This window comes from Strigops habroptila, chromosome 17, assembly GCF_004027225.2.
Source record: "Strigops habroptila isolate Jane chromosome 17, bStrHab1.2.pri, whole genome shotgun sequence".
NCBI classification, from domain to species: Eukaryota; Metazoa; Chordata; class Aves; order Psittaciformes; family Psittacidae; genus Strigops; species Strigops habroptila.
Genome location: NC_044293.2, coordinates 4,303,117 through 4,566,821, shown reverse-complemented (window position 1 = coordinate 4,566,821; position 263,705 = coordinate 4,303,117). Strand labels below are relative to the sequence as shown.

At 46.5% G+C, this 263,705-nt stretch overlaps 4 protein-coding genes and 2 long non-coding RNA genes across 11 annotated transcripts; 5 read left to right on the top strand and 1 right to left on the bottom strand.

Moving 5' to 3' along the window:
- The first annotated feature begins 1,969 nt into the window (after positions 1 to 1,969).
- Positions 1,970 to 82,490, top strand: FLI1 (Fli-1 proto-oncogene, ETS transcription factor). Of its 4 annotated transcripts, none has more exons than XM_030505291.1 (9): positions 1,970 to 2,408; positions 4,290 to 4,371; positions 47,307 to 47,518; positions 54,488 to 54,642; positions 58,099 to 58,302; positions 64,717 to 64,785; positions 77,605 to 77,667; positions 78,914 to 78,961; positions 79,921 to 82,490. In XM_030505291.1, exons 2-9 carry the CDS (start codon positions 4,333 to 4,335, stop codon positions 80,448 to 80,450), a joined length of 1,320 nt encoding a protein of 439 aa, XP_030361151.1. In that variant the 5' UTR covers positions 1,970 to 2,408; positions 4,290 to 4,332; the 3' UTR covers positions 80,451 to 82,490. The 4 variants fall into 4 exon arrangements, with proteins under 4 accessions (XP_030361151.1, XP_030361150.1, XP_030361153.1 ...); XM_030505290.1 differs by having other exon boundaries at positions 4,290 to 4,398; XM_030505292.1 differs by lacking the exons at positions 1,970 to 2,408; positions 4,290 to 4,371 and adding an exon at positions 13,800 to 14,428.
- On the bottom strand, positions 74,579 to 107,267 carry KCNJ1 (potassium inwardly rectifying channel subfamily J member 1). Of its 3 annotated transcripts, XM_030505295.1 has the most exons (6): positions 107,162 to 107,267; positions 105,282 to 105,354; positions 104,778 to 104,852; positions 90,368 to 93,311; positions 76,749 to 78,045; positions 74,579 to 76,416 (listed from the first exon to the last, which is right to left on the bottom strand). In XM_030505295.1, exon 4 carries the CDS (start codon positions 93,290 to 93,292, stop codon positions 92,177 to 92,179), a length of 1,116 nt encoding a protein of 371 aa, XP_030361155.1. In that variant the 5' UTR covers positions 93,293 to 93,311; positions 104,778 to 104,852; positions 105,282 to 105,354; positions 107,162 to 107,267; the 3' UTR covers positions 74,579 to 76,416; positions 76,749 to 78,045; positions 90,368 to 92,176. The 3 variants fall into 3 exon arrangements, with proteins under 3 accessions (XP_030361155.1, XP_030361156.1, XP_030361154.1); XM_030505296.1 differs by lacking the exon at positions 104,778 to 104,852; XM_030505294.1 differs by lacking the exons at positions 104,778 to 104,852; positions 105,282 to 105,354; positions 107,162 to 107,267 and having other exon boundaries at positions 90,368 to 94,559.
- Positions 107,268 to 122,205: 14,938 nt separating this feature from the next.
- Positions 122,206 to 141,714, top strand: KCNJ5 (potassium inwardly rectifying channel subfamily J member 5). Its single transcript, XM_030505575.1, has 3 exons — positions 122,206 to 122,756; positions 130,535 to 131,481; positions 140,929 to 141,714. Exons 2-3 carry the CDS (start codon positions 130,542 to 130,544, stop codon positions 141,264 to 141,266), a joined length of 1,278 nt encoding a protein of 425 aa, XP_030361435.1. The 5' UTR covers positions 122,206 to 122,756; positions 130,535 to 130,541; the 3' UTR covers positions 141,267 to 141,714.
- A 27,022-nt stretch (positions 141,715 to 168,736) lies between these two features.
- LOC115616315 lies at positions 168,737 to 186,130 on the top strand. Its single transcript, XR_003994265.1, has 3 exons — positions 168,737 to 168,858; positions 169,212 to 169,239; positions 186,120 to 186,130. It is a non-coding gene; the product is annotated as an uncharacterized LOC115616315 (long non-coding RNA).
- A 3,752-nt stretch (positions 186,131 to 189,882) lies between these two features.
- Positions 189,883 to 197,863, top strand: LOC115616316. Its single transcript, XR_003994266.1, has 3 exons — positions 189,883 to 189,965; positions 196,138 to 196,220; positions 197,727 to 197,863. It is a non-coding gene; the product is annotated as an uncharacterized LOC115616316 (long non-coding RNA).
- A 19,464-nt stretch (positions 197,864 to 217,327) lies between these two features.
- On the top strand, positions 217,328 to 263,219 carry ETS1 (ETS proto-oncogene 1, transcription factor). The gene is made up of 9 exons (XM_030505372.1): positions 217,328 to 217,393; positions 217,430 to 217,511; positions 239,658 to 239,777; positions 240,284 to 240,484; positions 243,291 to 243,368; positions 244,271 to 244,519; positions 247,910 to 248,170; positions 257,712 to 257,830; positions 258,513 to 263,219. Exons 2-9 carry the CDS (start codon positions 217,442 to 217,444, stop codon positions 258,726 to 258,728), a joined length of 1,314 nt encoding a protein of 437 aa, XP_030361232.1. The 5' UTR covers positions 217,328 to 217,393; positions 217,430 to 217,441; the 3' UTR covers positions 258,729 to 263,219.
- Positions 263,220 to 263,705: the final 486 nt, after the last annotated feature.

Sequence of the window (263,705 nt, the reverse complement as noted above, 5' to 3'; positions counted from 1 at the left end):
AGGCTTATGAGAATCGAGCACTTGTCAGATCCCCCCCTCCCGCCCCTTGGATAAAGTTCTTTGTGGGTTTTCAGTCACTGTTTGTGTTGCTAGCACCCTGTTAAAGGGGGGCATAGGCACAACGCAAGAGCAGCTGCCCCAGGAGCCAGGTGGAGCGTGTGAGAGGGAGAGATTTCATAGGCAGCTTTAAAAAATCACTGCCAGTGATGAATGTTGAGACGTTGCTTACATCCAAGTCACCTACGGGTTGTTGATGGAGACGTGAAATGTCATGTCTGCGTCGGAGGTATTTGTGTAAACACAACTTCTGTAACTCAGTGTGTGCGTTGGGGAGGGGGGTGTTTGACTTTAATTTTTTTGGTGTCTCCAACTCTGCATCTGTTTCCAATTTGCCAGCAATTTTCTTCTGGGCTAGTAAAGCTCCCAAGATGACTGCAACTGGCCACATGGGTTTCTCTGCTCCACCGTGGGGGTTGATTACAAGGGGTAGTAGCAAATCCAGCTCGGGATTCAGGGAGAGCGTTTCCCGTGAACTTATAAGTGCTTTTACATCCCCACTCTTTTGTTAACGCCGACCTTTAAAGTTTATTTCATCGCAGCTTATTAGGTGTGTGTGCTCAGTGGTCCCCGGCTGAGATTGTGGGTACGTTTGTTAAGGATACGCACGGGGGAGAGATGCAAGCGCCTGTTAGCCACCCCTCAACGAAAATAAGAGGAGAAGGGGTTTGTTAACACAATAGCGAGCCCTCGGGGTTCCTCTTCAGCTACGTGGTTCGTGTAATTCACACGTGGAAACGTGAGAAAAGGATGAAAAATGACTTTGAAACGTGATCTGATTCGGTCACTGGCCAGCTCGGCTGTGAGTGCGCACAGAGAGCTGTTCGCATCCCCACAGGATAACGAGATTAAGGCTTGAAAACGGCGTTTTTAACCCCGATGCACGCGATTTCTTAAAAACACGCTTAGAAGTGACAGCGTTGAAGAGTGTTTTCCCCGATTCCCTTTCTCTCCTCGGCACCTCCTGCCGCGTTGATTTTTGCTCCCATCGGAAGTCAGCTTCTCCCTAAAATCCCTGTCTCTTTACCTTGCCTCGGAAACTGTTTCTCTTACCACAAACAACAACAATTATAATAATAACGAAGAATCCCAAGAATTTCTATATTAAAAAAGCGGCTCTGGCGAGGTCCCTGGTCACTGGGTACAGGTCTGAGTCTGTTTTCCTTGGAAATTGGGAGGAATGCTAAACTCCTAGTCTACCAGAGAGTAAATTGTGTGCGGAGCTCTAGGCACGGCTCCCAAGTTGCCCTTTCACCCCTTCACTTTATATGTTCCTCTTATTAAGGAGAAAAATGTTTCAATATGTTGGAATTTGGGGCAAAGCCGGGAAGGAGGGAAAGAGAATAGAGAGTGGAAGGACATTTTCCAAATAGTTTTGGTAACCCTTGTGAGGGTTACGTTTAAAATTGATGTCGTATTAAAATCCCTGGAAGTTTCTTCCCCAGGTTAGCGCAAAATATCATCTGTGAACCCTTCCGAGGTGACAATATGTACCAGAAACGTGACCCTCGTGGGGGGAAAAATGCCCCCGAGTTGAAGATGTGTTTCTTTTCCCTCCCTAAAAGAGTTACTATTTAAGAGGGTATTATTAAATGGCTAAAAAGGATCTGGAGAGAGAAATGCTGGATTCTTGATCCAACAGAGAGAATAGTTTCGGTGGGATTCCATCTCACTTTCCCAGCCTTATGCATCTGCAGCGTTTTCTGTCGTGTTCTCAGTTCAGCTTCAGGGGGAAATGGGTTAACTGCTTTCAAGGTAAGAGTCGGGGGAAAAAAAACCTCAAAGTAAGGAACGATGATTTAAAAACGGATATTTGAAACTTCCTTATTTTAAAAGGGGATTTAAAGTAGCACTTGAGCTCCACTCAGCGTCTCTTTTCGGCTTCACTCCTCAGCAGTATTTCTTTTTAAGAAAGTTGTGAATTTGGGGGGTTTATCCTTTCTTTCCCCCTTGGTTCTTTAAAGTCGCGAGTAACGCCCGGTGGGCTCATTGGGCGAGGATGTGACATAGCCATGATTAATGCGAGGGAGCAGCTGAAATATTGATAAGGGGGAAAACGGAAATCAAATGAAAAGTGGAAGGCATAGAAGAGAGGGAAAGGAAAGCACGTCCTGGCGCTGTGAGCATTACAGAAGCCCCCTGAGGAAATGCCTGGTTGATGCAGCCTGTCTGGATGGGCTGGGAATTCTAACTTCAGCGCTGCTTTGGATCTACCAAGTTTAATCTTCTGCTCTTTGCAAAGCTGCAGCGGCAGGGTAGTAATCCAGAACTGGTGGGGAGTTTTATTTCTGGTCTCAACCTGGATCTTTACAAACTGGTCCGCCACTGGTTGAGGGGAAAGGGTATAAAAGGTGAGTCATTCAAATAATAGTAATAAGAATAAGCGAGAGGCGGATCTTAAAAGTAGTTTAAGAGGCCCTTTTATATTGCGACTGATGCTGGCAGGGCGATACGATTGATGACTAATCCACAGCAGACTTCTTCAGACGGGCTCCAAATATGCAGATGTATTTATTTATATGAATTATAAGAGGGAGGTAAGCGGATGGGGGGGAAGCGTTGATCAGGGGTGCAGAGGGGAGCGGGGGAACCCGATATGTGAATCCTTGACCCTCGAAAATTTACTGGCTAAGCAAAATTACCCCGTCCCCCTCCACCCCCTGTTGCAAGTTCAGAAGCAAAAATAAACTGGAATGTGTTAGGAGGGAGGACGACAGAAGAAAGAATTGTACTTATCAGAAACACATTGTCGATTTTATAATCGGTTGCCCTTCTGTGCCAGCTGGCCGCGTAATAAATGCTCTAAAAATCAATAAAAGGGGGGTTTACGTGCAGATAGCGAGCTTTGCTTTTCCAGAGTTCTTGGGCTGTGGGGGTGGTTTTTGCTTGATTTCTCTCTTTTCCTATGTTTTTAATCAGACGTTTCGCTGCAAAGCAGGGGCGCAGCTCTGGGGGCACGGAGGTGTTCGGTATTGCCAGGGTGGCACCTCCCGAAATTAGGATTTCTTCATTAACCGAACGAAGGCTGCCCCGTGATTCCCCAGCCGTGGCTGGGTTGTATTAGATGAGGACCAACTAGGTGTGGAGTTAGGACCACTGCCACAAGTATTGACCACTTGTGCGCAACTCAATAGGCGCATTTCTAATTGTGTAGTGTAATTGTCTTATAGTAAATTCTGATTAAACTTCTAACTTTTCCCTTCCCACCCCCGAAACAGGCAGAACAGCAGCACTTAGGAGCTGCCTGCTATGGCGGGGGGGAGTGTGTATGTGGAGGGGTGCGTGGTGTGGTTGTTCTTCTTAACGATGCACTAACTACAGTAAGTTAATCGCTTTGTGGTGCTTTCCGATGGGACTAAAGATCCTGAGGGCAGCGGGTAGGCAAAAAGAACCAGTTGTCGTTTTAGGGACTGCAGATCTATTTTTCCCACACACCATTCCATTTTCCACGACCGTTGTTCATCTCGGCATCTCTGTAGTGATGACTTGGGAGGGAAGAGAGGCAAAAACCCCTCCTGTTCATCAGGAGATCATCAAGTCTCAGAAGTACAGAAAACCAGATGTACTGCCTTGATGCGAGCCTGAGATAAAGCACCGCGATGTTTGACCGAGCATCCGAAATAGAGGGGCTGAGAGTGACAACCCCGGGGAGAGGGTATTGCTGTTTGGAATGATACTTCCGTTCGCTATTCTTAAAACTTTGTATTTATTTATTGTTTAATTATTATTGGTGAGAAAGGTTCTTTAAATCAATAGAGGCCGGCAGGTTAATGGCTCGGAATGGTTTCAATGAGTCAGGAAAGGCAACTGCCCTTCATTTAGCCAAGCGAAACCCTTGGCTACAAGTCAATAGGGTTAACTAGGCTCGACATGAAAACATGAGTATTTCAGCTGGCTTTTAATTGTTGGCTAAGAAATTCAGTTAATCAAATGTCAAACGTTTCCACCTGCTCTGGTGAAGAAGGCTCTTTTTCCTGGGTGGGGGAATCCAAAAGCAAAACCAAACTGCTGGTAAAGAGAAATAAACCCCCACTTCATCAGCTCCTGTCTACTACTCGACTTGTAGTTACTGTGGTGGACGCTTTGCTGTGTCCTTTCAAAGGTACATTTAAATGCTTGATCGCTCCTCTTGAAATTTTATTCCTAATGTTACTTTTATAGCAACGTTTTGTTTCTTTACTTTTCTATATACATATATATGAGTTCTTTTTATTTTATTTTTTTAATTTCAGGTCAATTTTAGGACCCTTTGATCTCCCTATTAAACAAGTAAGGATGTTTCAGACTGTACCAGACACTTCGTCTTACGTCAAGGTAAGACATGACAGCATCTTTAAACAGGTAATGTCAAAAATTACAATCTTCCCAAGTTTATAATCATTTGTATTACTTGAAAATCCTGATTTAGCAGGGAAAAAAATCTCACTCTACCTTTAGTGTGAGAGGGGTTGGAGTCTCCAATATCACAGTTATAAGTCTCGAAATATAGGGGATTCAGTCAAAAGCTGTATCATCAGGGACCAATACTGTGTTGAATTGGCCCTGTCTTTTATAATGCATTCATGCTTGGTTCGATGGGTTATAATATAACTCCTGTTATAGCGAGGGTGTCCTGAATTGCATTACAGTGGTGGTTTGCTGCTCTGAAACCAATATGAGAGTGGTGCTGTGCTACTAGTGTTATATCCCAGCGGTTTGTTACATTGGCTTCCAATTTCCCAGATACCATTTAGTCTTGAACCAGAGCTAAATTTCATTTAATACCCCTCTACTTCTCTGCTGCGCCAGCGACTGAATCCAATATGCAAGGCGATATCTCAAGTTATGTCTTTTGAGAGGTCCATTTCAAGATGGATTTAGAGGGGGAAAATATTTAATGAGTTAAACCAAAACATCTCTTTCAGTCACTGCAGATCGTTGCACCAGGCAATGCTGTGTAATACTGGGATTTCTTTGACAGTGTGACTTATGGTTTTCCTTGAGTAATGCTTTCATACAATTTAGTAGGCAAACCGACTTCAGTTGGGTTTACTGATAATGACTGATGCCAGATCTTACACTCTAAACAGTTGTTTGTATGTCGGGTTTTTTAAGTTTAGAAAGAAGTGGTTCTTAGAATGTATTTTGAGGGGCCACTTCTGCCTCTTTCTTTTCATCAGATTAAAACAAGGCTTGGCACAGCCTGGTCCCTTTATAACTCAATCGAGTACTATATTATATTTGACATCATATGGGTTTTTTTCCACAACAGTTCCCAAGAATGTAAATAAACCAAGCCTGGGACATCTGTGTTACACGTTTAAAGCAAACCCTGCATGCAACAGCACTTAGGGAAAATCTAAAACACAAGTCTCTTCTCTCCATGAAGAAGGCTGAAGAAACACAGAAGGGTGTTAACTAGAGCTGGGTGGATAATCTGTATGAATAATTCATTACAAGAATTTAGCCTCTTTTTTCTTGTCCCTCTTGTTAATCAATGTTCCGTGCACCAGTTGTGATTTTCATGTACTTGCACATTATCGGAAGTGATTCACTGATTGATTTCTGTATGTGGCCCGTTTTGTGGGCAGTTTGTTAGGAGTACTTGTATTGGAAACTCAAGTTCCCAGTACATCGGTGGGATTTTCCCATCATCGGTAGGATGACTCCCAGGTCATGTGGCATTACTTGATTTCCCTGATTGGGTGAACTCATGCAACTCTCTGGACCAGGTCTCTAGACCAAATCCAAACAGGAATGGTCAAGACTTCACATGCGGTTGATGTCCCCCAAAATCAGACTTGTAGCTCAGGGAATGCTGGTGATTTAATTTTGCTTATTAAATTCGTATAGCTTTGGAGCAGATTCTGGAAGAATAGAAACTCTGTGGAAAGCAGATGAAATTCAAGTCTCATGAAAGCAAATTCACTCAAAGTTCAAGTGAAGAAACATGTTATGCAGTCTGTGCCCAGCTTTAGCATTAATGTCTCTTTGGAGTTCCTGTATGTGGGAAATGATCTGAGATGTGTTCTGTTTACAATGAAGAGATGAAGGCCCTTTGACATCCTATATTATGGTATCATTGCCTTTTGTTGTGAGGCTAGATCCAGTCTCAGCTCCAGTTAGTAGCAAAATTCCTTTTGAATTAAGTGGAGCCAAGATCCAGGCCTAAATAATTTGACATTCCAGCAGGATTGAGTGAGGCTGTCCATAACTGTGTCGGGATAGCCTTTCCACTAAGTACAATCCTGCAGGCAAAGTGCTTGGACAAAGTTCTCTTCACATAAGAATGTGTTTTATCCACCAGGAAGAACTTCAGGCTGGATTTATATCCAGCGTTTCAGGGGTGGAGGGATACATGAGCTGTGTGCTTCTGAGCTCTCTGCCTTTTATTGCAACCCTCATCAGCATCTAACGTTGGTTTGGGGGGGGGGGGGGGGCAAGGACCTTGTCTTTGGTATTTTGTCTATAAAGCTTCATTCACACCAGCGTCATTGTGTTTAGAAAACTCTACAGGATTTGGACAGAAGTCTCTTAAGACTGATCCAAAGTCTTCTGGAGACAAAGGAAATATCTATCTCCTATTGACTCCTAAAAGTTGTAAGTTGGGCAGCTCAGTGCCGCTGGTGCAAAAGGGTAACCAGGTAGCTCATTCAGACCAGTGAGGCTGTGCATAAAAGTAAGAATGTGGTTAAACTCAGGAGAATTAGAACCTTAAACACATGGGTTAGGTCAACCTCTGGCCCCTCCGAGTTTGATGATGGTTTCCACTGGCTTAAAATGCATCCAGAGGCAACAGAGAGATTCTGAGGGTGACTGGCTTATTTATAGAAGTGGTGGGGTTGACTAATGACCTAGGTAGGAAATGTGGGTACAGATCCAAGCCTGAGAGCTTGGTGTTCCTGAGCAAAACACTTCAATTCTCTGTTCCATCTTGAAAGTGTGGATGGAAGTGCTGTGCAAGAACAAGGCTCTGTTCAGATGCAGACAGCACCTGCCTTCTCCTTCCTGCTTCCCCACGCTGAGCTTTGAGGACTTCCCAAGTTGTAGTGAGCAAGAAGTTTGGAAAGCAGGAGGTTGGGTTCCAATTGTTTTCTCTTCCCAAGCCTTTATTATCATTATTATTTCCATGTTTTTCCTTCTCCAGAAAAACTTACTTGCTTGTCCTGCGGGAGGAGACGTGTTTTATTTATTACTTCCATGGGCTCTCAGCTGATGATGTGTACACTACCCCCTTTACAGCAGAAAAAGCAATATTGGGATCAACGTCTTGTATAAATCCTCCCAAACAAATGCACCACATATATAAAATTCATGTTTATCCTATGCCTTCTACAGAAAAAGGCCTCTGTATGTTGTAACCGGGAGGGAGTTGCTGGCAAGGTGCTCCACAGCAGCTCCCAGGAGGAACAAACTCACTGTTGCAGCCCTGGGGTACAAAATAGCCTATGGCCACCTCTAGGCCACCCTGGATTTCTTGTCATGGCTTTCAAAATGCAGAAGGGAGGGGAGGGACTCGGTGGCTGAAGGAGGAAGAGAAGGATTTCAGTTTTAGTATGGTTCGTTTTATCAAGGGTGGCTTATGTTGAGTCATACTGGCCAAGTTCAACTTCTCATGTTGTAACCTTGATTTACATCACAACCACATAGGACGTGTGGATCTTAACACACTATATATCTAACACACTGGATAACCTCCTGACAGGAGCATCCAGTCTTCTCTCCATACACACTTCTCCTATGGGCCTGAATATGATGGAGAGGTAGAAAACATAAATGTAAAAACAAAGGCATTTTGGTTCACACTGGTTTATTCTATGTGATTAATGAAGTATTTCTCTTCTTCAGACCACTATGGACTTGCTGATCTGCAAGTACTTCTTAATTCACAGTCTATCAGAGGGTGCTAATCTCATCTAAACACACGTATTTGACTGTAGAGAATGAGACATGTAATATAATGGGAAATTAAGTTTTAAAAGACAGCGCTGGAATCCTGACTGGAAGGATATGGAAAGAATTAGGGCTATAAGCAAAGCAACATGACCTCTGAATACTGACTTTTTAATTATTACCATTGCCACAAGCTACCCTGGGCCGCAGCCGTCTCTGCTCCCTTCTGCACTGCCAGTTTGTGGTTTAATATATGTGTAAAGGCGGTGCAAAAGTAATTTTGGGGGGATGTTATTCACCCGCGCTTTTCTTATGCCCTTCGGCAGCATCTAAACGCTTATCTCCTCTCTGTGAGAGAAGGGAAGGGACAGGAAAGTCATTGCTTCTGCTTTCGGTTCCCCGGTTGGACCCACAGCAGCGCATGAAGCCCTTGGGTCTCTGCGGAGCATCCCGGGGCCGGTGTCACCCCCACCACGGGACCCGGGAGCACCCACAAAGCATCTCCATGAGGGGCTGCAGCCCGGAGCTTTGGGCGGGCGCAGGGATGGACTTTCCTCCGGGAAAGAACCTCGGTGCAAGCGCGGGTCTGCTCGCTTTAGAAATGGATTTCATGCAGCCCTAACGTTTGTGGTAGCGTACAAAGAGGCATATTCATGGAGGCAAAATAGCCTGGGTGGCTGGAAACAATATTTGGGTTGTTCTTGCGTTCACCCTGCCTGGAAAGTTTACAGAAGCCCTAAAGAGAGAGAGGGGGATATTTTTTTAGGAACAAAACAGGGATATTTTCCTTGGAGCAGGCAATAGGAAAACTGCTGACAAACACGGTACACGTTATCTATACAGTAGCAGCCAGAGGCTGCTCAGAGACAGGTTGCAAGGACAGAATATCCCGTTATATCATTGGGGTTTGCAACAGAGACCTGACAGCGGAGGCGATGCCTGGGGAATCTCCCGAGGCATAAGGCGCTGCATGGGGACGGCTCGTCCTACAGGTGTCCAGGGATGCGTCGATGCTGGGAATGCCGCTGGATGCACGGCCAGAAACCTCCACAGCGCTCTTGAGAGAGCTTTAGCCCGGCAGCAGAGGGGAAAGCAGCCTCTTCAGGAGTGGTTTTTCCCCCAGCTCAGGTAGTGGTGTTCCTGCTGAGAGCATCCTCTAGCGTGTTACCCGTTTCTGCCTCTCTTTTTTTAGCACTGGTAGTATTTTTCCCCCCCAGTTCCTGATGTCCGGCAGAACTTCGCTTCCTCCCACCCAGGCTGGGGAGGACAGGACCCAGAGAAGGTGGAGAAAGCCACTAAATTGTCAGACTTCAGCGAGTCGTTGATTGATACCTTGCGACAACTTGGACTTAGCTCTTGTTGGCACCTACCTCTCTATTTTACACAGGAAAATCCCTTCCCATTTCCCATTGTCCTGCGAACCCTGCTGGGCTTTTTCCCCATGCTCAAGCCCAGGGAAAAGCTGGCGTTGTTTCTTCCCTGCTTTACCTTCAAGACACGGTTTGAATTTGGGTCGAGAATGCGGTTGAAACGCCGTTTATCCCCTGGAAACGCAATTTGGAGCTTTGTAGAAGAAACCAGGCTCTCGGGCACAAGAGTCAAGTTTGTTACAGTGAGCAGAGCAACCACCCCCCTCCCCAGCTCCGCGACCTTCTAATGGCTCCGTTCTCCCACAGTTTACAGAAAAACACCCCCCACCAACATGCTGGGTCCAGGGAATTCTGTATCCCGGCCTTTCCTGTGTTTGGAAAGGGAGGAGGTGTGGAGGGAAAAAGGAGCAGAAAGGGAAGAAAAAAGAAAGTGAGCGCTAAGCGGGGGGGGGGGGGGGGGGGGGGGGATAATGCTTTAAATCTTTCCTGCAAATCTCCAAATATCTGAAGTCTGAGGAACAAATTCAAAGCAGGCACGGCCGCCTGAAGAGAAGTTAGGGAGAAATATTCTGTTCCATTCAAGCGCATCAAGGGTCTAGCTGGAGTCTTGTTTGGCTAAGGTCAGACGAGCCTGGGTTCTCCAATAAAAATAAATCTCAAATTAATTATGGCCTCAAGCGAGGGGCCAGACGTTTGGAGCTAGTGCACTGCAGTCTGTTTGCTCGGCCTTCGGGATTCTGGGGGGGTTGTGCCTTAGTTTTCCAATAATTGCGGGAGAGGGGAGGAAAGGACGGCGGGGGCTGTTTCATTGGGACATGGAGCTCAAATAAAAGCGGCCAGGACACTGCTCAGCCTACTCCTCGACTAATTGCGATGCAGCTTCAAAGCTACTGCATCTTCTCCACCCCACTTTTAAGACGTTATGTTGTACTTGGTACCGATTAGCAGCGAATAACTTCCCGGCTTCAAGTTCCCAAACAAGGCTGTTCCTGTAGACCCCGAGGTAGGAGAGACCCGATCCTTGCAGTTGTGGGGCTGGAAAACGCAACAGATTCCCTTTTATTACTGGAAAGCAGAGGTTTGCCCAATTAGTTTAGTTGAGAATCGGGATTCGTTTCTCGGGATCAAATCCCAGGGCTGGAGTTTGGGCTTTTTTTCTTGGAAGAATGTGGGTTTCGAAAACAAACAAACCACGTCGCGTTTTTCATTCTGCAACGGAGCCGGTGCCAGGGGAAACTCAGCCCCGGAAATCTTAAACGTTTGCTGAAGCTGGTGGAGATTTTCCCTCCAGTGAAGTCTGGAGCAGAACAGACCCCGGCCTAAATAGGGCAAAGAATGAGGGTAAATATAGCCAATAGTTCTATATAGGATAGAATTTATAGGGAATTGTGTGTATATATGCAGTATACACACGCACTATACCTAGCAGGAGGTGTGTAACTACATATGTAGAGTTAAAGAAAGAGGCACTTTCGCACAGTTAGTGGGAAATGAGCCACTTTCTAGTGACAAAGTCACGGCGTGGGGCTGGATCTGGGGTTCCTCTGCCTCGGTTCAAAGAGACAGTCCCAGGCTGGGCGATAACGAGAGCTCAGGTGATGCTTTTCGGGTGATAGAGGGGGTAAAAAGCCGACTCCCTTTCCCAGCCTCCGAAACGAGGATTTCTAACCTGCAACCGAGGCCCGGGAAGGTTTTTCTTATCTTTATTCCTATACAATAACTACACGGTTTTAATTATGAAGCGATGACCACTAATCCCGCGTGAATTACAGACAGAACATCGCTGTCTTTGGGGTTGTGTAGTCCCGCGAAGGACTGGTACTGAACCGCACCAAGGGGTTAACTGCTTTGATGCTGGACGTGGAATAGTCACTGGCCACATCCCCTCCCGCGGTGTGTCCTTATTGATTTCAACCGGATCACGCCAAAAACGTCGGTTTCGGCTTCTCCGTGCGGAGCTGCAGTCGGTGTAATTGTAAGGACGAAGAGAGGAGGTGGGGACATGCCAAGCGCTTGAGCTCAATATCGAACTGATTAAAAACGTGGCTGGTGAATTTCGTTTCATTCATAAGCGGAGTGGAAAAAAAAAAAAAAAAGAAATAATGAAAATAATGGAGGAGGAACTGATTTCTACCAGCTTGTCCCAATGGAAGCATTTGAAATCCTCCGTGGTTGCCAAGATCAAATGATTTTCCAGATGTCTGGTGGTAACCACATTAAAGAGATCATAATTCCCGCGCTGTATATACATAATGCATCCAAAACCCGAGCATCGGGTTAAAACCTGAGCACGACGAGCAGCATCGTGCCCGGCGGTGGCTTCTCTTCCCCTGCCCGTCCCCTGCTCCCTCCCTCTCAAACAGTTAAACCCAAAGTCAGAGCAATCACCTGGGATGATTCAGAGCTTGGCGCACGGAGGTTATGAATATTCCAGCTTTTCCAAACAGTTCGAGATAACTTCAAGGGTGTTATTTTAGGGTTTAGGTGAAGCAAAGGTTCTATTGTTGCGTTGCTTTGGGGGGGAGGAAAATAGGTTGTTGCGCTTGTCTGTTAGAATGTTTAACAACTTGGCTTGTTACCTTATCTCTTGGACTTGTCGCCGCTCTTATTTTAGACCAAACACGGGAGGTAAAACACGGCGCAGCCCTGACGGACCCGCTCTAACCGGTGACCTCAAGAGGGTCATCCTCAGACATCCCAAATAAGCCCCTGGGGTCGCGGTGCCCGCCTGGCACCAGGGTTGGGTTCCCCACATGTCTCTAGGTGGGATGGGGGTGTGTGAGTGTTTGACATCCTGGGGAGCACAGGGGATCCCCCCCGGGGACCGGGGGCCTTCCAGGGTATGTTTTTTCCCCTTCCTTTCGCGGTTAAGCTCCTCAGCCTGTCCTCTCCCTCACCCGTTGTTTTTGGGGGCTGGTAGAGTGTTGTCTAGAGAGGAAACCATTCGGGTTTTGAAAGGATGCGTTTCAACTCTTCCCTTTAACCTCTCGCTTTTCTGGCTGCCGCAGCCTGCCATGTGGTAACGCTGGAGGGGGGGAGTATTTGCGGGGCGGGGGTGGCAGAGGGCAGGGAAAAAGACAGAGTAATGAGGGAAGCAAAGGGTTAACCGTGATTTCTTTTAATTGAACTCCAGTTCTTGTGGCCCTAGGCAAGGGGGGACCTGACCCCGCTAGCAGCATCCAGATGTGCTGCTCTCCGGGGAGACCCCGGGATTGTAAAGCAGACAAGGGGCGGGGGGGGGGACGGGGGACGGGCTGTCCCCTCCGCTCCCCCCCTTCACCTCCCGCCTGCAGACGGCCTCAATCGCTGGCAAGCAGCGAGCCAAAACCTCCAGGTCTGGTCACGTTCAGTCCCGTGTCTGCATCTGAACTCCAAAATTGTAGCTGAATTGATGAGGCTAATTTCAGGGGAGGGGGGAGGGAGGGGAGGGAGGGGCGAGGGGGGACCTACAGCTCTCTCCTGCCAGCCTCCGTCTTGGAGAAATAAAGTATTAATATAAGGCATCTCTGCCGCAGCCGGGTAGGAACACTAGTGGCATTATTGCATCTCCCTTTTGGAAGGGGCGGGTGAGAGTAACTTTGGATAACATTTTGACGCCCACCCTCTCCCACCCCTCCCCGTGGTTGGACTAAAGACGGGGGGGGAACAAAAAGACTGGACACAACTGGCACTGGAAAAGGTAATCCATCCCCCCCCCTTCCGAGAGATCCGATGTACGGGAGCATCCTCCTTTCTTGGCTTCACCCTCCCTTGTTTTCATCCCGCCCCCCCCCCCCCCCCCCGCTCTTCTCCTGAGGCTGCAGCAGTTTGCAGAAGTGGGGATGAAGGAGTGTTGCATGATGTGTTCCGCTGTTGGTTTTGCAAGGGAGGCGGGGGGTGAGCCGGTGGTGTCCCTTTCCCTCGGGTGCCTTGGACGGGTTCAGCTTTACCCGGAAAAAAAGGGAGGGAAACGCGTTTATTTTCTGGTGATCGCTCCCGTTTGAATGAAATAGAGAGAATTGGACGCCAGGGGCAAGCTGGGTCTAAAATGGGATTTAAAGGTTGGGGTTTTGCAGTGCCCGTTTTGCCACGGTGTCCGGGAATGACCAGCTCAGCTGCTCTGATAATTGTTGTCAATTTGGGTCATTTTTAGCTTATAAAGCGGTTTGGTTTGTTTTTCCCTGAGCTGGGTTTTAACAGCTTAGGGACTGTGAGAGGAGGCTGGAGAAAGTGCTCCTTGTAAATGCAGTGAAATGGATGGCATCCATCCATCCATCCTTTGCTTCGGAGCCCGATATCCCAGGGATGCCGGGGGGAAAGGGAAGGGGTGAAAGCGGGAAAGAGCCTCTGCTCCCCGGCAGCCCCGTTTCCAGCCTGTGTTTAATGGCACTCTCGCACTGGAGAGGGACCGGACCCTCGGCTCACTCTCCTTGATGGGAGGCGTGAAGCAGAGGGGCCGAAGTTGTGTTTTAAACACGTTTTAATCCTCACACTTTAAATTTCCCCCCTATGCCTGCCGCGACCGGCTTGTATTTACGGTTTTCTCCCCTTCCTTTTCGCCTGTGACTGGAAAACGCATTAATGAAAAAATCTGTGGGAAGAGACGGAAATTCAGTGAGTCAGGCTTAAAGCTGCTCCAGCCAAGAGAAGACAAAATAATATCGCAAAAGCTCTGTTAAACTAAACTGTGGGATGACACACGGCGCTGGGGTGCGAGGCAAGGGCTTGGACAAACAAGAGCTGCCAGAGGTAGCTATTGTTCTGCCCCTTCTTATCTAAATGGAGCAAATATCCTGTATGTAAAATATATATATTTTTTCATCGAGAAGGCAGGACCAGCGGAGAGACGAAAGTTTCCTCCTCGAGTGACTTCACTTCCCAAAATTAGCAGAAAAAAACGGTTCATCCGGTTAACTGTCTCTTTTTCGCTCTGCTGCAACAACCAAAGTTAAAAAAAGAGAGAGACGGGGAGGGAGGGAGAGGAGGAGAGGGGAGAGACGCAGACCCGCTGCAGGGGCAGGGAGGAAAGCGAAGGGACAGAGAAGGATCACACAACTTCAGGAGGCTTCGGTTGCAGGCTAAACCGGGTCAATGTGTGGAATATTGCTGGTCCCGGCTGGAAGTTATTCTAGATGGACGGCACTATTAAGGTAAAGGGAGCAGGAGGGGCTGGGGGACCCCTCCAGGCTTGGGGGCGCTGGGAAAGGTAGCGGGGGTTGGGGTCTGGCTCCGTCCGTCCCGGAGCGGCCGCGCTCTCCTCCTCCTCTTCCTCCTCCTCCTGCTCCACCGCAGCGCGTCGGGGCTCTCCCCTTCGCCTCCCGGTGCTCGAGGGGCTCCGCAGCCGGCGGGGAGCCGTCGGAGCGGCCCCGGGGCCCCGCCTGGGGCGGCGGGCTGCGGCGGAAAGGCACTGACAGCTCCTGCCCCGGGGCTGCGGGGGGGAAGCAACGAGCTGGCCCCAGATGTGTGCCCCCGGCTCGGGTTTCCTCGCCCGGCCCTGCTCGGAATGCGCCGCTGGTTCTGGGGGTCGCCCGTGGGCTTCCTTCAGCAGCTTTATGGGGGGAGAACGCGAGGGCCGGGGGTGGTTTGGGGTGAAACATGCCCCTGACTAGCTTGGGGCGAGACAGGGGGAAGGGAAAGCCAAGAGTGTGGCAAAAAACCACGAACATAACCAACCTCTGGTGGCCTTGAGCAACCGAGAACGCTGCTGGGACTTGGAGAGCGGTTCCCCCTCCTCTCCCCCCATCCAACCAGCCGGTACTTCAGCCTCTGCAAAGATAAACCAAGCCTTTTCCAAGCCCCTGGAGGTGGCCGGCGGTGTTACTCAAAGCCTAGGCAGCAGAGGGCTGGCTTGCTTGCTTTGGGGGGGACCCTTGTGCAATTCTTACGGGCTCTTCTTGTGGGAGCGCTGCAGTACAGAAGCAGCTTGAACAGAAGAGCCTTGAAGCGAGAGACGCTGTGGGTGTGTTTGGGTTGGAGGATTTCGAAAGATGCCTATCGCCTGGGTGGGGTGTTGAGCTCTTCTTAAAGCCAGTCTATTTTTGTTTTTTTGGTCTTTCTTTTTTTTTTGTTGTTTTTGCTGACCTGGGGAGAAAGAAGCTGCAAACTGACAGGAACCGAAACTTTCTCCCTTAGGTTGCAGCTTGTGACAAGTGCACTGCTTGGAAGGGTCTCAAAAGAAGGGGGAGGGAAGGAGATGGGCAGGACGAGAGAATGGAAACAGGGAAGAAAGAGGGAATGAAAGGGTGGATGTCAGAAAGCAGGAGAGAAAGCGGGAGTGTTGAAAGCATAAACTTTGGGAGGTATGGCAGGAATAAGACATGTTTCCCCCACCACCTCCTTAGATCTGTACCAAAAGTAACGTGGGCCTCCTTCAGGATACGTTCAGAGCACCACAACCTTCTTTGATTTGTGGAGCCTGAAATACTGTGCAGTGAAAGTGCAGAAATCTCCCATCTGTATGTGTGCTGCAGTGCACACATGGACTTGCTTTGCTGCACAGGCCATGGGCCCCCCACACCACCCTCAGAAAGGTGCTGAAGTATCACCACGACCCACGTAGCTCATGGTGCCTACTGGGAGCTTCTCCTCTCCCCATCCTGCAAAGTATTATTGCTCCTTTCTCAGCCCCTCCGGTTTGGAGATGAGGAACTGCGACACTCTGCAGCCAGGCCTATAGTCACGTTGGGGAGGCTGTGGCGAAAGGAGGAACTCAGCCGCATCCCAGGTCACTTCTAGTCCAGAAATAATTTGGCCGTTTAAGCTAAGAGAGACAGGGCCCAGATACCAAAGTCTCCTCTTGGGTACTGGGCAATTCCAGGATCACCAGCAAGCTGCTGCAGATCCCCATGTCCTATCATTTTCTGTACCATGCACTTAGATCAGTGTTCCTCAGGGTTATCTGATGTTTGCTATCATAAAATCACAGGATGGTTTGGGTTGGAAAGGACCTTAAAGCTCATCCAGTTCCAACCCCCTGCCATGGGCAGGGACACTTTCCACTAGAGCAGGTTGCTCCAAGCTCCGTACAACCTGGCCATGAACACTGCCAGGGATGGGGTAGTCACAGCTCCTGTGGGTGTTCCAGTGTCTCACCACCCTTGTATCTGACCCACGTGTAGCCAGATTTGCTGCAGTTCACCACTGAAAGGAAGGGGTTAGGCTACCCTGCCGTGCTCGTCTCAGGTGAAGGGCAAAAGGAGAGGATGTGGCTTGAGATGCTTAAACGTTTTTAATGTGCTGAGCTGCCTCCGTAACCCATCCTTCAGGGGAGATTTTCTGAATTCTAGGATGCACGAAAGCAAAGTTGTACTGTAGACAGAGGAAAACAATTTAAAAGCAATCGTCCCCTTAAGTCTGCTCTGCTACAGGTAGTAGGCATTGATTTATCTCAAACCTGTGTGTTTGTGTTGGGAAATAATAGGGCAGAAAGAGGTACATAAGTGACTAGAAAAGACACAGCAAAAGTTCTGTCATTACTAGAGCAATAACACAGCGAGGGACCAAATGAAATCTACCAGTGTGGTTGAGAAGCACTTCCCTGTGTAAACTCAGCAACACTGTCTGTGTACAAGAGAAATGCTGTGTAGCACAGAACAGATATGGGAGAAGGCTTTGCCTTCCAGATGATTGTCTGCTTGAGCAATTTAAACAATACAAGGGGTTGTTTTCTCAAGTGTACCAGAACTATTCCACAGACTAATTGTTTTAATTGAGCCAAAGACATTTAATTGCACACTTGGCAGATGCAGGAGCCTGAGTCTACTATAGAAATCTCTCTCTTCACCCTGCAATCTCCAATATGCAGCTTGTACTTTCCCCTTAATCTTTTTAGGACATTCAGAAAGAGTTTTAACAACTGGTTTTACCTATGTGGAATAACTTAACTGCAAACCTGCCCAACTGCAGTGTAACTTAGTAGTAAAGAGGTACATCAGCTGCAGGCTTGAGCTGTCCTAAGGGCTCACAATTGCATGGTCCTGGTGGAACGAAGCTTGGTCAGTGAATAGATGTGGACATGCTTTGTGGACATTGTGTGCAAATGTGAATTGAAGTTGTTTCCAGAGCTTTTTAATCCAGGGAATTCCATGGATTTAAACATATGTTACAGGATCAGCTGGGACTCTAGATCATCTTTCCCCGTCATGCACTGACTTATATCCCATAAGATGTTGCTGAGACAATGCACCAGGTCTAGAACATGTTTTTGTTTCTCCACAAATAGTTATTTATCCTGAGGGGAGTTAGAGCACTTACTGAGGAGGGGGAGGCAATTTTTGCTGTGTTCTTTAAATTATCTATTTAATATCCAACCTAGTTGATTCTATGATTCTAATACCTGGCACGGCAGGTGGACTGGTTGGCTTGAAAAGTGACCTCTAGAGCAATGCTCTAAGGTCTTTTATGGCAAAAGAAGTGCAGCAAATCTGTATCTTTCTTAGTTTATTTCCATCTTCAGTTCATATTCTGCAAACAACACTTGCAGAAGATGATTGGGAGCCAGTGAAACTCGTGACAGCTTGTGTTTGCATGGATTTTAAACCCTTGGTAACATCTTTATTGCACGCCTCCAAATCACATCTTCTTTGGGTTAACATCCTGCTCTGGCTTAATTTATATTGTGTTTGCAGGGTTTGTTTTTTATTGCCCTAAATTAAATAAAAAATGGGTACATCTAATCTCAGCAAGATGCCCGTGCACGGACTTCCTCACCATAACAAATGGTGTGGTTTTAAACTGTTTAATTGTTTCAGTTCCACTTTACATGTGGACAATAATTAAAGCAAATATGCTTGCCAAAGCTTGTCTGTTAATTAAAAACCCACATTTTGTGTAACTGCTGCCTTCATTCTGTGCAAGCATGTTTATCCTTACGTTCTGGACATAAGAGAGAGACCATCTGAAGGGCATTCAATGAACATTTTGCATTACTCAAGGAGATGACAACCATACTTGTCTCCTTCCATGAGAAGACAACTTGTGTGTTGGTGTTGCTATAGCAAAGGGTGGGGTAGGGTTTCTCTTGCAATCACTGTTTCTTGTCAGTTGTGAACTGTGGGCGTTCGCCTCTCGGCCTGAAACTTGGCCATCAAGACCTTGATCTAAGAACACGTTTCCTTTCTGAGCAAGTTGAAATGTCTGTTTTGCCATTTTTAAACTGCCCTGGCTTTGGCCCTGTAGAGACGGCCTTTCCTGGCAGAAAAGCATTGACCTCGAGGGCAAGACTCTTCATCTCTAGAATGAAAAAACCCCCATATGTAAACTAAGCGCACAGAGATGTTTGCTGACTGGAGACTTTCCCTGTCGCTGTCCCTCAAAAGCAATTTTGAACAGAACCATCTGAAATTTCCAAGGGATAAATGATGATATTCTGTCATAACGTAGTCCCTAGTCAGATGTATTTGTATTGCACAACAGCTTTCTAATAGACAACAGCGAAAACCCACTGGAAATGTTTGTAATTGGGATGTTTTTAAAATGCTACATCATTTTCCCTCCAAAATCTGTATGACCACACAAGCCTTTTGCCTTAATATGAAGTTACAATCACGTGCTCGGTGCTGGTGACTTGAGGTGTTTGTACTAACTCCCATTTGCAAGTAAACCACTGGGAAAGCCTCTTCAGAGTCTGAGTAGCTCTGCTGCTCTGTAGTAGAATTACTTCTGCTAAGGGAAGGCAGGTTTGTCTGAAGCAAACCTACAACAAAACAGCACAACTGCTTAGATTTTAGGTGCTTGGGGTTTCACTCAGAGCCTTTACAGAGGTGCTGAGAGCCTTGTATAGTTTCTCTTCACCGCTGTGGATTTTAACCTAACAGGATGTGGTCACTTTAGGTAGTAGTGTGCACGTCTTGAGGATTTCATACTTTTATTTTAGTTATTTATCTTCATTTTGTGATTCTCCTTCTGTCACTTCTTGGAGCATTTCTTCTAAGGAGAGTTCTGTCGGAGTCCTGATGTGTAAGACTGTTATTCACTGGATGTTATGAGAAAGGGATAGAAAGCAAGAGAAGCAAAGGGGAAGGTTGTACCTCGAGCTGAGGTCTTAGATGACAGGCTGATAAGGTGAGATATGCTGGGGGAAGGGCATTTATAGCAATTTTTGCAGGAAGCAGACTTTATTTTCTTCAGGTCTCTCCTTCCTGGTGTTAGAGAAGGCTTTCCTCTTCATTTCAGTTCACATCTCAGAGCATCAGGCCTAGAGCTTATGAATGTGCAGCCTCACATCACCGAGCATCTTCCATGCTTTTTCTCCCAGTAAAACATCTGCATGTGAAGTTCTTCTGCAACACCTCATAAGCTGCCTTGGAAAAACAAAACTTTCTCATTCTGCTTGAGTTTACTTGACCACTTAAAGAAAGACCCTATGTCCCATCTCAGTGCAAGGAAAATTAAAGGAGCCAAGGGAGCCTTAACATCAGATGTTCAGATATTTGTGGCTTTGCTGCACACCTCATGCTGCAGAAGTGTGGTGTGAGTACTAGAGCATGCATGAATGTGGGCATGGCTTGCCTAGAAAAAACAGGTCTAATACATTAAGCTTAGCTTTACAACTTGGTTTGAAGCCAATTTTCTGCCCAGATATAAAATTCTCTTTAACTCTTTTGTTCTGAATCAAACAAGAGATCTGTTTCCAGTGTCTGTGCCTCTGTTGTGCTCTCATGCACGTGTGAACAGGAGCGCACAACGCACATGATGTGAAAAGAGCTGCCTGCAGTGCATTTCTTGTGCAAAGCCTCGTCCTGCTCCCACGGGTGATGCCTAAGAACACTTTCTGAGTGAACAAATGTCTTTGTGCAAGGCTGCGAGTGCATATTTATAGCTGCTTTTGAAAATACAGACTAAAATATCACCACACAAATGTGGTTTTCTGCCTCCTTCTGCAAACAATCTGCCCGATGGCAGACCCAAACCTTTGTTAACTTGTGCGCTGCATCATCACAGGCTCTGGGACACTCAAGGTGCTGACCAAGTAACTTATCACCAACCTGAATTGTACAGACAGCAGTGTATGGTACAGGACAATGTGTAACCTACTGAGCTCCAAATATCAAAGCCTTCAGAATGTTAATGCATCTACTGCTTATTTTCTTTCTTCCTCTCGTTACCGAGGCCACATAATTACTGATGCGTATCTACACAGCGAGTAACACCGGTCTAGAAACCTGCCTCTTGTAGTAAAGCCACAAACGTTACCTCCTTCCTCCCCCACCTCCGCTACCAAAAGCTTTGCCTTTAGCTGTAAGGCCAAGACCTAAACAAAAGGGTTGTACGTTACTCTATGTTCCTGTTGAAGACATCGAAGTATGTCCTGAGAAACTGTTTCTCCAGTGACAAATAGCACCAAAGGCAAAACTTGGAAATGATGACCTGACAGGGACCAGCGGTATTTGGTACCAGAGACACTTTAGTTCTAGTTTGCTTCGATGTTTTGAAGCCAAGCCTCCAAAATAGGTATGTAAGTGCGTATGTGTCTAACTAAGCAAGCAGCTTGGTTTGTAACGGTACTGGCAGCCTGTAATTCTCACTAGCTTTTGAAGGTGACTGTTCCCTCTGCCACCCAGGCTGCTTTCTAGGTGCTTACCAAAGTATTTTGCTTCTGTATATAAACATGTTGATTAAGATTTGCAAAGCTGGCTAAGGAGCATTGAGTATACGGTTCTCACTGGAAATAGGTGGGAGCAGTAAGGCAAAATCCCACAGGCAGCTTGCAAAATCTCAGCCTTTGCTTCTCTTCAGCGTTGGTATGATGCTGTAAAGAAAGTGGTCCTGGCTCTTCAAGTGCATCAAGAATTCTTTCTTCTCCTGATTCTGTTCTAAAATATAGTCCGAAACACAGCTCAGGAGAGGCTCCTGAAATAAATGTCATGGCTACAGCTAAGCTTAGTGGTTTTATTTGCATATATTTTGTCCCTGTTCTTCCAGCATAGACTAACCCAGAGCTCAACTGACCACAGGGCTAGAAAGGAGTAAGAAACAATCAAAACACCCCAACCCCAGCCTGACAAAGCTGCACACCAGGAGTTGAACATGAACATGATGGGCCACGCTTGTCAGTCACACAGAGGGAGTGGAAATAACGGGCAGGAGAGCCTTTAATTAGTCATCTGCCCATTTCTCACTCAGCAAAACCTGCCCTTCTGAATAACGCTGGGTTTGATCTGGGGGAGGAGATAAATCAGCAAGAATACAGGTTTTTAAGCTGGTTGATGAGTGAAAACCAGAAACTGGAGTAAGGAACGGTGTGGTCAGGGGAAGGTGTGGTGAGTTCGGGAAACCGACTTCTGCTCGATGAGAGAATTCTGATTTGAATGGTTTTTATAGCAGCTTTCTTTAAAAAAACATACAAGAAGATAACGAAAAGATTAGGAGAGGTTAAAATACCCCTTTTTTAACAGCTAAAAGCAGAATTGGCTCTCTGGTTTCTTCTGAATAGCTCCTCTTGTTGTTCCAAGCTTGATTGACTTATAACTGCATCTGAACCAACCTCACATCAGTTCCTTTTTATCAGCCAAAGTGAGACTTCCTGTGCTCCACAGTCTGGCTTCCTGATGTGTTTCCTTTTTCCTTTTAACAGAACAAAGGAAACTGTAACTCCTCCGCTGCTCCTGTTCCAAATCTCCTTGGGACTTCATATAATGTTAGCATCGAACTTTTGCCTTTCATTTCTCTTCTGCCCAGTGTCTGAGTCAGGCTGCCTAGAGTGCTAGTGCCCTCTTCATATCTACTTGAGTTTTGCATTGCCAGCTGTGGAGAGGCAAAAGCTGTGCTGCTGTTGAAATGAATAGACAGCCACCATGCCCTAGTCTAGCAAAGCAAAGCACGAAGGGAAAAGCTTGGCCAAAGGTGCTGCATGTTACTAGAGACAGAAGTTTTGTAATGTTCTGCTAAGGCAAATAATCGGGTGTTGAGATCTCATTGATTTGCACAGGCTTGTATGTGTGAACTTATTTAGTATTTGAACATGGGGCTAGAGCTTTGCCCTGAAATATGTAGGCTACTGGCACAAGTTTGCTTCCCAGAATGGTTACAGAAACACAGTATGGATGACATTGCTCTAGTGCATACTGGAACTACCAGCCTGATATGTTTTAACAGGAATTATCCTCTTCAACCTGAATGGCACTTACTCTCTTCTTACAACTATTTTTTCCTTAGCTGCTATGGGGCTGCAGTCATAGAATCACAGAATCCCAGACTGATTTGTGTTGGAAGGGACCTTAGAGCTCATCCAGTTCCAACCTCCTGCCATGGGCAGGGACATCTTCGACTTGAGCAGGTAGATGCCTATAAAAGCTCTTCTGAACATAACTAAAAGCAACTACAGAAGTATGGAGCTATCTGTTAGTACAAACTACAAACTGGGGCCTGATTCTGAGAAACATACACTGAATACCTGCAAATTCCCCCTGAAATCAGTGCAATTCCTTCATGCTTTGACTTCACCTATTTATCCAAACCACCAGAGCTCAGCAGGCTTAGAAGGGGGAGATTTGCAAGTTCAGCCTGTCCAGAATAGGCAGCTTATATCAAGATTCATTTATCCGAACCATCAACATTCAGGAATGGCAGAATATGCAATATAATACCAGACTCTGGACTTGCCCTGTTTTCTGTATATGCCCTAATGTATGTATGTGGTGTTGTATATGTGAAAGGGTGGCCAGAGATAGGCAGTGGTTAAACAGCTTTAAGCAGGAGAGGATTACAGCACCACATCACTTAGCAAGAAGGCAGCTTCCAGGGAGCCATCCTCACCCCAGCCTAAGGGAGGAACAGGAGCAATGGTACTTTAAGCAAGGAAAAGAATTAACATAATTGCTCTCCTACAGAATTGCCTTTCTGTAGGTTCCAGTGTACTGATTTGAGGTTTTCTTGTGTAATAACAAAATCCTGCCCCTTATGTTGAAAAATGTCACTTTGAATCAAATAACTTTGGATTACGTGGGGAAAGGTATCAGAAAATTACACCCCTTCTGTAAAATCCAGGGGAAAATCAAGGAAGTTTCACCTTTTCTGCTGTGTTCTGTTTATGGAACAATTTCTATACAGTGTAATTTGATTTCTATAAAAAGTCAATTGATTTATTCCCTATTTGTCCATGAAAGCCATGTTGCAGATCAGCCTTTAGGACTGACTCCTGATTAGAATCAGAAGTTGTGACTCATGATTAATTCCTTGTATTACGGGAGTTGTCCCTAGAGGCTCACACCAAGATGAAGCATGGCACGTAGATGGAATAAAAGTCCATAACCTAAGCAGGCAAATTAAAATAAACCAAGTAGAAGCTAAAATGAAGGAAGCAACTGTTCACTCAGGAAGTCACCATCAGAGATTCAGAGTGCTGGTCGCCATTCACAAGTCGCTGGCAATAGGATTGCCCTGGGATTTGGAGCAGGGGGTGGACCTTAAACACGATTACATGAGTTTTACCTCCGATACACAGAAAAATCACTAGAGCCAGAAATTATCGACACATTTAACACTCAAAAGCCACATAGTGGTGATCTCGCAGCTTAGAAATTGATCCCAAAGGGCTGAAAGTTGTTTTGAGTCTCTATCACAGCTGCTCTGGGTGGCTTTGAGGCATACTGGGCATCTAGACTACAGTCTGGGTAACCAGTGGTCCTTCAGAAACGCTTTGCTCCAGCAAGAATAAGATGATGACACTCCTAACCCGAACTTGCTCCCAAAACTCACGTGACATGCTGGTAACATCCTTCCTTAATTACATCCACTATGCACATACAGATCTTTCCCCAGCACAAATATTTATATTTTGGTGTTATTTCTAAGAGCCATAAGCAAATACATCTGACTTCATTAGAACCAGCCAGGCTGTAACGTAAGCATGCGCTGAAGGGATTTGTTAGGTCAGAACTCTGAATATCAGCCTGCAAATATGACCCAAACTGTCTGTAACAGCTCCACTGTGACAAGAGGAAGAGCAATACGATGTTAAGCGAGGAACTGATGCACAAAGCAGTGTGTCTTATCAGGAAGTGGGGTGGTTTTAATTGCACAGATTCCTCCTGAATCCCATTCTCTCCTGTGCGTGCAAATGTTGTGTGTGCTGTGTTTTATCCAGGCGATGGTGAATTCCCCTGTGACACTGAGATTGTACTTGAAATCTGAGACGTCTCTAGTAAGTTGAGGGGAAACTGTGACCATCACAATGGCATGTGGCCCAAACTCCAGCTCCCCGCATCCTGCCGCGGATCCAGCAGCTGGGCAGAATCTCACAGTACCTTGGATTTGTGCTGCTGTCTGCCTCCTGCCTGGCACAAAGTGGAAGGAGGAGCACAGACAGGTCCAGACTCAAATGCATTACTCCTTATCCGTGCAGTGATTTTACAGAAGGTCTGGAACACAGCTCTGTCTTGGTACCTTCTAGTACTTTTCTTCTGAAAAGCAGCTCTGTCCTCCCCATGACAGTGGTCCTGGGTCCTCTGGGTTTTGGGTAGTGTTATACAGAAGGCTGTGTGACAAGCTTCCCCAGTATGCATCACCACATGACTCTCTTTTGGTGGGAAAAGGGTACATCCACTTTTAACTCTGAGACCCAGCAAACTCCTGCCTGGGACACACAGCTTCAAAATGTCAGTATTTAGGATTTCACCAGTCCACTGGTTTCCAAAACCCAGCTTCACCTTTACAGGAATCTTTTGCCTTCACAGGACGCCCAGAGCAGTGGGCAAAGGTTTTAACAAATGGATAGAGTTCATCCCCTTTAGAAACAGAAAGCAACACACTGAGTTCAATGCAAAGAATCCTCTGGTTTTGCACCACTGTATCTGAGTGTATCTCACAGAATACGGGGTGGTCATTAGTGGATGGGATAAGCTTGCAGTTAGTTCCTTGCTCTTCGTTTTTGCTATACTTACACGTCATCTCCACTTCAGGAAGGATGTAATTATGGTTGATGGTTAGTGTGAATTATCTGTGCTACAGTGGCGCCCAGAGACCAGAGTGGTCTCTGTTGTGCTAAGCAGTGTATGTAATGAGAGTCATCTTCAAAATTCCTTAGGAGTGAAGAAAAGTTAAGGCACTTCATTTGAACTCCAGAGTGGAAGCAGTTCTGGAGCTCTGCTCTCTGCTGTCAGACATGACCATGCTCTACCATTCCTTTCCCAAAAGATTCCAGGTTTCCGTAAAGGATGGATGGATTTCCTTCCCACCACCACTGCTCCCCACTGAAAAGGGCTTCTGTAACTCCATGCTGAGGCTTAAACACTTTCCTCTGACTTTGGACTGATGTTTGCCCATGACTGATTCATACATTTCTCACACCAGCTCTAGTAGCTTAAACAGCACTTTCCCTTCCCTGACGTTATGTCCCCAGTGTGTTCACAGCCCACTGCCATATCTCTCTGCCTTTTATTTGCTGGGATAACTTCTAATCTGTGTCATAACCCCCCTTCTCCCAGTTATTCCTTAGCCCTCGGCTGCACCTGCTCCCAGTTGCGTTTGTCTTTCCATAGTGTGAGTCACTGGAGTGGCACACGCTGTTCCTGGTGCTTGGCATTAACACATGCTGGAAGATCCCTCCCTGATGCAATTCTGGTTCTGCAATGCCAGAAAACTCCGTGAGCAGTTAATTCACTCCAGTCTTTGTCCTCAGCAGAGCCCAGCTTGGCTCAGCCCGTTGTTCTGCCACGAGGGTTCCTGCGTGAGTTCAGGCATTTCACTTCATTTCTCTGTATCTCAGTTTCTCATCTGTAGAAGTAAGCAAGTGCTTCCTTCCCTCTCTGCCTTGTCTGATCGATCTGGAGTAGATCGTCTTATAAGGTGGGAGTTGTATTCACGAGCAGCAGCTACAGTGATCTCAGCGCAGGCACCTCCTGCGATGCAATGAGCAGAAAGAAACTCAGTGGTTCTTCCCATTATGTTCTTTATTAACACTCAACAACCTCCTACCATGTTCCTGAGATATGGGTATATTTATCCACCTTTTGGGTCATTAACTTCTTTGTAATGGGGGTTTGTAGCACTGCAGCTGTGACGAGCAGCTATACTTTCCCTCAGACCAAAGATCATTCCGAGCTCTCTGGAAGGAGTAAGAAGGGTGTGAAGTCCCAATAGGTTTTCCAGGTTTCTGCAGCAAGTGCCCTGGCCTGCCTGGTGAAGGAGCCCAGTAGAGTACACGCATGTGCTTGTGAAGCTGCTCCATTGATTCATACATGGAACACACAGCTAAAGCTTCAGCTGGGTTTGAGCACCAGATGGTTTCTTACAGAAGCCAAATTGTGATGTCTGTTAAAAGATCACAGCCAGTACACAGTCAGGACCCCACTCTCTCTGCCCATTTCTTCCATTGATTTCTTAGCCTTTCATTTTTTGCAGCTTTATGATTGGTAGTTTCAAAACGAAACTTCCAAAAATGAAAAGGAATTAAGAAATTAAGATAACCCTAAAGGACATAAAGCCTGTCTCGTGAGAGGCGCTTCTTTCACCCCGTGCTGTTCTGTGCCAGCCAGAAGGAGGTTAGCTGACACGCTGTGCAAACACGTTTGGAGATGAGTGATGTGGAAGGTGTGTGTACACCAGCAGAGAGGTGAAACATGTATGTGACAGGGCTGTGTAGCAAAGGAGTGGAATGAGAGTGGGCTGTGAAAAGAAAGCCCTCCAAGTCCCAACAGATCATTCTCCCAAATGCTGCCCAGGTCTTTCTTCATCCAGTTTTTGCCTAGGTCAGGATATAGGTGACAGCTCTCCCTTGGTGAGGTGAACCTCCACGCTAGGAAGATGTGTGCTCCTTTCAGAGCCTCTTTTATGATGCAAGAACCATCCTCTGGTTCCCTCACATTTACATGACTGCTTCTAGATGTGTCTTTCCAAGCCTTCCTCTACCTCGCACACGAGTGCTTGTAGATGCTCTTCTCTACCCCTGTGAACTTAGACCTTTAATAGCAAGTACAAGTGTGTGTATGGGATATTTTATAAGAGATTAGAAGGCCTGCCATAGTTTTAAGTCAGCAAAGTCCAAAAGCTGTAAGGAGCTAAACAGTGTAGGATGGACTGTACCTGAGTGTTAGGTGTATCCGCAAACAGGCTTTGTCTATGAGGCAGTGTGGTACAGATGGTGTCAATGTTTATTGATACAAGGCTCAATGAATGTGCAATATACTAAGTAAGCAAAGAGCTTTTGAGTGTCATCAGCTCCAGTGGATGACAGATAGCACTTCTACTCAGTATAATTTGCAGGTTAAACTGGTAGAGTTAAGCAAACAGTTGACAAATGGATTTGTCTCAGGCAACGCTGATTTGTATGTATGTAAATATGCGTCTTTTATACCTTTGCTGTCCCACTGGCTCCATCAGAACTGACCTGGACTCAGTCAGTTTGGCCTAAACCTATTTGTTTAAGTCTAAGTGACTATTGCTGTTGATTTCTGTAGCATTGCACACATGAAATGCTTCAGAAGTGATTTTGTGGGACAAAAAGACTCTAGTCTTTCATCTGAACCTCTGTTACTAAACCCAGTACTGCAGTGATATGGGATTGCGCAGCTACAGACCTGCTTATGTGCATGATATTTGGTCTGGACCTGACAGGGCATGAAGCAGGATGGCCAGCTCCCACACCCAGGAATTGTATCCAAGTTGTGCACTTGATTATTCACTCTTCGTTATGACTAATTTAATGGGTTATATAGATAAGAGAAACATGTTCAGAAACCTGAAATAATCTATGATAAAGTTTTCTTAGCATCTAAGATTATAATCAGTCATCTATTATTTAGTAAAAAGATGAAGAGGAAAGATCTCCTGTCTGGTATCTGCTCATCAGATAACAATCACACTCACATGTCTTCAGAAAAGCTGTTCAGTCCTTGAAGCAAACCCCTGTAAGAGGACTCTTCTTGGCTTTATTCCTCTTTCTTACCCTGAAACCCTGAGCAAATCATTAGTGGTTTCTGTGCCTTGCTTGTCCTAATTGTAAACTACAAATGGGAAAGGCTCTTCTGAGGGAAGGCTGAAAACCAACAGATCTTCACAAAGATTGTAAGCCCTGGATAAAAAATGCTTTAGATGTCTCAAACGTCAATAGAAAATCCTCTCTGCAATAAAGTTCAAAGCAGCTGGGTGTAAGAGATGGGGGTTCTTTTGCAACTAGGAAAGCAAAGACACTATTTATAGGACATAAGATATTCTAGTTACTTATGAAACACAGAAAAAAACCAGACTCTGTCCTGAAGCCCATATAACCTAAAACAATCCCATCAACAGAGATCTCACATGACACACGCATCGAGCTTGAGCATCCACAGGCTGGGCAGTAGTTGCACCACCCACCCCTTTCTAGAAGCCTATGGGAGAGCAGTGGCTGTCATCTGCTCAGGACTACACACTCGGAGGCACACTTTTCCTCTTTTCATTCCTGATAATCAAAGATGTAAAAGCCACGTTAGCCACGGGTTGTTTTTCCTGAGCAGGAAGGTATATAAAGTGCATGTGAAGCACAACAAAGCTGGTTGAAAGCATGTGCCGAGCAGCAGTGAGGCAGAGGCATGCCGAGGGGGCTCTCACTCGTGCTGCTCACCACCAACTCGCTGTCAATTGTTTGATTTTGGCTTGCTGAGACAGGTGCTAATCAGCTTCCAGATCACACTGGGGTACGTGGTAGGCGACTTGTCATTAGGGACTGCAATACAAGAAGCAGCTCTTGTCTCTCAATGCTCTATAGAACTGGGAACCTCTTCTGCATGCACCTGACGGTGGCTGTGAGCAGGGGCACAGCGCCTGGCTTGCTAAGAACAAGTGCTTTCCAGTGAGGGGGGCTTGCATTTCGTCTCGTTAGGCAGTCATTGAGCAAGTGCCATTTGGTTCAAGCTGATCCTTAAAAAACAAAGGGGGTGTGTGTGTAAATGCAGTTAGAATGAGTTTTGCCTTTTGAGTAAGCTCAGAGCCTGCCCCCGCTTCATGGAACTCTTGAGTGCGGTTGGGCACGGGGGTGTTGGGGGAGTGGAAACCCTGATCTCAGATGTGAATGTTTCATGGAGAGAGGCTGGTTCTTTCCTCATCCTAATGTAGAAGATGCACAAGGTAAAGAAGATGCACAAGGTAAAGAAGATGCACAAGGCAACCTGAGCCATAGAAAGCCTGGTTTCCTGACAGTCATTCACTGCCATTCACAGTCACCTCCTGTAGTTTTAGATGGAGAATTATCTTGCAGATTAGATGAGCAATGGAGATCCGAGGTGGGGAAAGAGGCATATGGCTTGAGTAACACAAGAACCAAATGAGATGCCCCTGCAGAAAGTAAGAGGGAAGCTTCTGCGCCCACCCAAAGGCTAAAAGGGCAGCCCTGGTATTAGGCTTAAAAACATTTCCTTTTGCCAGAAAAGAACTAAGAAATCTGAGGAGGGATTCAGCTGATGAGATTTATCAGACAGGTGAAAACAGCAAACAAGGCCTGAGCAGTGTGAGCTGTCTCTGCATTCATACTCTCATGTCACCAAGCTGGGGTCATAATAAACACTCTGTATGATGCGAGCGCACGTGGCAGAAGGCACTTGGTTCTGGATACCACATGCCAGACAGGCTTTGAGAAATAAGAGTAAAGAGAAACATGAAACAGGACAGTGTGGGGCTAATCCTTCTGTGGAAGGACTGAAATAGAAATGCTGGATGACCTCGCAGTGCTGTTGCCAGCTTTTGTGGTATCTGATTTTCATCTGGAAAGCCTGACTTGCATTCTAATTCTAAGAATATCAGCATTTACTTAATGAAAGTGAATTTCTTAAGACTGCAGGGAAGAGATTTAGATGAGACTTGAGGAAGAAGTTCTTCCCTATGAGGGTGGTGAGACACTGGAACACCCAGAGAAGCTGTGGCTGCCCCATCCCTGGCAGTGCTCAAGGCCAGGTTGGACACAGGGGCTTGGAGCAACCTGCTCTAGTGGAAGGTGTCCCTGCCCGTGGCACGGGGTTGGAGCTGGATGAGCTTTAAGGTCCCTTCCAACCCAAACCAGGCTGGGATTCTGTGATTCTGTGATGCACTGTGCTAGCTTGTACTGTGGGCAGCCCTGACTAAAGGTTAAGATACAAGCCAGTAAGGGGACAGCATGGGAGTGATTTGACAGGTAGGAGATGCCAAGGAAGTGCTGTGTGAGCTCCTCAGTTTAAATTAAACATGGCAAAACCCCAGGAAAGGCCTTTTTTGGAATTGAGGTCAGAGAAGTCATTTTGCCCCCCCCTTCCCTGCCTGTTCCATTTCTATTATTCCCTCTATCACACACATGAGAAAAGGAGGAGGGTTTTGAATCATGTTTATTAATTCAGAGTGACAATAGGACACCTGGACTAGCACCTGTCAGAATACAATGCAAATTAGCCCAGGAAAGCTGGTCTTGATCAGTGCAACCCTAATGAAGCACTAATAGAAGTGATAATGCTTTGAGCAGCATTCAGAGGAGCAAGCTCTGCTCGGATATCGGCTCGACTGCATTAATGCAGCCCTGCTCCCATTCACAGGGACTTCCTGATGCTTTTCCGTTGTTGTTTGGTTTTTAAACAGCCAAAACTGGGACTTATTATATTTGCAAACAATGGCATCGTGGAGATGCTCTGATTTACTGCAGAGATAGAGAGGGGCGACGTTTGAAAGCTTAAATTAAAGCAGGATTTGCTTCTGTTCTCTCAAAGGAAAGGTTAACATTTTGCTAGTAACTGTCACAGGCTGTAAATGGCCTAAGTATCATCTGATGGATTTTTCTGATTGCTTTTAATCGAGGTTTTTAGGCATCATGGGGTGCAAGCAAAGAAAGGAGCTGAACATTCATGAGCCGTTCATGAGCCAAGCAAACCTCAGATGTGACTAGGATAAGAAAGAAACTGCCCTGACAATGAAGTAATAACAGGTTCTGTGCTTCCTGAGTTACACTTTTTTATCATTGTTATTTCAATGTTCCTCATTCTGTATCTCTCATGGAGATAAACTGCTCTGCAGAGATGGATATATGCTTGCATAGGTTTTGTGAGTAGGTGGAGGCTTTTTCACTCTGCAGAGATAGTAAGTTGTTGTACTATCTATTTCATCTTCCATATGTGGTGGGGTTTTTTAACTCTATCAAACTTCAGGCCAAATTTAGACAATGGGACTGCATTAGAAAAACTCACTTTACAATGTTCAGATCAGCAGAAAGATGGCAAGGCTGAGGCTGCGGATACATAGGTGATCTTCCCATGAAAATGATTGCTTTTTGCTGAGTGTCTTCCCAGGAGAAAGGGATAAATGGGAAGGGGTTTCATTGCCCTACCTGAATATAAAAGACAAAGACATGGAAATGATTCTCCAAACAAAGAGAATCCCGGGAGTGGATTAACCTGAAGACTGAGATAAAAGGGTTTTGTTGTCTTCAGTTTCTTTGTTAATAGGACCCCAAATGCACCAAAGTGTGTTTGTGTGTAAGTATACAAAGTGTGAAGTGTCTTGGTGTAGCGGTAACTGCAGTCTTTAGAAACACAGGGCCCCTGATGTGTGTGGGTTTGGGCTTTTCTCATGACAACTCACTGTGGGTTTGTAAATCTGGTGAAACAAGGAGGTTTAGGCCAAACTCAGCGGTTACCCGGGCTCCTGTTTGCTCTGGGGGGTGGCCCGTTGGGTCAGCTGCAGAGGAGTCCTCGCACACAGCTAACCTTTAAAGGCAAAGACAGTTTTGGGGGGGCTGACACCAGGTTTGGGGACCATACAGGTTTAGCAGAGAGTATATTGGGTGAAGTGCTTGCGAACCTCCAGCTGACACAAGCTGTATCCTCTCCCACGAAAAGCTTCATAATAATCTGTGCAGAACATCACTTTGGGATAAACACAATAATGCTATAAATACCCCAGGCCATTTCCTGTTGTTCTTACTGCAGCTTGCACAGGGTTTGTGTCTGGGTGAGGGTGTGACTATAACCCACATAGTAACACATACGTTAACCTTCTTCTCTGCTCTCGCTGACTGCGTTATGGGCTGGAGTAAAAACGTGGGCTTTTTCTAAAGAAATGCACCATTTGTCAGTTAAGCTGTGGTTTGTTCCACTGAGCATAACATTCACCATTAATCAATCCAGCAATATTCTTCATGTAAGGAATTTAGGGCAGCAAAATGGTCAGCTCTTGTGCTAGTGAAGCGATGAGTTGACTGCATATAGCGAGCCACCGTCACATACACATCTCACCCCAGGTTATTTCACTTCATGCACACTCTGAATTTTCACTCTCATACTTAAAGGAAATTAAACACACCTTAGAACATGAATTGAGATCAACAAAAATGCAAACTTCTCAAAGAATGTTTAAGGTATTGCTTGGTATTTACTGAATTGTATATTTTGTTTAGGTGGATTTGTTATTTTAGTGAAAGCAGGAGCAAAAGTTACACTTACACCTGCTTGTAAATTACATAAACACAATGAGAGGAAAGCAAACAAATTGCAGAGGGAGGCCCCTGACTTCTAGTGTATGAATTAAGTCTTTAAACTGAAAGTTTCTGTAACTACATCAGCTTTTAACCCAGCAATTTCATTCAAACCAATACTATTTTGTTTTGAAACACCATTTGCAATGTACTTTTTGCTACACAGAACAAACTAAAAACCTGGATTACAAATACTTGCCTAATGGCTTAGGCTTTTTATCTGAGTTAAGCCATAAATTCAGGGCCATGTATAAAAAAGAACTTGGGTACCTCCAAAGAAGATATTATACTGCTTAAATCTTTCAAAGTTCCCTCCTAAAGTGCAAACCAAACCCAGATTGACATTACTCCGACGTCCTAAGCTTGGGTCTGCCTTTGAAGTATGTGGTTGGTTTTAATCAGATAGTCAATCCCATCTCCGTTCAACAACAGCAATTATCATTTCTTCCTTCAGTTTATAGGAGAAATAGTTAAATTGGATGATTTTGCCAAGAGAGAGATGGACGAACTGAAGAGCAACTGCTCCACCTGCGAAAGGAACCACGACCCATCACTCATCTGCTTGCTGCTGTCCGTGAGCAAAGAAAGCACTGCTCAGAAGCAGCATCATTTTTTAAGGAGATCATTGTAAACCAATTTCCCTGTGATTGTGGCCAAATGAGGCAGAGTGGGTGTGTGCAATGGATATGTTTCATGTGACAGGCAAGGAAGGAAATGGGAATAGCAGGCAAGTACGGGGGGGAAAGGCCTGATGAATGAAACAGAGGCCAAATGCTTCTTGAGGTTTTATCTCCGTGCAGTTTTATATTAAGCTCGCTGAGGCAGAGAGTGGCATTTCCAAAAGTTTTAAATGAAGGACAAAATGTATTTTGCTCATCTGATTCATATTTATGCCCTCTGAAGATGTCCCCAAAGGAAACCCCTTAGATGTCACACGATGGCTCAGCACCTAAAGCAGTGAGAATCCATATAATTGGGCTCTCAGCCTGATTTTACTGCACTTGTGCTGTTTGACCTTCAGTGAGTGATGTCTCTGTGTCTTGCCTGATTGCATGTTAAAGAAAAGCTTTTCACAGATGAGAAAAGTGGTGTGAAATGTACCCCTAAACATGACCTTTAGTATGTGAGATAAAGCAAGGCAATATTTTGACATGTTTAACAACACCCACTTAACATTTTTCTTTGATGGTACTGAAAGAATTGCTTCCCTGGTGACTAACCCTGCGGTCCTCTGGCATTCCTAAAGATGTTACATCTACCACGACATGAGGAAGTAGCAGGAGAGAGTAGAGCATCTATAGTTTCATCAGTGTAAGATATGTAAAACATATCTTGCCATGGCTGTTGCCCAGAGAAGCCGTGGCTGCCCCATCCCTGGCAGTGTTCAAGGCCAGGTTGGACACAGGGGCTTGGAGCAACCTGCTCTAGTGGAAGGTGTCCCTGCCTGTGGCAGGGGGTTGGAACTGGATGAGCTAATAAATTTGATGCAAGTTTATCAAAGCCTTATTCACTGGAAAGGCTGATTTTGACAGTTTTCTGAAAGCCCTTTTTGGTGCTTTCTCAAGTTTTCCAAGTTTTGTTTTGAAACTACTCTTTATTTAGAAGCATAAGCCAATCACAATATTTTAAAGCAAACTGAAAAGGTTGAAACTGCAACGAAACATTCAGAATAGCTGAAACAAAATATTTCAGTTAACTTCAGGTGGGCTTCTCTGGATCATCATTTTGTCTTTCTGTGCAACATCAGGTTTGGAAAACTAACTTCTCCCAGACTCCATCACTTCCTCAGGCTATAACAACGGTATCTCACCACATTCTAGGTTTGTCCATCTCTTACCCTGTAGTTTTGACTCCCGCTTTTGCCCCTCATTTTACATGGAGAGCTTTGACTTGAGCTGAACAATTTTGCCACCTGGATGGTAAACGATCCCACATCTCCCAGATATCACTCTAGTACTGAAACCACAGAACCATCTTTTCTGTGCTTCCTGTACACTTCCTCACTTGAGAGCTGAGGAAATGAGGTATGTTGACGTGTGAACATTATTAGTGTCTTTGTTTGTATTGTGAAAGCACTAACACAGCAGAGATACAGACCATGACTAAATATGGACAAGCGTGGCAAGGTCCTGGGCTCAGGAACGAGAAAAAAGAGCCCCCAACAGTCCATTCCCCCATGGCATTTACAGAATATTCCTTGCACTGCCCTATCCACCTGGATATATGTGCAGGTATTGCCTGAAACTCTGAGTCAGGGCAAAACGCAGCATTGGTGTTGGTTTGGGTCTATGCCAAGGTGTGCCTCAATTCAGTTTCTTTTTTTAAGCCCTCAATTTCACTAACAAATCACAAATGGGGCTTTGAGGGGTGGTTGGTTGCTTGGTTTTGGTGTTTTCTTCTTCCTTCAGTGCTCCCATTTTCTTTAGAAAGAACTGAGCAGAGACAGGAGCAGAACCATACCTGTCTCTGAGCCAGCTAAAGGCAGTGGTAAGACTCGCACCCATTGAAGTGACACCTAAATTCCTTGGGCTGGGGATAACTCTTTCAATGAAGCGGCTTGAAAACTTCCAGCCAGGCTGATACCTATTTGTTTTGACTCCTCCTAAGAGTTTTAATAGCTCATGTAGGTCCTCACTTGTGCACAGAGCCTGCCATTGCCTCTCTGTAGGGTGGCTGTCTGGTTAGCACAGTCAGAATTAAGAGGCGGGCTATTTTATTAGCCGGTAAAGCTGATTGATTTATTAGAGCAGAAATCTCTTGCTAGCTCCAACACAGGTTATTCTCCAAATGCAAACTCTATTTCATTTCACACACACCGAATAGCCCAAGTGCCTGTGGTATGAATAGGCCCCTTTGTTACCCGGCGAATCGACAAGACAGACTGTTTAGTTCATGTCTGTACATTAGTGAAGGAGGACGGGGTCTGTGAGACAGATGTGGCCTTTAATTGCATGGAAATATTAGAAGATCGTTAAGCCATTTTTGACAGGGTTTTCCTCTGACTAAGGGAGCAGAGCCTTGTTTCAGGGAAGGAGCAAGAAGCAGCCCTGCCTTGCCAGCCCCACAAATAGGACCTTGTCCTACTCCCTCACCCCAGTGCTAAACAAAACCAGAGGAGATTTAGTCAGAAGCCCCACTTTACTGCCAGAGCTGCAGAACTACATCTCAGAAAGAACTCGCTTTAAATTGCATCTGATAAAAGGCTTTTCAACACAGCTCAGGGGACTTGCCCTGGTAGAGATAAGAGGAGCCCTATCAGCTCTGCTAAGAACATGGAGATGTGCCGAGAGGCCTGCTTCTTATTTGCATTAGCATGATTTGAGGGTAAGAAACTCTTCAGCAAAAGGAAAACATACTGCAGTCACAGCAGCAGACATTGGAGGCAGTCGTCCATAGGAAAGTGACCTTCTGGGGGGCCTGGGTTTTAGTCTTAGTTTGGCTACACACTACAGAATGACTTTAAGCAGAGTATTTGGTTGCTTTGTGTTGGTTTCCATGCTGTGAAATTAATGTCAGGACCTTGTACCTGTGCATGGCACCTCTGAGATACTGGCTTGGTCTATTAGACACTTGGGTATCAAAGTAGGAGCCTGACAGGTCTGTAATTCACAGTTACCAAGTCAGAGCTAACAATCTTTATTCAAAAACCAAACTCAAACCATCACTTCAGTTGCTACAGGTGGGAACTTGCTGTGGGGTAGCACGGATCATGTAGAGATCTGAGCAAAGGTCCTAGAGATGACAGAATCCTGACAGACTCACCCCCAAACTGGCTCTTGGGTGTACATGTTTGCAGCATCCCCTCCAGCAGAGGAGAAGGCTGGGATGCAGAGCTAAGTGACTTACCTAATGCCATAGCACTGAATAGTTCTGCCTGCTTTCCCTGCAGCAAAACATTCCAAACTCCCTGCCATGAACTCATTCCCTGCTCTGCTTCACCAATGCTGAGCCATTAGATCTCACAGGTGTGGATAACTATCCCTGGGTGCAGACTTCTTAAGGTGGCAGTAGCAAGAGACCTCATTTATCTAAGCCCAGCCCAAAGCCCTTCTCAGAACCATGCTGATAAAGCCAACAGACTTTCAGTTAATGGTTACTGATAAGAGATTTTGGTAAGTTTTTTGCTCAGCCTCAGCGGAGAGTAAGTTTTGTTTTGTCTAGCCCTAGGATAACACTTGTTAATTCTGTGACCTCCTCCTTCTGAGGACAATGGACCACTCGGCAAAATCTGAGCTCTTTCGGGGGCAGGCATCATATGTATAGGGAAACTGAGGCACGGGGACATTAACACAACTGTGTGTTTTCTCTCACACCTTCTTGCTGTGGATTTACAGGAGGCTGACTGATTCTAGTAGATGGGACAGCAGTGATGGAGTTAGATGTATATATGTATCATAGAATCATAGAATGGTTTGGGTTGGAAGGGACCTTAAAGTTCCAGCTCCTAAAATGTAGCCTGTATGTTTGTCTTCAGCAATGGCTTTGCTGTAGCATTAGGCATCAGATGTTTAACCATTGCAGTGTTGGTAGGATAGCCTTTTCTCTGTGATGTTCCATATCACTAGGAAGAATAGCACCTTGTCAACTCCTTTCTGTGTTGTAGTGTTAACTTTGGGTTCCAGCCCAGGTGCCAGGACGGGATTTGGACTTTTTGTCCAGAAGCTAACAGTGATGGCTCTCCCTGAACCCTTCCAGGACTTTTCTCTTGCTCTGATACTAAAACATCAGTGATTCTTTGTAAAGGAATCAAAAGCCCCTGAGAACTTCCAGTGGTGTAAACTGGCTTTTCCTGTTCAAATATCTCGATGGAGATTGACAAAGAAAATATCTCAGTGTAATCCTGCTGAGCTGTTTTCCTTGGAATGCCGTGAGCAGGCTTGTTCACAAAATCTCTGCTTTTCCTATAGGCGTATGCAGAAACAATCTCGTCACTGGAGCCACAGGGGCTGGGCTCGGTGCACAAGAAAAACAGAGATCTGTGCCATCCCAGCGGGGTGGCAGCCCTCAGTTCCACTGCCAAGTGGAGGAGACCAGTTGGGAACTGGATAAGGAGCCAGCAGAAGCTGGGTATTCTGCAGGAGGCATCAATGCATGGCTTTATTAAGCACTCAGCTGGGCATGGATGGCATCTGTGTTTTTAACCAGGATCAGCGGGCAAAGAAAATGGAAAACCTGGTCTGAGTATTGTTTCTGACTGCTCCTCTCTTGGCTCGTCTCTCTTATGAGGTTTAAATCTAATTATTTCAGACTGATTCAAGGGACTGTGGCTCCCAACTTCTGCTAAATGTGAGTGTGATTTGTGTAACTTCAGGCTCTTCTGAAAATCTCAAAATCAGGACTTGTCCATCCCAATAAATGCCATCTTTTTCCGGTTAAGAGGCAGCTAACAGTTTCACAGGGCTCTACTGAGTGTATGCATATGCTTCTTAGGGTAGGAATAGGTTCCTATGTGTCCTGAACCACCTCCCCCATTGCCTCTTATCTCTGTACTCCGTGTGATGCACGCTTGACAACAAGCCTAAATAACCAGCTCTGGGCTGGAGCACTGAATTTATGCGCTGAGTATCATGAGCACTGAGACCCTGAACACAGATTTAATCCAAACGTAGCTCAGGGACTGAGGCCAAACCCAGAACACAAATAGACTTGAGCCCTAACACTTGAGATCTCAGGCCACATCTGGTTTAGGATTCAGCTGCAGGACTGCCTTGGACTTGTATTTGCCCTTTCTGATATAGTGTCCAGACCTTGCAGTATGCACTGTAGATGTCAGTGATGGATTATGCCTTTTATTTCCTTTTGGCTGAACCTTTCCACTGCTGAGCATTCCCTAGGTAAGAGGCTTTGAGAATTGCTCTGGGCTCCTACCCCTGTTTCAGGGGAGAAGCGCATACTGCGCGCTCTCCTGGAGACTCTGCTTTGATTCTTTCATGCTGTTGTTTTTCCTTAGTCTGGAATAAGTCATCTTGGGCTGAAAGTGCATGTTTTGTTCTCTGCGGATGGAAACATAACAGCACCCGATGAATGTTTCCTGATGGGCTTCCTGCGATTGTGAAGGGAATGGTGTCAGGGAACAAAACAGGATACGATTGCGGTGTTTGTGAATGTAACTGGGACAATGGTATCAAAGTGAAATAAAAAATAATGAATGGGCATTGCTGCAGCGGTGAGTCAGAGCTCGGAGGAACCTGAAATATTTGTGTCTTTCTAAGCTGCCACCTCCCAGGCCTGGAATTCCTGGGAGAACGGTCTTTTTACAGTGCTTTTCCAATAGGAACCCAAACTGAAAAGATAGGATTTTGTGGCTTGCACCTATTCCTTCATGCTTTTAAGACCCTGCTTTACGTCCTTTTCCAGGGCAGGCTGTGAAAGAGGAGGCACATGGATGTGACATACCCTTCCCAGTACTTTCGGGTTTCTCATTTTACTGTTTTCCTTTCCAGGGTGAATTATCTATAGTGAAAAGATTTGATTGCTTTTTGCATGCAGAAAACAAATCCAGCAGGATCATTGTATAAAATCAGTTTCTGGTATGAGTAAAAGTACCTCCCAAAAGCACTCCTTTGGGAGAAACGGTGGCATTATCTCAACAAGCAAATGCGGCTTATAGTGAGCTCAAGTCTCCTGAAACAAAGTGCTTGGTCAGCCTGCAAACTCCTGATATTTGCCACTGTAAAGCAGCCTCTGGTGCTACATCAAGGAAAGGAGACGGGCAGTGGGTGCTCCAGGACAAAGCTGAGGCCAGCACAGGGTTTCTGCCTAGCAGTAGGCTGCATTTATTCCTCAGGATAGCTTGGGTTTGTCAGGGAGTCAGGCTCTGAAACCATCCTGCAGTTTCCCTCCATGTGTCTTCAGCAGCAAAGACCATAAAAACACTACAATAATATTTACTGGAGTGTGTATTTCACAGTTACACAGTTGCATCCATGTGTCTCTGTTTACAAACGCAGCTGCTCAGTTCAAGTCCATTATTGTACAGGGTGAGGAAAGCAAAGAATTCAAAGGAGGTGAAGTAGATCCAGGTGGATTTGACAGCCCAGCTCTGGGAAGCAATCACACACGTAGCATCAAGTTGTTCCTAGTGAGCATGGGCAGCTCTGGAGCAGGAAAGCTGTGGGCAGAGATCAGTGGTGACATAGGACAACAGGGAATGGCTTTAAGCTGAAAGGAGATTTAGATTGGACATTAGGAAGAAGTTCTTCTCTGTGAGGGTGGTGGGACACTGGAACACCCAGAGTAGCTATGGCTGCCCCGGCCCTGGCAGTGTCTGTGATTCTATGATTCTATGATATAAGCAGAGTAAACTGGCTGAGGAGAGTGCTAATACATGGCAAAGGCTCATCCATTTTCTGGAAACATGACATAACTTGGAAAGGCTCTTGAGAGCTCACACAGACCTCCCGTCTCAGCAGAGTTATGTTGATTAATTTATGGAGGTGAATCCTTTTGTAGTGAAATTAGCTGCCAAAAAATGAAACCTGGCTCAAGCCGTGCCAATGGCAAAGCGTTATAGAACTTTGAACAGGCTGAACGTTTACCTGCAAGGTTCAGTACTCATCCTAATTCATCTCATGTGTCTTGGCTGGCAGAACTAGAGAGGAATTCACCCAAATCTTCTGGGAATGGAAGCCAGAAGCTGCGATTTGTCCCTCTGCTGATGGGCAGGCACCTCATGCATTGCTCTCAGTGTGTATCAGTACCAGCAGAGCATGGAGCACCAGAGAGGTTCAGAGTGCTTAGGAAAACCCCTATCTATAGGTGCAGGGATGTGAGTAAGCCAGCTGGGGACTGCAAGGGATGTTGCATGCTCCGAAGCACAGCTGCTGCTCTCTCTAAAGGAGAGCTGCAGCACACCTACAGGATTTAGGAACTTACATGATGGAGCTGTGATCATCTATCACACACGTCCAGTCTCTCCAGCCTCAGATTTCACCATATTAAGAGGTCAAAAAGCCACAGCAATAATTTGAGCAGGTTCTTTTTGTTGGGTTTCTTTTTTTCTCTTCCTCTCCTGGTCCTGTGCTGAGACTGCACTGGGGCATCTCCATGGGGCTGTCACCCCTAAGCCTCGTTATCATCAGCCGTAAGGCAGCAGCTTGCTGGGGAGGAGTACTGTGACCTAGTTATTCCCATTTGGTATTGAGCCTGTTGGAAACAAACCAAAATAGGCTCTGAGCTGATTTATGTCAAGTCTAGACTGAGAAAAAAAGTAATCGGTCCAGATCCTAGAAATGTGTGCTTGAAGTCAAGTGCTCTTCTGAAACATGAAGTTGAGGAGCATGATTTAATAGTTGTCCTTTTTGGAGTCAGGTTTGGGGGATCTCGAGAACAAAATAATGCAGCATTCATTTTAGCAGCTTTCTTTTACCCATTTGACGTAAAATTTCATGGAAATGGGGAATGTAAACATAAAAAAAAAGATATATTTCCTTATGAGAAATTTTGCAAATACATTTTTGAGCTGTCTAATTTCAGTGTGGTTTTGCTCTTTAGGCCTATCTTATTCCTGCTTTGTTTCCCCTTAGCATGAGCTACTAAGTTGTGGTTTCCCATTTGTCTGAATCGTGAAGCCATGATGCTGTATTCTAAGACTGCCACGTTTTGCTTCGGTGCAGTACTCTGGGTGGAAAGTGAAAGAAAGGCACCTGAGGAAAGCTGGCATTGCAGTGTGTGCAGGTAGTTGACCTGCTTTGTAGTTGTGAGCAAGTCCCCAGCGCAGAGTAAGAGCAAAATTACTGCAGTGTAGGAGGTCATCACAAGGATTAAATGAAACCCCTCCTTTATACACAAAGAAAGCCTCGAATGTGCAGAAGCTTTGCCACAGTCTTAAAAGTACGTTGCTCTCTTAATCTTGACTCTTACTACAGCAGGGAAAGCAAGACTCTTTCTCCCCCATTCCTTCTCAGGGCAGGGACAACTCTGCAGCAGGATTACCAGCATTTGGGTTGCCACAACCCGAATACCAGCAGCTCAGCTGGAAAATGCTGTCAACAGAACTGTGGTTGGCCATTGCGCAATGCCGCAGAGCTGACAGAAGAGGTACAGAGTGATGCAGTTTGGCAATGAAGGCTCTCAGCCTGCTGTTTTCACTATAGGGTTATGATGGATCTCTGGTACTAGCTGCAGCCCGCAAAACCTCCGCTGGAGAAACAGGCCTTAAATTGATTGTGAAGGCCATGAGATTGGATTGTGGTTGTTGGCAATAAAATGCCTATGATTATAATTTTCCAGGGGGAGTTATGTGGAGTCCCTGTACCAATCACATAATATCCTGCAAGGAAGGTGGAGCAGCATGCGCAAACCTCAAGAAAAGTGTGCTGAAAAAGCTGCAGATTTCTTTTTTGATTTGGTTAGGTGCATTGTGAAGACGGGATAGATTAGAGCGTGGGACTGCAGTCAAGCCTTGCTCTGAGTTATCCAAAAGATTCCTGCTTGTGTTCCAGTAACAGCACTGGACGAGGCTCTGTGCCCCACAGTGCATGCATGGGGCAGGGCAACAGAGGACTGAAGGGAAAGAAGCTGTGGCTGCCCCATCCCTGGCAGTGTTCAAGGCCAGGTTGGACACAGGGGCTTGGAGCAACCTGCTCTAGTGGAAGGTGTCCCTGCACGTGGCAAGGAGTTGGAACTGGATGAGTTTTAATGTCCCTCCAACCCAAACCAGTCTGGGATTCAATGAAAAAAGGGCACAGTCAGGCAAATGCTTTGCTAAAAGTTATGCTAAAGATCAAGGGCAGGGCTGAGAATAACACTCTGCCTTCCTGCCTCCTAATTCAGTGCCCAATCCCTCTGAATTTGCTGTCCCGAGATCAACACAGACTCCGCTCCTTTTTACATTTTATATTTGACTCATTTTCTTGTAAGTCTGATGTTATCTCTTTTCTGCCTGTATGAGATGTTGGCAGCAGAAGTGCTGACTTGTAAAACTGCAGTGCCAAAGTCATTTCTATTCAAGGAATAGATCCTCCGCGCTAACCTCAAGTCATGTGTAAGGCTGGCTGCTGCTGGCACCTCTGATTTTGGTGCTTCACATTGTACTCCTGGGCTCTTCTGATGGTGGGTCTGTGTCGGTAACATTGTCTTAACAAAACCATTTCAGGAGTGATTTTGTCACAGGACTAAGATAGGAAAAAGTCACCCCTCTGGAGGTGCAGGTTATCTTCCCATGCATGGCATGAGGGTTCAAGTATTCAGCATTTTCTTCTAAGTCAGACTTTGTGGAGGAGGATGAACCTTTGATCTTTAGCAATGTCTTTTAAATGTGGTTATGGCCAGAGAAGTGAAATGTAAAGAGCTCAAAGTCGGTATTCAGTGAAAAGGCACTGCATGCACCTGGAAAGAGCCGTTGCTGGGTTATACCTGGAATGAAAGCACTGACTACTGTCACCTCACCAGCTCTTGTTTTCATGACTCTTCTCCTAGAGCTGAACCCAGGGGGCTTCTAGCGAGCTTTCCTTGCCAGGGAACTTTGGATAAGGTTGAAAACTTGAACTTTTAGGGGCTTTGTCCAAGGCAAACCTCTAGAGGTTAGTGAGGACATTAGGATATCCTGGAGCTAGGTCTATTATTAGCACAGTCATCAGCGAAACAAAGACTGTGTTAGGGACTGTGAATGGGAAGGACATCGAGGTAAATGTTTCACATACGTTTGCATTGCACAGTTGCCCCTGGTTTTTACCTAGGGGATGTTTCTCAGGTCCATTCTGTTCATATATTGGTTCAAATGTCACACTCAATTCACTAACTAAGTGAAAACTTCTGCTAAAGCTTGCATGCCATCTCCATCCGCAGTAAGGAACCAGGATAACTTGCTTGAAGCTTCAGTGGACTGTCAATCCTTCCCACCATGCGACTAGAAGGACAGACTGGCTTTCCTGCAGCACCCAGGGACACAATCAAGCGTACCTCACCTTGCTGTGGTACTTAGACCTGGCACCTGGGTCTAGATGGCTCCTGTAAAAGAAGTTAAAACTGCAAATTCGACCTCTTACAACTATAATCTGTTATTAATAATGGCCATATCACATGGCCAAGGGATCCAGAGGTGTGTGCCAGCTCTATGAGAGCTGTTTCTGTGTCACAGCAATGGGATCCTTTCATTTGTGGTGGTTCGGCAGTGGCTGCCCTGCAGAGCCTGGGGCTGTGCTTCACAGCGCGTTGAACTTGCCTATTGCCGTGCTGCAAGCTGCCATAGACGGGACTTGCCACATTTATGCCAGGAATGTGATTAAAAACTGGAAAAACTGAAGCTAGCCTATTCCCAGAGGCAATATAATGTAACATATATGCCAGAATAATACACACAAGACCCCTGTCTCAGACTCAGTCTGGCCAGCTCAAGGACACAGCCCAGGAGGCAACAGCACGGGGGGAACCCTGGCGAGCCATGGCCTGTCTGGTTAGGTTATGTTAGCACCTTTAACACCTCCACGTGTTTTCCCAGTTGCCCGTCACCAAAGACTACACAGCTCTTGATTCCAGGAGATAGATTCCAAGGGATAGACATTTGCCCTCTGGTATTCAGTTGAACTGTTGATCTCTTCCTCAGCCAGAGCTAAAGCCAATCACTTCCTGAGCAGACTAGTCCTTCAAACTGAAGCTAGCCAAGCAGATAGTGAGTACAAGGAAGGTTATACACAGTCCCCATCTGGATCTGCAGCCCGAAGCTCTGGCAGGGCCAGGCAAGCCCTGTCCTCCTCCAGAGAGGTAGTCCTGATTGCTAGGACCTCATCTAAGTGGTCCCCATACTCCAACCCTGCCAGCTAAAGGCTACATGTTGCTTGCCACCCCTTTGTTTTTCACTTGAGCCCTAGTTGTACGCACCACAGAGAAGCCGATTGCAGCAGGGACTGGCATTGTGCCACCCAACTTCCCTCGCATGCAATCAGCAGCACTTGTTTGCTATTTGCATGCAGGACCCTGCTGTAAGCAGGTGTTACAAGCTGCTATCTCAACCTGATCTGCTCTATGTGTGTCTTCAGAGCCTCCAGTCTGTAGCTTTTGTGGCTGTAACTCACTCAGGGGTTTAGTTCAAGCCATTCCTGGTTCAGCAACTGCTTGAGCGTGCCCTGATGGCAGCCATCACGTTTAAATGTCTTCTCCTGTGTGCCACAGGGATCTAAATGCAGGTCTGCCTGCATTCAAGAAGCAAAATGCTCCCTGCCTGACAGGGACATTACCGTGATCCCCATTAGCAGCAGTTGCTGCTGTAGGCAGGGCGCTGCAGCCACTCTGGCTTTCAAGGAAGATCCTTATCTGAGGAGACCGACTTCTCCATCAGATATGCTGTTTATCAGAGAAGTGTGTACTTGCTTGTGTATTTAAAGATGTACTTGGATGCAGACCTAATCGTTGATCCTAGACCAGGGCTGTTCTTTGGGGTGGGTTGTTTTGGTTTGGGGGGGGGGAACGGCTTTAGGCAGAAAAAGCGTTTTCCCAGGTGTTGTTTTCCTAAAAACCCCATCTTTGTGTATACTTTTAGACTGGATATCTCCAAACCCAAATATTTAAATACTTTATTTAAGGAATTTGCAGTGGTATTTATGGTTTCCTTGCCTCTGACCGGTAAGATACATAGCTGAGACTGGTTCTAGATTCGTAACTCAGTCCAGCACCGCGGGTATTTGGGGTTCACCTACCACCTCCTGCCGTAGTGTGGGGAACCCCACCTTTTTTGTACTGAGAGGAAGCGAGACTTACAGAAGATGTGTCATTTAGGAACCCCTGCCTGACATCCTGACTTCAGTCAGTCAGAGAAGCAGCAAGCCTTACCTCTTACGGAAAGGCTTGCTCTCTTTTAAGAGCCATCACCAGAAGATCTTGTGCGCTTGTTTCATTCTACACAGGCCACATTTGTAGCCTGGAGGTAGTCTCAACCTCTTTAAGGGGTTTCTGACATGAGGCTGTGATCATACCGGCTTGCACCACATAGAAATTCTTCTTCCAGCACCTTCTACTGCTTAAGCTCACTCTCGTTATAGCAGAAGAAGCTGCCGGAGAGGGTGAATGTGGTCTGAGCTCCTTGTAACCCGCAGCATTAGGCAGTGGGGTAAAAGCTCTCCTTTTTGTTGTGTAAAGGCTGTGTCCATCTCTGCTCATCAGTGTGAGAGGTTGCTCACAAGAGTTTTACAGCAGACTCTGTGACTTCAGCAGGACGTGCACAGATGTCGAAGGGTTCCTCCGAATTCAGCATTAGTCAGGCCCACTTACATTCTAGGCTTATTTGGTTTGGTTACGTGATCTGAGATCAGGGCTGGAAAAGTGCTGATGTTTCTAAATGCCGAGCACTGACCCGACTCTTTCTAAGTGGGTTAATTTCAAGCTGAGAGGGATTCTCGTGTTTACCCAGTAGACTCCAGCTATTGACATTTTCTGTGATGATATCATGAGCCTGGTAATATCTGATTAGCACTTAGATTCTTGTGTAATCAGAGGATTCCAGCAGCTGCAGTGATCTAAGAATTTCTGTTTCTCTCCCTGGTTATGGAAGAATTTGCAATCATTTATTGTTTCTAAAAGCTCGTGATTTGGACTGTGTCTTGGGACTTTTGAGCACTGAGGGTTTAACAGCACACCAGCTTTCAAAGCAAAGACAGGGTCTGGATGTTCACGGGTAACCCACCACTGCACACACATCAGTGTTAGGGGTCTTTTGAATGCTCAGTCTGCAGGGTAGGTGAGTCTGTTGCTTCCTTTGTTTTGGAGGTCTGCTCCATTAGCTCACATTAAAGTCGTGTGTGCTTTTAGTTTGGGAGGTTCCTCGTTCAGTTTCTGGCTTGCCAGCCATAATGGCAGCTGTGTTATGTGCGGTTAACTCAGCTCCATAAAGAACATGCAGACCTTGTCAGATGCACTTTGAATAAGGCAGGACTGTGCCAAAGCCTTTATGAGCCTGGCATGCTTCATTTAGAAAACCTAAGCACATCAACAGGAGGAAATTGATAGTCAAAACTTTTTGTTAACATTTGGAATTTCTGCAGGGGAAAAAAAAAAAAAACCCAAAAAGGAGAACGATTTCCTGTTTTTAAGCATTTCTAGAAATGCGCAGTTTGGTAACTCACCAGTCCTACACTTCCCACAAAACAAACAAAAAGTGTCAAGTAATGCATTCTTTATCCCACCGCTAACACCCATAACTCTGAGCTGCACTGACTGCTTCTCCTTCCCTAGTAACCTCAAAATACAAACACCACACACAACCCTTTGAAAGAAGATGTATAGACCTTCAAGTGACACTCCAGAACTGTTCCATACTGCACACATCTCTGGTTGGTTTTGGACCAGCAAGTGCGGGCAGGTGGGTAGGTAACTATGAAGCTGCTTACAGCAAGCAATGAGGATGGTACAACACCCAGCAGCCACCTTTCCTCTTTGCAGAAGTCAAGTTAACCTTAACTCCTGCCCCACCCAGAGCAGCACAGCAGCGTGCAAAGCAACCCACTGGTTTTGCATAGGGGTTAATGGACCCCAAAGGATCTGATTCAATCCGCAATCCTGGCAGATGGCAATTTCAGACAGCGCCGGGCAGCTGCGGGGCCCTTGCAGGTGCTCACCAGCTCAAAGAGAGACTAAGAGTGGAGTTACTGGTTTAGTCATGGCTCTGAGCCCTTGTTCTTCTTTCTCCTCAGGAGGCTCTGTCGGTGGTGAGCGACGACCAGTCCCTCTTTGACTCCACGTACGGCGCTGCCACTCACCTCCCCAAGGCAGACATGACAGCCTCAGGGAACCCTGACTATGGCCAGCCACACAAAATCAACCCTCTGCCTCCCCAGCAGGAGTGGATTAATCAGCCCGTCCGGGTCAATGTAAAAAGGGAATATGACCACATGAATGGATCGAGGTAAGGAGCTTTCCACATCTGCTGAACCTTACATAAAAGCAAAGCTGGTATCGTCCATTCGTGCTCTTGTCCTGTATATCAACACTCCACTCTTTGTGTAGGACCACATCCCCGGGAATGTCACTCATGTTTTAACGGCCTGCAGATCTTGCCCTTGCAGTTCTGCAGCATGCAGCCCTGCCAGTCTCCATGAATGCTGCACAGACTGGGACAGGACAGAGTTAGTGCTGCAGACACTGCTGTAAACTACACATTTCATCACTTAGTTCAGCATCCCACAAACGTGCCGTGGTTCAAGGAGCTCCTGAAGATGCAGTCATGCAGTAATAGGTGGCGTTTATAGCAGTGCTCCAGGGTGAAGCTAGTGAAAGGGCACTCTTTATTGCATCTCTAAGTAGATTTGTGCTCCACTAAGGCAGAAGCAACCATAGGAAACTGGAGAGCTAGATGGTGGAGAAAGGGAAAAAGAGGAGACTAAGGTCCTTCATGGCAGCCTATAAGGTGTAACAAAACAAAAGGCACATACCCATGTCTTCTGTGTGAATATGTGTGACCAGTGGTGAAACAGAGAGTTCAGGAGTAGATTTGAGCATCAACGGGACACCAGTTATGATGTATCCTCTACAGCCAAAGGCATAGGACATCTGCTCCCCATCATTTGTAGTTAGTGCTGAGGGAGATGGATCATTTTGCTGTTTAATGATAAATTCAAAGACTTGAAAACATTTTATTATCACAGCTCAGATTGTCTCTTCTAAAAACATTTTTACAAGTCCAAAGCTTAGGAAAAAAATGTCACCTTCTTGGACAAAATTTTAGGTGCAGAAATTTCTTTTTTAGCGTTAGTTTTTAGAGTTCCTTTTATTTTTAAATTTGATTATAACTTCAAAGTCACAAACACCTCTAACATTTGTACAAGGACAGTTAAACAATTGAGGGCTTTTCTGCTTTAGGGTTCGTTTAGGGCTTCTGCAACAGCCTATTTTCCTGGTTTCTGAGAACCCAGCAAAGTGCAGAGCTTGAAACAGAAAGCAGCCTTGCACTTTCAGACTTCTATGGTGAAGTGCTGGTGTTAAAGGCTTCAAACAGCAACATGTTTTTTTCCCTAGTAGGTATACAGTAGATGCTGATTTTACTATAAGATAAAGGTCTTTGTGGCAGTTGGTCTTTGACGGTGATCATAGTCTGAATTCGATCTTGCCCTCGTTGTACTTTAGGATTACTTCTGGATTTCATGAGAACGACATGGATTGTTGCACTAGTGTTTCCCAGCTTAGAATTGAGGCTGAAACATGGGAAAATTAGTTCTTTCCGGAAAAACACCATCCCTGGATAACACAGGCTGTCTTTCTGCTGTGATCTTTGTGTTAAGATTTCCTCATCTGCTCAGAAAGAAAGGGAAATAATACCACTTGGACAAACTGCTCCATTAACAACTGTAAGTGCTCTGATGCCCATGGAACACACTCCAGAAGTGTGTTTAGAAAGAAAAGGAAGTTTTCAGAAAGGAAATCCTTCTTTATGGGCTTGGTCAAGACTGCAGGATTCTTAGGCAGAAACGAAGTGTCCTCAGTGTCTCTAAAAGAGGGGTAACAACTTCCCAACCTGTTAGAAAAAGACTGTTTTGAATGTCAGAACCAAGCACTGAAATAGCTTCTAACCTTGCCTTTTGATAACTTGTTAGCACAAGAGCTCCAATCCACCCAAGAAATGAGAACGTTCATCTGACTTATCCATCCTCTCCTCTTCATGGCTAAAACTTTGCCCTTTCCCCACGTCCATCACAGTTCATTGTTAGGGGTTGGACCACTCCGGTTGCTTGTCCCTCTGCCCATCAGCTGCCTGGCAAAGCCATCTGAGAGGCAAATGCCAACCTCAATACAAACGAACTCAAAGTGCAGACTGAATAACAAAACCTCTTCCCCCTCCCTCTCTTTCTGCCTCTCCTTCTCTCTCTTGTTTTTCAAGCACACTCTCTTAGCGGGTTCCAGCTGCCTCATTAGAGGGAGCAGCCTTTATTCTGTGTTTCACCTGTATTTGAAGCATTTTCTGCTTGTTGAGAGACTGGTTTATGTGCTCTAGGGAGTGATTAAGCTGTAGGAAACCTGACAGTGGAGGGAGCAAAGGACAGTGTCCAGCTTTTCTTCTTCGTAGCAACCAGAAGCAGGTCTGGCTGCCATGAGGTATAGTGTGATGAGTTGGTTTGGTCCTCAGAAAGGTGGGAGAAGGAGTCTTTAAAGAACCTCTCCAAGCCTCTTTTGAAGGCTAAACAAAGCTTCTAAGTGCTAAACAATGTGGAAACCCTCACCAGCTTTCTACCCCATATCAGGTTTTCCTAGTTTACTCCCAAATTGGAATGAATATCCCAGGTAACTGCATGCTGGCTGTGTACATGGGATGTTCAGGCAGTGGCGGGAGTCTGTATTTTGGGGCAGACGATGGGATTTGTGTATTATTAGAAAATTCAGCAGTAGATGCAGTATGTAGCCTCAAAATCTGCTCTTGCCTTTAGAGACAGCCACTTGCTCAGAACAAAACCCAGTGCTGCACTTGTGTTTCAGAGTGACCAGTGTCCAAACACAAGGCAGTTAAAATCCAACATGGAAGAATTAAAGTCCTTGTGCTTCTTTCATGCCCTTAGGCATTGGGAAAGGGAAATGGTCTTGTATTTGTAGCAGACTAAAAGTAGAAGTCCAGCTTTTCCATGGGTTCGGATACCATCCATCTCTCTGTGCATTCATTCAGGAAGTGGAAGCATAGTGTGCAATCCTTATTCTTTGCTGGGTTGTGTCTTTATTTTATAGCCCATTCAGGAAAAGATCTGTCTCCTACACTGTACAGTTCCCAACAAACTAGGTCTGGATTTTTCTTGGGCCCTCTAGATGCTTTTTTGGTAGAAATACAATAATTTCTATTTTTTAAAAACAAAAAATCTTTCCCATTTTAAATTCCAATTAATATTTAGAAAACCCCTGATTAAAGTTTGCAGATTCTTTGGAGACATTCTCTTGCTTCAGAATGTTAAAATAATTCAGGGATGTTGGAAACATTTTTATGCCCCAGTAATGTGCTCAAAACAAAACAAAGGGACCATCTATGCTGTCGATAATAAAAATCCCCTTTAAGCAGCATGTGAGCCCTCTAGTGGGATCTGCTGAGCTGTTCCAGTCCCCAACAGCCTGTTTGCGTTTACCTGCATGTGATACCCACGATTCCCTTAGACCTGACTGAGCCTCTGTGCTTTCCTCATGCAGCTTGACTTGACCTGTCTGTCTTTTCCCACCCTTTTCACCCTTCTTTGCTCAGACTTAGTGTTTTTCAGTGTGAACCTCCTCCTGAGGCATTCTCAGAGTGGGATGAGAGGCAGGTTAAAGCGTGGTTAGATGTAAGTTTCGAGGAGCTGTGGTTCTGCCCTGATGGCTCTGTTCCCTGCCTGTAAGAGGGAACCACAGGCAGAATCACAGTATGTCTGTTCTTACTTCCTTCACTGAACAAAACCCCAACATTAAAATCTAATTTCAAGGGTAAAGATTTAAGCTGAGATGACCAAATGGGGACATACACTGAAAGTGGCAACTTAAAAAAGAATAAAAGATGGAAAGGCAGGAGAGATGAAAGGATAGGAAGAAAGGGATAGAGAGAGGAAGGAAATATCACACTGACCACAGCTGAGTCTGGTTCAGAAATCACTGGAATCCCTTATTTTGCTCTTTTGAATGAAATCTAAAGGTGATTCCTAGACAGAAGCCCTATCCAGGATAGTAATTGTTTTCTTTCCAGGTATCTGGAACAAGGCTGGAGCTTTACAGAGGATTTATTAGTCAGTGCCAGGCTAGCTGCTTGTCCATTTTGGCCAGTCTAGCATAAACTTTCTCAGAACACCAAGCTCTTGGCATCCCGAGAGACTGCTACTGGAGCTGCTGGAACGAAGAGTTTTTGGAAGGACAGTAGGAATGAGTCCTGCTTCATATTCCTTGGACTTGGTCACTGCCACAGTGAATGTACTTAAGAGATCTTGTGAAAGCAGTTTATATCCATTTATCTTAGTAGATCTACAACGTTTTCTGCCCAGAACCTGAGCAAGTCCAGCATGTACAGCCACTTGAAAACCTGAAGTCCCTGTGAAAAGTCAAGGATTAATCTGGTACCTGGAGCATATTTAATGTCCTGTATGTGGCTTCTCTTGCCACAGTGGTACATCAGGGTTTGCTAAGGGCCCCTCAGTCCCTAAAACTTCTTTTCAGATCTGTCTCTGATACTTGTTTATCTGATTTTAGCTGCTGAGACATATAGAGCAAACCAGAGGATAGGCAGGGTCCTAACTGCCAAGCCAAGAGTCTGCAGAATGAAAAACCATCACAAAACCACTGAGGAGATATCTTATAGTGTTGGTGTTATTTCTGTGACTCTGCTGTATCAGTCATGTGCAGAGAGAGCAGAGACAGCCAAGGTCCCTGTGGGCTTTGCATGTGTGTCATTTCATGCCACTAGAAATCGTGCATACTTCTAGGCAGATAAGCTTTATAGAAGACGTCGTTATCTGAGAGTCTGGATATATCCTATAGTTCAGTATGAGCATTATATCACAGAATCATGGAATGGTTTGGTTTGGAAGGGATCTTAAGCTCAGCCTGGCCTTGAACACTGCCAGGGATGGGGCAGCCACAGCTTCTCTGGGCACCCTGTGCCAGCGCCTCAGCACCCTCACAGGGAAGAGCTTCTGCCTAAGAGTTCATCTCAATCTCCCCTGTGGCACATTAAAGCCATTCCCCTTGTCCTGTCCCTACAGGCCCTTGTCCAAAGCTCCTCTCCAGGTTTCCTGGAGCCCCTTTAGGCACTGGAGCTGCTCTAAGGTCTCCCCTTCAGGAGCCTTCTCTTCTCCAGGCTGCCCCAGCCCAGCTCTCTCAGCCTGGCTCCAGAGCAGAGCTGCTCCAGCCCTCGCAGCAGCTCCGTGGCTTCGTCTGGACTCGCTCCAACAGATCCACATCCTTCTTGTGTTGGCCCCAGAGCTGAATGCAGCCTGTAGTGGGGAGTAAATATTGCATATCTCAACTGTGAAGGTTATTCTCCAGGGAAATCCAACTGCAGAGCAGGGTGGTGAGAGTGAACCCCAAAAGAAGGACCTGAGGCAGCAGCAGGTCATTGTGCTGGCACTGCCAAGTGCTTACTGTTGTGTCTGAAGGAGAGAGAACTTCATCTCAAAGGCAGGTGGGAATCCATACACGGGGCTGTGTGTGTGTGTTCAGGTCTGCCCACACCATTTAACGTCACAGCTGGTCTCCAGGCAGGCCAGGCGAGGAGGTTGGTCACCTCCTGGGCACAGTGAGCACCAAGCCCAACAGTCTGACACCTCGAAGCATGGATGCTCTTGCCGTTTCACCGAGTCTTCTCAGGACAGGCTGTACCTCGGGAAAGAATAAGATCCTTTGTGCTGCTCCAGGGCGTTTTCTTTGCCAGTACAGGCAGCATTTAACACCTGACACAGAGTATTTGAGCAGAGAGTTAGAAATGATCACATTCGCTGTGAAAACCCCGGTGTCCCTGCAGTTGCTCAGACTCTCCTCTGGCTGCCACGGGGACATTAAAACTTCAGCAGTTTGCCTCTCTGAAGGCGGATTTTGGTTCCCTGCCTGGAAAAACAGTAGGCGAAATAGTAAAACCTTAAATTCGAACATGTGTAAGTTATACATCTTATTTCCATTTTCAAGCAACATTCCCTCAGTAAGACATGAGGAAAAAATTACCATCTGCCTCAGAATATCTCGGTGGAGCATTTATCTCCCAGCCATGATAACTGAATCTCAGTAATTTCTCCCTCTCCCCCCACCCCCCAAATTCAGATTAAGAAACAAATTTGTTTAGTGTCCAAACATGGAGGTTTTGCCAGCTGAACTCAGAGGGTGGGATTTGGTGCGCTGTCGTAGTTCTTACCCTTCAGCAAATGCTTTCCTCCCAAGCCACTTTGCTGCTGGCAGAGAAGAAGGGTGGCTGTGCCATTAAAGAGGTGGACTAAAATGCACTGGATCTGGGCTCTGGGCTCGCTTTGCTTCAGGGTTGCACACTAATGCACTCTTGTAAAGGTGAGGGCGATAACGCTGCCCTTCCCTTGTGCCTTCTTAACGTTCTGTGTGCATGTGGCAGGCTGGAGATTGGTGTTTTAAGTGACCTCTAGAGCTAAAAGCATGACTTAGTGCTGCAGCTGGAGAAAAACAAAATCCGTGCTCCCTTTCTGTGGTTTGAAGGCTCATAATTCTCCCAGAGCAGGACAGAGAAAGCCTCCTGCTTGCCAAGGGGCTGCGTGTAGTCCAGGTCTTAGCACAGTGCCACCTGAGTTGCTAAATGTTCCCTCCTCATCACTCCATCACCTCAGAAGTAAAACTGGGGCCAGAGCCTTTTTTGCACACCGTTTCTGTGGTCTGAAGTCCCTGACTCATGCCTAAGGCACCTAAGCTTTGTGGATTTCCTATCCAAGTAGCGGACAAGCCTAGAACTGTTTCACTGCTCAGGACAGACGAGATTCAGCCCTGTATAAATATGACTCTTGAGTTACCATGCTAATATAGTTGTATTCTCCTGCGACTACCCTGTCATTTTGGTGTGAGTGTTTTGTGGTCTTCATTAACAAAATGAAGGGAGGGGGTACCTTTATCTATGATTAGCTCTGCATATGTGTTGTGAGGTGGGAAGTACAGCCTTCCTGTCACTTGATAGACTCCACAGAAAGAAGGTGTGCAGGGCTGTTTTTAACACAATGCAAAAGCAATATGGTCCAACAAGGGCTCCTAGGAGCATCAGGCTGTATCTAAAGGGATGCTAAAATGAAGCTGAGCAATAAAGAATCAAGGGGGAGTGGGGATGTAACCGATAGACCGGGAACTTGCCATTTCCACAACCCAAACCTCCTTCTGCTACAGCAGGGATGAAAGGGGCATAATAATGATGAGTCATCTGTTTCCTTTCGCGTTTCAGGGAGTCCCCTGTAGACTGTAGTGTGAACAAATGCAGCAAGCTCGTCGCAGCAGGGACAGAGTCCAACCCCATGACTTACAGCACCTACATGGATGAGAAGAACGGGCCTCCTCCCAACATGACCACCAACGAGAGGAGAGTCATTGTCCCAGCAGGTACCACCGCCATCAAAGTCTTTGTGTCATATTTCCTTGCAATATCCAGCTGAACAGATAAGGCTTGTTTATCCATTCTCTGAGGAATGCTCTTTCTTACAAACCATGTAAAAAGTAAGGAAAATATCAGTTTCTGGCTCATGGGAATCACAGAATCCCAGCCTGGTTTGGGTTGGAAGGGACCTTAAGGCTCATCCAGTTCCAACCCCCTGCCACCGGCAGGGACACCTTCCACTAGAGCAGGTTGCTCCAAGCCCTGTCCAACCTGGCCTTGAACACTGCCAGGGATGGGGATTTTCCTGTGTCTCAGTATATGCTCTACATTGAATCGGAATAAGAAGTGGATGATTAGTGCTGCTTCTTTTTCCTTCTTTTTTTCATTTTTTTCTGGACTGAAGTCTTGTTTTGGTGTGTTGAGCCAAATCCAACTCCTGTCATGTGTTAGAGGAGAATCTGCTTCCTAGGACATTTGTAGTATGATCAAAGAGGCAAGAATAAGCATGAAGTGGTCCCAAATTCTAACTCCCATGGTGCTCTGCAGGATCCAGATGCACTTTCATGTCACATTGATTCAAAAGGAGCTATTTTGTTTTCTTTTTTTGTTAGAGGTAGAAACCCAGAAAAAACGTATTTAGCAGGAACTGCATTATCCTTCCAAAACTTGTTCCACAGAAACATTCCTGTGCAGCTCTCTGTTTGTATGTGATATCCACATCTGCTGTCTGCAATTGGCAGGATGCATTAGTTGCATTTGGATAGTCGAGGATGAGAGCTGCTGTGGCAGGCAAGTGGTGAAGTCTGAGCCTGTAACGAGAGGGAGTCTTTTCCCTGCAAAGGTTATAAACACCAGAGATAGAATCAGGCTAGCCCAGGAACTTTCCAGCAAGGGAGATGCTATAAGCCAAGCCTTGTACTGAAACATCCACTGCTCTCAAGGGGTGCAGCTTTTCTCACCCAGTGTTGTGAGGGTTTCACCAACATCTGATTCAAACAGATGTTGACAGAAAGAAATGTACTCATGGAATTTAGCTCTGTTTTCTGATCATGGCTTGACCACGAACAGATGACAATTCCCAAGCATTTGGTTGCCATTTAAGATGAAAAGGAAAAGCTTGAACTGAATGTAGTGAAGAGAAGGCAGTAAAAGATTGACAGCAAATCTCAAAGTAGCATTTAAGCTGTTCTTAGGATCTGCTTAGAGGGACTGGCTAATCAAATTGGTGAAGGTATGAGATGTGTTTTCAGCATCACATTGCCTAGAAAGGTGTTAGCTGATACCAACTAGTCATTATATTATTAATTTTATATATGAATATAATATATAATATCTATTAATATAATAAAGATATATTATGCTTATATCCTGCTCTTTAGCATGCTATTTATGCATATTTGAAAAGACCAAGGGTGGGATAAAATTTAGCACTGTTGTTGAAATAGGAGAAATTCCTTTTAGGGCCCGCAGCGGAAGAGAGGGTTTAAAATCCCTTCCTTGAAGGAAAGCAAAAAAAGGACTTTTTCTCCCCCCATGAGCATCTACAAATCAAAACCTTGAGATACTTGTGAAATAGCAGTGATTTACCAGACTTTGGAAGACAATAATGAGCGTGATCCCAGATCTCTGGCTGCAGGATGTGAGGCCAAATTCATCCAAGAAAGGCATTGGGAAATTTTAATATAATCCAGAGTAAAGATTTATAGCGCATTAGGGTGAAGATAGGCAAGAATAATGTCACATTAGGCTTGCAATAGTAATAATAATGAACTCTAAGCCATGTTTCAAGAAGGCAGCTTTTCAGAGACCGTTCAGTGTCTTTTGCAGTGATAAATAGGCTGAACAAATAGCTGAAGTTCAAAAGTGTTTGTTTAAAGAGAGACCGCAGATTCATTTTGCCATCCAAATGTTGAGGTTTTTTTTCTTTTCAAAACTGAAGACAAATAACTCTTTCAATTAAAAATAATAAAAAAAGAATCCTCCCTTGAATACTTGCATTGTAAAATTTGCAGTCTTTTGCCAGTGCTTCGAAAGCAGAATTCAAATCAGCCATTGCCAAAGCATGGAGGAAATCCATCTTTCTTTCCCAAAACAAAGGTATAGGGTTATAACTGCCATGGTTAGAATTCAGCATTAAGCAGCCCAGGAAATGTCAGGGTTCTAATTTCAATATTCCTTGGTCTTACTTCTCCATTTCAGGCTGTTATTCCAGAACTCAGGTGCTCAGGAATGCACCAGGTATAGCCACTACCTGATCTTTTGTGTCAAGGGATCCCTGCAGCCCAAGCACACACAGTTTACAGTCCTGGGCACAGGAACTGTTTTATACACTATAAGACGTGTGGCAGAGGCATTTCTTGTCCCTCCCAAAGCACAACCTCCCACCTACATGTTTCTGCTCTGTTTTCTCAACTGCCTCAGGGTCTGAGGTGTTGGAGGTTTATGTGAGAGGAATGTACCAGCTGTGATGGACAGATCAAACATCTCCAAAGTTGAAGTGTGTCTTTGCAGTCCTCTCCAGCTGCAACAGAACATGAATTTGCAGCTTAAGTTTCGAGATGGGATCCATGGGGAGAAGCAGCACAGGAAACGTCTGAAAGTGTAGATATGCTCTGAAAATGACTCTGTAAAATGGTATCATGGCACAAATTCTTGCTGAGACTTTCTGGTCTGATGCTCTTTGCAAAACGCAGAGGATGAGTTCTTTTTTTAACCACTGGTGCAGCAAACCATCACCATGGGGTCTGAAACTCCAGCCGGGTTCAATCTCTCTCGTACGTCACTGCCAGTAATAAAGATTCCACAGCTGGAGCTTTGCTGACAGTTGATAATGATGCATGAGACAGTATAAAATCCACATTGCCCTCCAATAGGTTTTCCAGGGCTTGCGGAGGTAGGACTGTGTTCTTGTCAGCGGGGTGAACATTTGTGACTCAGAGATACATGGCAAGCTGTTCTGTTTAAGCAATAATATTCTTCCTTTTTCAGAGTCCCTTTGCTGACCATAAATACCACCATCCTCAGACTTTAAAATGCCATCTGTCGGGACTTTGTAATGTGCTTGTGAAGGATGGTGTGACTTATACAGCACTGATGTCATTCTATAGCATTGCAGAACCGAAGCTGTGACATACCCTTTCACAGGGATGAGTTTGCTTTTGGAAGCTTTATTCCAGAGTGAGAAAAATCACAGTCAAATGTCACTAATACTGTTCCCAAGCTTAGGTATAAGAGTCAGGCAGGTGGAAGTCAATCAAAAGAACTTACCAGTGTGATCAGTTTATGTGCCTTGAGCCTTATTATAGCACAGTACTTGTTCATCTTGGCAAAATTCATTGGAATCAGTAAATTAAATACATTTGGTTGTGGAAACAATGGTTAATGCCTTGACTGGGCTACAGTGAGTGCTAGAGGCTTGAGGCTTGCATATAGCGTTACTACCCTTTGTACTTTCCTGCCAGATCCCACCCTATGGACCCAGGATCATGTGCGCCAGTGGCTGGAATGGGCTATAAAGGAATATGGATTAATGGAGATTGACACCACCATCTTCCAGAATATGGATGGCAAGGAGCTCTGCAAAATGAACAAGGATGACTTCCTCCGAACCACCTCCCTCTACAACACAGAAGTTCTGTTGTCTCACCTCAGTTACCTCAGGGAAAGTAAGTATTGCCTTGACATAGCCCAGCCCTAGCACGACACACTGAGAAGCTGGGTATTAAACTCCTAGAGGTCTTCCTGCAGGATAAATAGCAGCAAAGGTGAGGAAAAAGGAACAGAGAAAGGCAAGCAGAGAGAGCAAACAAGGAAAGGAGGAATAAAAAGTGGGTTGGAAAGTTAATTTTAACTTAGATGGAGTTACTGGTGCTATCAGGGAGGTGAAGAACTGAGCAGGACTCTTAAGAAGATTAGATAGTCTTATAGATAATAAACCCATATGTAGCTGTATGATAAAAATACACAGATTTGCTATGGAGATTATACCAAGCATTAACTGATGTGTCACGGGCAAATTATCCCAGAGCTTTGCAGTTCGAGGGCCGTGCACTTTCCCCCAAGGCTTCTGGTAAATACTGCTTCAAAATAAGACCCACAACTGGCTGAAGTTGAGGATTTTCTGTGTTCCTGGAGGCTCAGATCTATTGAAAAGAGTTAAAAATAAAGGAGTGATTCCCTAAATGTAGCTGTGCTGAAGCAGACGTTGTGCAAACTGCCTAGTACTCAAAGAACAAGTTTTGCTGAACCTCCTTATTGCTACTCTCTGCCCCATGCTAGAGTATGCTATATTAAGCCCCTAAGAAAGAAGCTGTGAGCTGTCTATAAAACGGAGGTTAAAGCATTTCTTTTCTTCATTAAGGTGTGCTAGGGATGATTGTGTTATGATGAGGCCAGAGAATTAGAGCTAAATCCCACATGCTCCAACATTTTTTGCAGTGAAACAGCTTTTGTAGGAGTATAATTACTTGAGGACTGAAAAATCAGGAGAAAGTGCCATAAAGCAAGGTAGGAGGGCAGGGAGGGAAAGGAAAAAGTCTATTTTCTCCACTGAGCAATCAAATTGTGATGTAAAAGAAGCTGAAGATGTCTCCATCTGGCCAGGGCAATAAAGCAGCGAGGCAGCATTTATTTAGGGTGTTTCTTCAAAGCTCTTCAGCACTGCCTTTGCTAAAATCAGTGGGAGTTTTACAGATGACAGTGGGACAGGAGTTAGATCACAGATGGGTGCCTCTGGAAGCCCCACCTTTATTTTTTTGGAGGAGTCGAGCCAAGGAAATGATTCACAACAAATAACCCAATTGTTGGACGTGAACAGTTTCTGTCCCTTGCGACTTCACCGAAAAATCATTTCCCCTCCAAAATGATTTGCCCATTTCATTCTGTTTCATCAGCAAAGTGTTCACAGACCACTTTGAGGTGATTGCAGATACAAGTGAACCTCCTAACTAAGGTTTGCATACAGAATTACACACTTCTATGGGAAATGGCAAGGCAGTTCTTAAAGCCAGAGCTGCTTTGGCCAAACTTTCTGACTTTGGCTGGGCAAATCAGACGCTTTGTAACCGGAAAAGTTGTTCAACTCCCACAAGATAAATACTCAAGTGAGACATTTGAATTGTCTTACTGATAAGACTTGAGAATTGACAGAAAGAGATGAAGGATTTGTATGGGTTTTGAATCAAAGAACCAGGCTGAACTTGAAAAGGTTGGCAGAAGAGTTGAATTCTGCTGCTGTTTTAGCTCCAGACAGCATGTCCAGAGCTAGCCTCAAGTGTTGAATATCCCATTGCTTGAAGTGTTCAAAGAGAGTATCAGAGGAATGAAATTCTGAATCTCATAGCATAACGAGCCTGAAGACCTGGATTCATTTGCCACCTTTAGCATTTGCTGCTGTCCATTTGTTCAGGAGCAAATTCCTGATTGATCCTACCTACCTTTAGATACCTCAAGCCCCTAAATTAGAAGTCTGGTCTCACTGGTCTCTTCTTTTATAGAAAAGAAGCAACAGAACACATTGAAATTCAGGATGTTAGTCCCCTGGTTCACACATTGCCGTTACATGCTTGAAATTAGGAGGAAGAAACCTTTACCTCCGTTCCTCTGTGCTTACTTTCTGTAGAATGGCGCTAGTGATCCTGCCTTCTTGTTGATCCTGTCTGTGGAGATGGCCAATCTGTGGGACAGGGACTGCATCTCATGTCTCTCAAGACCCAGCACCATGGAGCCCTAATGTAGTCACAACATTTAAGCGCTGCTGAAATGCATGTTGAATAATAATCATAAAAATATAACGTTCTGCCAGGGCAATGCCTACAAATTATCATTTCTATGCTAGTGCAAAACCTGAGCAGCTTTGCTGGCCTCAGGCAAATCAGTTATTCCAGTTTTACATGGATGCATATGAAAGGAGAATTCAATCCTGGCCCAACCCCAGCTTTTATGATTATAAATTTCTCCCCGTTCAGCCCCTTGGGCTGCTGTAAGACGTCATGCGAGCGCTGTCGCTGTTAAAGCAAGCTCCTGTCTGAGTGGAGGTCGGGCAGCCTCTGAAGAGCATTCCTTTCCATGCAGCTGTTCCCAGCGCTGCCTTAATGACAGTCTGGTTTCTGGATTGCTGGTTAACTCCCTCATGGAGTAACGCCTCCGAAAGGAGCTTATTGTTTTTCCAGACTGATCTCCAGCGGATGTTTAGTGCCGAGCCTCTGAGCTCAGTGCCATGGGGAGATGGGCTTTTTGTTTCATGAATTTTCCCCTTTTGGAAGGTTGGTTTTTTCCGAGACATCCAGCTCTGCTCCTGCTTAGGGTGGAGAACACATCATGGGAAGAAAACACAGGAGAACTTTGGGGAGCTGCAGATCTGTAGACTGGATTCCATCTGCCCAGTGTCTCTCTTGAAGGGTGTTCATCCTCTCAGGATGTTAAGATGGAGATGTGATGACTAGTGAATCCTCAACTTTGGTGTTGGTTTTCCAAGAAACAAACCTGCTCTGAACTTTCCGAGCCTGTTGGCTAGCCAGGCAAGGAGAGACCCCCTCAAAATCAGCTTCCTCAGAAGGTTTTCAACATTTTACACTCCTGATCAGGGTGAAATCATTCTTAAAACTGCCCATGAAGTAAATTATTTTGGCACATCTGAGTCCAGATTGAAAAACTACACCAGCAACATCTGCAAGAGCTCAACAAAAGCTCAGGCTTAGGTATGGAGATAGAAGGTTCAGGTGAGCTGTTTAATACAGTCAATACTAGACCAAATTCATATCACAGCACCTTAGTCTTCAGGCAAAACTTAGGTCTGGATCAGAATCATGCAGTTGTTTCCTGTTTCCGTGGCCTATTGAAGCAGTCAGGAACACAGATGTCTCTGTTGTGTAGATTTCAGACTTTGCGGAACCCAGTTCTGCAGCATGCTCTATCCTTTGGAGGATCTCAAAAGACTCCACATTGGTTTTTTTTCCAGGAAACTCACTGTCCACCCTCCCAAACAATCATCTTTCAGTATTTGTTCCAGTTTCTTCTCCAAAACTGTGAAGCCATGCCTTGGCTTTTTCTTCTTGTCCATCCCCCTGCATCTTCGGACTCCAGACTGGCTGACTGCTGTGCTGGTGTCTTTTTCAAACACCGTCTGCCTGGTGAATCCTCTCCAGCCAGCCAGTGGGCAGTGGGAAGGGAGATTTGAATGTTTTCATGCTATGTTTGGGATGAACATCAAAAGAAGCCTGAGCTGTCACCTCCTGTCCTTTTCCTTTCTAGTGATGGGGGGTCGGTTGTGTGTGGTGTGTACAAACGAAAAGAGCCTGAAGGGGAAAGAATGAGACTGTGGCGAGAAGCAGAAGCAGAAAACTGCTTTGTGGTTTCGAGCCATATATTAATGCCAAGCAAAACTATACTGCTAAATGCAGCAGACCCTGATTCTACCAGAAGATGTGGAGGGAAAGCCACATGGCCTTCAGAAGGTGAGGCTAAAAAAGACTTCCAGATTAAACAGACTTCAAGATTGTGAAATCAAGATGTTCCTGTGTCTTGGGAGGATGAGCTGCCTTGTGAAAAGGAAGCTTTTGTGGGGGAAAAATCTCTTCAGCTCTGTTTTTCAGTCCTTTTCCATCTTCCTCTTTTATTAATGCAAAGGAAAGGAAAGAAGAAAAGAAATGGTGCGGGGGAACCATAAGATATGTTTGATATTAATTATAGGAGAATAGCCCTGTGCTGTATTAATAATTCCAGTGTTTCCAGAAGGAGCTGATTTAATCTGTGGTGGCACTGACCCAGTGAGGGGTAAGGGGAAGAAGAACAAACCGAAACTTCATCGCACCAGAGTTCTGCCCAACGAGTAAGGCAGGGAGAAGCCTGGCCTCTGTCTGTCTGTCTGTCTGTCTGTTGGCCTCTCTCTGTCCTGATCTGTGTCTCTGGCTTTCTCTCTTTTCCTCCTTCATTGAAAACCCTTAATAGGAAACACATTTCCTTTTCTGTGGTGTTCCCACCAGAAACCTCAGACTGTCGGGCAAAGGTGAGAACTTTTAGCAATTAAACTGGGGGAGGCGCCGTCCCTCTCCAGTGGCCTGGGCTGCATTTTCTTAGTGTAAAGTAGCTATAGGTTGATCCTACCGGCTTGTTCCGTGGTATTCATCACCCCACCCCCCTCTCCTCAGCCAGTCTGTGCAACCAGGCATTTGCAGCCTATTTAGTCATAGAAAACCCTGTTTTTGAATTCCCCAGCACTTCCCTGTCTGGCAGGGTCAAGCTAGGCTGGGCGTTGCGTTCAGGATCTGCTTCAAATAACCTGAAAAGCAGAGAGTGGTGGACAGGAGTTTCCCCGCAGATACTCAAGAAAGAAATGCCAAAGCCAGGAACCATCTGATGAAAACTTGAGTTAGATGGACAAAGCTGTTTTAATTCCTCCCACAGCAGCAAAAGCGCAGCCAGTCTCTCTAATTATTTAAGACAATCACTTTGGCTGTCTGCAGCTTTCACAGCCAAAGGTACCCTTGGGATCCCTTTGAACTCTTTACCTCCCAGTTTACCATGTTATCCATCCTGCTGTTTTGAAACATCCCCTGTCTTGCAGCATCTGGTAGCATCCATCCTCCACTCCCTGTGAGTTGGCTTTGTTTTCCAACACCACCTACCTCTGTGTATAAGGTGGCTTGCACACGTTTTTGGCTTTGTTTGCATTTGGGGAAGAAAATAAATCCATAGGAACACAGGGCCAGTAAGATCCAGCACCTGCAATTGGCTAGCACTTCTGGCAGTGAACTGCCTAATCCTCAGCTCTCACAGGAAAGCGAGACATACTGTCAATACTACTGAGGGGCAAGTGAGGTCGGTGTTATTTGGGATCATGTGGATTAGAGGAATGTGGAGGCTGCACAGCTCAGTCACAGGATCCTAATCAGTTAGCGTTACAATACCTGCAAAATAGGTATTCTTAGCCCTGCCAAAGAATCTGGGGATGCTCAGGGGCAGCACAGCATTATATTCTATCTGTACTGTTTGCTCTGTGTGGCTTAGGACTGAGTACCTTAAACGGGACAGAATCTCACTGAGTAGAGGGCTCTATAGGTAGGAATAGCAGAAAGTGTCTGTAAAAGCACTTCTCTCATACCAACCCATACCAAGAGCAGAACCCTGCTGCAGTTCTCATCTCCAGTCCCCACAAAGAAGGGCCTCAGCCCTGTTGGGAATGTCGCTGCCTGACGCAGCAGAAACTATTCCAAAAAGCTGTAGGAAAGGTGAGCCTAGATTATGTAGGGTAAGCACATATAACTAGACAACCATGAAATGTGTATTACATGCTGGCTTCCAAGAGCTCACGGGGCCTCTTCCTCCATTTCCCAAAGTGTTTGAAGGAGAACCAAAGGAAAATGCTTAGAAAGGAACACTTCCAGCATAGGCTGTGCAAAACAAAGACCTTCCAATGGGTTCTTTTTTGTGCTCCTCTTGAATAGCTTTGTTTCAAGTGGGGCCGTATGGAAAGGCCACTCTGAACCAAGAAAGCTACTTTCAAATTGCACAAGACATGGGAGATGCTGGAATATCAGTGAGGGTTTGCAGCTGTTGGCCCAAAACCAAGCATGTGACACTCTAAAAATGGTCAGATCCTGACAGTGCAATTCATGCCACTGCTACTGCGTGTTCCTCAAACAGGAAAATTCTTTATCACAGCCAGAGAGAGAAAAGCTTCTTCCTTATCCTATAATACAATAATATAATATACAATAATATAATAATACAATAATATAATAAGACAATAATATAATAAGTTTGTGCCATAGTAATTTGTAGAGGCTCTGCTGTGATAGATATTGTACCTGTATAAATGTACTATACAACCTCAGCCTTCTATATCAGTTTTCAACAGAAGACATCAAGGCACTCAGTGAAGGAAGAAAATGTCTTTTGTTTTAGCACTTGTGTGGCATTACAGCTAGAAAGCTTTTTAAAGGAATTTCATATCCATCATGCCTAATTGTCTGAAAAACTTTGTCTTTAGATCCTAGTGATAGCACTTTCTACCTGCCTGCACGGTTCCCTGCTGACAGAGTGCATTCAAACTGCAGTAACTCCTTTTCTTTTCATTACAGGTAGCTCACTGCTGGTCTACAATACTCCATCCCACACAGAAGCTTCCTCACGTCTTGCCACCAAAGAAGGTCAGTCTTTTTGAATATACATGTCCTGGCTTCCTGTGCTCTCACAATGTTTTTGATTGGGTAAAACTAGACTTTTTATATCATCTCCTTGGCATGAAAGTGTTCTGATCTGCTATGCATGCACAGCATGGTTAAAATAGAGTAATTCACAATTTGCAGCTCCGTCCATGCTGAAAATCACATCCCTGGTTGGCCAGCCAACATTGTGGCATAAAACGTAGTTCTGTTCCTTTCACACATGTGTATTATTGAGTTGATGAGCTGATGGCATATTTTCTGTTCTTTAAGTGAACCAGTTTGAAACCTCAGGTACACAGCAAGAGCTGAGACACTATTTTTCTCTGAGTAAGTTCATAGTTGAAAGGATAGAATTTTCTCATGCTAAATTCCATTGCAAAGTAAAGGCCACTCAGGTCTTCCAAAATCCATTCATGAATCTAGCAGCCAGTTTCTACCAGCAAGGAAGACTAAAGTGTATCTTTCTGACACTTCCATTTTGGAATATTTTGATTGTCTTTTTCAAATAACCCCAATTTTTTACTCTATTAGAAATTCTGATCATGTAGATAGAGCTGAGAAATCCTGAAGTTATAAAGTTAATTTCACACATGAGGCCCCTTCAGGCTTTTGAGTTGTTTGTATCTCTTTCAGTCAGGTTTTTCAGGTTTTCCTCTGCAGCTACAATCCTTTTCCTTATTTTTAATGAAAAACTGTTTTTTCAGTCATGATAAAATGATGAGAGTTGGCGTGAGGGGCATGATGCACATCCCTTATCTACATAAGACACTAAGTCACAGTTGGACTGTTGAATTGCGTAAGGCCAAATAGGGTGTTAAAGACCAAGAATCCAATCCTGTGTTCTGTAACGTACTGTGTAGGGCCAGGAGCCTTGATTTTGGTCTTCCTTTCCCTCTGGGTAGCTGCAGGAACATTGGCTTCATTCACTGAACTGTGCTCAACGCCTCCATTTGAAAAGCTTCTGGGAAAAGTGTGAAATCTCAGGGCTGCCATATGAGATAACCCACCTAGAAGCAGTCTGCTCTCGTGCCGAGGCAGCTTCCTCACCTCATATATAAACATTTCTATGCTTTCCAGAACATGGCTTCATTGATGAGCCACGAGTTTGCATTTCAACGGATAGTGGGGAAAGGCAGAAAGTCTTTTACTTACGTAGCTGGAGAGAACCAGCACTTCTTTCTCATTGCACCATGCTGCGTTTCATCTCCAACATCTGTCTTGGACGCTAGGCACAATATCAGCACTGTTTTTTAGAGCAGCTTCTTTTGTCCAGCATGTAACTATCCACTTGAGCTGTCTGTTCCCTGGCATGCTGTTCTCTCTTCACGAGACAGGCATTAGTTGATAAAACATGGTACATTACAGAGACAAAGCTGTTCAGGCTTTTCTGTGCCTGACTCCTTTGACGCTAAGAGTCATCTGTTTAAAACTAGTAAAAGCTAGGCTTGCTTCTATTTGAATAAAACAGACACACATGCACATGTTCCTCCCCAGTTCGCCCCCCCTAAACATACAGACACATCCAAGACTCTGCTCTTTATGTCTCAGGCCAGGTGGTTGCTAAAAATAAAGGGAAGAAAGCTGTGATTTTTTTATTAAAGAGAAATGCTCTGTGTAAAATTGCACTCCTCTGTGTTTCCTATACCCGTTATCTTTGCAAGTTGGGCCTAGAATCACTCAGGGAGAAAGCAAAATGTTCCTCCCCCTCTGTTTTTACTGCCCTCAAGTGTGTTTCCTTAGTGCAGCTGACAGCAGTTTGCATTTGATTTCTGTCAGCCAGGCATTTTTAACTTTACATGGTACTTTCATCATGTGTCAATAAAGGACAAAACACACCCATGGGACAGTCAAATAAAAATTAAGAACTAGCATAGAAATGTTGAAATCCCATCTATTCCTTTTCCAGTTCTTCTTACAACACTGAAATGTCCTCTGCATTCACTCATGTTCTAGGATAAACCAACCCATTTCAACCTTCTGCAACTGATTCATGCTCCAAATCTTATTTGTGAGATAAGATGACAGGATAAGAGGCATGTGAACATGACAGGCTGACAGATAAGGAATTGGGGGAACAGAGTGAAGTGTCTTGTCCAATATCACAGAAGAAACTCGTGATGGACATAAAACTGAACTTAGAATTCCTCAGCTTTGGTCTAGTCTGTTAAGGAAGAAGATTTTCCTTGCTTCCTTTTAGGGCTTTTTAGTGGGCTTGTTTCAAGATGATAATATTCTTTTGGAAAAGGAATTTCAGCTTAAAAATAATGATTTTTTTTTTTCTTAATAAGTATTTTCTGTCTTCCTAACTTCTCAAAAGATGAAACATTTTTCTTTATGTTAATGCATCTTGAATCTCCTGTAAATATTTCTTCTCTCTATGCCTGTGAATGAAACCGGAGAAACAACCTTTTTCTAATCACCTTCCCCTGAGGATTCCAAAGCAGCAGGAGGAGGTGATGAAATAGTACATGTCAGAGATAGGACAAAAAATACTGTTTTCTTCACTCCTCCAATAATTCTTCTTGCACGTTCTCTAAGATCACACAGCTAATGCAAATAACCTGCTTGTGCAAATTCCAGGCATGCTCTTTGCATACGCTTCCACTAGGCTTTAGACCACGTATTCCATCCGCATGCTGTAAAAAGGAACCTACGTGGCAAAAAACTGCTTTCATAGCAGAAACAGATACCGTAAACTTACACAGCTGGTGCACAAAGGATCAGATAGGTAGAAACCTTGTGGTGTTCAAAGGACTCTTGCTGCCTGAGCTGCGTTGCTTCTCAGCCTCATAAACACTCAAAAATATGGTATTTAGCGTCATTGGTACAAATTGTCTTCAGCTGCCTTTGAGAAATAAATTGCTCTAATGAAAATCACCAGGATTTTTTGGCCAGAGAACCATTTTCTGGGCAATGAAACGAGGTCGCTCTCGTTGCTGAATGGAAAGATTTGTGTCCTGCTCCCAGCGCTCCACTGCCGAGATGGTCGGTTTCATTTTCCGTGACTGTTTGGAGCAATGACTGACCTACTGTAGGTACTGGAGGCATGAGAGAAGAATCTGAGCCCACATGATCTGCCCAAGTCCTTGGGGATCTTAAATTGCTCGCTTTCAGAATGGTGTCATTTAAGTAGGTTTCCATAGGGAAATGGAAAGTATATTCACATACAACAACATTTAGGAGGCCAAAGTGCTGTGTCCCGCATGGCTGTGAGCATTCTGGCCTCAATCCAAGGCATTTTTAAAGTCCATGCTTACTTTTAAGTATGTTGGGGTCTGCATAACTCCTCCAGCACTGTCCTCCATACGCCAGGATCAGCCTAAGGCTGAGAAGAGTGGTAAACCAGCACTAGCCCAAAGTCTCATAAATCCAACCTAAATTCAAGCAGCACACAGGAAAAAACTGATGTGCTACCCGCATTTTCAAAGAGGGAGGAAATTTGTATGTGAACACATGAATATGGATGTAGGAAATGAATTTTAAGGATCTAGTCTGTGGCTATCCCCTGTTTACATTTGCATTATAGAAGTGTTTGTGTGAACAATGAGGATGTTTAGGTATAAGGTGTGTTTGCTTGTAGGTTTTCTTTGGTTGTTGGCAAATTTAAGTAGATAAACAAATCAGGGAGCTCTGAAACTCACTCCGAGTGGTTTCCCGTGGGTTTGTGCCTGTGTTCCTTCTGAGCCCCTGAGGAAGAGTTTCCTGATGTTGGAGCATTACTAAGATCTCACACACAGATTCCCTGGTACCAGGCAAAATATGCGGCCGTGCAGCTGCTTTTCTTGCCGTCAGGGCCACAATCTCTCTCCCTCTTTCCCCAGCCTTTTCCTTTCAATTGGTGTGAACTCTTTAAACCCCATCATCTTGTCAAATTCAGTGACAATTTGGAGTGACAGGCTCAAGAATTTGGGGGGACTGGAGAAAGAGAGGGGAAAAGTGACCACAGGCACCGTGGTTGCGTAAGTGTGGTTCCCACAGGGAAATAGTCTCAAATTCCTGCATAAAATGCTTCTCTTGAAAAGGCCATTTTTCAGGTCTGAAAGGTTGTCGTGTGAAAAATACTGACCAGTTCCAGCGAATCCTTCTTTTGAGTGTGTTAGCAAGGCCTCATGTTTGCAGCAAAGGTTACAAACCCTCCGGTCTCGGTGGTGGCAGAGAAAAAGCAGTCACAGCTTTGTGCCCTCTACACCGTCTGTACATGCTAAAACATTTGTCAATGATATTTGTGTGCCTGGTGATGAAATATCCCATTTTTAGCTCCGCAGCAGAAAAAGGGGAGGCTTTTTTGGTGCTTCAACTGTGTGGCCAGCTCAGGGATTTATGATTTCAGGAGAGACAGTAGCAAGCGCTCTCGGATTTTTCCTTTTTCCCTTTCTTTTTTTTTTAATTGTTTTCCTTTGAAATTCCAGAGTTAGTGTTTTGTCTGCTTTCTCCCTGACCCTCTTCGGAGGCAGGCGTGTGTTTTTTCACCAGAAAAACTGGGAACAAAGAATCGTTGTCTTTAAGCTGTAGCAGGCAGGAAACCCAACTCACAAGGGATCACCCTGAGCCAGCGCTGTCCCAGAGTAGACTCCAGTTCTCTGAATTCAACCTGACAGCTTGTCTGGAGCACTTTCTAAGTAACCATTATCCTTCCTTTTCTCCCAGCAAAAGAGCTATTATTTTTTTGCCTAGGGTGCACTGCAAGCAATGTTATTGCACACGGAGGGGGGGTTACATGTTTGCTGGGATGCAGTCCCTCCTGTGAAAAGCTCTTGGAAGTGCTTTGCCTGGTTTACGAAGACAAGAGTAAATTTGTTTCCTGCTAGTGAGTTAAATGGGCAAACACTGTACAAAATGCAACTGTGAGGTCTGTGCATGTGTGTCTTCCCTTCCGTTTTCTCTTTGCCTGTATTGCTGCATCTAGCTTTTTGCTCCACGAATACTTCTGCAATTTGAGTGGTTTTGGGTGCCAGTGCATTAACTGGATGGTTTTACCTCCTCCCTGTATGCTGTGGGTGTGAAACATGCCCAGTGCTGTTTGTGCACAACCTGTATGCGCTTTGGATGGATGTGTGTATAGATATGTGTGTGAAAGATGCTCAGAAACATGCCTTTCATAATATGCAGTTGTCTGTCTGTGTTTTTACACAGTAACGTGCCAGCGTGTGGCTGTTCATGTCTGCAGCTTGGCATAGCATGTATGTTAACTGGCAAGAGACTGCTTCTCTGGGAGGGATTCTTAGGACACATACTTCATGCACTGTGCATTGGGACTTCTGCTGCTGCTATTAAGAAAAGCCACAACAACAACATCATTCTCATTGCTTCCTCCAGTTCTGTATAACGTGTCTTTGTCAGTGCTGCAGAGGGTAATGCAGACGTGGATCAGGAAGTTCCAGCTCGGGGTGTTTTTCTACCCACACTGGCACAACCGGGGGCTGTCGCCTGTGGCTCAAAGCAAACAGATTTCAGGGGCCAGAGCTCTTGTGTGAGGGGGGAGCAGAGCTCCAGGCTCTAGAGTTGCAGCGCGTAGGAGCTCCTTCATGTCACCCTGCCAGGATAAAACTAGGGAGGGAGAGGGATCGCAGATCCCAAGCCAGATCCCGGTGACCTGCTGCAGAAGGGACTTCCCTACATGTAAGCAGAATGAGTCCCTTTGAAACTCCTGAATCCTAGTTCTGTGCATGCACTAAGCTCCAGATCCTTGTGGCTTCAGCCACGACACTTCAATCTAACACTGGATCTCGTATTAGAATTAAATCAAAAGCTTTTGATCGCTCTGATCTGTATTTCTCTAAGAATAGCAATGCATAACTGGGCTCTCAGCTACTTTCAGAGATTCCGCAAGTGAAACCTGTTCTTCATGTCCATGCTCTGCCACAGGTTTCTTAGGTAAATCCAGCAGTCAGTCCCTTCTCACTTGGTTTGGGTTGACTTCAGGTCAAAACACAATGTTGTCCCAAGCCTGGACTCTGTGCCAGTTGTCTGTAAAGTGCTTTAATAACAATTTAGAGATGTTTGATAATATTATTTTGTTGTTAATTTTGAAATAATGAAATAATCTGATAATGTAAAATAGGAGCTCCTTGGAAATTCTGCTCTTAGCTAGTTGCTTCCTCTTAGTGGAGAGACTTAGAATTACTTAATTCCACATCTGATCCCTTTGCTGGTGATTCTTTAGTGTAATGTTGTGGTCTTGAAGCAGAAATGAATGAGTTTGGCGCTTGAAGGCACTGCAAAGTTGAGAACAGTCAGAGTAATATTGGCTGTGAACAACATACAGCATGACATGTGGCATATGTGCTAAGTAATTGTTTTAATTAGCAGAAACAGTAAGTTGGAAAGTAATTCACTGCAAAACAAACGCTGCTGTGGGCGAGAGTTTGAGGCCTCAGTGTACACAGTTAGGACACAGATGTAACTCGTACCTGGGTGTGTGCCATAGGGCTGAATGTTATGGGAAGCTGGTTGCCAACTTGCCTGAACCACCTCTTTGAAGAGGCCAGAGGACTCCTCATGCTCTGCTTTCTAGTCCTGTTCCACTCTGTCAAACCTCCTACGGACAGATGACAGCATCCAGAGCCTTCACAGCTTTGTGCTAAGGAAAACTGCATCAAAGCAAACCTCTTGCTGCTGACACTGTAAAGTTTTGCTCTGTATGTATGGAGCATTTAGTACGTGTATTTGGAGCCAGAGTGGGCTGGGGAAGAACCTCACAGACTCTACAACTTTAATGTTTGCTGCCATCATTTAAAACAATGCGTCTAATGTTTCGAGGAGGAGCTGGAGGTGTTTTTGGCTTCCTTGCCCCTCCAGAAACCCACAGTCTGGGTTTCTTCTCTCCAACTGGCTTTAAACACAACCCCACCTCTTCAATGCGATCTCCAGGAGGTTAAACGACAGGAGTGTGAGGGCTCAGCAGCTTGGCAGACCTTGCTTACATGTTTGGTTTGCAGCAGTAGTGTTTTTTGTTCCCATGCGCCTACGTTGGGACTCTTCCAGGATACCAGAATAGTGCCACCACACACAACCTCGCTCTGGGAGGGAAAGTGGTGAGGTCCCATGCCCTTTTTTCTCTCTCTCCCTATAAAGTAGTTGCCGCAAAATAGACCCCAAGTGACCACTTATATTAATCACAAGTCTGGATCCCTTAGGATACCTGGTTCTGCTTTCCCCATTTAGAGAGGCTAATTTAAATTCCAGCCACCAATCCAAGATCCTTTCTTCCTACTGAAGCAGAAGGACTCATTGCAAAAGCCAGACTCTCTTCTGCATGGAGAACCCCATGGATCCTATAGCCCACTTCAGATTGGCAGCCTTTTCCTTCCCCTTACTCTGATCTGCTTCATTGAAATCTGTAAGTACAAGTCCTGTCTGGAAATATAGTGCCTGTGCTCCCTAACCAAGTAAGATAGGGTGTTCAGGAGCAGTTCCTTCTGTATTTCTGGTTTGGGCTTTTTTAGTGTCATGAGAACTCTGGTCATTCAAGGTTTTTTTTGTAAAGCACCCCAAGATGCTGTGGTAAGGAATCCAGTAGGTGATGGCTAAATGACTACAGTCATTACTGTTGGTATTAATCATCGGAGTCAGCAAGACAGACTTGGTCTGAGGCTGCCAATGCGTTTCAAAGAGAAATGGAGGCAGTGTTAGTGAGCAGCCAGACAATCATTGAGACTTGGGAAACTTGCCTTTATTTTCTTCCTGGCTCTGTCCCTCTGACTTAGGACAAGCCGCTTTCCACCCTCTGGCTGTCTAATCTCCTTGAAGATATCAGCTCCAGTAGGCAGAGACTGGGGGCTCTTCCTATTGCTTAGCAGCTACCATGCTAGGGAATCTAGATGCCTTCATGAGTTCGCTGCACGTGTGTTACTCCAGACATCCTAGAATCCCAGAATGGATTGGGTTGGAAGGGACCTTAAAGCTCATCCTTTCCCCACCTGCCCTTGTAAACACCCTCTATAAAAGCTGGCTTCAGGAAGATGGGGTATGAAAGCTTCTTGGGAGGTTTCAAGCGAATCTCAGCCCTGTGACAGGGCTCCTCCTGAGGGAAATGTGATGGGGATAGCATTTGCTGAGGCTGGGCTCAATGTTTGGATGCTCCTGTGTTACATGTAGAGTTACATTTCAGGATGCTGTTCAATACGGACATGCAGTCCCATAGCTATTGTGTTAACCCAGAGTGACACTGCCTACGAGGCTGACAGAGGAGCTAATGTTCGGAGCAGTCACTCCGCACCTTGACAGGGAGCCCCAGCAGCTCATAAAGCAGACAGTGCCTGGCTGGAAAAGAGCTGCTGCTGCTGCCAGTGATGCCACGAATACGATAAATACGCTGTGCTGTTCCTTCCCAGCCTTGCTTGTAATTAGGGGCACTACGCCAGCATAGGCAGCATTTCAAACAAGATTCCCTTATAGTACCTATAGCATTTAGTCCATAAATGACCCAGCCCCACTGCATCCATCCTAGAACAAAAAGGCCTGACAAATGAGGATATTACCGGCCCAGTGCCCATTGTTCTCCTTCTTATCAAGGCTGGTAGCACAAAATAGTGATTGAATCTGGTTTGACTGAAAAAGCTCCTATGGAGAGAGCAGGATGAAGGGGCTGTCAGCACTTACCGAGCAGCTCAGGAAGCACAGGGACTGTGAGCCTATTGTTCAGCTGAAATCCTCCCCCTGCTTCTCCCCTGCACTCCAAGCTCTCAGATTTATAATTTTTAAGAACTTTCTAAAGCTTATCAGAGAGGCTTTGCTCTCTAATACATCATATCTTAAACACAGATTCCCTAATGTTCTGTTCATTGGACTGCATTCAGGCTGAAAGGACTGCTAGCCATCTGGGATCGTCTTCACTGTGGTGTGGAAATCTGCTTGGGGGTTTTCAGCTTGGTTTCCAAGGGAAGTGAGTCTGTGCGTGTCTGCCCATCTGCCCCCAGCAATATTGGAGCCTGTTAGTCTGTTTAGACTAAATAGGATTCAGAGGTATGAGGAACAGGAGCAAAGTAGCACTCAAGCTATGAGATAGGGGGGTGGTGGTTCAATGGAGCCTGCCTTATCTTCCAACAGCAGTGCCATGCCTCCCACACTTCCACAGCACAATATGCAGCCGTTCTCCGCTTCCATGTCCCACAGTCTCAGTCAGGGGATCCCTGGGACTCACTCCTTGGTTCCTTCCCCACACCAAGTCCTTCTGTTGTTGCACCAGACAGTCTGACAAGAAGAAACTGCAGAGGTTTGAATAATTTAGTTCATCTCTTGAGCTTTACAGGACAGCCTTCTTAATGCCCACTGCTGATCTTGCCCATTTTGCCATGTTCTAAGCCTTTTCTCAGTCTTCTTTCACTACTGTGTTGTTTCTGATTTACATCAAATTGCAGAGGAATCAATAGGCTTTGAAAGGGAAGTTGCACAGCAGAGGATGAGAACTTCCAAATGGCACAGAGGGTGGAGAGGTAGGAGCCAAGGGACATTTGGGGTGAGAAAGCATAGACCAAGGTTAGAAGGGGTCCCGAGACCAATGCTGTGCAGTCTGCTTTCTGGGAAAGCCATTTCATCTGGGAAAGGCATATAAAGCCTGAGGAAAGTGCATTTATGCATGTAAATAAATAACATGATATTTAACCTTCTTCCCAGGCGTGCTGTGAGTGTGAATGTTTGCAAAGCTGTGAGATCCTTAGTTGAAAGGTGCTGTGAAAGTGCAAAGCATTATTAATATCCTTTACCTTATTCATAATAGAGTATGCATTCATTCTGGGGAGTTTCTGGACATAAACCAGACAGCTGCAGAATGACATTTCTTGAAAGCATCTATGATTTATTTTCTGCTCTTTAATTCCATTTTGTATTGAACGCACATTTGTCATAGGACTGTTGTTCCGCTGGGCCTTTCAAGTCTAAAACAGACTTGGGGACCTGATCCTTAGTTGGGATACATTTACCCTTAACTTCACTGTAGCTATTTGCTGCTTTACACCAGAAGAGGACCTCAGCCTGAAGCTTCTAGTTGAATTTCCAAGTTTTGTTGTAAAATCCAAGCAGGTTTAATGACAGATAAGACTCTCTCTCCTGTCACTAACAGTCTGGCTGGAATTCTATAGGATCTTTTTGAGTCACTGGGTGTCAGGTCCTGGTAATGATGCTGTTTTTGCAGAAACTCGAGTCTCTGGATAGGTTCCCTGGCTCTGCCTTTTCCATTTCGTTTTAGACACGTTCAGCTTTAGAGCCTGGGCCTGAAAGCTGGGAGGGCTGCTGTGGTTCTTTCGCATTCCACAGATCTGTGTGGAAACAAAACCAAAATAGCTTAGTGGATTTGGGCTTCGGTTTTTTGAGAGGGAAAGGAAGAGTTGGAAAGAAATGATTGAACACATTCAATAGCTATGCCTGCATTGCTAACTAGCGTATTTAATGATGCTCAGCTAAGTCTCATCCTAACCGAGGCATGGGCTGCACACAGCAGCGAGAGCAGCAAGTGGAGCTGTTGGGGCGAGCCCAGAGGAGGCCACGGAGCTGCTGCGAGGGCTGGAGCAGCTCTGCTCTGGAGCCAGGCTGAGAGAGCTGGGCTGGTTCGGCCTGGAGAAGAGAAGGCTCCTGAAGGGGAGACCTTAGGGCAGCTGGAGAACCAGCCTGGATCCTATAACACCCAAGCAGCCGCAGCAATACATGCCTGGTCAGCACATCTGATTGTAATAATGTCACTTTCTGCTAAAAAAAACCCCTCAGGAGATGCATTTTACACACTTTCTGTGACACTGTGAGCAAAGCGGGCTCCTCCTCTGTGACAAAGCTTCTCCATCTGGAGGAGGAGGATCATCTATCCGGATGATGGCCTATTTGTTTACTCAAAACATGCTGATGCATCTGAATCAACCAACCCATTTGTAGCAGTGGATTCACTTGGGTCAGTTATCTGACCCAAAAGAATCAGAAAAAATGGAAGATTTTCCATGAGTGCTGCTACTTTTTGGAAAGGAATTTTTCTGTTGGAAAATTAATTGCCACCTTTCTTTTTAACAGGATCACCGTGTGAGTGGCATTTCCATTAGAATTACCTAATGGCAAAGCTCTTTCCGACTGAGCTAACCAAAATGTACATTAGCATCTTGATCAGTGGCGATTTCAGAAGTTTTGCCTTTCTCTCAAGGCAGAACTCTTATGTTTCCAAATATTTCCCAAAACATTGCTCTAAGATCTCCAGTTGTAATACTTTGGGAGGATATCCCAGGGGAGAAATGAAAGTCAGAGAGTGGCTGCAAAGAGGACATGGGAAAAGTCAATGGTTGCTTCAGACCTCATCCCTGCTCTCCTGCTTTCTGATAGAGCAGCAGCCCGAGCTCTGTGTGTACTCAGATTGAGTTGGGATTTGCATGATGGGTTTCCAGCAAGGCAAATGCGAACAGCATCTTATTTATAACAACTGCTGAGGGCTGAGCTTGGGGATAAATTCCCCAGCAGCATCTGGCTACAAGCCCCTTCCCAGCCATGGGAGCAGGGACAGGGCTCATTTTGGAGACAGCAGGGCTGGGGCTGCCTGTTTCCCTCCTTCAGAGATGTCCCATCGCACTCCTTGTCCTGGGCTGGAACCGTAGCGGTTTGTTTTTCAGGCTGATCTATTTGCAGTGGGATTTGTGGTTTCTGTAAAAAAAAAAAATCAAAATTAAAAAAAAAAAAAAAAAAAAAAAAAGAAAAAACCAAAGGAGTAAAATAAAAATAAAACCAGGCAGATTCCACGAGCTCTATGTTCCCCCATCTCTTCCCTCCTCCTCTTTCTCTCCCTCTCTTCCCCTCCCCTTCCCTCTCCTGGCTCTGTTTTCCTTTTCATGCCAATAACTAGAAGGCTGTAATTTCAAAGCTGCAGCGGCTTTCCCAGCGCCAGGAGGAATGTGCAAGTGCCTGGGATGTTTCCGCAGGGAGCTGTGCAGCCCCGCTGTGCTCTGCAGCCCAATGGGGCACAAGGCAGCGCTCACCCCTTCCCAGCAGCATGAGCAAAGGGGCATTCAGAATGTCACTCCAGAGGATGCTTTGTCCCCTTTCCTTAAAGTAGCTTCCTTATCGTGCGTGTCAAGTCTTTGGGTTTTAAAGTTGACGTTCATTTTCTGGAAATAGGTTCATCTCAGCCTCCTTTTCTGCCCATGGTCTTCTGTCTCCTTGGCATAAGAGAAAGGGAGGCTCCTTTTGGATGGGATGAGTTGCACCTTCAACTCCGCTGACTGCAATGACTCTACTTCATGATCAGATGTGTCAGGCTTAGGCATTGCCCAAAACGCTCGTCCCAGAGAGAAAAGATACAAAAGGAGGAACAGACATTAATGTTGGAGGGTTTTATAGAAATTGCCATGATGTTTTCAACAAAATGTTTGATTTGATAAACCCAAAAGTTTTTGTGTAAAAACTTTTAATTAAATTAATTAATTTTAAATTAATTAAAAAAAGAATTTGCATTTCCAAAAAAATATTGAAAAAAGTTCCAACATGGAAGAAGGTCAGAATTTATACATTTAAAAAATCCAAGTTTCTGTTCAAAACATGGATGTAAGCTTAATGGAAGGTCAGTTGAAATAAAAGGCAGAAATCAGTAAAGGGATTACATATTATTTTCCTTGCCTCACCTGCGTATTTTCATTTTACAGTGAAGTCTTTAATTTCTAGTCAAATATCTTGATTTTGTCATGCAATTTCAGAAATATCAGCTCTTAAGATTAAAAAACTTTTCGCATCCCAGTTGCTGTTGATCCCGTTCAATCTATCTTGTACTTGCCTTGTTCTCTGTTCATTCCTCCTTTTCTGTTCTAGTACATATAAGATCTTTCTGTGTTTTTACAGGCCCTCCTGTTGCAGGGACACAAAATGTGAATAAGACAACAGAACAGCAGCGGCCCCAGCCAGGTAAGTGTTGATTTTGTCCCTGCTTCATTTGCTAAGTACTTAGATTTGTACTAGATTGGGTGAATATATATGTCAAGCAGCACAGGACAAACAGCAGAGCCTGACAAGGAAGTCTCAGAATAATGAGTCAACAGCAATGAAACTGTTTCTATTTTCTTGCATTGTCGTTCACCATTCAAAAGAAACATCCTTGTTTCAGCTGAGTCACATGCAGTGTCCAACATGAGCTTCGAAGCATCCCAATGTGCTACGCTGTAGGTTGGGGAAGCAGGCAGGGGCATGGAGCTGCAGGGATGGAGTGTCTGCTCTTTACCTTCTCACCTCTGGTGCAGGGATGGTCAGTGGAAGTATCTCCAAACAGAATCAACAGGGCTTCCCCTGCGTCAAAGAAAACCAAATAAGAAAAGTGAACCCTGTTGGGCAGCAAGCAGTGGTGTTTCCTGCTGATTTCTCAAGGGGCCTTTGAAAAGCTAAATACCACCTTCTCTGCTTTGCACAGCTGCTTTCTATCCCTTCTTTTTTCTTAGGGGGTTGGTTCTTTTGGCATCGATTCAATCCACGAGCAAATGCTATAGATCCAAATCACCAAACCCAGAGAGGAGCAAAGGAGAAGTGTAGAGATTAGGGCTGAGGAGGCCCCTCAAAAAGGGAAAGAATTCATTCCTAATAAATGCATTGTGGGGTTTTCAAGGAACACTCAGCCTTGTTGGAGCCAGTGATCAAAATCCTGTTACTCTCATCTGTCTAATGCCCTGTTTGCTTCGGTAAGGGGGAGTTGGGTGAGCATTGCATTCCCTCATTTCAGAGGGAAGAAAGCTCAATTGCTAACAAGTGAATTTGAAAATCTCATCTGCTGTCCAGCTCTTTTTATTAGCAGAAATATATTTGCTCCTGATTTGTCACTGTTCTACTATCCCACGCTTCTTTTTTTCACGTTTCATGTTTTCTAGCTGACACATAAGTGTAGGGTATGTCCAAAGAGATTACAGACTTTGAAAGAAGGCAAGTCTGAAAGCAGTGCCAGAAACACTGTGCCATTTGGGATTCCATAAATAATTAGTGGTTGTTTGCTAAAAAAGAAAGAAGGAACAACATCAGGTTTTGTTCCAGGCCCTAGGAGGAGAGGCAGTAAGAGTAAAGAAAGAAAATGAACATTTGAACTAGTTTTCAGAACAAGCAATAATGAACTGTTGTTTCTTTTGGATAAATCATTTTTTAAAATAGCTTTTATTGGGTGTTTTTTTAGATCCCTATCAAATCCTGGGGCCCACCAGTAGCCGTCTTGCCAATCCAGGTGAGTTCATCTTTACATTTCAGACCACTACAGTCAAAGGGGTTAGCTACTGCATGAGTAGCTATTGTTCTCTACCACTGGGGTAGAGAGCCATTGACCATAGTAGCTGTGCTCTCATGAATGCTTTTGCAAAACTCCTTACAGAAAAATGGGGAAAGTGGTGCAACATCATCTTTGTCAGGACAAAATCACCATCCCGAATGTTCTTACCCAAAACTAGAGTTCCCTGAGAAGAGTTTTGTGGGGGACTTCAAAGCTGGTCTCTCAGATTTGCAGTGCAGTTTAGTTTTTCACTGTCTGCTATGGATTAGCTGAGTGGAAGGCACAAAACATCTCTGAAAGTCACCATGTAATAACTGTCTGTAGAATGTCATCTGCAGAAAACATTCCCTGAAATTGGGGAGTGAGACCTGGAGTAAATCTTACTTGTACTAAACAAACTTGTACATGTTGAATGCTGGTAAGGGAACATCCTCATAAGGCTCTTTACTGTGAGTATAACCACACCAAATAAAACCAGGAGTCACCTAGTCTGGGGAAGAAATAGTCTTATGTTGCTCAGATCACCAACTGGAAAGAAAACTGGAGGTATCCAAAACAATATCCGTGGCAAACAGTGAGAAACCAAGAGTTGGAGTATACTGTGTTAACTACTCTGTGAAGAATTTTGCAGAACAGTATGCTCGGGAAAAAAGCCTGTTTATGAATAGCCCCAAGATTTTAAGGCCAAAGGCGACCATTATGAAATCTAATCTGACCTCAAACTCACAAACAGAACAAAGGGTTGACTAACTTGTTTGCTGGGAACAGTTTATCCATTCCTACGTAGGGTTTTCTAAGGCTTGAAGGAGCAGTTCCCAGTAAAGATCGAGATAGTCCTTCTGTTTCCTGCCTTTGTCTTTGCTTTTAAGCAGGAAACACAATGTCATTTCCTTTCCTTTTTGGCTTGCTTCTCTCAGGGAGCGGGCAGATCCAACTGTGGCAGTTCCTTCTGGAGTTGCTCTCGGACAGTTCCAACGCCAGCTGTATCACGTGGGAAGGGACCAATGGGGAATTCAAGATGACGGACCCTGATGAAGTGGCACGGCGCTGGGGAGAACGCAAAAGCAAGCCCAACATGAATTACGACAAGCTGAGCCGAGCCCTCCGATACTACTATGATAAGAACATTATGACCAAAGTGCATGGCAAAAGGTATGCTTACAAATTTGACTTTCATGGCATTGCCCAGGCTCTTCAGCCTCATCCCACCGAATCATCGATGTACAAGTATCCATCAGATCTCTCCTACATGCCGTCTTACCATGCCCATCAGCAGAAGGTGAACTTTGTACCCCCGCACCCCTCTTCTATGCCTGTCACATCATCCAGTTTCTTTGGAGCAGCCTCACCTTATTGGACCTCCCCTGCAGGAAGCATTTACCCAAACCCCAATGTCCCTCGCCATCCCAACGCCCATGTATCACCACACTTGGGCAGCTATTACTAGATGCTTTTATCTTCAAGTGGCCTTTATCAGTCTGGTTGAACTTTTTCTTTACTTCTGGGATTTTTATGGTTTTTTGGGGAACCCTTAATGGATAATTGTGGCCTTTCTGGGGAAGAATTAAAACTGGATATTGGTTATTCCTGGACCAAACCTTTTACTTTTGTAACTTTGCCTCTTGTGTCTTGAACTGAGAGATGGATGCTTCTTTGGGCCAGTACTCTGCATTTTCTTTGGTTTTTAACGCTTATGTCCTCTGTAGGAATTGACTATGAAGATTGTTTGCCATTATCTGGAACGATTATTAGCTTTTTGATGTGAGAAGTTTTTCAGGATTCAAAGGCTTTTGACGAGACATAGATCCAAGTGTGGGTCGTAGGAAAAGATGACTACATGGGGGTATTTCTCGCTGTGGAGAGGGTAGGACACTTGACCATTCAGTGGAGGACATTGGGCTGCAGGGACCGCAACTGGAATCTTAGCTTTAAGGCAGATGAGGATGTTCACCCAACTGGAAATTAGATATATATATATATTCATATATATATATGTACATGTATATTTTAAGAAGTAAAGGGCATTGAAGGAACTTTTCTAGAGTGTACAACTTCATTAGACTGTGTATTAACTCCAGAAACAGCAGCAACCAGAACAAAAAGTAACCTAATGTCAAGCACAGACATTCCTTGAAAGCAAAAGTGAAGGAAAAGAAATGACAGCAGGCCCCTGAGCTCTGCCAGAGCCTTAGGGATCGCTACAAGCTACCGATTCGCGAACGCTGTGCGTTTGTCAGACCGTCATCCAAAGGGTCAACAAATCAGAAGGCAAATTACTGTATAAATTATGCAGAGTTATTTTTTTTTTCCCTATATCTCACAGTTCTAAAAGAAAGAGTAAATAAAACGAGTTGACCTCGGTCACAAATGCAGGTTTGTTTGTTTTTTTTTACTATCAGCTCAGTTGTTTGTGGGTTGGTTTTGTTTTTGTTTTAATGTAATTTGTACATCTTTTCAATCTGTACATTTGGGCTGGAGCTTTGTACTTTTTGCTAAAAAAAAAAAAGAAAAGAAAAGAAAAAATAAGACAGGAGTAATGTATCTGTTGGAGAGAGCCTTGGTCCTGCAATTGGATCCATAATGACCCCCAAAGTAGCCAGAAACCTTCCAGATTTCCCTGGGTTTGTCTAGATGAGAGTTTGTTCTTGCATTTTCCTGTCTGCAAATTAACTCCGCTTAGTTTGCATTGAAGCTGATTGAAAACATGTACCAGCATTTTAAAGCAACTGTAGTTTGGATGATTTTTCACCAAAATCTTGAACTTTGGCAAGATCTTAACCACTTCATCGATAAAATTATCCGAAATTTCTCCTAACATCTTTTGGAAAACTCTCACCAGGGCTTTTCATTTCCAGTTTAAACATTCGAAACCTCTCAGCCATCTCTAATTTTGCACATGTTAATTTGATGATCCACAAACAGCCATAAAGAGAAGGGTAAACCACAAGCATTTGTGTTTTAGAACAGATGTCTATGGGGGGGGGCGAGACTTCCATGTACAACCTATTAGCTCACTTGTATTAACTGGCAACCAATTAACAGGATCACAAATATCTAGTCTAGACATAACCTCTGGGACTCTGTGTGGGTGCAAGATTTGGTCCATGTGCATCCGATTGCAGGATGAGAGCCTCAAACCAGAACGTTATAGTCTGCTCACAACTTTTAAACAGAAGCACTGATGCCATTATTTAACAGAATGGAAAAATCAGATCGAGCTAATCAGTTTAGGTCTTAGTGCTTTCGGGGTGTTTATAAGTAACATTACTGCAATAATCGCAAAATTTAAGTATGAAGAAATCACCCATGGAAGTGGGGCTTTTGCTACTATATATATGCAATGTACTTTTTGGATATTAAAATATATATAATTTTGCAAGCTATCTTGGTGTTTTTTTAAAAATACTGTGTTAAGTGTTACAATGAAACTGTTGTATGAGGAGGATGATGTAAAAAAAAGGTGACAAAATAAATGGTGGTTTTCTTCTCTAAGGCATCATATTGTCCCACTCTCTCCCTCCCCTCTCATACCTGCAGATAAAGCATGATCTTTGCCTCTAAATTAAATTGAGCTAAAAAGGAAAGCAAAGCAGCTCCATAGTAGTGGCAATCCATCTTTATCACTATGAAACTATATCGACCTCTTAGTCCAGAAAATCCGTGTCTCTGGAGCTGGTGTTTGTCAGACCTAATTCAGTTATTGAAGTGTCTGAATCTAAAACTCAGGCTCCATCTTTTGTCCGTGGAAAGAGAGAGGGAGAGACAGAAAGTGGTAGAGCAGCCAAAGCTCGAGGAGGTGAAGTGTCTTGCACAAGGACAGTGGCAGGCCCTCGTGATGGGGGCACTGTGTTGAGAGCCACAACCGCCCCAACGAACGTCTCCATCTCTTTGCTCTTTAGGGTGCTCAAGAAACCATTGACAGAAGGTAGATGTGCAATGCCGCACATATTACCAGCCTGCCTGCTCATGTTTCTCACCTATCCCCAAACCCCAGGGAAAGCCAGTGCTCCAAAGCATTCCTGAGATGGAGTAAGAGGCTGCAAAAACAAGCACTGCCAAGGAATCTTCTGATTGTGTATAAAGGTCAGGCAAAGGCACTTCCTGTATTTTTGCAGACGCACGGTGGTCCTGAGAGATAGCTTGATCTTTCTGCCGATTTGATAAACCCTTAGAAACACGTAACTGCACAAGCACACCATTTCCTTCCTCCACACACAACCTTTTGTTGCTCAGTTTCTAGTACAATAGCCTTTCACTGCCTTGATTAGCAAGCCTGGGCTCTGAAAAAGTGTGATGTGAGTGCGTTCAACCACCACAGAGCTGTTCCCTTTGTGTATTCAGCCATAGTTGCTCAATTTAGTCATAAGAGAGAGTGGTTTTTTGCTTATCGCTATTGTTTTTACTGTAGTGCTATCCAGATTCATTCTGGCTATGCATCATCGATAGAGATATCAACTGTTTTGTTTGAATGCAGTGTGCCTGCCCAGTTGCCAGGAATAGGAACATCTCAAGACTGAGGTTGCACAGAAACGTCGAAAGGCAGAATCTGCAAGTTATCAGAATGCAAAGATGTCTTTGAGGGCAACACTCAGCCAGCAGGATCCTTAGTGAAAAAAAGACTTTTGAAAACAACCAACAATTTAAGAAGCGTCTGTTTCCAACTTGCAACATCTCAAAGGGGCCCAGACTGAGGTGGAAGGTGATCAGCAGCATCCATAGCTCAGGTCCTTTCTGTTTCCTTTCATGCTTCTCTTCAGGGTACTTGCTGGTATTAATCTTTGCTAGGATTTGTTAATATTCAGCTTTAGATAGAGTTTGCTGCTCACAGCAGGCTGCATTCCCATGGAATGAAGAGATCTTGGAGCAAAGACATCTCACACCAGTGTGCCAGACAGCCTCAGAGTGGTGAGGCACTACGCAGGCACCTTCTAGCACTTTCATAAGATCTTATTGTTCCATTCCTCAGGTAAAGAACAAGTAACAACACACAGATGGGAGTAGTGCACCTGTACTCTGAATAGCAGCCTGACTTTGCCATCATGGGAGCTTTAGGGATGATAACAGGGGGATCCCTGCTCGCAGCCCAAGTTTCTGGGACACGCTGAGAGAAAACAAACAAGGAATTTGATGGTATTAATGCTACTTTTTGCTTTTCCCAGGAGGAGAAGGCAGATGGAACTCAAATATTTCAGGCTTAAATCAGAAAGTTTATGAAACAGATGGTTGGGATCACATGGTTGTGAGCTGTGAGTCAACAGGGACGGCAGAAAACCTCTGCATCGAAGTTCAGAATTCAAACCTCCCATTGAAATCAGTGGTAATTTAGCTATTAATTTCTAGTGATTGAGTATTCACCCAGTATTTCTGTTCTCCTCCCCAGGCTCAAACACTGAATGGGATCTAGCTTAAATATGCCAAACTAGAATGAGCTTTACATTTCACCTCCTATAAACAGATATTGCATATAATCCTCAAATTCCAGAATCCATCCTCAAGCAGCTTAACTGCTTTTATATACTAAGAATTGTACCCACAGGGTGAATTTCCAAATGGCTGCAGATATCTAACATGCACCTAATGCAAGGGAGAGGGATTTCCCCATGCCAGGACCTTCCCATTAGGAAAGAGGTGGAAGCATTTCCCATACTGCTGCCCAACAAGCATACTCCAGTCCTAATGGGATGCCAAACACATGGGATGTTTGCCATAAATTCTGTTGGTGCAAATGTTTGATGTGAAACTGGACTTGTCCAGGAATATTTCATATTATTCTTACTGTTTGCGGTGAGAGTAAATGACTGTGCCTGAAGCTTTATATTAAATATATGTTTAACTACTGATAAACCCAGCTGCTGTTTCCTACCTCTACCACCAGCAGAAAAGAGCCATCGGTCTATAAGTTCCAGGTTAAAGGAGGCAGCTTTATTACTATTACAATAATAGATATTTACTCTATCTGCTTTGCTGGGCAGATAGAGTATTTTTACTGAGCTCTGTGAAATTAGTTTGTTTGACTTCAGCCTGCTTCCTAACAAAGGATGTTCCCCCACATCAAACTGAGCATTGCTGCATTTGATGTTAATTAGAACTGCAAGGGAACTGGGGTTTATAAATTCACTTCAAAGACTCTATTTGTATACTTTTGCATGATACGTAGCGTAACATCCATGTTATGATTTGCATCTGTAAAAGCAGAACTCGTTGCAAATAAAACTCAGACTTTCCTATTAGAAAAGAACTAAGAGACAATTAAGGTCACACGAAGAATGCCACACAACACATCATTTAGCTTGTGTGTTGTGATTTGTTTCATTTACAGAGGTAAGAAATCCCTGCACACATAATGAGGCACTGTGCAAGCAGGTGTGATTGTGATGGTCATAGTTTGCACCTGAGCAGACCCTTCAATCAGTATAAATAGCTGCAGCAGAGAAGCAAGAAAGCTCTTTTGGGCAGGGGAGGTTTCTTAGTGCAGAGGATCTAGCTGCTCCTGGCTTAGGAGCAGCAAAAAAAAGATGGAGATATGTATTTCCTATTTCAAGTCGTGTTGCTGAAGGAGGAAGAACGACCCAGGGACTCTGGCAGTTTGATGTGCAGCTATTTCAACCAAGAGCTTGCTTCTTCCTTTCCAGGAACTGCTGCAAACTTGTTATTTGCTTTGGCTTTTTGTTAACTTGCTGTCTCCTGGAGCTGCTTTACCTTCCCTGCTGCTGCAAAGACTGATGTGCAAGCCAAAGGAGTCTTCTCTGTTACAGGCTGGTGCTGGCATATCACGTCACATGTGGGGATGAGCAGCAGCTCCAGCCCTTGGGGAGCATAAGGTGGGTTTTCCAATTGTCTCTGTGTGGCTGCTGGTTGTGCTCTGGCTGTTGGAAGGTGGTACCTGCCATAACCTGAACACCTCACCCTTAGGCTTTCTGTCACCCCGAAGGCCTGTAGGGCTGATGTACCACAGCGTTAATCTAAAACAAGTGAGAGGTGGAGGGCTGGGGTTGAAGTTCCTGTGGAGGGAATGAAACTTTCCTTAAAGCTCCACTTCTTGGAGTTCAGGGCTAACATGGAGCCAAACAGCAGCAGCAGTCTGAACTTGCTAGCCAGCATGGCCCCAAGCTCTGCAGGCTACAGGGAGGAATTTGGGGGTCTGGGGTCTGCAGGAGCAGCACCCTTCAGAGTGGGGAGAGGGTCCAGAGAAGGGCAATGAGCACAAGTGTGATGAGGAACAGCTGAGGGAACTGGGGGTGTTTAATTTGGAGAAGAGAAGGCTCAGGGGGGACCTTATTGCTCTCTACAACTGCCTGACAGGAGGATGGAGCCAGGAGGTGGCTCCATCCTCCCAAGGAACAAGTGATAGGACAAGAGGAAACGGCCTCAAGCTGTGCGGGAGGGGTTTACACTGGATATTAGGGAAAATTCCATTACTGAAAGGGTGCTCAGGCATTGGAACAGGCTGCCCAGGGCAGCGGTGGAGTCACCATCCCTGGAAGTGTCCGAAAATCATGTAGGTGAGGCACTTAGTGACATGGTTCAGTGGTGGGAATGGTTGGATTTGATGTTCTTAAAGCTCTTTTCTAACCTGAGCCATTCTGCCACTCCATGAAGGGCAGCATTGGCGACGCTGTCCTTCTCCCCTCAGCCCCTGGTGAGTAGGTGCTGCTGATCCGAACTGGCAGGATTTGCCCCTTCCCCTTGTCCCCACGCGCTGTGGGAGGGAGACTGGTTCCTTCTAATGACCAAACCCCGCTTGTGTGCTGAGATTGCAGCGGTGTGCCTCATCTCAGGGTGCTGGAGCGGGGTGTGTGTGTGCTGCAGCTGCCTTTGTGGGAACCACGCAGGGCTCCGGGCTGGGGTCCGTCTTCTCAGTGTTTTGGAGGAGGAGGAATCAGGGATATGGTGGTGGTGGCAGAGCTCCTGGCACAGGAGCATGAACTTATGGATGCAATTGGAGCTTCTAGATACTATTAGGTGATAAGACAGGTTTACAACAGCGAATCCTTTGTGTGAGTGTCTGTAGGCTCGGTAATGTACCAGGAACACTTCCAAATCCGAGGGGGGCTTCAGCTGAGCAGATGCTTTTGGGCACTGTTGCAAAGCTAACATAGAGCTGGAACTCACAGCTTTCCCAAGGTGGCCTGTGTGGCTGCTTCTGTTAACACTGGGGAAACTGAGGCTCAAAGCAGAGGGTGGTGACTTGCTTGAAGCTACAGAAGGGTTGCATATGGAGTACAGGTCTTCCCGGACACAGCCTTGCTGTTCCAACCCACGCCACCTACTGCAGGCTCTGCTGAGGGTGCTTTAGATGTTTACAGCCCCCAACCCTCCACTTCCACATCACCTCCAAATTCACTGCAGCGAGTTTAAGTCTCCCAACACTTCTGTGAAGTGGCTAAATATATCCAGCCAGCGGAGCTCATGCCAAAAGCAAGTCACTAAATGCATTAAACTTTGTGTAATAAAACAAGGAACAGCCCCAATAAATCCTGACTTTGCGCTTTCAAGACTGCCATAGCTCGCACTGTTGAGTTCGCCGGCCTGCCAAGGGTGCTGCATGTATGGAGCTGGAGCTGTGCAGCTCATGTGGAGGTAAGGGCTGCCATCCAGCGGCAGCAAGGAAGAAGACACTGTAGGGGATCCCTCGCATCCCCCCGACAGCACCCCTGCATGGTCTCTAGCACCCTAACCTGCCTCAGGAGTGGGTTGTCCTAATAGAATAATGCGGTGACTTTGTCCCTGCAGAGCTTGTGTCTTGTGTAGCAGCGAGTTTGTTCAAGTCCCAAGTTTCCTCAATGTCCCTGACATTCCACTACAAGAATGTCAACTTGGCCTCAGGAAACATAGCATGTATTCTAGCAGCCATGTAGGGAGGGCTTCAGCCTTCCTCACTGACATTGTCTGTGTGATTTCGGGCAGGTGATGGTGTTGTTGCAGAGGTTCCCCAGGCTGCAATGAGAAGCTGTAGGCACAGGTTGACCTGAGAGTTTAGGAACCTCCTCAGCTTCCCCTTGTCCCTGCTGCCGCAGGGGCTCTGCTCACATTCCTTGCCTTGTGCTGTGATTTCTCCCTGCTTGTGTGGGGAACAGGAATTGGGTCAGCACCACGACAGTTCAAGGCAGGGATGGAGGGGGCAAAATAAAAGGGAAGGGGAAATAAAGGCTCTTCCCAGCTGAATTTGCGTGAGTCTAACCACACCAGTTTGCTGCCTGGGGAGAGGGAAGAGGATGTGACACCTCAGCTGCTCTCACTTGTGTCAGGGCTTTGCACGCTGCTGACTTGTTTATGGGTGAGTAGCTGAGTTTACAAGAAAGTGTGTACATGCAGAAGTTATCCAGGCAGTTATTGCTGGGAGCTAGTTAGCAGCGGTCTGCCACATTCCAACAATGCATGTCAGGAGGAGGAGTAGTATTCAGGGGTCTCTTTTCACCAGTTACTACCAAAGACCATGTGGAGGCAGCTAACTAGCACATGTCAGTTTACTAAAAGCAGTTACTTTAATTCATGGCCCTTTCTCCAGCAGTCAGCAGGATGTCTTATTCATTTGCCAGCAGGAGGGCAAATCCATTTCAAAATGATTGAAATATTATGCACAGCTTGAATGAATGTTTAAAATAAATACAGTAGAAGAAACATGTTGTTTGTGAAATGAGAAGATAAATTAAGTTTAGTGCAGACGCATTATTCCCAAGCCTAGCTGCTTGGCTGACACTTCCACAGCCTTAATCCAGCAATAAGTACATGGTCTGACTTCTGCTGAAGAAGAGATGGGACTTTATCTTCAGTCCTTTGCTCTGTATTGGGCAGGCTGTTGGCCTCCATATTCCATGTGGAAAGGACTAATTGCTGCTGTGACAGTATGGGCAGGCTGGATGGACAGACAGGGAGGCAGAAGAGAGCCCTAAGGCTTGAGATGTAGAAGAGAAACCGTGTCATGGGCTTTGTTTGCCAGTATCAGGCCTGTGGTTCCCTCCAGCCACTTCTGCTCAGCAAGATTAAATTTATTTTCATTCTCTTAACTGAACTTTCTTTTAATGGCAGCAGGGGTGACAGCCCCCAAAATAGATTTCCTATGGAGTCTGTCCTGAGTGGCACCATGTGCCACATGTCCCCCGATAACCCTTTCTCCCTGCCGTGGGCCTTTATCTCTGTGGTGACAAACAGCCCTCTCTGGACAGAAAGAGGAAATTCCACTCATTGTTCTCCTGCTGCTGGGCTCTGACTACAGAGCTCTATCTCCTGCCTGGTGCAGGGCTGGCAGGCATTTCCTGGAGTGGCAGTCAGCAGGAGACTGATGGGAGGGAGGAGGGCTTTGTTCTGAGATTCCCAGTTAGGTCCCGGTATGATCCCCCTCTCAGCCATGGCCTTGCCAGCTTTGGATCTGTCCCCTCATATCTTCTCTGTTCATGCAATAGCCAGTTCTCCCTCTAATGCCAAAACATGTGTAATACTACAATCATCCTCCCCCTATGGCAGGCAGCACAACTAGCATTTGAGGCAGGCGTGACTGTCCCAATAGAGTGAGCAACAGGTACTCATCCTTATGGTGAGAGCAAGCATATTCTACTTGAGTCGTGGTAGCACTTAGTACTTCTAGACATGCACTTGTGCTGTAGAGACACAGGATAAAAGGTTAAAAAGCTGTGTCATGAAGAACTTGGAGGTTTGGGATTTTGAGATGGCTTTCCAAGGGCAGTGCCTGAAAGTGTGTTGTTTAGGGACCCGTTGGATTCTGGAGGTGTACACCACCTCTCAGGCACTGGGTAGGATTTGTTTATTTTTTCCACCTAACACTAATATCCCAAACCAGCTTTACTTAAAGAAAATGGGAATCTTTCCTGTCTCCTCACTGCAGACCTGGATTTGACCTTTTAAATGGATTTCCCATTGACCTGCTTTTTTGTACAGTGAAGATTATCTTTCTACTTCTATTAAGGGCATTTTGGTGTATCTCTTCTGCCATGAGTACAAGCTGTAACCTGAAATCCTCGAGTACTGACAGTGCTGCTTTCTAGGGAAATTACTCACAGGACAACTGTACAGGAAGCCTAGAAAGGAAATGTAGCAGCAGCTCTGGAAGGACTGAGCAGCACAGCAGCCTTTTGGTTCAGACAACCCTGGGGCTCTTGAGACTTCATTTCACTTCTCTGCTCCCTCCTAGATCTCTGCAGATGGCCACTCACCACTGCTTTGGTGTGCCATTTGGAGTGGAGGATGGCACAACTGCCTTTCCAAGCAGTCAGATACACTAATGGTTGCAGGGGCTCGGATGCTGTGATGATTGGAACTGTAAAAGTATTTTTCCAGTTGACAGTGCTAGATTTCAAGGTTACAAAACCAGTACACTTAAAACATGGGTCAAGATCTGTGAATTACCTTGAAGGTGTCAGCAGGTGGTTCGAGCATCCCATAGTGCAGCCATTTCTAGTAATTCTGATGTGTGATGAGGACGGAACTCTCTGTGCTGACCTTTCCATCTAGAAGTGAAGGGTGTAACAGTGACACATTGAAGAGAGGAAAGATTGAGACTGTTGAGAATTGGCTTTTAAAGTGCTTTAGTTTCATAATTGTTCATAACATTGTTCTTTGTACAGTATAAGTACTTTCTGTCCCGTGTTACAGATGGCAAATCTGAGATACGTACTAAAGTGATTTGTTCTGAACCAACAAAGGAGTTGATAGTACACTGGGACTGAGACCTGAATTCTCTCAGTTCCCGGAGTTTGATTTCCACACTCACATTATGTTCATTAGCAAAATAACTTTGTCTCGTCATCATTTGACCTGCTCAATTCTCCCCTTCTTATAAAACTGCTCAGTCCAGCAGCTTTTAGAAAGACACTTCCATTTTACCACACTGTTGAAAACAGAAGAGCTGAATTACATCACTGGGAAGGGTTCCCCCAAAACCTCTTCCTTTGGTCTGCCACTTGAACTCTCAGCAGAAGAACTTGTTGGAGGGCGTAGAAAAGGCTGTGAGGAAGTGGAAGTTCACCAGGAAGTTCCTGAAGCTTCTTATTGCATTTGAAACTTTGATGTCAACAATCACACCCAAAAATGTTTGCCACTACTTAGCTGCCACTGAGCAGGACTTGTTTCCTGAAGGGATGCACATCTTGCTGTGGTGAGATGGATGGTTTGGAACTAAATGTGAAGCTACTGTTGATGGGAGGCTCCTTTGCTGTGTTTTTGTTTTAACAAGACCTTCACGCTTCAAGGGAAAAGATAATCTCTGTTTGCAGTGTGGATACATCCAGAGCTGGGAATTTCCTCTCTTCTCCCAGTGGATTGCTCTTCTGCCAGGTGTGAAGCAGTTGATGTGTTCTTCACCTCCCCACTGTGGCTCCTCTTCTTCCTGGACAGTTGGCTTCAGATGTTTCCTAATTCCACAGTTATCCAGCTTCTGGGGAAGTGGAGGAAGAGTATCTGAAGTGACACAGTTAGGAATAAGCTGCAAAAATCCTCTTCTCCCATAGTGGCTGTCTGCTTCTCCTTTTTTCACTTTCAATTTCTATTTGGCTATTTTTCCCTAAAGGAACCTAAGGCTTTCACAGGAAAAAAGTCATATTTTAGAGTTCTAGATGCAGCAGAATGGCCCAAGCTGCATCTTTCCTGGCTTCCCAAGCATGTACCATCCCACAATGCTCCATTTTGGTAGAGGTACCAGCCTTCAAAAAAAGAAGGGATTGTTTCGAAGTGTTCAAAAGTGCTCTAGTGTTCCAGAACCAGAGAGTCTGCTTTCATAGAGTACTTTGGCAACCAAAACCATACATTTGTTGAGGCTTTGGCTCCTAAGTCCTGTAGGTTGCTTTAGCTTTGCCTTCTGTCTCCCCTTTTCATGTTCCCATTCCAACAGCAGTGTCTTTAATGTGCCCTAAAGTTTCTCTCCATCTTTTCAGGCTTTTTAACAGACTTGCATGCCTCTGGGAACTTAAGTGAGTTGGACATTCCAACATAGCAGCTTCATAAAATGTCCCATTGGTATAAAAATAGAAGTTCTATGAAATATAGAGCATTCTGGAGATCAATGGTATTCTGTTCCTCTTTTGATTTGAAGCTTTTGAGAAGATAAATGCTGTTTTAGAGTAAAACCAAGCCTGTGTTCTTTTGTGTTTTACTAAGTTATTAATCCTCTCAAGATTGAATTCATTATGAACAAAGATATGGTCCCATGAATATCTGGAACTACATTTTAGTGTCACTGGTTTCATTAACTTCTGACAAGACAAACCCAGGATTGTCATAACCTTTCTTCTCTTTGGCTTTAGCTTCTTTCTCATTGTAGAGACAGAAGGCACAGTGGGGAGTCTCCACAGCCACTGTCTTGCTGAAGTTCTGGAAGTCTACTCTGTATTTCCCTTCTTTGGTCTTGGACACAATGGGAGCAAAGCGGTAACCCCATAGCACCTCCTCTGGGATGTAGGATGTCCTCACTTGACAGGTAGCGCTCGTGGCTTCAACAGTGCCATCTAAAAACACCACCAATTCAAAATCTTGCTGTAGAATGGTTTCTGCTGCCATGTGGAAGAACGGGCTGTTCTTGTCTATGATATGATAAATAGTTAATGGGGAAATGAAGAAGAGATTCTCATTGCCAGCATCAACTACAAATTCTATGTTGACCTGGTCCAAAACGATTGTCTCTCCTTCTGGGGTGATGGTGGTCTTGAGAAGCTTTCCATAGATGTGGCTGCCAATCAGCAGGCTCTTCCTGAGGTTTGCCACCCGAATAAGGAGGCAGAGCTTCCCACCGCGTTTGCTGATGACAGCGTTCTTGCTGAAGGTGATGGTCTTAGCCCGGTTTTTAGACCTTGATATCTTGGCCAAGATGGCACCGCACATAAAAGAATTGATGATCACCCCCAAGATGGACTGGAAGATGAGCAGGAAAATGGCAGTGGCACATTGTTCTGTGACACATCTGAAGCCATAACCGATGGTTACCTGGGTCTCCAAGGAAAACAGGAAAGCTGAAGTGAGGCCGTTGATATTGTCAACACAGGGGGTGTGATTTATGGAAGGGTTGAATTCTGGCAGGTCTTTGTGTATGTATGCCACGACATACCAGAGGAGACCAAACAGAAACCAGCTGCCTAAGAATGCTGAAATGAAGATAGTCATTTTGTATCTCCATCTGAGATCCAGGATAGTTGTCCATATATCAATCAAAAAGACAAACCTCGGCTGTTCTACATTGCCAAACTCTATGTTACACCTTCCATCTTTAGAGACAAGCCTTGCTCTTCGCCGGCTGCGTTCTCTGATGTGGCTGGCAAAGCGTTTCCGGAGGTAGCTGAACATTCCCTCTGCTGGTAGTGCTCTGGAGAGTAAGAAACAATAAAGGTTATGGGTAATGCAGGTTTCGTTTATACCTGCAGGCAAGAAGTAAAGTCTGATGATGTCTCCAGACACTTTTTTAGGAGAAAGAATTTGCATATTTTCCTCAGCTGGTGGGAAAAAGTTCCAGTAAGTAGATGAGGAAAATACCAGTTTCTTGCCTAAGGAGCATTCCAGCAAAAAGTTATCCTTTTCCCTTGCTCAGTCAACTGTTAATATTGTCCTCTGCTTAGTTGAGTAGGAGGAGGCACAGAGAAGCAGGCAGCTGTCATGGACATACATTGGGAAAACTGGTGGGGAGCGGCTGAATTTTGTGTACATCATCTTTAGAAGACCTCAGATGTGATGTGGATAGTGAATTTAGGAAGGGGTTTCAATTTGGACACCAGACTTCTGCTTAAAAACAACTAAAATGAAGAACTTGAATGGAAAATAGTCTCACTGCTGTCTCACAAAAAGGACATTGAGAGTTTACTGTGTCTAAGGACTTAGTGTCCTCAGCCACACAGAGACCTGACCATTTTGGGGACCTGCATCTGCTATGAATGATGTTTTCTTTAGAAGGACCTGGACTTGAGGAATGCATCTCAGATCAGGAGGTGCCGGGGGCTTTGTAATTGTTTGAGACTGTCACTTTACAGCTGCACTGCCCTTCCCAATAGAAGGTGACACAGCCTTTTATTGGGAAACAGCCCTTAGGAATGATGTTTTCAGTCAAACTACGACACTTATCTAAAACCCTGCATCATATCACTGTCTCACCCAGGCTTCCTTTTTGGCTAGGAGCAAAGTGCTTAGGCTCAAGTAGTTGTCAAATGAGCTGCCCTAATTTTACTTGATTTCAGGGGTAGTATTGTGCTTGAATATCTGTGGCAAGAGTAGTTTAGCTCCCTTAAGCTTTAATTTTGTGTCTCCAGAATGGGGATAACCCACAGGCATGTAGTGAATTAGACATACTGGTGTGAGTTATGTGGTGTGAAATCTGTCTCATTTAACTTGAGCCGTTTAAATGTCAGATAACTGCCTGTGCCAGTTGTACAGCTGACTCCTAACTGACAGTCAAGGAAGCGTTTGCACCCTCTGAGAGTCCACTGCCCTTCATAAAACAACCGTGGGGATGGGAACTGCTGCTTGGCAAAGTCATTTTACTCTGTAGGCATCTAAAATAATTTAGAGAAGCTGCCTGATGTTGTAGCCAACTAAACCAGAAATCCTTCCATTAGACACCATTAACAGCAGCCAGAGAATATCCTTAAATATGATAATCGGTAGCAAAGGGAACATATTAAATTGTCAGTGATGGAGTCTAAGTGCAAATTAACTACATCTGGTAAAGTCAGAAGTAAATTCTATTGTTTGCTGTCCTTGTTTGTATCAGCAGCCTTGAGAACGACTTTACTTGTCTCATGCGGCTGCCTTCCTTCCGTACTTGGCCTGAAATCACAGTTCTCATTAAAATTAAGATGAAAAAAAATGAAGGTCACTCTTGTTGTTATGTAGCTTTTCACTGTTTTAAGCTTTTGCTGTTGCATTTATTTGTTGCAAATGCAGCTGGCAAAGGTTAAACTTTAAGCACATATCCCAGGAAGGGGGCAAAGAGGTCACTCTCTAAATGATCCTCAAGTTTTATTTTCCTGACGTGCTTTTAATATGTTCATGTTAATGCACAGTTTGAGCAGAAGTTAAATATTCTCATGCAATGCACTATGCAGAGAAGTTTTCCACTATTTAACTTCTACCACCCCTGTTGTGCAAAGCCATGTGGCTTCAGCTGTCACAGGCATTTTGTCCTTTCCTGCAACAACATGAACACTGTCATGATCAGAATCCTGTGTGAAATGCTAGGATGCCTCACCCTGTCCATCAAACCCTGCACGTGCATACTAAGGATTGGGAGGTACAATTCAACAGATAATAATGACAGAAGAAATGCTGATCAGCACGGTTGTCAGACTGGAACCTCGGAAACAGAGCCCCAACTTCACCCTTCTTTGCCTGCCTCTTTAAATCTTAACTGCACCTTTCGGAGGCTGTTTTACAAGCCTGGCTTAAGCTACCCCCAAATACATCAAAGAAGCAGAAGAATTACACCCTTCCTCAAGCAGGATGACAAAGGAATTCTCCCTTCAACAAATCTTTCTTGCTCCCACACACAACTGAAGTGTGCTGATGTATTTCAGCAAGAGGAAAATTCTCTCCTGCCTAAGCATGCTGCAAGCAGATCAGAGACTGTCCAGAAATTATATAAAGCGAGTTGTATAACACAGCGCTTAAAGTCCTTTCAGTTTAAATTAGTGAAGGTAACCCAGCTACATCTTAGCTAATATTTACCAGGGTATGTTTCCTTTTGGGACCAAATAAGCACGGTATTGATGTCTTTCTTGCATGTGAAATTCTGTGTTGCTGGAGTTGAAGCTGCTGCTGTCCTCAGGCATAGTATGTTCATAAAGGTGCACTGCTCATTCTTAAATGAATGGGGCATTTGCCAATAAAGCTACTCAATGAGTAAAGGTGACATGTCAAGGTTAGCTTGGAAAACAAGGAGTTTCCACTTCCCTGTCCAAGCCTCGTAATTCACAGTGACCACCGGGGTAAGCAGAATCTTTTAGATTGCCATTCTCAAACTCCTGGTCTTTCCTAGCTGACCTACCAGAATATTTGACAGATGCCCAGAAAGCCAGTTGTTAGAGGTACATTTCTACCATTCCCTTTCTCTGCATTTCTGGAAGCAGGTAGTGACAGTCATGACTGTTTCTGATGGCTACGTACCAGCTGGAGTTCCTCTGCTTGCTCAGAGATGTAACTGGGTGGTTCTCTTTGCTCTTACTTGCTTTCAGTTGTTTTGGTTTGAAACACCGGGGATAATGATCAGGCTCTTGAATGGTTGGACTCGATCTTAAAGATCTTTTCTAACCTAAATGATTCTATGGTTCTTTAATTGTTCTTTGGGTAAATCCTTTGCGTAGAGCTGTGTGCGGAGCACATTAATCCAGGGAAATAGCTTTAATCTCAGCCACGTGCAGCACTTAAGGAGATCAGTGACTGAAGGAAAGGGAAGGTATTTAATGTCTGGCAGGGGCCTGCCCAGGACAAAGTTCACCTGCTATTTCCCTGAAGTTCTCATATCCACGGCTTCACACACATTTCTTCCCTCATAGCGATGGATGGAGGAGCAAAGTTGGCAGAACTGAGACAGCAGAAATGAAAAGCAGCCTACTGAACCCACAGCTTTTGTTAGAAATACATCTTTGTTTGGAATTCAGAGGAAGTTCTAAGAAGCTTAGGGAGAAGAAAGGGGGATACAGAGCTAAAGGATTATTTTTTTTCCAGTCCTGTTCAGGTCTTTTCAAAACTCTGATGTTCTTTCCCTGTTTTTCTTCTTGTTGAACTTTCTCTGAACAAAGAATGTGAAAGATCCAATTCTTAATACCTTATAAACCCTGCTTTTATTAGAAAAGCAAACTGTAACACTTGGTCTCACGCTGTATTATCTGCTGGCTGCTTTACTACCGAGACCTTTGGAGAGCACAGCTCCTTTGCCCTTTACTAGCTGCCTTGGGTAGAGCAGGAATGTGCCTCTTGTGATGGGATGACAGTTGTAGCACCTTATTTCCCTGTCTTGCTGCTCATATCAGAATCAAGGACTGTCAACGCCCTCTATTGAACCAGTTGTAAGTAGAGCAAGAATATAAGCTTGCCTAAAGCAGCCAGTCAGCCCTAGGGGCATGTCTAGAAAGAATCTGATTTACCCCATCCTCCATGCCCACTTTATCCTTGATGGGCACATTAGCAAAGGGACAGGTCCTGGCAAGCTGGCACAGGCAGGCTTTCCTCTTGGACCTGACAGTGTTGTCATTACTTATTCCTGGTACCAGATCTGAGTGCTGAATGCAGCTGAAATGCCAGTTCCATGTGAGAAATAGGATCCTGCAATCCAGCTCAGTTTGCTAATCTGGGAGCCTTGTCAGCTCCAGCCCAAGCGACTAGGTTTTGCCAACCTGAAGTCCACACAGAATTTCTAGTGGATACACCAAAGGATCTTACCCCCTGCCTTGCCCCATCTCCTGCTCTGCAGAATTACTGGCAGATGCCTTTTTCCATGGCAATGATGGCCACTTTCAGAAGGAAAGGCAAAGTGGTGCCTGCCTGTGTTGTGCTTAACTTCTACCGTGAATATGGAATATCTTTAGAACAGATGTCTTTCAGCTTACTGTAAGCACACAGGTATGATCCAGCTAGCTTCCTGTGAGTACCTATTGAAGAAGTCCTCTTAAGTGCTCAACTTTCCTCTTCAGATAGTGGGAAGGGAGGTTTCATCCTGCTGTCTTTTAACCTGGGTGATCCAGGATTGTTCCAGCCAGCCCCAGCAGTGATATGACAAGGACATGTGCTGCCTCCTCCCTTGCTTCCCCCATCCTGATTGTTTAAGGGATGCTCTGACATGCATGGGATGTATAGACTCAATGGATCACTTCACAAAGGCTGCTGTTAATACCTTGCCAGCCTTTAGCAGGGGGTTTCTGACCCTCTGCCTTAAAACTGGATCTTCTTACCGTGTTTTGTGTGTTTTGTAGAGTTTGCTGCTGGCTGTATTCTACTGCTGAGCAGCTCTAGCATTACTTGGGTGCACATTGGAGTCATGCTTCCAATACCAAACATCCAGGGAAGTTCTCACAAAGCATGTATATGTCATTTGGAAAGATAGGCTGCAGTTTCCCCTCACAAAGTTGACTTGAAGAACTAATTCATTCATGAAAACAAGGACAAATGAATAAACAAAAGAACAGGCACTGCAGCAGCGAGCACTCAAGCAAATCATGTTTTCTGAAAGCTTAGGAGTGTTTGCGGTCCTCAAAGGTTAACAAACTTACTTCAGGTGTATAAATGAAGGATTTACAGCAGTAAAAGCATTACTGTCAGTGTTAGTAATGAATAAGATTGTAATTAGTGATGCACAAAATGAATCCATGGCTTCATTTACTGGGGGGAGAGAGTTTAAAGGCTTCAGCTGACCAGAGAGCAAACGACAGGTCTCATCCACAAACACTGTTAAGTAGCTACAGAGGCAAGGGGCCAGTCCTGGCCCACGGTCACTCCCTCTCTGCCACTTACATGGAATATGGCACTTGTAAAACAGCTCTGTCTAGACAAAACCATTTGCCAGCACTTTCCAGCAATGATCACTTCACAGGCACAAAAGAAAACATCACTATTTGATGTTTTTGCAGTGCCAGACAAATTCCATGGCTCCCATAGCACTTTGTACTGGGACAGAGAATTCCCATACAAGCAGATGATCAGAGATACCTTGTGAGAGATGTAGTCACGCTGGGGATCTTGCCTCTGGAGGGCAGAGAACTGGCAGCTAAGCTGTCTTTACAGGCTTTCCCAACAGAAGTGTTTCTATTTTCAGACAATTGGGTTTCCACTGGAAATATGAAGTTTTTAGTGAGAAGTGGTTCTCTGGGAGAAATTTCTCAAGAAAATTGTATTTTTGGGTTTTTTTCCTTTGGCCTCTCATTGCAATGGACTTGTATGTGATGTGGTTGCAAGAGGAAATAAAATCAGGGATTTAACTCACCACCAACTTCCTGAAGGAGAAAGGCAGGATTTGTCTAGTTACTTTTCCTCTCTGTTGCCACAAAAAGACATTGCACTCTTAAATAACATGTGAGAGAAGCAGGCTGTGCTAAGTTCTACCTGTATGACCGAAAGCAGAAGCTCTCTGTAACCAAAGAACAGCGGTGCAGTGAGATGTGGGCTGGGGAGGTGCTGCCGCATGAACACCCCCAGTAAAAGTCACTGGGAAAATGGGCAGAGTCATGTGAGCCAATTCAGCACGTTCTCCCACTTTGCTGTTCCTTGCTGCAGTTAAAGGGTTGAATCATTAACCCACAGTTTGTTTCTACAGGTTGGCAATGTCAAGTCTCAGTCACCAGCATGGGGCGGCAAAAGGACTTCCTGCAGAAGCCCTGGAGGCTGAGAGGCAGCTGACTCAGGCACCAGAGGCCAGCTAGAAGACAGCCATGACCAAAGGCAAAACCACCTGCGAGCTCTGACCCTGCTTCACCATCTAAACTGCAGGTATCTCAGTACTCAGCGTTACACTGTCGTGTGAAAGCTTTTGTTCACATACGCTCTTTCTTTCCAAAGTGTTGGTAAATTTAAACTGATGGTGTTTAAAGGTCATCTTCGTACCTCCCTGAAAAGGACCCAGCTCTGGGTGTGGGGGAAATTGCTGACAGAAAACACTTAGCACTGCTGCAACAGCTTTCAGTGTGGTTGGAAATAGGTTCTTGCTTACTCAGTGCACAAGAAAAGCATGACACTGCCCTTTCTGTGCTCTGCACAGTGCTAAAGGAACAAAAGCAAAGTGCGAGTGTTGCTGTAACAGAAAGTCTTCCTGCAGTAGTTCACAGCTCCAGGGCACAGACACAGCAGAAGAATACTCAAAACAAACCACAACAGCCTTGCTAGCCCTGCTGTGCATGTACATGCTCAGTAAACGCTAGAGGTAGGCTTTGATGCGCTGTTTGTCAGGTCTGTAATGCTCTCTCAGTGTGAGCCTGAGGAAGGTGAGGAAAAGGGAAATGAGCACTGAGCGTGGATGATACTGCAGTTAAGAAGAGTTTCTGCTGTTTTGTTTTTATGATACAGACTGTACATAGCTTGTCAGTGCTCCAGAAATGTGCTTGGAACTCAGGGTGTGAATCGCATGTTGTGGTCTCGTTGCTCTGCTGCAGTCTTTCATCTGCTTATAGCAGCGGGGTAAACAGTGCGGTTATCTTAGTCAGCAGTTTAGGAATATTTTCATGTAATGTTAAGAACACTGTCCTATTGCAGTCCTTATCTTTAATTAGGCTGTTACTTCAGTATCTCAGTCTTTTATGGCTATCAAGGTGACTTTGATTTCTAAACTGGCAAAAACCACTATGCTGTGCTGGTTTGTTGCCAGTAAGCCAGCCATAGCAGTGTGGGAGGGACTGGCGCAGTGGTCTTGATAAGCCAGATTCAAATCCCTGCTTTGCCAGGCTCCCATTGGGAACCAGAGTTCCCAAATGGAACCAGCCCTGAGTGTTTCTCAGATAGTAGGATCGTGAGAGGAAAGGATTGGGGATGTACCAGATGACAGGATAGATGGTAGCTGTGTTCTGCAGCAGTTCTCCAGCTTCCTCTGAAGTGGGTTAAGCATGTGAAGAGGAGAAACTTAAGGTTCACTGGTCTGGAAATAGTTCTTGAGCCTTAGTCCTGCCTCTGTGGTCTCAGACTATTTTCCATTGCTTTTGAACTCATGTTCCCTGTCTGCAGTGGAAATAAGAATAATTCTGCTACTTCACATGTGACTGTGAGGCTATTATAGTGTTGAGAATGGGTTTTCATGATTTAGCTATTTTATTAGAAAGGAACTTCTGGGCTGCCCTGCTGTTAGTAACGTGTTGTCTCAGTAGTAACTGAAATGATCCCTGAACACAGCTGTCAGAGAGATCTTTCAGGTGTGCTATAAATACACATTATTGCTGTTTTTCCCACACAGAAGACAGTTCTTTAATACTCGATTCTATTGCTTTCTTAAAGTAAACAAAGAACAAAGTGAGGAAGGTTTTCTCTCAAGATGAAAGTGTGTGTACGTGTGTAGTGCTCTCCTTAGATAGTTTAGATCACTGAGCTGTGGGTAAAGGAGTTTTCTGTCTCTGCATGTCTCAGTTGCTAGAGATTAAAGGTATGTGATGCGGCAGCTCCAGTTCTATACTGCATCTTGGCACTTCTCATCCCCCTTCCTTTAGTAACTACTACTCTCAGAAGTGAACCCCACATACACAGTTTATAGAGCTCTTCTCTACTCTGAGTTCTGCTACTTGTCTGTCTGTCCACTGGTTCTGCTATTTGCTCTGATTTGGCTTTGTTTTGCAATCAAGTTGTACTGAGGATCATCTTAGGAACAGTAACAGCCCATCTGCTTTGTGAGCATGTGTTAGGTTCCTCTGTGTCCTGTCTGTCATTCAGAAGTTTTCCAGCAGATGTGTTGAAAGGAATATCATTCCAGATTTCTCTCTGTCAATAGGCTTTTGGGAATTAATTGTCTTGAACTTGCTTTTTACCTCAGAAGTAGAAAGAACTACCCTGATGGCTGTAATCAAAGCCAGGTGGGTCTTAGCAAGTAGTAACATAAGGAATGAGAGCATCTGGGAGGGAGAATGTAACCTCTTCACTCTTAGTGTACATTTAAAAAGCAAAGAAACCAATGTTGAAACCATAGAATTGATAGAAAGGGAAAGGATTCACTGCACTCCTGAGCAGGTGAACATTTTCTTGTACCCTTTTGGGTAATACAGGCTCATAGGAGGTCCTCTGTGTATCTGCCTATATTTAAGCCCATCATCTCCTACCTGTTGATCTTCTGTGCTCCCTTTTTTGTTCACTGGACCTTCAAATCTGCCATGTCACAGCTGCCAGGTAGACTGGCAGTTGCTGATGCTGCGTGTTTATTCAGTTGAGTCTCAACAATAAGAGTATCAGGCACCAGTAGTTTGGAAGATTTCTTGTCATCATATACTGCTCTGCTCACAAGTGCTGGCAGCACTGCCAGCTTGGATTGGCAGGTTTTGTCCTGTCTCTGGTTCCTGAAGCCTGATTTCTATGATGTTCAACCAAGCTGTCTAGATACATCTTGTCCCCTTACAGTCTCTCTTGGCTGCTGCATACTCCTATGGGTAACAGCCTTTTGTAGGCATGTATAGCATAGCCTGCAGCCCCTGCTATGGTTTTTAAGGTCAGTTTGTGTTCCCAAGACATAGGTTGTGAAAAACCCTGACTTCAGAGATTTCTTCAGAGGTATTAAAGGCATTCAGTGCTCTGATGAAGCAAAGGCTGTGCATGTGAATTAAGGTCTGCTTGTGCCTCGTAGATGGGTTAAAATGTTCCTGTGATTTATTACAACTGAATGCCATGAAAGATAAGCATATTTCAGGAGCAAATCTTGAGGATCAAATCTGAGTAGGCAGTATTTGCTTGGTGTCCTACTTTCACGTCTCCTGCAGAAAGCAAATGGCTTTTAGTTACCTGAGAACCTGAGTATTCCTTGAAATATTAGAATTGCCCCTTTTAAGGTTAATTTCTGCTTTCAGGGGCATGTAGAGGAACACCAGCTGCAAATCTTAAGACAGGAGCAGTCTGCTTTCCCTGGGGGCTGCAGTATTTCACCAGCAGAGCTTTTTCTATTCCAATCCTTCAGTTACTTTTGTGTTTCTAATTATTTCTCTAAGTGTAATTGACTTGCAAGATATTCTTGGCTTTCAGTATGCATTGAGTGAATTATTGACCCATCACATGAGTCATTGATGTGAAGAGATGTATGAACAAACTGGGTGTAAAATAGCTACTTTGCATTCTTAATAGCAAATGTAAGCCATTAATAACTTTGCTGCTTGCTGCACTCAGAGCCTGCACAGTTTTAGTTTGACGTGCATATGGCTGAGTTCACCCTCGGTGTAATTTGAAATTCATTGGGCATGGACTTCATCTCCTTATGCTACTTTAACATCTCTTCTGTGTTAAGATGTGAGATGCTAATTCCAGAGTTTCTGGCTGACTTGAGATGCTACATTTGAAAAATCAAATCCAATTAAAACAACTTATTACTGAGGTCAGAGACCAGTGTTCAGCACGTTCTATTCCTCGCTATTTTGCAGCAAAGAATAAACTTAGTGAGTGTACTATATCTTGACCCATAAACAAACTAATCTGTCCTAATAAGAAGGCCTCTGGTTCCAGGACCTGGGAAGCATGGTCAAGGGATAAAGCATTCCCCAGAGAGTCCAAATATCTGAGCTTAGTTCCTGGCTTTTCACTATTTTTCGTGTACTGTGGGACGAATGTTCTCCCTTTGTGTCTGTTTCCACATCTACCTGTAAGATGGAAGTGGAAAAAAGAGTGTTGTGGGGTTAAATTCAATGATTGCAAAAGGCTTTGAGACCTCTTGGATGTGTTGCTGTGGACTGAAAACACAGCATCAGCTTGCTATAGTTAGAATTTGAGCAGAGCTCAGATTTTAGGAGGCTATAAATGAGAGATGCCCAATTGCTATCTTGGCAGAAACTTGTTTCTTATCTAAGAAAAGCTTCTCTGTGTGGAATATTTTAATATACTCTGCAAGGAGTGAAACAGGGGAATACATAGTATGGCTTTGAGATGGACAAATATTAAGCTGATTTGCAGATACTTTTGCAAATGAAAGTCTTAATTTGAGATTTAGTATGAGTTCCCACACTGTGCAAGTCTTTGTATTTAAATCACACTATCACCAAGCACCCAGTGGCTCTTTCTGCCTCTTCAGCATCTAATGCGTTTCCTGCAGGAGGTCCCTATGTTCCAGACAAAACCAGACAGAAAAGCAAAGAGAATGTTGAATTCTTAGATACCCTTTACAAATAGCCTACTGTCTCCTTTCTGGTGCACAGGCTTCTTATATCCTTTCCATTCATTTAGGAGCTTAAGTCTTGTTGGAATTTTCTATGGTGCTGATTCATTCCACCAGCCTGAGGGAACTTACTGAAGTGCCCATGTTAGTAGCTCAGGTGCCTCAGAGTTTGTCTCAGTTGTAAGAAACTGGCATCTCAAGTTGAATTGCTTCCATCTAATTACTCCTCTCAAACTTACCAGTTTCTAAAGCTACACAAGGAGTTATAGGAACCAAGACTTCTATTTAGAGTTAAGTTTCCACTTCTGTTAAGCGCCTCATTTGAACCTGGAACTAAATTACTTCCAAAAGTGAGGTTCTTAGCTCAGATATTAATAAGCTTTTAGAAGTCTTGTATCGGTTGCTGTAGTTCATACAGAACTCAATTATGTAGCAGCCTTTGAGATGTCATTTGAGATTTCCAGACTCCTGGTAAAGTGGTGTAAACCCCGTGAATGATTTACTCTCACTTCACTTTATCCCTCAATGTTAGAAAAGCCCAGGTAGCTTGTTTGAGAGACACAAGGGTTAGTGTAACGAGGACTGGAGGAGCTGTCCTTCATCTCACCTCCCCGCCACCACGTTGTGTGAGCAACCTGGGTAACAAGATTAGACATAACCTCCAAATTCTAGATGAATAAAGGAATTCATCTTTCCTGTTTCATCTCTTGATACATTAGGAGACATTCACAGAGAGGGTGGCCATTCAGGTTGCAGTAGCTGCATCCTACGTAAGTGTCACTTGTATAACTGCTTGTTTTTCTCTTTGGGACAGAAATTCCTGGAGCTTCAAACAAAATCTTGCTGTTTGTTACTGTTCCACAGTTACTCTGTGCATGCTTCTCCCTACAGCACAGAAGGGAGTCGGGAGAGTTCATTAAACTATGAGGTGACTTAAATTACTTCACATTTAGCATGGAATACTGCAGAGAAAGCATGTTCTGTGTCAACCCCCTGGGCTGCGAAACCGAGAAATGAGTCAAACTAACTTACCTCTGTGCGTGCTCAGTACGGAGTGTGCAAACTCATCAGCCACTCACAGCCTGAATGTGGTCCAAGTGACCTATTCTGTAGAAAAGACTTGTGAAGGTATTCGGCTGGGCTAACAAAAGCCTCTGAATCTTAGCTATAAGGCTCCTTTTCTCCAGCGTGCAGGGTGAACTACAGTCCTATTTCATGGACAAGAAATGGAACCTTGGGGTGTATAGTGCTAGTATGCCTTGCGGTGGATTGTGCTCCTGAGGGAAAAGACAACTGGCACAGCTACAGCTTAGGAAGTAAATATACATTCCCATGTCAAACTCCCCTCATCCCGCTGTAGCCCACATACTTAAGGGTGCACCTTAGTTATTGAGTGTTAAGGTGAGCTGCTGGTAATGGAGCTACAAGAGCAGCTTTCAGATGCAGGGTGCTTTGAACTCCATGGCTGGAAGTGCTTTCACCATGATCACCCCCCTTCAAGAACCACCTGGTCCCCCCCAGAATATCACTGCTTACCAGCTATAGGGGTGGGTCCACAGAACTTCTGCCCAGAAATGTGAATTCCCGGAGCTGCTCTGTTACATTTCTCCTGAAATAGTGAAGGACAAACCACAGGTCTGGATGGAGCTAGAAACCAGCAAGAAACTCAGTGCAAAGCGATGAGGCATGAGAGCCTCTTTCCACCATGTCTCTTGCCACCACTCAACCCCCCGTCTCCTTCACACCCAAATACAAATCCATGATTAAGGCTTAGTGCCCTTTGCTCTCATCCTTCCCCCCTCCACACATGGCTCCCACTAAGCAGGGCTGTATTTCCAAGTCCTCACATGCTCCCCCCAGCTTCTTGCTGTCTGCTTTTGACCTGAGAGCCCAGTTTAGGAGTCCCATGCCCTCTGCTTACCTATCTCAAGCCTAAACCTCCTCAGCCATGAGCTTTGGGCTGCCCCATCCTCACCCATGAGCTTTGTGCTGCCCCGTCCTCACCCAGGAGCCCAGACTGTGCTGATATGCACGACAGCAAGCTATGTCTGACTAGGTGTGTGATTAGGTGTAGCTGGGCATTGATGTATCTGTGTTAAAACTGAGCTGTCAGTCACTGTACTACGTATGTATAATGCTGTTAAAAAGCTGATGACCAACACTCTTTCGCACTACACCTTCTTAGGCTGCTTTAACAGAATTTAAGGAAGTAGTGACAGTTACTAGATAAGCACCTATGGAAAAAGGCTGTGGTACAGGGAATAGGAACAATTGGTACTGAAGAGGTACCTGTTAGATCCTGATCATTCAAACCATTACTTTGTTATTTTCATAATTCGATTCTATAATGGAGATTTTCCCTCTCTTGTGCAGTGAAGTTGCATCATGCAGAAAATTGGTTTAAGTAAGAACTCTTACAGTGTCTGTCATCAAATGCTCTCCGAGAACACTACTAAGAATTCATTAAAGCAGCACTGTCAGCTGGAACACTTTTAATTACCATTTTCTGACAAGTCAACCCTTCAGTGGTGTGCCCTGATTTTTAAATTTATTACTAACGCATATGCAGATCTTTCTTTTTCCCTGCTGCTGTTTACATGGGTTGGGAGAAGTAATTGACTGTGAGATGAAGGAAGTGAACGGTGCACTACACGTTGTCATGCCCAAAATGGAACATAATTTAAGGTTGGTTACTAATTTTAACAGCTAGCTTGAGAAACTAGTTACTGTAGTTGCTGAGCATCTTAGTGTATCTGAATGTAGGGAACTTCTATGTTCATGGCTGTGAGCCTGAAACACATTGGACTCAAGGTATAGCTATGAAAACCATGAGCTTCCCTATGTGAGCTGTCCGTGTATACATGTATAGCCATTAAGCAAGTCTAAGCTGAAGATGGGCAGGCTTGTCCTAATACAGGGTTAAAACAACAGTCCTGGCAGTTAGCACACAACAGCTAATATGCTGTAAACATGTATCAGCTTATCCCACCCTAGTTTGTTTGCATAGCTGTGTTTCAAGTCCCTTCCAGCCCTGTGTTGCTGTCAGAGGTACTGCTCGGCATTCCCAGAGGAGAGTAATGCTTGAACTGCCACCTTCTGCCTTCTCTATCTGAGGTGACTGCAGCAGGCGCAGAGATTTTCTTTGGCAATGTTTTCTTAAGCCTCAGTAGCCTGTTTTACGGGAGCAGAAACTGGAGCAGGGAACTATCAAGAGGGTTGCCTAAAGAAAGGTAAGTCAGCGAGTAAGCAGACTAGAATCCAAGCATCCTGTTCCACACAAAGAGACTCTTTGGGTGCCTTGCTGTAGTCATTAGGTGACAGTTTAGTGGAAGAAAACAGAAGGGCCAGTCTGTCTGGAAATATCAGGGTTTTTTCAGTTAGATATCAAGAAAACAGTATGGCACTAAGCCTCTTACCTTGTGTCTTAAGCAGTAAACGTGACTGCAGAAGGGAAGCGGAGGGAAAGCTGCCTGGCTTTGTGTCCCCTAGACCATCCAATTTCCACAGTTGTGTGGTCCAACAGCTTCTGTATCAATGGAAGAGAGCCCAAGGCCCTCTTTGGCTTTTATGTGTGGCTGTGTCAGCTCAGACTGGTTGCCAGCTCATCTATATGCAATGGCTCATTAACATTGTGGCTCGGTTTATATATTGTATGTGAAAGGCAGAAGAATGGCTGCTGGATGGATAAACACCACAGTGGAAGTGTTGAGCTGCCAGAATTAGGGGAAGTAATGCAATATTACCAAAGAAGCTGACATTACTCTTGGTGTCACCGACATCAGAGTTTCTTGTCCCATTCCATCAGTACAAGCACAACAGGGGTGCTTTGGCTACTTGTTGGACCTTTGTGTGGGCAGTGCGATTTGGAAAGAACCAGATGCCTCCTGATACCTCCCATATTCTGCAGAACCCTTTGCACTTGGATTCATTTGGTGTGTGCTATATGAGGCATGTGTGCCCTTGCCCGAGCTCCTGCTTTGATTTTCCTTCCTAGATTTAAGCTGGAACTCAAGGTCCATCTGAACTATTTGCAGAGGACTGACTACGGGAGTGAACTCACTGCTGTAAAGTTGCTGTTACTCTCTCTGCATTGCTGTTATCTTGGAGCTTAGAGAAATGTGCATCTCTTGTATTTCCCAATCCTTTGGTAGGGTGCTTTTGCATCTGGTGATAAGGGATTGAGTGATGTAAGCCTGGAATCTTACCTATAGGCACACAAAAATTAGGTGTCCAAGGAAGTTGGGAACAGGATTTGTATGTTAAAGGTATAAGGAATTAAGCTCTGTCATTAGCCATCCCATTGTTTTAATAGCTCTATCATTAATAATAAATTTGCTAATAGTCAAGCAGCACTTTTCATCTCCAAAGCATGTTAATCCATCTGTTACACCTCTCAACATTCTTGAGGCAGGTATATTTCGTGATACTAACACATACAGGCTTTTATAGCACCAGGAACTGATGATGGAATTGCTTGGGATACTTTTGCCAGGTGCTATTTGATATGGTATACTCTGAAATAACCTGGTTATTTATATCCTGTGCCTCATACCTGCAGGAACTCTGTCCTTTCACCTCTTGGCACTTTCTGATGGCACAGATTCATTTTCTCGCATCACACAGTGTGCTGCAGATTGTTTAACGTGGTTTTTCCAAAGAAACAGTTCTCCTGCAATGAAACTCAATGGGATTTTTCCCCACCAGCTTCAAAGAGCACAGTTGAGCCCTTAAAGGGATTTACTTCTGTTAAATATTATCCTCAAAACTGAGAAATTAAAAGCAAATGAGCTTTCTTCCTTTTTCCTCTAAGACATGTCAGAAGAACATTATAAAAAAGAATAGCTTTCCACAGCTTTCAGAACCTCCCCGAGTGCATTTCAATTGCAGGTTTTGAGGAAAGAGTGTAATTAACAAATTTATTCAGTCTGAAGCCAGAAAATTCATTCTATATTTAGCACAAAAAAGCAGAGCAGGAGGAGGGGTGTAAATGACCTAGATTTTCACAAGTGACAAATGACTCCTAGGTGCTCTGGGACCCCTTAAATGCCAGAGATTCTGCCTGCAAAACAACTTCTCTTGGTTGTCTGTCACACGGGATGTTTAAAACCACACAAGACACTCTTGGAAATGTAGGCTATCATGTTTATTAAACTGATTGGCAATGTTAGCCTAGGTAAAGAAACTAAAAATGCATCCATAACCAAGCAATTAAATCCCATTTTTAGAAGTGACCTTGGTATGCCATCAGCTCTCCTAATTCACAACATCCCCCCTTTGCCTGGAAATATATGCTTTGGGAGCATCTCCATAAAGAAGAAATGAGGAAGAGGAGGTATGACTGAGGTAGCATTTGCAGAATGGCCATTGCTAGATTGGCAGTTTGTTCCTGGTTTTTAATGTTCTGTTTTCAACAAGAAAGTCATTTCTCCAAAAAAAGCAAGTCCTCATTGAAAAGCCTGTTTGCTCAATAGCAGTTTACTGTATAAATGTTGATAATCTGTTTTGCCAAAGGCAATTTAATGCCTTTATCTTTTGGAATGATTATCTATAGAAGGGGGGGCTCCCTAAGATACGTATTTTAGGCACAGTAGGGAATTGGGTACTGCAGGCAGTTGTTTATTCATTAACCTCAATGTAACCAGGCTGGCTGCCTCCCAGTACCTGCTTACTTTGTGCTTACCATGGGGAGGGATTTGAAATACACTGCAGTTCTATACTGCGTCCTGGGGGAGATAATGCTGTCCTTTCACTTAGGTCTCATTTTGTATGAGTAAAACATGAAGCATATTCCAGGTAGTAGTGAAACAATGAGTATAGCAGTAACAAGAGGCTGAATATTCAGTCTGGCCGTACAGTTGTGATTCCTTCCCAAAACTTTCTTTGCTGTGAACAAGCCCCTTTTAGTAGACAAAACTTAATAGCCATGCATGCCAGCATGCAGATAAGCTTGAAGAAAGTGTAAATCTCCAGGACAGGAAGTATCTGAAATGGAAGAACAGCATAACGGATGCAGTTGATTATATCCCTCATCTCTCCCAACACCTTCAAGTATTGCTACTAATGAATGTAAAAGGTTCCTAATCACTTCAAGCCTGCCTTATTCTTAGACAGCAGGTAGTTGAAGTCCTTGGCCTCCTCTTCTAGCTGTAATGACAGAATTTAAATGCATAGGCTATTTAAATTCAACAACAAAGCTGGCTGTAGTGCTGTCTTGGCAATACATGTGGAAATCCAGAAAGGCAGAGATGTGTTATTTAACTCCTTGAAGTCAGAGTCAATAGCTGAACAGCAACAGAGGCTTTATATTCATATTCCCTTCCTTAGAGCAGTGGAGGTGGGCTGAGGGGGAACAGTACTTGTGATTTCATAACATGAAAGAGAAACCTGCTGCCCACTGATGAGTTGGTTTGTGTCTTTTAGACATTCACAAACCTTTCTGTGGGTTTTCAGAAAGCACAGAGAGCTGGTGGCAAGAATTTAGCACAGTATTTAAGTTGCTATGTTAGAACAGCATAGATGCAATAAAGGGATCCTGAAACAGTGTGTCCTAGAATCCCCACCACGCAAGCCTGTGAGGTAGAACACCTCCGTTGTTGATGCCACGAGGGGAAAGTGGGTTTGTGCAACTCTGTTCGTGGAGGAAATCATACCACCTTCTCACTGGAAGGAATAAAGCTCATTACTTGTAATTCAGCAGCTTGGCAGAGAAGGTTAGTGCCAGAGAATCCTTACTTCCCCTGAAAATGTAGGGCACGGTGGACTGCAACAAAGGCACTTCTTTGCTGCATCGTGGGAGTAAGCTGGGTGTTGAGCACAAGGGTGTTCAGCTGGATCACTGAGCGCCTCGGACTAGTGTGAGGGTGTGTAATCGCCCATGAAGAATACGGTGAGGGATGTAAAGTCATGAGTCACTTCCTTTTTTCCAGTCATTGAATCCTCCTTTTAAAAAGTCAAGCTAAGCACACAGAGGAGAAGATAAGACTTATATTGATAGAAAGCACTATATTGTTATATTGCCAGCTGTGTCCTTGTCACCTTGCTCCTTCTCTTCAGCACTCCAAAGCAAAGCAGTCTGCGATGAAAACATGACTGTGTGGTGCTACAAACCCAGTGATTGCTCTGAACAATGACATTGACATCTGACCTGAGGAGGTTTGAAATCTTTTTTTTCCCTACTTGAAGCTAAGTAAATAGAAGTGTAAAACACTGTATGTAGGATGCCCCAAACCATGCAGTGTTCAAGGTCAGGTTGGACAGGGCTTGGAGCAACCTGGTCTAGTGGAAGGATGAGCTTTCAAGTCCCTTCTGGCTCAAACCAGTCTGTGATTTTATGAAAGTGTTTGAAGTCATTAAATAACCAGTGTCACCTGTTGAAGTTTTGTTTCTAGACCTTTATTTAGCTTTGCCTAGTAGCATCAGGCTTCTGTATTACACATTGGAGCTCATATCTCTAGTATATATGATGGTATTTAAAGAGGTAACTAGCTGCCACTCAGTGAAAATGTGTATTAGTTGGGTAGAGGAATGAGCACACATCTCAGGTACACACTGTCCTCTGTCAAGGGTGTTTTGAGCTGCAAGTGATCAAATGGTATGAAGCCTTAAATGGGATCACATTTTGTTTCATCCTTTGTGTGTTTCCTCTCTCATAACTTTCCCAATAATCTGTTAGCTCTACAAAGGTATTTATGGAAGTTGAAGTTGTTCTCAAAGGCATGAGATGTTTCTTGAGATTTCCCAAGGTGTTGTCCCTGCATTGACCTTCAAGAGCCCCTGTGGCTATCAGGTCCAGGTTTGCTCTGAGCACAGATGTGTCCAGCTAAAGGCTTTTTCTGGAGCATGTGATACCCTGCTTGCTTGAGCAAAGCAGATAGCTTGATAAGGAGCTGTATGACCAGGCATACCTGCATGGGGACTGCCTCCTGTCTGCCAGAAAGCAGGTAGAGGAATGGGAATAAGCAGATTAGGGTATATTGTACTTACTTGCAGTTGCCTTTCTAGAACCCTGTTAAATATTGCCAGCAAAACTCAGACCTGAAGAATCTGAACTTTAGTTCTGGAGAACTGACTGTGGCCACCTTTTGTCCTGCCATTCTTGAAGGTCCCTTGCCAATCTAATGAGTTGATCTTGCTGCTCCTCAGAATCTCCCAAAAATTACCATGCCTTCAGTGTCCTCTGAGGCAGGACCTTCTGGATGGTGGTTGTGTCCCCCTTGTAGCTCTAAGGTTATTTTAGGTCAACTGACAATTGCCCACTTTAGCCTTCCCTTTCATCCAGCTTCAGCAATTCATTCCATCTGTTGTCTGTTTATCTGACAGCCCTCAGCTGCATTTTATAGACTGTTAGACTCAGGTTTTGTTTGGTTTATTATCATTACTGGTTTTATGTTGGACAATGTCTCAGTTGCCTAGCAAGGTCAGTAAACAGGTTCTTTGAAAAGAAATAGTAAAGCGTAAGCTTTCTGCAAGGTAGAACACTATATTCTGCTTCACATGGAGTCTTTTTATCTGCAAGTCTCCACAGACTCTATTGGCATTAATAAATGAAATTCACCCTCTCTTTCGGAATGCAGGGGAGGGAGAGAAAGGCACAGGAAGCAGTCATCAGCCCATTTTTCACAGACAATAACCAAGACAGAGAAAGGCAAAGCAAGCTAGAAAGCCTGGTCTGGTATCCTGCCCCACTCAAGTCAGGCATTGATCTCTCATGGGAGTCATGAAGAAAGCTGAGAGCCTACTGCTCAAAAGAATTTGAGTTCTGCTGATTTTCCTTTGCAGCTCATGTGTTGGATTGAGCTCACAGTGTTAGGCAGAGTAAGGAAGTGAGCAAGTTTTGTGGAGTAAGTGATTGGTGCATTTCCTAGGAGTAGGAATATGGTCCCAGAGGCAACACAGACACAAGACAGGATAGTGAAGAAATCAGCACATCCTCTTTACATGTGTTATGCTCTTTGTTCTGTTCTTTTGCTGGGAAAAGGGTTATCCTTGATTGTTGTCCGAGTTCAGTCCACAGTCCTGTGGAGCCTTGTGAGATTTAGGCAGTGCCTGTACAGGGAGAGCTGGATCCAGGAGTGAAGTTTGTACTTCTGAGCAGCGGCAAGTGTGACCAAAGAGTGTGTATGCCACATAGGCAGTGCTAATAGGAACTAGAGCCATGTGGTTCCTGCCCTCCCTGTGCTTGTCTCATGTTCTTCCCATAAGAGTTGTCACTGATTTTATGTGTGGTTGCTGTTATCAAAAGAAGAAAATATGAAGAAGCATCCTGAGTTCCCACCCCGAACCACAGGTACTTCAGCTACATGCTGTCTTGTTGGAAGCACAGTTACTAGATGATCATGCAGAACCCCTGGGCTTTGCTGTTGAAGGTCAGGACATTAGAAATAGCTGTGTAAAGAATGACTGTTTTACAGATGAGTGAACCCATCCAAACGAGTCGCTCAGGAGGGCAGTAACAACAGGCTGGGTAGCAGAGAGCTCATAGCACGTTTGGGAATAGAAAGCAGCCTCAAGTATCTGTTTTCGCCTGCTAGTTTTGCATGAGCAATGAGAACAGTCAGTGATAGGTCTTCATGTATGTAGGCTGGAAAAAACAGTCACTGAGGGCAGCAGTACAGTGACACAACTCTGACTGAACTGTTCCTAGCTAAGTGTTGGACAATTTGCTCTAGTGATATAGAGCTTTCTCCAAGAGGCAGCTGGCTTTGAGCCTCTGCCTCAGTGCTGGAATAGGAAGCAGGAATTTAGACAACTCCAAGTTTGGCTACTTATCTCTTTTGACCTGATAATTCCATAACAGATTCAATGATGAGGTTAGGTAGCTGAAGATGGTCCTCTGTCCTTCCTCTCACAATGTGTCCATATACTGAAGTCTCTTTGTGCAGAAGTTTCCCCTTTACGATATGGTTTTGTCATGTTTAGTTCCACAGAGCCACGAGGTGCTTCTTGAAGAGGAGCTTGATTTATGCTCAGGAAGGCACCTTCATCTCTTGTAGCAGGAACTTCTGTAGTGCTCTATCACCCACACTGAGGTGAACCTCAGCATCCTGTGGCCTATTCTGCAAATGGTAGATGTGCCAAAACATGCTTGTCCTGCACAGTAACTCATAAATACTTTATAAACTCATATATAAACTCATATCCGGGTGAAGTACTTAAAATTGGCACATATTTCCATGAAAAAGCTGTGGGGAAATACCTGATTTCAGTAAAGCTTCTGACTCATGCTTAACCTTTTGTTACCTTCTTGCAGATAGGACACACAGTTAAATAATGTCTCAGAGAAGTGTGGCTTTAGGAATGGTGAGGAGCATAAAGAACCAGTGTGGCTGCCCACCACCCTCTACTGGCCTGTGCAGGGACTGCTGGCGGCAATGCTAGCTCTGTATGGGATAGGAAAACCTCTCAAAGAGGTGAAAGAAATATGAAGCTTTGGGCAGAAAGCGCTTCTGTTCGCCCTTTCACACCATACCTGCCCGGGTACCACAAAGCTCCATCTTCCTTTTCGACTTAGGGCCAGTGTCATCAATAAAAACAACTCTGTCCAACCTTTTCTCACGTGCCAAAATGATTTTGCACAGCAAAGGGTTGAAATCAGAGGCTGAACTTTTAGGTTTGTTTTGCTGATTTTTGGGGGATGGAGTGGACACGGTGGGAAGTGTAATTCTGAGTTGAAACAAGGGTGATAGGAGCACTGTGTGTCTGTTGGCTTTAGTAGTTTTATCCTTCTGTCTGCTCTCACATCAGAGAGCAGTGTGACTCACAGAGTCGTTTGAATTATTTCTATGGTTGTGTCGCAGTCTGAGAAAGTTTTATAATGGCCTGAGATTACACTGACCTCTTTCATCTCGGGCTCAGCTATATCGAAGAGTGGACAAATCTGATGGCTATGAGAAAAGTAATTTCATCCATTTGGATGCAACATCTTTTCTGGCACAATTTTAGCCTCAAATTCCAAGTCAGTGCATCGAGTGGCAAAGGAACAAACCCCAGGCAATTCCAGCCAGCAAGGAAAGCTTTACTGAGACACTGCAGGGAAGATCCACCAGGTTTGCTGCAACTTTAGTGAGCTGCTGCTGTGCACATCACAGCATGTGAGGAAGCTCAGGATGCTTAGTTTGTGCTTCAGGCTTGACAGGCTGTGTAAAGGGACAGGACTCAACAGCAGGCATCTGCATTGCTCATCTTTCTGGGGAATTGGGCTCCCGTAGTCTGTAGCATCATCTGCCTTAGGCATGTCCCATCACACAGCTCGAGGGAGCTGAGTTGTTGCAGCTGCAGATTGCAAGAGGTGTGTGTTTGTAGTGACGGCTGCGAAGCCTTGCTGTCACAGCAGCAGTGTCAGTCCCACAGTAAATGCTTCATCCTCTCTGGTTTATGCGAATAGCAGGGAACCTAGCCCCCTTCTTGCAGAGCAGGGAATACAGGGGAGGCAGGAACAGAAAGACTCAACTCTTTTGTTTTAGCACATTTTGTCTTTAGTGCTTTAGCCAGTTGCTGCCTGCACTATTGGATTTATGCACTTGTATCAGGGATTGCTTGATAGGTCTTTAATTTCCTTTGGTTTTACTCTGAACAGGCCTCTCCAGGGACAGTAAGAACATTTTTTGTGTTATTGAATGTCACCTCTGCGCAAACTAAACAGAGGAAAAAATTCTGGTAATAACTGTGAAATATATAGGGGGGTTGTAGGCTTTCTGGCTGCTGTTGGGGGTTTTAGTATTATTTTCCTCTGAGTTTCAAGGTCAGCTGGCTCCATAGATACAAATATGCCAAGAACAAAATGTACAGCTGTGCCAGGAGTGTGGGACATGCTGGCACTGCAAACAGCCCTGGATCATGGCCAGCATTGCCAGGCGGCAAGCACACAGGACTGTTCCTACAAAGGCACTTTATTACACTGATACCAAGATGTATCTTTTCTCTCCACTGCCTCATTAAACATGAGTTATTCACGTTTTTGTGGAAAAGCCTTGATTCAGCTCGATTTGGAGGATAGGGGAAGGTTTTATTCATGTACTACAGAATCCTATAGCAATGCCTGAGAGCATAGTAGGCAGCATGGGTCCCTGAATCAGTGCCTACAGCAGAAACCAGAAGCCCATTTCCTTTCCTGATTTATTGTGTACACACAGAAAAAGCTTTCACTGTAGCTGTTGCAAGTTCCCATAGACCCTCTCCTTTCCCTCCTGGATATGTTTCTTTTCGTCAGTTACGTGCTTGAACTAACTATCAGGAAAAAGCTGGAATTAGCTTCATCTAGAAGTCTTTGGCAGACTTAAAATATTAATGCATTTTATAGTGTACTTATTTTTCCCAACTGTCAGTTATTGCTACCAAGGCAGGGAATCCCTTATAAATATTGAATGCTGCTGCGAGGTCTGGGGGAAAAAAGTGTAGAAATGGTTCTCAAGCTCCCAAGTGACTGAAAAACTGCTGACAATCTTCCTAATGTTAGTAAATGATGTGGAAATCCAAAAGGTAACAGCAGGGTTTTCTAGTGAACAGTCATAGTTGTTGAGTTTAACCAGCCTGTGCAGATACCTACCTGACATAGACACTTTGGGAAGGAATGGAACAATTGAGTTCGTTCTTAAAGACTCCCTGGAAGTTGTTGTAGTAAATGCAGCTCAGAAATTGGCTTTAAAGGTCTGTTTCATGTAACAGGATAAAACTTAATTGCAGTGGAGATGAAGAAGTGCCGGAATTTTGACAAAGCAACTGCTATGGCAGCAGGAATTCACATGTTTGGTTCTTTTATGGACCCTTCCTCACACCAAAAGGATCCTAGTGCAAGGTACAGTTTAGTCTCTTATTAAAACTCAGAGCAGTGTCTGCTGTGAAGTTCAAATGGGGTTTGAAGATTTCTCACCTTTAGATCTCTAGTTCAAATCTAGCCTGGGTTAACCTCAACTGAAGCCCTAAATCCCTGGTGATGTCAGTCAGATCCTAAGGGCTAACTGAAACAGAGAAGCCAGGGGTTAACTGCTGGGGTATTACCAGCTAATCTGTCTATCATGCACGGTGCTGGTTGGCCTCTAATAGAGCCCTTCTGGCTGGAGAGCTGCTCCCTCCAGTCTCCCGAACACACTTGGGGTGTAATGAAAAGGCAAGGCCTGGGGAAAGGCTGCCCAGACAGTACCCATTTGTGGCTAAATAGAGGTCTTTTGTCCCCAGGGCTGCAAGTCTGCTGCCAGGCACACACACAGGAGATTAAACAGTAATAAAAAGACTTCATTAGAGGCAGGGGAGGTCACTTTTTCTGCAGCCAGGATAGAGCTGAAAAGAATCCTGAAGTGAACTCGAAGCAATGACGTGTGAGACCTGCTATAACAAAGCCTGGGTTGCTTTGAATTCCTAAGAGTGGGTTGCAAATAGTATTAAAATCTGCCAGTTAAATAAACTAGATATGCTGATGTGCATTGCTTAATATCTATCTTCAGGTTAGCATTTTTGTAGATTGTGCTTTCTACAGAGAACACGCTGGAAGTGGCTGGTTTGTGTTGTGCTGATCTGTGATGTTCAGTGAATCGTGATTTTGGGTAGTGACAATCCAGGACTTCAGGTGCGCATGCCAGGCTTTGGTTGAGCTCCTACCTGTGCCCAAAGGCAAAATGTAGTCTATTACACTCTCATGCCAAGACATTTGTGGAATCCTTTGGAATCAACTAAACACCCTGGTAGATTTCTCATAGTAAAATGAAGGAGCTTCTGGCTCTACCTTTTGTCTATCTCACACCATCGTTGGGGAAAAACATAAGCTGGAGTTGAGATCCTTTTCCAGTGAAAGATCTGAGCTTGAGAAATAGCCTGTTCCTTTCTGATTACATCCTGTCTGCTCCATCCCTCTCTGCAAAGGGAAGGCTGTACCTTTTTAGGAGGGAAGTTCATGCAACAGGATTCCCACCTGAAAGAACCAAGGCATTTGCTTTAATGAGAAGTCTTTTTGAATCGTAGCAAGGAAACTCTTTCTGTAAGTTTGCCATGACTAGCAGTGTACTGTGACTCCTGCATTTCTTCTGTTGTTAGAGAGCAATTAGGCACTCTGGAAGCTGGAGTCATAGTCTATTCACAGAAGAGATGTCACACGTGTGCAAGTTCATGCACACTTGGTGCCCTCTGCCTGCATTTTCTAGCCCTGCAGCTACCATGGGCCTCAGTGGGAAGTTTGGCCTCTGGGTGCACTTCAGCCTTAGGTTCTGCTGCTGCACCTGCACAGTGAGAACTTCATTAGTGTTAATTATAACAGCAGTTAACTAAGAACTGGACAAACAGGCTTGAAGGCAATCCAGAGGATAGCAACGCCCTGGGATGTGGGGTGGCTGGTGCACATCTGCTGGCAAGAGCCCCATATATCTGTGAGAAGAGCTGCCTCTCCCTGGTTTAGCACTAGCTCCTTATTATCATTTCAAAGGCACAGAAAGGCTCCTCCACACACAATTCACAGAGGCAGGGGAGTTTATTGCAGAAACTTTTCCTTCCCTTTGTCTGCCTCTCTTCCTACTTCCCAAGTTGGATTTTGAGTTTGGGGTTTGAATAAGCCTCAAAACACAACAGGAAGTCAGATGGAGTGAGTGACTGTCATCTAGATCCTTGGAGCTTTCAAGTAAAGCTCAGCTTCCCTTCATCTGAGTGCAGCAGGGAAGAGTGGAGGTGGATGTGACAACCTTAGAAGCTGTTTCCAGCTGTGTTTTCTTCTAGTGGGATGGTAGGATAATGGGTGACAAACAGGAAGAGACATCTCTGCTTCCAGAGACCAAATTGCACAACAAATTAAAATGCTCCCTGAGGGCACTGTGCCTCCCTCTCCAATCAATACATGTAAAACCAAAGACAGCCTCCACGGATTTCAGAGCAACCTACAGCTTCTGTCACTGGTGCTCAGATTGGAGACTGTCACTTTGGGTAATAAGTGTCATGGGCCAATCTGTGCTCATCAAGGGTGGGGAGGCTCATTTATGAGCAGTAAAACCCCAGGGGACTGGAGGTTACTCCCCAGTGAAAGCTCAAATCTGCTGCTTTTTATCGGAACCAGCAACAATCCCAACTGTTTGCTTTATGAAAGCTTTTTATACACATAATGTCCTCAGAGAGCCACTTAGTTCTACCAGAATGAACTTCAGGTTTGTTTTTCTACATCTTGTTCTGGTATCATATCTGGGAGCTAAGTGTTCCACAGTTGCCATAATTTCACCCTGTAAATAGCCCTGTAGGTCCTTTGAACAGTGAAGCACAGCTGGTAGAGCTTGAAAGCACCCCCAGGAAAATCAAGATGTTGCACTGAAGTGAAATTTGTATCTACACACTCCTGGAGTTGAATCATTCAACCAATTCTAACATGAGGGGCTAATTTAGGCGCCTTCTGATACTACCTGCATCAGTTAGAAATGAAATAGTGTGACTGTTTAGACTTGGACCACTGCATCCTAAGTGGCAGTGCCTAAGGTGAATCCTATCCCAAACACTGAGAGAACTTGGAAAAGCAATCTATCTGTGTTCCCTTGTTCACATCCTAGCTAAGAACATACCCAAACTGGGTATTAGATCTGTGTTAGATCTGCTCTTCTGTAGCAAGCTCATACCTGGAGTCCCTTAACATACTTCAAACTCTTCGACAACTTTTGAACTACTGTAGCAAGAGCAGGTTGGTGTCATTGGCTCACTGAAGTTTAGTTTCCAGCTGGAAAACTCCTTCCAGGTCTGGATTGTCTTTCATCAGTACAAATTGGAAAATGTAATGGCTGCCCCATCCCTGGCAGTGTTCAAGGCCAGGTTGGACGGGGCTTGTAGCAACCTGGTTTGGTGGAAGGTGCCCGTGGAACTGGATGAGCTTTAAGGTCCCTTCCAACCTAAACCATTCTAGGGTTCTATGAAATATTACATGTAGCAATGCACTAGTTTATAGTGTAAGAATAAGGACACAAAAGTCTACCAAGATGCACTCATATGGACCCATGCAGAAGGTACTACTTCTCTGGTGATTAAATAAATGGCTCCTAAAAGGCCTTTAAGGTTGATTGAAGTAGGTACCTCCCAAGTGCCCTCTTTGCCGTGCTCTGATGTCCGGTGCATCAGGCCCTGTGACAGGCAGCAACTACAGCACACAAATGCACTTAGGACGTGTGCTGGGTGGCATCTGTAATCCCAGCCTCCAAGCCAACATCTGGGCAGAGGTGCAATCTGCACAGCACTGTAATTGCATCACGTAGTGGCAGGGCTGTGGTAAAGTGTCCAAATTACATGCCTGACAAATATCGTTAGGGAAGAGGGCTCTCTCTGTTTTCCCAGCTGGATAATACGTGTGGGATGTTGGGAATCGGGGATTTCTGCAGCCTCAGAGAGCTTGGAAAATCCACATTCCGCTTCAAACCCTCGCTGTGCCCCACTTGTGTCAGGGCTGGTGGGGAATCAGTGGAAGGACACGGTGCCAGCAGATGGCAGTGCCTGTTAGCAGTCTCAAAACGGGAACGTGCTTTTATTTCCCCTGCATGAAGCTCAGTGCCACCCCTGGCCACCTGAGGGCTGTCAACTGGGTTCCCAGTTGAAATGCACTGGGTAAATCCATGTGGGAATAGGGAAGGAAGGCTTCTCCTAAAGCTGGCCCTGCCGCAGAGCCTCTGTTCCTGGATGGACAGCTTTTCCTAGCACAAAAATTCATTCTAAACCTTATTAAAAGAGACAAAATGAAAGAAGCAGCAGAGCTGATGCCTTTCGGAAGGTGACACTGTCCTTAACGCTGGTGAAGCAGCACCCAAGGACTCCTCTGAACGCCAACGTTATGGTTCTAGAGGGACTGACTCTCATGCTGTGTGAATTACTGCTTAGTACTGCTGAAGTTTGAGTGCTTATTAAAAAACCCCACACCACCAAATCTGAACTGTTAATGTGCTCCCCAAATAGCTCTTCTATAAGGATAATTCATGTATCATACTCCCAAAAGGTAAAATAAATACAGCTGAAAAGAGCATTTCTGGCAGTTCTGAGCAGGCAGAGGATCTGATGTGATTTCACAGGATTTAATCAACAGTTTATTGCTTTGCCTTTTACTTTCATGGAGAATAGCTTCTCTGCTGATGTGAATTCAGTTCTCTGTGCTGATCATAACCTAGATGGGGCAGCACTGTCCTAATGCATGTGGAAGAGGAACCAGACTGGCTGGTTGGATCTCACTGCCCATACTGTGGTGAAGTGGGAAATACAAGTTAACAGAAAGTGGGAAAGCCAAATTACAGCTGCAAAACTGATTTTTAATGGCCTAAGTCCTTGGTCTGGTTCCAGATTCCTGTCCCAGATCCAGTCTCCATGTACAGAGAACAAGAACAGTGGTGAAAAGCACTGTGTGTAGAGAGATGTGTATAGGCTGATTCTTAACAAAGAGCAGTATGACTATTAATGGTATTTAGAGCTGTGGTTATTTCCCTTTCTTTAGTGTGTCTGTCTTCACATGGTCCCAGTCTAGCTTCTGTAAAATCCAGAATTCTATTTATCCTAGATTTAGGATGGTTATGAATCAGATCCTCTCACCTCTGGGAAGTTCCACTAGTTCAATTTGTTTCCTGATCCACACCAAGCAGGCAAATAACAAGTTGCAAAATGTCCGTAAAGTCAAATGAAAATGTCATTCCAATGCTGACATGTTTCATTAGCAATAGTATAATTTAAAAAAACAAAAAATTGAAAGTCTTTCCAAGCAGAACATGGAAAAAGAAGAAGCTTTCAGATTCCAGCAATGCAGACACATTCCTTTGCAGTGCTTTAGTTGTGACAAGTTCTCTCTTTCTGACCAGCTTTTCTGTGAAAGCTTTTCTGATGGGTTGTAATTTGTGGGGTCCTGGAACAGAGAATTAGTGAGGACAGGGGAACAGGCCCACAAAGCCTGAAGGGAACCTGCAGTCACCGGGCAGATTTGTCTTACATTTGCAGTTGACCTGACATTTACTTTTCAGAAGAGGAAATATTTTACCAAGGAAGGGACACAGCATGGTATTATCGATGATTAGAAAAGGGAGAGACAAAACATACAGTGAGAGCTTTGAGAGCATTCCCTGGAAGTAGCTGATCCCAGGCAAACAGCACCCTCAGTCAGCAAACACCGTTCCAGCAGCTCCATGGTTGACAGGCCAGGGAAGGGTGCCAGAGGAATCACGCTCTCCCTCCTCTTCCCAAATTCCTTCTTCCAGCCTGGTAGAGTTTCCACATATATGTGCACATGCCCTCGTTGTTAAATGTGCAGCTTCTGCATTCTCCTTATTCTCTTTCTGTTTGTGTGTCTTAGGACCTGCTTTCTGTTTGTGTGATTTTAAGAGAACACCCCCCCCTCTAAGAAAGCGAAAGCCCAATCCGGGGAAAGAGAACCCGGGAATCGGGGAAGGGAGAGCCGAGAGGAGATGGGAAGGCACAAGAGGAGAGGTAAATCACAGCGCTTGGGGAGCGAGCAAGGAGGGCACAGCCCAGAGCAGGAATACGCCTCTCCCCCGCCCCAGCCAGCCCTTTCAGTGCAAGGCAGCGCTTTAAACCCCTCCCCTCTTCGCTTTCACTCCCGGCCCCTTTCCCGTCGCTGCTCATTCAGAAGAGACGATGCTCCCCATCACACGCAGCCCTCTCCTCTGCCCCCCCTCTGCCCCAGCCCTTTAAAAAGCTTTATATCGCCCAGGAATTTGTATGGGAGAGAGCGGGAACACAGGGAAAGGCAGCGTTTGCCAGGCAAAAGTAGAGCTGCAGCAGTTGGGGGGTGAGGGTTTGGAGCACCCCTCTGCTCTGATAGAGCAAGGAAAACCGGGAATACCGACGGACAGGGGCGTGGGCATTGAAGCCTTCAGTGCCACGTAAATGCTTCCTAAACACAGGCAGAGGGAGAGGGAAGGAGGAAGGAGGCAGCCCCGGGATCAGAAGACGACCCCAGCTCTCTGGTGATGGCATGGATCGGACGCTGGTTTCCCCACCTCTCAGTCCTGCCACGGTCCATCATCCCCCAAGTGCCAAGGCACAAGACTGATGCAGAGCTGCTCTTAGCAAGTAAGTTACCTGATTTTCATTCTTTCTCCAGTTCACTTCTACTCTGACTTCTTCTCCTGCCCAGAAGGCAGCAGGACAAGCAGCTGGAGGTGTTAGTTGAGCTGAACCCCAGGTTTCTGTGCCCAAACCTGCCAGGGTGTGAGCTAGAGGTGTGCTGTAACTCACCTGCTGCTAGGGAACTCTTTGGGAAGCCGTAGATTAGATGTTGATCTTGGGGGGGACGCACTGTCAGATCTAGTAAAGGTGTTGTGCGGGAAAAGACACTGAAAATGATTAACTGCTCAGATACCAGATTAGTGGAGATGGGTGGAATACAATGGGCAGGGGGAGACTGATCAGAAGCAGCCCTGAAATGCGTGGAGCGACTCCATAATCCTCACCTGGATTAAAAGATGAAATTAAGGTATAATTAGGATACTTACTAGTCAGTTTAGTGTTTAAAGAGCCCTTTAATTTAATACATTGGGAATCCCTGGGGGTGTCTGTGGCTCTGGAAGGTAGAAGTGTGACTAATTGTTTTACTGCTGTCCTGCTGCATGGGTCAAAAAGGTGCCCAAAGTCCTCCTTGTATCAACGCATGCCGGCTGGGAGTAACATGCAAACTTTTATACAGCACGTCTCTCATGTGGCTTTGACCTAAGAGTTTCACGAACCAATTGAGAACTGGCAGAAACTGACTGTGTCCCACAAAGCTTAGCATCTGACTTTGGGGATTCTGTAATCAAGCAGGTCCTTCCTCCTGCACCTTTTTAAGTAGGCAACTACCTTGGATTTACAGTAGAATAGCTTGGAGGGAAACAAAACTGGTTTCTCTCCCTAGTTCAGTCCAAGCAACCAGTATCTTCTATAACAGTGTATCTGGCGGTGGTTGTGTCGGGGGAGTTATTTCACCTTTGTGGTTCAGTTCTTTCTCCCACTGCTCCTACTCAGTTGGAGTTAAAGGATCAGGATCATTTCAGTTTCCCATGAGAGAAAATGCTCCATCTCTGGAAGGTTCCAGCCCAGTTATTTAGAGACTGTGAAAAAGGGAAACAGAGTTTTGGAGTCTTGTTCTGAGACAAATCTCTGGAGTCTTTTTACATAAGAGTCACCCACTTTTTGTTCAGTTTGAGGACGGGAATGCTGCTTGGACATTTAGGCTGAGCATTGGCACTTAGCTGGCTGTTTGGTATTAGGTAGGTCAGTTTGTCTCTCTGTGACTCATCTTTTGTCTGCACAATGGGTTCAATAGCACTGTCTTGGGGCAGAAGGAGCCTGTATTTGGTCAGTTCATCTTTGAACTGTTTGGATGCAAGTCAGGGGAGAAGTGTGAAGTGGTCTTAACGTCCTTCATTCCCAATTAGTGTAGTGGTGAAATATCTAAACAGTGGAGAACAGGAATGTGAGTCTTCTTGGGGCAGCATTTTCTCTTAGAATAGATGTTCTTTCCCCAGTGTTCAGTATGTGCTGTCTGTAAACAGCCAGTAGCTGGAGAACCAGGAGCGTCTTATCAGGCCAAAACTATCTCTTTGTCTTTGGTCAGTTTTGTTGGTTGAAGGATAGCGGTCACATTCTCAATGACGCCATAAGGTCCCCCTAAAAATAGTCTGGGGTAAGAGGACAGAGAGGCTGCAGAGTGCCTCAGGCGGGCACTCCTTGGGGGCAGAAGGATCAAACTGGAGTATTTTCGGGCTTTATTTTTGGGGAAAATTATCATATCGAAATTAAGAATACCACCAGGAGCATAATATTGTGATTGCATCCTTCGCACATGGGCTTTTCATGCTCAACTCCTTTAATCACTCAAGTATAAAGTAATTGGCTAGAAGTTACATGGATTATATCCTCCCATCGCCCTGTGCATCTGAATTGTGCTCTATATCAAGTAGTGGACACCTCTTATGGTGTGGAAACTCTGTGTTCCCCAGTCCTTGTTCTATAACAGATTGGTACAGCCTATTGTTGTTACATGGGGGTCACTATGGTGTTTCACAAGGCATTTTCTAATTTTCATTTTGTTTTCTGGGGAAAAAACCCCAACAACCCACCCCAGTTTCTATTCTCACTCCAGTTTAGTTTCTCCACTCTTTTCTGCATTGGTCTGAAATCGATCTATTTAATGCAACTGCGAACTTGTGTTGTGTATGGGATTTTTTTATACTTTAATTCATAGTTGTGGAGGGGGAAATCCATTTGAAACCTGTAGCTACTTGAGAGAACAGAAACATTCTTTCTTGGTGTTAGAAATCATTTTGTTAGGTTATTCTTGCTGATAGATCAGGCTATGTAGGCTTCTTGGAGTCATCTTCAGGCACAAATGAAGCAGACAGGGACTGTTCACTGCTGCTGGGTTGGTGGAAGGGAAATTACAGGCACTCATTTGGGATTTTGGAAACTCTAGGTTTAATTCCCTGTCCTGCCACAGACTCCCAGTGTGAGCATGGAGTGTGCAAGTGTATTTGTGACTCACTTCCCCATCTTGAAATACGGGCAATAGAGCACTTTTTCGCTCCAATGATCTTAATAAATAATCTTAATAAATAAATAAAATATAAACAGGTATTAAGGCATATGATACCTGTGTTAAACACTGTGAAATATTGGGATACTCTGGGAATGGGACAGCCACATTGCTACCTCACAACTCCCAATTAAAGGGCTCAGGGGTCTTAGAGCTGTTGTTATTATCCAGAAGAATAGATTGGGAGGGAATCAGCAGATAAAAGTAAAATGCAAATGTTCATTAGCCTTGTCTGTCTTTGTGTTGTAGTCCTTTGAAAGACTAAATGCCTTCTGGTTTGGTATTTCTAAGCCTAATAAATGCTAAGCAGACAGGCACCATCATCAGCCACACGTGTACTGGGCTGGCATCTCCTCTAGCCCCACAGAAACCCCCTTGTACAACCATACCTGTCAGTGTGTTAGAAAAGCAGTGCTGTGACTGAATGCAAACTCAAAGAGGAAATGAGAGAGAGGAATCTTCCTACTTCAGTGCTGAGTGAGATTACACTTTGAAAAGCAATTATTGGGATGAGGGAGGTTTTGAACCACATGTTCATTAGCCAAGTGCCACAGATCTCCCTTCTTGTGCAGCTTCCTTCAATGTTTTGCCCTGGGTTTGAATAGCATAACTCTTTCGTATCATTTATTCAACCAGTGGATCTCCAAGCACTTTCCAAAGAGGCAGCCCCCCCATCTCTATTTAGAAGTCAGAAAATGGAAAGATTACATGATTCGCACAAAATCTACCTGCTTTTCTTTTTCTCGCATGCCTCGAAGGGTGATCTTGTGTTGCATTGTTGAGGGTTCTGTCTCAATTGTACACAGGCAGTAAATAAAAGGATAGTGGGAAAGATATCTTTCTCAGGGAAATCAAAGCCCCTCTGTCAGTCAGCACCCTATCTCACAGCCATTTATCTTCAGAGTTTTAAAGGACATCTATTCTTAGTATTCCTTCTTCCTCCATCTTTCTACTAGCACCCTGTTCAGCGATCAATGCCTTTATTCTCACTGGGTGCTACCGCTTTAATTTGCTCTCTTCCTCTCCCAGCTTTCCCATGTTGCTAGTATCTGTCATTAAGAGTTTCGTTCCCTTGCAGCAGTGTAAAGCAAAGGAGAATATGTGTCCCAGAGGAATCTGAGGACAGTAGCCGAGGCTCTGCTTTTATGTGGTGTAGGGCAACAGGCAGCAAAAGAACCAGGTCAGGTTTTTCAGTAATGAACTCTTGAATTTTACTGCTGTATTGATTGCTTGTTGAGCAGTATAGGGCTCTATGGCTGGGAAAAGCGATGACAGAATTAAGTAGAATCCTGATTTGGGGGGTTTACTAAAGAACAGTTGCTCATTTATTCTCAGAATGCAAGAAAACATGAGCATCAGGTTTAAAACAAACAGAAAGAAGTACTTTTTTCACACAAACTTGGTGACAAATTCATGTCTTCAAGCTCCTCCTGCTTGCCAATTTAGACCCCTCCAGAAGCAAATCCTGCCCCCACTGAAACTTTGATTTCCTTAAGCAAGATCAGAGCTTATTTGAATAAAAAAAGTCGCCGTGGTCAGCAGGGGGAAAAGTTTCTTTCAGACTTCTCTTGTTTTCTTTTCTTGCAAAGTCTTCAGCAATTTTCTATTGTGAAGACTTGGAGCGATCAGAGCTCCATCAGCTCTGCAAAACAATGCCTCCTGAAGACACGTATCTAAGCCCAGCCTGACTCTTCTTCAGCACATCTAAAAGCCCTAAATGTCACCACCTGCCCCATGTCTGTTGTCTGGGCAGAAGCTGAGCAACAGCAAGTCTGATAAAAAGCCTCTCTGCAAGGTTGATATTACACTGCCTCACATCTTCTTTTGCAGTAGCCTGTCCAAAGGGAAAGCAGCTTTGTACAAAAGTGACATTTTTATTATCCTGGCCTCCTTTAACCAAAGATAGTGAATGCCAAAGAAACAGGAGGGTGCATGGGACTATTAGAGGCAATTTCACCTCTCAGATCTCTTTGCTGGAGGGAGCAGTGATTTACAAACTGGAGTCTGAATCTCTGTGAGATGCGTGCAGAGTAATTACTGTTATCTGGAAATGATGTGTGTGCTTGATAGAAGTGGCCGTGTATTATCTGAGGAAGGAGTTAACCAAATCCTCGCACAGGTACAGCACTCCTTTTATAGTATCTTGCTATTTGGGCTAATGTTTCCCAGAGCAGTTAAAACAATAAGGGAAGGACAGCAAATTTCCTAGAAGATTCTTGTGCCTAGGATCTTACAGACACTCATATCCATACAGGTGGGGAATTAAGGCTCAGAATTAGGGAATAAAATACTGAAATCTTTTGGAACAGAAAGCTGGTGGTCTGCAGGCACCAAAACCTGCTCTCAAACTGCTGACCAATGTTATTCCTTTCAAAGAATCCCATGCCAAGATTCACGTGCTGAGGTGATGCTTCTACAATGATGGGAGAGCTGAGGATTAAATATCAGGAGAAATTGTAATGCCACTGAAGCTGTCAGTAAAGTTCATCTACAGCAGGAATTGCTCTGCTCTAATGGACCACTTGTTAGGTGTTCCTGGAGGTTTCTGGAAAGATTTCACTTGACCTATTGTTAAAGATCAGTAGCATTAGAAAAGTGACGTTGCTGGTCCCTTGGGTGTTCTAGTTTAAGCAGGTTTCCCTGTGCTTTCATTAATGGGCAGTCCCTGTAGCCTGCTTCACCACAGTGATATTTCTAGGGATTTAGGCTTTTTGATTTTTGTATTATGTTCTGCTCTTTTTAATACCATTCAAGATCCTTTTGGTCTTTTTGGTATGAATCAAATATAGGAAACCTTCCACTGTAGATTCACCTCTGGAAATTGTTGGTGCTCTCTTCCGTAGTGTCAGTGCAAGTGAAACTCAGTTTCAAATATAACTTTTGCAACAAAATTCTCTTTAAAACAACTGTTTTGAAATTAGAAACATACAACACTTGCCTGGTTTTACATTTCTGCACATCGATTCATCGAAAGCTTTTTAGTCCAAATGGAGTAATTTTAGATTAGTCAAACAATGCCAACAAAGATCAAAAGTAATACTGATAATAAGGCAGCAAAGAGGTTCTTCTCTATACCTATTTCTCTGTAAATCAGTGCATGGGATGTTTCTTTCCTTATTAAAGAGGCGGGGGGGGGAAAGTGTGTGGTTGTTCTGACTTGCACTTGGCATATGCATTCGCATGTTGTGAAGCAAGATCCAGTATGTACCCTTAGAATCCCAGGCTGGTTTGTGTTGGAAGGGACCTTAAAGCTCATCCAGTTCCAAGCCCCTGTGTCCAACCTGGCCTTGAACACTGCCAGGAATGGGGCAGCCACATTTGGCAGCATCAAGCAGATGCTTTGCACACAGAGACACACAGTAAGGCGGCAGAGAGCCAGACCAATGGTCCAGGCATGTTGGATTTGCAACAAGTAGTAGGAAATGGCTGAAGATTTATCTAAATATACCATGAGCAGCTCTCAGGAGTCCTACTATCAGAGTGAAAGAAACAGAGGTAGGGATTAATATTCTACCCTGATGTCGCTGAGGAAAGGAACAGCATGGTACTGGAGGTATCTATCCCACATCCAGGATCATGTGCAGGGGGGAAGCAAACCTGATTCCTCCTAATTTACCATCCCAGCATCATTAATCCTTGTTATTTACCCCTTCCTGTGGCTGCACTGGCTCAGCCCTGGCTCAAACCCTTCCAACATGGCACATGTGCCAGACGGAGCAGCTTTGGGCCTGTGCTGTGGACAGATGGCTGGGCTCCCCAGTGCACAGAGCCAGCGGGTATGGTTCCAGCAACAGGCTTCATTGGAGTAATGATTGATGGTGACTTATACAAGGGCTAAGAGTAATTCTTTGCTGTTAACCAGACTTGGCTACAGCAGAATGGAAGTGGAAATTTGTTGCTTCATTTATTCATCCTGCCTCTGCTTCCTTCCCGCCCACCCTTTGTGCTTTTTAATACCAAAAAGATGAAGCTACTTTGCTCAGTCTTAAAATTGTCTTTCCCAAGATACTCTTAATTGTATCTCTACACCTTTTCTCATTCACAGGCACATAAGAAGATTAAAGATAGAGGGAGCAGTAATAGATTTAGTTGGGTTTTAATAGGATTTGCAAGGACAATGCAGAGAATGAGCACCATAGAAAATATTGCTACTCTCTCTTTGATATCCCTTTAGGCTTCTTTAGGTAGGTTTTCACAGAGATTTTTGTCTGTGCCCTGCATTCAGAGTCAGGACTCTCATTTTTCAATAGAGCATGTGTGGAGTATCTAATCGTCTTGGTAAACAGGCTGGTACATTATAACCTGCAAAAATCATTGCAGCCATCATTTTGTATTATTTCTTTGTATCTTGTGAGGCGGTTTTGCATGTCAGCAGTGGGCTTTTGAATAGGTGCTTGTTATATCACTGAAAGAGTTTCTGTCTCATGTCAGATAAGCATAGGGGTGGATTCTGATCTATCTGATTAACTGGATTCATCACACCCTCAGATATGGAATTCAAGATGCTGAATGAAATGCCTATTTCACTTTTGGAGCCAGGAGAACTTGGAGGAGGGGGGTGGGTGCTTCCAGAAGGTGATTCAGCACTCCTGAAATCAGAATTATCCCTGGAGGTGTCTTTCTCTGCTGACTGTTGGGGAAGCCTTCATGCATAATTTAGACTTCATGAGATGTAGGTAGACAGTGGTGCTCAGCGTTTTCTGCTCATTTCTAAGGTTTTTCTTGGTATGCACCCAAACCCTGAGGCATCAGAAACCTCCAGATAAGTTGCTGTATCTTTACTTTGCTCCTAGTTGTGATCTCCAGCAAACTTTGGGTGTAAAATAAATCTGAGGGCAAAACCAGCCACCCCAAAAATCCCTGTAACAAGGTTTCCCTATCTCATGACTCCTAGCCTCTGCCCATCACCATATTTTCTGAGGTTCCAGTAGTGTATTAAGCAAAGTGGCAGCGGGTCCATGTCTGAAGAGATTGTGTGTTATGAATCAGTATTTAACATCCAGTTTGAAGCAGTGTTGCATTTCACAAGTGGCTGTTGGGAGAGAAGTGCTGAAGCCTTTCAAAGTGTTACTGAAGGAAACACATGGTCCTAGCAAAAAGCTTTCCTGGTGTAGAATCAGCCTCTATCCCATCACGGGGCAAAGTCTGTCAGTGTAGCATTAAGATTTGCAATATTTGTTGTCATAATGGTTCAGACAGTAAAACAAACTGGTTTGTCACAGCTCTTTTCCTCCTATCTCAACCTACCTCCTATCTTTATTTCTCTGTTCTCCTGCAGCCCAGCCATGGCCGGAGATTCTAGGATCTTCATGAACCAGGACATGGACATCGGAGTTACATCCAGAGAGCCTAAGAAGATTCCCAAGCAGGCTCGGGATGATGTCCCCATTGCCACCGACCGAACCCGCCTCATATCAGCAGAGGGTAAGAAGCCACGTCAGCGTTACATGGAGAAAAGTGGCAAGTGCAATGTGCACCACGGCAATGTCCAAGAAACCTACCGGTACCTTAGTGACCTCTTCACTACGCTGGTGGACCTCAAGTGGCGTTTTAATCTGCTTGTCTTCACCATGGTCTATACCATCACTTGGTTGTTTTTTGGGTTCATATGGTGGCTCATTGCCTATATCCGGGGAGACCTCGACCATCTTGAAGATGAGAACTGGATCCCCTGTGTTGAAAATCTCAGTGGATTTGTTTCTGCATTTCTGTTTTCTATCGAGACTGAGACAACAATTGGGTATGGCTATAGGGTCATAACAGAGAAATGCCCAGAGGGCATCATACTGCTTCTGATCCAGGCTATTCTGGGCTCCATTGTCAACGCGTTCATGGTGGGGTGCATGTTTGTCAAGATCAGCCAACCAAAGAAGAGGGCTGAAACCCTCATGTTTTCTAACAATGCCGTGATTTCCATGAGGGATGAGAAGCTCTGTCTCATGTTCCGTGTTGGAGACCTCCGCAACTCCCACATTGTTGAGGCTTCCATTAGAGCCAAACTGATTAAGTCCAAACAGACCAAAGAAGGAGAGTTTATCCCCTTGAACCAAACGGACATCAACGTGGGATTTGACACTGGAGATGACAGATTGTTCCTGGTGTCACCTCTTATCATCTCACATGAAATCAATGAGAAAAGTCCCTTCTGGGAGATGTCCCGCACCCAACTGGAGAAGGAGGAGTTTGAAATTGTGGTCATCCTGGAAGGAATGGTGGAAGCAACAGGTAAGAATGTGTCAAAAATCAGTCACAGTTTTGAGGGGGGAAAGGGGAAAAATGGACTGCATCTTGGCATTAAGATTTTACTGTCAGTGTCACCTGCACTGAGAACATGTTGGGATTTGTTCTTCTCTAGTGACTGATTTAGGTGGGATATTGTGGTCTGAGATAACCAGCAGTTAAAAGATGGGTCCTTTAGCTCACGTTGTAGTGTTTCACACTCTTTGTAAGTCCAGGATTCAGATGAAGAGATTGGTGGAGTAGCTGTCCATGGTTGTTTAGACCTGATCCATGGGGAAAAAAGGAATGCACGAAAGGAATTAATGCTGTCTCCTGTGCTCCTCTTTCCTGTGATCAAAATTCATGGCACAAATCTTTTTCCATTTCTTGTCTGTATTAAAAATTAGCTGTAACTGTGCTATTTTAGGTATTACTGTAGTGCTGCTTTTTAATGGAGGCAATGAAGGAAGTGGCCGGGTATTACTATATCCCATAAACCAGCATGTGCTGAAACTAAATGACTTGCATATGATGCAGAACATGTATTTTCAAAAGCAGCTCAAAGACGATAGAATAGAAACTACTTTTGTGACTCTTGCAACCTGGCAGCTTAAAACAGCTTGAAACAATGCTGTTTAATGGGTAGATTTGGAGATCTACTCAGCTGATACTCAGTTTCCTCCTATGCGGGTATTTGTGGCAGGCGATGAAAGAAATCTGTGTCTGTATAAAATAAATCTGGGATTTATTATATAAATATAATATTTATATAATAAATATATGTGTGCCTTAGCTTTCCAGGGTGTAGAAAAGGGAGCATGTGCCTTGAGCTAAGCAAGTGGATGGCTACAACAGCCTTCAGGCTGCTGGCCGCAGGTGGGATGCAGTGCATCTCTGAGGGATCTGTTAAAGAGGAGGATGCTTTTGCTCTGGACATGGCCCCATGGGATCATTTTACCACTTGCAGCTAATTCGTTTATTCTAGGCTTTGAGGAGGAGCTGGCAGGCTTTGTCTACTGTGCTTCAGGCACAGCAAGTGTGTTTAAGCACCCTGAGATACCGATGCTCCCTTCAGGCAGACTTCCCGAGCCTGGGCTGGGCAGTGCGCCTTGGTTGAATGGGGGCTTCTGAGGGGCATGGGGCTACAGGCAGCACTGAGGAGAGAACTGCTACCTAAAGATGTGGTTACACAGGGGATCAAAAAAGCTTTTATAAGTAGCTTTGCCCTTTGGTGCTGAAGGATTTTAGTTTTGAGATGACACTGTGAACCTCAGGGTTTTTCTGTTTGGTAGTTGGATTTTTTCCCCCACCTTGATGAGGCACAGGTTCTCCTTGAAACACTAGCAAGGATTTTCAGCTTGGCATGAGTACTCAGTGGTAGCAGCACCCTGTCTCACAGATTCTGGCCCTTGCTTGCTGTTAATGCTGTTCCCTTCTTGAGATTTGTCATTGTTAGTCTCCTAACAGCCAGATGTAAGCGGAAATAGTCTCTTCCTGCATCACAGCCCTTTGCTCTTTAAGACTTTGCTCTGGAGAGCTAATTCAGTTTCCCGGTATCTCCCTTCAGTCATTAGGTGAATAGCAGTAGCTGACTTTTCCAAACAGAGCTAATGAGAGGTTATGTGTGGGTTGCACTGTACCCAGGTTGGAGTACTGTGTTGCAGAAGTGGAATTCATTTGGCATTACTAGGCAAATATTCTTTCCCAGCAGAGTGTTGTAGAGAAGTGGCAAAAGAAGGGATGGGTGGAAAAGACTATCAAAGGCAAAGATTTGCAATGGAAGCTTATTTTGTAGCCTAAATGTTTACTAGATACTAGAACCTCCTAATCTGAACATGGAATGCAGTTCCTTGTTTGTGCAAAGCCTCTTTCCTCATCACACAGCAACCCTATCAAATGCTGTTTGAACAGCTACTGCATTGCCTTCCTCTTCTGAAAGCTCAGCCGCTGCTCGATATGTGTGAGAGGAAGTCATTATCAATAACAACCTCAAAATTAAAAGCATGGCATAGGAATAATACTGCTTTACAAATGGGCTCCTCTCCCAGAGAGATTGTACAGGCCAGCACGTAATGATATTAAGGAGCAGACATCTGTGGAAATAAATTATTCTCATCTCAGAAAACAGGCTGTGAAATTCTAAAACTGGGGCTAGAAAAAACAGTTTGCCTTGAACTTAGGGCAGCCTGGACCTCAGATGATGCTGTTATTTGAGTCAGAGGCTGAGATGGGGGTTTTCTGCATGACGTACACTAATTGGGGAGGGGGGTGTGATACTTTGCCACAGTGTTTGTGCTTTCCTGCTTTGTCCTCACACTTTGTGATATTGATCAAGCAGTTTGGGGGATATTAATCCCTACCTCCATACCTTCAGATTTGCTCCAAGCAAGTTCTGTAGGTTCTTTCCTTCCTATTGTATTGTTCAAGTCTCCTTTGCTTTCAGGAATGGTGTCATTCACTTGCAGCATGACTTCTATGAAATCATGACACTGTTATAGCCTGGTCAGGTTGAGGGCAGCATAAAAATGCATCAGACCATTTGTTCCCTTAGTAACCCCTATGAAAAAGGAGGACCCATCATCTCAGTGCTGGGGAAAAGACAGTTCTGTTTTTTCATAAGGTATTTTGAATGCACGTCAAAAAGGCAATTGGCAACATTCAACTGACTAAAGAATATAACTTCTCCCAATAGCTTTAATCAACCACACACATATTACACACGTGATGTGTTGTCTTCTCTCCAACCACCACCTCTTCTTACTGACACTGAAGTTTCTGATCCAGTGGAAGCAGCAATGGTAAATAGTTTCAGATGAAAAGTGTGGAATAACTTGACAATTGAAGCCATTGGGGTTTATTTACAAACTGAAACGTTGTGGTTTGAAGCAATGTTTTTATTTTCAAGTTGACTTTCCTAAACACTTCCAGTTGTTTGTTTTTACAAAGTGAAACATCGTGTCTTAAACCCATGGTTTTGTTTTCAAGTCGACTTGGATTTTAACAGCAACACACAAGAAACAGCCTATTTGCAAAAAAAAGAGAATACAGATTCTGTTATTGCAGTGAGAGCTCTCTGGGGACTCACTAACTAACCCACACAGCAGCAGAAAGCCACAGACACAGGGCTTTCCAGTCAGTATTTGAGTGTGGTTGAGGCACTGTGACTCCACAAGAGGTTAAAGCATGCCAAAAGGAGACTGAATTTTCTGGGCTGATCTGTTGTGATCACTGCTGACCACTCTAAAGGCAAAATCAATACAGATGACAAGTGCTCTGACTTCCAGGGCTGCTTCATGGGCAATCTGGAAAGCTGCAGCATCACTCACAGTGCTGCCTTAATGAATTGGTCACAGAGATTACTTTAGGGAATTAATTCTCTTTTGCCTTATCTGAAAGGGACACTTGTCAAGATCAGCTTGTGATGTGACCTGCAATAAAAGGGAAGAAAGCAAAGGTGGAAAATGTGTTTGCAAAGGGAATGTGTTTTTGCTTTCACTGCCTTTCTGCTTCCCACAGTGACAGAATAGGTCTCTGCTGCTGCTGGCCAGACCTCTTGCCCTTACCTTCCTGGTCATAAAATAGGGCTGCTGGATCATAGAAGAGCGGTGGAGATTCCTGATTTATCAGTTGCTCTCCTACAAACCTCACTGCTGCGTCTACGGTGTCCAGCATTGCTATTGTCTGGGCACAGAGACACCAGTGCTTATTAACTCTTGGTGCTCACTAAATGGTATTTTAATAAACTCTTAGGAAAGGAGAGGCATATATATTTCTGGCTTAGAGTCTGTGTGGTAAAAAGTGGTTTAATGATTAGAAGTCATTTATCTCGTGCTGTCCCTGTGAGAGTGTAGGCAAACAGCAGCTTTTTTGCACCTCTATTTATCCACCTTTACAGAGGACATAGTAAAATTTCCTGGCTGTAAATATAGGAGCAAAAGAAGTAGTCGCAGCATAAGATATCCTGAAATCAATCATGATTTTTGTGAGAGAACAAAGGAGGGGTGAAATGATGAACCAGACTTTTCATGCATTCATCATCTGGTTTGGGTTGTCTGGTTGGTTTGTTTTGCATTTTGCATATAAATAAGTTTTCTTCTCTGCAAGAAGGGCCTTACAGAACTGTTACAGTTTATGCAATTATAGGGAAGAGAGGGACGTCTCAAGTCATTCTTTTCATGAGCTGAATCATCCTCCAGAGGCAGATGTTGGCAGGGTAGGTGCAATAAATACCTTTGTGAGGGGCCTAAAGGTGTGAGCTTGGTGCTCGGTTTGTCCCTAGTAGAGACATGGTAACTGAATCCAAGATCTTTAAATCATAAGGTCCCTTTTATTCTTCTCCATCTCCAGTGCCTGGGAGCTTTCACATGCCTGGAGAGCATTCAGATAAATTAAAATCCTATTACTCTCCTCTTGCATAAAAATCAAAGTGAATCAAGCCCAGACTTGTCCCCTTCGGAAGGAGACAAGCACAAGTAATTGGAGGACCATGGTCCTACCTTCCAATATTCCTTTTCAAGTTGGAGGAATATTGACTTTTTGGAGGTTACAGTGTTCTTTGGTCGAATTAACACATTTTAGAACCACCCAAATGCTGATGCTAATCTAAAGGCATGATATTGCTGAAGTGGAGCGATAGAACATTACATTTTTATAACTACTCCTTGCCATCCTGACTTAGATCAGCCTGTCACTGTACCCCTGAGTCCATCCCTTCTTTCTCTGTACTCTTGTAGTGTAGGTGGAGTATGTATTATGCAGCGTTAGTGTACCCAGTACAAGGGGAAGAGTCACCTCGCACGCAGCAGTGGATGAAAACAAGGACAGAGAAGCGAAATCACTCCCAGCAATATCTGTGTCTGAACTGCAGAGAGCCCAGCGAATCTGGCAAGCACACAGTCAGCGTCCACATGACATTTTGCCAGCAGATAATCACTGAGCTCTGTGGCATTTAAATGAGGAGAGTTAATTTTAGGCTGATGAAAAATGTTGTCTTGACAGCCCCAGGGGTTGGGATATCTCTCCCCACTGAGAAAGTTCAGGCCATGGAGCAGTACTGAAAGATTCAGCTGCGCTGCTGATGTGATCAAACCGAAGCCTGTGGCAATTCTGGGGGTTGGTAGATCAGGTTTTGTGGCCCCTTCACCCTCTCCCATTAAAATGCCAGTAAAGGTACTGGCTGTGATGGAATGTTTGATGGAAACAGGCATGCTATATCTCCTCTCTCTTGGAGAGGGACTGCTTGTTCATGCCAGCTACCCCACCAGCTGCAAAGGCAGTTAGATTTGCCCTGTGATAATGAAGTTTGATTTTAACTGGTAACCTAAGGGCATACAAGACCTGGAAATCAGGAGCAATCCCTAGCAGCGAGCCTCTGCTCCACTTGCATAATCAGCGGCACCGCGAGCACTGAGATGTTCTGAAATCAGCAACTCCCAGCGAGTTGCTGCACAAAAACCGGGCTCCTCACTGCGAGAGCCATCAAGTAACTGCTTTTTGTCAGCACGCATTAACATTGCTTTGTCTCTGGTAATATGTAAGCTGCTTGATCCCAACTGATTCTAATGACAGAGAAGTGCCTTATTGGTAGTGTTCCCCAACACCTATTTTACACACCAGTCTTGCCTCGGTGACTCTCTGCTCTAGAATGTAATGAAACACCTGGTTTAATACACACAGCAATGTATTTTGTATCTTTTCATCTACTGGAAACCAGAAATGAGCCATTTAGGAGGGCGTCTATGGTTGCCTTAAGCAGGCACATGCACAAACTCTGTATTGATGTAGTGACTCCAGCCAACAGACAGAAAAATCCACTACTTAGGATTCTGCTATAATGAAATCATCATTAAAATTCTAAGAAATGTTTACTGAAACCAGGAGACAGTCCTCTGCTCTCCAGCTTTATTGAAAACATGCTTATACCTTTGTATTTCCTGGTTTCAATACAAATTGAGTTTTGTTTGCAACTGAAGGCTGAGCTGCTCAAGTAAGAGATGAAGCTCTAACTAAAACTTGAAAGCTGAAGATTTCATGTATCATTTCACATTTTCCACCATTGTACACATTTATATTAAACACACTTTATTTTAAGCCAGATTGTTTAGGAATGGTCTTACCATCCAGAAAATGATACACTTGAAAAGTAAAAACCTCTATGATTTTATGTTTAAGTAAGTTTTGAAGCACAATTATTCAGACTGACAAAGGTGAAATGATGATATTCTTTTGGCATGAAGCTTATTTTAATGAAATAAGTCACCAGACACTTCTCTCTAACTGTACCAAATAGCTGTACCATTTAAACCCAGAATGTGTAGTTATATCTGCTTCAAGAGAAGGATTAACAGCCTTTATCAAGGCCATAAGTACTGTGATGAGTCTTGCAAGAGATTTTGAGCGTTTGAAATCCTCCCTCCCACAAGAAACACAAGAAACAAGAGTTTCTTGTGCTCTTAAAGATGTCCATGCTTCAGGGAGTGCAAACAGTGCTACTGCACTGAGGTACAATAGCAGTGGCAAAGTTGGTATGGTGCTTGGTGGATAGAAGCAGATGGAGTAAGGATTCACTACATCCAAGGTGTCCCATGGACCTGGATAAGCAAGGCTTATGAAACAAGACAGCTGATTTTTGCAGGGGGCTCACAGCCAGGTAAGAAAGATCTTAGTCTAGTGAGTTAATCCACCCCACTGCTGGCTGAACCTCAGATACTCAGAGCAGAGAGAGTGCAGTGCATGTTGTCTGCAAGTGGAAAGTGGCTGCATCCATATGCCTTTGATAGAAACAAGGTTTATTGTTTCCACACCTTTTCTGTCATCTTTTTGCTGTTACAGAGGCAACAATTAGCTAGGGACATTAGAGATGCATTGATTAACCAGGCTGGAGAGCACAGGGCAGCCTGCAAAGCAGGCTCTTAATGGAATTTGAAGCAGAGACAATGGTGTTGTTTACTGGGTAGTGTAGGAGTTGCCAAGCAGGATGTCCCCACGCAATTAAAACATCACTGCACATGTGCTAAAAAGGAATATTTGAATGGGATTATGGAGCAATTACAAGTTGTCTTATTGTGCTGGCTCTGTGTACCCCTGGGGTTACAGAAAGCAGCTACTGCGGGGAGCTGGCAGTGTGCACTATTTGGTTGCTGAAAGCTTTCTATTGTTCCTTTCTTAATTGAATACTTACAACAAGAGATAGCTATGGTTGCGTCTCTGGAGTTCAGGTTAACTGTCAGGTTCTCCTCCCAGGCAAGGAGCTATTTCAGGCCCTGATTATACGACAGGAGTTCCCTTAGGATGCCTCAGACCCACACGTTTAGCAGGACCCCCCATCTTGGCCTTGGGGACTTCTACAGGAGACCTTTCTGCTGCACTTGGAAGGCCATGGTAAGAATCAGCCAGTTCATTCAAGGACCTAATCCTGAGTGTTCTCCTCTCCTGCTGTCTTTGCCGGGCTTTGAAAGCTTCAAAGCTTGGAGGAGGCACTTGAAGGCCTTGATTTCTGGTGCAAAACCTGCTCTAAAGGCAAAAGGACAAGTTTAACTGTCTCCTTACCATACATGCTGGTGTATTCTGGCCTCCCGGCATGAGGGAGCAGCAGCAAATGGGATTAACCCTGCAGATCTGCATTACTGACCCTCAAAACTGCCTGTAATAAAAAGCCTGTGCTCAGGAAGGTCAATAGTGTAAGCATCAGCAACACAGCTCTCCTATAGCAGGACTCAGACGTTATCAGACTCCATGAGCTGCTCTTTGCTGGCTGATAATAGGAAATGAAGATAAACCTCGAGGACTGAGGAGTGCAAGGCAGGTGATGTTGCATGTTGTATAGTCAGGAGTGGCCTCCACACTGCTTTTCACTCATAAAGCAAAAGCTGATAGTTTCCTGAAAAGATGCTGTACCTCAATAGAGCTTCTCCTTAAGGCAAAATCACCTGGGGTAGTTTTCTTCTTTAATTATTGGGTTTTTCATCACAGCCTCTTGCACTTCCTGGTTCCTTCCCATCCAGGAAGCAGCACGCTGGAACACTGTGACTAACTGTGTACTACTTGTTCCAGCCCAGAACCAAATACTCCGGCAGATCTTCTTGAGGGGGGGAAACTGGCTTTTCGATCTGTGATACGGAACTGGGAATTTCTCAGTGTCACTGTCCCTCTTCTCCCCTTTCAAGAACCCAAAGCAGCTGCCACGCTCCTGGCCTGATAGCTTTAAACTAAGGAAAGCAATAACAGACAAACAAAGCTTTTCCAGAGAACTTGCTTGTGTTGGTGGGTGTCTTTTCATGGACTGTAGTGATTCTGAGGAAAACACAATATTTGTCTTTCCACAAAGAAGAGTTTTCTGATTACTCTGAGATTAGATTTACAACACTTACTGGAGCTCATGTGAGGAGAATACATAAGCTCTTCCCTGAAGCATCTGACACTGATGTTTTACCCCCTCTGCATTGCTTTAGATTTCTGTTTGTGTACTTCGAGCTGCAGGGGTTAGAATTGGAAGTACTAGCCAGGAACTGGAACAAGTGTGTGTTTTGGATGCATTCCAATCAGGCCTATATCTCACCCCCCAAAAGAGAGCAGTGGAGGGACTTTGTGAGTTCAGGTTTTCCACATTTCACCAGAATTAATCACAGAATCATAACATGATTAGGACAAACAGCAGCTAAGCATTTGGAAGAGAAGTCAGGCTCGACACTGGCAGTTACACCAATGCTGAATGCTTATCCCTGCTCTGCAAAGCTTCTCTTGAAACTCCTCTTTAAACTCTGATCTTTGGGGCTGAGAAGCAGCTTGACAAATACCAGTCTCATATTGCCCACTGTCCATTAATACATACAATTCAATATGCTTATGAGCTTGACTGTGTGGCGATGTGGGTTTTGGTTCTGCCAACCCCATACAGTTGGATGAAACCCTCCAGAGGTATTTATAAGCCAGTTTACCATGTAAATCTCTAGGAGCTGTGGCCCTTTCCACATTTCAGGCTATACATCTCTGCCTTAACCAAAGTGAAGGAGGGAATTGCTGATACTGCCATAGATGCAGAGGGATGGGGTCAGACACAGCGGTGGGCCATCTGCTATGGGGCCACGTGGGTCAGGCTCTGTGGTGCCTTGGCAGGGTTGGATGTCGTTGTAGCTGTTAGTATCAGCCACGTAAGCAACACCTCAACAGAGCAATGTGAGGACAGAGAAACTGCTTAGTAATACCAGACTTCAAACCCATAAGCACAAGGTTCAGGAAGCAGTCTGAAGATACAGCGATGAATCCGTCCCTTTCCCTTTGAGTGCTCAGCTTTGTCATGATAGAGGCTTTTGTGAGGCTTATTAAGCGAAGACCTTTTCTGTGCCCCAGAGCAATCAGGTATGGAGATAACACGAAAGTGCTTTTAAATGAAAGCAGTGGTTGGGTGAGCATGTAAGAAAGCTTTGCATTTAACATCCCTCTGTTTCCACCCAGGGATGACTTGCCAGGCTCGCAGCTCCTACATGGACACTGAGGTGCTGTGGGGACATCGCTTCACTCCCGTCCTCACCTTGGAGAAGGATTTTTATGAAGTCGACTACAACAGCTTCCATAGCACTTATGAGACCAACACTCCTGTGTGCTGTGCCAAAGAGCTGGCTGAGTCTCGCCGGGAAGGGCAGCTCCTCAGCCACCTCTCCAGTGCCACCCTCCTCAGAGAAGCGGAGACAGCAAGAGGGGAGGAAGAAGAAGAGGAAGGCGGCAGGGAGCCAGCAGGATTGAATGGAGCCAATGGGACAGCAGGAGAGGTGAAAGAAGATATGCTTGTATAACACCTGAACTGCAGGACAGTAGTTACCCACGTACACGTACTGGGAGACTGGTGAGTCAGGAGTTGACTGGGAGTCAGCTGAGATTTATGTCCAGATCTCTGCTGCCTGCTGCTTGATCCTGGCGAGTCACTGCCCAGCACTGTGCCTCAGTTTCCCTCCCCTTTTAGCTGTACAGTGGGCTGTGCACTCATTTACAAAACATTTTGATCTCTGCGGATGAGGCTCACTGAATATCATCACTGTTACAATTGAAATTCCCACCAGTGGTTGTTTCAAAATATGTGCATTGGACGTTCAGAACTCTTCCCCCTTGAGAGGGTATTTAAAAAGTAAAAGTCCAGAATGTCCCATCTCAGTATGAAGAATGTGGTTTCATACCTTCACTTAATTTGTGAGTCAATGTATTGTAGGCATTGTTACTGCTGAATTAAAGGAAGAGGAAAAAAGACTCTGGTGTGTAGTGTTCTGCTTTCATGAATTTTACAAATAGATTTTAGCATTTTCCCCCAGGATCACAGTCATGGTGTGACAATGTTCCCACCAACCCTTCAGCATGTTCAGCCCATGTTTCTGCCTGTGTTCTCAAGCTGAAGTGCTATCTTTATGTACTCTTCTTATGGAATCGCTGACACATTTCGTATGCTTTCCATGAGCAGAGAAAGTTCAGATCTTGCCCCAGTGAAGGTTTCTTCTTGGATGTCCCAGTTTCAGTTCGGGTTGATCATTTAAAACAAAGTAAGTAGCCATCTGGGAGTGTGAAAGTAGCAGTCTGCAAAATTCTCTGCTCTTCTGTGAACTACATATTTAAAATGAAGGTTTAGGTGCTGATGTTCCTATGGAATATGCACTGACATAACTGAAGCCATGATGAAAAACTGCCACAGATTTGAACAAAACATTAAAAATATGGCAATGATGGGGAAAATCTCCTCCTTTAGCACCCAAAATCTGGTGGAAAAAATAAGATACCTGCAGAATTCCTTCTTTATCAAAATGGATTGAGGAATAGATAATATGTAAGAGTTATTTTCCATATAGGAAGTACTGAAACAAATGCATGTTGTATTACAGCTGTACACTAGAGATCTTAAATATGGGTTTGCCTCTTTATTAATACAAGGACAAGATAAACTGGAAATAGAAAGCTATGGCTGTCTTGACACATGAACAGAGAGGAGAATACTATCCGTAGGGGTCAGAGATAATGTTTAATGAGAGACCTAATGTTATAATGTAAATAGAAGATAAATTTGTATAGTGGAAAGATGACTGTGACACGACTGTTGTACTTGGTAAGAACCAGCAGTCAGCTTGGCCTCCAGGATATAGGAATTACAATGATGTTATATGGTAAGTTTTGAAGTGAAGCATCTTCATTTGAAATGCTTGTCAGTTCTAGAAAGCATCTTGCAGACTTGGAAAGGTTTGTGTCTTTCCAAAAGGTCTCATTTCAGGTTTTGTGCTCAGCTTCCTCTTTTTTTTTCCATACTAAATCTCAGAGGAACAGAGGGAAGAAAACAGGGAGAGAAGCAGGAGAGGTTTCTTAGAGGGATTTGTTCTTTTTCTGAGACCCTCCCTTCTCACCCTACCCCAGCAAAAAAGTAAGGTGTCAAAACTGGGTTTAAGGATGGTTTTATTCTGTAGCTGAAGTGAACTGGTAACGTAGGGGATGGTAACGGGGAGTAAAACTGGAACAGATCGTGCAAGTCGGAGGCAATTTCAGCCCCTCAGAGAGATGTTGCGTAAGCTCTACCCAAAAAGCTGACTTGTCCAGCTCAATTCAACATGAGAGAAGGCTTGCTCTGTCCCTTACTTGATGCGGGAGAGAGCTTGGACAATGGCATTAGATTGCCTCTGCGCCTTTCTTCTCCTTCATGGTTGTCATCCTCCAGAGAGAAGCTATCCATCCTTAAATACCCTGAAAGTTCTTTCACCTGCTCATTGCCCTTGAGAGTTCATCCCACTAAACTGCTCTTCCCTAATATTGTAGAGTCTGAGAAACCCTATAGGAATTTCTGTTGTTGTGCATAAGGTAGTGCTAGCAGAATAACTCCTGAATGGTGCAAATCTATTGTGATGTGTGGGAAGGAAGACAAGAAGTGGCTTTCTCCCCTCTTGAGCAAAGCCCTTAAGCAGCTGTGTACTCTGTTGGCTTCATAGACTATTTCTGTGTTTGAAATTTGCAGGTATGCCTAAGTACCCTGTTCAATCAATGCTTCAAACAGTGCCGGTGTGAGCAGTAGCAAAAGAACTTCCCTGACTTCTGTAGAATGAGAGAAACATCCTCCTGTGGTTTTTAATAAGCTGAACAGCTCTGGAGGAGGAGGATGTCCTCCAGAGCTGAATGCATTTGATGTGTACAAGGCAGGGAACCATATTTTCAAGTTGTGTAGCATGGCAATCAGGTATATGGGTTTTGGTAATGCAATATAGTCTCAGGGGCAAAGCAGCCCCTGGACTGTCCTGTGCTCTCCTTGTCCTGAAATGCATCCCAAAGAGAGATTTAATTTACTGAGTGTATTGAGCTGCTCTGAAAGTAAGAGAGAAGCTTTTCCAGAACTGTCATCTCTGAAAATGATATCAGCTTCCCTGCTGTTCCAGAAGCGTATGCAGGACAATGAACTGTGGGAATGAAAGCATAATAGACCCGCTCTTTGCTGTAATGAACATTTAAATACAAGTCTGCCTCTCTGATGTGAGTTGAAATAGCTCACATAGATATGTCCACCCACATAAATATCCAATATATGCTCTACACTCTGTACTTTCAAAAATATTAACTAATACTCCACAAGAAGCATTTGTAATCCGTAAGCATGCTCTTTGTGCACAAATAACCATTCACGTTTGTAGAATGGACCCAGTAAACAAGCTAAAAATACATATTCAAAGTACAGAATAATTGCATCTGCTTTATAAATATCACTGAGAAGCAAAACTGGATGATCTTTCAGGTAATTTAAGCCATTTAATTTCAGCTATGTTTCTCTGTCCTACAGTCATCAGTGAGGGATTTCCAGCGAGCAAAAGCTACGTTTCTTGTTCTTTATTTTTCTCATCCTAACAGGATAGTTGGGAAACACCTTTCTAATGCAGAAGAGGTAATGAGCTGTGAATGGAGGCAGGGAGAGCTGCTTGCAGTAACTGTGCTCTGTGATTCTGCTTGGTTTTGTTTGAGGGTTTGGGGACAGGAGTGGGAAGGAGCTGCAAGCTGATGCATTTCCTTGTATCAATTCCTTTCCCGGGGTTGGCTGCTTAACTGTTGTGGTCCTGTGCAAGGCCACTAGTGCTGACCTGTGTGCCTTGGATACTTTTTCTCCTTTACGAGTTTCCATACACCTATTCAGACTCTTCGTTTTGACTAAGGTGTGTTTCTTAAACCAATCTGAAGATACCTAGACATGAAAAATAGACTGTTTTGCCTCGGTAGGTAGTTCCAGGGGTTAAGCAACGTGACTGTAAGAAATGGACCTTTAGTTTTCATTTTAATTTGCTGGCTTTAACTTCCACTCATTGCAAGACCTTTTGTTTTCATTGCAAGACTCATTGTTTTCTCTTGCTTGTTATTACAAATATATAGGATCTTTAAGGTCCCTTCCAACCCAATCCATTCTATGATATATCTCCATGAGAAACAGTGCATCATGAAGCTGAGATAAGAGGGAATGGTATTTATACTGAAGTCATTAATACCCCATGACAAGCTCTGTGCAGTGCCAGCTATATCTGCTGCAATATATGAGAGGCATGTGGCCAGGATGTGTTAAGCAGCAGTTTGGCAGATGATGGAGAGGACACTTAATTAAGTTCCAAGGAAATTAGGCAAGCTTTCAGTCCATGCCTGAAAGTGCAGTTCCCATTCCAAGGCGAGTGAAACAGTCTGAGTCTGATATTTTGACTGGCGCTAGCCAGGACTGATTTCCAGGGGTTCCCGGTCGTTTAGATGGATGTGGGAAGGAGGAGAATCTAGCTGTTGGCATTTTATTATATGAAGAGGTCAAGGGCAAATTCTGATTCTGTTCCAGTGGAGCCCAGTGGGTCCCCCCAGACCACAACTCGGTTCTTCAGTACCAGTGGCTGTGCTTTCAGGGAAGGGAGGGCTGCATTTTCAGACTTTATTCTAGAGCCACTGCAGTGGTGCCACTGGTTTAGCAAGCACTGAAGGTTGCTGGTATAAGGAAATACAGACTTTAGCTCAGTGGGGTGATCTGAATGAGAGGGAGAAAAACCAGCCTGGTTTAATGAACTCCAGTAATATCAGAAGTAACTCATCAGAATTAATGTTGGTTGGTTTACTGAGGTCAGAACCAGGACTTGGAGTGATAAAAAGGTTGGAAAGCTCTGCTTTTGTTCGCAAAGGGTTTGAATCATAGGAAAGAGAAGAAAATCAATGCTTTTTCCTTACCTGTGTGTAGAAATGAGGTGATCAGCGTGTGTCATAATCTTACTGTTAGATTTGCTACTCTCTAGGTGTCTCTTCACTCGTGAAACCAGACTGGCTTTGTGCATGCCTGATGTAGAGCCACTCTTTCTGCTTCTGCTACCCAGAGGGGGCAGGTGCAGCACTCCACAGCAAAAAGCTGAGCCTTTAAATGAACACTCAAATACTGTAAAGAACAGTGGGCAAGGAGGAGGAGAAGCACCATGGCTGAGCCATCTAAATAGGGCTTTATTTGTCAAAGAGGATGGCAAAGTGACTCCTGAATGAAGCAGTGGTTAGTCTGTTCACAGCAATAGCAGGAAGGGATAGTGAGGAGGCCCCATCGATACCCAGGGCACGTGGAGTGTCTGTTGCACTTGAATTCAATACCAAATAGGGCAAGTTATTTAAGGAAGGGTGATTCAAATTTGAAAGAACTCTATTCTTTAAGCCTCATCTTGTAATTGAAATATTCATACAGCTTCTCATTCAGCATATAACCATTGCAGGAATATTTGAAGGATGTCATGCCTTTTGCAGTTACAACGTGCAAATTCAGCAGGGCTGGCCTGCATTTTCTGAGCGCAAATACATGAATTTTTGACCCATCACTGTTTCAATACATTTTACTTTAAGGCACTTTTATCAAATTGAATGAAATTGTGTTTGTATAGTATGCACAAACTGCAACTATGGGCTCGGCTGAGAAGCCACTGATATCATTGGGGCCGATGAAAGGTTTTGGGGGTCATGTCAAAAAATCCCACTCTTAAAATAGGTTTTAACTTTACCATGATCCTCAAGTCCTGCATGGATTTGGAGATCACAAACCTAAACGAAGATAAAGGCAAAGGTTAATAGAAGATTCTGTGAATCTCTGTTTCTGTCCCATAGAGGAAGCAAATGCTTCCCCCTTCCCACCGTTGTTACCCAAATATCCAGTAGTGCCTACAAATCTTTGTGTGCAGCTCAGTGAATGGTGAGACCGAAATGGCTGTTCCCATTGCCCAGAAGTGAGAGAAATGTGCTGCAGGAAATCACAGAAATAGCCTGTCAGATAAAATACCTGGTGAGAATCACGATGACGACTACAACCCTCCATGTTTATGCAGATTCATCACTGAATGAGAAAGAAACCTCAGAGTAACAGGAAAATTAATGGTGGTAAAAGCTATTCGGTACTTCCCCCCCCCCCCCCATGTTTGTTCCAGGTTGCTCCATCATGTGTCCATCATTGCCATGCCAAACAAATGAGCAGTACAATCACTACCGGATTCGTGCCCCATCTGCTGCCCTTCCATACGGTAGCAGAGCTCAGCTGTTTCTCTTCCTCCCAGAATAGAAAGAGGAGAGACAGATGCCAGGTGCAGGCAGGGAGAGTCATTCCCTGATGGACCCGAAGAGGAAGGCCAGGAGGGGTTTGTCCTTCCGGAACAAAACTCCTCTCGCTGCCAAGCCGAATACAGAGACTGTGTGGCTGCAACAGCGATGGGGAGAGGAGCAGGACCAGGACCCAGATCATGTGGGGCAGCTGGAACAAATCTTTCAATAGCAAAGACTTTTTTCCCCCGCATTTAATTTCACAATGTCAGGTTGTATTGAATCATGGCTCCCTCCTGCCCTGTGCTTCCCCTGTCTGGTTTTATTTACCCATCTGCTTTCAGCCTTCTTGCAGTGAGGTTGCAAGCTGTTGTGCCTGCAGAGTTGTGAGCGCAGCAGGGCTGAGTCTTGCAACACACATACTAGAGGAGCATAACAATGAACTGAATGAGTCACTGGTCCTAGCTGGTACAAATGAGCAGCCAGCCCAGAACAAAGTGCTGGGCTCCATTATATACAATACTGAAGAAGCAGCATAATTGGTGGCTAAGGCAATGGGCTGTGACTCTGAGAACTCACGTTTTATCCCTGACTTCCACTGACCTTTCTCCGTATCCTTCTGTGCGAGTCAGTGCTTACACATGTTGCTTTGTTTGGTGTATCATTAAGATGCTGTGAGGGCTGGAGCAGCTCTGCTCTGGAGCCAGGCTGAGAGAGCTGGGCTGGGGCAGCCTGGAGAAGAGAAGGCTCCTGAAGGGGAGACCTTAGAGCAGCTCCAGTGCCTGAAGGGGCTACAGGAAACCTGGAGAGGGGCTTTGGACAAGGGCCTGTAGGGACAGGACAAGGGGAATGGCTTTAACCTGCCAGAGGGGAGATTGAGATGAGCTCTGAGGCAGAAGTTCTTCCCTGTGAGGGTGCCGAGGCGCTGGCACAGGGTGCCCAGAGAAGCTGTGGCTGCCCCATCCCTGGCAGTGTTCAAGGCCAGGTTGGACACAGGGGCTTGGAGCAACCTGCTCTAGTGGAAGGTGTCCCTGCCCGTGGCAGGGGGTTGGAACTGGATGAGATTTAAGGTCCCTTCCCACCCAAACCAGGCTGGGATTCTGTGATTCAACCCCATGACTGAGCTGTGTCCCTGCGTGGAGCAGTGTGTACAAGGAATGTGATCAGCTTATGCTTTGTTTTGATGGTTGATGTGGGGTGTATGTAGTGCTCCGAGTAAGGACAGTTTCTGTGCCTGGACTAGTAATTGTTCCATTTACATAAAACATAGTCATTAAACTGCCCGAGTGATTGTACTCTTCTGATGAGCTTTCTGCCTCCCTCACGCTTGTCTCTATCAGGCTTTATTTATAGGCTCCCCTGACCTTTTCATTACTCAGAGTCTCTCCTGGATCCTGTTCTCTGTATGTTACCACATCAGTTTTTCTTGTCCTGTTTGACATTTAATTTTTATTAACTGTAGTGTAGGTAAAGCTGTTTGTTTTCCACGGTGCTCTTCTCCTGCTCTCTAGCCAATAGGAACTGTCATTCCTGAAGCACAAGGGAGAATATTCTTGCTTGACATTTTGAGATTTTCCAGCAGGACATTGGAAATTAAAACTGGGTTTAAGGTTAATAATGCCTTCTTGAGCTGATGGGAATTACGTGAAGATGAGCCTCAGTGCTGACCTGCAGGGCCTAAATGTGTTCCTGGGTATCTTGTAGCGCACCAGGAGGTATCCACTGGTCACTGGAAAACCCTTCTGCACCTCCTATGTCCTGTATTCTTCCCATTTTGTGCAGAAAGTGGGATTAGCCTTTGGGTCTGATGGAGAGACACATGCTGGCGTTTTCCAGCCACACTTCACCTATTTGCCACACCCTTTGATGAGGAATCTCTTGTTGTTACTCATTTAACTGAAAAATCACATTAACTCCAACAGTTTAAGCAGAAAAGCAAATAAAGGAACTATTCACAACTCCATCCAGAAGGGGAATATTTGAAAGACAGATGGAGCAACACTTCCATTAGCTCCTTTTCATTTGGGAGGGTCCTACCACTTAGCAGAATCTTTCAGTCTTAGATCATGTGTTATCTCCTGGCTTGTCAGCAAATCCTTGCCTCAAAAAGAAAAGATTCTTTCCATCTCTTTGGTGACTCACTGTGCATATTTCACTGTGAAGTGTCTTACATTGGATTTATACTCTATATTAATGTCTATATAAGCATGTTTATACAAATATTTATTGGAAACGGATATATAGTTCATTTCTGACACTAATGGATGGTAGAGAAGCTTAAGCTACTGCCAAATCTCACTAAAATGAAATGCTTTAATTCAGTTCAATAGAGCAACTAAATTTCTGAATGCCAAGAGAAAGCATCTCAAATGCAGTCACTGAGGTCAGAGCCTTGGTGCCAGCATGATGAGTGCACAGGGGAGTTTCTCCAGTGGGAGAGAAAGCCTGTGCCCTGCTTGTCCTATCACCCTCTACAACCAGCTGAAGGGAGGATGGACTGGGGAGAATAATTCCAGAATAATGGAGTATTTTACATTCCTTTTAGATCTCTGAATTTCTTGTGGGACAGTGGTGTTCTTTACTGAGCAATAGTATTTTGCTACTGTGGCTAAAGGGAGTATCAGATGTGAATACTCAAGTAGTAGTACTTTGCAATGATAGCTGCGTTCATGCACATACATTTAAGTAAAGCTTAGATTTGCTCACTTGTCATAAATCTTCTTCGGAAGGAAGGAAAACAATCAGGCAGTGCTCCTATAGAGGGAATTTGAAATTCAAACTAGATGTTTAGGTGTCATTTCAGCTGTAAAATAGCCTTTAGTTCTGATGGTGGGAGCAGAGATTCCAATTACATTTAATTTGTATGCACAAGGCTTGGTTAGACAAAGTATTAAGGATTCTTAGTTGTTCCTAATATTTCTATAGTGCACAGGGCTTTTCAACACCGTCACTAAATTAGCTCTTGGAAGCAGTTTTTCACTATATTAACGTAATATATCCCACACATAGTAAAACAAACTGTTTGGCCTTTCAAATGAGAGGACCGCAATCTTAATAAATATTGAATTAGAAAATCCCTGCGTAGGGAATACAAGCTAATTCTTTTCTTTTTTCGCCAGCTGGGAGCTGCTCCGTGTGATGTATGGTACAAACTCGCCAGGAAAGAGGAGCAAATTGAAAACACTACCCCTGTGGGTTCCCTTATTAGACTTGAAGTGACTGTGAAATTCACAGGACACAGCTCATTAAAACAAGGCTGGCAAGCTGTGACCTCTCGAGTAGGAAGATAAGATCCATGCTGAAAAACAGGCTGTTGCTTTGATTGTGGGGTACCTCAGCTCCCGAGGAGAAGAAATTGTATAGCTGTTTCTTAACCCCCTCATTGCCAGAGCACATTGGTCCTTATTAAAATGCATCTTCAGGGGAATAGGGAAACAGTGGCCAGGTCGCTCCAACCCAGTTGAAAACAAAGCAATGGGACCACTGGAGAGCTGCTGTCATTCCCTGTCACAGCTCCCGCTCTCTCTGGGGTGTTGTCCTTTTTGGCCACCTTGGTGTGCAATGAAAATGGCACTGGCTGGGTATTTCATCCAGTAAAGCAGAAATCCAGCGTGCCACAGGGCCATGAGCTAGATGCTGGTTGCTCTTTTGCATTACTGAGATGTTTAAACAGTACCGGAGGATATGGCCTACTACTAACAGTGGACTCACAGATGATGACTCCCTGGCCCAGCTGAGTGTATGAGGAGGAGGGAAGTTTCATAGAATCATAGAATCCCAGCCTGGTTTGTGTTGGACCTTAAAGCTCATCCAGTTCCAACCCCCTGCCACGGGCAGGAACACCTTCCACTAGAGCAGGTTGCTCCAAGCCCCTGTGTCCAACCAGGCCTTGAACACTGCCAGGGATGGGGCAGCCACAGCTTCTCTGGGCACCCTGTGCCAGCGCCTCAGCACCCTCACAGGGAAGAGCTTCTGCCTCAGAGCTCGTTTCTAATATTGCATTGATATTCTGGGCTCTCCCATGAAATAACAATCTCTTTGGGGTACGTGGTGTTGAATTCAGTTCTTTTGGCCACTAAGCTTTAAGAGCACTGTGCTTTGTATGTGGAAAACTTGAAGTCACAGGAGGAAATGTCCTGGTTATTGTAAATCAGCGTAGCATTATAGAACTGTCTGAAGCCAGGCAAGAGGGTTGTCTGCTGCAGACAATCTCACTTGCCCTCAGGCACAAGTCCTTAGAATTTCTCTGCCAATGTGCCCTACCTAGGGTGCTTTCTGTTACATTAGTACCAAACCTGCTTTGGTATAGTACAGTACAGAGTATTCCGTTAGAGGCTGTTTGCACTGAAGAAAAGAACAGGGTAATTTTTCCATGAACTTACTCCAGGTTCTCATAAATCCCACTCTCATGCCACTAGAACCCAGGGAAGAAACGTGGCAAGAATGTTAACATTTTCTGCTTGAAAAAGCAGCTATCATAGTAGTTAGGTTCAATCTCTAAAGTGATCATCTAATTCTAGTCTGACATTTTCTGTAAGTGAATAAACCTGCATCTTAATTCTATGCCTGTCAAAGATTAAATAATGCAACATCAGCTTTTAACATGATTGATCCAAATAAAGACCATGAAAAATGTAGCCTGGTTGGAAACATTCAATGAAATAATACATTTCAGAGAGGGTTCCCCCCATCACTGCCAATGTGAAAGACTTGAATTGTGGGAAAAGAAAGAATGAGATGAGAACACTTAAGCTCATGTCGCTCTGCATGAGGGGGGGGTGGAAGCTGAACACAAAATGGGCTCAATAATTATGAGTGAGATTCATGCTCTAGTGAACTGGGAAGGACTGCTCTGATGTCTTATGGAAACTGGGTTCTCTTGAGGCATGCCAAATTGCGTTTCCAAATGACCAGTCAGCCAGTGATGACAATTTTGGCTCTGCTTTCCATAATAGAGGAAAGAAGCAGCAACCCTTATTTTTGACATGTGGGAGATTGGGAACTTTCCATTGGGATGAATGGGAAGTGGGAGTTCAAGAAATACCAGTCTTAGACATTTCTCATGCCTTGTGTGCCATTCTTATTGTTCTTTCCAGGGAGAGTGAGGGATGTAGAGACACCTGACTTGAAGTAACAATAAGAAAAATGCTTTATGATGTTGAACTTTATGTTATTATGGTAGTCGATAATCATCTCATTGTGTGTATCCTGTAGTCTCTAAGCCATTGGGGTTTTTATTTGTTTTCCAATTGAAAATAGGTTCTAAATGCATCCTGTTGTCATTGTGACATAAAAAAGCAGCCTTTTCCTAATCAATTCAATGATCCACTTCTTACATAGTCTACTGGTCATTAAAGGATGGAATTATAGTCTTTGTAAAACAGAGGCCTGGTTCAAAAATGTTTTATTCTCGTAGGAGTACTTTTAGTAAGTGAATTTAACTTTACTCTAACCTTATCTTGTGTGCTGGGAGGCCCCATGCCTGATAATGCTGAAGAGGGAACATGTTTCTAAATGTCTGATCTGCACAATGTGCAGAAAAGAAGATAGCTAGATAGGCAGAGAGAAGAAAAGAGAGACAGAAAACAGAGAAAGAAAACAAAGGAAGAAAGCCGGGAAAGTCCAGGTTTATTTTTAGGAAGGGTTTATTCTTAGTCATAAATCAAAGCCAGGCTGGATTCAGCAAAGCATTTGTACACAATGTTCTGATATGCAGGTGTCCAGATACCCTTCATCAAGAGCCCAGCACACAGGGCATGGCTTGGCCAACCCTCTATTAGCTTGGTTCATCCCAGGGAAAGGGTCTGATTTCTTTTGTACCTGTGCTATTAATAACTGAAGTGAAAGGGGAAAACTGATAGGTTTTAAATACTAGGATCATCCTTTAAAGTCAAATTATATTTGGCATACACATTTATTTCTCTCCTCATTAAATCTATGGTCCTCTTTCTTTAAATAGTGCACATTCCAAAGATAAAGTAGGAAGTTACTGGAAAACTCTGAAGTGATATCAAGGAGGTTCATATTTCTTGCCTAATTGTCACAGAGATGGATGCTTTGGGAATATTTCCAAGACTACACTTGGGTTAGTAGACACACTTTGAACACATCTTACTGAAGTTGTAACATCTGGTGAAGGATGAGAGTGATGTTATGTCCTGCATGGCAATGCTGAAGCTTCCAGGATGAGCTGCCTGGCCCCTGAGCTCCTAGTGATTACACAGTGAATCTTTAGCACATCTGGCAACGCAGGAAAGCTTGTTCAGTAGTTAAGTTAGTAGTTTGGGGCTGCAAGCCTTAAGCTTCCTGAGATGGTTGGTCTTGTATGGGTGGACACATTGGACCGCTTGCTGGAAGGTTGTGCTCTCACTATTGCATATTGCTGAGAAATTGCTCTCATATGGCTTTAACTCCAAATTGTGAGTTTCTCCAGGGAGAAACTGGACAGCAAGGCATGAGGATATGCTCCCTTGCCCCTTTTGTCTCCTGTCCCCCCTCCATAGCTATAGGTGCTGACAGCAACTCTGGTTCCTATTTGTTTTCCCCCTTCCTGTCAAAGCACATGGCTGTCCAAAGGAGGAATCCTTTCACGCCTATCTGCAAAGTCCTTGAGAGGCGTTAAGAGTAAACTAGGTGCGAACAACGCATGAAGTGGACACACACATGGAAGCAGAGAGGTGAAAGCATTTGCTCAGTAAAAATAGAACTAGGCTGTTGGCAGAAAGAGGTGTCTCTAGCAGATAAGCCCAGCAGTATTTGACAGGAGTTGGGTTTTGTTTTACTAATTCATCAGTTTCTTGACCTTCTGAGGATGGAGAGTTTAGCAGATATGCGAGTTTGTAATTTGTTCTTTAGCACTGATAGAAGTGCACCTCTTCTGATTCTAAGCAGAACAACTAATACCGGTTTTTAAGCCCTGCTCATCACATAATGCACTTAATAATTAGAGTATAAATGAAGGATTACCAGCTATTAACGATCCCATAGCAAAGTGTGAGTGAGCTCTACTCCTTTTCAATCTGGGTGATTTTATTGTGGAGGAGCTGCAGCTTTTGAGTCCCAAGCATCCATCCAGACAATCCTCTTTGATCATCCTTTGGCACCAGAACACTTGTCTGTGTGCTTGGTTTTAATATTATTCTCAGGTGAAAGACATATAAATCAAGGGCTTGGGTTTTTTGACTAAACAATAAATTGTAGTATGGGTTTGCTACAAACATCCCTCATGTATAACCATCACACTACAGATTGCAACACTGCCTTCAACCCACAGATCTCATACGTTCATATCCCATAGAGATGAGCATATTACAAGCAGAAAGTGATTTCCCAGGCAAGTCACAGTTCCTGTGTGTATTGTTTTATGATGTATGGCACATCTGATGTAAATGTAGCTGGAGTGCAATAAAGAAGCTTGTTTTGCAACACAAAAGTATTAGACTAACAGTTCTGATATTGAAAAGATAGATATCTCCTTCAGAGTTCAAGTATTTGGCCTGCTCTTTGTTCTGCTGTCTCACTCAACCAGCTACCATGCAAGCTTGAACCTTGCTGCTTTGCAAAAGCAAAGTGTAGAATGGAATTACAATGCAGACTGTCTCATTTAGGCACACATAACATCTGCTGAACAGGCAACCCAAGATGGGGAGGGACAGGAGAAGTAAGCTAAGCACTGGCTCTGTTGAAATCCATGGGATTTTTGCCACGGGTTTCCATGGGTTTCAGATTTGGCCTGATGGGAGCAAACACGGACTGAAATTTCCAACACTCCATGGTTCTAGATGCACACACTTTTAAAAGCATTAATGGTGCATCTAAATTTAGAGCCCTGCACTTCTCTTTCATTAAGAATTCTACTTTAGCTCCAGATAGACTCCACAGAATCTGTCCCCAAAAAAGCCCCACGCACTATTCTGCCTGATGCACAGCATAGCAGGAGCTTGTATTTTTAAAATGGCCTCATCTAACCCGCAGCTGCTCAGCACTTGGTGGCTTTTCCACATTCATGCTCGTTCTTGGAACTTGAACTTCTGCTACCCTCTATACTTATATGTCATGGGGCAAATGCTGCTCAGCTGAAACTGCTAAAAGGAGCTGGTTTGAGCCTGGAGCAGAATCTTAAAGCCTTGTGTGGATGTCTACACAGAAAAGAAACACATGCTGGTGTGCAAACATTACTTAGGTTTGAATTTCCCTTCTCTTGTCATCTTTGAGTGAGCTGTCAGATGCCTTCACTTGTTTCTCACAGATGGGAAGCTGAAACACAAAGATGCTGAAAATCAGCTTTCAGATACGCAGCGCTGCTGAGATGTGGACCCATCCAAACACCTTGGAAATTTTTTATCACTTTATTATCTTAAAAAGCCAAGATTTTGTGTTACTTGAGCAGATGGGCTTGAAATTCCTGGTTTGCATCTTGATAGTTTTTCTTTCTGGCCTTGTTTGTTAAGGATTGTTAGACCGGAGGCACTTTTGTCATCTCTTGGGAGACGGTGCATGTGACTTTCTGTTTTCCATGGAAACCAGAGTAGGAAATAGTTAATAGAAAGCTCCTCAGCTCTGCAATGAGAGAGAGTAGGTTAAGAGATTTTGGGGGAAAAGAAGTAAATCAGAGCGTGGTTCTCAGAAGCAGACAAGGACAGTGTCCTCTTCTTTTGGCAGAGCATGTTCCTGGGTCAGTCAGTTTCATGTACTCCCCAGAGCATCTCACTGGTGCTGAGGGCCTCATAGACCTGCCTCCCACTCACACTCAGCCTGGAAATCCTTGCCTGAGGAGCTGTTACTGACTCTGGGAGATGACTTGGTCTAAAGCTTGCAAAAGCACCTATCTGTCCGGAGATATCAGAGCAAGAAACCTCTGTGCCTCCCTGTTTTAAAAGTGATTAATTCCAGGAGACTTTGGAGCCCAGGCCACCCCCATTTAACCTGAGATTCCTGCAAAACCAGGGGCTTTCCTTGCTGCCTGATGCAGCTTGTCAGTCTGATCCACCCAGCAGTGGTGGATAGGGCTGAAAAGCAGCAGAGAGGCCACAGGCCTGTGCTGCAGCCAGGAAGATGCCACTTATAAACTAACATAGTACTGCTTCAGAGCAGATAAGCGTCCACTTGTGATGTTTGCTGGGAAACATTTTCATACATGTGGATCTTCCCCCTCTTGCACCTGGGTTCCTCCTTTGGTATGAAATGAGATATCTCACTCTGGACTATTGTGTGACTTTACTGATGCTGATAAAATGTTAATGCTCGTACAGTGTTAATGGAGCTTTGTTACTGGTTAAGATTTCTCCTCGTGTATGTAGACTGTGGAGAAAAATCTCCCTGCTGCATTCCCTTGGTATTCTTTCATAGCTAGTCACGTCCCCTCAGCTCGACAGCTTTTCCTTGGGGAATGACCATTGTCTGCTTTTTCCCTGGCAGAAAAGAAGGGCTGTGATTTAACAGCAGAGCAAAGCACTCAAATCCACACAAACACCCAGAGATTAAATACCCCCACCTGGAGTCCCAAATAACTTGCAGAGTCTCAGCATGAATAACAATTGTGCCTGGAAAGAACCTGAGCATGAAACAGCACAGGGCATATTTTTAAGTCTTTTTTTTTTTCTTCCTTTTGTCCCCCTATTCAAGGTCTTTCCCTCTTTGATTTATGGATTTGGAGACCATCTTTAATTACCTCCCTCTAACAGCTGCCTGAAGCAACACTCGCTAGGACTTAGACAGATGCAGTGTGCAGCCCTCCTGGGTTTTGCATAGCAACATGCTGTGAGGAATGGCCATTAATACACAGTGTGAAGGGCAGAGTTTCCTGTTGCCATGCTATTCGGGGTATGAATGTGTTGAGATCTGCTTGTGCATGCACACAGGCTCCATAGGGCACATGTGCTTGTGCACGTTTTCTCTCTGCTCCATAGCCAGTGCACCAGAGTCACCATTACAAGGGGCACATTAGATGCAGAATTTTCTAGCAAGGGAAATTGCTCTGGATGGGATGCCTAAAGGCATTTTCGGTGCTGGGAAATAAAGGCTCACTTATTTCCTTTAAAATTGGTGCTCAAAGACGAATAGCAATGATGAAACCCTGTCACGGTGCAGACAGGTCTGCAGACACAATGCAGTTCACACTTGGCGCTGTTTGGCAATCACCCTCAGTCCAGTTTGGGTCTGGGCACTCAAGTCCCTGTCTTAAGCTGCTTTGTAAGCTGCTGTCTTGATTGTCTTGCAATCAAAGGAGGGATTGCCATGCCTCTGTGTGAAACCAAGGAGGGCATATCCAGCCAGCTCAGGCTCCGAGGCAGTGGACCAGTATGTACTAGTTGTGTGATCAGTCCACACCAAAGCATGAGCCTCCATAGCTTCACACTAATAGCAGCACTTCCATCTTTGCAAGGAGGATTAAAGCTCCTGTACGTTTACACACACTTTAACCTCTTGCTGAAGTGTTGGTAGAGCCTATGTCTGCATCACCACCCTGATGCTGAAAGCACTGACTTGTGCGGGCCTTCTCTTCCCCATTGACTATCGGGATCCTCTTCTACTGTGCATGGGAGGATGCAAAACTGGAGCTACTTCCATCAAATCCTATTTCAGCTCCCTTAAATCGTTTCATACACAAAAAGCTTGCAATAGCTTCCCCTTAGAAGCACTGAGGTTGTTGTCAAAGCCTCAGGAAACCCCTTTGATGTGGGGCAGATAACTGGGAAGAATGGTAATGAGGTGCTGGGAGAACTTCAATCACTAGTGAGGGAGAGACAGCACCATTTCTGGTGCTGACATTGCAGCACGATGCAAGGACTGTTGTGCTGTCAGCTCTACACTGACAACCCAAAAGAGTAAGGAAATGGCTGATTAAAAGCTTACAGTTGCCCCTGGCTTTAGTGCTTTAGGGACATGGCTCTGATCGAATTTCTGGACTTTTAAATTTATGAAAATACTTTTTTGGTCAGCAACTGAGGGAGCAAACATGCATTCAGTTAGCAGGCTGTGTTCCCATGTCCACCTTTCCTCCTTTCTCCCTGCCTGCAGCCTGTTGAAATTGGACATTCTTTGGGGCAGGAACTCTGTCCTCCTCTTCATGCATGGCTCAAAATAGAAAGGGATTTCACTCTTGGGTGGAGCGTATTGATATCAGGGTTATAAATACAATGCTAGTGACAGAACTCTCTGGTAAAATGGCTTTGTGGCCAAGCACATTAAGGAAGGACTTTAATTAAAGCTAAAGAAGTAATGAACTACATCAGTAGACGCAGAAAGAGATGGTTTCCAGGTCTTGCTTATTAACACTGAGCTTTACCTCCGCTGTGCTCCCAACCACAGGGCACCTCTGTGGCTGTTACCTCAGGGACTTACATGGCAGCGCTGGATTAGGGATGTAGTCTGGTCTATTTTGCAGCTAGAGACAAGCAGGGGCACTGCAGCTCAAGAACTGATCCATTACCCACTTCCTGATATTTAACCTGACCCTTCCCATCTTTCATCTCTCCCACAAATGCTCCTACTGCAATTTGTTTCTGGGGCCAGCGGGTACAGTAAAGTATCCTGCCATTAGCAGTCTGGAGACAACATGACCTAGCTGGAATGGCACGAGCTTGTCATAGGAATTCTGTTAGCTATGTGATGGTGGATGGTTTGCTTACTGTCTCCTAGCATCTGTCTAGACAAAAAACTTTGCCTGACCGTGCTACCTTCTGCAGAGCTGCCATAAGGAGACAAACATGCTAAATACGTTCTGCAAGCCAAAGGCTGCTTTGGCATAGCTCTGCTGGAACAGGCAGGACCACAGCTCAGCATCCTGTGCTGAACAAGGCAGAAAGACAGAGCTGAGTTTTGAATTGGGTTAAGTCTTCAATGTCTGGCTGTAAATCAGAAATCAGAGTTTATTTGTTTAGTTTTCCTGCCCAAAGCACTGCTGGTAACTCAAAAGGACTGTCAGGAATGGTGCCTGCTGCAAGTGTGGGCACTAGGGCGAGTAACAAAGACAGTATGTTTGTGTGGCTGGGGCTGCTACTCAATAAATCAAGAAGAGACTCTGGCTTCTCATCAGAAAGTACCATTTTACCCTTTTATGCTTTTTTAATGAAACCATTTCTTCCTGAAAGGGAAGAGAATTGCCTTTCTCCTAAGTGGGCATTTTCATGAAAAAATAATCTCCAAGTTTTCATTACATCCTTGAACAAGAACTCGAAAGTAAAATCTGCTGCTTTCCTCCCCTGCAAGAGGGGAAAAAGAGGAGAAAAAAGAGAAAACCTGAATTCTCAACACATATTTTTGTGTTTGTTTCTGAGATGCTGGGAATTAAGCTGATATTTCCATAAGTCCTCATAAACCCCACTGGATTATTTTTAGTGGGCTTCAGCTACAGAATGAGCAGTGAGATGAGTGGGAGCAATGTGCTCACAGGTGAGCTCTGTTACCCCTACCAGGCACCAGAAGGTTCTGTGAAGCTGTTGGTTGTTCTGAAAGAGTTGGGCTTGGAGAGGAAGCTGTGCAGGGAGTTGGGTTCATTTCATTGTGTTTTCCTGGGATGAAAAGTGTGAATTGAATTTGGCTTTGCTTTGGGAAGAAAGTAGTTTTGGTTTTGTTGGAGTGCTGGGGTCTGCTGATGTCCCTGGGCTTCTCCTTGACTTCTCCACTTGCTGCCTTGAGCCTTCTATGTGCTTATGAGAGTGAGTTTAGTGCTGCCTTCTTCCTTGAGGACTAGCAACAACAGTGTGGCAGAGAAAGGAGGTAAGGAAAACTGGAAGGAATTTGCATGCTGCCCTTATAGTGGTACGTAGAAAGGAGGTTGGCTCTTTTCTGAAGGTCTTAAACTTCTGAATCATGTCCTGTGATGGTGTCCTTCTTGGAGCAGGGTTTGTCTGTGCCCTGTGGTGTGGTGTGGTTATGTGCTTTAGAGAAGTTGCTTGCTATATTTTAGAGTCTGGTTGTGCTACCTATTGTTAGTGTGAGTGATGCTTGCATTAGCACCAGGCAATGATCAAGTGCATGTTGTGTCTTTGTTAATAGATGCTTTTTGCTTTGCTAAGTGATCCCTGTTCCTTGCACTGAAACACGTAGGAGTCTAAAACAATTACATTTGGCTCTGTACCTGTCATTGTTGCTAACAGCACTGACTTGCTCTGATTTGCCCAAAACCCCTTTAGCTCTACCTCTCCTTTAATAGTCTGTATATTCTTTGGACTATGCCTTGCTTACAGCATGAAGCAATAACATGAGCTGTATCTAACCACGATTTTGTGTTTCAAAGCATTTTGTGTGAGTGGCTGGTGTCACTGTCACCATATAAATGAGGGAGAAACAAGCACAGAGCAGACAGGTAACACGATTAAAGTTCCAAAACAAGTCTGTAGAGGAACTGAGTCTAAGACCTTTCCATGAGTCCTATGCCTCCTCTGTTCTTCCTCAGCTGCTGCCCAGGGCTCTGATAGCACAAAAAAGAAGGAGAGATAATGACTCATTGACTACTCAGGTGCTGTAGAAACAAGTGCCTGAGCCAAAGGGCTGAGGAGATCTCACCCACACCTGATCTCAGCCTACCTTGGGCCCCCTTGCTCTGTCTGTGAGAGGGGAAACTGAGGCACAGAGTTGCTGGGTCATCTCCAGGGCTTGCAAAATCTCTTCTGGCGCAAGCATCAGGTAGATGCCTGTTGGAAACTGCAGCGCTTCTAATGAAAGATACCAAGTGGCAGGTCCTTGCTCACGTTTGGCATCACTGGTACTAACTTGTGGGGTTTCTCCTCTTCTTTGGTACCAAAAGGGAAGCACCTTCCAAAGGCTTTGTGTCCTGTTTGCATTTGTCCCATTGTCCTTCTCTAGACGCTCCCTCCCAAATTCAGTATGAAGCTGCTTTTCACACTGCCTAAAATCCCTGATGCAGGAGAATTTCCGCCCTGCTGGAATCATTCACCTTTCTGGTCTTCCAGGATTTGCAGTTAACAGGTAGTTTCTTTGTTGTTGTTTTGGTGCCTGTCTTGTTTCTTTAGTTATTATTATTTATTGAGGCTCTGTGACTCCATCTGACAGTCCTGGTCCACAGGCCCAGCCTTCCATGTAGCCTCAGTGTAGGTCTGATAGCCTCAGATACCACCACCCTGGAAATCACAACAGAGACACTGAATGCTATTTGTTAGTAACTTGAACACAGTTAAAATGTGATCATCCTAATTCAGGACAAGGAGTAAATAGGTTCCCATCTCTCTTTTTGTTTCACAGGGAGGTTGCTCGGTGCTGGCTTAGGATGTTTCTTCAGCCCAAGTGCGGGAAGGCTAGGGATTTAGGAGGATTGACCCAAGATAGGTCCCTGGCTGGTGATCTGTGCAGTGCAACAGAGTGATTTCTAACTAGGTCAAACACAGGCTTCTCCAAAGTGCCAGAAACAGACTTGTGCAAGACAGAAGAAGAGCTGCTTTGCTGGGTTGATTCCATGCTTTTTCCTTGCTATTCAGTAGGGCCGAAGTGCCTTTGGATGCTTTTTCTTCTGGCCTCGATGCAAGCTCATTTAGGCACATTCAGGAGGCACTAAACCCCTCTCCTGAAGACAGCAACACTCAAAATCACTCAGAACAATCCAACCTGTCCTCCTCAGCCCTTTGATATTCAGCAAAGAGTTTACAGCAGAGTCTGCTCTGCCAGCGGGTTGTGCTTTAAGGAATCATTTCATGTTGATCACAGTGCATTATGGAGGCTTTCTAGTTGTTAACAGGACTGAGTTCCTACTGTATGAAGATGAATTTGCCACCTCAGCCATCTATTGAGTGAAAAAGCATGTGAGGATGCAGACAGCCCAGCCATTAGCATGTTATCAGGATAAATAGTATGCATAGAGTGGCAGCTTCTATTTCTTTGCAATGGTACAAAACACACCAGCAGGATTTAAGAATATGAAGCATCTGGTTGGGAGCTAAACCAAGGAAAACTCGTGTCCCTCTAAAACCATGTCTTGCACGCCATGATGTGGGTTTCTGTCAAGTAAACACCTAGCTATAGGCTTTGGTTAAAGCTGCCAAGTGGCACTATGGAGCATGGAGCATCTATTGTCCTGTGCTCAGTCTCACCTCTTCCTTACCTATTGCCAGTCTTCAGACTTCTCATTGCTGACCAGGTTTCTCCCTCCAGATTTATCATCTACGTTTCTTATTCCAGAGGGAATCGGACCAGTGTGTCTCCCTAGAGTCCCTTGCTCATCTTGCCTAAATTCCCATGGCCACAACCTCCACTCTTGTAGGCTCCCTCTGTAGTTGTGCTCCATGTCCCATTTCCTTCTCTGTGATTCTCTGCTCAGGTATTTCCAGTTCCCTCCTTTCCTCCATATGTTCTGTAGCAGCTTCCCATCAAATCTTGTTATTCCTAGCATCCCACCCCCAAATCCCTCTCCTGTTTTCCCTTTGGGGTGTCTGCTGGCTGAGGGAGGAAGGTGTGTTGGCATAGCTGTTCTCAAAGGGAGGAGTGTGATGCTATTTTGGAAGCTAATGAAAGCTTAAAGGCAAATCCTGCTCCACGATGTGCAGCAGACAAGGAGGTGTGTCTGGATGCAAACTGGAAGCTGGTGGATGTTGTGGATTGCCTGAGAGATGTGATTGATTTTTGGCTGAGGCTGTGTTAGGGAATCCTGATGTACTTTCTGGATGGGCTAGGCAATATATTTTCTGTGCCTCCACAGTTAGGGTTTTACAGAAGCCTCGTTCTGTTGAATGTAGCTGAGTTATAAATGAATAATTCCTGCTGCTGGGGCTGCTGTGGAGCAAGATGGCTTTCCTGAATGTATGTGTAAATAATTCATGCTATTCAATTAGTTGTGTTCCCTGTGCACAGCTCGTTTACCTGCTGTGACTACAAATATTCCTCTATATGGTTAGAGTAGGTGTCAGAATATGCCGAGCATGAGAGGTTCATGTCTCTCAGAAAGAGCCTTTACCCATTGTTAAATGGATCAGAAACCCTTTTGACAGAGAGGAGGAGGAAAGTCTGGTTTGTTAAACATGACACTCTTTGCCTCAGCAGGCATATTCCTGCAAAACTTTCAGCTTGGGTCTTTAGATCAGAGGAAGATTCAGGTTGTGCCCTTGAAAATCCCTGCTCTGGGTCTTTTTCAAGCTCTCCATCTCTCCCCTTAGAGCTTTTCTGGAATGATTTCAGTGGTCTGTGCCTCAGTCTCCCTACCTGTAAACCAGGAACAACAGCAATTTTCCCCTGTTTCTCTGGGTTTTCCAACTTACTATTTTTATTTAACCCCCCTCTATGTTTCTTTGGAAAGCAGCTACCTCTAGTAAATACTAAGTAGTCCTTTTCAGTCTCAGGTTTGAGTCAGCTACACAGGCATCAGCCATCCTCTGCTGCAGCGAAAAGAGTGTGCTAGTGACACCAGTCCTCCACAGACAGTAAAAAAAGGGTACAAAGGCAAACAGGGGGGAAGAGTCTAAAGCCATTTTTTCAGGGTTCCAGCATCTTTTTGGCACTACCTGATGTTTTGAAGAGCTTTGATGATGCTGGATTGGATTAGCAAATAGGTTTAGACCACTCTAGTAATGCTTTTGCTGGTCTAATGTTGTCAATTCTCTTTTGTTTTCCCTCAGCCTTGTTGCTGCTCTTGTCTGCATGTGACCATCCAGAGCAAGCCTAGAGGAAACCCGGGGAAGACTGCTGGAATACCTTCCATCTTCTGCCTACGTACCAGAAACTTCATCACCTGACAGTCAGTAATATTTATATGCTTTTATACATCATACATAACCTTTAAAATTGTTTTATTTCCAAGTTACCATCATACATTACCTAGAAGCAACTTAAAAATTGTGGTTTAGCTTTGTATATAAATATTGATGAGAAATCTGAAGCATGTTTTTCTGTAGAAAATACCTATGTTTATATCAGACTCAAATATATCTGGAAAAGACGTTGTTCCTTATGCTCCTGCTGAAGTCTGTTTAGAAGAGATCCCAAGCAAGGATGGCTCTGTCTAAATAATAAGTATTATTAGTTTGGGACCATTTTATTCACTGGAAAGGCTTCTGAAGAAACATATCAGCCTATTGGGAATCTGATGGGAGATGTAAAGGGCTTTGCTGATGTTTGCTGGGGACTTGAATGCTTATGGTGGAAGGGAAACAAGAAAGAAGCAATCGTGTAGTTGCATGAGCTGAAGTGAGATAGGTGCTTAGTAACTTTGAAATAACTTTGAATTCTTATGAAGGAAGTTTCATTGTTCTCCTCGGTTAAAAGACAGGTTTCTGTTAGCCTGGGAAAAGCATTTCTAAATATTAGCTAGTAAAACCGTGATTTGAAGTGTGGCACCTATCTACCTTCGCTTTCCTAGCGGTTAACCTATTCTGGTTAAGCTTTATGCTGGGATTTACAAGTGATGTCCAGAAATGTCTGGTCTGCCTTGCATTTAGTTCACTATAAACTGGAAATGCAGAGGAGTGGCCACTGCAGGTTGTAAGGGTTGCATTGGTAAGACACGTTTTGTCCTGGTCAGTTGAAGGCTGAGTTGGGAGGAGGCAAATGGATGGAGTGATTACTCATGAGCTTATAATATCTCCTGTTAAAGATGTTGCAAACAAGCTGAGGAATGGTTTTTTGATGGCAGATTGTTGTGTTGCTTTGGGTTTGATGCTGTATTTTTGGAGGCTTCCTCTAGCTATAGTTATAGCAGTTTGTGTAATGCTGTTTCCACAGAACACACGGTATAATGAAACATGAAGGATTATGCTCTTCCCTAACCCATTTAAATGACTTAATTAACATTGGATTTTACTGAGCATGTCAGGGTTGGAGGCACACCATGAGGGAGAAATATAATCTAGTAGGAAGGAATATACCTCTCTGGAGTAGTCAAGCTGTGAGATTAAAAACAATGTGGTTTAAAACAGGGAAATGAATGGATGCACTGGGGAAGGAAATTACCACTCTCTTGTTCTTCCCCCACCCTCCAAAACAAGAAAAGAACTTAAAAACCTTAAAATTCCTCCCACAACTTGAAATGTTATGGCAATATTCAAATGCCATAATGGGTTTTGCAAAGATTAAAAGGAAGAACCAAGCGGAAGGTGATGGAAAGGGATGGATGATGCGGTGGGGCGGTGTGGAGAGGGAGGGTCAGCTGGGGTTGAGATGTATGTAACCCTAAAATACACTGATCGAATGTATGAATGTATCCTCTGGGCTGTGGGAGTTCCCAGACTGTTTGCCTTGAAATGGAAGCAATTTAATCTTTAAAAGTAATAATGAAAGAGCAAACTGTAAATGAGACCTTCTGGCAGAGTGACGGGGCTGCGGTCCCGGGGGGAGACACACATGCTCGCATGACAAATGAGGTCATTAAAGTAAAGAGTGTAAATTGAGTTTTGGCAGTGGGTAGGAGCCCTTATTATGATGGAAGGCATTAATATGGGAAGGAAAAAAGGGGGTGGAAGAATTCACTGGTGACAAGCTGATCTGGGGCAGAGAAGCAGGGTAATTTTGTAGCTGTTCCAGCTATCTACTTCATTGCAAGGCAATGAGCCCATTGAGTTTAGCAGGGACTTCAGCCCGGCATGTTTCAGAAGTGTATTAAAGATGATAAAGTGTCACCTCACTAACTAGCATCCAGGATGCTGCTTAAATTCAATCTGAGCTGTTCTTTACTCATTTAGTTTGCTCTGTGGCTTTGCATTTGTAGCACAAAGTGGTGTTTTGCATGCAGATTATCCTTTTTTTTTGGTAAGAGTTTCTTATTAGGGGTGTTTGAAATCTCAGCACTTGATTTCCTCTTGATAGTCTTTGAGCGTGGGAAGTGTAAAACAACATTAAAGGGCTATGCTAGCCAGCTCCCACTGACCATTTAGGGAGCTCTGGAACTATAAATTTGGTCTTCTCGTGTGCTCTGTTGAATGCTGGTGACAGGCAATGCCATTGTCTTGCTCAGCACAAGAGATTCTAGCAGATAGTTGTCACAGGCCCCCACCTCTACCATGGAACTTAACTTGTGTAAAGGCATCTCACAAGGTGTTACTAACTGTATACAAGTTCCTGTGTTAGTATTGACGCACTAGATCTGTGTTTCCAGTGCTCTAAAGTTCGGTTTCTGTGCTCATCCTAATGTGAGGATAAATTACTTCTGAAAAACAATTTAGATTTGTGAAATACACATTTCACCTTTGTGATCTCGAAGTCTGTGCTAAAGCCAGGTTATTCTGCATACTCCTCGAACTTGCAGCAGAGATCAGAGCCTCTTGGGGTTGGGCTGTGTATGAATGTGCTCTGAATGTTAGTGGAGCTGTTCCAGTGCAAGCCACGTGTAGGTGACGACCAGAACCAGCTTTACATCCTGGCACCTCAGGTGTGGGAACAGGGGCTGGATGTTTGAACTCTATGAGCTGTGATGGAGGACATGTGAGACTGGTTTGCAGAGCGGCACTAAGCAGATGGAGCTTTAGAAGGCAAACAAGGACACATTGCTATGTTGATGGCATCATTCTTGAGGTCTCCCTGTGTAGGTGATACCCAGCACCATCTTCCTGTCCTGGCATCTTGGGCATGGGAGTAGGTGTTGGATGTTTGCACTCTGGAGCTATGCTACAGGACACCGTTCAGCAGAGGGGCAGCACGCAGATGGAGTTTTAGGTGGCAAAGCCAGGGCGGGTTGCCATGTTGGTGGCACCGTTGCTTAGAGGATCCTGTGTAGTTGATGCTCAGCATCGGCTTTCTGTCCTGGCTCTTCGGCTGTGGGAGCAGAGGCTGGACGATCGCACTCCGTGAGCCGTGCTCCAGGATGCCCGAGAGCGGGCACCACTGACGCAGTCCCCATAGTGGGTTGCCTCATAAACGGGCAGGCAAAGGAGGATGGGACGAGGAACGGAGGGGCGCTGCCTGCCCCATAGCACATAAGTGAGCGTGTGATTCCATCGGGCGGCCACAAGCGGTACTGCAGGAGCTGCGCATCCCCTACACATGGTGAGCTCCGGAACGCGTTTTAGGTGTGAAAGCGAGGGGGAATTACCATGTTGGTGGCACCGTTGAGGAGCTCACCCTGTGTAGGTGATGCCCAGCACCACCCTTCTGTTCAAGATCTTTAGCTGTGGGGGCAGTGGATGGATGTTCGCACTCTGCGAGCAGTGCTCCAGGACTCGTGAGACCTGGCACCAGAGACACATGACGAACATGGAGTTGTAGGTGGCAAAGTGAGGGTGGATTGCCATGTTGGTGGCACCGTTGTGGAGCTCACTGTGTGTAGGTGATGCCCAGCATCAGCTTTCTGTCCTGGCTCTTTGCCTGTGGGAGCAGGGGAAAGATGTTTGCACTCTGGGAGCCGTGATACTAAAGAGCGGGCGCTAGAGCTACGGTATGCAGACAGAGTATTAGGTGGTAAAGTAAGGGCGGATTGCCAGGTTGGTGGCACCGTTGCTTAGCTCACCCTTTGTAGGTGATGCCCAGCACCAGCTTTTTGTCCTGGTTCCTCGGCTGTGGGAATAGGGGCCGGATGTTCGCACTCTGTGACCCGTGCTCCAGGACGCCCGAGAGCGGGCACCAGAGACGCAGTCCCCGTAGTGTGTTGCCTTATAAATGGGCAGGCAAAGGAGGATGGGAGGTGGAGCGGAGGGGCGCTGCCTGCCCCGTACCCCATAAGCGAGTGTGTGATTCCATCAGGTGCCCACAAAAGGTACTGCAGCAGCTGCACATCACCTACACATGGTGAGCTCCGGAACACGTTTTAGGTGTGAAAGCGAGGGGGAATTACCATGTTGGTGGCACCGTTGAGGAGCTCCCTGTGTGTAGGTGATGCCCAGCGGCAGCCTTCTGTTCCAGATCCTTGGCTGTGGGAGCAGGGGCTGGACGTTTGCATTCTGTGAACCGTGCACCAGAACGCCCGAGACTGGGCACCAGAGAGGCAGTAGGCAGATGGGGCTTTAGGTGCAAAAGAGAGAGGGAATTGCCACGTTGGTGGCACCGTTGAGGAGCTCACTGCATGTAGGTGATGCCCAGCACCAGCTTTCTGTTCGGGAACCTCAGCTGTGGGAGCAGGGGCTGGATGTTTGCACTCTGTGAGCTGTGGTCCAGGACTCCTGAGACTGGACATCAGACACATTATGGAGATGGAGTTGTAGGGTCAAAGTGAGGGTGGATTGCCATGTTGGTGACACCATTGCGGAGCTCACCGTATGTAGGTGATGCCCAGCACCAGCTTTCTGTCCTGGGCCATAAGCTAGGGGAGTAGAGGCTGGACGTTTGCAGTCTGTGAACCGTGCTCCAGGATGCCTGAGGTCTGGCACCAGAGATACATTACGGAGATGGAGTTGTAGGTTGGAAAGCGAGGGTGGATTGCCATGTTGGTGACACCATTGCGGAGCTCACTATGTGTAGGTGATGCCCAGCACTGGCTTTCTGTCTTGGGACATAGGCTGTGGGAGTAGGGGCTGGAAATTCTCACTTTCTGTGAGCCATGCTCCAGGATGCCTGAGAGTGGGCACTGGAGAGGCAGTACGCAGATGGGGTTTTAGGTGGCAAAGTGAGGGTGGATTGCCATGTTGGTGGCACCGTTGCAGAGATCACTGTGTTTAGGTGATGCCCAGCATGAGCATTCTGGTCTAGATCCTTGGCTGTGGGAGGAGGGGCTGGACATCCACAATCTGAGAATCATGCTCCAGGATACCCAGGGCCGGGCACCAGAGACGAGAGGCAGTACACGTATGGAGTTTTAGGTGGGAAAGCGAGGGGGGATTGCCATGTAGGTGGTACCGCTGTGGAGCTCACTGTTTGTAGGTGATGCCCAGCACCAGCTTCCTGTCCTGGTTTCTCGGCTGTGGAGCAGGGGCTTTATGTTCTTAGCACTCTGTGACCCGTGCTCCAGGACGCCCGAGAGCGGGCACCAGAGAGGCAGTCCCCGTAGTTTGTTGCCTCATAAACGGGCAGGCAAAGGAGGATGGGAGGGGGAGCGGAGGGGCGCTGCCTGCCCGGTACTACATAAGTGAGCGTGTGATTCCATCGGGTGTCCACAAGAGGTACTGCAGGAGCTGCGCATCACCTCCACATGGTGAGATCCTGAACGCGTTTTGGGTGTGAAAGCGAGGGGGAATTACCATGTCGATGGCATCGCTGAGGAGCTCAGTGTGTGTAGGTGATGCCCAGCAGCAGCTTTCTGTTTTGGATCCTTGGCTGTGGGAGCAGGGGCTGGACGTTTGCATATTGTGATTTGTGCTCCAGGACTCGTGACACCTGGCACCAGAGACACATTACAGAGATGGAGTTGTAGGTGGCAAAGCGAGGGTGGATTGCCATGTTGGTGGCACCGTTGCTTAGCTCACCCTTTGTAGGTGATGCCCAGCACCAGCTTTGCGTCCTGGCTCCTCGGTTGTGGGAGCAGGGGCCGCACATTCGCACTCTGTGACCCGTGCACCAAGATGCCCGAGAGCGGGCACTGCAGAGGCAGTATGCAGATGGTGTTTTAGGGGGCAGACAAGGGTGGATTACCATCTTAGTGGCACCGTTGTGGAGTTCACCATGTGTAGAAGATGCCCAGCACCAGCTTTCTCTCCTCGCTCTATCACTGTGGGAGCAGGGGCAGGATGTTCGCATTCTGTGAGCCGTGCTGCAGGATTTCCAAGGGCAGGCAAGAGAGGAGAGGCAGTACGCAGATGGAGTTTTAGGTGGGAAAACAAGGAGCGAGAGCAATGCTAATGACACTGTTGCAGAGCTCACTCTGTATGTAGGTGATGCCCAGCAGTAGTTTTCTGTCCTGGCCCTAAGGCTGTGGGAGAGGGGCTGGACATTCTCACTCTTTGTGCTCTGTTCCAAGATGCCTGAGAGTGGGCACCAGAGAGGCAGTATGCAGATGGGGTTTTAGGTGGCAAAGCGAGGGCTGATTGCCATGTTGGTGGCACTGTTGTGGAGCTCACTCTATGTGGGTGACACCCAGCACCAGCTTTCTGTCCTTGCTCTTCAGCTCTGGGAGCAGGGGAAAGACGTTCGCACTCTGTGAGCTGTGATCAAGGATGCCCGAGAGCGGGCACTAGAGATACGGTACAGCAGATGGAGTATTAGGTGGCAAAGTGAGGGCGGATTGCCAGGTTGGTGGCACCGTTGCTTAGCTCAACCTTTGTAGGTGATGCCCAGCACCAGCTTTTTGTCCTGGTTCCTTGGCTGTGGGAATAGGGGCCGGACGTTCGCTCTCTGTGACCCATGCGTCAAGATGCCTGAGAGCGGGCACTGCAGAGGCAGTATGCAGATGGTGTTTTAGATGTCAAACAAGGGCGGATTACCATCTTGGTGGCACCGTTGTGGAGTTCACCGTGTGTAGGTGATGCCCAGCACCAGCTTTCTGCCCTTGCTCTATCACTGTGGGAGCAGGGGTGGGACGTTCGCGCTCCATGAGCTGTGCTGCACGACTTCCGAGAGCGGGCACCCGAGAGGAGAGGCAGTACGCAGATGGAGTTTTAGGTGGGAAATCGAGGAGCTGGAGCAATGCTGGTGGCACTGTTGTGGAGCTCACTCTGTGCAGAAGAGGCCCAGCAGCAGCTTTCAGTCCTGGCTCTTCAGCTGTGAGAGCAGAGGCTGGATGTTTGCACTGTGTGAGCCGTGCTCCAGGATGCCCGAGAGCAGGCACCAGAGAGGTAGTCCCCATAGTGTGTTGCCTCATAAACAGGCAGGCAAAAGAGGATGGGAGGGGGAGCGGAGGGGCGCTGCCTGCCCTGTACCATGTAAGTGAGCGTGTGATTCCATCAGGTGTCCACAAGCGGTACTGCAGGAGCTGCGCATCCCCTACACATGGTGAGCTCCAGAACACGTTTGAAGTGGCAAAGTGAGGGGGATTGTCATGTTGGGGGCACCCACAGCTAAGGAGCCAGGATAGAAAGCTGGTGCTGGCATCACCTACACACGGTGAGCTCTGTAACGGTGCCACCAACATGGCAATCCACCCGTGCTTTCCCACCTAAAACTCCATCTGCTTTCTGCCTCTGTAGCAGTGCTCTCAGGCCTCCCAGCAACCAGTTCCTAAATTGCACACCTCCAGCCCCTCTTACCCTTCCTATGCAACCAATGCTACACTGCAAACTTGAAATAAAGGGATTTCATCAAAAGGTACTTACTGATATATGTGCGTTGCTGAGCCTCATCTGATCCAGAAACCCTCTCTGGAGAAATCTCAGCTGCTGAAGATGTAAAAACTGAAACCAAAAAGCTCAGAGAGCTCCAAGCTATCCAAAGGCTGAAGGAACAGGAGAGAGTTGATCCCAGCAGAGCCCAAGAGCTGAATGAGCTCACTAATGAGCAACTGTGCCTCAAGTGTACAAGGCCCCACCACCCTCCCACAATATCTGGGGAAAAGGGAGGGCAAAACCACCACCTGGGATAAAGGCAGCCGGAGCACCCATTGCACATTTGCTCATCTGCAGGATGCTTAAGGCTGGTGAAAGGCAAAACCACAAAGACAACTTGTCTTCAAAGGAGCAACACCTGACTTGTTCCTGTATCTATGAATTGGTGAGGGGATCAGCTAATTAGTTAAAGTTCACATTCCAGGGGGGTTATAGGAAAAGAAATATTTCATACTAAACTGTGTAAAATTTAAAACATCTCAAACTCCACCTGTGTTCTGCCTCTCTGGCCATCATTCTCAGGATGGAGGTTTAGGTGGCAAAGCAAGGGTAGATTGCTATGTTGGTGTTCTGCTAACAGGCAGAGTATGTCACAAAATGACCACATGGTGTCTGTATAATATGCACATTTTATTAAACAAGCACGCTAAAGCGAATAAGCACACAAAGGCAAACAAGCATACTAACGTGAATCGAGTATGTATTTCTACATATATAGTAAATAAGTACAATAAAGCAAATCAGATTATATATATAAGTAAAATACAGAGGAAAATTAGCAATGTGTCAAATCATAGAACAGCTGCACACCTATGTTTTCCTGCCTCTTTCTGACAAACAGTCACAATGAACATTAATATATATATACTCTACTGAATACACTTTGACAAAAAAATACACTTTATGTCTCTCAGTCATGACAGGGAATCAACTCTCATCTAGGAACCCATTATAGGTGGCACCGTTTTGGAGCTCTCCATGTGTAGCTGATGCCCAGTACCACCTTTCTATCCTGGCACCCTAGGTGTGGTAACAGGGGCTGGACATTTGCACTTTGTAGCTGGTAGAAAGATAAGCAACTTACAAGTGTGAAGACTTGCTGAGGCAATGTATTACAGCCACGATGGGCTACGGAAGATGATGGTTGTAGAGAAAAGACCAACTTAAGACAGATCAGCTGGAACAGTGTGTAAGAATAGACACTTTTAGGGGTAAGATCCTCCTTCACTGACTCATTTGTGCTTTTATTTGAATGGTGAGACAGCCTGTGAGTGTTCCTTTACCTAGAGAAGCCTCTGACATGTAAGCCCAATTCTAAATAGTTTCCTTCTTTATTAGAAATAACCATTGGCACAAGCTGCCATGGGAAGTGATGGATTCTCCATCTCTTGAAGTCCTTAAATCAAAACCGGATGCCTTTTTGAAAGAGATGTATAGCCGAACAGGAATTATTGGGCTCACTGTAGGAATAAGGGGATGGACTCATATGGCGTGCGTTAGACAGGAAGTCAGCCTGGATAATCTATGGTCCTTTCTGGCTCTAAGATCTATGAAAGTTCAGATCTGCAGCCAAAGTAAGGGACTTTTCATGTGTCTTTAAAACAAAATCACCCTGCGGTATGGGAAAGCCTCTGAACTGCTTGGAAAGCTACCAGTACCTACAGATTTATTTTCACTGATACCTGAAGCAATGCCATTTCCCAGTAAATTATCTTTTCTCTAGACTTTAAATGGGGAGAAGAGCTCAGAGGGACATATGGGGATCTGGGGGGCAGGCAGGACGCTGTAGGATTTGGGTTGCACCCCTGTTAGAGGAGGTAACTGCAGGAAGGACTATGTACCACGCAGACATGCCAGCATGAAGAAATTCCCTGGCACGACTGGTCCAGGCTGCTGAGTTTGGCTGCCCAACTCTGCTGCTATGGGATAACCCCATGGAGAGTGAAAGAGGGGCTGGGGAAGAGTTCTGCCATCACCCCCAGTGTCGACTTGGGGTCCTTCTCACTGGCTTGCCATGAAGCAACCACCCCCCTTGAGGGGACCTCTTCCCCAGGAGGAAAATGAGAGACACGGCTGTTGCAGTAAATTCATAAGCAAACCAATGTGTCAGTGATCGGAAAAAGGAGGGTTGACGGCCAGGTTTGGAGTTCAGGGATGAGTCAGTGCAAGGTGGGTTTCCCTGTGCACGCTGGCTGATGTCTGCAGCGTGCACTCCAGTATGTCACCATGTGGGGAGGCCCTGTCTTGCCTGCTGGGACCCTTTCCTTGTGGCTTTTGTTGCCCCTGACCTGCCTCTTTAGCCCAGGGGTGGTTGTGGTGTTTTGAGCTGGAAGCAGACTGAGCCTCTGCCAAGCTTGTTTCCTGCTACCTGCCAAAACCCCTCCAAACTATCACAGCTTTTGGCTCCCAGGGGTGTTTGGGCACTCACGCCATGATTGCAAATGCATCCTCTCCACCACCTATCCCCTTCCCAATCCTTCAGCATTTGAGGGTGACTCTCCTTCACCCTCTCACCCCAATTAAACTCATCTCACATTAATCACAGCAGTAGTGCAAACTCCTTGGCCATGCAAGCAGAGCAGCCAAAAGGAGTGGAGCTTGGAGAATACAGTTTTGGCTCCATCTCCTCTTTTCATCGCTTGGAGGATGAATGTGGAAAGCAAGCCAGAAGAACCAGTAGTGAATGAATCCACTGGGTGCAAAATCAAGATGAAAAGCATGATTCGGATGCGTTAACAGTGACATTGTGCTCCAGATCTTACAAAGGTGAACCAGAAAGGATGGAGACCAAAGTCAAGTTTATGAGTTTATAACCCTCGTGCAGGTTTTCCAGCTGATCCAAGAGAAGAGTGTGTTGCCTACGACTTTTGCCTTCCTGAAGGAGAAAAGGGGACAGGAAAGGAGACTTCCTGCAGCTACGAGTCTGTCTGCACCCAGCAGTTCTTGTGACCTCGGGCTAGAGGAATGTGGGTTTGAGCTACCCTTCACTGGGGCTCACTCATCTCGGTGCGTTCGCTGGCTCCAGCCCAGGGCTTGCAGTGCCGGCAGGATGGCACCAGGTGGCTCCCAACCATGCATTTCAGGCCTCAGGGGCCCTTGTTTCCACCCTTGTTGTAGGGTGAAACCCATTCCAGACACACAAGGAAGCGGAGAGTGTCACTTCAGAGAAAAGCAAGATGTAAAGCACAAGCATTTACTCCTGCAGAAAGAAAAGCAAACCTAAAAACTAAGGAGAGATGCCAGGAAATGTGCACAAATCTTCAGCTGTTGCTTCAGCTCAGATGCTTTCACATAGCATTAAGCGTTTCAAGTGAAGTCGACAGTTTAGAAACTCTCTTCAAGAGTTCACATCCACCTTAACCTTAAAAACAAGCCTCTTCATTACCCAAGAAATGCCTCTACATTTCCTCTTAATTTAAGTGACGACATTATAATGTTGCTACCTAAACATTTGTGCTAATAAATGAGAACTTGCAAGTGGCATTGTCTTGCTGCTGATAGTAAAGGGAAGTGAAATGGGTGAAAATGTTTTCTTTCATTACCCAAGCAGAAAGAAAGAAGACTAGTGAGTGTGTTATGATTTTTTTAGCTGTAGGAATGGGAGGGCTTTGCTCTAACACCAGTGAGGATTTTATTTGCTCTTGCTTTGAGCTGGAAAATGTGCTTTTAATGCAACTAAAATATACATCAGGAATGTGTGTGTGTGTTTGCTGAAGTGGGAGCACCAGAAGCATATTGCACTGAGCCCAGGGAGGTTTGTTGAGCTCAAAGCTATGCCAAGCAATGGGTTTGTTCTCAGCAATGGAAGGCAAATCCTCCCTTTCCTCGTGCTTCAGTTTCCAGCTGTATAATGAGGATAACAAAATCTTCCTCCTCTGCAAGGAGCACTGAAATGTGCTGAGGATGAGCACCGCAGCAGAAATGGGGCTTTGTCCTGTAGGTACCATGTTCCCCCCATGGCTTCTGCTCTCTGTGGATGCTCTGCGTGTCAGTTAATCTTACTGTGGGGTCGGATCCCCTCATGTGCCATGATTGCTCCGTGGAGGCTGCCCTGGCACTGCCATTTTCAGAGCCACCTCACTTGCCCTCTCACTATAGCTCAGCTCCCAACCATTTTGACAGTAAATTCACTCCTTTCCTATAGTGGGAGTGACAACACTTCCCTCCCCTGCAGATGTGCAGCACAGATGAACACCCTGAAGTCTGTGAGCTTCTCCAGATGCTGCAATGGGGGCAACCAGAGGCAGAAATAACCCAGAAAAGGAGGATAACACCCCATCTGCATGCTCCAGATTGATCCTTGTGAGCACAAACAGCACCACAGCACCACAGTGATTTCTGCCAGAGCAAGGATTTCCTTGTGCACAAGAACTCTTTTTATCAGAGGACCATGAACCCTTTTGTTTGTCCCCCAAGGAGCTCCTGGGGTCTGGGGGAACCCTGGCTTAGGATTGCCTTCAGGAGGCGTGCTTGTGCTTTCTTAGGTGCTCACTGCCCTAGACAGGAGAGGCAAAGCAGAGATGCAATCCTTCTTCTTTATAGCAAACTGTCTCTTCTCTGCAGGAGATGCAGCTTTCTGGGAAGATGCTGCCCGCCACCGCCACCGGTTTAAGTAAAACAAGTGCTTTTAATGGTGAACGACAAAGGTTTGGGGTTTTGAAGAAACGAAAACAACTTCTGGGATGCTGTAATTGGAGGAAACTATGGGCTTCAATGTTACAAATAATTCATAGAATCACCGAGTGGTTTGAGTTGGAAGGGACCTTAAAAATCACCTAGTTTCAACCCCCTGCCATGGAGGGGAAAAAGATAATTTGGAGAAAGATAAAGTCTCAGCTCCAAATCCCCTTGTTTCTTCCCCTGGGGCCACATCCCCTCTTTGCACCCCCTTCTCCAGCTTGGGAACCATCTCCATCAGCACTTGCGCCTTGCTCAAGCCTTGCAAATCTGTGATGTTTCTGAGCAGGATCACCTTAAAAGCACCCAGATAAAGCTGGAGAGAGGGGGGGGACGACACGCGGCTGCTTGTTGAGACTCTCCTTTTGATGAAAGCCAGCGGGGCTTTTCACCAATAAGGCAGGAGTGGAAGCAGGGCCTCAGCATTCGGCTCCTTGTTATTAAATTGCTTGTAATTCTAGGCAATGTCCCAAGGCCTGCCGAAAGGGCTGCGTTCATCATACAACAAAATAATAGCCATCATAATGAATAAACTCTAATGGGAAAGCACAGAAGCCAGAGCACAGGTAAATGACAGGGGCAGAGGATCCTTTTAACGTCTACAGGATGAACCCTTCGCGCTTCCTTCAGAGCTGAATGCACTTCAAGTATTTTCCAATCATTTACACATTCTTGGCTTACAACCTGCATTGCATCCCTTCACTAACACGGTCGCTGAGATTTCAAGGGCTGTGATGCTCAGGGCAACTGTGGGTTCACTGTCCCCCTTTAGCCAGATCCCGCTGTGCTCCCCTCTTGCCCTCTCCTTTCCTATCAGCCCCCTCCCTGAGCACATCTGGTCTCTGTGCAAGCATGCCCAGAGAAGATGGAGAGGATGGGAGGGTTGGAAGTCACTGGGGCTGGGAGAAAAGGAGGGAGTGGGGTGCTTAAAATAAACCCAATCCACACATGAGTGTTATTGCAGCCGTGCCGGGTAAGGCCAGGGCTGTGTCCTCCCGAGAGGAGTGCTGGCCGCCAGCAAAAATCCTCCTAACAACAATTAATGGCATCTAATTACTCTTTCTTTTGTCTTTTATTTAGCAACAGGGCTCAGCCCAGGAAGTCCTGCTTTCCACTGTCAGAGTGTTTTGACTCTGGGGCTGCAAATGGCCTCATTTCTTGAACAAACACATGTGTGAAGGTCCCCAAGCTCTTGCTGGTCGTCTCCTGCTCACTACATATGCCCAAGGGCTCTGGGTGCCGTGGGGAGATACCCTGCACTGTCAGCATCCCCTCTGCTGTGTCATATCTCAGCATGGATGGAAAGATTGCCCTCCTTCCCTCCCCAGGTCCCTTTTCTTCAGTGTCCCCTCAAGGCCTGTGTCTGTCTCAGGGAAGAAAGCCACCAGCTCAGAAGTGTGTGATGAAATGGTTGCATTAAGCCAAACCAATGGGCCCACTACTGGCTCAAATTGGGAACCAGAAGAAAAGGGCCAAATCCTTCCCTGTATCCTTTCTGAGTGCCAACAGCCACAGCGCTGGGATTTCCTGACCCAAAAGTGGTTTCTTTAGTAGCCCTCAGTGGATTTTTCTTCCTTCAGTTTCTCGAGCTGGTTCTTGACCCTGTGTCAGCCTTTCATCTCTTCTGGCAGCTTCTGATAGCATCTCCTGCAGTGCACAAATGGGCTCGAAGGCAGGATGCAGCAGGACTGGGCTCCTGGCACAGATGCAGCAGGTGAAGGTGTGGGACCATCTCCACAAGGACAGAGGACCACAAGGATCAATTTTAGCTGCTTCAAAAGAGCACCCTGATGCTGAGCACCAGTGTAGCTGGCACAAGTGGGATAGGTGTCCAGAATGCAGAAGCAGCTCATTGCAGACAGGGTTTTTTTGGGAAATCATTGAATCATAGAGTGGTTTGGGTTGAAGGGAGCTTAAAGCTCCTCCAGCTCCAACCCCCTGCCACGGGCAGGGACACCTTCCACTAGAGCAGGTTGCTCCAAGCCCCTGTGTCCAACCTGGCCTTGAACACTGCCAGGGATGGGGCAGCCACAGCTTCTCTGGGTGCCCTGTGCCAGCGCCTCAGCACCCTCACAGGGAAGAGCTTCTTTCTAACATCTAACCTAAATCTCCCCTCTGTCAGTTTAAAACCGTTTAAACTGGATTTATCTCCATTGCTTGAAAAGCATGAAAATGGGGCAAAACTCTCCCCATGAGTTGAGCGCAGGGGAGTGATCCATTTTCTGCCATGGAGGGGGAACCAGCCTAGGGCAGGGCAGCAGCCACACGTGCAGGCAGGAAGAGGCAGCTAAAATAAGCAGATGGGTGGAAAAGGGAGGAGAGAGTATTAGGGAGATAACATAAAGGTTAGAGAGGAAAGTCAGAGGAAGTATAAGACGAAAACACCCTGAATGTCACAGAAAGGTGAAGCGGAGCCTCACGACCAGCTCAGAGCACTGAGATTAGCAGAGCCATGTCGTGACGGATAAGGCTGCGTCGAGACACAGCAAGAGCTGCCCTCCATCACCCCCCTCCTCCAGCATCGACCCAGGGGGTCACTTGGACATCATCCGTAATGTCATGTGTGGGGTCCCAGCGGCCCTGCCTCCTCCCTCATGGGATGGTCTCCTATCATTTCTCATGTGGGATGTCTTTTACTTCAATGGCCCATCCACGTGTGGGAACGGAGCTGGTGTAACACTTTGCTGCTGCTTCAACCTTATCATGAGCCAGATTGAAATACTCAGGGGTGCGGGATTGTGTTTTGCACATGCAGAGCAAGCTCACAAGCGAGCCCCCAGGTGCCATTACGTCAGGTTTGTTTGAACGGGCTGGGAATAACACCAGCAGCATTTGGTGTCAGAGCCCTGCCAGACACCTTTTCGCTTGATGTAATTCCTGCAGCAGCACCCCCCCAGCCCCAAGGATGCTCTTTGGCCTTTACGGTTTACTCCCATTTCCTGACTGCCAATCTTCATTTAACTCATTGAGCTCTGCAGCATGACACGGGCAGGGGGGGATGAGCCTCATGGCCTCGGTGGAGGAGCTGGGGCTGCAGCAGCTGGAAAGTAAAAAAGGAAGAGGAGAGGGACAGGGAGATAAAGCCCCCTCCCCAGCAAGCTGTGCTGCAGCTGATAAGAGCCCTCACGGGTTGTAATGGGAGCCCTGGCTGCCTGTTTCCTCACAAAGTCATGACTCAGGGATAATGTTCACATCCTCCGAACGGCGAGGGAGCTAAAAATACAGCCAGGAAAATGCGAATGAGCGAGTGAGCATGAATGAGAGCGTGAGTGAGAAATGCACTGGGGAAAAGAGAGAGGAAGCATGAATGAAAGAGCCTGGGAGAGAGGGAGTGAAAATAGCCCGACCCTTCCAAGTTTCCAAGCTGCAAACCTTTGCTTGCAATCAGCGCTCTGGCAAAGGCATGCTTGCAAGGATAGAAACCCATCCCTTGAATTCGTCCTTACAGGCAATTCTCCTGGCATCACCCCCTGAGAGCTGAAGGCAGGACACCCCAGAGCATCCCCTGGGGGGGTCCCTCGTGCCACAGCATCCTCCATGAAAGAGGGTGTCCTGCCTGCTTGGAGGTACTTGAAGACACAAAGACATGCTTATGCCTGCCTTTGCACAGTCCCTAATGCACAAGCAATCCGTCCCATGGATGCACACGTCGATGTGCCTCTCTGCCCTCGGCATCAGTCTTCACCAGGGTGGAGAGGGCTTGGGGAACCCCACTTCTCCCCCAGACTCTGTTTCTCCAGCATTTTGTAGTGTTATTTTCTAATGAGCCTGCTGCTGTGAGTTACTGCCTTCCCCCTCTCGAGCCCCAGGCACCTGCACGTGCACAAGGGCTCCTTCTCCTGAAAAGACACATGATTTTGCCCCCCGCCATAGCCCCCTTGGACTCACAAATGGCCCCTTGGAGCTGAAATGTGCTTTACAAATTTATCACAGCATTGAGGTTTCACCCGCAGCCCCATTGCACTGGCTGTACCAGCACTGAGGAAAGGATGCTGTCTGTCTCCCATCCTGCACAGCTCCCCTCCTGCAAAGCCAGGGTGGATAAATAGGCCTTAGAGCAGGTCTTCAAGGTTAGGAGACCCATTTTGCTCAGTGTAGAAGGTATATTCCAGAGCAGGGTTATAAGAAGTGGCTCTGGGTGCTTGGGAAGCACCCGAGACATCATTTTCTCCATGATTTTGGCAGGAGTGAGGGGAATCTCCTGCAGAAAGCAAAGCCCCTTTCGTGCAGAGTGCAGGGGTTCGATTGCAGGAAGGCTTTCCTACCAACATGCCAGTTTATGGTGTCTTCCCTCCCTTGGAATCTCATTTGGCAGCACCAAACATGAGGGCTCAGGTGAGCAGCTGGTCCCTGCCCGCAGCGCCCAGCGAGGGCTGGCAGGGAGCAGTCGCCCCGACACATCCCATCTCCCGGCACGTGCCGGAGCCTTGTTTCAATTATTTCCTCCTGGGGATCTGGCTGATCTGACACAGCCCCTCGCCTGCCACTTCCCCACTCCTGGATTTTGTTTTGAGTTTCTTTTGTCCGAGGTTTCCTCCGAAGGGTTGGGCTGGGAGAGGGATGCTTGGAGGGATGCTGCATTATGGGGCAGGGACAAACAAGTCCACACAGCCCAGGGGAAAGGCCGTGGGTCTGTAAGGGCCATCAGACATGCACTGACCATGTTTAATGCATCCTCCAGAGCAGCTCTGAAGCATGCAGTTGTTGCAAGGGTGCTGGGATCAGGGTGCTGGGGCTGAGCCAGAGGGTAAAAGATGGGGAAAGAGGTTCATGGCTGGAGGGGGACATGCTACCCTGGTGCTGATGGTGGGGGCTTTGTGGCAGAAGACTCTCATGCTGAGGACCAAAGGTGCTAAGAAACCCCTACTAACAGGAGGGTCTCTACCACTGCCTAACTGGGATTTACTTAAAAAGAGCAAATCCAGCCCAACATGTGCTAAAGCTGTAAAAAAGGGCAATTCTTGTACCCCCACCCTCAGACCTGCACAGGAATTGGGCTGTGGAGGGGATGCAGGTTCCTAAGCAACATTATTTAGGAAATAAATAAAGAAGGGTTGCTGACACCTGAGTCATCTAGGTGCTATAGGCACCGCAGCATTCCTGCCAGTGGGAAGTCGCTCCCGGCTGCTGTCTGAGTGCCTGGATGCCAGAAGGTCACGGAGGGACGAGAACAGCCGGCAAAGCCGGGCTAAATTCGACCCGTACCGCAGATAGGAAGTGAGATTAGGTCCTTCTCCGTCATCGCTGCTGAGCCCAGCGCTCCTGACAAAGGCCCCAGGGGTGAACCTGGTGCTAATCCAAGGAGCCAATTTTAGAGCCCGTTCTCCGCAGACAATCCCTGATTGTTTGGGCTGTTTTGAAGTTTTTCCCAGCCGCGCCGTCATCGCATCCTGTGACTTGGCAGGAAAGGCTTTTTTGTGCAGGCACCACTGCCAAGAAGCCCAAAGAGGTGTGACAGCGTGGGCTGCACGTTCCCCCCTGTGTCCCTCCCCAGGGCGTCGGGGCTTGGTGGAGGTGGCAGGGAAAAGCGGGTGGCTCTGAGGAGTGTTATTGCCTGCGGCACGATGTCTGTGCCAAGGGGACCCGGTACAGATGTGGCAGCTCAAGGCCACCCCAAGGAGCTCTGATGGGCCCATGAGATGCTGAAAGGACCTGGGGAAAAGCCATTACAACTGCAGCACAACCCCTCCCCTTCTTTCTCCTCCTAAATCACTGTCTTTTTCTCCTTCTGGCAACTACCAGCCCCACACACCTTCCCATGCCCCCACAGAACTGTCGCACCTACTTTTGGTCTCCCTCTTTGCCCATCAGCACGCTCCAGCTCTGCTGTGGGTTTTCCCTTTCGGCTGTCAGCAGTTTTGCCAGCTCTCTCTTGAAATAGGAAGTGGCCAAAGCAAGCAGAGATACCTGAACCTGCCATCCACCCTCTTCTTGTCTGGACTCAAGATGTTCCGAAGCTCTCCCCTTTCTATTTCTATCCTTATTGTCATCCTGCTTTGAGAGGAAGGTCTATTATTCCCCCCTCCTTTTCTCTCTGCAAAAATGGGACATTGTTTCTTCTTTCTTTGATTTAAAAGCCAAAAACAGTTATAGGAAACTGTTCAGCAGATGTTTTACAGTATGAACCTAGAAAAAAAGTTAAAAAAAAGAATAAAAGCTCTCCGATTTTGCTTGAGGATCTATATTTAGCCCAATGCTTCCTCCGATTCAGGGTTTGTGTTGGCATAGGCGAGGCGTAGGTTTAAGCACTTTGATTGTAGTATTTATTTTATTTCTCCCATTTGCTGCATCCATTAAAATCTGGAGCTCACTGCACCAGCTAATGAAGCTCATTCAGGGAGGAGGTAAAGCCAGCTCGCTCTCTGTTCCAGCAAGGTCCCTTTCAGCCCACAGATGCTCAGGGCGGGATTGAAAGATGAAGGATTTCTCATTCCTATTTGCATTAGGGCGAGCAAGGCTGCAGCCCTGCTCATGACAGTGCCCGGTGCTGATACTCAGGGTGGCCTAAAGAAAATGAAACTCCGGGCTGAGATTTATGAAGTCTCAAAGAGAGATTTATAGGCACTGAATGAACCGATGCTGTGAGCCTCCATGTGCGGAAAATGGCATTTGCTGGTTTTTGGAAAGAGCTTCAATCAAGACAGCCAAAACTCATCCTGTAAAAACCTTCCCCAGGCCAGACTCCTGCTGACTTCAAAAACCCAAGCACTTGGTACCAGCTGAGCGAGACCTGGATAAGGCTGAGGGTTAACGTCGCCAGTCGTGTGTGTTCTGCCCTCAACCAGAAGCAACAGGAGAAACCTCGTCTTTGCACCATGAGATTATACTGTGGATGGGAAATAAAAAAAACAGAAGATTCATGTTAATGAAGATACAGCTTGTTTGCTGCAGCTGATCCAGCAACTAACCCAGAGACCCTTTGCAAGCCTCCTTATCCTAATGGCAAGCCAAATCTAGGACCAAAAGCAAAGCCTGTATTTGCTTACTATTGGAAGTTTTCAGCCAGAAAAAGCTGTGCTATGGTCTTATTTCCAGGGCTGCAAACCCAGAGCATCTCCACCGAGATGGGAGGTGCATGTGAGCACCCAGATATAAGGCAGAGAGGAATTAATCACCACTGGGGCATGGGGTGGCCTTAAATGTGGCACTGGGCATCATTGGCAGTGATCTGGGCTGTGGTTTCAAAGTTGAAATCAAAGCTGTGTTTCCAGACATTAATGGCTTGTTTGTTGTCTAAGATGGTGGAAAACCAGATAAAAGCTGTAGCCCAAATGACCTGTTCGGTTTCCAATAGGACATTGTCTGTGCAGTTTCTAAATAGCCTGCATTAGAAAGACAGAGCAATTAAAAAGGCAAACTCACCCAAATTCATGGGCTGAGCTCTGGGATGCTCGGAGGATAAAGGTCTAATTCATAGAAACGTCTTTGGCCCCTTTATTTAGGATTTCTCTATATTATATATGCAGACAACCAGGAATGTCATTTTTTCCAGACTGCTTTTTGCATAAATTAGGATTATTTGCTGTTCATCAGCTCACCCTGCCGTGACCCCCCTCCTCTCCATCCCCCCTTGCTCTGCTTAAAACCCACAAGCCCAAGCCGGCTGCTGCAGAAGGCAGGCTGAGGCATCCTAAGCTGCCTGGGGTGGCTTGCCTGGGAGACCTGTGGAGGGTGGGACAATTAATGAAGGACCAAGGGCAGGTCATACCCAGAGCAGGTCATAGGACACTGGTGAGGGTTCCCCCTCTCCTGGGTAGGTGTGCCAGCCTCAACCATCCCCAGAAGATGGGTGCTGGGGTTGCTCAGCTTGAAGAAAAGGCTCCAGGAGACTTAGAGCAGCTTCCAGTGCCTAAAGGGGCAAACAAGAAAGCTGGAGGGGGCTTTTGACAAGGCGACAGGACAAGGGGGAATGGATTTAAACTGCCAGAGGGGAGATTGAGATCTGAGGCAGAAGTTCTTGCCCATGGCAGGGGGTTGGAGCTGGATGAGCTTTAAGGTCCCTTCCAACCCAAACCATCCTGTGATGTTATGAATCTATGATGCTGAGACCTGGGCATGCCCTTGCAGTGCTGCATGGGAGACGTGAAGGGTTCCTTAACGCAGCCTGTGTCCGGGTGGAAACCTGCTCGGCCCCGGGAGCGCTGATAAATGAGATGCTGCTGCTTCCCCTCCCTCCCACACACTTCCACTTTCACTCCACATGTGGGACCCAGCACTGCGATCCCAGCCTAGCCATAAATCACCCCTCCATCGCCAAGGCAGTCATGGTGACAGCATGTATAAGCCTGCCGGTACAAGCATTATTTTTCCTCTTTCTTCCTCCTGGAGCTCTTGGTGTCCTTCACAGAAGGGAACATCACCCCTCGTGGGGGATGTCACCTGTGTCCTGTTATCCCGCCTGAGCTCCCCTGATAATCAACTGAGGATTCAAAAAAGAATGTGTCCAAATGTGCTCGGTGGAGCTCAGGAATTAAATATGAAAAGGCACAGCTGTTCCAAAAGCCTACACTTTGTCACAGACAAACTTTCCTTGACCTGGAACCATGTGGAAAATAAACAGGGAGGTAAAGGACATGTTAATAACTCATTTCCACAAAACCAAGCCTCCCATATCTGCTACTGTTTTCTTCTCCTCCTCCTGCTCGCTCTCGTAATGACACGTATTTTATCAGATACACATATTTTTGCATTGGTTTAGGTGGTCCGTCAGAGCACTGTGCTGAAATGTCTCCAGCCTATGTGCAGCTCACAGTGAAGAACTTCTTCCTCATACCCCATCTAAATCTCCCCTCAGTGCCTAAACCAGTATCTAGAGAGCCTGAGGGGACCGAGCTCTCAGACTTCGGCTCATGTTCTCACACAACAGCAACAGCAGGAACGATAATTCCAGCTTCCCATTCATTCTCCTCCTAGTTTAAGCATAATAAGCTGCTTATTATTTTCAGAATAGGGTTTATGGGACATTTTCACTGCAGTGCTAGTCTTGTTTTTTTACAAAGAAGATGCAAAGGGAAGCAGTTAAATGATCTCGATTCATTTTCTGTATTTTTATACTGGTTTGAGGAGCGGTCGACTCCTTAAAAATGTCAAGATTTTGATCAGCCTTTTGAATTTCACTGCAGCAAGATGCAGGAATCTGTGAACAGATAAAAGAAAACAAAAATATCTCTCTTTTTTTACCCCCAATGCTAATAGTAAGTTAAGTAATAAAGAGCAAGTGATTAACTGGCTGCTGAATTCGTTTTGAAATCTGGCCAGATGTGTTTGAGCAGGAATTGTTAGCTGATAGCAGTTTTGTATATCTGATCTTTATTTATACGCTTGCCTGGGAAAAGAGCACTTCTGAAATCTGGCTTTATAGTCTTAGATTAAATGATTGGGGATGAGGATTTGAATTCACAGATCTGAAGAGGGTCTATGTGATGAAACCCTATCTGCTTTTTCTTCCGAGTGTATCAGACAGCCGAATAAAAGATCCCCCTCCCAACCAACAGGCCTAATTTTGCTTGAAATGGAGAACTGGTCAATGATGACTGATTTTACTACTGATATCTTCATGAATTGTAATTGATATACCTTTTTCTTACAGTTTTCAGGAGTTCCTGTGCATCCCTCCCCCGAGCTGTTAATGGTGCGAGTGAGGAGATTACAATGATAATATTCACATTGGCTTTTAGAAAAAGGATGATGTTTTTTTGTGTGCTTACAAGGCAAAATTCATGAATCTGCATTTTAAGGGCTCAAACTGACAATGTTATGGCTAGAACTTCCCCAGAGATGTTGCTTAACATCAGAGTTAGAGCTGAGTGGAAATTCCTCACTTCCAGAATGAAAAGATGGATGGCACTTGGTGTTATTGTGGGGTTTATCGTATGTATACTCGTATATGTATTTATAGACACGTGTACGGGCTAAAAATGAAAACTCAAAGCTGAAGGAAGGAATTTTTCTGCACACAGTATCACACCCAAGCCAGTCTGTCGTCTTCAGACATTCGTTATTTAAAGCCTGTTTCTGTACGGCTCTCGTACTCCTTATGGAAGTGAGATAAACCACGTATGAGCAAGTTTATAGCAATTAACTCAATCCATATGAAGGGGATTTAAGTGTAGGAGCCTCTAACCTAATATAGCCTCACAAAAGTCATGTGTGGACCAGTTTTGAGCATGCAGGATCCTGCCATAGACACTGAACTGCTTCTTTTTTTAGTGTATATCTGAGTTTCACTGACTGTCACTGACTGTGTGCATCCATCATGTCATATCCAAGATGATGGATCTGAGCTCCTGCCTGACCCACAGATGGAACGAATTTAGGCAGGACAAGGGGGAATGGCTTTAACCTGCCAGAGGGGAGATTGAGATGAGCTCTGAGGCAGAAGCTCTTCCCTGTGAGGGTGCTGAGGCGCCAGCACAGACTTTTCCCAGAGAAGCTGGGGCTGCCCCATCCCTGGCAGTGTCCAAGGCCAGGTTGGACACAGGGGCTTGGAGCAACCTGCTCTAGTGGAAGGTGTCCCTGCCCATGGCAGGGGGTTGGAACAAGATGAGCTTTAAGGTCTCTTCCAACCCAAACCAGTCTGGGATTCTGTGATTCTATGAAAACCCCTATTCTCTTGCTTTTGAGGACAGAGCTTTCCCCTCGACTTGGAGAGGGCAAGCAGCATCTTTGGATTCCATACAATCATGTGTCCATCGCTGGCTGCTGGCTGGAGCACTGGTGGTGCCTATAGTTTGCTTTCGAGGCTAGCCAGCAACAGAAAGCCTCAACACCTGGAGACCAGATGTGCACAGCTCTTGGTGGACCACTACTGAAGCATCTGGGGCACAGGCTGTGTGTCATTGCCTTCATTTTGAGAAGGGGCAGGAGGGAATGGTGCTGCAGCCTGGACAAACCTGCCATGGTATTTACAAGCCCAGGCAGCTCCTTGATCTGGCTCCATCACCCTTTCCCAGGGCAAACAGAGGCTGGGAAGGCATCCCTGCAAATCAAGATCCCTTTTCTTTGCTTCCTTGTACAGGGGTCAGCATGCAACACCAACTAAAAGCAGACAGATTCAGGCGCTCAGGGTCATTTTATCAGTTCCTGCTCTGTTTTTCCACTGTAATATGGAAATGATGATACTTATAGATCCATAAAGCGATGTGGAAGCTTATAACATGCAGCTTCTCACCCTTGGCGGCTTATGATCCTCAAGCAGGACCACAGGTCTGCAGGATCTCTCCCTAGGAAGTCATCTGGGGGCTGTGAGGTGGTAGGGGACATCAGTGTAACTCTGGCTGTGACGAATTTTGCCCAGGAGATCTGTGCTCAGCTCCAGGATGCAAATCACAACCCTCTCCAGTCATAGCCACTTTCAGTATGATGCTGCTCTCATTTTCCATCCACTTCTCTAGTCCAAAATGATGATATGGATTTCTTAGTTTATTGGGAAAGGGGCTGTTTCTGCTGACACTTATGTCCAGCACCTTCCAGAAGTGGCTCACACGCCCCTAAATCTAAGCAGCCTACCAGTGCACAACCTGCGGAACATCCACGAGACACCTCAGATTCAGTAAAAACATTAATAACTGCTCAAGTTAAACATTAAGGAATCATTTAATTTTTTTACAAGTACAAAGAAAATCCAAACCATCTGGAATGGAAAGTACTTCTCGAAGCACAATGGCTTTATGATGAATTCCATGAGCTACCCGAAATTCAACCCAACTTTCTGTTGGGAGCTGAAGCGGCTGGTTTAGGTGACTGGTGGGACAGCAGTGACCCTGAAAGCAGGCGGACATGTGCGAGCTAAGGGAGGTGATCTGCACGCAGCAGACATCATGCTGCCTTATAAGAAACAGCCAAAACCAGAAGCCTCTCATTTTGCAGACACAGAGTCCATTGGACAGCCATAATAGAGAGGCTATTAATATATAGATTACTATATTGGAAGAACCGTCTGCTGCAGAGCAAAGCATCCAGCCCAGGGAAAGACATCTTGTTTGCAGCTGCCAGTGGGGTTATCCTGCAGCCTAGGGAAGAGTTGCCCAGATAAAAATGGATTGCTGGATGCATTCCACCCCTTTGGTGCTCAGACGTGACCGAGCCTTTGTACCAAAGCCCAAGGAGGCTGGAAACCTTCCCGAGAAGATGGGAACCCTGTAAATCATTTCCTGTGTTAAAATAGCTACAAGAGCCATCCGTGCCTTACGGCTGCAAGTCAACAGGTAACATCTATTCGGGTCACCTGTAGCTGTGTGCTTCTAAGTTAAGGTAAGGGCTAGAGGAGAGATTCATTCTTCATTTAGGAGAAAGTCCTCAAAGGACCTATTAACAGTTTTATCTGTGTAAATATTGGGGGGTTCTTCTTATTCGTCACCATGTGCATATGAGCAATCTCCTGGACTGGTGGGGGAGAAAACAGGAGAGACCTTTATGGCTGTGAACATTAGTTCTGCACATTTGATTTCTCTGGGAAGCATGTGGCAGCAGTAGATGCCTGAGAAGCCCTGTGCAGGCAGAAATTATCCACGTGAGAGCAAATACAGCTTCGGTCTGCACTTTTTCAATATGCATCCAAAATACCCAGGTTTGGACTGGGAAAGGGTGTCCGAAGGAGTTATTTCTCTCCCCAGACTAATCAGTGCTTCAGTGACAGGGCTTAGATGTACATGCTGCTTTTGTTTAGTTGTGAGGATGCTGCAATCTTCCCTGAAAGCCAGGGAAGGGCTGAGTTCAATGGCTGTGTTCTCTTTTTTTTTTGCTGTTACATTACAGCTTGCCATTAGGATTTCTAGGGGGAATCACAGCAGCTGTTCCCAGCCTCCCATTTTGCCCATAAACAAAATGTCCCAGAACAGCACATCTGCAGCCCTTGGTGTCTGGGCTTTGCCTCCCTCCTGGGGCTGCTGGCAGGGGTTGCTCACGAAGGCGGCGTGACAGGGATCTGTGCTGCAGCCAGAGAGGATTTTCAGCCTGGAGCCCTCTCCTGGAGGAAAAGGCAGCTTTACTGCCTGGAGAGACAGAGCAGGAGGGGCAGGATGAGCACGTCCTCTTGCATCCAGGATCTGGGGGTACTGATGGGGCTTCGGAGGTCCCTGGCCATGCTGTGAGGATGTTAGGTGTTAGGAGAGGGTCCTGCTCTCCCAGAGCAAAGCAGGTGGGAGAGCAAAACCCAGAGGGTTTTGGATCAAGCCTGCTGCAACCTCTGTTTCTGCCCCCTTCCCTTTCCCAGATGGGAAAGCACTTGTCTGCCTTTCTGCTCCCAGCAGCCTTCTGGCCTCCTCCTTTAGCATCTGCATTGAAAGCAGCCTTTAGGGTGATGCAGGTTGGGACTATTGTCTCCATCAGAGGAAGGAGCTGAACCAGTGCCTCCCAGTGCTGCCTGAGCATCTCCCCTCCCTGGTGCCTTATAGAAAGGGAGTTTGCTTCAGCCTTTATGCTTTTAAAAGCAAGCAGCAGCTACCGTGGAGGGGTTTTGGGGTGGTATGCCTGGTACCAGAGGCTTGTGATAAGGGACTTTAGGGTATGCTGCCAGGCTGGATCCATCCCAGGGTTGGGGATAAGGCAGGCAGCAAAAAGCACAGTGCTCTGGAGCCAGCATTGCCCTGGCATATGCAGGGAAGCAGGAAAGGCAGAGATGCCCAGGGACCTTTTAAGAGGAAACAGCATTTTCTACCATTAGCCTCAGAGGCAGCAGCTGAACTAAGGGTGGGGAATCATACCGTGGCTTACCCATAATGTGGGTTAGTAGGGCTAGATAAACCTCACCCTGGTCATGCCCTGTGTGCTTTGGTTTTAGTTGCTGTGTAGGAATAAGCTCCGCTTCACAGGGACTTTAGGGGTTGGTGTAGCACTTGCTGAGGTTACTCGGATTGCTTTACAGGACACAGGAGCAGCACCGACCCAAAGGCCACTGCGCTGGGGGGCTGGCAGAGGCTCCCCCCAAAACCGCCTCCATCCAACAGCTTTATTCTCCCCACTGGCATGCCATCTGCCAGAGGTGGCTTTTTCCTGGCTGGCGATGGCTCCAGCGTGGAGCTCGCCTTTCCCACCGCCCTGGATGCGGAGCTGACCACTCCCCCTCCCTTTGAATAGGCGGCCCTGCTGCAAACACTATGGTATTTCCATCCTCTCCAGCTCCAGCGCAGAGGATAGCACCAGGTAGTTGGAAAGAGATCGGAGACAAGTGTGGGAAGCCGTGGAGGACATAAACTTTTCCTCTGGTCTTTCAGCTAAGTAGTAAGTGGCGGTGGGAGAGAGTCTCTTTAAGCTCTTTTGTGGGTTGTAGGTACCTGGGTTTGTTTTCAGGACAGCTAAGACTTGTTTTGCTGGTGATTTACTCTCTCCATTTCCAGTTTCATCCAGCAACTGATTCATGTGTTTGCTAACAGTACTGCAGGAGCTTCTATAAATGTCTGAGCTGATGCTTCCCTTTAAAAATCCCTTCTCTTTTTATAGATATAGAGTATATAAATTGTATATGTATGTTTAAGAGAACATTATTATTTTCCTCGTTTAGAAGGCTGTGCCTTGGTGTTATTATAGTGGATTAGACGTGCAGTTCCTTTCATGTTTTGAGTTTCACTTTGGTTTGGATGGGGGTTGGTCTGTTTTCCTTGCTAGGCAGGAGGAGAAGCAAAGTCGGATGCTTACCTGACTCCCTCCAGCCCTATGCACAGCCAGATAGAGAAGGTGTAGCCCCCTCAAACCAGGGCTGATTCCTGTCTTTGGGGAGCATGCTTGTAAGGGTTTGCTGCTGCATGTCAGCATGTTTGCCATAGCAATGCCAGCCCCCAAAGGGCAGAAAGTGCCACAGGTGCCAGCATTTGATTTTGGGAGGAACTGGAGCTCTAAGTGTGAGAGCCACAGGGATGTGCTGCCGTGCTGCTGCCATTCCTTGGGAAGGGCACAATCCTGCCGCCCTCCTCCAGCCAAAAAGAGCCAGTGGGAACTGTGAGTCCCTGAGGTGCACAGCCAAGGCCTTCCCCCTTCCCATTAGAGCCCCTAAATCATTGCTTTGCATGTGGCCACTCATTTGGTAGCACGGTTACCATGAACTTCCCACCCTGTGCTGTCAACTGACACCTTTGGGGGCTGTGGGCTGGGTCCAGAGCGGTTTCCTGCTTATAGGCTATTCCTGATGCCACTAATTTGGGTGGGTTTTAAGCTTTCCCCTGCCTGCCATGTAAACTGTTTTCTGGCAAGTCGATTTTTTGGGCTACCCTGACATTTTCACCTTGGGAACAGCACCAGGGGCTGGGATTTGCAGGGAGTCTAGAGAAGAGCACACGCTTGGAGCTGGGCCATAATCCCTGACCAAGACCCCTTTGCCACGGGGCAGATTGGGCTCTCCTCTCCAGGTCATATCCTTCCCTGATGCAAGGAATCCATTGCTGAACAGGGGGAAACTTACCCAGCTCTTCCCCCCTCTTTGCTTTGCCCCAGCTGAGGATCTGGCTCGTGATGTTGTGCTGTAAGACTGTTATTTCATGGAGGGAAATTCATGAGTGAAACAACAGATGACCTAATTAACCCCCCCCCACACACACCCATTCACATCTTCCTGCAATTGCAAGTAGGTGTTATGATCCAAGAGGGAGCAGCAGGATTTAATGGCAACAGCCTCTCTGAGCAAGTCTCCCACCTAAACCCCTCTCCTTGCCATGGCCTGCGCTGTCAGCTCACTATGGATGTGGTGGTGCTGTTGATGGTAGCATTATTTTAGCTTAATTATAGAATAGCGGCCAAGTAATAGATTAATGAGGAGGGTAAAGGAAAATATAAAGCAAAAAGCCCTTTACTACCAAGCACAGAGAACAAGGGCTTGTGGGCACATGTGTATATGAGACTGGTCCAAACTTTAACTGTCATGGCACTATCTTGTGACCGCTGTCATCCATCCTGGCTAGATTTTGTGCAGCCAAATAGGAAGGCGCTTAAGGTACATCATATCTCCTTCAGATCTGACAGCTACTGAAGAAAGGAAGAGCCCAGCATTAAAGCAGAGAGTGGTGTGCTGACAGGCAGCCTGCCCTGCCCCTGCTACCTGTATCATTCCCAGAACAGCGTGGACAACCTCCTTATGTCAATGCTAATCCGACTGCAATCACTGCTGTGTAGTTAAAAGCATGGCTCGGGGGCTCAGATACTCGCCTTTCACCCTCACTTTCTCCCTATGACCTTAGCCAAGTCGTTTAATCTCATCTATTTACAGAGGGTGCAGAAGAGCGATTACTATATTGCTCTCTTTACCATAGCATTGCTTTTTACTGCCCTACCTGGTTTGCCTTTGGTAAATCAGGTATTACCTTTGAGAACACTGCAAAGTTTTAAAATCATAACAAATGTGGGATCCTCTGGTGTGAAACAGAGACAGAGGGTGGCCAATCTGTTAAAAAGCATGGGTTGTAAACAGGCAGCAAGAGAAGCATGCTCATTTCTATTGCTTGTGTCCCCGAATTAGGGATGCTTCTTTTATTTTAAGCTGGTGCTGGGGTTTGATGAATTGAATGAGGTTTTTAACATGCCAACAGATCAACAAACACTGTTTCCCCTGAGGATTGAATTGGCAAGCGGCCTGGAAAGTGCCAGGATTTCAAGGGTTAAAGCCTTGCGGAAGGATGTCATTTCCAACCAGCTATTTTCCCCACCCCCGTAAAGATGATAAATTATTACTTGATGTAAAAATAAAGTGGCTATCACTAAGCAGCTTTGGGTCAGGGAGCTGCCAGCACAGCCGCCCAGGGAGGATGCTCATGTTGAAAGTGCTGCTTCTCATTCTTAAAGTCTTGATTCACCTTCTTGAAGGCAGATCCTTCCTGCCTCATCCTCCTGGCTTCACACCTAACCCCACGGAAAGGGAACCTTGTTGGTTTATTGATATGGAGAAAGGCACCCAAACACTATTTTGCTGCCACCCCAGTTGTACCACCCTGCAGCGACACCTTTACTTACTGGTTGGCTTTGGGATATGGGATGTGCATAAGCTGAGTGTTATCCTTAGAAACTGGGGAGCAATCTGGGCCACAGGATTTTACAACAGACAGAGAAGACCCATGTACAGAGCACTAGACTGGGCAGGAGAGATGGAGCTTCTGGTCTTGATTCTGCCACAGGAAAATCACTGTGGTCTCACTCCCCTTTCCTCATCCTTAAAACAATATAAAGCACTATATGAGAATACTGTTAAGGGTCCTCGTGTATCCAGTAGACAAAGTTTGCTTTGCTTTAATATACATGTTTAATTCCTTCCTAACTTCTGCATGGGTGTGTGTGTTAATCATGAGGACAAATGTTTCTCCCTTTTTAAACTAAGCTTGGTAATTCATTTAAAAACAATATATATATTCCTTGTAAAAGAGGAGGGAAGGATGTTGAAATGAAATTAAAAATTTAATTTAGTTTAGAAATGACCCAAGAGTCTCATAGCTTTGGCTGGTACTTGATCAGGTCCCAAAATAAATGCTGCTTCTCCCACACATGTTTTCACAATAAGGCAGGAATAATAAGAGCAAACAATAAGACTGAAGTCAAGCTGTTAAGTCATTAAGGGCTTTACCAAATGGCTCTGATTCCCTTCTATTTATTAACAGCTCTCAGCAAGCTGTGGATCTTGATTATCTTGGTGTCAATCTGCAGTGATTTCCTTAATATCAGCCAAGTTACCTGCCATGAAGAGAGCTATCATTGAATTTAGTTCAGCTGCAAGCTCCTGACTGGTCATTAGAGCTATCTAATGGTGGCCAAGGGGAGGAGAGCGACTATTTAGGCTCTTATTAGAGGAAGCTAAAGAGAAGAAAAATATCGCTCAAACATCAGGGAAACTTGCTGACAGTGAGAGATGTATTGGGCTGTGAAGTAGTTTCCTATGGGAAGTGGTGGAAGTTCTGTTAAAATTAGCCTGGACAAAGCACAGTGGAGATCCCTTTCTGCTGTCATCTTGCCTCCTGGTGCTGGCCTGGCAGACCTGCTTTTTCCAGAGCACCATTATTTTGTGCATAGAATCTGCTCGCTTGCCTTTTTCTCTCACGGCCTGTCTTCCAGGCCCTTTTCACAGTCTAAAGCCTGGGTCTCTCTGCTGTTTAACTGTCATTGCCAACAAAACCTGCAGTAGGTTGGAGGACTGATTCATCTTGCATGTAAGTTGGGCTTGTCTCAAACAGACAGTGCTGCAAATGGTTGCAGAGGTTTGCATTGTATTTCTGACCCCCACTTGTGTTTTTTAACAGTACAGCTTGCAGGGGAAGAGAAACCCAAAAGTAAGCTGTAATTGCTATAAAACTATTGGAGCTGCTGCCTAGAGATGGTAATTCCTCTTTTCCAGGGCTTGCGAGGGGGTTGCTGATTTACGCCTCTGGCAATATTAATGGAATCACCGAATGTCAGTTTTAAAGCCATTCCTCCTTGTCCTGTCCTGACATGCCCTTGTCAAAAGCCCCTCTCCAGCTTTCTTGTTGGCCTCCTTTAGGTATTGTAAGGCTATTTTGGTGATACTCTTTATTGCATGAAGCCTTGTCCTGGGCGTCAGGATGGGTTTAGTGCTTCTCCTGCCACCAAAGCACATGCTGCTTCGTGCACCAACGTGTGGCTCTTTGCTGGAAGGTTCAGCTGCACCCTGAGAAAGATGCAAACGACATTCAGCGAGGCATGAAAGTGCTTCTCAAGAACCGGTGTGACTTCAGTGTCTTGATCAAAGGGTAAAAAACAACCAACAAACCCCAACTGCCTATTGCACAGGCTGCAAAGCAGGAAAAAGCTGTTGCTGGGTGCTGTTCGTTTAACTGCTGTTTTAATGCTGTAGCTCCTTACTCTCAGGTGTGTGTGTGCCTTTGAAATAAGTGAATCAGCCTGAAGATTTCTCTGCCTCCCTTTTGCAGTGTCTGCCTTGCTTTGGTGCAGTTTGGCAGCATTAGTCTCTAGAGCAAGAGGGAGATCAGTTCATGTTTGTATGAGGTGATTTACACTACTTTAAGGCTAGGATCAGGGGATAGGGGTATGATGGGCCAGGACTGAGCTGGGTTGCAAAAGTGGGCCCCAAGCACCTTCTTTACTTTACCAAGCTGCTGGCTGCTGCAGATGCAACAAGATTTAAGCAAACATGTTTTAATGCCTCCTTAGAGCAGACTGGTAAGGTGTGCACAGATGCTGAGATTAGTTAAGGCTCCTCAACCACAGTAACTTGTGATATGGTTGGTTTTTGCTCTAAGTGCAAAGAGAAACAGACTGGGTGATAGGGCAGAAGTTAGTAATAACAAGCAGGAAATGATGATAATAATTTAATACGCATACACATGCGGGTGTTTCACATTTGGCCATTAGTCACAGAGCACGGTGGGATCTGCTCTCTGGAGTCCCTGTTTGCTGAAGCAGTGAGTGTGGCACAACTGAGGCAGGCTCTGCCCCTTGCAGGGGGTTTGCTAACCTCAGAGGGTCTGCAGAAATCAACAGGGAGCTGTTTCGGGGCTGCTGCATCCTTGGAGAGGTTAAAGCACTGGCAGCTCTTCCATCTTGCAGGTTATGCTGTATATCAGCGTGATTAAAATAGCTATTCCCTTCGGCTCCAAGTCATATCCTTCTGAGCCCAGGCTACTCCCTCTTGACTCTTTCTTCCTTTAAGTCATATTCGCCAAAACACAAAAAGAGCATTGGCCCTGCATTTTACACTGTGCATTTAAAGGAGAGGTGGATAAACATCTATGTATTTGAAAACAGAGCCAGTTGGCACCTCCTTCACCTCAGTTACAGAAACGAGCTAGTGGATGATTAGAAATCACATCTAATGAAGAGCATTGGTAGGAGGACTCGCTCAGAGGAGCACATCCCATCCTAGGAATGACACGTGAAGCTGTAACATGCTCCTGTGGGCTGAGATGGTTACTTAGTGCACTCAGGAATACATCTCAGCAATGCAAGGGGAATGTAAGCTAACGCGGAGAAACAGAAGTTGTCTCTTGTAAACAGTGAAGTCCTTTGTGAAACAGACTGTTTTTGACAAAACTTTTACAGGAAAGGTGTTGATCTCAACAAACTGGCTTGCCTTTTTATATATATTATCTCAAAAGAAAAAAATTGGCAACGATTTCCCACCGATTCTGCGGCAAAGGAAATATGATCTCATCTTCCCTCAGAGCAGCTCCATCAGCTTCCAGGTGATAATTCATTCACCATTGTCAGGCTCTCATCAGTTTACACTAATGGATCTGTGTGTTGTTGCACTGTTGATACAACACATCTAATCACAATATCTGCTATTAATACAGCTATTTTTCCTCTTAACTTTTCCAGCTTAAACTCATTAAGATGACAGCCTGGTCCTAGCTTTATATACTGTGAGAAAGCACAGATTTAGCTGATGCTATCAATTTTTGTGCCTCTGCAGCAGGGCATCTAATGTCTATCTCCATTTCTGCAGGCACCTCCGAGATGATGAGTTACTATATGGACACAACCATTGGCAATCCAGCCCCTTATCCTTTACCTCGCCCTGGAGTGATGGTAAGAAAGGAGTTGGGGTTATTTTTCTACCCCTAGCAGTGGGTTTTCTCTTTGGTTGCTGTGACTTTGCCAGCCCATTCGCTGACACAGCTTGGTGTTGACCGCTAAATACTCCAAGGTTTTACGTTGTTCAGAGCAGCGCCCAAATGCTGAGTGTTTACCCAGAGCTTATCTGAACCTGTTGAGCCTGCAAACCTCCACTGGAAATAGGATCGCCGCATCGGATTTCCTGCGCTTGTGTTTAGAGCAGGATTGTTAGGGTAACCATTGTCCCAGTGCCTCCGCTCCCCATGCTGACCTTCACCTGCTGGGGATGAATGGAGCGGGATCAGCACAAAGCAGATCAGGCTTTGGAAAGGTTTCAGCTGGTTTTCTGGAGCTCTCCCGAGCTCCTTTCTGTCTGTGGAGCAGTGGTTATGGATAATATATGTTAGAGTGTGACCGTGGGCATGCCTGTGGTGACCTCCACCAGCTATGGGACAGGTCTGACAGTGCTTCAACCCTTATTTAGAGAAATTAGGCTCTTATTTAGAGAAATCACATTAATAGACATTTGTCCAAAGAAATGCTGATCAGCGTTAAAAATAATAGAGAGGGTCAGATGAAAGCTGTAACTCTGAGCTGAGACACCAGGCTGCACAAAGACTTGCTAGAAAGCAAAATTTTCACCAAATGAGGAAGAAAAGAGCATGCTGACACATGGAATATTTCTAACACAGCTCGGGATCTTTCCTTTAGATGGTTCCAAGCGTGCATTTGGCTTTTAAGTATTGATTGGAGATGAAGGAAATCTATTTCCCTGCAGCGAAATAGTACTACTAATAAACAAAAACAGCCTGAATTTTATAGTGTATGTTATAGTATAGTGTATGTATATATTGTTATCCTCTTATATAGAGACATACCCTTATATGTACTGTATATATTACATGGTATGTATGTATATACATGCATGTATACATGGTAAATACGTATATAAGGTATATACAAACACATGCTATATATATGCACATATATTTCATATGTATAAAACACATATGTATAAAATAAAATTATATCCTGGGATTGTTTCCATATACCTATATATGCTCCTATATATAATACATCTGTTTTGTTTATAAAGTATAAATAGAACTATATACAATAAAAAGAATCGTGTAATGTATAATGACAGTTATAACCTAACCCACATGTGTGGGTTACATGCCCATATCACACATATAATCAATACATTATAGATATATGATGTATTATGAGTAAGCATATAATAATACAGAACAAGATGTAATAATGCATAGGTTTATATAAATATGGTGCTGCCTTGCTACCCTTTACCTTTGTTTCCTCGCATTTGTTTATACAAGGGGCTTTTTGGCCTTGTCACCCCTCAGCCAGGTGTGTTTGGATGATGCTATTTCTCCTGAGCAAACACTGCTGGCCGAGGGCTCCGTGCCTGACTGGGACGGGGACAAGGCGCACTGATGCCTTTCCTTCTCCTGCTCCCAGAAGCAGGGTGCTGCCGGCCCCTGTGATGATCCCTGGGTGACCTGTGGCTTTCAGTCCGCCTGCTGCCAGCCCAGGATGTGCTGCCCACTCTGGGATGAACCTGCCACGCAAGAGGTGCCCACTGGCCTGGAGCACTACAGCACAGGTAGGACACCGTACCGGGATGGCGCCTTTCCACCCTGTGGGGCTTGGCAGCATGTTTGGGTGAAAACATGAGCCTTAAAGGCCCACCATGCTCTTGTTTATTGTCCAGCCTGTTCCCCTTGTCTCCTCCCTCCTATATTTGCTTTCTGCCCCAGTCTGACTTGATTTATTGCCATAGGGCAGCTACCACAGCATCACCAGATTGGCACACGTGTTGTTGGCTGCCAAGGGTCTCCCTCAGTGGACGTGAGGTCAGAAAGCAGATAAAAACTTTAAAGCTGGTTTGTTTAACTATTGTCCTCCTGTCTGAGAAATGCTGAAGGATCCTTAGTCCCTGCCATAGCGTAGGTGCCCAGCTCAAGAGCCCCTCTCCTCTTTCAGGTGGTGATTTTGATGTCCTGTGTGCACCAAATTGCTTTTATGGACTGCAGCCCTGGTTGCTCCTCCCTGAGGTCTTTACAGACATAGGAGGATACTATAGGCAAGGGGGACATGCCAACGTGCTGGTTGCATCTTCAGCGTTTCTCATGGCATTACTAGGACTGATGTGGCTTTGGAAAGTGGCCTGTGTTGCAAGGACCTGAGGACTCCCAGGTTTTATTTCCACTGTGATAGCCATTTTGGGTGCCTTGCTCTTATAGCTCATTGCTTTCCTCCGTTGGAGGGTGGTGGCATGGTCTTCAGGTCACCACAGCTGGAGATGTGTGGTCAGGCGGTGCTGTCAGGGCTGCATGGTTGCAATGTGCAGTTCCCTGTCTTGGACTAGATGCTCCTCTTTAACGTATTCATAGTTTGAAAGTCGTTACAAAATCGCTGGTGACTAATTCTTGCCCCGCGTGTTGTTCAACCCGTGAATCTTCAAGCTGAGCTTGCAGTTTGGGCTGCTGCTTGTACAACCAACTGGCAGAGCAGATGTTGGGCGGGCATTCGGTCCTCCTGCCTGCTGGATGGGTGATGAGGCATCAGCAAAGAGCCCTGCTGTGCTGCAGCGAGGAGAGGGCTCAGGTATGCCATGGCAGAGAACTGAGTGAAAGAGCTCAAGTTGCACGAATGTGACCTTTGCAAAGGGCCAATATGAAGTTTATGTTTCACTTAAGTCCCACATAAGCCTATCATGAAGCATTTAAATCCCATGTAAGCTTTTGCATGGCATGTGCTGGTCTTCTGTGACTTGTTCCCGGCTTGTTAGTTATGCACATTGGGCCCTTGGGAGGGGAAAAGCCCTGATGTTTAGAGACTCTTTTGCAGCTAAAGAGTTCAGCAGAACCAGTGACTGTTGCGGTCAAACGTACAGTTTGAAATCTCTCTTTGGCAAATATTCAGGCATTTGGGGTTTTTTTTCCTCCTTTGGTGAACACTTGTGTGTGAGCAGGAGATGGACGCAGAACGCTTGTGGCTGGAGCAGAACTCTGCTGCCTATTCTCAGCTGTTCTTATTTCAGCTATTTGCTCAACTCCTGTGGGTGACCTCTCTCAGCATGATGTCAACTCTGCTCTGATGAAATCTGCCCTTGCAGCATTTGGATTTACTCAGACATTTTGCAAATCTGTGCCTGGAAAGTTTTCCTTGTGTTTTTTTCCCCCTCCTGCCCTCTCCCCTTTTCTGTGAAAGTGCTCTCTCCAGGGACCAACATATCTGCAACCCAGATCTTCATTACCCCATGCTGGGTCTGTGAAATTTCTTGTTGCAGAGGCTGGAGCCTGGTTCAAACCTCAGTGAAGCCAGTAAAAAAAGAAAGCTTCAACAGGTTTCAGTCAAACTTTCAGTACATTGGGGTTAGGGTCGGACAGGCCTCTGATTCTCTTGCCTAAGAATGCCTAAGAATTACTTTTCAGTTCTTGCTGTTGCAATACAAGGTTCTCTTTCTCTGATTTCTTTTTTATACTGTCGTTTCTTCGGTTTCTAATTTTAAATGAGAGGAAACTCTCATTTGTATATACCGCTAGGAACGGTCTTTCATTTCTCCTTTGTGTTTCGCGTGCGCATTAAAACCAGTTGTCCTCTATTCTTCTGGTCTACTAGAGGCTATTTTGGTTTTCATGGTCTTGATGTTGGTGAAAGAAACAAGTCAACAAGGAAAATGCAAGTGTGAATATATCCTCCTGCAATAGAAACCCGCAGCATTTCTAAAGGTTTTAGAGCAGCTTGCGTTTAGAGGAGATATTTTGCCTTTGAAGTTTGGGTGAGTTTATTTACATTGTGCTTGAAGTCCGATAAGATTATTCAGTGATATGGTTAAAGGAAAGCCTGATGTGGATTTAGCTTGTTGATAAAGATGAGAAGGGGTGGTTGGTTTGGGGGGGTTATTGTTTAATTTGGAAAAGGTATAGAATCAGTTTTATTTGTCAGCTTGCTTCCATGATCTGTGGTGCATACGTTGGGACTATTAATGCCCTGAGAATCAACCTAAACAGGGTCTGCAGCAAGCAATGGGCACATCCCAGAGGTGGTAGAAATAACACTGGCAAGAAGGGAGCTGCTGCCTGTTTATGAAAAGTATCTCTGCTCCTTGGGTAGTGGGAACAGGAGTATTAAGGACATTGCACCTCACCTGAACCATCTGGCAGATCAAAATTAAGGGTGCCATGTGTCTGCCTGAAGCAGAAGGATGCTGAAAGCCACACTTGGTGCCATATGTTTAATTCATAAGGTAATAGTATCCTAATATTACCTTCTGGTACAATTTTTTTTGGCTGATACAAGGTTAGGCATAAAGCGGAGTGGAGGAAGAGATTTGATAGTGATATTGTAAGTTCAGCATGGACATAGTCCTGCCTACACTGCCTTTTTGAGCCAAGGCCACTTTGACAACCCCTTTCACTCTGGATGGGTTTGTTTTCCTTAGTGATAGGGGAGATAAAACTGTTGTTAATGGCAAGCGAGGGATGAAGTGGCTCTAGCTGAAGAAGTTTCTCTGTTGTACTGAATTAGCAGGCTTGGACTGAAGGTGCTCCCAGCCTTTTGGACACTACAGGAGCATTTAGGGGAGTTATCCTGCTTTCACTGAGGCAAATGGGTTTGGCTTGGCGATTTGCAAGTCAAGAAATGAAAATTAAATTAAATTAAAGCCTTTTCTAGAGGACAAATCGGAGCTGTGGGTCTGATGCCCCTGTGAATACCGCCCAGCTGATTTTGGTCGGGCTTCCCCCCACCAAGACACTGTTAAGAATGAAAGGTGTCACCTTAGGCTCATCCACAACAGCCAGCACCGCTCAGACCAGTGCTACGTGAGACCAGCCTTACCCAATCCATTGCTGATGCTGTCTGGACATATTAGCTTAGTGCCACCTCTCAACCCACAATATTTGGGGTTTATTAGCTTTGGGGGCGGCATGTATCTAATGCAGCAAACTCGCATCTGACCCAATGGTGCTTTATGGACATTGCATCCCTGCAGCCACAGTGGTGTTGTGATGGGTTTGGCAGGAAGGCAAAGCCCTCATAGCTGGAGCACTGCCGCGCTCCTCTGTGCCCATGCAGACAAGATAGGGATGCTCTCGCCCTGCTGACTCTGGCTGCGATCTTCCTTCAATCTCAGCTCGATTGTGGTCCATGGGGACCACACGCATCCATGGCGAACTCTCCCTGCTTTTCTCCCTCCTTTGCAGACGCGAGACCTGGTGGAGGTCCCCGGAGGAAAGCTCTTTCTGTGAGCGGTTTCTGGGCCATCTTCCAGGCCCACGCTCGGAGGAAGGGGGCTTGGGGAGGAGGAGAGAGGAGGGGGAAGGTGAAAGCTGACCAGGCTCGGCCCGATGGCTTCTCCAGCTGCAGCACATTTTCCGAGAGAAGCTGAGAAGCTTTTTTGCTTTTTTTTTTTAAAAAAAAAAAGAAAAAAAAATCTGCATTTTTTTCATGTCCTTTTATCCTATTTTTAACTGCGGCCTCCTTCCTTTTCTCAGCCTCCTCCAACACTTCCCCCCTCCCCTGCGCTGCTGCTGCTGCCTCCTCCGCAGGCTCTCCGCTGAGATGAATGGTCTTTCCACAGGGCAAGCACATCTGCTTGCGGCTCCAGACCTAGCAGGGCTTCTCCTGGACTGGCCAGCCTGTCCTCTCCCTGCTTAATAAACGAGGAGTGGGAAAGGGAGGACATGGAGGAAGGTGAAGGGAAACAGAACAGGGGGAGAATAAAAGGGAGTGAGCCACCACGGGGAGGGCTGAGTGAGGTGATGGATGCGAATTCATTTCAGTGCCGCTGCCCAACCTGCTGATGGTCATTCCCACATCTGCAGGTCTCCCTGGCTGTTTGCTCCAGCCCAGGGGATGAAGGAGCCCTTTCTACAGGGCTCTGTTGTCATCTTCTGGTTGGTGAGGAGGGGTCTGCCACTGTGTGTAGCCTGGTTGGAATGGATTTTCTTTAACCTTTATTCTTTGTGGCAGCCTTTGGGTGTTTCATTGGCTCCAGTTAAAGGCATGTCACACTACTGTACTTGTTGAAGGACACATAATTTTCTCCACTAAGAGCATTTAATCCATTCTGTTGGTGGAGAGAAAAGATGCCTTGTGAATGAGTTGCAGAGCCATAGTGTCTTTTGCAAGGGCCCTGTGAAGGATGCTGGTTTGCTCTTCAGGTCAGTGGGACTCAGTATGATTTTTGTGGGTCCTAGTTGTTTCACAGGTGAGGAAAACACATGAGGAAAACCCTGTGATACCTTGTGATGCTCCCTCTGCACCCGCCGCTGTACCCTGCTGCAAGTCAGCCCTTGGAGAGGTTGATTTGCACTGAAGCAATAGAATGACAAAAATCCAGGCTTTCGCTTTTCCATTTGTTTCCTGCCTGACTCTGGAAAAATCCCTGTCTCGCCTCTCAAGGACAAACCCCAGGGGAGCTCCCTGCATGCTGGGTCATCACCAGAGAATGAACGTGGAGCAATTTTCCCACTTGAGCTGCAGACTGGTGTCAGCTGGGGATCAGCTGCCACGCAGGGAGGAATCGTGCTCTGAACAGGGTGTTGGTCCCCTGGATGAGCCTGGATGACAGTGGGAAGGTTGCTGCTTGTTTTCTGGGTGATGCCTCCAGGTTTGCTGAGGTCCTCAAGTATAGCAGCAGGGTGGGAGCTCAGCAAAAGTTGCAGCACCAGGACCACAGCAGCACTGACAGCTTCCATGTGCCACAGGGAAGGAGTAACTTGATGTAGAGTCAAGGAGAAAAGAGACTAAGCAACAGGCTATTCAGGGCTTCTGTGATGCCTTGAGGATGACTGCAAAGATGACATGTTTTGGGATGGTCTTGGGGTAGGGTCGATCCCTCTGTAGGGATGGAGTGATGTGGATGCCCCTGTTCCTTTTTCCATCGGAGGAGGCTATCCCACACCACCAAATGCTTACCTCAGACAGGCCTCACAGAGCACAGCTACCTTTTCTTTCTGAGCTTTCCCAAACTCATTTGCCTACAGACCCACAAGCACTGAGCACTTGCCTCTGGGGATACCAAACAGCAGAGCATGCTCTCCAGAGGGTTTGGGTTGCATGTGGTGAGACCTTACAGCAGCATCTACGTGGGCTTTGCTGTGCTGGCATGGAGCAGGGAGGGCGGCGTAAGTGAGGCCAGGACAGGGCTCAGTGGGTGATGCCAGGAGAGCCATGTCAAGGAGATTTAGACCAGGCATCAGGCAGAAGCTCTTCCCTGTGAGGGTGCTGAGGCGCTGGCACAGGGTGCCCAGAGAAGCTGTGGCTGCCCCATCCCTGGCAGTGTTCAGGCCAGGTTGGACACAGGGGCTTGGAGCAACCTGCTCTGGTGGAAGGTGTCCTTGCTTGTGATGCGTGTTTGGATTTAGATGAGCTTTAAGGTCTCTTCCAACCCAAACCATTCTGTGATTCTATGTGCAGGGAGGCAGAGGGGGATTCAGGGGGCTGGGACCCCGAAAACAGCCTGTTTCTTTCAGCTCCTGGCAGCCTGAAGCACCTCTCTCTCCCTCCAGATGTTCGCTGTGTTTATAGCTGCTGAAGCAAGAGACTGAACTCTCTCATTAATACATTTCTCTCTCCCTTTCCCTCTCTCTCTCTCTCTCACATCGAAGCCAGAAGTCTCAGCTCAGAGGTTGCAGCTGGAAAGGAGCTGGGGGTGAGGGGTGGGAGAGAGAAGGGAGGTGTATGCAAGCCTCCCATCCCATTCAACTCCCCCTCGCCGCTTTCCTCCCCCCGAATCCTCCCAAAATACACATGCCCCGAAAAAAGAAAAACACTAGCAGATTTTTTATTTCAGAAAGTAAACACTTAGGCCACGGGGGTCTGGAGGTTATGGGAAAAGAGGAAACCATTGGGCTAATCAGGCCGGGACACACTTCCCCTGCTGAAATAAACCAGAAATCATTGCATTACAGGGCGCCGCCGCGGTTAACCCTGGTGCTGCCAACACAGCTGAGCGCCGGGAGCTGCGGAGGGCCCATGGCTTGCCCACACGTTCCCCCCCATCCCTGGGATTTAGCCAGGGAGAAGCACTGGTGTGGAAGGGCAGCCAGCGCTCCGCAGCGGCCCTTGGGCATGTGGATCCTTTGGGAATGAGGCGTTGGGAATATTTTAGTAGGAAATGAAATCTTTCTCTTTTTTTTTTTCCTATGGTTTATGAGCAATCCTATAGAATTTCATTGTTATTCTTGCCTGAGAACTCTGCCTGACGGTTGCAAAGCTCTACAGGGAGGAAATCTTTCTCAGCTTGTATCAGCGAGATTTGGGGGGAATTTCTGCAGTTTTGAATGGTTTTAGAAGGCTCTTTTTGTTCTCTTTGCTCCATTTTCATTAGGTGTACAAATGGCTAGATTACTCCTTATTTGGTTGCAAACCTTCCGGGAAGGAATTTTTCCTGCTATCTTTTCCTCCTGTGTTTGTAGAGCACCCAGCACATGGGATCTGGCTGTAAGATGGGAGACCCTTGATGCTCCTGCAGGACAAAGAATAATTGTAGTCCAGGTGTAAGTGAGCTAATGAGCCCTTTGTGACAGCTTTACAAAGAGATCTCCATTTACCCTCCCTAAGCCTGGCCTTGGACTTCCCCTGTCTCCTTTCACAGAGAGAGTTGTGTACTATGAACGGATGCTTACTACCAGGTCTCACACGTTTTGAGACTGCCACAGCTCTCTGTGTTTCAGAAAGGCTGGATCTTGAAGCACAGATGTTTATCACTGTAAATGAATATTAGAGATTGCCCACTGCTGCAAGCCTGGGTCTGTTTGATCAGAGCTCGCTGCGATTGCTGTCTCCCTTTACATCCTGCCAGGCTGAGATTTCCAGAGAAGCCCGGATGGGTTTTGCACCCAGCATCTTGTTGCTTTGGAAACCCCAAATCTCAGCATGATGCCCATGCTGACATGTCTGTGATGGAGTTCATGGCGTGGCACCCGGAGCCAGTGCTCTCACACAAGCTTTCCCTGTGCTAGCAGCCACTGAGAGGGGACATGGCTGGAAGCAAAAGCCAGAAGGGAATGCTTTGCAGCCAAGGGAAAGTGAAGGTTTTACCTCATCTGTTACAGAGCAAGTGCTGGCGGTGAAAGGTGCCGTCACCGGTTCCTTGAGCCATCAGCCCAGCTCTTGCAACATTCCCACCAGGAGGCAAATCCCCAGATAGCCCTCGATAGGGGAGCTGCAGACCTGCTGCATCCCACCCTGCTATCTCAAGAATGCATTTGAACAGTAGCTGTTTCTGCAGCCTCTGGAGGTCGAGGCTTCTGATGGAAATCAGGCTCGATGGAGACAGTCCCACAGGGCAAATTTCAGAATTTCTGGAGTTGGTGTTCAGCTCAGATAAGCCCTTGAGAGCTCAGATACTTTATCTGACCCTTATCTGAGCTATTTGCATCACTTCAGTCTGAGAAACCGCGCTGTCAGACATTTGGAGAGGGGGGGGAAAGTCCTATTAGGTTGGTCTGTCTTTTGTGTTTTCAATCGTTATTTCTAACACACAGACACCTCCAGGAGGATTGGACCATGCTGTGCCCCATGCAGCTTATATGCAGGCTGGGTAAATGAAGAGCAGGAAGGAGAAATGTCATGCTTAGAGTCACACAAGAGTAAGGACAGGATTAGGGAACATTCCTTGAAAGCCCTGGAAGGGATTGCATCTTTCTGCTCTCTTTCTAAAATTGAACAGAAATAAGCTGGAGCTGGCCTCGCTGTGAGCTGTGGATGGAAATGATTCCCTCTTTTCAGAGCAGACTCAGACCTGAGCTTTCCCAAATGCTTTCTGCACCTCCTTTACTCGACCCTGTTCTGTGCATGTGGAGTTTCTCACCTTCCCTGGAGCTCCTAGGGGGAAATACAGGGTCCATGCCTTCTCACTGCTCTCTTAGAATCTCTCCATTCCTGCTTTGCAGCCATCAACTGTTTGTCTGAAAAGACTTTGCAGTGCCTGGTCTGTAGAACCCAACACCCTCTTCCTATGCAGTAGGGTGTTTCATTCACCTGAGCTCTCAGTCCTGGTGGCTCTTCGCCATCATCCGTGGTCTTTTTTGTGGAGGGAGGATTCTCAGGGAGAAGAACAGCATATTTAGAAGATCTGGCTGAGATCTTATAGCTGGGATTTGGAAGATCTTGGCTCCATCACTTAACAGCAAGTCTTTAGGCATCTGAACCCCACTGACTACCATTGGAGTGAGATGCTTCAGTCATTCAGAAGGCTGCCTGTGAGCCACTGCGTAGCAGTTTCTCACGTTGGAGATGCAGATGATTAATTCATTGCACATTTTACTGTGATGCTTAATTCATTGAGGTCAGGCGAGTGGCTGGGAATCCCTGGAGAACAGCTCTGTGCGAGTGCTTGATGTTGCACAACAAATGGAATAGAGGCCTTCAGCGAATCCGCGCTGCGAGCGTGGCCATCCCCTTGAAGCTGCCTCCAGGCTGCTCAACACGTGCTGAAGTTTACACAGCCCACCGGATGGACCTTCCCCTCTGGGGCTGTGTATCAATAGGCTCTGTGGAACAGTTGCAGCAGGTCAGTTGTTGGCTCTTTCACAATGGATGGAACACGGTCTCTGTCTCTACAGCTGGTTGCCGGGAAGGGAGGCTGCCTCTCTGGCAGCAGGCAGGGCTAATGAGGTTGTGTGTATACATCAGGAACATGGTTTCTCTGCAGAAGAGCCATGGGAAGCTTACAGAGAGAGGCTTGCCAGCCTCCAAGTGACTCCAGTGAGGTTGGGATGCCAGGGGGAATTTGCATGTGGGCTTATTTTCAGCATTAAGCTTATGAAGGGAGATTCTCAGCCAGCATGAGCAGCGTAGGTCCATCCTTTGGGACCTGCCTTCATAGACCTCTGAGCCCCTGCTAGAGGCAGGGCTCCTCTTTTAGAGTGTTTTCTTCCCCTGTGATGCTGCAAGGGATGGTAAGGCTTCAAGGCCAGGATCTAGCCTTTAAACCTGTGGTGAGCCTGCAGGAAAACATGGCTTCAGCACAGCCAGTGGGAACACTGCTGTCGATTTTGGCAAGGAGGAGCGCATGGGTGCACACACTAAAAAGCAATATAATAAAGTTCATGACAGGACTTCCCTTCCTGGAAAGGGAAACGAGGCTGCTGACATGGCATGCACTGCATGAGTGGGGTGGCAAAAACACTTGCTGATATTCGTGCTTCCCGTAGCACAGATGGGATGGAGCAAAAGGAACTGTTCCAACAAAGCAGAGGTTTGATTTCTAAGAAGAGCTGGCCCAAACTGCTTCTCCCTAACTCATCAGTCTTCCAGGAGTCAGAAATGCCTTTCTCCCTTGGTTTGCGTGATTCACTCTCCACATCCTAAGTTCAAGGGAGGGCAGAGGGCACTTCTTTTGTCCAGACTGATGTCAGCACTGAGGTGGAATAGGAAAAAAGGAGAACATGCCCCAAGGGAGCCTGTTCACGGAAAAATTCTAATTTGGTCAGTTCCAGGCATCTCACAGATGATTTCAACCCAGTTCTGCAGGCTTAGGAGGCACAGCTAATTATGGAAGGTAGTGATGGAAACAAAACTGGCATCTCAGTCCTGCCCTGGACCAGCTCTTCGCCACCTTGGGGTATCTGTACCTCCTGTGAATGATCCTGTACCTCCAGAGATGATCATACCTTCTCTTCCCCTGCTTTGCATCTTGCTTAACCCCAGGAGACCAGATGCTTCCTCTGTCTGGCAGCTTTGGTTGTGTTTCTATCCAGGCAAACAGCTACTACATGGAAGTAGTAGCACGTTTCCTTTGCTTTACAGTAATCAGACTGACAGGATAACGAGGCAACCCAGTAGCCTGCTTTGCCTTCCACTTGTGCCGAGTTCCAGGCTGGGTGTCAGCTCGGTCCCCTATCTAGATGAAATACGTCTTTTTCTACTTTTCTTCTTGTTGCTGCCAAAAGTGACAGATTGCTCTGCGGAAATCATCAATATTTTGTCAAAACGAAATCCAAACATTTCCAGCCAAAACTCAGCATTTTCTGGTGCTGGCTGTGTTGATGCAAAAACAAATCTCCGTGGGAAATGGCAACATGGAAAGAAAACGGACAACTAGCTTATACTACTCTGCAGAAATCTTCTCTGACTCTGATTCATATGAACGTCTTGAGGAGCTGCAAGGCAGAGGGTGGGTGAACCCAAGAGCTTAATCTGGACCACTCATATGTTTATTTAGACCACACTGGTGTAAACAGCCATGCTCTGTTGACACGTACAAGGAGCCTGGTCTGTGTAGTTTATACCACAAAGCATGAGTAAGTACTGATGCTCACTCCCTGCTTTCCAATATCAGGACATGATGCTACAGCTTCAAGCTAAAGAAACTGATTTTTAAGCTTTCATCCATCTGCTCTTGCCTCGTTGTACGTTGCTCTGTCTTTCTCCCCCCCTACATTTGCACCTAGCAAGGCTGTCGCTCTGCCTCCGTGTTTAGTGTAGCAGATACTTCCATAACCATCCATCTTCCCCAATCCTTCCCCGAGGTCCTTGCAGCGCTGTAGTCAGCAGCTACAGTGCCACCGGACCGCGGTGGCAGGACTTTCCATTCCACACCCACCTGAAACGAGATGGTTTTATCTGGGCTCTCCCACGCCTGCCAAGCGCATCCCGGCGTTCCCCTCCCGCTCCTCACTTCATTAGCGCCGGAGATGTTTATAAATGGAAGAGATAATATTTTTCGTTTCCAGTTTGGGTTTCCAGGGCAGCCACTTTCTAAAGCACTTAGGAAGTTTAGAGAAGACAAGGTTATATAAACGATTTTTCCCCCCTGGGCTCTTATTAATCAAGTGGCTTGTGGAGCCATTCCCATAGCTTTGGGATCAAGGGCACTCGCTGGGTGAGGGGAGGAGGGAGGTGGTTAATACAAGACATCTTTTTCTTGGCTCCTACCCCTTTTCTTGGTAGGTTTGTGATGAATGAAGCACTCAGACCTGGCTGCTGGGGTTTGAAAGCAGATGGAGAGTTGAGTAGCATGCTCCCAGGTTACACTCAAACTGTGTTTTGGGCTGGACTCTTGTATTAGCCCCTTCTAGCCCTTCATGTGAGTCATGTAGCATCTTTTAATGATGATTTACCTGGTCCTGTTGATATGTCCCTGTAAAATTTGATTACTTGATGTAACACGTTTGCGTTTCGTGAGTGTAGGGTAAATATGGTTGCGACAGCGATGGGCAATTAGTTGGTCCTTGAGCTTTTACAGTGAAACCCTATGGACGTGTGCACACACACACAAGCACTAAGTGATGTATTTCCTGGCAAGCCCTGATGCATTTCTAAAGCTTCCCAGCATTTTCCCACCCAGACTCCAGCAGCAGCTGCTACCCAGGGTGGCTGTGGGCTTGGAAAACAGGGAAATTTGGAAAACTGCTCCCATTAGAAGGAAACCAAGCTCTGCCTCCTCCTCTGTGACCTTCTTCCTGCTGTCTTCCCAGTGGGAAATGCTGAGGAATGGGTCTTTCTCTTTTCCTTGCGTGGATGGAACTCTGTCTGTAGCGGCAGGTCCAGCTTTCCAAGCTGGTCCACAGGAAATCAGCTCATTAGTCTGTTGACTCACCTTCCCGCTGTTCCAGTCATGCTCTTTCAGTGTGAAAATAATGATTTAAATAGCCAAACTTGGAAAATAATGATTTAAAGGGGGCAGAGGGGATTTTTGCAACTTTTGCTGAGTGTAGACTTGGCAGAAGGAAACTGTATTTCTTCCGGGTCTTGGGAGCGTGTGAGAAAAGGTGTTGAACATCTGGAGTGATTTAGCAGTTGTGCGAGGTTGTGCACTTGTGGTGATGCAGATAGAGCTCGGCCCAAAGAACCAGGGTGGGCTGATGGAGAGAAAGCTGCTCGTGGCATTTGGCTTGAGCCAAGTGCAGGTTGGGAATTGCAAAGGAGCCACATTGACTTCCTCCAGGGACAGATGATGGTTGTGGGGGCCTCTGAAGCATCACTCAGGACATTGCAGGCAGCCCCTGTGATGTTTGGTGTGTCATCTTGGCTTGCTAGAATGAATTTTCACATTGGAAGGAAACTCCAAGCATCAGAGGTAGATTTTGTTCCGTCTCACTCATGATGCTAAAACACAAACTGGGCCTCCCACCTAAAAAGGCAGATTCACGTCAGCTCATCCACATCCGAGACCTACAGAAACCTCCTAGAGAAGGGGAACTAACTGGGTAAAAAGAGGGTTTGTTAATGGATTACTTTTAGTTTACTATTTTTGCCCCATTTTGAAATTTCTTCCCATTTTAAAAGTGCAAAACTAGTTCTAGCTCAGGTGGAATGACACACCGTTTACCCTGTTTATTTTCTTTTCCCTTTTTTAACTCAACGAGAAGTGTGTGGGGAAAAAAAAAAAACCTCAAACTGGTTTGCATCAACCTGGAACATATTTAGACAAGATCTTTACGTTTGCTTTTTACCTCCAACTCCCAGCAAAGCACAGGCAAAAATAATAAATAAATCAGCTGGTTTTGCAGCTTTTGCTGCAGGCAGAGGGGAAGCTGACAGAGGAGCAAACAGGTTTGTGTGCTGAACCCCTTTGTATCTCAAGATCTCCCTTCAACAGCTTTCTGAAGATAATTAAAACCCCTGCACTAAGTGGTGATGATGATGACGGCTGTAGATGGGTGACCAGTGGAGTCGCAGGCCCCTGCTGACCAGCTGTCTCTTCCCATTCTACACCAGCAAGGCTTTAGGACCTCATCAGGAGCCCCTCATGGGGAGAGAGGCGTGTTATTTAATTAGCTTTACAATGGACTGACTGGGAGGCACGTGGTGGCTCTAATGGAAGGAGATAGATGTCCTTTTAGCTGGGCTAATTGTAAGGAAATAGCAGAGCCTTTGTTCAGCCCCAGCATGTGGCCTGTGATCTCTCAGAGCCCAGGGGCTGCCCGCTTATAATTTTAGACAGATCTATTCAAGCCTGCTCTGTAGCGTGGGGCTGAACAAGACGGGTATTGTTGCAGAGCCAGGATCGCTGTCCAAGAAAACCACCCCAAGAAACCCAAACACGTGTAGAGAGGAATATTTCTCTGTCGTTTATTCACTATCAGGCCGGGTTGCCAAGCACAGACAATTGCAAGTGAGGAGGTTTCCAGTGCCGGGCTCTTTGAACCGCATACGCAGGCAAATCCTTCAGCCCAGGAAGGATGTGGTGGGCTCAAGGGGTGTCTCCACCAGCAGAACATATATGGAGAGGGCAGCTTTATGGCTTTAATTGTTAGCGCGGGTCTCATCCTGTGCTGCGGGCAATGGCGTGCGTGGGGTCATCGTGTCCATCATTGAATTATCTCCATAGACTGACTGTGTGCACCTGTGATCCCATGTGGTTGGGATGGAGGGATCTGGGCTGGTGGATCAATATCTGTGCTTCCCAGTGTCCTGCATAACAAGGGATGGGAATCCCAGCTCTCTTTCCTGAGCTTTCCCCTCAAAGCTCTCTCTGGTGAGACACCATCATGGTCCCCAGCCCCTGAGCTTTTGCTTTGGGACTGCTGAACTGATACCCCCAGCCCTTTGTGAAGTGAGAAAGGGTTGTTTCATTAAAAAAGGGGGATGGAGGCACAAAGGTCTGTGGAAATACTGACCAGGAGTTACACTTCCATCGCTTGAACCCCTCTGTCCTGGCCACAGCATTAACCTGAGGGTCACTCACTGCCATAAAGTCTTTTATTTCCCCACGCTGACCGCTTCCACTGGCTGTGCGCAAGCGTGTTTTAATGGTGGCTGCCATTTCTTAGGTTGTGAATTTGCATTCTAGAGGTTGGTGCTGGACAAACCTTCCTTGGGAGGTGCTTGTGTGACTCCTGGCACCTTCATGAAAAGGAAATGTGGCTGTGACTTGGTATGTCTTGAAGCAGTGGGTCTTTTTGTGGTGGTGGTGGTTTTTTTGAAGGATTAAAAGAGCATATAAGCATTAGTGAATACTAACACTGCTATGAAGAGAGCTGCTTGATTATCAATGACCCCACTGCCCTTCCTTCGTAATCCCTCACATGTGTCCCAGGGAAGGGAATCTCAAGGACCATCAGAAACCACCAGTAACCTGTCACCAGAGATTGGTGAATGCCAAAGGTGAAGTTGCAAGTAGAGATGTGCTGTTTAAGTCTGAGCTGGCTGTTTCTGCTATGAAGGATGCTGCCCAAGAGACCTGACCAAAGATGAGAGGTCCTACTGATGGGGTTTGATGTGCGTAACCTGTCTGTGCTCAAGAATAACTGAGAATATCAAGAGTTAAATAGCAAAAATCCTCGGGTTATGTTTACCAAGAACTCAGTGCTGTTACTTGAGGAGGAGCGGAAAAACGTACCAAGAGCAAACAGCGCTGCAGAACAGCTTACCAGGATTTTCCAGCCAGCAAGTTCTTCCAGCAGGGTAACAAGTGAGTGACAGCACCCCCCGCCAACGAAACTCAAGGCAGAATTACATTGCTGGAGCCCAGATTAGCTAATCAGGTTATGAATCAGCATGGGATCTCTGGGAAACCAATCGCAGGAGGCACTTGGAGATGCTCAAGCAGCTTGTGAGACTGTTGATTGAGGTACCTACAGCGTGTGGACCGGAGCTGTTGCAGGGCTGTGTGAGCTGGAGTTCTCCCTCCTTGCTGGCCACAAAGATGCTTTTGTGAGCCATCTCCGCTGGGAAGTTAATGAGAGCAGGAGTCGGGGAGGCTCGGAGGCGGCTTCCTCTGCTCGCGCCTGGAGGGCAATCAGAGGATGGTATTGTGACAGAGATGGTGTCTCGGGGCTGAGCAGGGCCCTGAAGTCTGGATCTCCACAGGGTGAACAGAAACTTGCTTTTAATGCAGGCAGCGGAGGATGGGGCTTCCCAAGACTCCAGCCCCACAGTGCGGAGCAGTGAGGGGACCCCAGAGGCCACAGCCATGTGGGTCATGGAGGAGCCAGCGCTTCCGTGATGGTCACAAAGGCTAGATGTGAGAGCAGCCTGCCTTCCCTACGGACAGCATACAGTACGTGCTGACTAACCAGCTCTGCTTCCATGCCCTGTGCTTTGCCAAAAAAGGGAGGCTGTGGTCACCAGGACTACTGATCCAGCCTCCTTTCACCAGCGTAAAGCAACTCACCCAAACACTTCCCAGCTATTACGGTGCTTGAAAGAATTTCTCGTATCATTTTAAATTCCAGGAAAGGTATCTCCCTGGGGAATGGTCATGGCAGCTGCTTGCTCTTTCCTCTCATTGCAGAGGGCCACCTCCACACCCAGAGCCACCTCCCTGCTCTTTCCTTTCTTGTAGTGGTGGCTGCCGCTCTTGCCAACAATGCCCCCCTTACGATAAATCCTTTCATGTCTCCGTTTCTCCCTGGAATTGCACGACACTTCTTTCCACCCCTTCCCCTTTTGCTCCTGATTTCTGCCTCATGCCCTCTGGATATTGTTTACTTGACAAAACATCAAACCGAAGCCCTGACCGCTTGCAGTCATTAAAAATCCCATGGCAGTTTTGGGGCAGGCTCCAATTTGGCTAATTACATTCTGCCATAAATATCCCCCTGCAGTTTTAATTGGATATGGTGTTCTTCATTTCCTGTCCACAACAGCTGGGCGGTGTTGCTCCGTGTTGTTACGGAGCCGTTGTATTTCACCCCAGAGGTAGCCACGTTTTGGGAGCAGCCGTGCTCGGAAAAGCTCCTTCTCCACACTACCGGTAACACCTAATCCTGAGCCTGCTGCAAGGACAATGGGAAAATCCGAGGGAGAGGAGAAGCTGTCCCAGCTCTGTAACATCTGGAGGAGAGCCAACAGCTGCCCACTGGTAAAAGGGCCACGACAGGAGCGGATTCGGCTGTGCCGAAGGGAAAGAGCCGGCCCCGGCTTGGAGAGAGGTCATGGAAGAGCGTTCCTGCCCTCAGTGCATGTTCGGAAATCACGGCAAAGGCTGCGGTCTCGTCATACCTTTCCTCGACGCTAAATGAGTGATTATTATTATTCTTTGAAACCAAGGTTAGTCAGCGTCCCTGGAACAATGTGGCATTACTGCCTGTCCTTTCTTTGTTCCAAAGGGTTTAAAAACAGCCAGGCTGCATTGTGGAGGGAGGGCAGATGGTTATCTCCCATCAACGGTAAAATCTTTTGGCTATATTAATGGCAGGACGGCTGTTCTCTGCAACCCAGCATCCTCCCTCGACAGGAGAGAGCCTGAGTAGATATTAACGTTGAATAACGACAGAATGGAAAAGGAGGGTGAGACTTGGATGTGGAAGAGGAAAGATTTTTCAAAAGCCTGTAAGCAGCAAATAGGAACCAGTTGCTGAGGCGAAGTCATGTTTGGCAGGTCTTGGACTCCAAATGGTCACATCCCAGCTGAAGAAACTAATCAATGGATTCCTTCCATGCCTTCTGCGAACACTGAGCCATTGAGCGGCTCAGCTGGAGTTCAGAGCCAGGGCTTTCATGTTGCAGGCTCTGAAGTGAACACAAATTAAGGACGGAGTCGAGTTCGAAGGAGAGATTCAGCTGCGCCGGGAGGAAATCTCTGCCCGCAGCCTCTCTGTTCTTTTCCTCCACTTTGGGGTTTTTACCCTGGTGCTACTCTTGGCACCAGTTCCAGTTTCCCTGCACATAGGGGGCTGCTGTACATTGCACAAGCAAACTGCAACAGGAGTATGGGGGAGTGTGGAAGGAGGGTGAGGCTGTGGAAGAAGCTCAAAGCCTCGCCGCAGCCATGCTGCACCAAGCTGTGGCTTAGTGTCATCGGCTTTGCGGGATCAGAGCTGAGCCGAGATGCCAAGAGCATGTGTATCTTCCCTAATAAAAAACACACAAGCTGTGAGAAAGATCTTTATTAAAGCCTTTGTTCTGGTCCAGAAGAGAAGGAGCCCCATTACAGGTGCACTGGAGTTCACCCAGCCCTTAAGACTGTAGTGCACTGAGCCAAATGCATCAGCTAAAGCACGGACACAAAGGAGCCGCTGCCCTCTCTGGTGCCCACCACCAGCTCCATCTCTGCTCACAGGAGCCTTGAATGTGGCATGGACAGCCTGTCCCCATCAGCACCCACTCAGGCTGTGCGCCTCCTCTTCTGTTTCAGTCCGGGGCTTGTGGTTTGCTGCAGGAGGCGGCTCGCTCTGAGCAGGGTGGATTATTGAGCGGGGGGAGCGCTGGGGTCACTTCAATACGGTTGGGACTGCAGGTGCTTGCTGATGGCAGCTGTGTAAACCGGCCCCGCACGCACGCTCCCACACTCGCCCGGGATGTTTGCAGCGCGCAGAGAGAAGTGTAGGAAGGGGAAGATTGTCAGGCTGTGATAACTGCATCAGGTTTCTCTTCCCAAGCCTGCTCTGGAAGGGATCATACAGAAAGGCAGCTGTTTCTCCTGAATCCCCTTTTGCTTTTCAACTGGAAGCGTTCTGCATAATCTCCTCTCTATAGCTGCTTCCTTCAATCATTGCTGTCCATCCTGCGTGGGGAAAGAAACCCAAAATGAAGGTCAGGTGCAAACACATTGGGGAGAGGCAATAGGGACCAAATTTGATGCTTACATCCATCCTCTTTTCACTTCCAGATTTCCAGGTTCATTCCTGTGGTAGGTTTCAAACCAAGGACCCACCACCCAAGGTTTCACACCTCGTGCTCTGCCTGAGCACAGCTCAGGTTCTCTAATGCACATGGGAATCACTGGAGAGAGGATTTATATTGGTCATACAGCAAACTGCTGCTCCTATTGCCCTGCTGCAGGAATAGGTTGCCTATAATTGAGCTGGCAAGTCAAAATTGCCTGTACAATTGGAAATGCAAGTACTTGGCAATGGGTGAAGTGCCTGATGGGCTGGAGCTAAGTGCCTGCCCCACTTTGATAGCTCTGAACCTTCCTGTGTAAAATCTGCCTTGGTAAAACTGGCTGCTTGTGCGAGCCAGAATCAGGCTCTTGATTCCTGGCCCTGGCACCTCTCAGCTTCTTTTAGTTACACAAGTTTTCCTTCTATAAACACGCCTCAGGCAACTATGAAAGCTAGAAATAATCCTGAGCTTCAGTGTTTGTCTCTGCAGCTCATCTCTCAGTGCATTTTAAGGTTTCACTGCAGGCAGGACCCTGGTTCATCCCTTGGCTTAGCAGGCAGCCTTGAGCCCCAGTGCCGGCTCATGTGGCTGCCCCATTACAGCCGGGGTGTTCATTTGAGCCCACCTCTGCCAGCGTGTCAGAGGCTGTTGAGACTTTCAGAGTGAGAGAACCACAAAAGCTGGTTGCTAATCACTTTTTTTTAACACTCGTACCGGTAAATTGACATCTGTGAGTCATAATCTCCCTCCTGCTCTGCCGTTTGTGGTCTTAAGTTTGTGCTCCCTAAATACAATAAAACATATTTCACGCGAAAAACGATATTCTTCTGCTAACTTCACACCACGCTGGCGTGACGCCTGTCTTGCATCTTCAAGATGCTTTTCATCCAGCCAGTTCCCAAGCCATTTTGGCCTCCTACCTGTACACAGTACACCCATGAACAACCACCTTCGATGCAAGCACACTCTGCCGCAGCCATGCTCACACATTCGGATTCAGATGTGCTTGCAGGAGGCAGAGCATCCGAGTGGGCAGCAGGGATGGTGGTACAAGAGATGTGTGCATGGAAGGGGCCATATGAGCGTGGAAGGTTCATGTCCAGGGAAGCAGGGTGAAAGCAATTGGTTTCAAGAGCCCGGGCGTTTTCCCGTGCTAAAACTCCAACTCCCTTCGTGTTTCGGGATATGGATGCAAGCGGAGCAGCAGCAGCGCCCAACTTCGTGCCGGCTGCGCTGGCCCCGTGCCCCCCATCACTTCTCTCCCCTCGGGGCAGCTCCAGCTCCGCTCCCCGCGGCGCCGGGTGCGGGAGCCGCCCCCGGGGCGGGCACAGACGGGTCCCTCCCCGCCGCTGTCAGCGCTCGGGGCCGGCCCAGCGCCCTCCCCTCGGCGGCTCGGGCCGGGCCGGGGCGGTGGCGGCGGGGCGAGGCGGAGCGGAGCGGCAGCGAGGGAGCGCGGAAGGGGCGGCGGGGGAGCGAAGAGGGAGAGAGGAGCGAGAGAGCGCGGAAGGAAAGAGGAGGAGGAGGAGGAGGAAGAAGAGGAGGAAGAAGAAGAGGAGGAGGAGGAGGGAGGCAGGCGCCCAGGCGCCCCGCTCCGCGCTCGGCGGGGCTCAGCAGCCGCCGCCGCCGCCCCCCGGTCCCGGCGCGACGCCGCCGCCGCAGCCATGAAGGCGGCGGTGGACCTGACCATCATCAAGACGGAGAAGGTGGACAGCGAGCTCTTCCCGTCCCCCGGTGAGCGCCCTCCCGTCCCCGTGTCCCCCTCGCCGGGGAGCCTTCTGCACCCTTTCTCCCCCTTGTTTCACAGCCAGGGCGGCGGTGGGGGGGATGTCTGAACGGGGACGGTTGGGGTTTGGGGTTTGGGGAGGTGTTTTGGGGAAGGGGAAATGAAACGCACCCCCCAAGCCGCGGCGGAGCGGAGCGGCGCCGGCCGGGCTCTGCCCCGCAGCACCGCTGGGGGAAGGCGAAGGCGAACTTAATTTCCGAGCAGTTTGAAGACTTTCCACCCCCCTCAAGCCCCCCCTTTGCTTGAACACCAACCCGCCGCCCCTCCAGCCGCCTTTCCTCATGCTTCTGGCATCCTTGCGGGGATGTAGGCGAGCACCTCGGGCTGGGAGTAGCGGAGATACGCTCCCATGGGTTGTTTTTTAACCCCGGGACACCCCATCTTTTCCCGAATGGAAAGCTGGCAGCGCAGCACAAGCTCTTTTATCTGGGGTGGACATTCCCCCCCATCCCTCACTGGAAATGTCTTGCGTGGTCCAAGCACTCCTGGCATTTCGGAAACAAAACTCCATCGGTACCTCGTCTAGATTTAAACCAGGAAAACCCGCTGCTTTGATTTGCTTTTCCTCTCTGGAGCTGGAGAAATGGGTGGAGAAAGGGTGCAGGAGCTATCAGGGGCGATAGCAACATGTTACTCAAACTGTGTGGGTTTCTTTCCTGTTGTAGCGGTAAGTTTAGCTGGCTGTGGTTAATGCTCGTAGTCGAGTCTTTACCATAATAAGGGCTGTTATTCACATACTGATGTTGTCTGATTGCTGACCCCAGGCGCTCAACTGATGTCTGCCTTGCTCAGTTGAGGTAGAGGATGGAGCTTGGTGGGTCTGCAGGGCAAAAACCTCCTTTTTCTAGGGCACAACGGAGGGGGAAGTGAGCCCTGTTGTAGTTCCCGCTGCGGTGGAGGTTTGCTGGGTTTGTGCAGCGCCGGCGCGGCAGAGAAAATCGAATTAGAGCTGTGCCTTCCTTTGCCAGTTAGCAAGTTTCTAGGAAACCCAGGAAGGAGCTCAGCCTCTGCCAGGCAATGGGATTTCAGGCTGCATGTGCGAACTGAAATGACAGCCGGGTGCTGGAGCGCACAGGGCTTGCGGCTCCGGCTTGGAATAGATGCTTGTGTAGCATCAGGTCGTCTGCAGAGAGCTCCGGTAACGAAGCAGACGCCTGGGGGATCTGCTACATGGCGTCCAGTGCAGGGACGTGGCTTTGCATGATCCATGTTCCCCTTCTCTCTGCTGTAGAGAGGACTCGGTTGCTGGTTACAGCTCTTTTGGGGCTGTGTGTCCCTAACAGCAAAGTTGGCCATGGCTTTAAGGTGTGGGCTCGGAAGGACCTGGCTTCAAAGTGCAACAGGGACATCAAGGATGATTTTCCAAAGCAGGTTCAATGAGAGGCTGAGGTGGAGTTGATGAGCTGTTTGCACCTATTTCTACAGCTTTGGGTAAAAGGACATGCACTGGAGACTTACTAAAGTGGTGACGGCAGCCTGCTTGATGGAAGGGGAAGAAATTGGGATAGGGAGGGACAGCTGGGGGTTGTTTTTCAGTTCAGACCAATGTATCTGTTTGAATTCAGACGCTCCTTGTGTGGGTGAGAGCATGTTAGAGGTGTCTCTGTTGTTTAGGTGTTTGAGCATTGGATCGATGTAACTGCCGTGTGCCTGAACTGAGGACATGGTGTTTCACCCTGCCTTAAGTTTGTTTTCTTCTCTCTGCAAAAGCTCTTTTGCAGCTTGTGACAGCATTTTAGAGTTGACCCAAAGTTTAAACTTCAGCAGGAAGAGTGCTGAAAAATAAAACCCCAAAAGGTAAAAAAGAGCTGACTCCGTCGGCTTCGGTTGCAGTGGCTTCTGTTTTGGTGGCTGCACTTAATGCTGTGAGCCAAAAAGGTCAGTGCTGTCAATTAGCTGGCTTAACCTCATTTCCCCTCTTAACTTTTTAGATGATGCTGAGGCTCTCTTGCTTGGTTGGATTGATGTTGAGAGAAGGAGTGTGGATGCTGCTACATGTTTCTGGCACCCAGTGATGTGTGGGAGGCATAGTTTTTCCCTACTCCTGTCTGGTTTGGGCATCATAGAATCAACCAGGTTGGAAAAGACCTTTAAGATCATCAAGTCCAGCTGTTGCCCCAGCACTGCCAAGGCCACCACTAACCCATGTCACTGCGGGTCTCATCTGTATGGTTTGTGAACACTTCCAGGGATGGTGGCTCCACCACTGCCCTGGGCAGCCTGTTCCAAAGTGTGAGCACCCTTTGGGGAAGGAATTGTTCCTAATCTCCAGTCTAAACCTCCCCTGGTGCAGCTTGAGGCTGTTTCCTCTTGTCCTGTCACTTGTTAGTTGGGAGCAGAGACCAGCCCCCTCCTGGCTCCATCCTCCTGTCAGGCAGTTGCAGAGAGCGATAAGGTCCCCCCTGAGCCTTCTCTTCTCCAGACTAAACCCCCCCAGGTCCCTCAGCCTTAAGTCCTCATAAGACTGAGGACTTACTTGCTCCCTGATGGCTTGTTCAGCCCTTGGTCTCGGTATCTGAATCTGCAACCAAATGTGCCCGTTGCCCTTCTTTTCAAAATTGGCCTCCCTGAGACAGAGTCCACCCCCCTGTTCCTTTCCACGCCAGCAAACAGCAAAGCAGAGTTGCTTCACGGGATCCATAGGGTTAACCTTACATAGGGAGGGTCCTTACAGCCATAGATTTTCAATTGTGTGATTTGTTTAATGTGCCAGGTGCTTGATGCTCTGTAAAACTGCAGAGGTGTACTGGTGCTGTGTCCCTCTCACACCCCTGAAATGAAACCCAGCTCCAGCCCACTCCTGCGTGTACGAGTTCGATGGGATTTGTAGTGTGTCCAAAGGATTTAAAAATAACCCAAAAGGGATGTGAAGTTGTACAAGGCTTCCAACGCCAAATTCCTCCCTGCTGTTGCCAGCAAGAATGTGTGAGTGAGCTGAGTAGGTCAGGAGCCAAAAAGCCACGGTGGTGGGCTGCTCCTTTAACATGCAAGTTGTATGTGCATGGGTTTTCATTATAGGATTTGATAGAGGAGATGATAACATCACACTTGAATGCAGATATAGGACTGGTCTAATGGAAGGTGTCCCTGCCTGTGACAGGGAGTTGGAACTAGGTGAGCTTTAAGGTCCCTTCCAACCCAAACCAGGCTGGGATTCTGTGATTTAGTTTACTGGCTTTTTTCAGGCAGCAAAACACCAAACTATGTGAAAATCAACCCTATGGGGAACTTCACCTTGCGACTGGTAAATGCTGCCCTCTGCAAATCAGTTTGTTTCCTCCAATTCTGCAAAGCTCCATTTGCTTTCTGTGGCCAGAGTTAAGAGCAGCTCCCACAACCCTTGCTGGGAGCTGGCAGTACTGGGTCTCCCGAGTACTGAGAGGTAGCTAAGGAAGCTGTTGACTTGCTGTCCCCGAGGCATCCCACAGCATACCAGGGAAGGGCTGTAATACAGGTGGTGCTGCTGGGCATCCCTGGTGAAGCTGAGATGCTCCTGCATCCATTTCCCCTCTTGCTTCCTTCTCTGGAGGTGTGTTACGGACACGGTGGTGGATTTGTTCCGGCCTTGCATGAAAAGAGGAATGGGTCTGGGCAGAGGCAGTGTGGAATCCTGACTGCTGGGAGATGGGACAACCCCATGGGCTTAAGGACAGCTGGGAGCTGGAGGCGTTGTTTCCATCGGCCTGCGTGGGGGTGGCATCCCAGGGGTGTATTTTCATCTGGCAAGAGCTTTTCCCTCTGTTTAGGGTTTGGGACAACATCAGGTCAGGGCTGAAGGAACATTTCTCCTGCTCTGGTTGCTGCAGGAAGCGGGCAGCCTGTATGCAGTGTGTATGTGGATGTAGGACCTACCTGAATCTCGCTGCTGCTTCTGCCCATAGCCAGGTCAACCTCTTCTTTTTGTCCTTTACTTTCACTTTCAATGCAGGCAAATGCAGCAAGTCTTCTGGCAAATGCACACCCTCCTCCACAGTGCCTTTGTGTAGGGAAGTGGCAAAGCGCTTTACCAGTCTGAGCGCAGCTCTGTTATCATAGAATCAGACTGGTTTGGGTTGGAAGGGACCTTAAAGCTCATCTAAAGCCACGGGCAGGGACACCTTCCACTAGAGCAGGTTGCTCCAAGCCCCTGTGTCCAACCTGGCCTTGAACACTGCCAGGGATGGGGCAGCCACAGCTTCTCTGGGCACCCTGTGCCAGCGCCTCAGCACCCTCACAGGGAAGAGCTTCTGCCTCAGAGCTCATCTCAGTCTCCGCTCTGGCAGGTTAAAGCCATTCCGCCTTGTTCTGTCTTTACCCACCCTTGTAAAAAGCCCCTCTCCAGTCTTTTTTTGGCTTCTTTACGGATTGGAGGGCTGCTCTAAGGTCTTGGGATGGGATATTTCATCCTTCCCTCTGTCATGTCTAGGGAGGGCAAGTTTCCAGCCACACTTTTGCTCCCAGGTCTTTATATATGTGCACAGAATAGGGTCGCAGCTGGATCAGCCCATTCAAGGGGAGTCAATTTGCTGAGCTGGTTTGGGATAAAAGTAGTGCACAGAGACTCAAAACATCTTCTTTTCCAAAGGGGAAGGTTCGATCCTGCGTTACCCTTGCAGAACACTCCAGGCTGGTCCCTATGGCTGTGTCAGCCGCTGCGTGACTCAGTTTCCCCACTGCTGTTATGAGAGCTGTCTTGGTGGTGGCTTGCAGTGGTCATGCCAGAGGGTTAGTTTGGAAGCCCAGCAATGCCTGGAAAGGAAACAAGCTCTGAAAGGTGAAGTGACCTCAGGGATGCAGAGAATTGCATCTGGCATCTTTCTGAAAGCTTTTGCATTAACAGCAAAGGTGAGAGCTCGGCTTTGGCTGTGGATTGCTCTGTATGGGCATGAATCATCAGCCAACAGGGGCGAGACTCTAATAAATTGAGGGCTTTGGGCTCCTCTGGCATTTTCGGTGCTGATTGCCTGTGGAGGAGGTGAGAATTTGAACTGAAAAAGAGCAATTATCTGTCTATGCACTTACAAAATGCCCATTACTGTGGTATCCAGCTAGGTTGGGGGAATGAGAGTTTCCCTGGAGGGAGGGGACCGTCTGCCACCAGCTCCAGCCTTTTTAGTGTCACCTTCTGTCTACTTCAGGGACAAAAGGTGGGAAGAGGTGGAAAGAGGGCAACTCCATGGACTTTTCTGCCCGGGATACAGGACTAAAGCGTGTCCCTGACTACAGCACTTTTAACCTGGGTGCAGGGAGTGAGGTTTCCAGGAAAGAGGAGCAGAGCCCCTCATTCCTTCCGTGTTTCCATCATAAACTCCCCAAAGCATGTAACAAGTGTGTAATTACAGTGGTGTTACACGAAGTGGCCGCTAATTTGCCATGTAATTACAGTGTGCCATGCTTTGATAGGCCTTATAAAATGAAGGGATAACACAGCCTCACACTGGAATGCCACGCTCGAGCTCTCCAAAGTGAGCTGACAAGTACGTCCTGTGCCATCCCTGCTCTCCCAAATCCATGGCAGATTGCTGGCAGGCAGCAAGGAGCTGGGAACATGTGTGCTCTCTCCAATGGGACTGTAGCATGCTGAGTTCTACCAGGGGAGCCAGCTTTTGAGTATGGCTGCATCCTCCTAAATGGATCCCTTTTGTGTGGGTTCAGGGTGCCAAGGTTAGACCCTGGGATTACAGTTTGATGCTGTATGGAAGGTGGGTTCTTCACCAGTTGCTGTTTTGGTGGGAGCAGATACATCTCAGGCACTCGGTGAAGAGGTAGGTGTGAGTAAAACCATGTCTGAGCATGATTTAGGGATGTAAACTTGCAGATCTGTCATCCTAAATGGTTGTTTTCAGTTGTGGTACCGGTATCAGCTGGGATTTTGAAGAAGAAAGGAACAAATCCACATGGATTTGTCCCAGACAAGGGAAGAGGGTCTTTTCCTTCTCCGGTTGGTCATTGCATGGGCACAAGGTGAGCAAATTATATGACTTAGGAGAGCAAGTGTCATTGCTGTTCCTGGATGGATCCAAAGGCTGGAGCTGGTGGCATCTTCCAGGCTTACAGATTTCCATCAGTGCTTGGTAGGATGGTGCCAGGGGACTAACTGAAGTGGAGGAGGAGGGGATCATCTGCCTTACTGGAGCATTAAAATGCCCCTGGAGCCAGGGACTGACTCTCATTGCACTGTGAGCTTGGAAGCTGTGGTCTTCGATGGGTGCAAGATTGTACCTTCATAGGTCGAGACCTGACACCCCACGTTTGCTTTTTAGTTACGGGCCACTCTGCAGCTCATCTGAATCAGTGTAGCTCCACTGAAGGCAGCGATAATGCCCTGATCCAGCACAAAGCCTCATCACTGCAGAAGCCAGTGGGACAAATCTATACCTGATACAAACCGTACAGCTGCCTCAGCCAAAAATTTGGCCTGCATCCCCCTTATGTTGTATAAACCCACGACATAGTTTTTCAGCAGTTTTGTTCCTCTTCCGTGACTAAGCTGCTCACTGCCTGTGTTTCTTTTTCCTTCTTTTTTTTTTTTTCATTGTGTAGTTTATAATCTTCCAGCTAGATACAGAAAAAGATTTGTTTGCAGTGCTGGCCAAGAAGGCTCTGGTTTCACTGGCACAGGGCCATGCTTACATCTCCAGTCAAAATACTGCTGGTTAAACAATAAATATTTATTGATTCTCTTACAAGCTCCTACATTTTTCCCAGGTGCAGTGGAATTTGAAGGGAGGGAGGCACTTGAGTCCTGCTGATGGCAGAGCTCTATGAGATGGCTCCGGAGATAACGGCTGGGATGCTCTTGCACAACTGGTTTCAGCCCTGCTGCATGCACATCCAGCCTATGGATCTGCTCTCTCCTGGTCCATCCAGCTCTGAGGATTTGAGTGCTGCAGGCTTTGGTGGTAATTACCTGAAAAAGTGCAAATCTGCAGGTGGCTTTACCTGAATATCAACTTGAATGAACACCGGAGGGTCTCGCATCCGGAGGGGATATATAGTTTGATGTCAGCTCCTGAGATGTAGCCAAGAAAAGGCATAAGATCAGAGTGGTTTCAGGTTGTAATTCGATTAAAAGCCCCAGCCTCGGAGGTTGTAGACAACAGACCTGAAAGCATAGAGCATTAACAGCCTGCTAATGTTTGCATGCAAAGCCTGAGCTCCTGCAAGGCTCTTGGCGCTTGCATCCACCAGTGCTCCGAGTTGTCCTGTTTGTTGCTTCCTCCAATATGCTGGGTGGCCCCAGTAATTTCTGGCTTGTTTTATGCTGGCGTGCCTCAAATTGTTGTCAGTGCTCGGCACCGTGCAGGTGGACCCGTTGTTTGCAAGAAGCCAGGATGCTGGGCTGGTGTAGCACAGCCCTTCCATCCCACAGCTGGTTCCTGTAGCTGTAAATATAACCTCTTACAAATGTGAGGAAGAACTAGCAGCTTTTTTTTCCAGGGAGGAAAATCCCCTCGTTTCTGTGGTTTGGGAATGAGAGCTGGAGATCAGAGGTCACTGTGGGCATCCTATCTGCCGTGTGCTGGCGGCAGCCCTCGGTGTGGATTGGGATCACAGGGCTCCGTCTGGCTCCGAGCTGTAATTCCCATCCCCATCATCTCATGGTGGGTGTTGGACACCGCAGCCGTCCCCTGCTCCAGCAATTCCTGCTTTCCAGCTTTTTTGCCTCCTGTTAAACCTTTCCTATGAAGCCAGAAGAGGCAGAGACCCATCTGGGGTGGCTGGTGCAGTGTTATTCCAAGCCAGCATCCCTAGGGTGGGTTTGCAGGGAGATTGTTCTGCTTTAGGACGTGGCTCTATGTAGGAAACCTTCCCTGCTGAGGACCACGTTGCTGGGGTGGCTGTGGAGCTGCAGGCTGGCTCCTCACCCCGGCTGAAGCGTTCGGGGCTTGCTAATGAACAAAATGCGTTTTCTTACGCGGAGGGGATGTTAAATTGGCTCCACATGGATTATGTACGTTGTCGCGCTTCCCCGGAGGGTGATGGCATGAGTAGGAATGTGGGTTTGATGAAAGAAGCCAGACACTGAGTCAAAAGCAGAGTGGCTCCCCCCGCGCTCCCCTCCCCGTGCCCCCGCTCCCCCCCCCCCCCATCCCATTTCACATAGTTGACATGATTCCAAGGCATTCTTCAAATGGCTGGTGGGGAGCGCAGGAGAAGGAGCCAGTGGGACTTTGCTCCTTGTTCTTTAATGCAGCATGCTTTTGGGGCCTCTGACCCAAACGATGTTGAAGAAAGGCCTGATGAGGTGTGTTTTGAGGGGAAACTGAGGCACGGTGCCTGCATTCTGCTGCAGCAGGGACGTGGAAGTCCCCAGTGTGTGCTCCAGGTCTCCCTCTGCTTGCCATATGTATAGAATCATAGCATCACAGACTGGTTTGGGTTAGATGGGACCTTAAAGCTCATCCACCTCCAACCCCCTGCCACGGGCAGGGACACCTTCCACTAGAGCAGGTTGTTTCAAACCCCTGTGTCCAATCTGGCCTTGAACACTGCCAGGGATGGGGCAGCCACAGCTTCTCTGTGACAGTGTCTTATATAGGTTTTCTTATGGTCTGTGTTAAGCTTTACTGCACCTCTCTGCCTCCTCCACAGCACCAGGCAGGCCAGGACCCATCTGCCCCTCAGGATTTCCAGTTTGAGTGTATTGGTTGACTGTGATTTGGGCTGGGAGCTAGACTGAGGGGGAGGCAAATGGCTCATCCCTGCATCCCTTCAGGATAAGGGTTGCATCTCCTTGTGGAGACCGGGATTCCCACTGGGATGGTGCCTCTCCTGGGATGTCATTGGAGGTCTGTGGATAAAACTGCTGACTCAGGGAAAGCTGCCACTGATGTTTGCAGCTGGTAGACCCCAAAAAGGGGAGCTGGACACTGGGAAGTGCTTTGGGGTTTGTTTTCTGTTGCTTTTTTCCCCAACCTGTCAACAGCATCTATCGCAATAATCAAAATGTGGCTTTTTGACCCACATGAAAGCTTTTTTTTTCATAGGTATCTGCATGTGTTTGTGCAAAACCACTTCATTTTGGTCAGTGTTCGAGAAGCAGTGAAGTGGTGGGGTTTTTTCCTTACCTTTTAGTTATGAGAAATTGTTTACCGAAACTTGAACTGTCAGAAGAAACAACTTGCAAAAGCTGAGTACTCCTGGCTTTTTCCACTGGAAAATTAAAAGAAGATGTCGTGGAACACGTGAAATTTGGGTCTTTCTTTCTCTTCTTTTTTTTTACACATTATTGTTAGAAGCGGTTTTAAAACACAATGCCAACCGCTTTCTCTTTTCAAACGCTCAAGGCATGTTACCCAACCGCTCCATCTCTCCAGACCACTTTGTGAGGTCAGTAAATGCAATTCCTCCTCGTTTGGAGGCAGAAGTGAGGAAAAACTTATTTACTCAATTCCCAGCATCAGCCATAGGATGAGTCCGGCAAGTTGGTAGCAACATCATGGCACACCCTGACCCCGTGGCATTTGCCGGCCCCATCCTTTTGAAGGGGTGCAAAGGAATTTGATGTCAGAGGGTTGTCCCTGGTTCTGGGAAGCTCGGTGCCACCAGGGCGCTGGGAAGTTCCGCTTTTCTAGCGTCAGCAGTGGGGTTTCGGAGCTGTCCCGGTAGCCGTGGCCTGGCGGGGTGGTTAGTCACTGGGGCTGGTTTCCATCCCTTTAAGCGGCTCCAGATTTGAAGCTGGCTCTAAAGCTTGTGACTTGAAAGGCCCCAGCCGTGCGCCTGCTTTGCCTTTGAGCTGGATGACTCTTGCGTGTTCCTGCTTTCAAACAGCCCAGCCCTGAGCGGCTGGGGCCATATGGAACCTATGGAGTGACCTGGCTGGACCAGCATCACATCAATGGGGTGAGGAGGGAGCCACCAGCCCAAGCCATTTGACATCTTCTTCCTCGGCTTCCCCATGAGTTTGCTGGCTGCTGGTCCCGAGCACTAATTGAAAGCCTAAAAAGAAGGGAAAAAGTGGGGGGGGAAAGCCAGAGAAAAAGAAGGAAGGCAAAGGGAAGGGGTAGTGTGCCTTTAAACAGCCGTGCGCCAGCGTGTGTAACTGTGCTCTAATCTGGTGACTAATTTGGTTGCAAAGCAGCTGCCAAACCGGGGCCGAAGGCTCTTCAGGAGTCATCGGGTCCCTCCCTCCTTTCATCCCGCACCCCCCCAGCCGTCCCACCGCTCCCCATGGCAATTCATTTACTCATCTGGAGGGCACAGCCCCGGCGGTCTCTTGACTCAGCAATCCGGGGCCGATGGGAGCCGCGGGAGCGAATTCCAGGCAAGAAATAATCTCATGACTTGTCTCGGAAAAGATTGCTCTGAAAAGATCCCCTTACGGTCACGGAGCTGCTCCGTGCCCGCCCCTCCAGCACAGCCCTGACGAGGCTCCCGATTTCCCAACCTCAGGAGCCGGGGCAGTCGGCCAAGGCAGCCCAGGGGGACTCGTTGGATATGTTTCTCCCTTGGAAAAAGAGGGATGGATTCGGAGACAAGGGCACCCCGCAGCCATTGCCTGTCCCCCCCAGGGCACAGTGGTGTGTGGAGTTGGCTTGCCAGGGCAGGGAGCCCAGAGTTTGGGGTTGTGTTGATTTTTGGGTCATTCCTTCTTTTTCTTCCCTTATTTCCCAAGGAGGGGTTTAAACCCTTCCTTCATCCCCAGGCAGTTTGGGTTCTTCCATCAGTGTTTCTGCTTGGACACTTGGCATCACCTTCAGCAGGGCTGGCACCGTGGGTGACTTTAGAATCAGATTTATGCTGCTTTTGCCTATTGGCTTTTTTTCCTCCTGTCCTACATGTCTCTTGCCGGGGCCTTTTTTCCTCTCACCTTATCCCCATCCAGAGTCACTTGAGTCCCATCTCCTTTTGAAGGCACTTTGGGAGGGCCAGTCCCATGCCCAGTGCCTTCCCATGGAGTGAGACTAGATAAGGTTGGAAATCAAGTATGATTGCATTTGTCTGGGAGGACAGCTTGCTCCATGGGCAGGTAGGGCTGCTGAGCTGACATCTCTTGTGCCTCCTTCTCAACTGGGATCAAGGCTCGGGAGCACACAGCTCCTGGGGCTGTGACCGCAGGGCTGTGGGTCTCTGAGGGTGCCTGTCCACTGCAGTGGCCATGCTGCCTTTGCAGATGAAGATGCCTGGGGAGAGGAACCAGCCTCTGGAGATGAAGATGCTTGGGGAGAGGAACCAGTTTTTGGCTCCTGCTACCCATACGCTTACGGCCCCTTGAGCATCAGGAGCTGGGAGCTCCCAGGCCACCCATCCAGGGCCCTGCTGAAGCTCCTCCAAGCTTCTTATGGTTGGTGGAGGATTCCCAGAGTTCCTGGCAAGGGCTCCCTGCTCCTGAGTTGCCAAATGACGCCCCCTCCACCCCCTACTCCATTTGTGTCTCCTCCTAATAGCCTGTTGGCCTGAGCAGCCAAACTCAATCAGCCCTTTCACCATCTGCTCCCAGGCACTTCTGCCGGGGAAGGCTCGGGGCCAGGGAGGCTGTAATTCCTTAATAGCTTCCGGATGCTGCGTGCAGGGTGGATGCGAGTGTCTCAGCCTCTCTTTCCCCCCCCTCAGCCTTCACTGAGGTTTCCAAGCTCAGGTTTCCTCTGGGCAGATCCGAGCACCTCCAGAGCACTGCTCTGATTTGTCCCTGCCCTTCATTCTCCTGTCCCTGCAGGCTGAGGCCAATAGGTGACATAATCCCCATCCTGGACAACCCTTGGCACTGGGATAGGGATGACTGAAGCTGATGGGGGAGCCCAGTTCATCTTTGGCTGCCTTCCCCGGCTCACTCCCACCTTCTTCATCTTCCCAGGGTCAGTCTCTGCGCTGGTCCCTTTCTGGTGGGAAGTTTCCTAGAAGTAGGAGCTGGAAAAGAAGGCTTTGCTGGGGTTGATGGGGAAAACCCTTGTTCTCATGCCTGGGGATGGTTGATAACGAGGAGGTTCCATGGTGTAGCCCAGAAAGGGCAAAGCTCCAGAGCTCTGTGCTCAGCCTGGGCTGGAGAACTGCTTAATCTCAGGGCTCTTCACCTGCCTGGTGTGCTTGGGAAAATGCCCTTGTTCTTTGCCTTCGTTTCCTTGTCTGCTTAAAAAGAAATAATACTAGGCTTTTTCTCCCCTCACATTAAATGATGCTGTGGTGAGAGATGCAGCGAGGGTAGGGTAGTGCAGAGAATATTGCGAGCTACTTTGGTTTTGATTTCAGCTGCAGGGGCTGTTGTGTGCATTTGTGAGCTACAAAGAGGGAGGAGAGATGCCTTCGGAGAGGAGGGATCAAGGTACTTGCAAGTGCAAGTCTTGAGTGGCAGTAAATCCAGTGATGCAGAGAAGTAAATCCATATCTAGCGCAGGGGAATTAGAGGTATGTGGATCGTTATGCTACCTGCCATCTCTTGGCAGCTGCTGGCAGAGTTGACTATTTGCTCTGAAGAGTTATAAATATTTTTGTTGATTAAAGTGATTGATTATCCTTGCTCTAATATTATTTAGTCTGAGCAAACAGTGCTGAGATTTACCAGCCGCGCTCTGACCTCCCAGCCCTGATCTGTTTGCAAAAGCCTGTGCAATTATTTGTTTGGTTTCGAAGATAAATACCCTCATCTCTCTTTCTCTGGTAGCTGCAAAGACAACTGGGCAGCTTAGCCTGATACGGGAGGACAGACCTGGAGTCCTCCTGTGTGGTGGCAGAAAGGGACGAGGTGGTGAGATGGGAACCTGGTGGTTGCCAGGTGAGGACATGGTAAAGCTCTTGGGCACGTTCTCCTCCTCTGCACATACTCGCTTTGCTCATCGAGTGCAGAGCCAAAACACTCCCTGCTGCATGGAGATGCTATCAAAAGCCCAAGAAGGGCTTTCTCTGGTAAGGCCTCTGCAATCCATGGGGGACGTGATACGCTTCAACTTGCCCCCTCCCGTTGAGCAATCGGCCGCGGGGTTTTTGCCAGCTTGGCTGTGTGTCTGGCTGGCCTTGCCCTGAAGGGAAGGGTTGGCCAGGAAGGCTGCGGAGGTGGGGTTGGATGGGATGGGCGGCAGGAATCTGCAGCTGCAGAGGGATGTGGCAAGCTTCGCCCCCGTCCCTTGCTGCCCCAGGGCAGCGTGTGTGCTCCGGAGGTGACCCTGAGCTGCCTTTGGTGCTTCCTCGTCATCAGCTTCATCCCTTCCGCATCAGCGGCTTTCTGCTCTCTGCATCATGGGGAGGTGTCCTGGGCTTGAGGAATGCTGTAGGAATATCAATGGGCACCTTCCAACAGGCACTTGAATCGCATGGACACCACCAATGTGTTTCCAGCCCTTCCAGCTTTAACTAACGTTCTTGGTTTATGAATGAGAGAGCTGGTGAGTGGAGGACAGAGACTTTGATGTGGATGGAGATATTTTAGGGGTTGAACATCATCCTTGCTTGAGGGCACTTCAGACTGTGTCCTGCCATGTGGTACCCTCGTGTCTGGTGTGACATGGCGTTGACTCAGCCTGGGGGCAAAGGCTAAGGCCAGGGTACAGAGAGATCAGTTCATGCATGTCTTGGGCTGAAAATCGAGTGAAGGTTGGGGAATTCCTTGTGATGGACAGATTGGAGGTGTTTGGCTGAGTGTCTGCATGTCTAATCCCTTCCTGAGGCAAGGATAATAGAGGTTTCTTTTTAGGACCAGTGTGTTCCCATCAGTGGAGTCCATCTACATCAGAAGTGTGTTGGATCATGGTCAGGGCAGCACAAGTAATTGTGGTCTTGATTCTGGGCATGGAGTCATTTCACATGGCTGCAGATACGCAGTGAAATCATCCCAAGCTGTGAGGTCATGTGTAGCTGCTTACAAAATGCATGGACACGGCATGTTCTTCGGGTGTGTTTGAGCCAACTTAGAGGGGTTGGGATCTCTTTGTGGGGTGATGAAAGAGCTCAACAAGAGTGAAGGTTCCTCAGCCCTTACCCATACTGCGGGGGGACAGCCCTGCCAAGAGATCTCAGGCATCCCTTCTCTGACAGCGTCTTCCTGACACAATGTACTGCCAATTAACCTCAGCCCTTGCAGTATCTCTGCTTTCCCATTCTGGGAAACTCTCACGTGCGGTTTGGCAGCCCTGTCCTTCCCCAGAGCAAGCAGCTGGAGGTGTTGGAGCTGAATCCCCATTGCGTGTCTGTCCGTATCCCTAGGTGATGAAGGAAAGGGAGATTAATACCTGGAGGAGAGAAAAGGGGCTCGTTTGGATAGAGAAATACTCAGTCTGAACTGCTCCGCTGTGATTACAGTAGTACCTTGGTAGCATCCCATGTGTTAATCTATGTTAGGGTACTGGGATGCCTACAGGAAGGCTGGAGAGGGACTTCTTACAAGGGCATGTAGTGGCAGGACAAGGGGAGATGGCTTTAACTGACAGAGGGGAGATTAAGATGAGCTCTGAGGCAGAAGCTCTTCCCTGTGAGGGTGCTGAGGCGCTGGCACAGGGTGCCCAGAGAAGCTGTGGCTGCCCCATCCCTGGCAGTGTTCAAGGCCAGGTTGGACACAGGGGCTTGGAGCAACCTGCTCTAGTGGAAGGTGTCCCTGCCCGTGACAGGGGGTTGGAACAAGATGAGCTCTAAGGTCCCTTCCAACCCAAACCAGTTTGTGATGCTATGATTCTGTGATGCGTCACTTCATTGAAGAAGCCAGACATGGCATCATCAGCCAGAGATTTGAGGTGAGAACAGCAGAAGTCCTGCTTTTAACCTGGCTGGAAAGAAATTTATGCTCACACAGGGTGGGAAGCACAGCGTGGAGATGTCCTGGACCACTGTCTTCTCTGTTGGGTGCCAGAGCCCAGTTGTGGGTTTGCTTTGGGAGGGCTCAGGCTGTGCTCCTGCGGCTATGGAAGCCTCCATGGTGGTGAAGCCAGCACCGGGCTTTGCAGGGCTCCCAGCCCAACCCATGGAGAGCAAGGAATTTCAAGAGGCTTCTGGTCCCAGGCGTAAGCCATTCAAATACCTCGGGCACCCTTCCAAGAAGCAAATGAGTAGTTGTTTGATGGGGATCGCCGGGTTTGGGGAGCTTTTTTCTTTCTTTCCTCATTGGTCTTAAGCAGTTTGAGCTTTGCTGCTGGTACTGGGCTGTGAGGAGTCGGGTTTTAGCCGCTTGTTTGCAGAAGAGCATCTCCTGGGGCCAGAGCACTGATACACGGGCATGACCTGGACTTGCAATTTGTGCTTGACCTCCTTTCAGTCAGGGCTGGGTGTCCATTACAGGCTTTGCTGAGCCCACCCCGCGCTCCCATTAGTGCCTGTGTGCCTGTGCCTGGGGATTAGAGCTCTTTAGCAGTGCGGTTAGCAGGGATTAGAGCGAATTATCGCAGGGGAAGCATGTCTCATAGCATTGCACGAGGCAGGGAGCGTTCCTCCCAGCCCTGCTGAGGGAAGATGGGAGGCAAACAAGCCTGGGAGCGAGATGCTAATCCTGTTTTCCAAGGGGACGCCCCTGCTCACATGATGTTTGACTGGGAAAGGCAATAAGGGCCTGTCCGCTGCAAGAAGAGGCTTTTTGGCTCCCGAGCAGGGAGGGTTTGGGCACGCAGAGGTTGTTCCTCGCTGCCTTTGCGTTGGCTGCAACTCCTGGTCCCGGCTATCTCTGGAGTGCTGACCTGGAGCATGGGTTTCGTTAACCCCGGGCTCTGCCGTCAGGTTGCACAAGGTTTTAGTTGCGATGCTGTTAAATCTAAAGCTGCAGAAGGTGTTTTGAAGCTGATTCAAGAACGTTTGCCTTTGCAAGGGTGGGTTGTGTTGAGTGGAGCGAAACCGCACCGGCCTCGGAGCACAACCTCACCTCTGCTGCCGCTTTGTCTTGATGGAAAATCTTTCTGCTGACTGCTTTGCATAGTTCTGAGGAGCGTTGTTGAGCTGTGGTCACGGTCCCCAGCCTCAGAGGTGGCTGCATCTCCTTGGTGCTTGCTTTTCTCCATCAGTGCAGCTGAAATGGGGAGGATGGAGCGAAGCTCTCCGCCGAGGGAAGCCCTGCTTCGCGTTGCTGCAGGAAGATGATCCATAGGTCCCGTCCCTGCCTGCTGAGGCTGGGGAAACTTTCTGTAACTGCAGCGAGCATTGACTCAAACCCTGTGGTTTTGCTTAGCTTAGGTCCAGGGGTTTCGCTCGTGCTTCTTTCCCTCCTCTCCCCCACAAAAGTGGGAGGACGGAGTGAGCTGACCACCCTGCGAGCTCCTGGGACTGCTGGGAATGCTGCTTTCCCAGGATTGCCGTCCAACACCCCCAGTATAAAGCTGAGAGGGAGAGAGGGAGTGAAAAGAACCTGAAGGAGGGCAGCAGGCTTAGAATCAGGATAGGGTGCTGAGGCGCTGGCACAGGGTGCCCAGAAAAGCTGTGGCTGCCCCATCCCTGGCAGTGTTCAAGGCCAGGTTGCTTGGAGCAACCTGCTCTAGTGGAAGGTGTCCCTGCCTGTGGCAGGGAGTTGGAACTGGATGAGCTTTAAGGTCCTTTCCAACCGAAACCAGTCTGGGATTCACCTGCCAGTGTTGCTGCCTGGTTCCTCCCCAACTGCAGGATACCTAGAGCCAAACCAAACCCTCCCTCACCTTTTGGTTGCTCTGTGCCCAGTTCTGTGGGCATCTCCCAATGCATGCACCTAAGTGAGGGTGTCTCCCTTTTACAGAGGGGTGCAACCATTTACACTAAAGCATGAGGCCCAGTGGAGCATCCTGATATCTCACCCTCATCATCACCTTTCCCCTTCCTCCTTCCCTGTGATGCTCTAAGTGCTGAGAGCCCAAACTTGGAAGAAATGCATTTAGGGAAGACAGTTTTCAGGCCCTTTATTTAGGGGAAGAGCTCGCCCCTATGACACACCACATCTCCATAAGAAAGCTGCTGAATGCCGGAAGAAAGCTGGCTTTGTTGTGCTTTCTGCAGGCTAAGCAGTGTGGGCTTTTGGTTTCCTCTCTTGTTTTTCTCTTGAAGCCCAGCTTTCATCTCAGAGTATTTATTTTTCACTGCTCGAAGGAGAAAAAAAGAAGAATTATTTTTCTTTTTCTTTCAAAAAGAAATATATTTATTTTAAATTAAAACAGCAAATGCCTGTGCCTTTTGTGCCATTCCTTGCAGGGGAAAGCAGGGCTGGTCTCTGGTGAGTTGCTGCAGGAAGGGGAACCAAATCTCGCCTCCGTACTGCCTGGTCCAATGCCTCTCTGCTCCCATCCCATCCCCACATCCCCAGCAAACACCTCTCCCTGTGCTCACCCGTTCTCCCCATCCATCCTTGCTTCCCAGATTTCCCCCTGTTCCCTTTTATTCAAGCTTTCTGCCCTGTTTTCCCATTCCCCTCCCCTTGATTTCACTGCCCTTCAGTCCGAGGAGCCCTAATTGGAACAGGCCGGCTCCTCTCCCGCTTCCTGCGTGGGAGTGAGAGGCAACGCTTGTGAAAACAGTTCAAAAGTGCAGGCAAAGTTTTAGCCTAATCCTGCCTAAATAACAGGGGGCTCAGCCTGGGGGTTCTTTGCCCGGGTGTCCCTGCTCCAGAGCGGGGGGCACGGGGGAAAAGCGGTGGTGGAAACCTGAGATGGGGAGATGATGCTTCCCTGATACCCGGGCTGCTTCCGTGGGGAGCGTGGGAAGGGTCTCGGCTCCCGGCCCCCCTCTCCTCAGCCTCCTCTTATCCTGAGAAAGGTTTCTCGGCTGCTGAACCCTGCTGTTGGGAATGCTTGTGTGTGTTTCAGCTTCTCCCATCGCTAGCTCTGACATGGGTTTGGGCCTTGGGAAGGCTGGGATGGAGGGGGATTGGAGCGGCAGGGGACAAGCTTGGGCAGCTTTCAGCTTGGTGTGGGCTGGAGATGAGGTGTCTTAGGGCTTGGTGGTCGTGGGCTTGCAGTGGGCACATGGGAAAAGGATTGCAAAGCATCTTAGAAACTCTTCTGCTCCATCTCGGACATCGAGTAATGGGGGGAGATCGTGGATAGTGGACACCTCAATGTGGAGCAGCACTGGTGTCATGCGTGGGGGCTTAGAGGAGGATCTCAGCTAGCTCAGGGCTTGGAGACTGAGATCTTTTGAGGGAGACAGGCCCATATTGCTGCCACCCCTGGATGCATAGTCTCATAGAGATGACTTTTCTTGACTCTCTGTGAATGATCTGGTTTGAAACCAACACTCATCTTCTCCCAAACGTGTCCTCATGCCTCTTCCAGGCCACCAAAAGGCCAGAAATCCTCCTGACACCAGAGTGCTGCGGGGTTAGTCTGAGGTCTGGGAAGGGCAGGATGAGGATGCTGGGCAGGGAGCGGGCTTTTACCTGTGACAACATTGCAGTGGGTTCCTGACCTTGGTGTCCATCCATCAGAGCAAGGGCAGGAGGAGGCCACCGGGTCAGGTACATCCATTTACACACAGGCTCCTGGGTAAAAGAGCAGGGACCAGGCAAGGACACACTGGGAAAGAGAGTGAGTGGCCGAGGGGAGCTTTAAAGAGGCATTGACCCCGAGTGGAAACTCGGGTGAAAAATGACTTTGCTCCCATCCTCCTGCTTGGAGCATCTTGGTTTTTTGTTCCCTTTGCTGCCATTTGTTTTGCTTATGCAATCAGATGCTAATGCTTTGGCGTGCAGCAGGGCCGCTTGCGTTTTAAGGTCAAAATCCCTGAAGTTTGTAAATCATACTCCTTTAAAAAGATCAGATGCATGGAAATAGTTTATACATGTGGAGCCTGGTGAGAGCACAGCGGGAATGTGGCTGGGAGATGAACTCAGTGATCTTGACCTCCTCGTCCATTTGCTGGCTGGTTTTCTCTCAGGCACCACATCTGTTGGTGCAACACCTAATAGGAGTTGGGTGGTGGGATTTGGGCATGAAGCCCACATAGGGATGCAGTGCTGGCTCTTGGTAGTGTCAGGGTGGTTGTTATCCTCTTGCCTTTCTGAAGTCCCATTGCCAGGAGAGCTGGTGGAAAAATAGGGTCTGGTTTTGAGGAGCCTCTGGGCTCTCAAAATGAGCCCTTCTTGCTTTGGAAAGCTGCAACTAAGGTGAATAGATGTCCCTTTCTGCCTTCCCACCGTGCAAGTCAAATCACAGACTGGTTTGGGTTGGAAGGGACCTTAAAGCTCATCCAGTTCCAACCCCTTGCCACAGACAGGGACAGCCCCACTGCTGCACTTGCTTTTCAGGTTAAAACCCTGACATTTCTAAACTGAGCTCAGGCGTAACAGATGGGTTTGATGCTGGCTCCTGCTTCTCCACGTACATTTCTCCCGAGCCCATGTGTGTGCATGCCTGCGAGCGTGTGTGTGCTTTGTGGACAGCAGGAGGGACACAAAAGGAGATGTTTTATTTGTGCAAGATTTGATTAAAATCTTGGAAACAGGTTTCAGATGGTGGCGAAAGCTGAAACCGGCAACTGAGCCTGAGTGGCTTTTGTTACCAAAATGCTGCTCCACTCTGGCCTTTAGGCATCCCAAACCGAAGGCAAAGGGCTTGTCTGTGGGTGCTGGAGGACATCACCAGGGCTTAATTCTCCTCCCTGGGCAGTAACTCCTGCACTCAGCAAAGCTGCATCAAGCAGAGCCAGGTAAAGCCCGTTGTGCTCCCTGGACCCGCAGGGATTCACGAAGAAGATGATACTTAAGTAAATCCAGTAAATACTTAAGTAAATACGTAAATTAAGTGAAATCTCAAAACCAACAGAGGCAGAATTTGGATTAAAAATTCTGTCCTTGCCATCTCTTCCAGGTGACATGTCCACAAACACGCATGTAGGGCTTTACAAACACTCTTTGTTTGACACATACGAGCTTTTCTATCGACATGGGACGCTGCTGACTCAAATAAGGCTTCTGCAAGCGTTTGCAGGCTTGGGGCTTTGGGGCTGTTTTGTCTTCTGAAGAAATGTTAACTGGTAACCATGATCTAACAAGAAAAAGAGGAGATGATGTTTCAAAAGCCGAGCACAACGTTGTTTGGTGGAGAAGCCTTGAAATGGACATTCTGGTTTATTTTGGGGTCTAAATAGAAACCCCCTTGTGGCACTTTGCGTTTTAAACTTGAAAACAGACTGTTTGCTTCTCCGGTGACCTCTCCCTGGGAATCACTTTTAAGTCTTCCCTGTTTTGACATTGTGTTTGTGCAAAGCTCAGGGTTCACCTTACTAAACCGAAACCTTATCCCCCGCTACTGAAAAATTGATTCACTGGGTATGTACAAACCCAACTAACCCAACCTGAATCCTGCTGGAGAGGATGGGGGGGACCCATAAGAGGTATTTACTTGTGTTGTAAGTAAACCTCACCTTGCCCTGCTGCTTGTATAAGGAGACCACCTCCATATAGGTTTTTGCGAGTGATTCAGTGTTCAAATTGGGATTAGAAATGTTGTTTAAGCCCAACTTTGACTCATCTTCGCATAGCACCCTGGAGCAGTGAACTGCTGTTTAACCAGCCGGCAGAGGGGAGCGGATTCCTGGGTGGTCCCTGTAACCACAGAGCACGGAAAAGCAAAGCATTAAAATGTAACATGAGGATGAAGGGAAAGGGGCACTGAACCACTTTCTCCCAGTGTTATCTTGGCGCGGCAGATGGAGAACAGAGATAGTGAGGGTGGCTGCTCGTTTTTCCATGCCCTCTCCAGCCAAATCCAGTAAATAATGAAGTGTAATTTGCCAAATAGCCTTTGAATGCATTATTTGCTTTCAAAGGTCCTGATACTTCCACTGTGGCAGGCAATCCTTGATTTATGTGGTGAGGTTAGGGGGAGGAATCGGGTCCCAAGAGGCTTGGTGTTGGGAATTCTACTACTAGTGCAATTCCTTCAGTGTCTTGCTGGCTAACTGCAAATGGGGGTGGGGGGGGGGTGGGTTTGAATGTCTTTTACTTGAGGACAATAGGTGGAAGGTGCAAAGATGGAGACAGACAAGTTGCTCTGTTTAGCTTGGCGGTGGAATTGCATTTGTTGCATCCAGCTGATGATTTGGGGATGCTGTGCAGCGTGGTCAGCCTCAGCCTGTGCTACAGAGCTGCACATAGATGACCCAACCCCCATATTCCCACTTGCCAAAAAAATCCCAGCATTGTGTTGTTTGGACTTTAAATGATGCCTGTGAATTTGGCTGGGGAGGACCTGAGTGGAGCGGGAAGCTCAGACTGGGAATCACAGAATCACAGACCAGTTTGGGTTGGAAGGGACGTTAAAGCCAATCCAGTTCCAACCCCCTGCCATGGACAGGGACACCTTCCACTAGAGCAGGTTGCTCCAAGCCCCATCCAGCCTGGTGGTTCAGACAGAGGAGGGTTTCCTTCAAGTGGTTGCTTTTATGAAACCCTTTGGCTATAGATACCCACCTCCTTCCACATGAATTGGAAAAAGGGGAAAAAAAAAAAAGAAAGGAAGAGCTTTGCTTCTCATCAGGACGTACTCCAAGGCCTGGCTCTTGGCTCCATGCTCTCCCATGGGGGTGGCTCAGCGTTGTTCAGTGACTCACCCCGAAACGCATCGCTCCGTGCCATGGGCTGTGCATGATGTAACTCTGTGCTAATGTGGGATTTTCCAGCTCTTTGTTTTCCCTCCCTTCTCAAATGGGTTTTCTGCCGGTTCTTCGTCCTGCCCCGGCCTGCTGTCAGCTTTCTTTTTCCAGAACTGCTTTAAAATTAGTGTTTTCCTTTTGCTTTTCTTTGGAGCAGGATGCCCAGAGGTAGAGTGGTAATTGGGATGCTTTTCTCCCTGCTTTCTCCTTCACACTGGTGTACGACTCTACCTTCCTTGGTGTCTGGATCTACTCAGTCATCTCCCAGGTTCCAGATGCTACCTTAGATGATGAAGCCCAGTAGGATGGTGTCTGGAAAGGACTTTGGTATCACCGTCAAATTGCCAATAACACATTCACAGTTGGCTTGTAGGGAGACCATGCACACCATGTCACCCAGCTTACTAGACATGGCTTGTTTATGCCCTTCAGTACAGGCTTATTTATAAGCTCAAGGTTCTCTTTCTTGTGTTTCAGAAGCCTGCTCATGGACTTGCAGGGTTTAAGTGTAGGGTTGGAGGGGTTTGGGTGTGAAAATTCCAGAAGAAAAGAGGATTTCTTTGTTTTTCTGACAGTTCAATGGCCAGCACGACTCCTGTCATCTTTCCCAGTCCTGTGTACTTATGGCTGTTTTTCTCTCCTGCTTCTTTCAGATATGGAATGTGCGGATGTGCCTTTATTAACTCCCAGCAGCAAAGAAATGATGTCTCAGGCCTTGAAAGCCACTTTCAGTGGCTTTGCCAAAGAGCAGCAGCGGCTGGGAATCCCCAAAGGTAAGACATGGTTTCCCAGTGAGAAGCTGTGGTAGCCACAGAGATTGTGTCCTACCACTTGCAGACTACGCTTGTGTGACTGGTAGTGCCTGTCTGTCCTGCTAACTTCTGCTCCTGCACCTTTGGGCACCTGCCTCTTTGGAGGCAACTGCAAGACTTCCATCTCCACTACATGGAGAAGCAGTAGGAACCCTTTTAATAGAGGCTGATGACAGGAAGAAATGGAGAAAAACGGGTGGGAGAAGGGGTCAGAGAACTGGTGGGATTTTTAAAAGTCCCACACAAATCCAAGCTCATTCCTTGTATGAAATATGTCTGCAATAAGGCTGATCCAAACTGTGGGAATGATGTTCCACCGTCATCTTTTATCCGTATGCCAGTGGACTGCCAATCTCTATAGGACGAGGCCGTGCAGTGCAGCAGTAGCACCATCTGTGTCCTGTTCTCCTGGGCAAATAGCTTGTGGTTGCTCACTAATGCATCTCTTCTACCCCTCCTCATTGCAGATCCCCAGCAGTGGACGGAGACGCACGTGCGGGACTGGGTGATGTGGGCAGTGAATGAGTTCAGCCTGAAGGGAGTGGATTTCCAGAAGTTCTGCATGAACGGAGCTGCCCTCTGCGCCCTGGGCAAGGAGTGCTTCCTGGAGCTAGCGCCTGACTTTGTGGGAGACATCCTTTGGGAACATCTGGAGATCCTGCAGAAAGGTGAGTCCTGGAGTCCCCAGGGTGAATGACTCGCGCCATCCTGGTTAGCCTGATTTCGGGCCTTTCCAAAGACCTTGGCTCGTAGTCTGCCTCTACAGTAAGGTGTTCACCTTGGGCTTTGATCTCAGCCAAAGCAGCTTTCAAAGCCCAGCTTCCCAGTAGGATTTCAAACGGGCATCCCAACCGGTAGCGGGCAATGCAAGTCCTGGCACTGCTTCAAAGAGGAAGAGTGTTAGTGCCGGGTGCTTGGCAGGAATCCGCAGTGGGCAGGGGCGCTCTGCCTGCCTGGAAACAACAGTGGGATTTTCCAAAGCATTCTTCTTTGGCTTGTTCAGCTCCTGTTGTGAGTTTTACTACTTCCTTCGGTAGAGCTGGGTACAACAATACCACCAAAATCCCACCCTCATTTCCCAGCTGTGATTGGAAGCTGCTTTGTTTTGTTTCATGTCTCAAATGGCATTTTCCCCACAGGAAAAGCCACCTCTGCCAGTCCCTGCATGACAGCATCAAGGGCATTAATTTTCACTGATCTGGGGACACAGACAATCACACATTGATTTTGGGTGTTGATTTTCACAGTGTGCGGATGCCCAAGCAGCACTTAGCCTGGGATGGTTCCTAAAGAGCGGGTGAAGAGCTTAACACATTTAACCACGAGCAGAGGCAGCAGCAAATCTGGGCTCCTTTCTATGCAGAGCAGTTTGCTTTCCTGGAATATCCCTTGCACTGTCAGACCGACCCTGAGTGCTTGTCAGGAAGGGGAGGGGTAACAAAGTTATGCCTTCCAGGAAACCATTGACAAATGGATGTTAATTGCTGAGTACTAATTTTACTGCTACCTGTGGTTTGCAGAAAGTAAACATGGTTCTTCCCAGGGCCTGCATACGACAGGCTGTTACTCTGCTCTTTGATTCTATATCTGTTCTCTTCTTCTCATTTTGCATATTTTTTATGGAGTGCTTATATCAACAGCAAGCAGCTTAACTAAACAAAGCAAAACGTTGTGGTCAGTCCAATTTCTCCTTGCTATAAGCCCTCACTTGGAGCCCAGCTCTACCTTCCCACAACCCTTCTTCAGTTGTTTGTCCCACTGGAGAGGGTGACTGAGGCATCAGAGCTGGGTTTGCAGCTCCTTCCTGCAGATTCCCAGGGCATGTTGGTGAGCTTGGTGCTGTGGTTTCATGGAGAGGTAGGGATCGTGTTTCCTATCTCCGTAGCAGAGGTGCTCCAGCCCTCGAAGCATCTTCGTGGCCTCTTCTCGCTTGAGCAGATCCACAAAGCACGAAGAGAACAAGGTTTCCCCAGGCTCAACCATGGAGCCAGGGTCCAACTTGTTAATCCCCATCTCTTCCATCTTCCCCAGCCACCCACGATCATCACTTGGGGATGTTGATGCTGGGAGTGGTGGTTAACCCCAAAATGTTTGGCTTTACCTGTAGCATCAGGTCGTGCTGGGACAGGCTGTGACCTTGCTAACACTCCTCCCTAGTGAGCTCTTTCTGCGAGTGACTCATGTACCACAGGGTTTAAAAAAGGCAGCAGATGGGTGACTTTTCCCTGCATGGATTTGGGTGTTTTCAGGCCTATTTTTCCCAAATTTCTTCTTAAAATAACCTCTTCAGTTACCAGCAGTCAGCAGTGCCCTCCACTTGACTGTAAGCGTAGCTGAAGGTTGCTCTCTTTCTCTGTGGTCACCCACCCTGCCCCTTGACAGACACTGTGGGGAGTGGAAAAGAGCGTTTCTCATTAGGTCTCTGTTTGCACAAACCCTCCTTTTGTTAGGGAATATTTTCCACCCTGCAATCCCCAGGAGAGAGGGACAAAATTAGGCTCCTTCCAAGCGAACCTGCGTTATCTTCGGTTCGTTTCTTTTCAGCCTCAGCAGAAATAAACATAACCCGGAGTGGTCTGTGTGTGTGTGTTTTATTTTGGTTACCCTCTGCAAAGAGAAGAAAGTCTCCCATGCCGGTATCTCAGCCCACATACCGTGCTGGAATGAGTAAGGTGTTAATGGAAAAACTGGTCAGGGGAGCAGCAATGTGGCTTTTACATGGGCTTGGCGCTGAATTTGCTTTCCCAGGACTACCAGAGTGCTCGGAAAAAGGGATGGAAAATGGGGAATCTATGCTTTCATGTGCTACCTGCTCTTTCTCCGTGATTTATGCCTATAGAAAGGTAAAATGCTGTGTGCTGCCCCTGTATACACAGCGTGGTCTGTATCAGGAGTTGGGTGATGGACAGTGTGGCAGAGCATTTTTTGAGCATGGGATCTTCTATCTGCTGCAGGTGCAAGGTAAAAGGTGCTGAGTAGGCTGGGAATTATTATTGTTTGGGGTCATAGGAGCTGGTTTTGCATTACCCACTCGCTTGCACGCTGCTGGTCTAGAAATAGGGCCTTCTTCAACAACTGTCCTTATATGGTGGAGTTTCTTCATGTGCTCATACATGTGCGATAAGCAATCCTCAAGAGAATGAAAGACAGCAGAAATTAAGGCAAGCAAGGAAATGATGCAACTAGTATTTCAGAACTACCTGGAGCCTCTGATTGAGAAAGTTGTTGCTGTTTGGTTTGGTTTGGTTTAGATCTGGGGCGTTCCTGCAGCAAGAATTCCCAAAGGGACCCAAGTGCATCACGCACTTGTTTGGGTGGGATTTCAGCTCCTAACTCGTTTGTGTTCCTTTGAACATCCCAGCGGAGAGGGGCGAGAGCATTTTAGGAAGTTCAGAGCTCTGTGTGTTACAGCAAGCCTTGCACAGCGCGATGTGCCTATGGACATGTGACATTTCCTTCCTTTCCTCTTTGCAGAAGAGGTAAAACCGTACCCAGCAAACGGAGTGAACACAACATACCCAGAGTCCCGCTATACTTCAGACTACTTAATTAGTAAGTCACAATTGTCGGTATCATTCTGGTGCTTTTCCAGGCATGAAAGTGTCACCTATTAGAGATTTGTCTGCATCACACGAGGACTACATCATGCAGTTGTTGCTCTGTCATGGCAGAGCATGCAAAGTGTGTGACTTTGTCTTTCCTAGTGGTGGTCTTGGTTTATTTACGAGCCATGTGTATTATTTTGGTGCCTGCATTGAGATGACACAGTTTGACTTTGCAAGCACTGTTTCTTTGAAGCAGACCTGAAAAGTGACCTCAATACTCCAGAAAAATGGGGATTTTAAAAAACTTACTAAAAAGGGGCAGAAATGGGGGAAGAAGGCTTAATTCTGAATTGCTAGGTGGAAGCCTAGCAATGAAAGGGCTGAATCATTGATTTGGGCTCCTGCACTTCCCATTTCCATTACTTTGGAGATGTTCTTTAAGGGCATTTGAAATCTGTATTTCATGAACCAGCCTGAAAACCCCAACTCCCCTAAATTGGGATTCCAGGCTCTGGCCAGTGAGGAGAGGTGAGTCTGAAAGTGATTCATCTGTTACAATCATCAGTGAGACTTCTTTGCCCTATATCTCCTTTGCTGAGGCTACACTCTTCGATTTTCCAGCTTTTCCCCACTAGCAGCTTGCTTGAGAGGAGTTTGTCGTAATGCGCATTGATGCTGGTTGAGGATGTCTTATTTCTTTAAATTGCTGCAATGACAAGACACCATCTCTCTGTAGCTTTTAGAAACCTTCCTCAATATTAGCGCCCAATTGTGCCAGGTATTTTATACCCAAAGGCAGTCTCCTCTTGCACTGCAGACTTCAAATCTCACTGTGCTGGGGGAGTGAGCAATGTTCTGGTTTCTCTGAGCTGTTTGGGTTACTTTCTGACACTCTCGTTCTGCCAACAGCTTATGGCATCGAGCACGCACAGTGTGTGCCTCCCTCCGAGTTCTCCGAGCCCAGCTTCATCACAGAGTCCTACCAGACCCTCCATCCCATCAGCTCGGAAGAGCTGCTGTCCCTCAAGTACGAGAACGACTATCCCTCGGTCATCCTGCGTGACCCAGTGCAGACGGATTCCCTGCAGACAGACTACTTCACGATCAAGCAAGAAGTAGTAACGCCAGATAACATGTGCATGGGACGTGCCAGTCGAGGTAAAGTTGGGTATCTCCCAGGGTTTGGCTTGGATTCTTGCTGTTCTACCTGTATCAACCTAAGTGTTGCTTCCCTTTCTGTAGGAGATAGTGCTTTGGGGCATCGAGGGAGCCATGCAATGCCAGTAACAAAGCCATTTCCCAACATATATGTCTTGCAAGTGAACTCCCAGATGGCTTCAAGCCCTCCCTGCCTTTCTCTCCAGGGAAGACATGAAGGAGTTCTTTCTTCTCTCTACTCTGCTGCCTGTTTTTACAGCATCTGCAAAAATGTGGCATTTTTGGCTCTGTACTTTGATGTCAAACTCGAGTGAAGCTGAAATAGCCTTTAAGGTTATTAGGGAGGACAGGCTGCTGTGTGGTGGTATAAATCTCATTTCCTAGGAGAGCAGGCAAAAGCCCACAAATTCTTTTACAAGTTCTCATCAGGAATTACTGTCCGAGGCCTTAAAGGGTTTTACATTTGATGATCCAAAGTCTTTATCCATGATCTTCATTGATTTTGATGGCTGCTTGCTTGAACTGATAATCTGTTCTGATGAACCCAAGCCCTGTGCTTTGTTAGGAGATGCAGATGTCATGGGTTGAGTCAGCAACAAAGCTGAAGGGACCCCCTGAATCCTTGTGCTGCAGCCCTGCATCTCCAAAGAGTTATAGGTACATGATTCCTGTTTGAGATGATGGGATTTAAACACCTAAACACTTCTGAGGGTCTGAGCCCAAATACCTTTTCAATTAATGTTATTAAATTCTGTACACATGGGGCCCAGATGCCCGACTACTTTGTCATTAACACAAGGCTGAGGATCTGGCTCATGGTTTATATTCAAAGGCAAAGTTTAATCCATAGAGCTCAAAGTCACTTACAAAGGGATATCATTATCTCCCAATTCCAGGTAGGGAACCTGAGGCATGGGGAAGAGATGTGACCTGCTTGCCATCGTGGCCTGAATAGAATCCAGGTGTCGCCATGCCTCACGTTCATTATAGTAACGTGTTGCTGTGAGCCAGGTTTGATGTTGAACATTTAAACCCATTCATCCAGCTCTCAGAGCTGAGGATGTTTTGGCTCCCTGTGCAAGCCGGAGCCCCTGTGCAGGTCTGCATCGCACATGTGTGCTCAGTGGAGCTCGTTTTAAGTTCCTCATTCTTCTCCCAAGCTGGGAGAGCTAATGACAGGAAAGTTATTATTTGTATTATTACCTCTGCTTCTGCTGCTGGCTCAGTGTTAATATGAGAGAGGTGACTTGGATAATACAAGGGCAGTAGTGTTATAATTTTAGGTAAGCTTCTCTTTCTGGGCTTGTTTTTCTGGCTCTCTTTCATCAGTGTCTTTCCCTTTTCTTGACCTTTTCTTTAACACAGGTGATTTCATAATAATTCTCATTGAAATGCAATGGTTCAGGCACGCTTTTGCAATTGTACCTTGAGGCTGTTCTCACTGGCAAGCCTAAAAAGGCTCCAGGGGAGGGGAGAAAGAGCCCTTAACTCAGCACTGGGGACCAAGGGCCCCTGGTGTTAACAAACACTCTTAACATACTGATAGCGGCTGAAGAAGTGCAACAGGCTGTGGCTGTGCTTACACTAACCTACCTTTCAGCCATGTAGAAGGGCCTTCGGGTGGCATAAATCCTTAATATAAAGCAGAGTCTGGTTAATTTATGTTTACCTACTTCTTTACCTTCCACTGTATTAAAAGGTTAAGGTTAGTCTGTCACCAGGTCAAGCTCTTCATCAGTTTGACGTTCAAGATGAAGGTTTTCCAGACAGTCGCCTGTTGTCTTCCTTTGTGTGGGCTTCAGGAGTTAATTTTGGGGTCCCATGGGAGTTGTTTCCCTCTGCCTTATCAGTGAGGGCATCTGGTTGGAAGGTGTAGCAGCCAAACCCTTTTGTTTCTCCCGATTTTTCCAGCTAGATCAAATTTAGGTGTATTTTCAAAGGATTGCCAGCAGAATCAAGCCAACGGATCCCAACTTCATATGGTCCTGGGCCAGCAATCAGTGCAGAGCCCACAGTAGTTGAGTCTTTCCAGAGCAAGTGCTCTTCAAACTACAACACAGCAAGTATTTGGGGGATCATGCCAGCGTCCTTCCACGTTCCTGTTCCTCTGGGATTTACTCTCTGGGCCCAGGCTGCGGGTGGCTTTGCCAATGGAAATTTCTCCAGGAGTTCTTGCACAATCCCAGCAGCTGTTTTTAGCCCGGTTTGGGAAATTAGTGAACTTGAATGATCCTGTTACGCTCTTAGTTTGTCAGTAAAGATGTTGAGCAATCAGCAGCGTACGAGAGATCAGAGAGAGCAATTTCAGTTTGTTCTTTGGAGCCTATTTTAGCTCTCTGGTTTAAGTACAGAGGCTATACTTATGCTGTCTCTAGTGGGTGTAAGTCAGCATAGCACTGCTGAGGATTTGGCCTCTCATGTTCTGGTCTTTACTAAAAATACCCCAGAGAGTAGCCTTGATACAACCCAGCTGTGCTCACCTTACCAGAACTGGGAAAAGAGCTGTTTGAGCTCTCAGCCTTTTGCTCTCCTTCTCCATCAAATCTGCTGCTGTTTGGGGATTTGGGGGGTGGAAGCTAGTCGTAACATATGGCAATAAAAGGCGGCTGTAGAGTTTTGTAGGAAACGTCAAAAGTAAAGAAGCTGGGTGTCCAGTGCTGGCAGATGTGACTTATTGGAGACCCAGAGCTTTCAGCAGCAAGAGCAAGAGGTCCTGGAGTGCCCATATTTAGGCACTTGAACTGAACCTAGAATATCTGTCTCAAGTGGGTTATTTCTCTGCTGTTGCCTTATTGAAACAGAAGGTGATTTCCACTTATCCCCAGGCATCAGTCTTGGGCTGAGAAGTCAGGACTTTGGGTTTTTTCCCAGAGCTTCTATTCCTTGCTCTGATGCCTGGGGCTCAGGTAGCCCAGCTCTGAATGACAAAGACAATAAAAATATCCCAGTTTCAGGCTGTACTTTGAGTTTCTTTGGAGATGAAGCATAGCCGGGACTATTCCCCACAGAGCATTCAGAACAGTAGCTTTAAACTGAAAAATGGTAGATTTAGATGACACATCAGGAAGAAATTCTTCACTATGAGGGTGGTGGGACATTGGCACAGGGTGCCCAGAGAAGTTGTGGCTGCCCCATCCCTGGCAGTGTTCAAGGCCAGGTTGGACACAGGGGCTTGGAGCAACCTGCTCTAGTGGAAGGTGTCCCTGCCCGTGGCAGGGGGTTGGAATGAGATGAGCTTTAACGCCCCTTCCAACCCAAACCATTCCATGACCATTTGCCTGATTGCTGTCTGCCTGTGCAGCAGGCAGGCGAAGCATCCTTCTGGCCACACCAAGCCAGAGCATCCCTGTGCTGACCGGGCATATCTCACACGCTCTTCCTTCTCTCCAGGTAAACTGGGTGGGCAGGATTCCTTCGAGAGCATAGAGAGCTATGACAGCTGCGACCGCTTGACGCAGTCCTGGAGCAGCCAGTCCTCCTTCCAGAGCTTGCAGCGTGTCCCTTCCTATGACAGCTTCGACTCGGAGGACTACCCCGCCACCCTGTCCAACCACAAGCCCAAGGGCACCTTCAAGGACTATGTTCGAGATCGGGCCGATATGAACAAGGACAAGCCTGTCATTCCTGCTGCTGCCCTTGCTGGCTACACAGGTAGGGTCATGCTCCTCAGGAAACAGCCTCTCTGGTGAGCATCTTGGGTAGAGACTCCATCGGTGGAGGGCAGAGCCTCCAGGGTCTCCGGGTTGTGCATAAGTGAGTTTTGGGGTGTCTCTGGGGTCGGCCACATGTAAATGCTCCATCCTTGGCAGTGTTCAAGGCCAAGTTGGACAGAGCCTTGAGCAACATGGTCTAGGGTGAGATGTTCCTGCCCTTGGCAGGGGGGTTGGAACTAGATGATCTTAAGGTTGTTTCCAACCCTAACTAATCTATGTGGGCACACCTGAGAGCACAGAGACCCTCAAGGCTGCATGTCCTTCAAGTGTGGGCATTCCAAACCTCATAGAGGATGTAGACTGAGTGCAGGGCATTTGATGTGTTGTCATGTACGCCCGAACGCCTCCTGGTTGGGTCTGCTAGGAACTGGTGTCTGGTTTGTGCTGCTGAGAACACAAGGTAGTAGAGTGCCCTCATTTCCCCATCTGACACATCTATGCAATATGCTGGCTACTTGCTTGTGGTTTCCCATCTCGGGCAGGAGCGGCTGCATTTCAGCATTGCTATGTGTGATGTGAAATGACCTCCTCCCTTTCTAGCATGGAGGAAGCACTTGGGTTTGCTCTTTACCTTGGTGCGAGGCAGGGATGGGATGGTGCCAGAGCAGACCTAAGGATTTTCCATTCCCTGCATTGGGAGAGATAAGGTGATAGGCCATGGAAACTCTGTCTTTTTATATGACAGCCCTCCAGCAATCTGGCATCTCCATGAAGAAAAACCTGTTGGGATGGGGCTTCCAGCTCCAATTGAGATAATCCTTTCCAGTCCTTCTGTGCCTTGTCTTTTCCCTGTACTATAAGTAAGATCCGCAGGACGGCCTCCTGCCAGTTCCCCTTTTCCCTCCTACATACTGATCTCTCCTGCCCCAGCTGGTAGCAGCTGGTGGAAATAGTTTGTGCAGATAAAGATCATCAACAGGTTCAGAGCAGATCCTGAGGTGCGACTGTCCCTGAAATCTCCTCCTACACATAGCTCATGTTAGGGCTGATATGTAGTTTTCTGTCAGGTGGGGAGAGATGCGGAGGGGAGGAGAGGTGGAGAGATAATTTTAGGAGCTATGTGTAAAAAAGGAAGTGGTTTGTTGCTATAGCTTTAGTTAGAAAGAAAGCTCTTAAGCTCTGCCTGCTGAATGAGCCTGTTTCGACCAAGTCAATGTAAAATACAAGTGTGCTCTGCTATGCCTGAATGGTTTTGGGCTGGGCCATGCTCTGGGGCACCATCCTCTGCCATGCTACAGGAGTTGATATTCCTAAGAAAAGAGACCAGTGAGCGAGTTTTATTCCTGTTTCCTCCTAATAACACCTTTCACTACACCCTGTAGAAGTGTTCTGAGCAGTCAGTGCCTGGGCAGGAGCATTGGTTGCATTTTAACAGCTGGGGAAACTGAGGCACGGAGGCGCTTGGCGAAACAAAGAGCTTCATTTTCCAAGCTGGATGTTTCCCTCCAAGTTTGCAGCTCATGGAAAAGAGCCGCCTCTATAGAGAGGAGCCGAAGCCGGCGGCTGGATCCTCTGTTTTGCCAAGGAGTCTTAGCACCCCAAAGAGTGTCCTTGGAATGGTGCCGCCAGGAAGGGGAGACATCGGTTAATGCAGTGCCAGAGCACGCTTTCAAATGCTTTGCACTGTGTAACATTTTCCCTTGCCTCATTTCAAACCCCGTTTTGAGCTGGGAAGATAATCCCTAGGCCCAGGCATTTTAGTGTGATCTATAAGGGGGGAGTGCCTGATTTTTGCTTCTGTGTTGCTTCACTTGAGAAGCTTTAAATGAAGAGAGGAAAACCTGATGTTTCCAGAAGCAGCACTCATTCGGAAATCCTCGAGCTGGAGCGCTGCTAAGCAATAATTCAGTCCTCAAACCTCCACAGCCTGTGTTTGCCATTGGGAACAATCCTTGGAGAGATGATCTTTGCAGGCAGTGTCCTCTGTCCCTTTTTAAAGCCTACTGAGCTGTCAACACCTCATGTTTTCTGTGCAGAGGGAGCCCAACGTGGGTGCAAAGCGAAGCCAGGTTGCTGTGAAAGCAGGTCACAGTGAGAACACGTTGCATTACAAACTGTAGGAGAACTGGGCGCTCTCAAAACTAGTGTGGGTCTGCAAAAATTGATGTAAGAAATCCAGGCTGGCCACTGAGAAGTGCTGGACATCTGTCTTGGGCCAGCTGAGCAAGGGACTCTTAAGCAGAACTCCTAGGTCCTTCCTTATTTGCTTTGCTTTACATTACTTCAGGGGAGGAAGTGCTGTCTAGCAGCTTGAGCAGAGGAACTTCAGTCTGGGCTCTGCAGCTCTGGTGAGGAGGTGGAGCCTCCAAATGAGCAGAGCAGGGGATTACCAGCCCAGGGTCCCAAAGCAGCCAGGCCCCTGCTTTTCATTTCTCACTCAGATGATGCCACCAGCATCAGTCCAGATGCAGGTGTCCAGCACCAGTTACCAGCCAACGGAGCACCCAACAAACATGCCATGATGTGCACCTTTTAGGGTTGGAAGAATGAAGCCTGGGAGATCACATCCTTCATCTCCAGGTTGGCTTTAAGAACGTGACAATATTGTTCAGGCTTTGTTACCAAGGGGCTGTTTTGCTGGTGGCCTAGGGAGGTGGCACAGTGCTTTATCACAGGTATCTGATGCTATCTGCCCCAGTAGGCACATGCTTTGGTGAGAAAGTGCATTTTGGCGGAAGCTCCATTTGCGTTTGATGTGTTCTTCACCCAGCTCGCGAGCAGCTTTTCAAAGCTGCCTTATCTGCCCCCACATCTTGACCTAATTTAACAAGTTGCCATGGTTGCTCAGAGAGAGGTTGATGCAATTTTCTTATCTTTTGGGTTTTTTTTTTTTCTGAAGGAGAAATGTAATTGCTCAGGAGTTGGTGAACTTCAGTTTCCATAGCTGCAGGGAAGGCCAGTGCTGGACACCTCTGGTTTTGGAGCTGGCTCTTCCAAAGCTTGGCCAGCTTGACTCTTACATTAAGCCAGATCTTATTTTTCTTGACATGACCTAGGAAATGGAGACAGAATGCATCCATTATATTTAGGCAAGTAGTGTGTCAGGATGCATCTTCTCCGCAGGCAGATGTGCCAAACCCCACGTTGGCTTAGCTAAGCTCAGTTTAAGTTTCCTTGTTCATGCAGCAGTGCAGTGTTTGGTGTTGGTCGGTGGCCAGGTTGGACCTGGTCTGGTGGAAGTTATCCCTTGCCCATGGCGGGGGCTTGGAACTGGATGAGGTTTAAGGTCCCTTCCAACCCAAACCAGTCTGATTCTATGATTCTAGCTTCTTGAGTGCCCCAAAGCACCTGCGTGGGTTTATAGCCATGGTATGTGTTTGCTTTGTGGTGTGTAGGACCTCAGCATCGTCTCTGCAGGCCGGGGCTTTCCATCCCGTGGTGCTGTCTGCATTGCCACAATACCAGAGCTGTGATGTGCTGAGCTGTTGCTCCGTATAGCTGAACAGGCAGAGCAGAGCAGATCTCCTTGTGTTTGAGAAGCAGAAGGAGGAAAGAGGGATGAGAAAGGTGAAGTGAGTGCACACCAAACCTTGATCTCTCATCTGCAAGGCTGGTTTTGCACTTGTGATGCTGCCCTTTCTTGCAGACCTGGTTAGGAAGTTGCTGATGCCTTTACAGGTGATCTCAGCACCTAAAGAGTTAATGCCCTCTGCCCAGCTAATATCACACACGACCTGAGTGTCTCTCTTGGGGACAGATTGATGCTATCTTCATTATCATGCTGCCCTAGAAGAAGACAGACAGTAGTGGAGGGAATAGCCACCTCTCACAGATGCTATCTTGCCTGAGCGCCTGTCTGCCAAACGGCTTCGCCCAGGCCAGATCCCGCCCTGATTCTTGCTATCAGCATTCACAGTGCCTTGTCGATAGGGCCCAAATTTGCCTGCTAAACCCATCTGCCCTGTTTGAATTGTCTCTGGTGCAGAGCCTGATGCCTCTGACAAGCCTCCGTTTCTGAGCGATGCTTATCTGTGACACAGAAGTGAAAGCACGCAGCTGCTGTTTTGCAAGAAAGTCAAGTCTGTGCCAAAGAAAGTGGGTCTCTTTCAAGAGAGCTTGTGTGCTGCTTCCCCTCTTCTTGTTGCCTATGCTGCTGGCCTGAATCTTCTACCAGCAAGCTCCCTGGATGTGCTGTGGTCATTGGCATCCAGGAATCCACCAGCAGCTGCCTTCCCAACCCCTCTCTGATCCTTGACATCCAGAGTCAGGGCAGTAGCTTTCCTAGAAACATCAGCATCCTTCCTGCCTGCTCCTGGAGAGTGTGCCTGTATGGGCATCCATAGCCACTTGTAGCTTGGGTTGGGGAAATTTGGAGATGCAGGCAGCTGCCCCAGCAATCAGAATCAGAATAGTTAGGGATGGAAAGGACCTTAAGATCATCTAGCTCCAATAAGCAGCACAACAGCACCTCTGTCCCCTGTGTGATGCAGGGATGTTGTTGGCTCGCTCCTTTGGGGTTATACCCTGTACCTGCCCTTGCAGGGTGACTTCAAGCATGACCAGCTATAGTAACTCCTGCCTGTTTTCTACACCTCTGGTGTAGAGCCTGCGTGGCTCAGCGGTGAAATGGGGAGCTTGAGAGTAGTGCTGGTGCTGGTTCAGTGGCTCCTGCTCCACCTGCCAGACGTGTGCAAATGACAGTGAAATGAGCTCCATGCTTCACTGCCCGAGCGTGGTGGCAGCTCAGCTCTTACCAGAGTGGCTTGTTTTGGGTTGGAAGGGACCTTAAAGCTCATCCAGTTCCAACCCCCTGCCACGAGCAGGGACACCTTCCACTAGAGCAGGTTGCTCCAAGCCCCATCCACCTTGGCATCCCGGCATGTTCTTCCTCAAAACAGAGGAGATGCATCAGGAAAGCAGAACTGTTTCATTGTGGCTGCTCTCCTGTCTATAAACATGGCCAAAAGTATATGGCTCCACATACAGGAGCTTTCTGGGTCCTTCTCTGCTTTCTTCACGCCTGCTCTTTGTAGATGCTGCTATCTGAGCTCCACCTTTGCCCTCCCACCCATGCAAAGCCGTCACTTTGCAGTGGTGTGACTACCTGGGACAGCTTGGGTGAGAGCTGAGGAGGAGGTGCTTGGGCTTGGTCTAACAAGGGAGCAATGGGGACGAGCTTTGCTGCCCCCCAACACATTGGGAGAAATTGAGGACCTTTGGTGCCACAGTGCCATTGAAGGGGGCTGGGGCAGGGTGGGCACACGTGTGAGGTGAAGGCTGTTTTGGAGACGTTGCTATGCGCAGTTGTTTTGTTGGGTTGGAACCACAAACCACATAGCGCGAAGGATAGGTGCGCCGCCTTTTTTTGTCAGTGGGGTGGTTTTTTTCACTTCTTTTCTTGTTTGAAAGAAGGAAAACAGAACAGAGGCCGTTGAGAGGGGTGGGCGTGTGAAACTGTCTCAGGAGAGAGTGGGGATGACGTGTTTTGGGCTGTGCCTTCCCCGATACGGTGCAGATACCGGTCTGACCCACCCCAACTAGTACCACCATCACTGCACCAGTGAAAGTGGCTGTTTCAAACCCCTTCAGAGCCACTGGGTAGGAAGGTGATGGGGTCCAAGGGAGGATGTCACAGGGATGGCATGGCACCAAACCCTTTGCTCTGGGGACACCCAGGGGTGCCACTGGAGGACTGATGCTGAAGAGGCAGCGCTCAGCAAGCAGTTCCCACTGCAGCAGCCGGCTGTCATCTGGCTACAAGGCATATTTTCCCCCTGACGTGGGGAGAATTCCTGTGGTGTGACACTCCCCACTGAAGGACCCTGTTCAGTGCCACCAAGGCCAGACAGGGCCCCCATTGTGGCCTCGACGGGCACTATTCTTAGCAGCCTTCGAGGGTGCTGGAGGTCGCAGTGGGGCGGGAGGACATCCCGCCACTCTCTGAGCTCTTCTCTTGTCTTTTGTGGAGCGTAGCTGCCCCCATTCCTCAGCCAGGGCTGGGTTTCCTCTGGGAACCCCTGGATGTGTGCAGAGGAGGACCAGCGCCATCAAAGGTGGCTTGTGTCCCTCCGCCTCATCCTTGGGGCTGCATCCAAAGAAAAGGCTGCAGGAATGCTCCCGTGGTGGTTGTTTTTGGAGATAACCAAGGCAACAGGTCGCGTGGTGGGATACACCCGCTGGCCTTGGGGCAGTCGGCGCGGCCGTGCGTGCCTGTACCATGAAGTGATCTGGTCCCAGCAACACACTGGGGATTTCCAGCCCCGGGCAGGGATGAGTGGAAGGGTTGAAGCAGAAGGGATGGAAAATGGGCACCGCTCCCAGCTCTGGCAGGAGTGGAGGTTTGGGACGTGGAGACAAGCCCAGCAGCTTCATGCTTTCCCTGATAGCTTTAGGGATGCGAGATGGTGGGGCTGGCATCACTGCATGAGCCAAGGGTCACCTTGAAATCCTTTTAGGCATTGGGAAAAATAGCTCCCTGCTCCTTGCTCATCTGCAGAAGCAGCTCATAGAATGGTTTGGGTTGGAAGGGACCTTAAAGATTATCTAGTTCCAAACCATACTCCAAGCCCCATCCAACCTGGCCTTGAACACTGCCAGGGATGGGGCAGCCACAATTTCTCTGGGCAACCTGTGCACCACCCTCACAGTGAAGAGCTTCTTCCTAATATCTAAATCTACCATTTTTTAGCTTAAAGGCATTCCCGCTTGTCCTGTCAATACCTGGTGAGCTTCTCATTTCTGAAGATAGCCCTCCTAGCACTAATTACAGCAGTACAGGTCTGCCAAGTGATGCACGGACCTCCAGTACCCCTTCCCTGACCGTTTTGCCTTCCTACCCTCTGGTCTCCCTTCCCAGAGCAGTTTTTGGCCATGCAGGCTCGGGCATGTGGCCGGGTTTGGTTCCTGCCACCTCAGCATTGCTTGCCTCGCTGACATCTCCGAGTCAGCAGCAGTGGCACATCTGCAGGGCCTCTGCTGCCTTCCCCTCCAGCAGGGCGTGTGTTTATAGGAGCTCAGACATGCCTGCGAGCCCTGCAGTAAACACATTCTTGACATAATTGCTTGTCCAACACAGAGGAATTTGGGGTTTTACGGTGTCCCACAGGCAGCTCGGAATAGACCTTGGGAATCCCTTTTGCAGGGATGACACCGCTTCCCTCAGAGTCCCAAAATACCCAGCAGAGCACTGGCAAGAGCCCTGCATTGCTTGCTGGAGAGAGGGCAAGAAATTCCCAGGTTTCCTGACTCCTCTCCATACCTAGCATGAGCTGGGTTAATGACACTTGAACCTTGAAAGGATCCCACAGAGACAGGATGGACCAGAAAGAACCTGGCGCCAGGGTGGTGGGTTTTCATCCATCTTATTCTGGGGATTAGATGCCCAGAGAAGCTGTGGCTGCCCCATCCCTGGCAGTGTTCAAGGCCAGGTTGGACACAGGGGCTTGGAGCAACCTGCTCTAGTGGAAGGTGTCCCTGCCCGTGGCAGGGGGTTGGAACTGGAGGAGCTTTAACGTCCCTTCCAACCCAAACCATTTTGTGAGTCTGTGAATAATCCTTTTTTGGTTGGGCAGGAGAGAAATCAGTGCGAGGTGATGAACTTGCTTCAATCTTGTCTCCTTGGGCTGTTTCTCTGTTAACCTACTTCGGGTGTTGGATGCTCTCTGTATGTGCTGTAAAGTCAGATGGGTTGAGAGAAACAGGCGCCTTGGGAATTCACCTGCGGTTCCCCATGGAGGACCACAGGCTGCTGAAATAACCTTTTTTCCCAGTGTTTTCTCTGTATTTAAAGCTTGCTGCTATAAATAGGTCTGAGTTTTGAGATGCGGTGGCATTTCAGGCCAGGGTTTTGGCTCTTCCCTTTCGGGTGGGAGGAGAAGGCGTCATCTGACTTTCCTCCCCTGTTTTGGCGTGGGTAACACAACTCCATCCCTACCAGGGAGCGCGGTCGCAAAGTCAACGTCTTGGCAAGCTCCTGCCCAGAGCCACGCCAGGCTGGAGCCTTTCCCCGCTGAGTGACATCTTCCCATTCACAAGCAGAATGAGAGCGCCCTGCTTTGTCCTGCCCATGGCTGTGTGATAACCCCCAGGGCTTGGCAGGGAACCCCCTGGAGCAGCTCCTTAGGAATAACAGGAGGGAAACAGTTTGGGGAGGGCTGGATGGGGCACAGCGATTGCCCTGTCCCAGAGCCAGCTCTGTCATTTCCTCCTCCCCAGCAGCTCATCTGCTTTTGAGTCATTTTAAACATCGTGGAAAAGGGAGAACAGCCCTCTCTTCCCTCCGTGGGTTATCCCGCAGCCGCAGCTCGACAGCATTCATTGTCATTCCTGGAAATAAGCTGTTCTCCATCCCTTTGTCTGAGTACATAATTCTTCTTCCCTGCTTGAAGCCTGTACTCATTGCTGTCAGCAGGCGGGTTTACCCCAGCCTGCTGTCTTAATGCAGCCTGTGCAATTCTTCTTGTGATAAATCATTTCCTCTAACCCCTGGTTCTGTTTGTTATTATTATTGTCATTCTTGTTATTAGTGATGTATTTTAAGCTGTGTTTAAAACATGGCAACATCTCTCCCGAAACATGTTGCCCAGAGCTAAGCACAATATTTAGGGTGCGGCCGCATTTGAAAGTTGCTCATCAAAGAGATTTTGGCTTGAGGGCTTCTCCTCTACCTTTGATTGGGACACAAGAACGGATAAGGATTTCGAAATCACTCTTGTGTACACCAGTCATCCAGCCCAAACCAAGCTGCGAAGCCGCAGGCACCAGGTACTGCAGCTTAGATGTGTCAGAGTGCTGTTGGCCAAAATTAGCACCGAGGGGACTGTGGTGTTGTAAGAAGAGGTTGAAACTACGTGGCATGGGATGCTACAGGCTGCCTCATGCCTCTCTGGCTGGATTAGGGGAACCAGCAGCTACATGGAGGTTTGCTATGGCTTTGCCAAGGATATGATGGGGAGATGCAGCAGTCCTGAGCTGGTGAGATCCATGTGCCGAGCCAGCCAGGCCCTGCCTTCCCCACACTGAGCTCTGTGTCCTGGCGTGGCCTGTTCCTGCAGCAGCACGCCCTGGAAAGAGGCCAAATGATTTTCATACCTGGGTGTCCCCCCCTTATCTCGATGAACAGCAACGGAGCAAAGAGTCAAGGAAGGTCGGGAAGCAGGAATCTGCCGGAGTTCATGCGATGGCCAGCAGCTTTTTGGCACGGAGGAAACGAGGGTGCTCTTGTGCCAAGACAATGACTGCTCGCTGTTTGGATGCCAGAAAAGTAATCCTATTTATGTAACTCGAAATGAAGCATTCCAATGCATGAATATTCAGCTCGTACTGCAAATGTGAAGCTCTTTTACCTGCAGGATTTAACTCTCAAGCTGTCATGTCAGCCCACATCTTGCCCTGCGGTCACTGATTATTTTCTTTATGATAGTAGAAGGTTTTATTCTTCTCAGTGTGCATGATTTGGACGGGTTTTTTTTCCCCCTCTGGGCTAGAAGGAGCTGTGCTTTTCCTGGCATTAATTTCTCGTGTTTCTTTTGTCTTCCTAGGCAGTGGACCCATCCAACTGTGGCAATTCCTGCTGGAACTGCTCACTGACAAGTCCTGTCAGTCCTTCATCAGCTGGACGGGTGATGGCTGGGAATTCAAACTTTCCGACCCAGATGAGGTAGAGTACCCCGGAATCGAGTGCACAGCCCACATTCCTTTGAAATATTGGCATGAATAATCCTGCCTTCCTTCCGTCGGGGCTGAGATTTGGGCAATCACATTGTTCAGGTCCCAGGTATGTGTAGGGGAAACCAATGAATTAGAGCCCAGCTGAAAACTGGGCTGCCCTAATACCTGGGAAGCCATAATTTGTGCCCAAAGTTAGTCGGAAGTAGCTGAAACATCACAGAGAAGAGGCAGAATGCCAAAGTTTTTCAAGTAGGATGTATACAGGTGAGAGGGGGGACTTCCCAGAGGTTTTGGGGAGTAAATACTGTAACAGATTGCCCAGAGAAGTGGTAGATGCACCATCCCTGGAGACATTCAAGGCTGGATGTGGTTCTGGGCAACTTGATCTGGTTGAAGAGGACCTTGCTCATTGCAGGGGGATTGGACTAGATGAGCTTTGAAGGGTCCCTTCCAGCCCAAACTATTCTATGGTTCTGTGATTCAGGATGACTTACACATCCTCACAGAGTCCTCTGCAGTGTTGTGCCATTGCATAGAGGTTGGTTTTCCCAAACCTTAATGCTTGTGACCCATCCATGTCCATCTTAAAGATGAGGAAACTCCTCTCCCTTCCCTCGTGTCCGGTCCCTGCGGTGCGCATCCCTGCTTGACTCTCCTCTGCCCTCTGCCAGGTGGCCAGGCGATGGGGCAAGAGGAAAAACAAACCCAAGATGAACTACGAGAAGCTGAGCCGTGGCTTGCGCTACTACTACGACAAGAACATCATCCACAAGACGGCTGGGAAACGCTACGTCTACCGCTTCGTCTGCGACCTGCAGAGCCTGCTGGGCTACACGCCCGAGGAGCTCCACGCCATGCTGGACGTCAAGCCAGATGCCGATGAGTGAAGGTGGCCGGCCGGGGTGGAGGGTCACCCCGTGTCATTTTGAAGAGTCGATGGGACTTTTTCTGTTGGTTCTTTTTTGGTTTTTTTATTTTTGCTGTTATTTTGGTCATTCGTTAATTCCTTTTTGTTGTTTTTAAAGAGCGACTCAGATTTGATGCTTTGAGGATGTTGGGAGAGAGGGAGGCAGAAGAGGCAAACTATGTTTAGTTCGGAGAAGGATGAGCTTTTTCTTTCCCTGAAAGCTCCAAGACAGGCTTTTTGGGGGGGTGAAATTCTGAGTTTTAAGAAAGCCAGAAAAATGTAGCTCACTTAAAAAAAAAAAAACCCAACAAACCCCTCTCCCTTCCTTGCTGTTTAGAAAAAACCTTATCAAACGGATCCCTTTGGATTTTGTGTTATTCGCACGCAAGCAGTTCAGGAAATATGACAGTATTCCCGAGGATTTGAATATCTTTTTGAGGGTGGGGAGGGAAAACCAAAGTGGGCGAATATTCCTGCTTCGGGGAGGGGTGATATGGGAAAACCCCAAGAACTCTTTGTCGTTCTTGGCCATCACCTTTCTGTCGGTCGTCTGCTTTTCTACAACGGACAGAATTTTTGCTAAGAGGGATCAAGACTCTTTTTTTTTTTTTTTTTTAAGAAATCTGTTAAAAGTTTTATTTTATTAAATTTTGTGCCAGTATTTTTTATTTTTTTTTTTTTTTTAAATAGTCTTAAGCTCTAAGATGGTCTCAGTATTGCAATATTGTGTGTGTTTGTTTCTGTTATGCCAGCAGAGAGTTTTATCACAGTGAGGAAAAGGTTAAAGATGAAAATAGGAGTTTATGTAGACCCCACTGGAGGAGTGGAGTGCTACGACCCGGCATCTCTGCATCGTATGTGAAGGAAAATGAACTCCAAACTGGCTCCTAGTGATGCCTGCTGGATGTGCTGCTCTCACCTCCAGCCCCACACGCTTTGCTCCGCCGCTTGCTGATAAAGCTGGTTGAAATTCCCACTTTTGGAATTGTTTTTCTAAAAGGGGCCCTTTTGTGTACGGCTGTGTTTTGGGCACGAAACCTAGCCAGATTTGCAGGGAAAATGTCTTTTTTTGTGTTTTCCAAATCACTTCTTTTGCTCAAGGAACACTTTGGTGCTTTCAGAAAATTTGGTTTGTTCTTTTTCGGAGAGTAAAGGGAAAATATTCCCTTGTTTTCAGTGTGGTAAATGGAAAATGTATCAGTTGATTGGGGGCATAAAAATCAGGAAAAAGTTGAAAAACCAAAGTTTTCCTTCCTGTTTCAACCAGCTCTTATCTTTATTGCCGTATGTAACACTGGCACGGGTTGCCTGGAGAAACTGTGGCTGCCCCATCCCTGGCAGTGTTCAAGGCCAGGTTGGACACAGGGGCTTGGAGCAACCTGCTCTAGTGGAAGATGTCCCTGCCCATGGCAAGGGGTTGGAACTGGATGAGCTCTAAGGTCTTTTCCAACCCAAACCAGTCTGGGATTCTATGATTCCATGTCTTAACCAGCCTGGCACACACAGAAAGGAAATTATCCTTGCAAATAGGTTCTCTACTGCTCTTTGGAAGCCTGATCCTGCAGCCCCTGGCAGGGTGTGATTAACATGAAGCGTACAACCAGTGTCATTGGGGTAAATGATGAGAGGTCTCGTGTGTGTCCGAGGAGGAGCTGCACCAAGCACTTCCTGGGATGCTGCCGACCACTGTTACCATGGGCTAGGTGTGAGTTAGAGGATCGGGCAGTGAGTGTTTCCACATCCAAATACAACCCTGGAGCTGCATCCATGTGGATCCGGCTGACAAACGGGGTCTTTCTCCCTTGAAGCCACTGGGCATTTTCTTTTTAAAGACAGTATTAAGCGTTTGAACCAAAAGTACCTTCTTTATGTGTTGTCTGTCTGTCTGTCTGTGTGTTTTAGGGAGTTGTGTTCGTTATGGAGGCACTGTGAGAGGGAAGCTGGGGGCGAGGTGGGGAGAGGCTTCCCAGAGATGCTTGTTGGGATATGCCTGCCGGATACAGGCTGATGTATCAGCTTGGCAGGAAAGGACCCTGCCTGAAAAGAGACAAAATACATGGGCACATAACCCCCCTGCCCAGTGGTTGGATGAGGAGCTTGATCCCAAGGAGATACTCATGGGGGCACCTCTGTATCCCAGTTGGCCATTCTGGGGCAAGTCATCCCCAAAACTGCTGCATGCTTATAAAGAAGGTGATGGTAGAGGGGAAATGAGTGGGACACAAGGGAGCTCCAGCCCAGAGGGATGGAAGCAGGTGGTGGTTTAAGGGAGGTTATTAGTTATGCTGTTAGCTCATGGGGCTGGGACTGTACATCATCCTGTTGAGCACAGGGAAAGAAAAGGGTGGGAAGGATGGAAAGGAAGGAAAAGGTGATGAAGGGGAAGTGAAAGGAGCATGCAGCAAAGGAGCAAAGGGATGCTGCCCACTGGGAAATTAAACTTCAACTCATCTCCTCAGGCAGGCAGGATGGGAGAAAGCAGCTTGGCCAAGCTGGAGAGAAGGAAGGAAAACGGGTATCATAGATGAGGCCCTGAGCAGAGCTCTGCCACAGAGCCAAGGCTGAAAAGGGAGCCAAGCAAGATGTGGCGGCATGGAAGTGTGCAGGGGAGGAGTAGTGCAAGAGCATCCCAACAGGACACACCGTATGGGTTGGATTTTCAGCCATCAGATGGGGTTTCGTAGGTGTTCTGTTGCTGTCCTGCACGCAGCTGCGCAGTGCCCTTAGCTTACCCTTCCCAGGCCACTTCTGGCAGTGCTTTGGAAAATCCCCCTAGACCCTTCGAAAGGGCTGTCTCCTGGCTTTGGCACCGTGCTGCATCCTAAGACATGTCTCCTGCCTTGCTTGGCTGCTCTGCTGCAGCTGAAGTGCCTTTTCCAAGCAGAAGACAGGGGTAGAACTTCCCTCTGATGGGAATTCGGGTACCAACCCCATCCTCCTGCCAGGCTAAATCCTTCATCCACTCCAGTGTGCTTATATTTTCCAGGTTTCCAAGCTGAACCTGTGTGCTCCCAGTATTTTGGGGCAGCTGGTTTAGAGGTTAGAAAGGGTGAAGTGTGGAAAGCAGCTCTGGTTTTTTGGGAGTAGCTCCTGGCTGGAGCTTCTCCATGATTTCTCCCAGCCGTTTGCCATCCCAGCTCGCAGGCTGTGTGCAGGAAAAGGGCAGTACAGTCCTAGGGATGTCAGGTTCATCATTTCCTATTTTCCTTTGCTTTTTATTCCCATTCTAGAGACCATCCCAGAGAGGGCTGTGTGCTGTTTATACACTGGAACTTTGCAGATTTGTTGTTGTTTCTGTTTTTATTTGTATCTTTCTGCTTTTTGGCTTTTGGCGAGGAGTGTGCTGAACCAGATGTGCTGGAACCCAGACCCTCTGACTTCCTGTTCCTCAAGGCCGTGAAGAGTTGATCAATCCACTCACACGTGCTGGACCAGATGGGTTTGAGAGGGACGATGGAGATCTGCTGGGGATGCGGCTCGCTCCTCTGCTGGTTTCTCTGCATGGCGACGAGCTTCACCCTCAGCAGATACACATGGCTTTTGGAACTGGGTAATTGTGTCTTGTTTTGGAATGTCTCAGGTGCTTTTGGTGGGAAAAATAGCCAAACAGGGCAAGAAATAGAAGATACTGTATGACTGAACCTTCTCACATCTTTCCAAACCAACCTCCTCCAAAAGAATGGTCCCAATAAGCACCAGTAAATCTGGATGCTGTGGGAAACACGTCCATCTTCTCATGTTTGCTTTTCTGGAGGGGTTTTCTGCAAGGCTTTAGGGCTTTGGTTGCTTGTTCCTTGTTAACGTCGCAATATTGGGATGCCTTGGCGTGCTCTGCTCTCTGGTAGGGTCTATATAACATCCATGAGCTGTTGTCTACATTCCAAAGAGGTTTAAATAAATGATAAATCTATGTATACATATATGTTATAATGGAATATCTCCAGGAATTATCTGCCTCAGTAGAAAAAGAAAAAAAAAGTGGTCTTTTTTTTTTGGTTTAGTTTTGTTTTTACAAATGGGATTTTCTTTTTAAGCTGATAGAAAAAGAAGAAGAAGAAAAAAGAGATTGTTATATTGTGCTGTTCAACTATTTTCCAACTTGTATTTTCATATAATTTATATTTTTTAAAAGTGGAAAAAAAAGTTTAAAAGCCAGATTAAAATAAAAAAAAAAAAAAAGATAAAAAACAAGGAAAAAGCAGGTGCTTTTTAAAACAAACTGAGCTGAGGTAGCTTAGAGATGTAGCGATGTGTGTGTGTGTCCGTGCGTTGTGTTGTGTTCTGTTTCGTTTTTTTAAAGGATACAAAAAGAAGTCCCTCCTCCATTGAATCCTTAAAGAAGGAGGGGATTGGTTTTGTTTTAATTGCTGATGCTGGCACATCATTTTGCTGGAGAGTTTTTTATATACTGTAGCCTTATTTCATATCGTATTTTAAACCATGTGAAATTAAAAAGAAGAATAATTCCTAACCCTCCGTGTCGGTGTGCTGCTTCGTTGCCTTTGCTCTTGGAATTCAAGGAGAAAGGGGGGAAAGCAATGCAAAAACTCGTAAATCCCAGCAAGTTCTGGGAGTTTTTGCATGATTGTTGTGTGGTTATATGAAATAAGGGTCTGCCTGGAGTCATGGCCTCTGGGTGGACGTGGAAGATGCTGCATGACGCCAGCTCCCTCTTGCTTTGGGTTATCCTCTCCAGCTCTTTGGAGACCATCACCACTCCTCATTGCCATCCCAGGGGCAATTCCAGGGTTTCAAACTGGGCTTTCATCCCAAATCATCACCGGGAGCTTGGGCTATCTGTGGTTTACCACCTCAAATGACTTCTAGTTGTAATTTCTTCATCAGGCTGTTGCAAAACAGGCGCAGCCAACTCACAGAGCCACCAGCTCACCCTCGCTGCAGCGTGAAGGTGCTCTTGGGCATCTGCTTTTCAGCTTGAGACCTTGGGCTGTGGCCC

What these genes read in the sequence shown, in the direction of transcription:
- ETS1 (XM_030505372.1), top strand. Translation starts at nt 217,442, where the DNA reads ATGAAGGCGGCGGTGGACCTGACCATCATCAAGACGGAGAAGGTGGAC. An exon ending in TCTGGAGATCCTGCAGAAAG is followed by an intron (nt 240,485 to 243,290) that starts GTGAGTCCTGGA and finishes TCCTCTTTGCAG; the next exon opens with AAGAGGTAAAACCGTACCCA. An exon ending in CATGGGACGTGCCAGTCGAG is followed by an intron (nt 244,520 to 247,909) that starts GTAAAGTTGGGT and finishes CCTTCTCTCCAG; the next exon opens with GTAAACTGGGTGGGCAGGAT.
- FLI1 (XM_030505290.1), top strand. Translation starts at nt 4,333, where the DNA reads ATGTTTCAGACTGTACCAGACACTTCGTCTTACGTCAAGGTAAGACAT. An exon ending in GACCACATGAATGGATCGAG is followed by an intron (nt 47,519 to 54,487) that starts GTAAGGAGCTTT and finishes TTCGCGTTTCAG; the next exon opens with GGAGTCCCCTGTAGACTGTA. An exon ending in ACGTCTTGCCACCAAAGAAG is followed by an intron (nt 64,786 to 77,604) that starts GTCAGTCTTTTT and finishes GTGTTTTTACAG; the next exon opens with GCCCTCCTGTTGCAGGGACA.
- KCNJ5 (XM_030505575.1), top strand. Translation starts at nt 130,542, where the DNA reads ATGGCCGGAGATTCTAGGATCTTCATGAACCAGGACATGGACATCGGA. An exon ending in AGGAATGGTGGAAGCAACAG is followed by an intron (nt 131,482 to 140,928) that starts GTAAGAATGTGT and finishes GTTTCCACCCAG; the next exon opens with GGATGACTTGCCAGGCTCGC.
- KCNJ1 (XM_030505294.1), bottom strand. Translation starts at nt 93,427, where the DNA reads ATGCAAATTCTTTCTCCTAAAAAAGTGTCTGGAGACATCATCAGACTT.